Raw genomic sequence first — 230,135 nt, 5'->3', positions numbered from 1 at the left:
TCAGATGGAATTGCAGAAGGATTTTCAGTATTCTTCTTTGAGGAAGAAAATTGTATAAATCCATTATGCCTATAATAAGTTACTTAATGCTCCAATTTTCTTTCATTTTCTGTTAAAAATAAGCATGAAGCATACTGTGTAAAACTCAGGGCCTGAATGTGGTCTGCAGAACATTAGCATAACCATTTCATGGTTATGACCAACACATTTTTCAAGCTTTCATAGTTCTGAAACTAAAATGTATTCTGAGGAATATTTAGTTGTAAAACAAATCTAATTTGCAAAATATTAAATATGACTTCGGGCTTCTACTACCTTTTTTTTTTTTTTAAGCCACTCTGAATCAATTTGTTGAGCCTGGTGCAGATGTACTTGCAGTTAAAGAATTATGAACTTAGGACTTTATTTTGAGTACTGGAATTGAACTGAGCTTGTAGTCTTCCACATAAAAATCTTTGAAGTTTTTAAAAAATGAAGAATAAAAGAAAAAGCTGTGTATGTATTTAGAAATACAGACATAATACAGCTATGCAGCACTTTGGATTTAATTCCAAAAAGGTGCTTCAGATTGTGCAGGAGAGCACCTGCCTGCAACTCTTTGACACTCTTTAAAATACTTGTCTTAGATGGTGTGGTTGCTCTCTGCAGTTGCTGTGTAATTCAGGGAAAAGGCATGGCTGTTTTAAGGAATTGCAGACAGATGCTATGTTCATTCCCTTTGCACGCAAAAGCACCTTCTTAGGATTGATTCTGAAGTACTGCATAGCCATAATATATAGTCTTAAAGAGAAAGATAGTATATGCAGAAGTGACCAAAAGTATTGATACCCCTTCACTTTTCCCCAAAGAATCCCAGTTGGCTTGAAACAAGTTGAAACTGACACAAGTAATGGCATCTACCACTCTATTCCATATTCCATAGAGCAGACACTTTGCTTTTGATATATGGCTTAACATATTGTAAAACAAATGATGGCATTTTCATGGACTATGAACTGAAGGGGTACCAGTACTTTTCGCCACGTCTGTATAAATCTCCAAGATAAAACCGGGTTGAACAAAATGTTCCGTAACTATAGGGGTCTTCATAGTTCTTTTCAGCTGTGTATGTTTGTGGGTTTTATAGCTAATATAGTTCCCCAGTATTTTTAAATACTACTGATCCCAAAATAGTAGACGTCAATTTTCAGGTGTTTTGTGATAAAAAAATCTAGCAAACAAAAATAAGAATTGGTTCCTTGTGTCACAGCAGTTTTTAATCCTTTAGGAGAAATGTACAGTAAACTAATAATTTAATTCACCACCATTTAAGTGATTTCTCTGATTAAAATAGGGTAAGCTAAGGAAATGCCATCTTCAGTTTTACTTTAAAACCAACTTGTAACTTGTGACCAGTTGTTTTCAAAAATATATTGTCAATAATCAAATCTTAACCTCTGGCTTCCCATTCCCTGTTTTGGTCATACTTATCTTTATGCTTTAAAAAAAAGTAGCAATAAATGAATGGAAAAAGAGCGGATTAGGAACCAAATTATGTCCAGCTTGAGTTCTGAATGTAGATTTCAGAATTAGTTTCAGAAAAAAAATCGTCCTGAAAAATTGAGAATCTAATATTAATGCATATGCTAGGTGCAAAAGTGAACATCTTATGTATTTTTAAAGAAAATACTTTTAGTCACAGTGAACTCCTATACCAAATACCTACAGGTAAACTAAAGCCACTGTTACCTTTGGTACTTCCACAAATCTTCCTCCATTGCCCCTTTGGGAAGGCAATTTATTCTAAAAGATACTGAAATAAGTTATAAATGAAAGAGTATCCATTTTAATTACAATATTGGGGATAGCTTTGACGGTGTGGTCAGTGAGCTAGAGCCAGACATCCTGAAGAGTGAGGTTGAGTGGGCCTTAAGAAGCATTGCTAATAACAAGGCAGCAGGAGACGGCGGCATCCCAGCTGAACTGTTCAAAATCTTGCAAGATGATGCTGTCAAGGTAATGCATGCTATATGCCAGCAAATTTGGAAAGCTCAAGAATGGCCATCAGACTGGAAAAAATCAACTTACATCCCCATACCAAAAAAGGGAAACACTAAAGAATGTTCCACTATCGAACAGTCATCTCACATGCCAGTAACGTAATGCTCAAGATCCTGCAAGGTAGACTTCAGCAACTCATGGAGCGAGAATTGCCAGATGTACAAGCTGGGTTTAGAAAAGGCAGAGGAACTAGGGACCAAATTGCCAATATTCGCTGGATAATGGAAAAAGCCAGGGAGTTTCAGAAAAACATCTATTTCTGTTTTATTGACTATTCTAAAGCCTTTGCCTGTGTGGACCATAACAAATTGTGGCAAGTTCTTAGTGGTATGGGGATACCAAGTCATCTTGTCTGCCTCCTGAGGAATCTGTATAACGACCAAGTAGCAACAGTAAGAACAGACCACGGAACAACGGACTTGTTTAAGATTGGGAAAGGAATATGGCAGGGCTGTATACTCTCACCCTACCTATTCAACTTGTACGCAGAACACATCATGCGACATGCTGGGCTTGAGGAATCCAAGGCTGGAGTTAAAATCGCTGGAAGAACGTTAACAATCTCAGATATGCAGATGATACCACTTTGATGGCTGAAAGCGAAGAGGAACTGAGGAGCCTTATGATGAAGGTGAAAGAAGAAAGTGCAAAGCTGGCTTGCAGCTAAACCTCAAAAAAACCAAGATTATGGCAACCAGCTTGATTGATAACTGACAAATAGAGGGAGAAAATGTAGAAGCAGTGAAAGACTTTGTATTTCTAGGTGCGAAGATTACTGCAGATGCTGACTGCAGTCAGGAAATCAGAAGACGCTTAATCCTTGGGAGAAGAGCAATGACAAATCTCGATAAAATAGTTAAGAGCAGAGACATCACACTGACAACAAAGGTCCGCATAGTTAAAGCAATGGTGTTCCCCGTAGTAACATATGGCTGCGAGGGCTGGACCATAAGGAAGGCTGAGAGAAGGAAGATCGATGCTTTTGAACTGTGGTGTTGGAGGAAAATTCTGAGAGTGCCTTGGACTGCAAGAAGATCAAACCAGTCCATCCTCCAGGAAATCAAGCCAGACTGCTCACTTGAGGGAATGATATTAAAGGCAAAACTGAAATACTTTGGCCACATCATGAGAAGACAGGACACCCTGGAGAAGATGCTGATGCTAGGGAGAGTGGAGGGCAAAAGGAAGAGGGGCCGAACAAGGGCAAGATGGATGGATGATATTCTAGAGGTGACGGACTCGTCCCTGGGGGAGCTGGGGGTGTTGACGACCGACAGGAAGCTCTGGCGTGGGCTGGTCCATGAAGTCACGAAGAGTCGGAAGCGACTAAATGAATAAACAACAATCCATTGTAATTATTATCCTTTTTCCCCCCAAAACTTGAATTTGACAGAAGATTGCCTCACTTTATTTTGGTTGCAACCATTTTCCTTATTTTTAATTAAGTATTATATTTCCATGGTTCACATCACATCTGGCACAGGAGCGTAACTGTCAACTTGAGGGCTGGCCCTGGATTTATATGGAATGCTGACGACTACACTCCAAATGCAGGCAGGGCCAAAGCCTCTTCTAGGAAGGTGAGCTTCAGGCATTTTAAGAGTGAAATGGTCATCTTAAGCATCAAAGTTTAAAACATCCATTTTGAACCTAAAACTAGAAACAACAGCAACAAAAGCCAAAAAAGGGCCCAATTCTGAAAGGTTGCTGGCAGCAGAAAAGGAATACTTGTGGATCATGTGTAACTCCTGGACATACTTTTGTGTAACCTTTACAAAGTGATTTTAAGCATCTGCCCCTATATTTTTGGGTTGTGGTTCATGAAGTGATACATTTTCAATGCCAAATATTCTTAAGAACCGTCTTCTAATAAATAGCTCCTAGCAATTGTACATTGTTAGTCACCATAGTAACTACAATGTCATGTGCCATATACTTCAGTAGCAAAGTAGTTGTGGTGATTCTTCTTCCACTAAATAAGTCCCTTGTCCTCTTAATTGCAGGTCTGGCAGAGATCAGGGAGCCTTTTGTGAATTTATGAGTTTATTTCCTAGGTACAACATGCAGGATCCCTTCTGCAGCATGAAATTAAATACTGTAGAATGTTCACCTTTGAACAGAAGGAGGCAGCAGTCTTTGTAGCTTTGCAACCGCCTCATCTTGAAAATAAGCCATTTATCTAGTGTTTCTCAGCCTTGACAACTTTAAAATGTGTGGACTTCAACTCCCAGAATTCCCTAGCCAGTATAGCTTGGGAATTATATGTGCAAAAACAAACATTCAGTGAATTTTATGAGCCCAGTACAGCTTTAGGCCAGCCTTCCTAACCAGAGAACCTTCCAGAATTGTGGATTTCAACTTGCAGATACACAGCAAGCAAAATCCCTGCTGAGAACTTGGAGGGTGAAGATGATTGATCCATTTGGAGGGCACCTAGTTATGGAAGGCTGCTTGGGCATTGTGTTCCTCAAAGAGCTGCTTCAAATGCCATGTGAAAAATGTGCTGTAGAAGCAAAGAAGAGCTTCAAAAGCCATCAGAAATGACAATAGGAGTAGGGAATTGATAAATAATTTAAAAGCTACTGTGGAATTCCAAACCCAATCTTTTAGATCTTCAATTTGGTTCTGAAAAATTGGTGTGACTTCTGGACTTTCTACTACAGCCAGATTGGCAGCATCTAGGTGGTATCACTATCATGGTAGAGCAGAGGAAGGGCAACATCCTGTACAATACAGTATGTATTGACATTAATATCATCATCATCATCATATCTCTGTGTGTGTACATTAGTAGTTAAAAATGGATCCGGTAATGTTGCTATTTAATAATGCCACCAAAGTGGTTATTTTCATATAGCACTCTAGGCATTTTCTATGGTTTCTCAGAATTTCCTTCATTTCACTCTTATATTAAACTGCACTGTTGGGTTATTAAGCAAAAGGAGTAACTACTGATTTAGATTAACTGCTTAAGGATACTGCTGAAATCACACCTGATTACAGTAAATAGGAATTCTTAGCAACAACTAGAAAGGGCTAAATATTGTACACTGATTACAGGATGCAGTTTGGGACCTGATTTGCTAATTCAGAAAGTGACCTTAATTTGAAAGCCAGACCATTCATTCTGGACCAAATGTAAAACATTAATCAAATCCCAAAGCATCATACTCCGATTCATTATTGTGGATAATCCACAAATTTAACAATTAGGTGAAATTTGCAAGAAGAAAAGGAAAAACAATTTGAATAACTTCTCCTTCTCGAAGTAAAGGGAGGAGTTTTAGGCACTGTTACCTCTTGTAAGGTAAGACTAGTAAAACTTCTTGTGCAAGTAGACTATTTACAATATCTTGGTTCTTCCTCACTTCAATGAAAATAGCTATTGCAGAATTGTTTATGTAATATGTGCCAAATTACAGAAGATTAGATTCAGCACATAAACTAAGGCTGTATACTTCGGTGGGGGTAACAGAATACAGGCCCCCTTGGGACTTCCCATGGGTGCCATGCACTCACCCCCTGGCTGGTTATCTCCCACTCCCAGTATTTGCCATCACAAACAATTAGTTTCATACTGATGTATATGTGTTAATAAGACTGCTACTTTACAATAGTGTTTTGTCCATATTTAATCATTTATAACAATATGGTGTTATAAAATCCATAGACAACATGTACAAGAAATTAGGAGATCCACATCTGCAGGAGAAATATTTAATGACAATTACTGACACCTGAAGTGGAAAAAGGAAGCACTGAATAATGAACACAGCATTTGATTTGTTTAGGGAATAAAACCTAACTTGAAACTTGGGCCAAGATGGGAAGAGGAAGGTAACATTCCCATCTTGGGAATCCAGTATTGTCAACAACAATAAGTAATATAACTTTAAGAGAAAGTATCAATATATGTATTAATGAATAACATGAATAATGGAAAAGGACTTGGAATAAGGATTTGGGTATTATGATTGGCTGGAAGAGGGAGACTAACTGGAAAGGTTTTTTAAAAAATCAAAAGATAAGTCACGAAAGAACTCACCGTGCCAAAGCGAACACGATATGGCAAAGGGTAAGATCCAGCGTCCTTCCACAAACCAGGGTGATCAGAGCATCATTCCCTGTGATTAGAAGGTAACTCTGTCAACTCCATTCACTAAAAAATGTAAACATATATAAATATATAAATAAATCTCCCTGTTTACTCCTTATGGCAAGAAGGGAAAGCAAAATAACAATTTTATTACACTCTCCCTTCTTCACATGCTTTCAGTGACAAGTTGCTCATGAAACTTTCAACAGTTCCCAGTTTGATTTAGGAGTGAGCCAAAGCTGATGCAAGTCCCACCACAGTATGAACGTGCTCCAAGCGACTCAACCACATTCCTTAGTGCTTATAAGGAACCCCACAAACTATCTCCCACTAAGTTAACACACTGACCAACAAAAGAATGGCTAGGAGTGGGCAAGACAGAGAGCACTTTTGTCTGAAGTGTCACAGGTTCTTTTTTATATCCAAATGCTGATTGTGTCAGGCTCAAAATGATCCCCCAAAAAACATTGAACTCTACAACACTTGGAGTTTTTATATCTCCCTATACAGGTTGGGGAGATGTTTTATTTTAAACAAAAATATCTGCAGTACAGAAGTGAATCTTTCAAATACCTACAGTCAGGACCAGAAATATTGGAACAAGGATAACTGTTTTGGCATTTGGCCTCTGTACCCCACCACACTGAAGTTGAAAGGAAACACACCCAGATGGGAGTGAAGTCAGGAGTTTCAGCTGTCGTTCAAGAGGCACTAACCATTCAGGAAGTACAGCCAGTGGCATACACACACACCCATCATTGGTGGCTCATAAGTAATGGCACAAACCAACATAATTACAAACATAAGGATCGCCTTTAATACTGTACCTGGATGAAAATCCTTTGCAGTCAATGACTGTCTAAAGTCTGGAACCCATGGACATGACCAAATGCCCTCAAGATGCTTTGCCTTTACTGTCTAAAGTCTGGAACCCATGGACATGACCAATTTCCTCCCTCAAGATGCTTTGCCTTTACTGCAGCTGCCTTCAGCTGCTGCCTGTTTGTGGGTCTTTCTGCCTCCAGTCTTGTCTTCAGTAAGTGAAAAGCATGCTGTATTGGGTTGAGATCAGGTGACTGAAGAACATCCCACTTCTTTGCCTTGAGAAACTCTTGGGTAGCTTTTGCTGTATGTTTTGGGTCATTATCCATCTGCAATATGAAGCCGGCATCCTATCAGTTTGGCAGCATTTGGCTGAATCTGAGCAGAAAGTATAGCCCTATACACTTCAGAATTCATCCTGCTGCTTTTATCAGCAGTCAGGTCATCAATAAACACCAGTGGCCCGGTTCCATTGGCAGCCATACATGCCCATGCCATAACACTGCCTCCACCATGTTTGACAGATGATGTGGTATGCTTTGGATCATGAGCTGTTCCTTGCCTTCTCCATACTTTTCTCTTCCCATCATTCTGGTGCAAGTTAATCTTGGTTTCATCAGTCCAAAGAATCTTATTCCAGAACTGAACAGGCTTTTTTAGGTGTTTGCTGGCAAAGTCTAATCTGGTCTTTCTGTTCATGTTACCAGTGGTTTGCACCTTGTTGTAAAGCCTCTGTATTTACATTCATAAAGCCATCTCTTGACTGTAAATGTTGACAGTGACATGCCTACCCCCTCAAGAGCATTCTTGACCTGGCTAGATGTTGTGAAAGGGTTCCTCTTCACCATGAGCAGAATTCTGTGGTCATCCACTTTAGTTGTCTTCTGTGGTCTTCCAGGCCTTTTGCTGTTGCTGAGCTTGCCAGTTAATTCCTTCTTTTTCAGGATGTTCCAAACTGTTGTATTGGCCGCTCTCAATGTTTTTGCTATCTCTGTGATGGGTTTATTTTGTTTTCTCAGCCTAATGATGGCCTCCTTCACTTGCATGGACACCTCTTTGGACCTCATGTTGAGAGTTCCAGTGAACAGCTACCAAATGCAAATGTAACACTCAGAACCACCTCCAGGCCTTTTATCTGCTTGATTGGTCATGGGGTACCCAGGAAACAGGCCACACCTGGCCATGCAGCTGCTTGTCAGCCATTCGTTCCATTACTTATGAGCCACCAACGATGGGTGTGTGTGTATGCCACTGGCTGTACTTCCTGAATGGTTAGTGCCCCACTTTTGTCAAACCCCTTGAATGACAGCTGAAAGTCCTGACTTCACTCCCATCTGGGTGTGTTTCCTTTCAACTTCAGTGTGGTGGGGTACAGAGGCCAAATGCCAAAACAGTTATCCTTGTTCCAATATTTCTGATCCTGACTGTATGTGACTTTTTCTAGAGCTGTTATCTTACTATCCTACCTTATTACTAATGAAACTATACTACTAATGAAGCTATACTATACAATGTTATTTTATTATTACCTCAGTATACTCTATACTATTACTTTTATGCTATACTATTACAAATATATTCTAACTATTCTTATTCTACCACTACTATTACAAGCCTACTGCTAGTATAGAGACTGGGCAGTTTGTATGGCACTTGCCCCTTCTCAACACTGTGCTGGGCTTTGCTTCTTCTTCCTTTTTCCTCTGGACTCCAAAGTCTTTGTGGGGAAAACAAAAATTCTTCTTTTCTGTGGCTACTGCAGGGCCTCAGAACACCTCCGTCTCATCTACTCTCCCCCCATCTCCTCCCCCACCTGTTTCAAGGCTGTAGCTTTTTTCGGCCACTCTGCCATCCTGACATCGGGGAGGTTTCAAATGGGAGGGAGGGAGGCTGCACAGGTGCCTGCAATGGTTCCACATGAAGACAATATTAGGAAACGAGAGACCATGAAACATCATTATGCAAGAATGTACTGTATTCATCGATTTTCAAGGAATCCTGCTGATAGAAACAGCTTGAGAAAACTCCTTGCTGGGTGTAAATCAGTCCTATTACAGGAAGGATAAAGAAGTTGGGAAACAGCTCCCTTCTCATTTAATTTTAGAAACATCCATGTTCTTACGGTAAACCTGTCCACTACTTTTCCTGTTGACAGCTATTAAAAATGTTAAGATTTAAGTCCAAGGCAATATGCACATCAGCCAATGTTCAACTTGTTGAACTAATTATTTCAGCCTTTGCCAATTGTTACAATTTCAAAGATTTCTTTTACAGACTGTTAGGAAAACAGTCTAATTGTATTTAAATAAACTTTGCCCAAGATGATATTTTGTTTAAAGGCATCCTTCCTTTGAAGGGCTGTCCAATCTGAATCTGATATAAAGGACTTGGGAGAGGAGAAGCTTCGAAATTGACCATTAAGACCCAGGCACAAGACTCATCAAGAATACTAGTCACTTCTTTTCCATTCTGGCTTGATGTGCTTCTGTTGACATTGGAACAACCTGTTCTCCACTTATAAACAAACTGTGCTCATTTTGTATTTTCTACTTTTGCATTAGCTGTATACTTTGACAGTCTTCACAGGTATATCTATCTGGAATGCATCACAATGGCCAATATAGAAGGTCACCTGGTAACAGAGCCTTCTTTCTACCCTCCAGAAGAAGAATAGAGATGAGATGCCTCATTGGCCTAAGCCAATAAAAAGTATTCCTGGCTGCACTTACTGGCTGAACAGTCAGGAACACCCCTAGATGTCTCACTTCTTCCTCCAGTGGGAACCCACTGTGAACCCACTGTGAATCAGCAGAGTCACTACTCTTGGTTTTAAAGCTTTATTAATTTTTTCCCCAACATATACATAAAAACTACAAAGAATGAAACAAAGACTACTACAAGAAAAAAGAAAACTAAAAAAGTGCGAAAATAGAAAAAGGACTACTACATGGTGGCTTCCAACTTTCTTCAACAAAGATATACATAACTCAATATCGGTTTCTTACTCTAATTTAAACTAAAATAAACATTATTTCCATAAAACATTTCCATTCTTCAGTATAACATTCCCCTCTAGAACAAACTAACTTTCCCTCTTAAAGAATATATAAAAAACCTTTTGCAACATAATTTTTCACCGAATAAACAACTAATCAAATATTATCCTTCACTACACTTTTACTCCTTACCTGCTAAAATAACAATAAATAAATAAATAAGGCCTGTCTACATTTAATTAACATTATTCAAAAAGAAACAAAAGAATCCATCCAAGCCCTTACAAAAACCATCCTAATAAACATATTTATGCAATTAACCAAAGCATTTATATATTTAAACACTGCATCTTATAACTGTTGCATATTTAAACTGTAATCTTATCAATATCCTTTTACCCAAAATAAAGTCATTATCCCAAAAGCAAAAACATCTCTCTAAACCTTTAAAAGACCATCCTGATGAACACAATTAGACAATTATCCCACTTCAAAATAGACTAAGGCATTTACATGTCTCAATATTACAAATGGGCTTTCACCTTACAAATCTCAAATTTAACAGCCTGCCTTGTAAAGTCCAAATAATCTTCGAAAACCTTCCAGCCCTTAAAGCTTAGCTCTTTTCTTTGGTCTCAAATTCAGCCATTTCCATCTCTTCTTTTCACCCAGAACTTCTTCCTTCTTCAAGATCAGGGGTAGCATTCCACAGTTCAAATTTTCTCCCTTGACTTTCACCCTTGTCATCTCCTTCTGACTGTTGGTAAACTTGAGATTCCACAAGGTCTGACAGATGTTCCAGGACATGGGTAACCCTAAGATAAAATTCTTTAAATATTGCTTTAATGTCTTCCATGTCCCTCCGCAAAATGTTATGGCACCCCCTAGTGCCTCGAGAATGCGTTAGGCAGGAGATTGAGAAAGCCCTTCAGTTCATCATCAGAAAGTCTTCAATAAACATGAAAGCAAATGTAAACAGAAGCCGTTCTCATGGGAAAGTGAAAACAGATAGCTCAGAAATCAGCTCCACAGATTCAACGAAGTAGGCAAATCTTTTATAATCCCCAAAACATTGAAAAAGTTAGCAATGAACAGGCAAAAATCTTTAAGTCTCAACATTACAATTTAAATATTAAAAAAGCCAATTTTCCAAATTAAGAAGTTCCAAAAATAATGAAAATCACCAAGAGGTTCCACATTTCTTTGTTGTTAAAGCTCTCTCTTTAATAACAAACAAACAAACAAAATGGTGGTATAGAAATGGAGTGGGCAGCTTTAGAGTCCGATTTCAGCTTCAGTGTGGCTTAGGAAGAAATGGCAACCCCGCCTCCCAGCTGATCACTCATCAGTTGATCATGAAATGCCTTTCTGTGGTCTTCTGGCTGTGACCAGCCATCCAGAGAGCACATGGGGCGATTCCTGGGGTACTCCTTAATCCAGAGAACACTTCTAGGCTCTAAGGAAACCTGCCTGAGCCCGAAAAACAGTTTGCGCTGACCAGTCTACTGTGGAGCTTGGAGAGACATGTTTCAAGGTGCCAATCCCCCACCAGAAGTCTCAGCAGTCTCATTACTCTTGAAGTATCAAGGCTATGTACCGTCAACCCTTTCATCTTTACTGATAAAAAAGCACTCCTGTTGCTTGATAGAAACCTCCAAATAAAATCAAGTATACAACCCTAAAATTATTACTGTGAGTATGAGGAAATTCTAAATGAAAGCAAGTTATCCAGCATGCATCCAACTACATACATTTCCCCCTTAATATTTCCAATTTTGGCATTCCAGTCTCCAATCACAAGCAGCACATCTTGTTTGCATGTTCTGTCAATTTCGAATTGAACTTGATCTTAAAACTCATCAACCTTCTCTTCTATATTAGTGGTTGAGCATAAACTTGGATAAATGTTGTATGAAAGGGTTGTCCTCAAAGTATAATTTATATTATTCAGTCATTGACTGCACTGTAGCCAAGTACTGCTCTTGCTTATACCCTTCCTTACTATAAAAGCAATGCTGTTCCTTTGTTTTTCATGTCCTGAGTAGTAAACAGTGTGATCTTCTGACTGAAAGTGTCCAGTCCCCGTCCATCTTAATTTGCTGATGCCTAAGATGTCAAAGTATAGTCATTTCTAAGGACAAAGGCCTTAGAGCTGCCTAATTCTTTTAATTCACTCCCTATTCCACATTATGTTATCCGATAGCTCTTTTTAAAGGTATTTTTGCCCCAAATTAATTTTCTAGTGGCTGTGGTAGATTCTCTCCTTTGATTTGTTATTCAATTAGTGAACTACTGAATCAAACAATGCCTCTATTGATGCACACTGCATTGATTTAGCTCCACCTGGGGACCACAGTGATATTGTGCAGAATTAGCCTGAGAGTTTCAATATTAGAGAACCACTGGCATTAAACTGTGCTAAATGCTGTCTCCATGGGGAAGTTACAGAGAAAATCTTATCACAATAACATTTGATAAAATGTTTCTCTTCTAACCTTTCCAGGGATCCTCTTTGTTTTTGTTTTTGGTGGGCTTTTGTTTTTTTGGCATCTCAACTTACAAGCAAACCAGCCAGACTTGTTGTTGTGCAACCCCTTTTGGCAACTAAGAGGAAGCTTTTGTACAGCTTAAACTTTGTGCTCATTTAGCAATTTGTGGCCACTTGTCCAAAGCGGTCAGTGTAAAGATCCATAGCAGAACAGGCCCTGGGATCTTTTGTTCAGTGTTTCACTCAGGCATTGGATGGCTACTTATGATGTCAGATGGCCTCAGTTGTCTACTCTTTGTTGTACAAGTCAATGAATCACCCAATTATGGAACCCTTCCTCTACATCTTGGCAGCATTCTTAACAGCATTCCCTGCATTTTCAGTGATGCATTACCCTTTGTCCTGTACATGTATCCACTAGAAAAACAAACTCACCTATCTTGCAGAACTGTTCATGGAATATCCAAAATGCACAATTTCTTCTATTCAAGGAATAAGGGTTATGCATAATTTTACTGCAGGTGTCAGTTATTATTGCAATTCCAGGCTATGTAGTACCCTCACATTTGTACCACTTCTAATTAGGAAGCACAGCCACTATTTTTAATTTACCTTTTTTCCTATTTCTTATTCTGTTACAACAGAATGTACTCTGATCTAGCCATTTAGTATCAACTACACTGAACTCAACAGTCTGGTCAGTATTGGATTTCCAGTGGGGAAACGGACTGAACAGCTGTGCCCGCGGGCTCAGTGGGCAGAACTGAGTCATCTGTCCTCCGGATGGCTGCTTGCAGCCAGAAGATTGCAAACAGCATTCATGCTCAACTGGTAAGAGCTAGCCGGGAGGCTGGGACGTCACCATTTTCCAAGCCGCGCTGTAGCCTTAAAGGGACACTAAGACCGGCCACCCCATTTCTAAATCACCCAAGTTATATTTCTTTTAAGTACGTGTACCCTAAGAGAGGCTTTCTACAGCAAGGAGAAGCAGGCTTTCTTGGTGCTTATCGTTATTTTGGGGATCAATTTAAAAAAAAATTGTTTTTTAAGTTTTGGACTTTGTTTTCCATCCAAATATTAAGGAGGATTGAGAGTAAGTAATTGTCTCTCTGTTATTATTTTTGTACTAAATTTGAAGATATTAGCATTACTTTCCCTGGGGAACTGTCTGCATCTCTCACTTTCGCTTGTGTAAACACATTCCGGAATTCTTTCATACCTTCGACTTTCTCTGGTTAAGCTCCTAGGCGGTGCCATAATTTACTGCGTGAGACATGGAAGATTTTAAACAGATTTTTTCTGATTCCTATCAAGTTTTTATGCAAGACATTCAGGACATTGTGGAAAATATGAGGTCTAAAATATGTCATCTGGTTGGGGATGTCGTGGACGAAACTGAGGAATTTAACAGTGACAGAAATGTCTCTTCTAAGAGTGAAATCTGGATTTCTGTTGAAATAATGGATGAAGATCAGATAGTTGAGCTGGAGAAATTTAAGGGAAAAAGCTAATTGCAAGCCACAAGGGAAATTGATCTTCCATCTGGTTTGGGGTTTAATATGATTAAGATTATTAAAATTGTTGTATTATGAAGTATAATGGCAGACAGTTTATATGTCTTTTAGTTTGATCTTTATTATAGTAGACAGGAATGCATAGAATAGTAGTAGGAAGGAAATAAAGTTTATCTTTGGGGGGGGAGTTGATTAGGAGGTACAGGGTGTGTGTATGTACGTATGTATGTGTGTGTATGTATGTATGTATGTATGTATGTATATATATATATATATATATATATATATTGTATTAAAATAATATATATATTCTTTTAATACAAGGGGAGGGAGCAACTATATTTAGTGATTTTATAATGTGCCAATGGAATGATTTATAGAGATAATGTGATTTTGGTTTAATATAGAGTAAGGGATTGAATATGGAAAATGGCTGTATATCCTTGCTGTTAAAAGTCAGAAGTCACCGCTTTTTGTAATTTTAAAAAAATTTCTCTTGTGTTTCCACACTTTTTTAGTTTTTCCTTTTTTCTTTGTAATTTTTTGTTTTTGTTTTTCTGTAGCTTTTATCTTTGCTTGAAACTTAATAACATTCTTATACAAAAAAAAATAGTCTAGTCAGTGTCTGAGTGAGAAACCACCACATTCCCCTGGGAAGGTAAGAATATAAATACAGTGGTTTCTGAATTTTCTCAGTTCTAGAAACTGACCCTATCTAGTGCATGTTTGTTGAGAAGTCAGTTTCAATGGAACTGACCCCTAAATACATATGCGTTGGACAGATACTGGATATAACACTGGTCTGAGGAAGAAGTGTCTGGGTTAAAATAAGAGTGGGAAATCTGTGATATATAGATATAAAAGTTTTAAAAACAAAGGTAAACACTAACAAAAACCCTAATATAGAGTAAGGAAGAAAAAAGAAAAAGTAGTCAAAGAGAGAGCTAAAAGTGCAAGAAAGGAAGAAAAATAGAAAAGAAAGAAAAAAGATACAAAGAAGTGGCTTCTGATTTTATTTACAGCAGTTATAAGTACAATTATAAATTTACTTCTTTCTCTAAAGTTACATTATGACTATCTTCTTTCTATAATCTATCATTTCTAATCATAAAAACCATAAATCAAAAGATCATTTCTTTGTTTTACACAAAAAGTCCATAAGGTGTTTCCAGTCAGCAGTAAATGTAGATATTGCCTTTTCTCTAAATCTGTACTTTTGATTTGATGTCATATGGTCCCCAGTCTGCAGTCAAAAGCAAACAAACAACTCAGACCTCTGATGAGAACAATGCTGTATCAGGAAACACACAGAGAAAGGATGGAATGCCAAAAGGAGAGAAAATGGGTGATGCCACTCACTTTTGGCTCTGGCTCACCCACTATTTGCTTTAGTCAACTTTACATTCAGCCATCAATAGACACACAGAAATAAACCATATTCACACACCATTCAAAAGAGATAACAAAAAGCTAAAAAGGAAACAAAAAACGCATCCCCTCCAGCAGCCAACACCCAGATAAACAATCAAGCAGATAACAATACCCCAAAGAACAAGCAAGGAGAAAACCCTGGCAGGGCAAGCTGACCTACCCCCACCAACCCTGGCAGGGCAAGCTACTGCATATGAACAGGAAGCAAACCTCACACTCACTAGCACTGATGATGTTACCTAGTTAGGTAATGAAATGTCTGCAAGCAAGCAACCAAGCTCAGGGAGCACCAAGGACTCCACAGTTCAAATCTGAGCTACAGATATTCTCTTCTATTGTCACATTTAAATTAAACAAGGCGTAGGGCCTGAGTATCTCTAAGGCTACCTGCTCCAAGTGGAAGCTAACCATCTGGTAAGATCAGGAGAGAAAGTATATTGAGGACCTCTCTACTTTGAAAATCTGGATTATTTTAAGGGAGTTTGGAGATGAGTTAGAGGACTGAACTACCCCTATGTGTTGGTGCCTTCTGTGCACTGTTGTATTATGTTTTTTACCTTACTGTAACATGACTGTAAGATACTCAAAATCTCATTATTGGAGAGGGAAGAACCCTGAATAATAATAGTAGAAATGTAGTTGTGTAGTAGTAGTAACTAGACAGCCCATGACCCATTGTTTCAGAAATATTTCCTTACCAGATTCCTCAATGCCTTCAACAATGGCAGAGCTTCTAATGTACCACCTTCACTGGAAAAGTTCTTAAAAATTCAGGGAGATATTCAGAGATGTATCTGCCTTGGAAATAGCTTATGTCATTCATATTGAACTGTATAGCACAGTCAAACCTCAGGAGCTGACCACAGGAATGTTTTATGACATTTTGTATTATGTCATAAAATGTTTTATAATTTTTATGTCCTAAGATGTTTCGTAAAATTTTGCCAAATTTCAATTCCATGGGAGTCATGGGTTCCTGATTTTGGAAACATTCTGTAAGTTAGCCTATTTGAGGTACCTTGGTTCAAAAATTGTTGGCCTATAATGCACCATTTTGCCCAGTTAAAGGTTACAAACAAACAGACAAGGTTACTCCAAAGGAATTTGATCTCCAAATCTGGTTTGTATTCATTTTTATTTATTAATTTGATTTATATTGCTACTCATATCACTATAGCAACTTTGGGTGGCTAACATCAGGTAAAAAACACAATACTAAAACTATACAATAAAATATATGAATAAAGCCTGTAATAGCAGTTGGGGGCAAATCCAATCACCAGTAAAATAACAGTATCTCATGGGTTCTTACTTACCTACTGACCCTCCTTTTTGTTTTGTTGTTCATATCTATAGATATTGGGAGCAAAATCAATACATGAATCTTGATCTAATTTTCACTAATTTCATGAAGTATCTAATGACAACCAGAAGACAATGATGAAACTAAGTCACAGAACCTTCTTGGTATTAGACTAAAGGTATCAGCTGTACATGTTGTGTGTACTTCCATCCAGGCAAAGAAATATACCCTCCAGGGTATTTATGTTCATTCCAATCTCAATTGTAGGGCTTCTGAGATTTAACTAGCATCAGATTTATCTTTGGCTGAAAGCTAGAGCCTGTGTTTATCTCAGATCAGACCTCCTAAAATATCTCGCAGGAAATCTAAGAGGACCTGTGTGTGTGTGTGTGTGTGTGCATGTGCGTGTGTGAGAGAGACAGAGAGAGAATGAATATTGTATGCGCACACATACATTTAATCTTCTTTTAATTTTCCAAGATTGCTTGGGGACTGGGACTGGTAATCACGAACAAATTATGAACTGTTCTTCCATACTTCCCTTGTGGAATATGGCCTTAACAAAACTATGGCAGTACATATGAAAGGTCACTCTTAATAAAAAAACCTCAGTGATGTTACTGTCCGTGCACTCTCATCTTTCCATTGTCTTTGTCTATAGGCTTTGTAGGCTGTGTAGCACTTTGAAATTCTGCAAAACTTACTAGACCAGATATGAATGTTGGACAAAAAAAAGTATGTGCATACGTCACTGAGACAAACAACTGTCATTTCTCTGAAATACCATGGTCTGTTTTTAGCCTATGTCTTGATCTTTCACCCAGTAAAGCAGACTGACACTCTTTCCAATTGTTGCAGTTGTACGCTAGTCATTATGGCCCACACCTTTCCTAGACAAGGAGCCTTGCAAGTTTAAGAACTTTAAATATTGCATATTTCACATTCCATTCCCTGGATATGTGCTAAGTATGAACTAAATCTCTGCAGCCTAATAAATCACATGTCCTTGCTTCTTGAGCTGAAACCAGATCAGTGATTGATAGTTTAGAAGAGAAACCTATGACTTGAAAACAGTCCAGATGATTCCTAAGTACTTAAATGGGATGTGATTTTGTTTGGCATAGCACCGTAATATAAGTGTAGCACCATCATTCCATTATTCTAGACTTAGGAATTTGAGATCACAACATAATGGAAATGAAAATATAAAAAGTTTTCTGGGTCAAGGAGATACACCACCAAGTTTCTGTTGAGCTACAGTAGCTTTCCTACTTTCCTACATAAATATATGAGAATTAGAAGCCAATTCACATATCACAATAGATGTACATTTCAGGTTCTTCAGAATTCGTATTGAAGTAATCAGCTGCAGTGACTTCTGCTGAATTAGGAATTACCTTGCTTGTGATCAATGCTCACTGACCACTCTTTTTTCCAAATGCAAACTTTAATATTTGTATGACATTTGGCTGTAGCAGTGGATGGCCTGCTGGCTCCACCTGGTCCCCTCCCTCAAACCATATCATTTCCCCACCCCTCTTGCATTTGGGAGGGATTTCAAAAGATGAAATGGATGCTGTTAGCCCCTACAGCTTCAAGCATAGTTGTTTCATCTTAAAACTCTCACCCCTCCAAAACAAAGACCAGCCCCTACAATGACACCATAATGTCATCACTCATGCTTTCTGTAGTCCTCCAGGCAAGGTACTGAGGTAAAATGTGACCCCTAAGCCAAGATGAAAAAAATTGCCTGCTCAGGTTGTATGGAGCTGGATGATTTCACATTTCAACAGGAAAGATGGATAAAAGTAGCATCCCTTCCCTACAAGGGCTAGAACATCACAAAGAAATGAACCCGTTCTGAGAATATGGTACCCTCAACAGAGGAGACATGTAACAAGACAAAAGTCTGCCAATGCAGCAGACAGAATAGAACCTCCCATAGGATGGCACCTTTGTACTGCTGAGACCCTCTTGAGCAACAGTGAATTGATTATTGTGCTAAATAATTTACATGGAAAGAAATAATGAAATTGCATTAAAGTGACATAATACATTGAGATCTCCCACTGCAAAGATCACCCTGCTTCTTGTACTTAATGGGAGCTACAGAACTCTGGGGCTCTTATTTAATCATCCCAGAACTCTGCAGCAGGTAGAACTTCAGGGTTTTTTAATGTTAGGTAAAAAAAAGATCTGCTTGGGGGGGGGGTGGAATTATAGTACACCCTGTGGAATTCTTCACTGCAACGCTTTACCAGTACTAGAAGGATTGGAAATTCAACACTGGAGAGGAAAAAGGAGGCATTCCCAAGAGATACAAGGAGTGTGCCTTCTGGTTCTTAGGAATGCTCCCAGGTGGAGCCAAGCCTGCACCAGCTCACTGAAACCAATGGGAAGAATTTCATTAGAGTGGCAAAAGGCATTTTATACTTGCTGTGTTTCCACTTCTGGCTTTTGGACAAGAGGAGCAAGTGACATGAGATTTTCTGGCCAATGTGACTGCTTGGAGCACAAACCGTGGGACCTGCTGCTTTTAATTCAATCAACAGCCTGCCAGCCATTGGCTGAAATAGTTTTCATAGTTAACTCAGAATGTTCCTTGAGTGCCCCATATCTACTTTCTCTGCTAGGTGCTATATACAGAAACTCAGCTTTAATTTCACACCCAAGGCAGTTCTTTCTTAGTCCCACAACCTTACCAAATGGTTTTGACTGGAAGTTATTTCCCTGCTTTGACTCAAGTGGACATCTGCCTTAAAAAGCACAAAACAATCACACTTATTTGTTTTACTCAAAGAAATCATGATCCTATTTAGTGAGAAACAATAACCCGTCCAGAAGAGAGAGACAATAGGCCTTCCCCTCACCTATTAGTAGAAATTCCAGTCTCCTGAATTCACTGAAAGCCACACTCTTTGATGCCTGTGCTATACACCCAGCCATACAATACTGATTTGGCTTGTCTTGACACACGAGATGTGTGTGAACATAGGCATACACGCTCTTAAGCACCTGCATTTTTGCCACTCAGGTTCCTTCCCTATTTTGGTTTGTGATTTTCCTGCAAGCTTTGTAAAAGAATACTCTGAAGTCATGTCGTATAATCAAACTATTGATATATGAAAGAACTCTCATCCTTACAATGCAATGCTTATCCAGAAAGCTATGTGAGCTGTTTTTTTGTTGTTGTTGTTGTACTCAAAGCATTTTTAACTTGTTCTTTATAGTGGGTTGCATATCAATAAAAAAACAAGCCAGAGCCTGCCCTTGGATTCACAGTCCAAAAGAGAAGACACTAGTAGAAAGAGGGATGGGAAGGAGGAAAAAGGCTGAAGGTTCTTCCCCAGACCCCCAATAAACATGAGGTAATGATCCCGGGAAAGGTTGCTGGACATTAATTTCAGAAAAATATGTTATTTCAAGATACCAGATATATGGTTCTGACTTATGCTTTATCTTAAGTATTTAAATTGATGGGCCAGAGGCTGCTGTCCTGATAAATTTTGTGCCCAGTGATTTCTGCCTAGTTTATATGGAAGAAAGAAGCAAAATCTGGAGTAAAAGTTTAGAAAGAACATTAGGGAGAATTCTAAGAAAATGAACAAGCAAGTTTTTAGAGAAAATAAACATTTTTGTCATGAAGAAGTATGTGAGAAGCATATTAGGGAAGAATAAGAGATTTGGTGATAGCCACTAGCTTAGATAATTTTCAGTTTGTTTTTAATTGTAAACCATTTTTCCATAATCTGGTGGCCTCCAGAGGGATTTGGGCCACAACTCCCTATCAGTTGCAGATTGATGGAACAGAATTTAGTAGAAGTACTAAATGTGAGGACTGAGTTGAAGCTCCATGTTCAGAGGCACTATGTCACTAGATGATAGTGCAGAGAAGCAGCAACAGGGAAGAGCTCCTGATTTTAGGCCCTGATTCTCAAGTTTCCACAAACATCTAGTTGGTCATTTTGGGAAACTGCATGGCAGATTAGATAGATGGTTCACCTGAACCATCAGGTTCCTTCCATAAACGGTGGGGGTGGAAGAGAGAGAGGAGGCACTGTTCCTTGAACAGATGCCCTTGACAGCCTTTACTGGCAGCATGGACAGCAGCAGCTGTGTCACTTAGAGCAGCATTCCAAGTATTGCCAGGCAGTTGGCTCCACAATGTTCTGCAATAGCAATTCTTCGGGGTTGTTTTTCTGGAAATTATAAAGTAAGACTGAGCTGTTGGGTGCCTGAAGTAGACATTACAGGTAGTCCTCCCTTACTGACTGCCTCATTCAGCAACCATTCAAAGTAACAACAGTGTAAAAAAACAGCTTTGCAACCAATCCTCACATTTATGACCGTCATGATTACCATACATGTGCTTCCCAACTGGCTTGCAACATCAGAGTTCCTGGAGAATGTGGAAGTAAAATCCTAAGTTGTGGTCACATGATGTTTTGCTTAACAACCAAATGGGAAGAGATGCCATAAGCCAGTTGCAGTCACGTAATTTCCCACTTAGTGACCATGGCACTTAGTGATGGAGTTGCCGGTCCCAATTGTGATCACTAGGCGAGGACTACCTGTAATGCACACTAGGTTGTGGGCTGATCACTGCTTCTCCCAAACAACAGCCTAGGATGTGTAGAATCCATATGTGCATCAGAGAGAGAAACAGCTATTTAAACAGAAGCTATAGTACCAAGCCCTTATAGTACATTACCTCCCCCTGGCACACACTTCTGGTTTCATGTCTATACCACAATGTCCTAGAAATGCAGCTTAAAATTTAGTGTGCTGGGAAAAGGTACAGAAAAGGGAATGTAAGGCCTCAATTCCCATTCTCTGATCAGAAAAGAGAGATTTGAAAGACCAGAAGAGGAAGGATCCTATTAATTAATAAAAATGCATAGTGTTTAGTCCCTAAAAGTTTACATACTATACAGTAACTAAAATATTACGTACAGCATATAATCAAATTACATTTAGAAGAAAATTACATTACATTTAGAAGAAAAGAAAATAAATACAAAGGGACTGGAATTAAGAGAGGAGGAAGGAGGAGGAGGAAATGAAGACAACAAAATATATGTTTCAAATCATCAATTAAAATGTAAAACAATCTATTCTTATTTGGGTCTTCCTTTTTTTAATGATTGCAGCAAACAGCCTGCAGTTCAGCTGGCTGGAAGATCACATGGGTAAGATTCCAAATCCACCTGGCTTGTTTAGACAAATCTCAGATCCAGAGTTGTATAAAACTCTAGATTTTTTTTTCTTTCTGGAAAAGCTATATACAGTATATCTGAAGTGTCTGCTTCATTTCAGAGCCTTTAGGAAATGATGCCACATTCACATCAAGGATCAGTTTCAAAAAAGATTGTTCTATCAAGCTTCAGTGGGTCAAGTGAATGGTAGGAAAGAAACTAGTGCCTCTGCGTGAATTTTATGACAGCTTCCTTATGCAACTGAGTGGAGAGGGCACCAGCATGTTTATATTACATTCCTCCATTGCTTTTGCAAGGCTGAAGACAAAGTCCATTTGTTGTATCTCATACCAGAGGACAGAAAGACTTTTTGTGCTTATGATCGTTACCCATTAATTGCATAACAGTGTAGGTCAAATCCATATTTTCACACAGTCTACCTCTGCTGTTGGTTTAATCTGACTAACTGCAAGTTATACAATTCAGGCAGGACTCAAATTCCTTTCCCACCCCCTACCCCCCCACACACAATTCCTTCATCATTACACTGGGGGAAAAAATCATTCTGTACTAAGTTTCCCAGCATGTTGTTTCTGGAAGCTTTGTGATACATGACATTTAAATTTTCCCAAGAATTCTCAAAACCCTTCCTTGGAATTTAGCTCCAGTGGTGTCCAATTGAATAAAATGAATGGTTTGAAACCTAATATTCTAAATACCAAAGGCAGACATGCTATCATGATAATACAGTTACCTATAGAATACGTCCATAAATATCCAACAGTTTTTTGTTGTTTATTCATTTAGTCGCTTCCGACTCTTCGTGACTTCATGGACCAGCCCACGCCAGAGCTTCCTGTCGGTCATCAACACCCCCAGGTCCCCCGGGGACAAGTCCGTCACCTCTAGAATATCATCCATCCACCTTGCCCTTGGGCGGCCCCTCTTCCTTTTGCCTTCCACTCTCCCTAGCATCAGCATCTTCTCCAGGGTGTCCTGTCTTCTCATTATGTGGCCAAAGTATTTCAGTTTTGCCTTTAATATCATTCCCTCAAGTGAGCAGTCTGGCTTGATTTCCTGGAGGATGGACTGGTTTGATCTTCTTGCAGTCCAAGGCACTCTCAGAATTCTCCTCCAACACCACAGTTCAAAAGCATCGATCTTCCTTCTCTCAGCCTTCCTTATGGTCCAGCTCTCGCAGCCATATGTTACTACGGGGAACACCATTGCTTTAACTATGCAGACCTTTGTTGTCAGTGTGATGTCTCTGCTCTTAACTATTTTATCGAGATTTGTCATTGCTCTTCTCCCAAGGATTAAGCGTCTTAATTTCCTGACAGCAGTCAGCATCTGCAGTAATCTTCGCACCTAGAAATACAAAGTCTTTCACTGCTTCTACATTTTCTCCCTCTATTTGCCAGTTATCAATCAAGCTGGTTGCCATAATCTTGGTTTTTTTGAGGTTTAGCTGCAAGTCAGCTTTTGCACTTTCTTCTTTCACCTTCATCATAAGGTTCCTCAGTTCCTCTTCGCTTTCAGCCATCAAAGTGGTATCATCTGCATATCTGAGATTGTTAATGTTTCTTCCAGCAATTTTAACTCCAGCCTTGGTTCCTCAAGCCCAGCATGTCGCATGATGTCTTCTGCGTACAAGTTGAATAGGTAGGGTGAGAGTATACAGCCCTGCCGTACTCCTTTCCCAATCTTAAACCAGTCCGTTGTTCTGTGGTCTGTTCTTACCGTTGCTACTTGGTCGTTATACAGATTCCTCAGGAGGCATACAAGATGACTTGGTATCCCCATACCGCTAAGAACTTGCCACAATTTGTTATGGTCCACACAGCAAAAGGCTTTAGAATAGTCAATAAAACAGAAATAGATGTTTTTCTGAAACTCCCTGGCCTTTTCCATTATCCAGCGGATAGTGGCAATTTGGTCCCTAGTTCCCCTGCCTTTTCTAAACCCAGCTTGTACATCTGGCAATTCTCGCTCCATGAATTGCTGAAGTCTACCTTGCAGGATCTTGAGCATTACCTTACTGGCATGTGAAATGAGTGCCACTGTTCGATAGTTTGAACATTCTTTAGTGTTTCCCTTTTTTGGTATGGGGATATAAGTGCATTTTTTCCAGTCTGATGGCCATTCTTGTGTTTTCCAAATTTGCTGGCATATAGCATGCATCCAACAGTTAGGTCTTTTATTGATCACGAGATTTCCTTCGATGATCTTATCAAAGCCTTTTTCAATCTTCTCAATTGTTGAGGGTAGTGGGAGATGTAGTCCAACATATTGGGAGGCCATCAAGTCCAAGAAAGATGTCTTACATTCTCTGGATAAACCAAAACCTATGAATGTTGACATCAATTAATAGCATTCATAGCTTTCACTCATACCATACAATATTAATGCTACAGATATCAGTTCTAGCTTCATACTGTCCCAGCTTTAGGATTTAGTGTAAAAATTGTATTTTTATGATATATCTAGAAGAATGTTTTATCACATGCTAAAAGTGTACAATTTTTTTCAACCTGAGGATGGTAATTGACTTTTGAGCGACATGCTGATGGTTGCATTCCAAAAAGGAGAAAGTTGGGAGAAAAATTAATATGGATCCTGAATTAAAACTCAGTTACATTAATGATACAATTACGGTAAAATATTTAATAATTAGGCCTGCACAAACTGGGCACACTCTACCTTGCTACTTTGTTGAAAGCACTGGAGACAAACATACCTGCCACAGGGTAAAAGCAAAGTGTTGGATGTGACATAATATACCTTGCAAACTTAAAAAGCCAGAGTTAATCTGTCTTGACTGGCAGCTACACTTCAAGACAAATAGCTTCTGTATGTGCATAAGAAACCACTGAAGGGGTCAAAGGAAAGTGGCATGACAGCTGCAAACTGGTGAGCATCAGTGCCAAGTCTTTGCAGATTTATTTCACTGGGGTTATTCAGTCAAATAATCTTTGAATTGAATCAGCCATTGAACCTTTCCACAGCTCTATTAAAAATGTCTATTTGAACACACAAAATTACAATTTAGTGGCAACTTCCTGGTACTACATCCATGGCTTTTGAAGGCTACATATGGCCAGATCATCTTAGGATGTGCTCCCCTGACATATGGAGGACTAGTCTTGTCCCTTCTTTTCCTCCCTGTCCATCATTTCTTGCATGTTATATTTTGGGAGAGATGGAGGGCAATGGTTGGTGTTTCCAGGAAATCTAAGAGCTCTTCAAGATATAAAGGAGCTCCTTAGCCTTTGGTCCAATGTAGCAAGGCAACACTGACATTCAGGATGAGAACATGTGTCCATCTACTTCAGCATCTTACTTACTTTCCAGGATCTCAGGAAGAAGCATTTTCTTGCACCTGATTTACCTGATCCTTTTAATTGGAGATAATCATGAATTCAAGCCAGAGTAACCTGCATACATCTGCTCTACAGGAATACAGCTCCTTTCCTATATATTAACTGATTTGTCATTGTAATTAAGACCAGCTAGTTTTAAAAGGGACAGCTCCAGATCATATGTACATACTAGTTCACAGATCAAAATGCACAGAAAAGCTTTGACATAATGTTTAGAGTGATTGACTCCTATATTCTAATGTAGAACAATATTTGGGATTCACCACCCTTGCTGAAGTAACAATATATTGGTTTTATTTTCATACACTTATCTGTTTCATTCTCTTTTCATAACAGGACAATTGATCTAAACTGATTTTTGATTCATGGGCTAACATGCAACCAGGATGGAAAAGACTCAAGCATTCCTTTCAATTCACAATATTTTTCCCCTTAGAGGAAATAAGAGGAAACAACCACCCAGAGTCCCCCTTTTGGGGGAGATGGGCAGTGATATAAATTTAATAAATAAATAATAAATACTGTTTTCTCAAATTTAATGCCATACAGTTCCATGAAAGGAAGTAGTGAAGGAAGTAGTGAAGGAAGTAGCCTTGATTAGCCTTCCTTTTGCCCCCTGCCAAGGGACATTTCTACCTTCTGTAGCAGATTGCCCTGCTAATCCTGTGACTATAGCTCCTTCAGCTCCAAAAGTCTTAAAAGATGGGAAAGTTAAGGATAACAATCGACAAGACAATAACTTAAAGCATGGATTGGCAATCAGGGTTGCTAACATTAGCCTTGAACTTCCTTCTTGTTGTCTTCAGAGCCCCCTTTGATCACTGACAGCTAAAAACCAATCACACCATTTCCTGACATTTTGAAGAGTACAAGCTACAAAAATAGTGTAAGCCCTAAAAAAGGACATTTAAAAAACAAAGATTCTCACATTCTTCCCCGAGCCCCTTTCTCATCTGTATGTATGATATAAACCCACCCTCTTGTGACCTTTACCCTTCAGATATGATGTGTCATAAAGTCTCTTTTCCAAAAGCTTTGGCAATAACTTCAACAAGAGGAGGAACCAGTATTAAAATCTTAGGAAGAACAGGTAGGCAATTTTTCAACAAAATTGGCAAAAGTAGAGCAAACAGCCTTTCTGATGCTTCCACTTTGCATCTTTCTTGTACCTTCTGAATCTGTGAGAAACAATTACAGATCTGTAATCAGAATATCAAAATTTAGAAAATCTCAACCACAGATCAAACACTAGAGTCTGTGGGATTCTAGAGAATGGTGAAACTGTAGGTTTATTTATTAATTCCCTGAATTGACACTGTATGTCCCATTCTGAAGGTCATTGGCAGGGTTTTGAATGTGTATCCAGAATATTTTGTTCAAAATCACACTTTCACAACAACCAAGGGACATTGTTATTAAGTTAACTTAATTTTCTGGAAAAGTACAAATTATGAAAGCATTGAATGTTTTGGAAGCACTGGAATTTAAAGGCATTCAAGCACCCATTTTCCAAAACCCTTTTCCAGATGTTCTGTGTAAAAGAAAATAATTTGCCCTAAATTAAGAAAGGCACAGATTGCTTACACATGGGATTATCCATTCCAACAGCTTATGTTTCATGGAGGAAAAATGCTGCAGAAGAGCAATGTGAAACATTAGATTTTTTTTTCTGCTACCTGATACTTCTAAGCTTCTTCATAGTTCTGAACAAACTCTATATACTACAAAAAATACACCCTACTCCAAGGCCAGGGAAACAGGCAAGTTTTTAAAGACTTCTGGAGCACCATTAATGTGGGAGCCACATGGATCTCTGGGGATGATGCTATTCCAGAGGGCAGGCACCATGACAGAAACAGAGTAATCTGGCTTGGGGAAAGAAAACAAAAGAGAGTTCAGTTTGCTGTTGTTATCAATGGTTGCTTTTCCATGTCAAGCCAATATGATTTGTATTTCCCACCCCCCACCCCCAGTCTTGTGGTTATCCCATCTACCTAAAAAACACTCATCCATTCTTATTTCTGTTCAGGTTTCTGTGCATTATTTATTAATTTTTCAATTCTTCCACTTCTAAAAGCTGGCTTAATGGCTCTTTGCCAAATTGCTTTTTACTGATAATAGTATTCCTGTTCAGATAATATGGTTTATGGTGAATTCAACATGCAAAGAGCTGTGAGCAAGCCACCAACCCCATTCTGTGTAGTCAGCAGAGACATTCACATATATCTGGGAACTGCTGGGGAAATACTTCTACCTTAGCTGGCTGTAAAAATAATGAAACGATACGCTGCTGGGCAGTGTGGATAAGCCTTTAATCAAATTTATCTGAAAACCTTATCTGACTCTCTCACTGGCCTTCTTTAACCAGACTAATAACCAAGCAAGAACACAGCGATTAATTAAAAGTCTTAAGGATGCAAAATTACCAGACACAGATATATTTACCAATTAATACTATAAATGTTTTAAAGATATTTTAACTCCTTATTTGAAAATGTTATTGAACAATAATTTCTTAGGGAGTGATGTCTGGGCATTTGATAATTAGATTTGATAGTAAACCTAAACCTGAGGATGAGCAACAGTCTTCAGAATATTACAGAATAATAGCATTATTAAATCTGGAATTAAGTTGTTCATAGCAGTTCTTGTTCAGAAACATATTAGCAATGAATAATAACTCAGCAGTTGACCATTTGGACTTCAAGCTGAATTACCAGATGGCAGATTCAATCAGACAAGTGCTTGATATTGTTAATTACTGTAATAGCAGTATTACCTAAAGCATTTCTCTTTCTAGATGCATACAAAATAGAGACAGCCTGGAATGGTGTAATCATTTGAAAATACTTTGAGGGTGGGGTCCAGTTATTTAAGGTACTTTGTGAGATGGATATTTCAGTTTTGGAAGACCTCTATGAAAGGTGCCAAATATTCTAGAGCAGGGTTTCTCAACCTTGGCAACTTTAAGTTGTGTGGACTTCAACTCCCAGAATCACCAGCCAGCAAGCTTGCTGGCTGGGGATTCTGGGAGTTGAAGTCCACACATCTTAAAGTTGCTTAGGTTGAGAAACCCTGCTCTGGAGGATAGTCAGAAATCTAAACCAGTTGCTTTGCAAAGAGGCACAAGGCAGGGATGGTCCAACTTGTCTCTCTTTGCAAAATGGCAACTGCAAAACTCTCTTGCCAAGAACATCCAAAATCACAAGGTGTTTACATTAACTGCACTGAATGTAAGATTAATCTCTATGCAAATGTATTTTCATTTTGCACCCTGTAAAAGCTATTCCTGAACTTCACAACTTATTTTATTTCATGAAGTATCCAGTTTAATGATAAATAAAAGTAGGTCAGATGTATTCTGCTTAAGCAGGTTTCCAGTGGGAATTTCATGACTGGAACTCAAATCTTCATCTAATCTGGAATATTAATAACAAAAGAGCTAGTATCGTTAGTGCTAAGAAATTGTAGCACACTCGTTTAAACAAAATAATAAAGTTAGACGTAGGCAAATGAAGAAAATTAAATGTATCACTTCTAGGCTATACAACCACAATTAAAAAAAAAGATACTTCCTCACTTTCTTTACTTATTACAGTCCATCATCCCTTGAAATGATAAACACATATTCCCCAAGCTTACTGTACATATAGCAGCATGTTACTAACTATAATGCACATATTCAGGAGAAATCCTACCTACTTTAACAAAGAAGCTGTCACCCCTACAACATTACTCTTAAATTCTGGAAAATTTGGACAAGCATTTTATGAGGTATTCCCCCTCCACTTTTCCCATTATAGGATCATCCAACATTTAATTACCAGAAAAATATAAATATTATGAAACTTAAAACAAGGATCATTAAAATAAAAATTGAAATCAAATCATTACACTATATAGATTTTGATTCCATGTAAATCTGTATTAAACTGTGAGGAACCTTCTCAAATCTTTTGTCTCTTCAGAACTATCTAACCAAGTGATCAAAAACCAATGTAAGGACTTATACTCTATTGGAAAATCTTTCCAGCAAATGTTCCATGAATATTGTGAAATATTTTATTGAAACAGCAACTGTTCCATGAATACTCTGAAATATTTTATTGAAACACATAGAACTTTTCAAGATCTAATGGAAGCAGGTCCTTGACTGAAGATTTTAGAAACTCTCCAAAGAGCTGGAGAACTCAGGAAATACCAGGAGTTCCAGGCTGATTGATCCTAGTCCATTAGAATTATTTTTCTGGGAACCTTTACAAAAAGGGTGTGGGAAAGCCTTAAAAATGGAGTTGGCTATTAAGAAAAGTCTCTTACTCAGATGTATCACTATACGATACTGCACTTGATTTGCACAGCAAACTATCATTAATGATATATGGAAGATATTTTCGAGTGGCAGGTATAAACTAATTGTTAATAAAGACACCCTTGACCATACGGACATAACCGTCCAGTTTTCTTCACAGCTATATGGAAATAGTTTGCTTTTGTGCTCTTGGGAAAGGTTTTAACCTCTCAACCTAGCCTACATTCCTAAGATTCCCTGGTGATCTCAGGTCAAGCAGTGACCAGGCCCTGCCCTGCCTTAGACAAGGTTGCCATGTGCTGCCATATGGCTGGTTCATAATTAAGGAAAATATAATGCAATGTTTATTCCTTTGATTAAACAATGTGATTTATTGGGACCCTGGAACTGTCCCAGGGTCAACAATAATTATAGTTGTTATTATTATTACATATAAATATTGTGGCCATGTAAATTTATACTAGGGAAAAATAATCTGGTTTACTTGATAATTCACCAGTGCTAGACAGGGAAAATTAGGAGGTTTAGACTATATGGAGATTTTATGGTGCTTCAATGAGCCATTTGGTTGAACTCTAGCCTCACCAGGACTACAAATCTTTTTGTGCCAGCTCTTCAATGGGAACTGTAATCTAATACCTCTGGAGAGTTTTGAGGGTGCTGGTATACCCTGATTCAAATCAAGTATGCAGAAGAAGCACATACATTCCCAAGTCCTGATACTTAAAATATTTCATTGCCAGGAAAAAGAAAAAGAAACTTGTGATGATAGAGACGAAGCTTGGAGCCTTATGAAATAAAATCTGTGTTCTATGAGAAAAATAAGCCTTGGGCTTCTCTTCTTTTACCCTATGACAGAGGAACTGGATACCCCAATCCTTGTCTATTCTAATACAGCCTGTCTATCCTTGTCCTTAATAAGAGTATGTCACACTGAATATTTATGTCGCACTGAAACTGCAAATGAAAGTGAGGTTTTTAGATATTGGAACAGGGGAAGGCATATAAAAGTAGCTTGAGTAGACATAGTTAGCGAAAACACTGTAAATCACTTCCTCTCCCTAGCCCCCATCCTGGCACACCCGCTCTTCCATTCTCTGTGTTTCCTGATACGTGATGAGAAAACATAAAACAAAACAAAGTCCCTGTGCGACTGATGAGAATGTATTTAGAGGAGGTTGATTAGATTTATGGTGAGTCCAACTTTGTGCTAATGTCCTGTACCATTACAAATAATTATGATGGATAGAAATGTAAGTGCATCCTGTTTACACACAGAGATAAAATGCTTTTGAACTCATGTGCACATTTTATTTTTCTCTATGGAAAAACCAAAGCCTTTGCAGTACCAACAGGCACATGGTTATTTATTTTTTGAAGCTTTAGGGTTCTCGCAAAAATGGGGAAAATGTGCCGGAATGCTGAATAAATCAAGAAGGCTACCATATGTCCTGGGCACCATAGGATTATCCAGTGTTGCCTTCTCTTCCCAGCCTTGGAAAGCCTAAAAGGGCCACTTAGGGCCACAGGTTGTCTATCCCTGTGCTCCACAGCTACAGACTTATATTGTACAATGCTACAATGCTACAATGAAGAAGGGCAAAACTGTAAGAAGCTAATTAAATACGTTTTCAGGCTAACTTGTATTACTCAGGCTGTTTTGCTTCTTCAGTTCCAGGGAATATCTGTTATCCTTTTCTTAACATCATTGATGTGTGTGAAAAATATACCTGAGACAATGCTGCAAAGGCTTTAGAGATTTAGGATCTAGACGCTGTAGTTTCTTGATAGCCAAGAAACAGTATTCATTTGGATTAAGATAGAAAACTTCATGTGATTAGTTTTTAAATTTGCAAGCAGGCTATGTTCTCAGCAGAGGTGCAGTAGTAGCATTCTCTGTACTTGTATCTTTGTATCTATATCAGTATCTTTCTATTAGCTATAAATATTCCAGAAGTACTGTGTGCAGACTACTAAGTGTGGAGTCCTTGGTGCTCTCTGAGCTTGGTTGTTTGTTTTCAGATCTTTCGTTGCAGATGTTCCCTTACCTGACCAGGTAGCATCTTCAGTGCTAGCTCTTCTACTGAAACAACTAGTATAATTTCCTCCATTGTTCTGAGCCAAGGAAGGGATAATGGATATGCTTGAAAATCTAGAGAGCCCTAGGAATGGGTTTAGGTTGTAGATAAATTCAAATCGTTAGGTACAGTAACCCAGTTCCCAGGCATCTGGATTTTCCACACTGAACAACAACAAAAATCTGTCAGGGTTTTTTCGGGAGGGGTGAGGGAAGGGAGTAAGCAAACAGATATGTGAACTTTCAGAATTCTTATCAAGTCCTCATCTGGAGGCATCCAAGTTGGAGGAAGTATGCTGAGGTTAGGAAAAAGCAAGTACAATGCCAAGACTCATTACTGGGCCTTTCTATCTCTGTACGTATGTACGTGTAGTGTTCTGATATCTTTAGGAAATCTCTCCGAGGTGGAATCTTAGCAGGCTGAGTTAGTTGCATTATATTAACAGTACTTCCTTCTGCAGAAAGATCTGGTAACTTTATCAGGAGGATCCTCATCTATGCATACACAGGCAGCACGTATGTTGACCCTTGCCCAATTGGAGACCCTTTGATAGCTGATTTTAATTTTAGCAGCAATTCAGCTGGAGGTATAGTAATTCAAGAATTCTCAGCAGTGCTGGATTCACAGCCTGTGGGATGTGCTGCCCTTAGAGAGTGCTATATTGCCAGACTCAATTGCAACATGTTTGTAAAAGCAGAATTAAACAATCTATTATGCGGGTGAATTGCCAAACTAAAAGAGGAAAGTTACTCACTGAGGATCTAATTTTACCAGACTCCCTGTGTCAGACTCCCTGTTTCAGCCTTATGAAATATTATCCCTGCTGGCCTCCTCTTCCCTTCCTTCCTTATTGCAGATTTCTATGCAAAAGCAATTCATAAATAGAGAATATTCTTAGTTATTATGACCCAATAAACACTTCTTACTTACAATGTTTCCCATCTTGTTTTATTAATAGCCAATGTTAATAGCCATTTCCTCTATGCAATTCTTTTCTCCCATTCCTTAAATTCTAATCTATTTATATTTAACACGAAGGCGGGAGATGGAAGTTATTTGGAGACACACACATACCTTCACACCATTCTGGCTCCCTCTCTCACTTGTAGGAATTAGGTAGCATGTAGGCTGTCTATTTTTAGACCATCAAAATAGAAAACAAAAGGAGACATAAATTTGTCCAAGATTTGCTTGAGAGAGTTTATATGCATAGATGCACATTTTAAAAATATTAATAAAAATACAGCATAACTCACCATATTGGGGAAAACTGATTAAGTGAGCAGTATACCTGTGCCAATTGATAATGGCAACTTCAAGATTTCTCTGATTGTTAGGATTCTTTATCTCTCAGCCAGGCTTGGTCAGCCCTTTAAGTAGCAAATTGTCCTCTGTAAAATTGGTTACGCCTGGCCTCTTTAAGTGTTCCACCCGGTCTTCAAACCCCATTGCTCACTGATGCAAGAAAGGAGTTTTACATGAGCTAAATGTTTGATTGCACCTCTATATGCATTATCTCATTGCCCCTTCTCAATCACTTGGTCATTAGAGGCAATAAATGCAGTCAAAATTAGCATACAGATTCCCCTCCTTTACATTACCTAGCATGTTTCTAATTGATTAGATTGGTATTGTCAGGGCTTTCATTACTTCTAGTTCCTGCCTCTTGAACCCACAACTTTCATTCTTTTTCTTGGAGTACAGCAAGATCAGGTATTTACTGTCTAAATGTAATTTCCTAATAAAATATTTTGCTTCTATTTAAAAGGTAAACACCAATTTCCAGAAATCCTCCTGGAATTGCTCTACTATTTTTATTTATTTCTGCATGCGTTAGTCTGCTGCAAAAGGCTCTTTCTGTTCTAAAATCCCAGGATGCAGAAGCTGCAACAAATAATATAGTAGCCAGAGGTTGATATTCCAGTTGACAAAGCTGAAAACAGGACATATGTGTGAAGACCAAATACGTGGAGTCCTTGGTGCTCTCTGAGCCTTGTTGTTTTCTTGCAGCTGTTTCATTGCCAGACTAGGCAACATCTTCAGTGCAAAGAGGGAGAGGGCCTTGCTCTCAGCTTATATACTGTGGCCTGCCCTGCTTGTGTTGGTAGGGGTGTTGTTCTCTCCTTGGGAGTTCTTTGATTGGGCTGTTGTTTGCTGCTTGGTTGATTGCCTGAGTTAATAGTTCCTTGATTAGGGTGTATTGTGCTGTTTGATGGTTCATCTGGTGTTAATCCTAGTGTTGATTTTTGCATATCTGGGTGTTGATTGCTGGCAAGGGAGTGTACTGGCCTTTTGGCTTTTCTATTGTCTCTTTTAAATGGTATGTAAAAGTTGTGTACCTCTATGTGTCTGTTGATGGCTGCTTTGTCTGAGTGCCAGGCTTCCACGAATTCTCTGGCATTTTTGGATTTGGCTTGGTTTAGGATGCTCACAGTTTCCCAGTTGAAAGTATGGTTGAGTCTGTCCATGTGTTGTGAGATTAAGGAGTTCTCATCATGTCTTCTGACTGCTAGTTGGTGTTTGTGGATGTGCTCTGCTAGTCTTCTGCCTCTCTGTCCTACATAGTGGCTGTTACAGTCTTTGCACTGTATGTTGTAAATAACTCCTGTTTTTTCTTCTTGGGCTATTGGGTCTTTTGGCTTGCTTAATGTCATGTTCTCATTTCAATGTGCTGTTAACATTGTAACGTTTCACATGTCCTCTTCTGTTCCGTGTTCCTTCACCCAGGGTTTTTCCATTCCTTCACCCTCCGTTGTTTTGAGGGCTTGGAATGTATGTTTGGGTTTGCGCTCCTGCTCAAGGTTACTTTCCCAGGCGCGTCTAACGGCTTCTAGCACCTGGGAGGGGGAGCGCCCTGACGAGGGATGGGGCGGAACTTGCTCACAGGCAAGGCTTTTAAGTTTGTATTTGGCGCGCTTTTGCTCATTCTCAGCTTTCTCTGTATTTGCATACTATTCCTTAATAAATCAGTTATCTTTAAGCCCGAGCTTGTGAGACTGAGTGTTTGGGATTAGGCAACCGTTACATAAAGCTGAGAATCATTTCATCCATTTTCCGCTAGCCCCATCCAATCGTTGGATAAGAGGGAACGCTAGCGATGACAGAACCTCAGCTTCGCGCAAGTGATGGAAGCGAGGAGGAGTGGGAGGCGGCCAGAATCCGGCCAGCGCTAACCTCGAGAGCGCAAAGAGCAGCACGTCGGGAGTTGCGGGATATCCAATTAGATGAGCTGCTGATATCCATGCAGGAGAGCCTCAGGAGTGAACATAGAACTGTTATGGAAAGAGCACCGGGGAGGGGGTCTCCACAATTGTCCTGGGAGCCCGAAGTCCCCTTGTCACCGAGGGTGGTGGTAACCAACCAACCCCCGGAAGAGCCGGTCACTCCAGCTCGTATGAGGGCATTAGAGGATAAAATGGATTTAATAGTGACAATCCTTAAGGATCTACCCAGAGAGGCAGATCCCACCCCGGAGGATTGGGAGGAAGAGCCGTCACAGTACCCCAGGCATAGTACCCTATCAACCAGGGGGAGAAGCAAGACTCGATCAGCCCGTCAAGGGGGGGGGCGAGAGGCAAGACCTCCTAGGGATCGACCACCCATGGGGGCTCGGCGTACGCTGACATTCGCGGAACCGCCACAGCCAGCTGAGCCGGCAAGAAACTTCCCACCATTTGGAGTGAAATTCGATGGGGATCCCACAACGCTCTCCTTCTTTATCACTAATGCCAAGCATTATATAGAAGATTGGGGCCGGAACTTTCGGTCAGAACATGGCAAGATCAATTTCATTGCCAACAAGCTGAGAGGAAGGGCAGCTGATTGGTATGTGCAACTATGCCAGGCTGAGGCAACTGAGTTAGAGGACTTCGATGACTTTTTGTGGGCACTTAAACAGCATTTCGAAGACCCTCTAGCCCAAGAAACAGCTAAAAATGACCTGCGGAAACTCTACCAAGGGTCCCTCTCAGTTGCCAATTATGCGTTGGAATTTAAAGCTTTGGCAGGAAAAGTGGAAGACTGGTCTGAGCCAACAATAATTGAAATGTTCAAACAGGGGCTAGAACCCGAAATCCTTCGCTGGGCACTAGGAAGAGATGATCCCAAAACGCTATATGGGTGGATTCAGTTGGCGGGCAGCGCAGAAAATGCCCTACAAACCTATGCCCATACCAAAGAGCTTAGACAAACGCGTCTTGCTAGAGGAGCGCGCACATCTGGACTTGCCAGCCGCCCGAAACCGAAACCCTGGGAAGAGGAAAGGGAACGACGGTTCTCCAAAGGTCAGTGCCTGAGATGTGGGAAAGAAGGGCATCGAGCCACGTCGTGCCCGAGACGCCGTCCAGAGGAACGACAGACGAAACCTACGGTAAAGTCGCCTGCTCCTGCTCCACCGCGAAAACTGAAAGCAGCCGTCGCAGAACTGGACCCCCCAGAACTACCCTTCGGAGAAGAGGAAGAAGAGTTGCAATTCAAGCAGCCGGCGGGAAAAGCCTACCACCTGCCCTGAAGGGCGCCCTAGGGCAGGTGGAAGAAACCGGGCGTAACCACGATTCGGTGAGTGGAAATTTCCCCACACTGACTGTTAAAGTTAAACTGAGCTCAAAAACCAAAACTGTGGAAGTTTGGGCCATGCTAGATTCGGGTTGCTCCCGTTCCCTTATGCACCCTGATGTCGTAGCGGCTCTGGAACTGCCCACGTTCCCTTTGCCAAGACCTATGATCTTCACCCAATTGGATGGAACTATGGCGGGAGGGAAAGCAGTCAATCATTCCACGGGACTGGTCGCCTTGCAGATGGGCTCCCATCAGGAAAAGCTGCCATTTGTGGTAGCTCCAGTGGGGGGTCCTCTGGTAATCTTGGGGATGCCTTGGTTTGTGCAACAAAACCCTTTTATCAACTGGCTGCATAGAACTGTGACTTTTGCAGATGGATTTTACAATCCATATTACACTTAATATGTTTTGAAGAGTTTTAGTTGGTTTATGTGCTACGGTGATGCCATGTGGTTGTAACAGTCTGTTGGTGGTTTCTGAGATGTTTCTGATGTATGGCAGTGTTATCCTTTTCATAGTTTCCATTGGTTGGGTTGTAGTGGGTTGGGTGGTGAGGCACTTTTTGATAAAGTTGAGCAGGTATCCATTTTGTTGGAAGATGCTGTGCAGATGTTCTTTTTCTTTTTTCTGGTGTTCTGGGTTGCTGCCGTGTGTAAGTGCTCGTCTAATAATGTTCTTACACAGCTTCTCTTGTGGGAGGTTGGGTTGTTGCTTTGGTAGTGGAGCACTTGGTTGGTGTGGGTAGCTTTCCTGTAGACTTGTGTTTCTAACTTACCATCATTTCCTCTACTGATGAGGATGTCCAGGAATGGTAGTGAGTTGTTTTCTTCCTCCCTTGTGAATTTTATTCCATTAAAGATGTTATTGATGGTTTTGTGGGTTTCTTCCAGTTGTTTCTATTGTATTATGACAAAAGTGTCATCTATATACCGGATCCATACTTTGGGTTGTATGTGTGGGAGTGCTATCCTTTCCAGACGCTGCATTACAATCTCTGCTATAAGTCCTGAAATCGGTGATCCCATGGGTGTTCCTTTGATCTGTTGGTATATTTCTCCATCAAACAAAGTAGGTTGTAAGGCAGAGGTTGATGAGGTCCATTATCCTGGGTATTTCTATTTTGGTGTATTTGGCTAGGTCTGGTGTGTTGCGCAGAACTGCAGCCATAGATTCTTTCACTAGTGCCGGGTCTATGGATGTGCAGAGAGCTGTAACATCAAATGATACCATGATCTCATCTTCGTCTATTTTTATGTTTTTGATTTTCTGGAGGCACTGTAGTGGGGAGTTGATCGAATGTTCACTCTCCTCTGTGAGGTGTCTGAGTTTCTTTGTAAGCTCTTTAGCTATGTTTCTTTGTAAGCTCTTTAGCCAGCAATCAACACCCAGATATGCAAAAATCAACACTAGGATTAACACCAGATGAACCATCAAACAGCACAATACACCCTAATCAAGGAACTATTAACTCAGGCAATCAACCAAGCAGCAAACAACAGCCCAATCAAAGAACTCCCAAGGAGAGAACAACACCCCTACCAACACAAGCAGGGCAGGCCACAGTATATAAGCTGAGAGCAAGGCCCACTCCCTCTTTGCACTGAAGATGTTGCCTAGTCTGACAATGAAACATCTGCAAGAAAACAACAAGGCTCAGAGAGCACCAAGGACTCCACAGTTCAACCCTGAGCTACAAATATTTGCTTCGATTAAGACCAAATATGTCAGTTTGGAGCACCTGATGAGCATAGGACTGACTATGCGACATACTTAACTATAGTTTTTTATGCCACAGGGAGGTGCAGCACCCTTATATCTATCTTAATTAATTAATTAATTAATTAAAAGACTTACTTATATAGCTGTCTATCTTATGTATCATAACCCTGGATGTCTTACGAACAGCAACAAAAAACAGTAAAATAATATAAAACTATCACAAAAACTCCCAATGCCCCCAAAATGACACTCCTCCACATATCAACATTCAACTTAACTGGGCTCCAGCCTCACTTTACCCCAACGTTTGCAGGAAGAGCTAGCAATTCAAGGCCTTTCAGAAACCTAGTAGGGTGGGTACCTGCTAGCTCTCGGGGAAAACGGATGTTGCAAAGGGCAGGGGTCACCACCAAGAAGGCGCGCTGCCTAGATCCTGCTAGATGGCAACAAATAAGGGAAGGGAACTGGAGTGAACTATCTAATCTGTTGCAATGGACAGATACTCTCCTGGAGAGGCAGTCCCACAAACAACCTGGCCCTGTCCCATTCAGGGCTTTAAAGGTGATAACCAGCACCTTGACTTGTACCTGGAAAGAACTGGAAGCTCATGCAACAGCAGGGCAACACAGGCTAACCGGGGGCACCCAAAGCTGTGTGCACCACTGCATTCTGCACCAATTGTAATTTCTGAGTGGCCCCATGTTAAGCTCATTGCAGTAATCCAGCTGTGAAGCGACCAGGACATGACTGACTGTGAGCAAGGCCTCCCAGTCTACAATGGGTACAATTGGTGCACAAGATGAATTTTGGGTGAAGGCTCCTCTAGCCATGGCTGTAGGAGCTGTGAGTCCAGGAGATATCTTACACCTCTCAGAGTGGACAGAGGAGGAATACAGCAGCCACAGACATTTGCGTGGGAGGTCAATGAAGATCAAATTGATGAAAGTGGCACTGTGCTTTTGCAATGCAAACTCTGCCCTTTCGTATGTGGTGGGACACTGCACACATGTACAAAAGGGGCCAAGCTGCACTGCAATACCATGACACTGTTTTCATCGTGGACCACTTCTTATGGTGACCAGAAATGCCCACGGGGGGAGGCAAGACGGTGATTGTGACCCTGTAGTTGAAGTCTCTTTTGCATATGTGTCGATATCACATATGCATACAAAAGGGGCAGATTTTGATTGCAATATCCCAACCATCATCTTGAATTTTTTTATCCCCTGCCCCTCTGTGCACCCCAGAATAGTAGCTTTCCAGTTTGTTTTTCAAAGCAGAGCAACCAAACATGTTATGGTTGTGATAAAACTATTTAGGCTAAGGTGCTTGCATAGCTTTTAAATGAAATCCAACTAAGATATGCACGAATTTACTGTATATGAGGCCATTCAATCTAACTTTTGAGGAAACCATAGTACACCATGACCCATTGTACACCGATGCTGCTCTCCATGTCAAGGTGGGTTTAACCAAGGTTGAGATGAAGTTTATCATCTTAAAATTATTTTTTCACCTATAAGGGTTGACCTTGCTATGCTTAGCTGATAATTATTGGTCTGATGGGCAGAGGCAGTTAAGGGTAAATTATTGTCTTTTGTTAACCTAAAGTTATGATCAGACAGAGTACTCAAATATGCTGAGTTAGGGAATCAGCTGAATAATTTTAAACCAGCTAGAACTCTGAACAACCTGCTGTACTAAATACTGCAGAGCTGTTGTGCTAATACACCTTAATGTTTTACCCTCAGCAGATCTCAAGGTCAGATTCAAAAACACTCCTTATACCAAATGATTATGTTCTTTTGGTAATGGAAGAGTCAGCTCATGGGCCAATGTTTGTTATAATGTGCTTCCTTTAGAGACATGCAGCACAGTTTAATAATGCTTCCTCTCTAAGCTTATTTACACCACCTCTTGTCAACCATGACTGTAACATAACTTTTATTGTAGTCAAAATCTCTGTATTATACTGGACAGAAATGTATAGAATAGTGGTAGGAAGGAAATAACTAAATAAGTGTTTGGGGGGGGAGGTTGTTTGGGTCTATATATTTTCTTTTCTTTTAATAGAAGGGGAGGGAACAATTGCATTTAGTGATCTTTGCAACATGTTAATGGAATGATTTATAGCAATAATGTGATTTTGGTTTAATATAGAATAAGGGATTGATTATGGGAAATTATTGTATATTCTTGCTGTTAAAAGTTGGAAGTCACCTCTTTATGTAATTTTGAAAAATCTTTTTTCATCTTATGTTTTCTCATTTTTTTTTTAGTTTTTTTTCTTTTTTGTAATTTTTATCTTTGTTCTAAACTTGCTTATAAAAAATAAAATAAAAGCCAGCCTTGGTACCACTGCTTTGATTACAGTGTTTGCATCCTGGAGCTGCATGTATGTGTGTATGTGAATGCGTGTGTGTGTGATCTCCCTCTCCCTCTATACAGTGTGTGTGTTTGTGTGTGTGTATGCATATACAGTGTGTGTGTATGTGTGTGTGCATGTGTGTGTGTTTGTGTGTATACACATACATACACACACATATACAGTATATATGATTTAAGGGCATTTCATCTGTTGCAATCCATTTGAATTCAGTAGAATCCACTTCACATGAAATGTTCATTTTTATTTTTGTGTGTGTGCCTTCAGGTCATTATTGACGCCTGGACTACTCCCTGCAGTTTTCTTTGCAAGATTTCAGAAGTGGCTTGCCACTGTCTCCTTCCTAAGGCTAAGACAGAGTGACTGGCCCAAGAAGGTGGCTTCGTGTCTAAGGCAGGACTAGAACTCATGGTCTCCCAGTTTCTAGCCCAGTGCCTTAACAAATACACCAATTTTGCTCCTGTTCATATCATTAGGCTGCAAGAAAACAAATATTTAATGAGAATGTGAGTTATAATCTGAGGTATACAGCATGCCTCAGTTTCTTTAGTTGCTCCAATCTGTGTCCCTTCCTTAAGCATTTTGATATGTAGGTAAATCCCACTGAAATTATATAAACTTGCTTCCATATTGTTTAATTTGCTAATTGATTAACTCAATGTCTCTACTAATTTCAGGTTAAAGCAAATTGCTTATGCATCATCTGTTCACAGCTCAATACACCAAAGTTAAAATATAGTTCTATTTAAAGCTACCGCATTAAATGTTGAAACCTAACTGTACTTTATTCTTACCTGAAAAAGTTACCTGTGTCCTTGATATATAGGTGGCACATGACTATTGGATCAAGAGTATACTGGGCAGGTATAATTTGCTTTTTTCACTCACAGGGATAAAATGAATGTTCCTTGTGGTTACTCATGTGAATGTAATTCCTGCTGTGGTTACATAAAAGATAAACAGATATTATATAATCTTGAAAATCAGACCATTGAGTAAGTTTAAAGCTTTCAGCCTCCTATTCTTTGGGAAAATGACACAAATCCAAATAATGACGCTACGTTATTTATGCAATAATTTGAAGCTGGTTTAGCATAGCAGTTAAGCTTGCATACAGTAAGCAATACATTCTTGGTTCAAATCTCATGTCGGCCATGAATGTGCTGATAGCATCCTTGAGTTGTTATTGTTAGCTGTGGATTTCATTTGGATATGAACACCTGACCAGGAAGGCAAAGGCTTGACTTACGTTGCATTCTAATACTCCTAGTGAATCAGCATCAGTGCACGTATTTCATCTATTTCTATGTCACATTCCTGTATTAAAACCTCTCAAAGAGGCATGCAGGAAACATAATTTAAATAAAGTGGAAAAATTAAAACACAAGCGTATGTAATTACAATGTATGCAAAACTTCAATAAAAATACATGCAGGTGCATGCATATACAAATTTAACATTCATACACTAATAGTATGTTTAAAGTAATATTACACTAATATTAGTATGTTTAAAGCTAGATGCAATCAATATATAGCTGTGTGTATGTTAATCCCTCTCTCTCTTTCTCTCGCTCTCAACATTTAGCATGTAAAATCAGCAAAACTGATGCACAAGGTTTGATTTGGTGTGCAACCAAATGACAGTTGTACCAATTTAATGACACACTATGATTACTGAAGGATTCTGCAGCTTTTCAATAAGCATGAAAGGAAAGCGTGTAGGTTATGTTCACTCTTCCCAGTGCTCCTTCACTTGGAGGCTTACAATGGCCATGCACCCTGGCAGATATCCCAGGCTATGTACTCTGGTACCAATGTAATGGAGCTTGTAGCTGGATTCCTTTTCTTGCGAAGGAGCCCTACAGATCTGTACTTGCATGAATACAGGACTCTTACATGATTATGCTGAACGTTGGGGTCAGTAAAGGAGGAATAACTAGAAATACGGCAAAGGGACAAGGCCAGGAGGCACTGAAACTTTGAGTGGAACGGATTAGGTTAATCTCTCCCTACGTCTGGAAAAACTGTTGTCTTGATGTACGGCTTTCCAATGACGCCTGGTTCGCCATGGTGAAAAATAGTGTCTCATGGGAATTTAGCTCCAGCTTTCTCATATCATCAGGGGAAGAGCTTGCAGCTCACCAATACAGAGGGGTGGCTGCCAGTCTCCAGAGAGGTAGCCTAATTTTCTGCAGCAAGCAATGCAAGACAGCCCTATTAACATCGAGCCATTCCCTTCACATCCACTGAAACCCATTCACACAACATCCATACCTTCTCTTGATCAGGTTGACCAGGCTTTGATCAGGGTATAGGGAAAGAAACCAGTACACCAGAGGACTTGGTTCTAGACAAGTAGTCTTCTACCTCAAGTCTCTTTGCTCATTCTTTAATTCTTTGGGTACTTCTCCATACTTGCTTGCAACATGGCAGCGTAGTTTGCAGGGCCTTTTCACAGTAGTTTCTTCTCCTCCAGACACCCTTCCAATCCAGGGCCCTGCCAGGGCAATTCTTTAGGCTCTCTGGAGTCTTTCACTCCATCCCTCTGGTTCTCATAAGTGGCCACAGGTTTCCAGCCAGGTAACCAGCTGTCATGTTCATCGTTCCAAGGTACTGAATACATCGTAACGTTTCGCATGTCAATTTTCTGATCTGTGTCTCCCGTTTGCTGGGAGGAGATTTTCAGCCGTACCAGGCTGTAATCTCCTTACTGTAACTGAGGAATGTATGTTTGGGTTATTGCATGTGTTCAAGGTTACTTTCCCAGGCCGATGTGTGATGGTTGCCAACACCTGGGAGAGGGTGGTTGCTAAGTGGGAGTTAGGGCAGGATCAGGTTTGAAGCAAGGGTTTTTAGTTTGTATTTGGCGCGCTTTTGCTCATTCTCAGCTTTCTTTGTATTTGCACACTATTCTTTTAATAAACCAGTTTTCCTTAAGCAACTGCTTGTGAGACTGAGTCTGCCAGAATAGGCAACCTTTACATAAAGCTGAGAATCTCAAAAACTTATTCCGCTAGCCCCTATTCAGATTCGTCTGTGAAGGGGAGCGCTAGCGATGAACAAACCGAGACGGCAAGAGATGGAGAGTGAGGCATCGAGCGAAGGGGAACCGGACTCCACGGTGGTGAGAGCGGAGAAGGTACCCTGCAGCGACGCTCCGGAGGGTCGGGCAGAACCCAACCCCAACCCGAAGGAGAAGGAGGGACGTCAAAAAGCACCAGAAACGACCAGTACTTCGGCCGGTGACTACCTCACTTGGGACGAGGACTCGGTCACTGGGGCGACTCAAGCCTCCTGGAAGCGGCGGTACCCGCTGTCACCTAACGTGGTCAGAAAAGAGGCGCCTGAGGGGTCACCCACCCCTGACCGTATAAAGGTGCTGGGGACAAAATTAGACTCGGTCAAATTCATGCTGAAAAAAATGTCAATGGGCTGGGGTTCGCCTGAAAGAGGAAGGGAAAGGTCCCACCGCAGGCATTCCACCCCACCGTCACCCCTACCATCCCCCAGAGGGAGAAGCAGGGCCCGGCGTCGAGAGGAGAGGGGCCCGATGGTGACAATTTCGAGGTCCCCTCCGGCGGAGAGGCACTTGCTAGGGGCAGTGCAAAGGGCTGAGCGACCAGAAGTGGCGAGACCCCCACCCTTCACGGTAAAGTTCGATGGGGACCCTACCAAATTGTCCTTCTTCATAACTAATGCTAACAGTTATATGGAGGATTGGGAACAGGGGTTCCGGTCAGAGCGGGGCAAAATAAACACCATTGCCACCAAGCTCAAGGGGAGGGCAGCCGATTGGTATGTACAGCTGTGCCAATCAGATGCTCTGGAGTTAGAAGACTTCGAGGAGTTCCTGTGGGCGTTACGGCAACATTTTGAAGACCCGTTAGCTCAGGAAAGAGCGAAGCAGGCATTAAAGGGACTGTACCAAGGGTCACGATCCGTGGCGGATTATGCGCTGGAATTTAAAGCACTGGCTGGGAAAGTGGAGGATTGGTCCCAATCCACACTGGTGGAGATGTTCAAGGATGGACTGGAAACTGAGGTTCTGAAGTGGTCCCTGGGGCGAGAGGACCCTAAAACCCTGTATGACTGGATTCAGCTGGCAGGCAGCGCTGAGCATGCCCTAGAGACGTTTGCCCACCGAAGATCGGTGAGGTATGGGAGATTCAGTAAAGGGTCCCGCACCCCGGCTCCTCCAGGGAGATCCAGCCAACGGACCTGGGAGGAAGAGAAGGAGCGACGCTATGTGAGAGGCCAGTGTCTGCGGTGCGGAAAGGAGGGGCGTGCCCGAAGGGAAAGACCGAGGACCGGCCGGGAAAGTCGTCTGGAAAATCTCCTTCTCTACCAAGAAAGATGAAGGCGGCGCTGGCGGAGGCCGAACCTGAAGAAGTCCCTTTCTTTGGGGATGAGGAGGAGGCTGTTCTTAATCAACCGGCGGGAAATGCCAGCCACCTGCTTTAAAGGGCGCTGCTGGGCAGGTGGAAGAGGAAGGGCACGATCACGCTTCGGTGAGTAGAAACTTCCCTACACTGACAGTGAAGGTGAAATTGGGGTCCCGCACTCGAACGGTGGAATTGTGGGCAATGATTGATTCAGGGTGTTCTAGGTGTTTAATGCACCTGACGTGGTGGCTGCGTTAGAGTTACCCGCGTTCCCTTTGAAATGATCTTCACGCAATTGGATGGATCTACAGCGGGAGGGTCGCCTGCGACTCTTTCCACAGGGTTGGTGGCGTTGCAGATGGGCAGCCACTGGGAGAAACTGCCTTTTGTGGTGGCGCCTATGGGGGGTCCGTTTGTCATTTTGGGAATGCCTTGGTTTGTCCAACAAAACCCCCATATAAATTGGGTGCCAAGAACTGTGACATTTGCAGATGGGTTCTACAAAGCCCCTGAGGGGGATGATATGGATGACGGCACAGTGGGGAGGGCGGCAGCGGCAACCCTGCATTTCCTCAACGGTCCGCTAGACAGGCTACCAGGACAATACCAGGATTTTGCAGATGTGTTTGGCAAAAAGGAGGCTGATTGGCTGCTGCCGCACCGAAAAACTGACTGTGCCATAGAGTTTATTCCTGATGTGAAACTGCCGAAGCCAAAAATCTATGCTATGACCCAAAAGGAGCTGGCAACGCTACGGGAGTTTGTTGACAAAAATCTAGCTAGAGGTTTCATTGAACCAGCCAGCTCCCCAGTAGGGGCTCCTGTGCTCTTTAGACCAAAGAAGGATGGAACTTTGAGACTCTGTACAGATTTCCGTGGACTGAATGCAGTATCAATATTAAATAAATATCCGTTACCGTTAATCAAAGACATGTTAGCACATCTGGCGAGGGGGAAAATATTCTCCAAGTTAGACCTGAGAGAGGCATATTTCCGCATTCGCATTCGGGAGGGGGATGAATGGAAAACTGTGTTCAATTGCCCTCTGGGGTCTTTCCAGTATAAAGTATTACCTTTTGGGTTGGCGGGAGCGCCTGGGGTCTTTATGCAATTAATCAATGAGGTCTTGCATGACCATTTATTCAAGGGGGTCTTGGTGTATTTGGATGATGTGTTAATCTATACTGAAACCATGGAGGAACATATAGAACTGGTCAAACAAGTGCTCAGCAAGCTGAGAAAGGCTGAACTGTATGCTAAATTGTCCAAATGTGCTTTTCATAAATCTCAAATTGACTATTTGGGCTATAGAATTTCAGACAAGGGTATTGAAATGGATCCAGCTAAGATTGAAGCCATTCTGGCATGGGAGCCACCACGCACGTGTAGGCAGCTCCAAAGTTTCCTCGGATTCGCGAACTACTATCGGCAGTTCATCCAGGGGTTCACAGAGATAGCATTGCCCCTCACTGAGTTACTCAAAACAAAAGGGCAGGGGGATACATGGAGGGCAAAGAATCCGGGGGCGTTGCTAAAATGGACGCCCGCATGCCAGGTGGCTTTTGAGAAGCTCAAACAGCTATTCACGACTGAACCTATTCTACAGCATCCCGATCCTAACAAACCATTTGTGGTGCAAGTGGATGCCTCTGATTTCTCCATTGGAGCGCTCCTGCTACAAGCAGATGAGTCGGGATGCTTGAAGCCTTGCGCTTACCTATCCTGCAAATTCTCTGAAACAGAAAGGCGGTGGCATGTTTGGGAGAAAGAGGCTTTTGCTGTTAAAGCTGCTTTAGACACTTGGCGCCACTTGTTGGAGGGGGCTACCCACCCTTTCGAGGTTTGGACTGATCACAAAAACCTCGAAGCGCTCAGTGCACCTTGTAAGCTCAACCCAAAGCAAATCAGATGGGTTCAATTCTTCAGCCGTTTTGATTTCAAGTTAAAATTTATTCCGGGAAAGAAAAACTTTCTGGCTGATGCACTTTCCTGCAGACCCCAAGATTCCAGCACTGTGCCTGATGCAGTAGGTACACTGTGGACGGAGCCGCAATTGAGTCTGGCAGCTGTGACTCGCAGCCAGACTCGCGCACAGCAAACCGACGCTTCACTTTCACCCCGTCCGGGACGCTTGCCAATTCCCTCAGACTTGCAACAACAGTTTCTTTCCCAATTGAAATCTGACACTTGGTTGCAAGCAAATTTACACAATGTTACTTTTGACTGCGATTTTGCTTGGAAGCACGATCGTCTCTATGTGCCTGATGCTTTGCGCAAAGACATTTTGCTCCGTTCCCATGATGACAAACTGGCTGGGCATTTTGGGTTTGTGAAAACACTCCATTTGGTGAGACACCAATTCTGGTGGCCAACACTAAGGCGTGATGTTAAAGACTATGTTGCAGCCTGCCCTGTATGCGCTGGCTCCAAACGGAAGGTTGGTAAGCCCCAAGGGTTGCTCCAACCAGTGGCCAGTCCCTCTCACCCCTGGGAGGAGATCTCTATGGATTTTATCGTGGATTTACCTCCAAGCCAGAGAAAGACTGTAATTTGGGTTGTAAAAGACTTTTTCTCAAAACAAGCCCATTTCATTCCATGCGCTTCCATTCCCTCAGCACAGCAGCTAGCCCGCCTCTTCTTTGTACACATGTACAGACTCCACGGGAGCCCCTCCCGTTTGGTGACTGACAGAGGCACACAATTTACTTCCCAATTTTGGCGGGCTTTTATGAAATTGGTGGGCACTAAACAAGCGCTGTCCACTGCGTCGCATCCTGAGACTGACGGATCTACAGAAGCACTTAATTCCACACTGGAACAATATTTGCATGCTTTTGTTAACTATCAGCAAGATAATTGGGTCGATCTACTGCCCTTTGCTGAAGTCGCCTACAACAATGCAGTGCATCAGAGCACTGGGCAAGTGCCGTTTCGTACTGTCTTTGGTCGGGATTTTGTGCCCATTCCTGAACTGCCTCAACCAACCTCTCCTCCTTCGTCCGCTACGGACTGGGCAGCGCATCTGGCTGACTCCTGGCCTAAAATCCGACAAGCTCTTGCCGATGCCCAGGCTGCTTACAAACGCCATGCTGACACCAAACGCGCACCTCAGCCACCTTTCAAAGTTGGAGATAAAGTTTATCTCTCCACAAAGTTTATTAAATCTCCGCAACCCTCTAAGAAATTGGCACCCAAGTTCGTGGGCCCCTTCCCTATTGTGGCCCAAATTAATCCTGTTACTTTTAGATTTGCCTCATAATCTTAAACGTTTGCATCCCGTTTTTCATTGCAGCTTGCTCAAACCTTTCCACCAGTCAGATCGCTGGCACCCACAACCATCACCGCCTACTCCCATTATGATTGATGGCCAGCAACACTTCGAAGTCCAGGAGATTCTTGATTCTCGATCCCTTCGTTCTACCCTGCAATACCTTGTCCGGTGGAAACATTTCCCTCATCCTGAGTGGGTTGCTGCCTGCAATGTTCACTCCCCTATTTTAGTGGCCCGTTTTCATGCTGCCTATCCTGCCAAGCCTGCTCCTTAGTTTAGTTTTCTTTAAGGGGGGCGGTATGTCATGTTCATCGTTCCAAGGTACTGAATACATCGTAACGTTTCGCATGTCAATTTTCTGATCCGTGTCTCCCGTTTGCTGGGAGGAGATTTTCAGCCGTACCAGGCTGTAATCTCCTTACTGTAACTGAGGAATGTATGTTTGGGTTATTGCATGTGTTCAAGGTTACTTTCCCAGGCCGATGTGTGATGGTTGCCAACACCTGGGAGGGGGTGGTTGCTAAGTGGGAGTTAGGACGGGATCGGGTTTGAAGCGAGGGTTTTTAGTTTGTATTTGGTGTGCTTTTGCTCATTCTCAGCTTTCTTTGTATTTGCACACTATTCTTTTAATAAACCAGTTTTCCTTAAGCAACTGCTTGTGAGACTGAGTCTGTCAGAATAGGCAACCCTTACACCAGCTGCCATAAAAGGAAAATAGTTTTCCTGAATGATGAACATTGCATTATTCTTCATTCATGACAGTGGTGTCATTTATAATGAGGACAAGTTTAAACCTGCCAGGCACTGAGCAGTTGAAATCAGTGTGTGTGTGCTGCCACTCTTGTAGTCCTAAATGGCTGCCACAAAGTTTGCTGTACTTTATCTGAAAATGTGAGATTTTATTCACAAATGTGATGCAGAATTGGCAGGCGAGGTGTTTAATGACTATAAGGGAAAACTGGTACAATTTTTAGCACCCAATTAACACTTTTCAAGCAAACGGGGCAGCAACAAACTTAAACAGTTGGGAGGTACAAACTGAGTTGGAATAAATCCAAGTGAACAAGTAATCCCTCTTCCTTCCTTCCTTCCTTCCTTCCTTCCTTCCTTCCTTCCTTCCTTCCTTCCTTCCTTCCTTCCTTCCCTCCTTCCTTCCTTCCTTCCTTCCAGACTGCTTTACTCCCCTTTTGTGCTTCATCAATCATGTAAGCAAGGCCCTATATATATTATCACTATAATGAAGCATGCAAAGAACATAACATTCATACCATGAACTGGTACACTCATGCCTATTTGCTACATCAGGTTTTGTTGTGTGATGCTTTCATAAATGTGGGAAACATGGAGACACAAAATGTGTAACTCTGTGATGCTTCCCACAACAGCTATAGAAATCACAGAACAATTTTAAAGCTTCCACAGTTATACTGGATGTGAACAGAAGGCATCCATTCCTTTTATGTCATGTATATCCAGTTCCTTTGCCAAAAGGACTGAATGCAGCTTGCATGTCGTTGTTCGGCAGGCATCCAACAAGACAGCTTACAAGTCCAGACATTGCTGAGTTTTCAGCAATAAAGCATCATCCCTTTGGACCAATTATTGGGCCTTAGTTTTGTTTGTTTGGTTTTTTTAATCCATTCAGTCGTGTCCGATTCTCAGAGACTGCCTGGACAAGTACCTGCAGTTTCCTTGGCAAGGTTTTTTAGAAGTGGTTTGCCATGGCCTCCTTCCTATTGGGCCCTAGTAGCTCACTCACATTTTTTTCACATCCAGTTTCTTCACAAGGTGTTCTATTAGTCAGATTGTTTGGAAGATTTGCCCAGGGAAGCAAAACTTGAACATCTGGAAAGACATATCACTGATCTTCATTAGTAGCTGAGTTCAGAAGAGTAATGATCTAGGTGGTTATTGCAGAGAGCCTTACCCCTTCTTAGTGTATTTCTCTTTGAACCTCATAAAAATAACAGCAATAGCTGACAGATGCTCTGACATTTAGTAACAACAGATTTGGGCACACAGCCAAGGAAAGTGATCAAATAAGCTGATTGTGCCAATTATAAAGATGGTCCTTGGCTGTGTGTGTCTAGGCATACATATTTCTTTTTTGGTCCCTTCCAGTCCATGTTGGCTCCTGGCAACTGCCTGGACAAGTCCCTGCAGTTTTCTTGGCAAGATTTTGGAAGTGGTTTGCCACTGCCTCCGCCTCCTTCTTAGGGCTAAGAGTGAGTGACTGGCCCAAGGTCACCCAGCTGGCTTTGCGCCTAAGACAGGACTAGAACTCATGGTCTCCCAGTTTCTAGCCTGGTGCCTTAACCACTACACCAAACTGGGTGTCACATGTATTTCACACCATTTACTTAACTCTTTTTAGGAAAGATAGGGTTTCCCAGTCCAAATAATTCTCCACCACTTGTCGCCATTCTCTCATTTCTGCTGATAACAAAAGAGCTCTTTGAAAACAAAGAAATGGCACACAAGCCCATGAAGGTGGCTGCTGAAAACATGGATGGATGGCTGAGGTCAAGCTTTTGCTTAAGAGGCTTTGCTTCCAGAACGATCACCCTCTTTCGGTGATATCTAAACAGGACTTCTCTCTTTGTCTCTCTTTTTTTTCTCCTTACCTCGCCAGTTCCCTATTTCCCTCTCCTCAGCTTCATTTAGTTTTGCCCACAACACCTGCCACCCCTGCCTTACCAGCTTTCTCATTCCTTCCCAGTGCAATATTCTTTCCTCTTACCCCATCTCCATCCTATTTTTTCTTTTTCTTCTCTGATGGAAGGAAGGAGGGAAATATGTGTATACCTGAGTTTTTCTGTGTGTGAGAGAGAAAATGATTCATATATAAAGACAGGGGATCAATTTTGTATATGGGAAACCTTATTTTATAGGCAGCTTCTTTTAATCAGGAGTTATTCATTCAGGTTTTTCTACCCTGACATTACTTTATCTGGAGTATGGCTTCTGTAGGCACATAGAGATGCATACATATATGCACACACCAGTGTGACAAATGGACCATTTATTAGGGCATGAGAAATTTCCAGGATTGGTTTCAGCTGGAGTTGGTAGACCTAAGTTAACAAGATAAGGAAGCTGGGCATTATACAGGATTTTGTCTGTGATTTTAATAAATCCTTGTGATTTTTATACACCTCGTGAAGAAAGTCTTTATGTACATTCCTTCCAAAAGACGAATAGGCAGGAATACATATGCACGCATGCATGCCCATTTGTCTTTTGGAGGGAATTGACTTAAATTCAGGATTGTCTTCCTTTCAGGAAAGAAGTGATATCAAAAAGAGATACTGTGGACCAATCAACTGATCTCATAACTCTGTTGAACAAAACAGCACTGGTCCAAGTTGAACATGAATATTTTCAGAATGGTGACCAACAAATCAAATCAATCTTTATTATGGTCACAGACCAGCATATACAATAACTATATATGGGTTTGGGTGGGTATGTGTTGGGACAATGTGATCGAAGTAGTAAACTGATCTACCATATCCATCATGAGTGCACAGTATTATTTGGCTTACATGTAGATATTATGGAGATTGAAAGTTTATGTCATCAAAAATAAAGTAGGGGAGTTTACAGTAAAATCCTTAATTTCAATTCCTTTCAAACAATGTTCTGAACAAATTGGGGAGCATTTTGCAATACATCTCAGTTGAAAAACAAAACAAAACCCTCCATCAAGTTCAGGCCCTTTTCTTCCTGCAAAGCACTTAGTAGCTGAAGTGATTTCAGAGAAATCAATAAAGCCTATCACATCTGTAAGGTTACACTTGTGAATTAGGACCTTACCCAACAAAACACTTGTGGTCTAATCATTTTTTTTACATTCTCTAGCTTTCTATGTTCTAATATTAATTATTTAACACTTTCCCAACTTGAAGTTGATATGGATTTCTGTGGCTATTTTCCATTTAGCTAAAATTAGCTGGCCAGTGTAACAAGACTTACTCATCCACTTCACACATTTTATGAGAATGACAGTAGCTGGTGGATAGTTTTGTTAAAATGCATTTGTCAGTAATGTTGACACATGACAGTTGTTTGTTTTCTGTGGCATGCTTACATAATTACTGTTGGAACTAATCATTTATGTATTTATCAAGTAAGTCGCAAGCAGTCATAATTATAATTAAATAGATACAGGCATTCTCTTTTCCTGCTCCATTTATATGACATGCAGTGATCTAGAAGTGAAACCAACTAAACATCATGGTGTGTTTCTCTTCAGGGTTCTTGCTGACCAGCTAGACTCAGTTGTAGGAAATTCCATTCCATCCCCTTTCTCTATAGTTTTCTGATCTTCCTCCACTCCCTTCAAATACAGAGGGATGGTCACCAGCCACTAAGTACGTCCAATCATCTTGGGCTGTTTTGATTCTAGCCACTTTGATTATTTTTTCAACAGATGATGCGGAAAGAAGAACCTCCTAGGAAAACTGTAGGTGAAGGGGTGAGTGTGTTCTGTTTGTGTTTGTTTTAAAACAAGAATCTGAGCGCTCCTCACCCTTTTTTTTCAAAAGTAAACCACGTGGGTGGGTTAGAGGAAAATCCACCTGTTCCTGCTACATGGACGAGGGTGGTGATGGGCTGCGAAACAGTGGCTTATCCCTACTGAGTTAACAGCAGAAATCTAGGCAAGCGAGCTCTCAGTGACTGATTCATCTAGAAGCCTATGCACGTCTACTTGGAAATCAGTAGCTTTTCTTTTCAGCTAACTGTGCTCAGGGCTGGAGCCAGAGTCACTCCCTGCATCAGTTATTTTGTAGGGAAATATAAGGATTCCTCTGAAGAGAAAATGGGAATGGGGAAAGCAATGTAAACTGCCCTGGGCAGACATAGGACATATACAGAAAGGTAGGATATAACTGTAGGACATAAGCTCCATGAGCTGTTCCTGATTTATATCCAGCCAAAAGATTTTAGGGTTGTTTTTTTAAATCACTGACAATCTGGAAATTTAGTCAGACCTGCAATTTGAAATTGGATGAGTTAAATCATCTCTGACTCCAGCAAAGATGTTACTAGTAGCTTCTTTCGAAACACTTCCCTGCACATATCTGGCAAAGGTGGCTTTTCCCTTTCTCACCCATTTTTTCTTATGAGTGGCCAAACTGGAAGAGTTCCCTTTTAAATCTGTCATCCAAGTCTCCAGTGTTAAAGGAACCAGTTGTTTACTAATACGTCTTTTTGGCTGCAGCTGAACAGGACTCCATTCTGTGAGAAGCTAAAAATGGTGTGAAAAGCTAAAGCTAATGTTCTTGCCAGATTTGCCTGCTCTGCAGCTGTTTCTAGGCAGAAAGATGTTCGCAATGCTACTTGCAAACATGATCTGAAAGCATATATTTCTATCCTACTTTGTCCTCTTGATTTTCATTACTTTATCTCATTTTTGTAACCAGATATGGCATAAAGGGTATACAAATAAAAAATATATATCTTGAGAAGCTTGACCGGCACCCACATTAGCATCATTTCAGTGATGCTGAAGACCTATTTTCCCAGATTTTTAAACCGTATTTTAATTTATACCGTTTTAGATTTTGAATGACTGCCTTACTGCTGCCTAGTTTATAATGGTGCTTTTATTTTGCATTTATTTGATCTTATTTTATATGTTTTTATTCAAATTGTATTTTTAGTGTTTTTCATTGTAAATTGCCTAGAGAGCTATGGATAGTGGGCAGTTTAAAAATGTTAATAAATAAAATAATAAAATGAAATAAAAATTGACTACTAGTAGTCTGACAAGCTCTTATAGGACTTTGTACATCTGTAGAACTTTGCTGAGATTTTCTAGTTAAAGAATTATAGTTGTACCATGTATGGGGGTGGTTGAAAGAATAATATTGAGAAATTAGAAATGTGACACTATGCCAGATATTAAAGATTGGTAATGTGTAACTTATCTGTCCTGGAAAAGACAATATTTTCTACTAATCAAAGGATGAAACAGTATATTCCTGTTTGACATAGATTTTATGATATTTTATGATAATATTTTGTATGTTATTACTAAATCAGTGACTATAGTTTTAAGGTAGATTCCCGCTCCTCCTCCTCCTCCTCCTCCTCCTCCTGCCTTTTCATTTTACTTTTAGGATTGGTTAATTTTGTTAATGTATATCTTGGTATTATTAGATTTTATAATCTTTTAAAATAAAGATTTTTTTTTTAAAAAAAGACTTGCTTGTCAATATCTTTCAGGATTCATATTCAGCCATTTTTTCTCCTAGGTGAAGGTCTCAATACAGCATACAAGTTGCCATCGGGATAGTTCTCCTGCCATGTTGGCTTTTCAACTTTGCCAGGAACATCCTGTATTTTTCATTTTATTTACAGTCCAGCTGTTTCTCTATAGATTTCAAGTAGATCTTTTGATCAGAAATAAAATCCTGGATATGAAAAGATTGATTGATTTCCGTGAAAAGGTCAGGGAGTGAGGTTTCTGCAGCTATCTATCTATCTATCTATCTATCTATCTATCGCAACCATTTATCTATTTATCCAATGGGTGCACGCACAGAATATTAGTAAGAACAAAAGTATTCAAGGTCATAATATAAAAGCACAACTTCATGTAATTATTCTGTCTGCAAAAGATATTTCATTTTCTTAAAAACAAAATAAAGATGTAGCATTATCTTCTACACAAGATTAATGTAACGTATGGCAATGTGTCTCATTATTCTTGGTAGAATAGCTGTATTTAAAAAATTATTCTTCCTAAAAATCTATTTTGTTTAAAACAAAATGTAATTTCATTGTCTACTACTTGTGTTCATATGAAGAAAAGAGATTTTCTTCACTTACATGTAACAAACGAAAAACCTAGGATTTGGGCAAACCATACATAAACAAAAATAATGATAGGTGTTTAGATGTCCCAGATTTGAAACAGTTTTTGTCACCTCTTTCAAATACAAAAACGAACTCATATAATTAGGAATTTAAATAATGTTCAGCGCTGGTCTCTATATTTGTCAGAGTGAAATCATTCTTCACATTAATACATTGGTATATTTTTAAAAATTTATAACTTTGGAAAGATAAGAATTATTTTTTGGTTCCTGACTTTTCTCCTCTTCTCCCATTCTTCAGTCTTCTCTTTTTAAGAATGCAGACATATTTGTTTAGCAAAGGGAATGGGGAGATCCTGGATGTTATAGCATTTGAGAATTATTGATGGAAACCTCTTGCTGATGAATATATACAGTATTTCAAAATAATAGGTCACAAATTTCAACTTGGTTTCAAATGAGTTTTTCCTTTGCAAACTCTAGATCTCATCACTTAAAATCACGGGCAACATTTTGGTGTATATCTACTTAATTTAATAGCAAGGGAATATTGTTAATGTTATACAAAACTCTTACATTAAGCATGACAGGTTGACTTGAAAGTCTTTAAAACTTCTGGAATACTTTTTTCAAATTGGAACTTGATGAATCATAATGGAACTCTGTGGCATAAAATTTCTGTTCCATCTGTTTCAGAAAATCATCAAGAAATGACTATAAAAATGATAGTTCTGGTGTGGACATGGTGAGCTGATCATCATGAAGGAGTGGGGATGGCATATATGGTGGAGATTGGTGGCTGGATGCTGGATCATGGCCGGCAAAATCTGTCCGGATAAAGGAGAGATTGTAAGATAGCTCACATGACTCTGGACAGCTGCTTCTCATGAGTAGACCTCAGGAACCTAGGTTTTAGCAGTTGACTTATGTGAGCAGCTGGGAGTTGAGGGATTCCATCTAAGCTCACAGTCGTAAAATATCCTATAACAACATAGAGTTCGACCAAGCCTCATTTCTTAATCACCTTTGTAATTATTTTTTACTGTTTTTTAAATATTAAGAACAGCAAGTTTTTATCACATTCACTGGGTGAGTTTCCTTTTCCTTAATGAAGGAAGTTTTAAGTATGAGTTTAAGGATTTAGAAAAAACTTACTTTTTGGAATAAACAGCAAAAGGATGTTTAGAGTATTGATTTTGGAAAGTTAAAAACATACTAAGGGTCCAGATGGATTTAAGTAAGCAAGTCTTAAGAAAGATTTTGAAATTAAAGAATCCTTCTCTTGGGAAATGACTGTGGTTTGGATTCCTTAGGGGAAAAAACATGATAAGATGGGACTTTGAAGGTTAGACACTAGAGGGAGCTAGGAGAAACTAAAGATTATATTTAAAGAATATTTAAAGTCGACTCATTAATACAGAATGGAACAAATCCTTTAACCTTGGAAGTTTTCAAGGATATTTGTTAACAATGAACTCAGAAGTTAATTTTAAGGATGTCTGTCATCATAGATAGATGGTGTGTAAATGATGTTACAGAAGAGGAACAAGTTCTACTGGACGAGACTGAAATTGATTTGAATGTGGACTTAAAAATGACAAGCTACAAAATTGGTATGGAAAAAGTTGATATATTGGACATATAAATGAAACCAGTCGATGTGTTAAAAGGAACATACAAATACAGACCAGAAGAGTGATTGGATAACTTTCCTATACTGGACTTACAAAACAGACCTGCTAAAGTTTTGAAAGATCTTCTGAGAAGGGGTAAAGAAAAAATGAAAAGAAATCAAGTTCTAGGACATTTTTTGAAGGGATTAAAAATCAAGGTTGTTAAAAGTACAGGGAAAGAATATAAAGTTGGTTTATTTGATCAAGGTTAAAATAGATATATAGTTATCTCTGGTAACCTTAATGGATTTTTGCTGTCCAGGAATGAATGATGAGGTTTTATTATTTGTTTGTAGTTAAGAAATAAGATATGGGAAGAAGAGAGCATTTGTTGTATTTTAAGATACAGGTGGTAAGTTACTAGAATTGTTTATACTTGTTGTGATGAAAGGGGAAGTGCCTTCTTTATATATTACTTTCTTTTTCTTTCTTTTCTATTTTGCTTTCTATTCCTTTCTCTTTTCTTTTCTGCACTTTCTAATTTTTCTTTTTTCTTTTATATATATTTTTAGTTTGTATTAGTTTTTTATCTTTTCAATTGTAATCTTTAATAAAATTATTACAAAAAAAAGAAATGAGTATAAAAATAATTAATAGATGCGAATTCATTCAACACTAAAATTACGTCACATAAATTTTAATCTTTATAGACAATAACATTGTAAACAAATTGGTATCGTTGTTATTATATTTTTATCCCACCCTTTTTATATTAACTCAAGGCAGTGAATATACCTAATACTCCTTCCTCCTCCTCTTTTCCCCACAACAACAACTCTGTGAGGTGGGTTGGGCTGAGAGAGATGGACTGGCCCAAAGTCACCCAGCCGGCTTCCATGCCTAAGGCAGGACTAGAATTCACTGTCTCCTGGTTTCTAGGCCAGCACCTTAACCACTACACAGTTTGTAAGGTTTTTTGTCAACATTTTAAAAAGAAATTACAAATATTACCAACAATCTTTCACAACCATAATTCTGTGGTTGGTAAATTATCCATAGTTCATAATGCAGATAACCTGATGCAACAGGTAAAGTTAGTTCAGTTCATGTTGTTAACTGCTAGGTTTGTTATTGCAAAACACGTAAAATTAAAAAAAGCTTTCAATGCATCAGTTATGTGTGAATGCTCACATATTCCTATGCATACATATACTAAATTTTATTCTCTTTTGGGGAGGGATCCCCGGTTTAATTTTTCTTTTTCACTCTGTTTTAAATGTGTGTCTCATTCTGTTTCTTCAATAAAAAAAAATCCATATCCAAATGAAATTCTTCCTTGCCTGTAGCTCAGACTGGGTAGTAAGGAAACAACAACAAAATAAATAAATAAATAATGCGAGATGTTTGCATTCTCCAAAATGCTGCATAAATACAGTAAGTGATTTATTTGAAAAGCCATATATGGAAGACTAGAGTCAATCTTGCTAAAACACTAGCTTCAGCTCTCATAACTATGCTACAACATAGCATGTACAATTAAGACACCGATACTTGAAATTATATAAAATAAGTTGCAACAAAGGATTTCTGAAATCCTGTTCAGCGCCTTGCAAATCATCCTCACATTTTTCCTTTACTGGAATGTCACAACCTACTTAAAGCCAGCTAAACTGGACCCAGGTTCCAAGAACAGTCCCAGTGATACCACCAAACAAAATATCCAGCCAGAGTTATACCATTACTGGAGTTGGCACTTCAGCTGGCACTAATGCTGTCAGTGTTTTAAAGATCAAGAAGCTTCATCTCAACACCAACAAAAGCAGATGGCCAGTGGAATTTTTCATATATTCACAGTAAGCAAGTCACATATTTTCTTTAAGTGGCTCATTATTTAGTTTTCAATTCATAGAATGTAGTTCAGTCTCAGATGAAGGGACTGCAAGAGAAGGAAGCAAAAATACAAGGGAAAATAGGGGATAGATGAACATGGGAAACAGGAAAAAGGAAAAGGTTGAGATGCATGTTAAACATTGCAAGCTGGCTTCCAATTGCACACTGAGGTTAAAAGTAGATCTTAAATCTTTGCATAACTGATGCCATTTTCTTTGAACATTTTCACATAAGACATTTAAAGTATCTTTGAGCCTTTCTCTCACAAATGGACAAAGATGTCATAAGAAGATGGGTGGATTACACAGAGGATGTAACTGGTCTCAGGTGAACGTGGCTACTACAACTGCCTTTAGGATATGTGGCTTCTTAGGAATATTACCAGTTTAGAATTAGAACTGTCTGTCCATATTGGGCACCACTCCTTTAACACTGATGGTGAAATATTTCTTCATCTTTTCATATGAGAAACATTGGTATCTATGAAAGCCAGATTGGTATCTCAGAAAAGAATAGCCAGATTTTCTGCCAGTTCTGCAATCCAGTCGACCTGGCTGTGATCTGTCATGTGCCACTTCCAATCTTCCATTCATTTAAAAGGAAACTGGCCTAGGTTACATAAAGACTATTTGCCAGTAATAATTAGTTTGTCACCTTTTGTTCCTTTTGTCACTAGTCCATTATGATTCTCTGTTCAGCTTTAGATGAGTTTGCTGAACTTTTTTTTAGATTAAAATCTCATATGAGACAATATTTCATGCTTAGCTTTCCTAAGTAAATGGAAACATGCCCCTCCCTTTCCTCATTAAACATGTTGACATACCTGCCACTTGCCTAATGCAATGGATTCTGCTAATTCTGATTTGCTTTTCTCATGCATACTTTCTCCAAAGAGTAGAGATAAAGACAGGAAAGAGTATACCATGAAGTTAGCAAGCAGATCAACGATTGCAACATGACTGTGAAACATAGAATCTCCTCATGGAAATCCACAATGAACTAAATCAGCTTTCCCCAATTTGGTGCCCTGCAGATGTTTTGGTGGTCACCCTTCAAAATCCCCCAGCTGCAATTCATGGCAATATAAGTCCAATATATCTAGAAGGCATCAGTTTGGGTCAGGTGAAGTTATAGAAATGCAGCTAATGGACACTGTGTGCGTACAAACAATTACCATAATTTGAGTCCTGTCTGAATAACAGGACATCGATTAATACTTAGTGGAGGTGAGTGTTGTACAGTATCATTTGCACATTTTCTCCAGGAAGATTGCTACAAGGTCAGCTGGTCGAATTAAGGAACAAAACAGAGGTTTAACGAGGTGCAGTGTAATGCCTAATTATGTCAAAGCAATGTGGTCCCATGTAGGTATGGTGTCCATATGGCAGTGTTTTCCCAAGCTTGCAGGTTAATTCTATAGCATGTAATCAGGAGCATGGGATAGATCAAGCTGTTTGTCTATCCCAGTCCATTCCTAAACCCATAAAAAGCTAACTGATCAATGTTCACAGTCCAGTTGTGGGCAATTTATTTGACTCCAAATGCTCTGTGCCATGCTGTGCACACACATACATACACATTCTATTAGTCAGTTATTCCTTCTTCCCCCAAAAGTGTAGGGGGAATAGATTTAAAATCTTCCCTCCTTGCACATTCATACTTTTTCTCAGAACCAAATAACTGAGTAATGATGATAATAAGGATGCATGTCATTTAAATAGGATAGAAAACATGCAAATATTATTGCCGTGTGCTGCTTTCCCCATTAAAACATGCTCTACCCAATTCATCATTTAGCTGGCACATGGGGAAGGTCTTTTCTGGCACCTTCCTCCTCATTGTAACTCTATTTCACAACCTTTTGTTTGGTTGAGTTACACCAGTAAGAACTTAATGGTGGCAGCCTGGCCATGAGAAATGGCTGCATGTGGTCCACAGGCTGCAGATTACCTAAGTGTATTTCTGCCCATGCTGACATCCTATCTTTGTAGACCTGCACCTGTATAGAAATACAGACAGTCTAATCAATCTAAGTTCAATATTGTTAAGAAGCAGTCATGAGGAGCCTTCAGCCTGGGTTCTAGTGGCAATCATGAACATGAGGAAGAATATGAATTTGACAAATGTTCATAGACTGTGGCAGCAGCTTGAGGAAAGTGACACCATTTTTAAAAAGTACAGTATGGGCCACCTTGAACATGATGACTTGACCTTTTAGGTGGCAGATCTCTTGTTCCACCTTTAAGAACAATACCTTGGTGGGATACTGTATATGACATGCTTGCTGGGAGCTGAAGCTGTGATACTGATACTGATAAGGGAGTTTGGCTTTACTTCTGAATCTGTTGTTGTTTTAACTAGGGCAGCCTCCCCCACCTTGGGGATCTACAGATGTGTTGGTTAACATCCATAATCTCCTGACCAGAAGACCATCTTGACTGAGAATGGTCTTTATCTGTACCATTGTGGTTGTTTATTCGTTCAGTCGCTTCCGACTCTTCGTGACTTTATGGACCAGCCCACGCCAGAGCTTCCTGTCAGTTGTCGACACCCCCAGCTCCCCCAGGGATGAATCCATCACCTCTAGAATATCATCTATCCACCTTGCCCTTGGGCGGCCCCTCTTCCTTTTGCCTTCCACTCTCCCTAACATCAGCATCTTCTCCAGGGTGTCCTATCTTCTCATTATGTGGCCAAAGTATTTCAGTTTTGCCTTTAATATCATTCCCTCAAGTGAGCAGTCTGGCTTTATTTCCTGGAGGATGGACTGGTTTGACCTTCTTGCAGTCCAAGGCACTCTCAGAATTTTCCTCCAACACCACAGTTCAAAAGCATCGATCTTCCTTCTCTCAGCCTTCCTTATGGTCCAGCTCTCGCAGCCGTATGTTACTACTGGGAATACCATTGCTTTAACTACACGGACCCTTGTTTTCAGTGTGATGTCTCTGCTTTTAACTATTTTATTGAGATTTGTCATTGCTCTTCTCCCAAGGATTAAGCGTCTTCTGATTTCCTGACTGCAGTCAGCATCTGCAGTAATCTTCGCACCTAGAAATACAAAGTCTTTCACTGCTTCTACATTTTCTCCCTCTATTTGCCAGTTATCAATCAAGCTGGTTGCCATAATCTTGGTTTTTTTGAGGTTTAGCTGCAAGCCAGCTTTGCACTTTCTTCTTTCACCTTCATCATAAGGCTCCTCAGTTCCTCTTCGCTTTCAGCTATTAAAGTGGTATCATCTGCATATCTGAGATTGTTAATGTTTCTTCCAGCAATTTTAACTCCAGCCTTGGATTCCTCAAGCCCAGCATGTCACATGATGTGTTCTGCGTACAAGTTGAATAGGTAGGGTGAGAGTATACAGCCCTGCCGTACTCCTTTCCCAATCTTAAACAAGTCCGTTGTTCTGTGGTCTGTTCTTACTGTTGCTACTTGGTCATTATACAGATTCCTCAGGAGGCATACAAGATGACTTGGTATCCCCATACCACTAAGAACTTGCCACAATTTGTTATGGTCCACACAGGCAAAGGCTTTAGAATAGTCAATAAAACAGAAATAGATGTTTTTCTGGAACTCCCTGGCTTTTTCCATTATCCATCGGATATGGGCAATTTGGTCCCTAGTTCCTCTGCCTTTTCTAAACCCAGCTTGTACATCTGGCAATTCTCGCTCCATGAATTGCTGAAGTCTACCTTGTAGGATCTTGAGCATTACCTTACTGGCATGTGAAATGAGTACCACTGTTCGATAGTTTGAACATTCTTTAGTGTTTCCCTTTTTTGGTATGGGGATATAAGTGGATTTTTTCCAGTCTGATGGCCATTCTTGTGTTTTCCAAATTTGCTGGCATATAGCATGCATTACCTTGACAGCATCATCTTGTAAGATTTTGAACAGTTCAGCTGGGATGCCATTGTCTCCTGCTGCCTTGTTATTAGCAATGCTTCTTAAGACCCATTCAACCTCACTCTTCAGGATGTCTGGCTCTAGCTCACTGACCACACCGTCAAAGCTATCCCCAATATTGTTATCCTTCCTATACAGGTCTTCCGTATATTCTTGCCACCTTTTCTTGATCTCTTCTTCTTCTTTTAGGTCCTTGCCATCTTTGTTTTTGATCATACTCATTTTGGCCTGGAATTTACCTCCGATAGTTCTAATTTTCTGGAAGAGGTCTCTTGTCCTTCCTATTCTATTGTCCTCTTCCACTTCCACGCATTGCTTGTTTAAAAATAATTCCTTATCTCTTCTGGCTAACCTCTGGAATTTTGCCTTTAATTGGGCATATCTCCCCCTATCACTGTTGCCTTTTGCTTTCCTTCTTTCTTGGGCTACTTCTAGTGTCTCAGCAGACAGCCATTTTGCCTTCTTGGTTTTCTCTTTCCTTGGGATGTATTTTGTTGCCGCCTCCTGGACAATGTTGCAAACTTCTGTCCATAGTTCTTCCAGGACCCTATCTACTAAATCCAGTCCCTTAAATCTATTCTTCACCTCCACTGCATATTCCTTAGGAATATTAGTGAGCTCATATCTACCTGATCTGTGGGTCTTCCCTAATCTCTTTAGTCTGATCCTAAATTGTGCAAGAAGAAGTTCGTGATCTGAACTACAGTCAGCTCCAGGCCTTGTTTTTACTGACTGTACAGATGTCCACCACCTTTGGCTGCAAAGGATGTAGTCAGTCTGATTTCGGTGTTATACCATCTGTACCATACTACATTGTTATTGCTTTTCGTCTTATATTTTTAATGTATTTTCACATTTCCCAAACAATGGAAATGATTAGACAGTGTTGGAAGGAAGTCTTACCAGGTCCATTCTGAGCTGGGAATGAAAGTTCTTAGGCGATAGCTTGAACAGAGATAATTCTATTTTCCAAGAGCAAGTACAGAGTCTGCTGGTTCGAGGTGGCCACCCTTATATTCTCCCCACAAGCTTTTTATATAGGGGAGCTTGGCTGTTGTTATGTAAAAGTGTTCCCAGTACAGAAGTACTAGGAACTTCTGAGAAAAGTGCAGTCTGCTGGAGTTCAGAGAGGAGGCGCTCTGTGGTCAGGCCCCCTGCTGTTTGTATTCCCTGTTCTGATAGTCCAGCCTCCCTGCTGGGCTGTGGCTTTGTCTACTAGCCTGAACTGTTCACCTTGGAAGGAATCTTTTGGGATATGATTATGGAGATCTATTTGGATGGGGAAGAATGTTGTTCACCTGAATGGGCTTTGCTAAGCACTGTGAATGGGCGACCTTTTGTCTTACAAGGTCTCTGATTAAATCTGAAGGGAATCTTTTGTCTAAACAGTTGTCTAAAAATATGACAAATTCCTGTGATGTTTTAATTTCTGGCATCCTCTTTGTATGAACCTATTCTATTTTGTAACTTTTAACCTTTTATCTTGCTCAAGGAGGAGAAGCAATGGCAGGAAACAGTGTTTGAGGAAGACAATATGGCAGAAAAGGGGGAATTCTTCTCACAATTCCTCCTCTTGTGCCAGAAATAGAACAGTGTTAAAACAGAATAGAATGGAATTGAGCAATTAATTAGATAAATTATAGTACACTGTCCCAAGGGTAAAACTCTGTATCTGTAGCCAGAATGAAAAGGAGGATAAATTGTGGCAACTTTTTATCACTTTAGAAAACTAGAACACTTTATCATTGTAGAAAACTGAAACATTAATTTACTGGTGTAGGCTTCTTCTGAAGCTGACTTCTGATTGGGTTTTAGCCAAGAGACCAGCCCTCACCAACCTGCACCAATCAGAAACCAGCTCAGCTAAAGACCAATCAGAAGTCAGGTCACCTGGCTATAAAGACAGGAACCCAGTCAGTCCCTGTTCAATTACCTGTTTTCTACATAGCAGACCACCTTGCCTCTGAAGGTGCCAGTCACAGTTGCCAGTGAAACATCAGAAAATCTGTTGTCTAGACTACAGTCACTAAATCCTGAAGCCCAATAAAACATTAATTCATTTTCTTTCGCTCTTGTACACTGTTGCTTTTTATTTAAAATATGTATAGCCTACCCAGAATCCAAAGGATCTTATAATGGGGCACAATGAAAATCGAGGTACAATGCCTACTAAAACAATTTTAAAACATCAAATAACAACAACAACAACGTCAGTTAAGGCATATTTTGGCTACTGGCAAAAGGTTTAAGCAAAACAAATGGACAGACAGACAGAAAGAACCTAGTATCTTTCCTAAAGCTAGTGGATATGACCCATTTTCCCAATTTATATGAGCTGTTTATTTTTTAGGATGCTGACTGTGATGATATTATAACTATATATCAGTTATATCTTAGAACCACTGTATATCAATAAATAATGAAATCAGTCCAAATCCTCCTTAATTCTCAGCCTCAGCAGAGATGTATAACTGCTTTCAGATATCACCTTTTTGTTTGAGATGGCATAAACTGGAGGCCCTTGCCCAAATCTAGCCACTGAATGTGGCTTTTCAGAAACAATAGAAGTATACAAAGACAGTGACTCTATAGCAACAGAACATTTTGTAGGGATAAAGCAGGAAGATCTTCCCCAATTTCATTCACACAGTATTACCCCACACCCCACCCCTGCAAGGAAACCATTTTTTGAGCAAAGCTTCACAGCCCCACCATGACCATGAAAACCCTCTTTCCAAAATAAGGCAGCTGTTATCACAACTGATCGGCCATTTCCCCCTAAGGCTCACCAAGTGTAGTACATCTGGTTAGTTATTTATCTAATGTGATTTAGACTATAAGTAACAATAGTTAGGATTCCAGTCATTCAGCTGTCTTAGGTAAACAGTCACCCTGATAATGGCACTGCAAAATTTTCAGACCTGATTTTTCTATCATATCTAATGACTTTTCTTAGACTGTGTTCCTGTATGGACTCAGAGAACAGCATCCACCATAATATGATGTATATCCTGTATAAAGGTATAAATGTAAGAAATAGAGTATGTGAAATTAGATTTGGACCAATGTTTTATCAAATGAACAGAGAAAATGCCAGTTTTGAAATACTGGTATTAACTTTCTAACTTCAAGGTTTGTTTTGTTTTTATCCATTCAGTCATGTCTGATTCTTGGAGACTGCCTGGAAAGTCCCTATAGTTTTTTTGGCAAGATTTTCGGAAGTGGTTTGCCATTGCCTCCTTCTGAGGGCTGAGAAAGAGTGACTGGCCCAAGGTAGGACTAGAACTCACAATCTCCTGATTTCTAGCCTAGTGCCTTAACCACCACACCAAACTGGCTCTCAGCTTTAAATATAGATGAATGCAAATTTACTGGTTGTCAGAATAATTTTAAAAAAATGAAATGCCTTCCAATTCCTTCATGCAAAGATGCAGCTAACATGCTTTTAAAAGCAAGATGGTATGTAATAAATATTTGCTTTTATAACGCGTTTTCCCACTCAGGTTTTCTCTACTGCACCTTCTATCATAAAACCAAGTGATGCTTGTTTGCTTAAGGTATTTTTGTTTTGTTTTGGCAAAGGGTCTGAAAAGGAGCTGTATAATGAAATTACCTTCTTCAACGTTAAGCATCCCGAGAAGAAAGAGAAAGCACCCCAAACTAACTGAAATTTGGAACAATCTGGAAATCTCACTGCCAAGCATTTCCTTCTAAAGTACAAATGCACAGGCTCCAACTTTATCATTTCTTTGCAATGTAACCCAGTGTTCAGATAAATGATTAAAGAAAAATTCCTGCCTCTGGATGACTTTACCCAATTGGATATTTATCTGGATATGCTAATCCTCATCTCAATCATGTCTCATGCTAATTCTCAATATATTTCACTACTGTATGAGGCTCCTGCCCTATGACACCAGCCCCCTCCCATCTCCTTCTTACAACAGGCCTACGCTGTGCATTTGGTTGAGATATAAGCCTGGTTCACACAACATGCTCAGTCTAAATGTTTGTTGTTGTTTATTCGTTTAGTCACTTCCGACTCTTCGTGACTTCATGGACCAGCCCACACCAGAGCTTCCTGTCGGTCGTCAACACCCCCAGCTCCCCCAGGGACAAGTCCGTCACCTCTAGAATATCATCCATCCATCTTGCCTTTGGTCGGCCCCTCTTCCTTTTGCCTTCCACTCTCCCTAGCATCAGCATCTTCTCCAGGGTGTCCTGTCTTCTCATTATGTGGCCAAAGTATTTCAGTTTTGCCTTTAATATCATTCCCTCAAGTGAGCAGTCTGGCTTTATTTCCTGGAGGATGGACTGGTTTGATCTTCTTGCAGTCCAAGGCACTCTCAGAATTTTCCTCCAACACCACAGTTCAAAAGCATCTATCTTCCTTCTCTCAGCCTTCCTTATGGTCCAGCTCTCGCAGCCATATGTTACTACGGGGAACACCATTGCTTTGACTATGCGGGCCTTTGTTGTCAGTGTGATGTCTCTGCTCTTAACTATTTTATCGAGATTTGTCATTGCTCTTCTCCCAAGGATTAAGCGTCTTCCTGACTGCAGTCAGCATCTGCAGTAATCTTTGCACCTAGGAATACAAAGTCTTTCACTGCTTCTACATTTTCTCCCTCTATTTGCCAGTTATCAATCAAGCTGGTTGCCATAATCTTGGTTTTTTTGAGGTTTAGCTGCAAGCCAGCTTTTGCACTTCTTTCACCTTCATCATAAGGCTCCTCAGTTCCTCTTCATTTTCAGCCATCAAAGTGGTATCATCTGCATATCTGAGATTGTTAATGTTTCTTCCAGCGATTTTAACTCCAGCCTTGGATTCCTCAAGGCCAGCTTGTCGCATGATGTGTTCTGCATACAAGTTGAATAGGTAGGGTGAGAGTATACAGCCCTGCCGTACTCCTTTCCCAATCTTAAACCAGTCCGTTGTTCCATGGTCTGTTCTTACTGTTGCTACTTGGTCATTATACAGATTCTTCAGGAGGCATACAAGATGACTTGGTATCCCCATACCACTAAGAACTTGCCACAATTTGTTATGGTCCACACAGCCAAAGGCTTTAGAATAGTCAATAAAACAGAAATAGATGTTTTTCTGAAACTCCCTGGCTTTTTCCATTATCCAGCAGATATTGGCAATTTGGTCTCTAGTTCCTCTGCCTTTTCTAAAGCCAGCTTGTACATCTGGCAATTCTCGCTCCATGAACTGCTGAAGTCTACCTTGTAGGATCTTGAGCATTACCTTACTGGCATGTGAAATGAGTGCCACTGTTCGATAGTTTGAACATTCTTTAGTGTTTCCCTTTTTTGGTATGGGGATATAAGTTGATTTTTTCCAATCTGATGGCCATTCTTGTGTTTTCCAAATTTGCTGGCATATAGCATGCATTACCTTGACAGCATCATCTTGTAAGATTTTGAACAGTTCAGCTGGGATGCCATCATCTCCTGCTGCCTTCTTATTAGCAATGCTTCTTAAGGCCCACTCAACCTCACTCTTCAGGATGTCTGGCTCTAGCTCCCTGACCACACCGTCAAAGCTATCCCCGATATTGTTATCCTTCCTATACAGGTCTTCCGTATATTCTTGCCACCTTTTCTTGATCTCTTCTTCTTCTGTTAGGTCCTTGCCATCTTTGTTTTTGATCATACTCATTTTGGCCTGGAATTTACCTACGATGTTTCTAATTTTCTGGAAGAGGTCTCTTGTCCTTCCTATTCTATTGTCTTCTTCCATTTCTGCGCATTGCTTGTTTAAAAATAATTCCTTATCTCTTCTGGCTAACCTCTGGAATTTTGCATTTAATTGGGCATATCTCCCCCTGTCACTGTTGCCTTTTGCTTTCCTTCTTTCTTGGCCTACTTCTAGTGTCTCAGCAGACAGCCATTTTGCCTTCTTGGTTTTCTCTTTCCTTGGGATGTATTTTGTTGCTGCCTCCTGGACAATGTTGCAAACTTCTGTCCATAGTTCTTCCAGGACCCTATCTACTAAGTCCAGTCCCTTAAATCTATTCTTCACCTCCACTGCATATTCCTTAGGAATATTAGTGAGCTCATATCTAGCTGATCTGTGGGTCTTCCCTAATCTCTTTAGTCTGATCCTAAATTGTGCAAGAAGAAGTTCGTGATCTGAACTACAGTCAGCTCCAGGTCTTGTTTTTACCGACTGTACAGATGTCTGCCACCTTTGGCTGCAAAGGATGTAGTCAATCTGATTTCGGTGTTGTCCATCTGGTGAAGTCCATGTATAAAGCTGTCTCTTAGGTTGTTGGAAGAGAGTGTTTGTTATGCAGAGTGAATTGTCTTGGCAAAATTCTATCAGCCTATGTCCTGCTTCGTTTTGTTCTCCCAGGCCATACTTAGCTGTAATTCCAGGTGTCATTTGACTGCCCACCTTAGCATTCCAGTCTCCTGTGATGAAAATAACATCTCTTTTAGGTGTGTTGTCCAGTAGGTGCTGCAGAACTGCTCTACTTCAGCTTCTTCAGCATCTGTGGTTGGGGCGTATATTTGGATCACTGTGATGTTAGATGGCTTGCCCTGAATTCGAATTGAGATCATTCTGTCGTTTTTTGGATTGTATCCAAGCACTGCTTTAGCCACTTGACTATTAATTATGAAGGCTACTCCATTTCTTCTGTGGTCCTCTTGTCCACAGTAGTAGATCTGGTGGTCATTTGATGTGAAGTGGCCCATTCCAGTCCATTTCAGTTCACTGACGCCCAAAATGTCTATCTTTAATCTTGACATCTCACCAATAACCACATCCAATTTGCCCTGGCTCATAGATCTTACATTCCAGGTTCCAATGGTGTGTTGATCCTTAGAACATCGGATTCGCCGTTCACCACCAGCACTGTCGGCCGCTAGCCGTCCTTTCGGCTTTGAGCTAGCTGCGTCATCACATCTGGGGCTAGTTGAACTCATCCTCTGTTCCTCCCCAGTAGCATTTTGACCATCTTCCAACCTGGGGGTCTCATCTTCCGATGGTATACCGACATATCTCTGGTTGTACTGATCCATTTAGTTTTCACGGCAAGAATACTGGGGTGGGTTGCCATTACCTTCCCCAGGGATCGCATTTAGTCTGACCTCTCTGTCATGACCTTCCCGTCTTGGGTGGCCCTTCACGGTTTAGCTCATGGCATCATTGAGGTGCTCAAGCTCCAGCACCACGACAAGGTAACGATCCTTTGCTGAAGGTCTAAATGTTTACATCCACAGTAACTTTTGGGTTAGCATCTTGTGAGCACACAACTCTCTTTTATTCAATAAACCATGGTTAAATTATGGCTTAGCATGATGCCTGAACTCAATCTTCGAGTTATACTCAGTGGGCTTCAGAACTGAACAAGAATTTGAATTCCAGAATAATTAATGGCCTCACATTTTGAAATATTGTAGCCTGATTTTGTTCAGTGAAATGGACCTTTTCTTTCCGGGCATTTTTTAGCTCTAAAGAAAAAGAGTTGATTAAATTTACAGTACGTCTGAGGAAAAATGCTGCGCTGACTGGTTAATGCCTATAATATTATGACGAATGATCTGCAATCTTCTTCACTTTTCCTTTGAAAAAAAGTATTTTTGCCACTTAACAGCTCTCTTCCAACCTTATCCATCATCCTAGCCAAGTTAGAGGTGGGGGCACAGGCACATAGCTCTATCCTGCTTCTCCTTATATTATATTAATATTTAATAATTTACATTTTGTGTAATCCAAGGAAGGTTTCACTATGAACAGAACACTGGTATTAAAACCAGTGGCTTTAATACCAGTGTTAGGTTCATAGTGAAACCTTCCTTGGGTGGCTTTAATACTCTATGTACTGGGGGTGGGGGCAGAGAAAAAAAGAAACACACTGCTGCTTCTGGGACAAAGGGATGAAGGAATTGCAGCAATTCACCCAGAGGCCTTTGTGAATGAGAATGAGTGAGAGTGAGACCTCTGCTTCATGGCACTTGTCATCTTCTATCTTTATCTGTTATTGATTTTATTAATTGTTTTGTTCGATTGTTGTGAGCCTCCAGAGTCGTTGACAGTCCTCCGGCATACAAGTTTAATGAATTATTATTTTGTATTTCATGCGTATTTGATACCACTGCACGCTCCCAATTGCAAGACAAGCTATTACAGTCGCTAAAGAAGGGTCACTTGTTTTCAGAAGGCCCCCCAGTTTTTCCCAGGGTATTATAAGTGAAAGGTGAAAACACCTGAATGCCCCGCCCCCGCCCTTTTTCTGACGTATCGCCTCGCAAAAGCCTCCTCCGGAAGCAACTTTCCGGGATCAATCTGCAGTGTCAGCAGCCTATTACGGAGCAGTGGCGGGCCGTTTGTTTAGCCCGGGAGCTGCTTCTGGACTCTTTTTTATCAGTTGCACTTTTGGGAATTACCAGCATTGGCTGATTAAACACCAGAAAACTCTTCAAGCCCAAGAAGCTTCAATAACCTTCCAAATGCCAAAAGCTCTTGGACCCATCCAGCGCCAGAAACATCAGTCTGCAGCCTACTTGAAGAACACGTGATGTCCTCCTGTTTCTTTCTCTGTCTGACCTGTTGAGGTCTCTCTCTCCCGATAGCCGTCGTCCCTGCAAATCGAAGCTCTGCCAGGCAAAGCCAGCAGGGCGCGTCTCCCCGACTCCGTCCCCGAGCGCACGGAAACGCATGCATACCTAGCATACAGGGCCAGTTAATGTGCAACAGTCACGCCGTGTGTGTAGAGGCCAGAGGGATGAGGTATTCTGGAGGGACAATCAGTCAGATGCAGCCTGGACTCACAAGGCCAAAGGTGTGTGTTCTGTATGCGGGGACCGGGGAGGGGGGAGGTTAAGCTGGAAGGGGGGCAACCGAGGCCCCAAAGTTCGGCCTACGCCACTCTCCCCTTTGCAGCTGGGCTCTGGCGGACCGTCAGCCGGCCAGCCCAGCGGCAACAGTCCAGATAACCCCAGCGCGAGAACGCAGGCCCCGCCTCCGCTGTGCAGAGAGGCGGTCCGGCCATTGACGCCCGCGCCGCCGCTGAGCTCCACAACTCGCGCGCATAACAAGTCAGGCTCCCGGCGGGGGGAGCCGAGCCTGCCGTCGCTGCTGGTTGTTGGGGGCACTGCCCTTGCCCCCGGGGTGGGCGGCCTCCAGCTCTCAAGGGGCGGTCGCGGAGAAGCCTTTGGAGCAAGGCAGAAGCTCCCGCCGACCGGGGAGTGGGGGAAAGAGGGCTGCGAAAGCCCCAAGGAGGGCGGCGGGCGGGCTATCGGGTCGCTTCTCCCCGCCTTCCTGGCTTACAAAAGGCGGCGAGGTTAGGAAATCCACTAGCGGAGGTCGCAAGGGAAGAGTCCCACGTGGGGGGACGAGCTGCTAGAAAAGGAACCGCGTTGCCCTCCCGGACGATCCCCGGCGAGATGCTCGGGTAGGAAGAGCTTTTTGCGTGGGACCACAGCGCTGCACCGGCTCTGGAGGGACTCGGTCGACTGGAGGCTGCGGGCTCCTCCTTCGGATGTGGGACGCTTCGCCACCCCGGCCGAAACGAGGGGGACAAGAAAGGCTTTCTTCCCTTCAAGGGGAGAAGGAAAAAAAAAAAGGAGGGAGGCTTATTGACCCGCGAGTTTTGTGGCTGGCCTTTCACCGTGCGAGCGTGCGTGTGTTTAGCGTATTTTTAACTTTCCCCACCGCTTGGCCGCTGAAGTCCCTTCGGAAGCCAGCGATTACTCCAGCCGTTCGCAACTCTGATTTTAAGCTGAGTGTTTACTGTCTCTCCTTCCCGTGATGTTGCCAGGGTTTTCTGAAAGGCGCTTTGCCGTTTGCCCTCTTTCTTCGGAACTTGTCAGCAGAGCTGTCATTTCAACCTGAGTGCCAAGCCGGCTCAGCCTGGGAAGCCTCTTGTCCCATTTAAGCTGGAAAACGAGCCACTTTGACTTGGAATTATTGCAAAATATACAAGAAACAATGGGGGGTAACCTTGGCTGCCACCGCTCCATTCCTAGAGACCCCTCGGATCTCTGCCACAGCCGTAAATTTAGTGCAGCGTGTAATTTCAGCAACATCCTCGTGAACCAGGAGAGGCTGAACATTAACACAGCCACAGAGGAGGAGCTCATGACTCTTCCTGGGGTCACCAGGATGGTAGCCCAAAACATTGTGGAATATCGTGAGTATATCGGTGGCTTCAAGAAAGTCGAAGACTTGGCCTTGGTGAGTGGAGTTGGAGCTGCCAAGCTGGAGCAGGTGAAGTTTGAGATCTGCGTCAGCAGCAAAGGAAATTCTGCACAGCACTCGCCCAACTCTTTAAGGAAAGACCAGAATCTGGACCACCTTTCGGCTACTAAAATCAACATTAACACAGCCACCCCTGCTCAGCTCATGAGCATCCGTGGTATCACAGAAAAGATTGCCAACAGCATAGTAGAATACCGCAGAGAGCATGGCCCCTTCAAAAGTATTGAGGACTTGGTCAAGATGGACTGTATCAACTCTTCATTCTTGGACAAAATCCGGCATCAGATCTTTGCAGAGCGGTCAAGACCCCCTTCCACTAATACCAATGGTGGTCTCAATTTCAGTGTCAAGCCACACCCAAGCCCCACGTCCCTGAGCCTCCAGAGTGAGGATTTGGATTTTCCTCCTGGAGGGCCAACTCAAATGATCTCCACAAGGCCCACAGTGGAAATGTTTGGTGGGGTGCGGGATGGGAGACCCGTGCTGAGGGTGGCCACTTGGAATCTGCAAAGCTGCTCTGTTGAAAAAGCCAACAATCCTGGTGTGCGAGAGGTTGTGTGCATGACTCTGTTGGAGAACAGGTATGACATAAGGCCCACAAATGCTGATTATTTGTCTGTTTCTCTTCTATTGCTACTTCCTTAGTTCCTGCATGTCCATCCTAATAGTAAAGAAGTGCCCAGCATTTCATTGGTATTAGCATGTAATTCTTCATTGTGATGATCTGTGGTTGACTTACGGACTTACTGACTCATTATTTTCTTGGGGTGTCACTTTTAGGGTGTACGCTACAGTTTTTTTTTTTTTCTGATTATAAAATGGCAGGAAATCATACTGTCAATTTTCAACAGCTGTGATCCAATATGGCTCTGGGATTCAGGGGCCACATGAACCTGCAGGTGGCCTACTCTTAGATTAAGCAAGCAAAATATAAGTGAGGGGATGAACTCAATTACTCCCTTTTAACCTATAAATTCACATATAAATGTTTCAAGCTTAAAAGACCCATTATAAGGTCATGCCAACACAGCTGAACAGTTGCTTCAGGACATTTTGTCTGCCGTAACATATTATTCTAAACAGTAAATATGTTCGTTTTGGCATAATGTATGAAGCTAGAGTGTTAACTCAGTCAAGTTAAAATGCAGCCTAGCCTTTCAACCTGATGGTATAATCTAAACACTTGTAGAAGTATGCAAGATTTTATTCAGAGAATTGCTCACATGGGCCTATATCCCATTAACAAAATACGTAGTAAAAGAGGAATATTACTTTGGGCATATTACTGTAGTGGCTTTTGACAGTTTTAATTGCTCCTGGCATAGGTTCCACAGTTACTGCAGGAAGAAGGTAGTTTAATGTGACATTTAGCAGCTAAATTAAGTCAGACTATTGTACTTGACATCTCTATGTTTTCCTGCCTCCGTTTTGTATTTTTAATGCCTCTGTCCAAGTTTATCTTTCTTGATGTTTTAGTTTTTATTTATTTTTCTGCTGATTGCAATTTGAAACAGAGCATGGCAAACCTTAAAAGCTCACTTACTTTTTTTACTTTGCTATTAATAAATTACTTTGCTATTTATTGATTTTTAATTGGTAATCAGAAAGTGTCATAACCTGATGACTTCATAGATATATTAATGTAACTGATCTTGGCAACTATATGGAAATGGGTTTCTTTGTTTGTTTTTGGCTTCCCAATCTACTTATAGCCCTTGTATTTCCTCATAGCTCCAATCAAATATTTACCAATTCTGATTTGGTTTAGCTTTTTGAGAACAACCAAGGTTGACTCAGCATCACTTTGTCCTCATAGCATACAGTAACAAAAAGTGGGACTGCCAATTTAGAGAATACTGGAGTGTCCCTGGCAGGTCAATTCCCTGTATTATTTTTCTCTCAGTCATGTTTGGTGATTGCAAGGAGACATGGTTGGGACAAAAGCACCTGAGGAAGTGGGAAGAGGTTTAAATTCTACCCCACCTTAGCTCTTAAAATGGATTATGGCTTTTAGTTTGACCGGAGCACTATCCTGAAGTCAGCTTGAATCTTGAGTTTTTAGAGGACGTGGACATAACAGATGTATTATGGAGTGCAAAGCGTATAGGCTTCTTCATCTTGATAAATTTAAGGACAGACTTAATATGATAGCCACCATGCAGAGCCTCTACAAACAATTGACTCATTTAGGTATTTATGAACTTTGGATATAGATAAAAAACTCTGTGCACTAGCATTTTTGTTTGCATAGTAGCATTCCACAGCCAGGTGATTTTGCTGGTGTAAAACTGCACTCATATTTCACTCATAATGCCAGCATATTCAGGTGGCTGTGGTACAGGTAAGTATCTTCTGATGTGCATACATATTCATGTTTAAATCAGTCTTAAGGCTACATCTACACAAATAGAATTTAAATCCCCTAGTTCACATGTTTTAGGACAAAAATTAAGAGTTTGGAATGGTCAATATTGCTACCACTTTTTGTTAAATTAAAATACCATGCCCAGGAATAATGGGAAACAAGTCCAACAAGCATTGCTATGATTATTAACAACGCTAAAATAATGCCATATGCCTTACTCCTTGAAAAATGTTTCTCCAATGGATGTCAGATTCAGTGCTGCAAAAATGCTAGCTTGTAGAGACTGCTGTCCCAATTTCCAGCTGGAAAAAAATATGAACAAAGAGTTTTATGGAAGAGTATGGGTAGCAGTGTTCTTAGATGGACCAACAGTTTACCATGTTATTAAATATAAAGTATTCTTGCTGGGTTTTTATCTGCACTGCAACATGAACTTGATAAATAGTTATTGTTCACACGTCTGCAGTGCAGAGATTGAACTGCCTTTAGTGTACCATATTGCAGTATGTTTTGCTTTTTCACAAACTCAGGTGTGATGGAGCAATGAGAAGTGTCTCTGAGTTGGGTCCCGAGGAAATAACGAGCAATTCTTGCTTTTGAAGCTGAAGCCTTTGTTGAAGCCTTTCTTTTGCAACATCATCCAACATGTAAACAAAAAAATGTGCATTTGTGCAGGAAGCATACCTAGCTTTGGGAATTTTCATAGAAGCAAAAGAAATCATGGCTGTCCCACTGTTGCTATCTATCTTAAGAGCAAGTTCATTTATTTTTGCATTTATATACTTTGTATTCCTCTCTGTTCTGAAGACCCTGAACAACTAAAATCAAATTTTAAAAACCATAATATTAACAACAGTGGCAATAATATCAACTATGTTCAAAAACTTCATAAAAATAATGCTCGTGCATTACATTTAATCATCAAAATCTATTATAACGATAGGTTTAGTTGCTTTATGAAATTATAGGAGTGTTAGGGCTGTCCTGAGTCTCTGGGGCAGCATATTCCATACAGATGGGGAAGCTGTGGAAAAAGCCTTCTTCTAAGCCCACCCCCTTTAACTTGCTGAGCAGAGGGAACTAAGATATATCGAATCATAGGTTGATTTGACAGAGCGGATAGACTGTCTCTGGATCTAAGCTGTCTAAAGTTTTATAGGTAATAATGTGCACTCTGAATTATATCTGGAAACAAACTAGCAACCAATGAAGCACTTGCAATATCATTTCCACTGCTAAAGGAGTTCTCACCTGCCACCATACAAGCTGCCACTTTTTGCACCATTTAAAGTTTCTGAGTAGTCTTCACGGTCAGTTCCAAGTGGAGTGTATTGCAGTAGTGGTCCTATTTCAAAGTAATAAAGGCATGGGTGATTGTTGCTAGACCTGCCACTCCACAGGTGGCTCACCCACCTATGGTGGGTAAAGATCCTCTTGGCCATGGACTCCACTTGCTTTTTTTAGCAGGAGCTGTAGGTCCAGGAGGACCCTCAAATTGCAGGCCTGTTCCTTCTAGGTGGAATGCAACCTGTTCCAGAGTAGGGGTAGGGGCAACCAGACAACCTTTAGGATTTTGGACAAACAACTATTCAGTCTTGACAGGGTTCAGTATTTATGTTTATTCCCATCCAGATCCTTACAGGCTTCAGGCACTTGACAGAGGATCCACAGGATCTCCTGTGTAGCCCAGAGAAGAGATGTTGCTGGGAAAACCCTCAAGCACCTTCTGGATACAATTAGGTACATAGAGTAGCCTCTCTTAATCAGTGTCTCACCCTTGCAAATGTCAAAAGTGGTGGAATTAGCAAGATCAGGCAGTGATCTGACGCTGGCAAAGGACTAGTATTAATGTTGTCCATCCAGAATATGACATTCAGATCCTAGCAGGAAAATAATGAGCTAGAAGGTAAAATCAGCAGCAAATTGCTGCTCTTCCTTTTTCAGGATGGCCAGCCCATTACAGTATCTTTCCACAACACAGCACTTACTCTCCAATTAACCACTACCAACACTTCTATGATAATCCAGTCTCCAGCTGCTCCCAGCCCTCCAAGCATTCCTTTCATCTCCCCCACCCCCAGTTGTAAATGACTGCTATATATATTATTGAGACAAGAGAGAGACTTTAGCTGCAGACAGTTTCCAAGTTTCATATAATCTACACTTGCAACAGTTCAAGTTATTTTATGATTCCAAATATGAGGAAATATGAGGGAGGGAGTTGTTCTATTTTTATTTATATAATTTATATCCTGTCTTTCCTCCAGTGAGCTCCAGTGAGGATAAACATGGGGTTTCCCATTCATACTTATTCTCACAATAGCTCTGTAAGGCAAACAGAGTGAGAGATAATAGTGACTAATGAGAATCAGGGTTGATTGGAGGCTTAATCCTTAGTTTCTGAGAATCAAGACATTATATAAGCTTTAATCCTAACCTCCTTTCCTTCCAGTACCAGAATGCAACCAAAACTTGCATTGTTTTCTCCATGACACCCAAATTCCTCCATAACAACAAAAACATCACTATCTAGAAGACTACATATTAGGAGGAAGGCAGATCTGAAAATTATTCTCCTTGTCATGTTTCTGTATACAAGAAACTGTCTTTGGAGGAAATATGCTTGAAATTTGAATTGGCAAGGTCCATGCAAGGCAGGATGCAAGAAAACCGACTTCTGTCATTTTGCTCCAAATGAAAGCTGCTTCATTTAAATAAGGACAAAGACATGCATAAACCTAGAAGAAATTACAATCCATGCCTTATCATTGTTGGGGAAGAATATTCTTCATTCCAGTCATAATTCTGGGGTGAAAAATACTGTTCATTGTGCCTTTTAAAGTAATTAGGGTTGATTACTGGGTGTTCTCCTTTTCATAGTATGAAAAGTATCATACTATGAGACTTCCATAGTATCCTGATGTACATCAGATTCACTTTTTTCCAGCCTGGGAGCAAGTGATAAAAGGAGTTTCACCTGTTTTAACATTGTCAAACAGCAGTAAAAGACTTAGAACCATGGCAATAAAAAATCCCAATCCTCCTGCTGAGATAAACTTAAGATGGTAATTGTGTGTAGAAACTTGGTTCAGATCCTTGAGTGCACTCCAGAAGGGCTTCCCTTCTTGACTGACCATATCAGTGAAGTTCAAAGATGAACTTCTAAATGACTCCAAATAGCCAATCACACCTGTGATTTTTTTCAAGCACCTGTCAAACACACAGGATTTTATTTCCTTTGTCCCAGTTTTAAAGCATTCCTGCAAATTCTTTTGAAAATAGCTGTTGCATTTAATCCATGATATATTTAGATTTCTGTCTGTCTGTTTCTTCTGTAACAGCTGAAACTTATTGCTAGTGCAAATTTGCTCATTCTTGAGTACAGAAAGCTAGCTTTCAAAGCAATTGCTCCATTTTCAGTATGCTCCCTTTGGATGAATTGGTTTGAAGCTTTCATCTTGACTTGAGAAAATCGAGATTGTCTAGGTTGCCTTTTGTGCCCAGCTGTTCCTATAGTACCCAACCCAAAGACATACCCTAAAATTGCTTTACAATGTAAGTTTTTTTCATCCATTAGACTCCCTGCTCTTTGCCACATCAGTTGTACTGATTCTTTTCCAAAGCTTCCTCTAGCCCAGTGAATAAAAACTGTCTGCCAGTTTCTTATAGTTTTGATTCATTTTAATTTACTTAAAAAAAAATGAATAGCTAGCTTTGTTCATTCTTTTTAAAGCCACAATAAAGCATTTAACCTCTGGGGTTTCTTCTTCTGTTCTCAACTTCTACAGTAATAAGCTTTGGCCTTATTGGCTGTTTTTCCATTCTGAAGACTACTGTGGAATTTACTTTTGCCTCATAAGCATTATCTCTGTTCTTCCCCTCCATTCTATCCTTTACTCAGAGATTATTACTACTGTCTTCTGCATTTTTTTTCTTTTTGAAATGTCTTTCTTTGTGCAATACACTAAACCCCAAGCGAGCCCACTATACTTTAGCCTATCAAACTATATAAACTGTTTATGCTATCCATGACAATAAAGCAGATTTGAACGTAGATTTTAAAAAAAATGTATTGTAAACATGCCATACAAATTATGGCTGGAAAATTTGCATTTCGGGTTTCATTAAGCGAATTGTACTTAAGGCACTGAAATCCCTTCTCTCGTTTGAAACATTTTTGTTAAAGATTTTTTTATCCCTCCTTTATTATTTTTATAAATAACTCAAGGTGGCAAACATACCTAGTACTCCTTCCTGCTCCTATTTTCCCCACAACAACCCTGTGAGGTGGGTTGGGCTGAGAGAGTGGCTTTCATGCCTAAGGTAGGACTAGATTCACAGACTCCTGGATTCTAGCCTGTGTACATTTTATGTACATTTTTGCGTTATGAAGAGCATCATGCTCCCTCTTGTTCATAAATTGCATTTTATAGGCTTAAAATAGGAATGCCTAGTGATTAAGATCCCAGTGTGATTCCATATAGTGACAGACATCCTGGCATAGGAATTGTCAAGTTACTTTAGATGAAGATTCCAGCATACTGCATACAGTACATAAAATCTATGAAAGGCCATATATAACCTGGAACTTACTGGGCAAATGTTTTATTTAAAAAGTAAAAATGTTATAATTGGCATAAATTATAGACTTTTGCAAACTTTTTATATTATATAATTTTGGAAATAGCTGCAGATTTCAACTTGTTTTACAGTTTTATTCTGCTGCTTTAACCCACCATATCAGGACTGCAAAAATCAAAATGATCACTAAATGGCAACAGAGAGTTAGAGCTTTGTTCTTACATCACCTGAGTGTCTGGATTTTTGCACCCTAACTATAGTAGCATGAATATTTTGTGCATGGGTAGAAAAATATTCCAAGCCTACTCCTATTCCTAAAAGCCCAAGGTTACTTGGCTTTGTGCCTAAGGTGGGGACTCTGGGCTTCCAGTTTCTAGCCTGATGCCTTTGATAACTACACCAAACTGGCTCAGGAGCTAAGGTTGTCAGTTAGTAAATGTTGAATTCTGAACCAGTTCAGCCAGATTAATTTCTATTTCTCTCCAGTTTGTGCATGCTAAATAACTGGCTATTTTACAGTACTTTGTAGATTTTATAAAACCTGAATTTCACATAGACTTCTGTGGTACTTTGCTCCAGTATCTCATAGTAGAAGAACTGTTTACATTGAGGTTCTAACAGTTCTTCTCTTTTTAGGTATGTTGTTGTTGTTTGATATTTTGAAAAACATTTTCAAAAATTGCCATTAGGCCTTGAATCTGTGTACCTTTACAGTGATCCTGAGATGTACAAATGTGAGCAAGAGGAAGTTAGATGGCCCAGTTCTGTTCTGGAAGACAGTCTTCTAAACGGACATCTTAAATTTTTCAGGGAATGCTGCCAATCGTCCTTGTTTAAAATTATTCTCTTTTTATTTTTGGATTCTTTAAAGTGGTTTAATTGCTTGATTATGTGCCATCCAGTTGGTGTTGACTCTTAGCAACCACATAGATAGATTTCCTCCATGATGAAGGTCCCTAGCCTGGTCTTTCAGGTCTTCCAATGGTGCACCCATAGCCACTGTAATTTTACCGATCCACTTTGCTGTTGGTCGTCTTCTTCTTCCCTTTCCTTCCACCTTTCCCAGCCTTGTCCAGAGAGCTAGGTCTTCGCATAATGAAGAGGTTTAACACTGAAAAGACTAAAAAGCAAAGTCCCACTATGTCTTGCATTATCCTTCAGGGAAATGTTTCCAGCAAAGCCATCTTCTGCATCTGAAGATAGGAGGCAAGTTAATAGTTTGCTCTTACATTCCAAACTTCCCTTTGCAAACATAATGTCTAGAAATATGGATTTTTTTCCCATGGTAAATGTCAGAAGGCTAATAATTTGAGCCCATAGAGAACAGCATAGAGAATTCCTTTTCTCCCACTTCTTCAGTGGCGCTGGAGTGGAATGGCTTTCAAATCATAGGACTGTTGTAACTTTGCTGCTATGCCACAATTATAAATGTTTTAAAGCTTCAGCAAACATTAATCCTTTGGCTGATTTATTTTTACATGCTTAAAACCATCTTGGTTTGGCAGAGCAATAAGGTGTGTCTGTTTTGTTCCTTATCTTTTCCTTTATCTCTGTGTATATTTTCCTGTACCTATTCTAATAATACACTGGAGTACATCCAAGACAAACCCCGCTGTAATAAAAGAGCAGGAAAAAACACAGACTTAATAACTTGAGAATACACAAAGATGGTGAGCACAAAAAGTATGCCAGAAACTATTCTTATTTTCAGAATCACTTAACATTAAAATTAGTATGTAGAGCTCCTTCCAGTTCTAAAAGATGCACTCCAATGCATTCTGCTAACAATAAGTTTGAAAGAGAGGAAAATTGCATTTTAATCTTAGGTTTGTAAAGGTTTTGTATGACTTTACAAGATGCCTGTTAGTCAAAATATTTGAAAACTGGGCAAGGACCGCTAGGGAATATTTTCTGGTCACAAGCTAGAGCAATCAGTACCTTTTATCTAGGATAAACAGGTTTTTTTGTTAGGTTTGAAATTTTGGGGTGATCACAAGGACTAGAGACTCAATTATTTAGCAGGTAGTTGGACATTATTAGGGTGCATTCCATGCAAGTATTATTCATCCATGCTCGGGTAGTGATCAAGATATTGATACACTTACAGGCATACAACAGACATTATGCAGCTATGTGCATACTTGCCTGAATGACTTTAATAGGAATTACGTTATTGCATTGTGTTGCACATGTTACAGAAGTCATGTGCTTGTGAATTAGAAAGAAAGGTTGCCCTTTTGTTTTTTTACAATACCGACCCCCTTCTTTCTCTTCCTAAAACAATTTGAACATCGTGGTTGATGGGAGAGCTCATAAACAAACAATGCCTTTTGTTGTTGTCAAGGCAGTCTTGCCTTTTATAAGATACCAGATTGGCTTTAAAAAAGCATCCACCAAAAATAGCAGCAGAAAATAGTGCAAATGAGAATGAAAGTGAGTGTGTGTGTGTGTGTGTGAGAGAGAGAGAGAGAATCCATGGTGCATTGTATGCTTATAACTGAACTATTCTAATACCACTGTCAGAAGATTGTGAAATATCTCAGTCTTTACTTTCCTGAATTTGGCAGGATTCAGATCAAAGGTGGAAAAATCCAGTTGCTACAGGAAACAGGATTCTCTTCCTCTTCCTTCTGCGTGCCGTCTGTTCTTAGTCCCAATTTCCTTCCTTAATTTGAGCCACGGCTTCCCATGGCACATCTCCAGAACCTTTTTCAATGCTAGTGCTTAGTCTTGGGAGATATATAATAGTGGCCAGGATAAATGAAGATACTGATACAGGGGAAATGTCTAATTATGAAATATGGCACCATTCAGGATCCCTGATCATACAGAGAGTCCTGCTTACATTCAGGCAAGCATGACTGAGCCTTCCTTTGGACATTGTTTCTCAACATATTTCTGAAAATGTTCTCAACTGAAGATTTTAGTTCAGTGACTGAATGTGAAAGACCCTATGGCTGTTAGATAATCGTAAATAAGATACTCATGCTTAATGCCTGAATCAGTCTAGAAGTCATATTAAAGATATGTCCTTTAACTGCAATGTATCAGTAATTATTGCTAGAACTGAGATGGGTGCAAGAGTCCAGTGAGAAGTCAGTACCAATGTAAAATGTAGTATCAGCAAATGCAATTATTGAAAATTGTTTTTGTTCTGGCTGCTCAAACATGTCTGCATATAAACCATAGTAAGTGATAGATTGGGACTACAGGTAGTTCTCACTTACCGACTGGTCGCTTAAAGGCCATTCAAAGTTATGATGGTATCCCAAAAGTAGATTTCCAACCAGGGCCCAAAATTATGACCCTCACAAGGCCTCCGTGATCATGTGACCCAGATTTGGCCATCCCAGAAGCAGTGGCCATTTTGGGTCACATGACTGCCCTTTAGTGCCAGGAACTCATCTGGGGTTACAACACTGGATTTCTGAGGCCCATGTGATCACATGCAGGCCATGTGATCATGTGTCATCTGGGGCCTTCACAGTAGGCCCGGTCATGTGATCACAGGACTTCCTGGGCCTTTGCAGCAGGCCCAGTCATGTGATTGCAGGACTTCCTATGATTTAGCAGCCAGCATGCCTTTGATTTCTTCATTGTGGTGGAGGAGGACCAGCAGAGGGAAGCTGCGTGTGCCTTAATGTACAAGAAAAGTCTAAGTACTTTTTCCATACAGTACTGTATTGACTTATTATTGTACTGACTTTGGTGGAAAACATATGACTATCACACTCCCCCCACCAGTGGTGCAAAGTAACTCCTGATTCACTTAATGACTATGCCATCTATTTAACGACCAAAGGAAACCACAAGCCCTGATCTTGATTTGCTTAACGGCCATTATAAAAAAAGGTCATAAAAACCAGTCTGGACTCACTTAACAACCGTTACGACTTACAACTGAAAATCTGGGCTCAGTTATGGTTGTTCAGTGGAGACTACGTGTATGGTCTTGCATTTTCAGAGATAGCTTCATGAAGAATAGGGATAACCTAATACCAACAACATTTAACAGAATCTCTGCATTAGCCCATGAATTTCATCTTGGGGCTAATTTTAATCTTCATGGCTTAAAGCATCTAACCTATTTTGGAGACTACAAGTAGTCCTCACTTGACAACCACAATTGAGTCATAACGTTTTCCACCAAAATCAATACAATAATAAGTCAATACAGTACTATATGGAAAAAGTACTTACCGTTCTTGTATAGTAAGGCACACACAAGCTTACAGGTTTAAATCAGCATACCCTTTTCCAACTATCTTAAATACATTAAGAAGATTTTCCTACTGCCATTTCAATGCAGAGTGTGGTTCCAGGTCCTGCAGTTTTCAGAATTACCAGAATCTTCTGATTTTGTATATTTTTACCTATCTTGGCCATCGTGTGAAGTCCATGCTTTCCCAGACTCACCTTGCTGTTCTCTAAGGGCAAGTTAAATGTGATTTAAGTTATCCAGCAGAAACTCCATTGTTTCAGGGCTAGAACTCTTAATGCATGTACAGTATTGCTCTTTTGGGCTATAGCTATAAAGTCAGTGGGACTCAGATGTAAGGTTTTAGCTAGAATTAACTGTTCTTTTAAGATCCAGTGACACTTATCGTATGCATGTATGTGTGTATGTATGTATATATATCTGTGTGTGTGTGTTTGTGAGATAAAATAACAACAACAATAATAGATGTGTCTGTACAGTTATTTTATAAACTGAGCTGCCTTTGGGACTCTCTGGGGCTCTGTTACTAAACAATACTATACAATGCAATCTTAAATCAGTTTACTCAGAGGTGCTCCCTGGTGTTTAACCCAAGTATTCATTGTGTTATAGCCTTATAGAAGAATCCTTTGCCAGTTTACTCAAAAATATATCCAAATGAGGTGAAAGAGTCTTATTTCCATGTACGTCCATAGGATTGCAGTTGTATACAGTACTGCAATCCCATCTATTCTAAGGCTGAACCTATTTCATTCTATGAGATTGCCGAGTTCAAGTAGGCAGATTTCCTTCCCCATTTCTGAAAACTGGGGAAGTATGGGCTTTGAATATCAGTTTGGTCTAGCAGTTAAGGCAGCAGGCTAGAAACCAGGAGACTGTGAGTTCTAGTCCCACCTTAGGCATGAAAGCCTAAGGCTGACCTTGGGCCAGTCAGTCTCTTAGCCCAACTCACCTCACAGGGTTGTTGTTGTGGGGAAAATAGGAGGAGGAGGGAGTAGTAGGTATGTTTGCCGCCTTGAGTTATTTATAAAAATAAAGGCAGGATAAAAAATCTAAAATAAAAATAAAAATGGAGAATGGATGACCTATGAGTAGCCTTTGGATTAAAAAATAATCTGTCAATTTTGCCACAGAAGTTACTTAATGCTCTAGGTGTTTCTGTCAGTTACACTATTTATATAAATGAATTGAAAGTTTATAACATTAAAGGAGAAAACTATACACCTATTAAATCTGAAACTGACCACTCTGAACTATTGCCATTGTAAGACTTTCAGATTCTGTATGTGGTTTAATTCTCTTTCCTCACATGCCTGTGGTTTCAGAATAGAGCATACATATGCTGTTTTGCTCTCTCCACACCTCTGCTTGGTCTTTTCCAGGCATTTCCCACAGTAATTCCTGGTCAATGACCTTGGCAGGGTCAGGCTGACGTACAAGCTTAGTGTGCTCGCTTAGTTGTTTGTCATCACGCATACAGAAATTGCTGATTTAGAACAAAAATTTAAAAAGCCATCAATCAAGATTTGCCCTCCTCCTATTGTTATGGCTATTGAATGCTAGGTTTTTTTAAACAGATAAATCAGACCATTCTTATATGCAGAAGGCTTGATCATCTGGTGCCTCCCAGATACGTTGGGATGACAGCTCTCAGATTTGTTTTATTATAAACTGCCCAGAGTTGCTCTTTGAGTGAGATGGGCGGTGACTAAATTTGAAATAGAAATAAATAAATTTCCTAGGTTGTATGTATCTTAGTTGTATGGCTAGGAATTCTAGCAGTTGTAGTCCTGAAGGGTCTGGAGGGAATCAGGATGGGGAAGGCTGCTCAAGATAAAAGATTACCCACTTTGAACCCTGAAAAAAGGTCAGTTAGCTTTGCTTACCTTATATATTTATAAAAGTTTGATCTCTCTCTCTCTCTCTCTCTCTCTGCAACAAAAACACAAGCAGCTGTACATTAGCAGCAGGAGTTATAGCTGACAGAGAGGGACTGTAACCACCTAAATTATAAACTGGGAAGGTGAAACAACTGTATAGCAGTCTGCCAATTGCACTGTCATAAAACTGTTGTAGAGTGTGAAAAAGTACACTGGGAACATACAGAAGAAAGATGCACTAGGAGATGACCAAGCATTTTCATAAGTAGCATGTTGGTAGCTATGGGATCTTCCAGACAGCTTTACCAGACAGCTGAAAAGCTGAAGGTAAAAACCCGCCCCACCTGATCATGCAGAGAGGGCATGTTACGGACCCTCTCTGTAAGAGAATTTCAGCTGGCGGGTCCAGGAAGCGGGCCTTCTCTGCAGTGGCCCCCGCCCTTTGGAACACCTTGCCCCCGCAGGTGAGGCAGGCTCCTTTACTCCCGACCTTCCGGAAGGCCCTGAAGACTTGGTTCTGCCATCTCGCTTGGGGCGGGAAGGCAGGTAACCATTCTTGGGGCTGGCTAGCACCCTAGAGTCCCTCCCACCAGATTGGAATTTTATAGCCACTTGGATTCTATATTTATTTATATTGTATTTTATATTTGTAATGTGTTTTTATTTTTATGAGATTTTAACGCGTATTGTTATAGCATTAATTTTATTGTAAGCCACCCTTTTATTGTAAGAGTCCCTCTTTTGGGGGAGATGGGCAGTACCAAAATTTGAATAATAAATAAATTAAATAAATAAAAAATTGAAAAAAGTGGTATTTAACATACTTGGCTTCATTCAGATGAACACAAGGCATCTAACCTGTTTTGCTAGATGGATCCACGTATCTTTGCCATGATCAAATTACATCAGCATGCTTTGTCAGCAACAAGGTAGGAAACCTATGTCAGCTCCCTCCCTTTTCAAGGGCTTTCCTTCTTTTTCTCTGGGTTCCAGGGAACTTCTCTGCTATCATCACATGGTATATTCTCAGAACTGGCAATTGTTGTTTTAATATCCCAAAGTATAACCAGTCTCATTTTGGCATTGTGTTAACAAAAATGCAAAAATGTAGTTCATTGTATCAGTCAAGAATCACTGTCATTGTTGGCTAAGTATTAGAAGAATGGCTCAACAAAAGGTATTATGCCCAATTATCTGAAGCCGCTCTTCCTTGGTTTGATTAACCATAGTTTGCTGCTATTTCCAGAGAAGACAGATGATGGTTACCATTAATTTTAATTTGCCTTATACCATGGTTTGTAATCATGGTTTGTAATCAATGTTTTTAAGTCATGGATACATCCAGTACTACTCTAGCTTAGTAGCCAGGGAAATCTTGGGGGGTGGGGGCATGTGGTTGATGGCATCATAGAATCACACAAATGAAGCAAATTATATTTTGCAAATCATGATGCCTATGATGTCATCATGGCTTTTAGCAATGACTCTATGACAGTAGCTAAAGTTATGCTTTGCGTACATATGATTCAAGTATTTCCCAAGCAAGTTTGGGAAAGATCTGTATTTGAAAACTGTGAGACCCAAGTTTGAGCAGATTTGTAATAACTTAGGTGGACTAATGGTTGTGGTGTAAGGCAGTTTCATTTGCTCACAAGATGAGAAAATAGCAAATAATTGACTGTAATTTGACTAGCTTCTGAATTCATAATGCAAATGCTTATCCCAGTGCACATTTCAAATGTACAAATTGGCCCATTTCTAGCATTTACAAATCAATTCTATTTTTAAAAGCTATCTGCTACACAAACGTATTCCTGGCTTTCAGGCAGTACAGAATATCTTGGTTTGGGCTGCAAAGCAAAGAACTCATGTAGCATTTGAAGACTTAGAGTAGCAACAACTGAAATAGTTGAACTATTATGGTTGAACCTTTGGATGCATCCATTCAATTATAACTTTGTTTGCTTGTTTGTTTGTTTGTTTATAACACAGTACCAGAAGTATAAATCTTGAGACAACATTTGTGTCTGAATTATGCAGTAGTAAAGTTTGCAAACCAAATATTAAGAAGAACCTGTTTCTTAAGACTCCCTCTGCTTAAAGATGGATCTTTTTTCCAAGTTTCATAAATAATATTTTCTGCTAAAAATGAAACTAGTTTTGTGATTAGTCTCAAGCACAATAAGTGTACAGATATCTGAAAATAACTAAGGCAATTATGGGAAAATTTAAATTCACTTTAATGAAAACTTTTCAATTCAATTTCAATTTCAGTTTTTCAATTTATTATGGTCATAGACCAGTATAAGCAGAGTGCTCAGTGAATATACTGTATATAAATCTATCTTAATAGATAACAAAATAAATTTAAGACAAACTTAAAATACATTTATAAAGCCACCTAACCTATATCTATGAGTGAGGTCTTGGGTGCAGTCTATATTTAAATTATAAAATAGACACTAAAATTATATAAAGTATAACAACATCTAAAATTACAAAAAAAGTGATAATGTCTAAAATTTAAATGAATTACAGTAACACAGAATGTGTTTAGCTAGTGGAAAATTGGCCCATCAGGGTTCGGTGGATCTTCTGTGCTGCTGCACAAAATCTAGCCACATGTGCTATAACAAAAGGCAGTTCGTCTGTGAACAGCATCTGGGCAAAGGCTGAGTCTGAGCAACCAGGAGATCTACTAATCAGAGGTAGGATGAATTTGGTTCAAATGTCTCTGTAAAAGGGGCAACGAAAAAGAACATGTTCTGTAGTTTCCACCTTTCTGGAATCACAGAGGCAAAGCCTTTCAGCCAATGGTACTTTTTTATATTTACTATCCAATACTGCAGAGTGGAGTACATGACATTGGACAAGAGAAAAAGCTTTTTTATATAACAAAAACAGTTTTAATATATAGTTGCATGGAAGTTGGATAGTCTGACATTACTTCCATAACAAAGAGACATTCAGTAGCAATGACTTTTCATTTATCTTCATTCTATGTTGTGCATGGTGTTCTTCTACTGTCTTTTGAAAAGGGATTGCTTTTAGGAATTGTCACCAGATTTCTTGACAATGTTGGACTGACTGACAGTTATAGAGAGTTCTTCCATGTCTTCGCAGTTAATTCCAAACAGTGCCATCATATAAAGAGATAGGGGTAAATAGGAATTGGCTGGGTTCCCACATCATGCTCGTCCAAGATCTTTTGAATCATAGTTTGTTGAATAAGCCACAGTAATGTGGTTCATTTCACTAAGTCAAAACCAGACCAAACTGTATTCTAGCTTTACCACTTTCTGCTAGTTTAACCAAAGGCTACATCCATGCCTCATCTTTCTCTCAAGGCTCACAAAAACACCTTGCAATAGTGATTATAGGTCTGTAGCTGTATATTTAGGCCCGATTCAGCCTGATTCCAATTCATCCGTACAATGTGAAAGAATGCAGCAAAATAGTGGCATAAACTGTACCTCACAAGCTGTACTCCATTCCCCATGTTCCCACTCCCCTCCCCACAAAAAAATCAAGGTAAAATCAAAAGAAAGGAGCAGGACGTAGAGAGCCCAGTAAAGTAATAATATAATGTTTCCAGGGATACCATAGCATCGTAGAGGTTGCTTTATATCCAAATCTAGATGCACTGAGATTGTTCTCCTCAGTCCCTTTTTCTGCCTCAGCCTTGCTTCTTTTCTGCCAATTTACCTAAGGTGGTTTGATAGGTATGATAAAGGGGTCTCAGTGGAACTCCTGTAGCAGTTTTTGTATGATTTCTGATAATGTATAAATATTAGATGGACTTTTAATAGCTTGCTATATCTCCAGGCATTTCACTGGAGCCTTTACTCTTTTCCCTCTAGTATCATCTAACTTTAACTAATGGTGCAAAGCATGCTAATAAAATTTGCATGAATGTGGCCTCATAGATAGTTTTGAAAACATTTTGTTGTAAAAACAATGTCTGGTTATTAATTTTCCCTAAAACACTTAGACAACAATAGAACAACGATAGATCAGAGTTCAGACACACCAGCCTTTCTGCTTTCCATACTTTGGAAGGAACACTGATATAAATAATGAGATACAGATGAGGTCTCTTGTAGCTGCTTACCTTGGTTACCTCCAGTAGAAAATAAATGCCAAAAAATAAATGCCTTAAGGAACCAGAGAAAGAAAGAGAACTGGTCTTTTTCATCCTCCCTGGTGTTCTTAATTGTATTTGTCACAATTAAATCTCATGTTTGATGGAGAAAGTTAGTATGCCGCTTGGGCATAAATCCAAAGTTAATAGCTCACAGTACCTGCCTGTCCAGATATATACATTTTGCTAACTTTGTATATGAATATCCTCTGCCTAATTTCCAGCTTGCAAATTTTTCTTGATCTGATAACCTAGAAGGCTTGCAGGGTGTGACATAACCCCTATATTTACAGTATAATTCACCAATGCTAAATACATAACTCGTTAATGAAAAAGAGTCAATGGTTGGACAAGGTATTGGCTATACACAACCCTCATCTCCAAATTTCATTCAGAAATTTTGGATGTTGGAAGAATTGGCTGCATCCATGATTAAAGACTCTAACAATGTGAGGCTGTTTTGTTGTTGTTGTCATTGTCCTTTTTAGTATGCTTTTCCAAACTTAGAAATCCTGATCTAAATACTACAGGAGGTTTCTAATCAATGAAGAGAACACTTTCCCTTTTGTTTGTCTTTTTTAAAAACTAGTTCCCTGTCACTTTAAACTTAAAACCAGCTCTTCCTGTTGAGATTTTGACACCAACAGGGTGTGACTTCATCCACCATCACCAAGCCCACACTTTTAAACATTAGATGTCTCTTAAATCGCAGCAAGGAAATTAGTGCTTTGCGCTATTTTTTTCCTGGTGATTTAAGTTTCTACAAGGGTGGGTTTTTTTTTCCTGGTGTCTTTGAGTCAGTCCTGACTCCTGATGATTGCCTGGAAAAGTCCCTGCAATTTTCTTGGCAACATTTGCAGAAGTGGTTTGCCATGGCCTCCTTCCTAGGGCTGAGAGAGTGACTGGCCCAAGGTCACTCAGCTGGCTTTGTGCAAACTGGCTCTCTTTCTACAACATGCCTTTATTTATTTATTTTACTTTTATAAAAAAAACTATTTGATAAAATATAAAACTCATATAATCTTCTGAAATGTGTCTTTGCTAACTGTCTAATTTATGCCTCAATTCCTGTTAGCTTTTGTTGTTGTTGTTTATTCGTTTAGTCGCTTCCGACTCTTCGTGACTTCATGGACCAGCCCACGCCAGAGCTTCCTGTCGGTCGTCAACACCCCCAGCTTCCTCAGGGACGAGTCCGTCACCTCTAGAATATCATCCATCCACCTTGCCCTTGGTCGGCCCCTCTTCCTTTTGCCTTCCATTCTCCCTAGCATCAGCATCTTCTCCAGGGTGTCCTGTCTTCTCATTATGTGGCCAAAGTATTTCAGTTTTGCCTTTAATATCATTCCCTCAAGTGAGCAGTCTGGCTTTATTTCCTGGAGGATGGACTGGTTTGATCTTCTTGCAGTCCAAGGCACTCTCAGAATTTTCCTCCAACACCACAGTTCAAAAGCATCGATCTTCCTTCGCTCAGCCTTCCTTATGGTCCAGCTCTCGCAACCATATGTTACTACGGGGAACACCATTGCTTTAACTATGCGGACCTTTGTTGTCAGTGTGATGTCTCTGCTCTTAACTATTTTATCGAGATTTGTCATTGCTCTTCTTCCAAGGATTAAGCGTCTTCTGATTTCCTGACTGCAGTCAGCATCTGCAGTAATCTTCGCACCTAGGAATACAAAGTCTTTCACTGCTTCTACATTTTCTCCCTCTATTTGCCAGTTATCAATCAAGCTGGTTGCCATAATCTTGGTTTTTTTGAGGTTTAGCTGCAAACCAGCTTTTGCACTTTCTTCTTTCACCTTCATCATAAGGCTCCTCAGTTCCTCTTCACTTTCAGCCATCAAAGTGGTATCATCTGCATATCTGAGATTGTTAATGTTTCTTCCAGAGATTTTAACTCCAGCCTTGGATTCCTCAAGGCCAGCTTGTCGCATGATGTGTTCTGCGTACAAGTTGAATAGGTAGGGTGAGAGGATACAGCCCTGCCGTACTCCTTTCCCAATCTTAAACCAGTCTGTTGTTCCGTGGTCTGTTCTTACTGTTGCTACTTGGTCGTTATACAGATTCTTCAGGAGGCATACAAGATGACTTGGTATCCCCATACCACTAAGAACTTGCCACAATTTGTTATGGTCCACACAGTCAAAGGCTTTAGAATAGTCAATAAAACAGAAATAGATGTTTTTCTGAAACTCCCTGGCTTTTTCCATTATCCAGCGGATATTGGCAATTTGGTCTCTAGTTCCTCTGCCTTTTCTAAACCCAGCTTGTACATCTGGCAATTCTCGCTCCATGAACTGCTGAAGTCTACCTTGCAGGATCTTGAGCATTACCTTACGGGCATGTGAAATGAGTGCCACTGTTCGATAGTTTGAACATTCTTTAGTGTTTCCCTTTTTTGGTATGGGGATATAAGTTGATTTTTTCCAGTCTGATGGCCATTCTTGTGTTTTCCAAATTTGCTGGCATATAGCATGCATTACCTTGACAGCATCATCTTGCAAGATTTTGAATAGTTCAGCTGGGATGCCGTCGTCTCCTGTTGCCTTGTTATTAGCAATGCTTCTTAAGGCCCACTCAACCTCACTCTTCAGGATGTCTGGCTCTAGCTCACTGACCACCCCGTCAAAGCTATCCCCGATATTGTTATCCTTCCTATACAGGTCTTCTGTATATTCTTGCCACCTTTTCTTGATCTCTTCTTCTTCTGTTAGGTCCTTGCCATCTTTGTTTTTGATCATACCCATTTTTGCCTGGAATTTACCTCCAATGTTTCTAATTTTCTGGAAGAGGTCTCTTGTCCTTCCTATTCTATTGTCTTCTTCCACTTCCGCGCATTGCTTGTTTAAAAATAATTCCTTATCTCTTCTGGCTAACCTCTGGAATTTTGCATTTAATTGGGCATATCTCCCCCTATCACTGTTGCCTTTTGCTTTCCTTCTTTCTTGGGCTACTTCTAGTGTCTCAGCAGACAGCCATTTTGCCTTCTTGGTTTTCTCTTTCTTTGGGATGTATTTTGTTGCCGCCTCCTGAACAATGCTGCCAACTTCTGTCCAGAGTTCTTCCGGGACCCTATCTACTAAGTCCAGTCCCTTAAATCTATTCTTCACCTCCACTGCATATTCCTTAGGAATATTAGTGAGCTCATATCTAGCTGATCTGTGGGTCTTCCCTAATCTCTTTAGTCTGATCCTAAATTGTGCAAGAAGTAGTTCGTGATCTGAACTACAGTCAGCTCCAGGCCTTGTTTTTACCGACTGTACAGATGTCCGCCACCTTTGGCTGCAAAGGATGTAATCAATCTGATTTCGGTGTTGTCCATCTGGTGAAGTCCATGTATAAAGCCGTCTCTTAGGTTGTTGGAAGAGAGTGTTTGTTATGCAGAGTGAATTGTCTTGTTAGCTAATTAGTGTTTAATGATGGCAGCCATTCTGAAATCAGAGCTGCACCAAAAAATGGAGAAAGGCCAGTGGACAAAAAATGGAAGTACTTTATTTTTTAAACCAGCTGGACAACATATTCCTGGGGTATTTTACTACTCACATCTGAGGGTCTTTCCTTCCTGCTAAGCTGCAGTTCTGTGTACCCATCTTAAACTGGCAAAAAACTCTGTAAGCATGAAGTTGGTGGCCCTCACTGGCAACCCCTCTTCTTCTTCTGTTGCCTCTATTCCCAGACTGAGCCATTTTAGTCCATAGAATATGGGTTTTTACCCTGAATTAAATAGGTTGGGAGGTGCTTCTTGCTATCAAAAGGTATTTAAATAAGTTAAATGTTACCATGAATCAGTTCATTCAGTAACTGAAGATACTTTTCTGCTGAAGAATTCTAATCTCAGCAATTTTTATTCTTTGCAAATTTCAAACAAAACAAACATGTTGTTCTTCTACACTGAATGCTAGTAACCTCTGAGATGTCTGCTTGGCTTTTTGCCCGTGGTTGAGTTACTTGAGTTCAAAAGGCTCACTCATTAAAGTTCATTCTGGTTATAAGACACTCCTCAGAAAGTGCACCATAAAACATTAGCAGGGGGGGGGAAAAAAGATCAATTTGCCACACTGAACACAATTATTGGTTTGTTTCCAAGACTGCAGAGTTTCTCTGGCCTGTTAATCAAATTCTAAATTAATGGGAAATTTCGTTTCAGATTCAGGAATTGTGACTTAACAATAAATAATTTCTGCTAAGAGGGTGGATTTATCTACAAACAAGTGTTTACCCTTGAAACTGAGGGATGCTGCAGCATCTAATGATGGGAAACGAGGCTTTGATAGGAGAACTCGTGGTTTTGTTTCACAAAGATTTAAGATCTGATATGATAAATGAGATAAAGACAGTGAGATTAAGGTCCATAAATAATCATGAGCATAAATAACCATGCCCTAGGGGAATGCGTCTCTCCAGAATTTCCTGGGCAGTTATATAATGTATGAAAACATTATTGGTTAGTATATACGCATGCACTTAGTCATTGTTATCACATGTTAGCACATGATTTTCATGGGAGGCTGATAATTGTGCATGCAAAGCAGGAACTCAGTCATGTTAGCATATGACAACCTGGTGCTAAGAATGTTTTGCTACCTTACTGGCTGCTACATGTGTGCATCGTTTTCCCAACCTGTCATCTAATTAACATCATGTGCACAGTAATGTATTACTACATTAACAGCCTCAAGGAATAAAGCTTTCCTAGATTTCAGTACTTCCAACATCAAGTGTCAGAGAGAAGGGTTATATATTTGAATGTTGCTCTCCTTGCTTTTTAGGGTAGACCCTCTGTCCACTAAACATGTTGACATTCCATGTTTTCTGAGGTGCTGACTGGTCTGGGAGCAAAACGTTCATTTGACCCTCTGTCTGGATCCCATGTCAATTTCCCCATTGCTTTTTTTTAATTAAACTTTATTCAAATTTTAAGATAAAAGCTAACAAGAAATGAAAAAAAGTAAAATAGGAAAGCAAAGTAGAAAAAAACTAAGTCAAAAGTAAAGAAAAAGAAAAGAAAGAAAATAAGAAAAAGAATGACCTCCGTCTTCCTTTGCTACAGATATAAGTATACATTTACCTTAAACTCTTGCTCTAAGCTTACAAATAGCTTTCATTAATTCTATTATCCATTGTTATAATTTCCCCATTGCTTTTGGCCATTAAAGGTAGTGACCCAAAAGTGTGGCCATTGTTTTATTTTTACTGATAAGTTTCATTGCCCGGATTTTTTTTTTAAAAAGTTTGATTGCTCTGATCATTTGGAATTCTGGATCATAATTTGGATGAGGCTCCTGCATGTTATGCCCAGGGAGGAATTGTATTCCCACAACTCTTTGGATAATATGTGTATTATTTTTTTACATTTGGAATGGTTTTTATTTTACATTACATATGGTTGGCGGGGAACATCAAAACTTCAACCTCCCACCTCTTTGTAATGAAATAGGAAAATTCATAATGAAATAGGAAAACAGGAAAAGGTCAGTGCTAATGTGATTGTACTCACAGTTTAAAGTAATGCCTGGTTAAATGAAGTTGGGATGGACCTTAGAAGTAGATGGGATGCTGTCTTGTCTTCAGAGGACTATGGGAAACTCCCTCTGTTTCTCAGACTACCTCAGGCAGTTGTTATTTTTAGTTGCTAGGATGTTCTCCTGCAGTTGTTTGGTTCTGATTCCTTTAAGGGAATAGAAACTTGCTGAATTGCCAGGGTTACTGTGTGTCAAATGATTCAGTCTGACTCAGTCTGCTTCTGTTGCACTTCAGCCATCACATAATAGATTAATTATTTTAATTGTTTTGGTCCAGAAATCACCAAACAGTCCAGGGTCAATTACCACATACCCTCCAGTTCTTATTTTGATAGTTTATCTGATCAGGATAGTTAGAAACAGTCACCAGAAGGTTTTTCTTTTCTTTATTACAGTGATAAATGCTATGATTAAAATAAAGGGAAGGTTGAATGAATCATGAATGACACCATTGATTGATACCACATCAGATCTTTATGCATGTTATCTATGTCCAGCTTTCAGGGCTCCTCCAAATATTTTATATTGGAGCAAAGCTGGGTAATCTCTGTTGGAGATTTCTTTGCTCTAGGGGAATGCATCTCTCCAGAATTTCCTGGGGAGAAGGAAATGACTGTGGGTTATTTGTTTTGAGTATGTAATGTTGATGCATTCCAAGTGTGCAACTGAAATTTAAAACCTCAGGGTCATCCTCTACAATTGTCAAATTGGGATTTGGCCTGGGAGCAATCTAATTAATCCACTAGCATTAATGTAGAAGTGGCTCCTCAAAGGTGAACATGCCAGTCTAATCTTGAAAGAAAGGAAAACACAAGCATTTAAAAAACACTTTTCCCCTACCTTGTAGAGTTTGAGGGAGAACCAGTGTGGTGTAGTGGTTAAACTGGTGAATTAGGAGTGCAAAGACCCAGGTTCTAGTCCTGCATAGATATGAAAGCAAGCTGGATGACTTTGGACCTGTCATTCATTCTCAACTCTAGATCTGGAAGTCAAAAAAGCATCCCAGAGGAAGGGAATGTCACTTGACTATGCAATCACCAGGAGAAGGACTGACTTGAAAGCAACAACACAACAAAAACAACAAGTCTTTTGGGAAAAGTTTAAATGTTTCTCTGAATTAGAATTACAGCCATTTCTTGCATCTTCAGCTCAAAAGCACTTGAAGTTTCATCTTTAGTGTGGTAGCAAGATTGGCATACTGTATAGTGGAAAGAGCAAAGCCTGGGTGAAGCTGTCACTACTGTCAAATCTATGGTTTGATATGTAATACAGTGCTATTCACTTCTTCAAGAAAGGAAAGGAGCAACAGCTGATGGCCAAAGCAAGCTACTTCATATTATGCCAACCATGCCAAAAATGATTTGGTTGGTTGATCTTTGCTGTTTTGAACACTCTCATTAAGTGACTAAAATGATTTAAATGATTTAAGAAAGTCTCTGGCTTGGGGAACTGACTTAGAGGAAATGCCTTTCAGCATGGTTCAACCACAATGTTGCATAGTGAGGAAGTCACTCGCAGCCAGTCTAGTTTACTGTATACTCGGGGGGGGGGGGATTATCTCCTATTTTCTGGTGCTGTTCTTACCACGACAACATCAAGCAAGCAGGCAAGCTTTCTGCTATTTTCTCTGTTTGCTGGATGAGCCTGTACAGGGTTCAAGCCTATGGAGAAGTAAAGAGGAATATGTTGTATAGACTTCCTTTGTTTTTCATCACATTCTGTGTTTATATACGCCTGTACTTTACTCCCTATAGACCCATTTGTAAGTAGCAGTTGGCTGGAGTTCTAGAATGCATTGTACCCTAATGACTTGACTGCAGATTTGTTACTGTGCCATTACACTGTTGTGTCCTACAGAGAAACAATTCAGGGAAACTGAAGGAATTTTGCAGTGTGTGAAGCAACTCTGGTATGTGCTGCCTGTTATCTTGAGCTCTCAGCACAAAGGATGATCCAGCTGGTAGTGACCTAGAAAAACCATTGTTGAATGTCTCATTTGCAAGTGGGTCAGAGTTGGCCACGAAGCATGTAACTGCAAAGAATTAACAGGCAATGTAAATTTTCTCACTGAAAAAGCTAAGTAGATTTAGCTGAGATTCTCTGCAAAAGCGGAGATTCAGGCAACTTTAAATTATATTTGATTGTTTCTAGGGTTTAAAACTGTTTGGCAAGCAGACAAAACTAAACTGCGCAGATGATGAAGTCCAAAACCGATTCTTGCTTATTCCTGCATTCCTCCCACAATCTCTTGATTTTATCTTCAGCACTACATTGTGTGATGGGATGTTGCTGGCCATTGCTTTAAAAAGAACTGCAGGTCTCTACCCCATCCTCCAAACCATGCCTTTTAATTCAGGACTACCTGGTCCTTTCAGTGGAGCAGTGCATTATATGGCAGAAAAGTACTTCAGAAATATCTTAGTATGACCCATGAAAGAAATAGAAAAATAAAGGAAAGGTGCTAAGCAGAATATCTTACTTACTTGCAAAATAATCGTGTTCTGTGTTTGGAAATTATACACTAAGTATCATTTTTATGACTTTGAGATCTGTAGTTTAAATGTTAGTCTTTCTTCCAGTAGATAGGGATTAAAAATAAACACAAATGATTCATCCAAACCAAATTTAAAAAGGAGACACAGAGAGACTGTTCTTTTCAATCTGCTCAGTGTTGAAAAAACTTAAACAGGCAGTCCTGCAGCATATCCTGAATTTTTTTTTCAATTTTAATGACACTGGATTTTCCATAATTACAAAACCATGTTAAGCACTGTGAGGTAGGATTAATGCCCTCATTATGTAATGTAAGAACAAACAAATACGGATTGTGAATTAGTTACAAACCCGGAACTTTATTTTTATAGAAGGATGTACTATAAATAAAACAAGGCATTTCAGGCTGCCTGCCTGAAAATTAGTTTGCAAATCAGGAGCTTGCCTCTGGAAAGTAGAGCTTTCCTTCTGCTAAAGTATGATTAAAGCCAAGTATGGAAGGGACAGGAATTCATACCAGAAAATGGAGGAGTGAGAAGGTAGAACGTTGTCTTCCTAAACTAGTTCCTAATTGGCAGTACACCACTACATTTTGATTACAGACCTAAACTCGTGTTACAGCAATCCTAAATGTGCTTACTAGGAAAAAATCTATTCAGTTCAGAGAAGCTGCAAGTGATTATACATATTGACTGGATTGGTGCATTGTACAATGCCATACTGTGTTTTCTTTGTTTGGGCCTTGGTAATTTGTGTGAATTCAGCCACTGAGGTTTATAAATCGTGGTTTATTGCTTAGAATTTTGATTTAACCCAGCCAATATTGGTTTATTTAACAAACACCAAGTAAAACACACCAGGCTGAACATGAGGGATAAACCCAACTACAGTATCTACTAACTTGGTGGTAGAATTAAGGCTAGTCCTGTTACCCCATTCTAGAAGGAGGAAATTGTTGGAAGTGGTGCAGTATTAATTAGGTATAACAGATGTTTTCCATTCTGATATCTCCTGATGGGTTGGACTGAAGCTTCATTATTTTCTTGGGTGTTATAATTAATTGCTTGAGTCACTATTAATTGCTCCTTTCTTCTAGGTATGATGAATTAGAACAAAACAGAAAAGTAATACTTTATTAGTTCTTTAATGCAACCTATAGAATAAGGGGGAAAAAACTAAACATTTTTTAAAAATGCATTTACCTGAAGAGTGGGAGGAGATGAAAAGTTATTTGTGGCCCAATTCGGCAGTCAGGCATGGATTGAATAAATTATCTAGCACTATATGCAGTGATACATTCCATGTGATAAGTGCAGTGCCAGGCTTAAAAACCTTCTGAAGTTGTGAAAAACATGTGAGCATATTTTTTTTTATTGCTAGACTGAAATATGACTGGCACTTTCTGATAAGGATGAGATACAGAGTTTGCCTTCTCAGTGAAAGTAATCGAAAGGGCCAGATGTTGTAGTTGTTATTGTATATTTACTCAAACGAAGCCTTGAGTTTCTTATGCTCGTTTGCTGAACTTTAAACCATTTTGATTTCTCTGTCATCTGTTGATGCAAAACTCAAAAGCATACTGGTTCTCTTTTCTATGGAGTCCTTGGTGCTCTCTGAGCCTTGTTTTCTTGCAGACGTTTCACTGCCAGACTAGGCAACATCTTCAGTGCAAACAGGGAGAGGGCTTTGCTCTCTGTTAATATACAGTGGCCTGCCCTGCTTGTGTTGGTGGGGGTGTTGTTCTGTCCTTGGGAGTTCTTTGATTGGGCTGTTGTTTGCTGCTTGGTTGATTGCCTGAGTTAATAGTTCCTTGATTAGGGTGTATTGTGCTGTTTGATGGTTCATCTGGTGTTAATCCTAGTGTTGATTTTTGCATATCTAGGTGTTGACTGCTGGCAAGGGAGTGTGCTAGTCTTTTAGCTTTTCTATTGTCCCTTTTGAATGGTATGCAAATGTTGTTGATGTCTGTTGATGTCTGCTTTGTCTGAGTGCCAGGCTTCCAGGAATTCTCTGGCGTTTTGGGATTTGGCTTGGTTTAGAATGCTCAGTTTCCCAGTTGAAACTATGGTTGAGTGTCCATGTGAGATTATTGTGAGATTAAGGAGTTCTCATCCTGTCTTCTGACCACTAGTTGGTGTTCGTGGATGCACTCTGCTAGTCTTCTGCCTGTCTGTCCTACATAGTGGCTGTTACAGTCTTTGCACAGTCGCTTTTCTATCCATCATCCATATTACTAGTAACTTTTTTTCATTAGTTGATGGACCAATATGATAATCTAAGCAATGCTTCTAATCCAGTTGATGATATATCCAGTGGCGTGCTAGAAACACCTTGGACGAGCTCGTGAGAGCTGATTGTTAAATTTTCTGGAATTTTGTGAGCTGGTTGACAGCAGAGGTGAGCCTCAATGCGTAGCGCACCAATCAGTTCTGTGGCTAGCAGCGCCGCAGCAGCAGTGGAGCCAACAGAGCTGGTTCTTAAATGTGTAGCAGCACACCACTAGATATATTGTTGGTGCTGTCAAACCCATAACATTTGGAATATTGTCCTAAATCTATTATAGATACTCATTTTTATAAGAGATTGAAATTATCCATCGAATTGTCCCTTTTTATTCCTTAAACATTATATCTGCACTTTCCATTTCTGTATTTGCCTTTATACCAATCACAGAACTCTTCCAAAATATAACCATGAGTCCACACTCAGTATATCCAGAGAACCACTCCCCAAAGGCATGTTGACTTCCCAGCTATCTTATTATTTAAAGCTGGGGTCCACCAAGTCTTCCAGACTGAGAGACGTAATAGGTTTTTGAACGGTGTACTATAAGCCACTTCCCCCCCCCCCCATAATAGTAAATGGGATGTAGACAGAAATTAAATCTTGTTTGGTTCCATTCTAGTGTAAATTGTACATAATATTCAGCTATGTTAGTGTCCAATTATGTAGTCAATCCTTTTCCCTGCTGTTGCATTAAAAACTACAATTTCGTACAACCTTTTTTTTTTTTTTTTTTGCTATTCTCTGAAAGTTGCATTCAAAGCTTTTAGGGGGCTCCTTGCAGAAGATCCCCCAGGTCATGTACATTTTGGCTAAGCTGTGGGTTTGTTTAGCCATGGTTATTTGAGTAAACCAAAGCTGGTTGGGTTCACACAGATGCAGATCAAAAGCCAAACAAACCATGTACAGTTTAGTGGAATGTTCAAGTTCATATACTGTGAAGTGTGCAAACCACTGGGGTATTTGCTTTCCTGGATTTGATTGAGTTCTTTTCCCTGGAAGTAGTTTGTTTTTCAGGCTAGGGCCTATATATCTGCTTTCAGCTGAAAACTTTTGGGGTGGAGTTGGAGGAAGGGTCATTGTTAAATATCTGATTAAATGGATGTAGGAGGTTTTTGTTGCATACAAAGTTTTGCAGCTTTTCTAAAAAACAGGATGAAACAAACAACGATAATGTGCTGGGAAGATTCAGGATCACATCTACACACTGTCCTTGATAGAATGCAGCAGAGTGACATAAAAAGTGTGAATGTACCCATCTTTTTATGACTTACTTTCAAACTTAGTTCATATTGAGTGAAGTGGCCACAGTCTGCACCAGCTGTTCAGTCCAGGGGCCATGTGCTTATTGTAGTTACGTGGGTTTGCTCTGATCTATTGGAAAAAAGATTAGGCTTCTTTGCTGATGTCTCTGCTTGATCAGAGTTTGTTAGATAATATGGTGACAGAATTTCTGTTCCCTATGACCTTTCTTGGGAAGGTGTTTTGCCTTTTTAATGGATAATCATGGTCTATGCCTATCTATATCATTGCACAAAACATTTTCTTTTAAAAGGCAACCTTTGAAGTCCTTGAAGAGGTCTAATATATTGAATAGCCAGCAATAACTACCTCCTATTTTTAGAACAGTGCACCATAAGTTCTGTAAAAAGCATTGAGGATGTCCAGTCAATTCTGCTGTCTGCACCAGATACTGGTGCCAGGTTGCCATCCTCTATTTAGCTAAATTAATCTCTCATTCTGCAGTGCTATAAATCTTTGCTTAGTGATAATGCTACTTTATGAACCTCATGTTTTCTGTTGATCAGCACAGAAATCTTGCTAAAGATAAAGTAGCTAGCTATTCAAAATCAGCAACAGATAAATCTTATTTCTGTTCCTTTGTCTCTTTCTGCTACATTTTACAATATCTCTCAGCATATGCTGTGATTAAATGCTGATAAAATTAACTTGATTTTTTTATTGGATAACACAGTAAATTTCTTTAATTATACCAAATAGATAAAATTGTACTTTCTCTTGGTTTCTTTGGATTTAGAGCATCCATAATGATGTATTTGTGAATTAGTATTTGTGAATTATTAGAATATGTGGAGATTAACAATAGCTTACATTTCTTTTTCTTTTAAAAATGATCAGTTTGATAGATTAGGGATATATAGGTAAAGTTTGCTGCAACGCAGAATACCTATATGAAAGCAATATAGTTATGAGGTTCCCAACAAATAATGGATTGTTATTTGTACTATCATTTCCTGCTTCCATGCTTCTCGAAAAGCATGTGGTTGACCATTGTCAACAACTGAATGGCTACTTGGCAAGTTCAGGGTAGAATTCTTATTTTAGCATTCAGGGAACTCCATTTCAGTTATAAAATAACAGCTTTCCTAAATGGGCCATGTGAAATGGGATTATGGAAATTGTAAGGCAAGACATCTGGAGATGAGATCACCCGAAAGCTGAGTAATGTGCCTCTTATGAAATTGGCTCTTACATTCTGAATTTAATTTCAGCAGTTGGTACAGTCAGACAAAAACAAAATTGATAAAAGTTGTATCTGCTTCGAACAGACAATGCAGTATCTTCCATATTCCCTGAAGTAACACAACCCTTTTGCAGTAAATCCCCTTGCAAAACAGGGCCAAGGTAAGGACACATTTCTGACTGCTCATGCAGACATATATGTACCACAGCTAAAGGTTGTGAATGTGGTGGTAAAATGATGTTTTCATGCTTTCACAGCTATGTTTGTATGACTTGTGTGAAAATTGATATATTTTCTGCCTTTTTGCCCCTCTCTTTCTAGCATCAAGCTTTTGGCTGTGCAGGAGTTGATTGACAGAGACGCACTGGAGAAGGTACAATTTAATCTTTCTATAGAGCAACACAAATCTGTTAACGCTTCTTTCTTCTGTTAGTAGTATTTTTTATTTACTGTTACTCATGCCATATAAGATATACTTCATATTACATAATGTCAGTGGAATCAGATGGAATGTACCATCATGTGCTCAAAGTCTATTTTCTTTGTTGCATTCACAATCTAATTAGATGGGGATTTGAAGCAAGGGTTACACTTGGCCATTCAGTGGCATATCTGGAAGGGCCTCTCCCCCAAAATTGAGTTGAACCAGAATAAAAACTAAATTGGATTTCATTTTAATTACATATACATTTTAATAAAATTAAATATAATATAATTACTTTCCAGTCTTCATTTTATAATTTCTTTTTTATGACACATTAAAAATCACAATTTGGTAATAACGTTTGGAGGTTTCTGAGGGCCGTCAGTTGCATTAAATATTGTCCATCAGTATATACAACAAACCCACATCCGAGGAATCCTGAGATGAACTTCAGAGCAGTTTGAAATATGACCCAGGCTGTGGTGCTTAGGAAACCCATCAGATGGAGGTTAAGGGATGGAAGGAGAATAGCTCTTTTTTCTCTACAGGGGGAAAAAATTCCTCAGCAAATTAACTCTTTGGATCCCTTCTAATTTCCTTTGTATGCTTCAGTTGGCACAGTACAAAAATAGATTTTTCTCACAGCTCTTAATTTCTGTTGGTTTTTGCTGCCTTGTGAAAAACAAGTACATTAAGGTGGGCCAGTAGATTCTACAAGCAAATCTTGTAAGGCCTTCTTATGACAGGGTAGAAGAGTTCCTTTTCAAGACGTGTCCCTGATCTCTAGGAGGTCAATATATTCCCTGCTTCCATTTCCTGTTGTTGTTTTCCTTTTTCTGGCTGATAATGTGGTTATTGAACATGCTCAGTCTTCACTAAGCTTTTCTTGGGAATGGTCTGAATGTTAGCTTAAAAAAAAAAGAAAATATACTTCTTCAAGCATCTTAAGTCCTGTAAGATTTAAACAATACCTCATAATGTATTATACTTCTCCTTTGTATCATTGTGGCGCTATTTTGGTTCCATTGCTGTTGATACTCACCATTTGAATTCACTAACAAAGAGTAATATGGAAATGCATAAAATGACAATGTTTGCAATGTTTTGAAAATGCTGCTTTTCATACCACTAACTTTGCTTCTACCCCACCACCACCCTCCCAACCTGGTCTTTACCTTAAAACTTTACAAAGTGAAATTCCTTCATTTTGTTGCTTCGCTATTGCAGTATAAATTTTCTTCCATGTCTGGCAGTGAATGGAAGACTGAGTTGAATATTTAAAGTCTTGAGAGCAAATGCATTGGCAGTGGTTCCTTCCAAGTCCAGTCAGCTTCAGAATACACTTAGCCAGATCAGCATTACATCATGATTAAACCTATTGTTATCTTTGTTAATTCAACATTACTTTCACCACACAGCAGACTGCTCATGAGATGACTGTTAAGCAGAAGAGAGTGCTTCTGCATTGCCAAATAGAGCTCCTGCTTTTGGCTGACATAACTGCAAAGGTGGCAGTAACTCTGTGGATGAAAGTTTTTTAATCAGTTACTTTTCTACATATGTACCATGCAGTATGCATGACAGGTATTATTAACATCCATAATATGGGCATAACCTATGCATGCACAAATAAAAAGGAGAAAAAGGAACTGGTATATAATCCCTGGCTTTATTGTCATAGTAACTAGGTCTTTTTGTACTTTTCACTTTAGCATTTCTCCATAAAGAAAGGAAGGTTAGTGACAGCCCCAGACATTCAATTCCATCTCAGGTTTCAGTGCATCCATCCATCCATTCATTCATTTTCTATCCCGCCTTTATTGTTTTTATAAACCCTGTGAGGTGAGTTGGGCTGAGAGAGAGTGACTGGCCCAAGGTCACCCAGCCGGCTTTCATGCCTAAGGTGGGACTAGAACTCACAGTCACCTGGTTTCTAGCCTGTTGCCTTAGCCACTAGAGGAGACCAAACTGGCTCTCTTGTTTTAACAGAGTGATAATTTGCTTCCTCAGAATTAAACTTGGCATGAGTTGTTGTTGTGGGGAAAATAGGAGGAGGAAGGAGTATTACGTATGTTTGCTGCCTTGAGTTATTTGCAAAACAATAATAAAGGTGGGGTAGAAAACAAACAAACAAATAATAAATAAATAAATATTCAAGGCAGGCTGGGACTGTCTGCTCCTGTGCAATATTTAGACTTAAATAATAGGTCTTCACCACTCATGAGATCGATGGTTGTCATTAAATACTTAGGAGAGAGATGGAAATCTCTCGCCCTTGAAATGTTTTTTCACCATAGTCCTCAAAATCCCTTCCTTTCACAGCTGTTGAAAACTAGTAGTATAGTTTCCTGCTGTTTTGAGGTGGGAAAGATACGTAACTAGTAGTATAAATCTACTCAAATAATAAACCCATTATTGTTTTAAAAATAATCCCCCCCACAAAAAAACCTTCCTCTCAAATCCCAAGAAAAGAAGTCTTTTGGCCTTGAATGCTTTATACAACCACTATACTCTCAGCCTCCCAAGAAATGTTGAGCATGGCTTCCAGCCACCAGGTAGTTACCCTTTCTGCAAATAGAATTACAAACTTAATTTGGTGGTCTTTGCCATTCTCTTGACTACTGAAGTCATTGTTTAATCCCATATCAGTAGTATGGTTACTCATGTTAACTATTCCCACCCCTTCCATTTTATAAGGAAGAGTCAATGATGCTAAATTTATGTTGCTTTACTGAATCATTTATTGACACCTCTATTGTTTAATATTCAGATGAAATCCTGATTTTGGTATCTTGGAATAGCCCTAAAATCACTTCCTAATTTGTATTTGAGAAAGAGGAGAAATCCAGATAGCTTGTTGCTCTGTTTCTTTCCTTGTTTCATAAGAAATTTTAAAACCTGCAGGACATGATGAAACTTCAGAGTTTGCAAACTTTGCAAATGCTCACATCAGATTCAGTCTTGTGTAATTCATTTGGCTTGCTTATTTTGTCTAGCTAAGATTAATTGTTAAGCGATCCAGCCAAAATGTACTGCGTTAGTACACACTGTCTTCACTTTGTGCAATTTGCTAGTTTATCAGAGTTGAAGCAAATTGAAATTAATTAAACCAAGCTGACCCGATAAAGCTGTATTCTTACAAAACTTTTCAGTTGGCAACTTTTAATTTAGTGCTTGAATTTAAACCTTGTGACAACAAGTTCCTATCAACTGTTCTTGCACTATAAATTACAAACTTGTGACTGTTGTTTTGGGAAATGTTTAACAAATTGCTGGAGGATTTAGTTAATGTTTCTCCTGTTTAAGTTTTTAATAGCATTGTAGGCAAAGTAGCACTGCCTGTGGCACAAGGTGATATCCAAAGTGTGAAGGAGGATGGCAAACCAGCCCTGTAAAGCAGGCTGCATGGGTCCTGCTCCTTCTTTCTTGAAATGTACAGGTAGTCCTTGGGTTACAACCATTTGTTCAGCGACCATTCAAAGTTATGATGGTGCTGAATGAATGGTACTTACGATGGGTCCTTGTAGTTTCCACCATTGCAGCATCGCCTTGGTCACATGATCACAATCTGGATACTTGATGCCTACCTCATGATTATGACATTGTAGTGAGCTATAGTCATGTGATCATGATTTTCGACATTCCCTGCCAGCTTCCTACAAGCAAAGTCAATGGGGAAGCTGGCAGGAAGTTGGAAGTCACAGTCACGTGAGGTCCTCTCTTAACGACCTGTAAGGTCCTCATTAACAACAGGAACCAGGACTGCCTTGACTGCCATCGCTAAGCAACACAGTCATGTGACATTTTGCTTTACGACCTCATTGTTTAACAGTGACAATTCTGGTCCCAATTACCATCATAAGCTGAGGACTACCTGTATTACTATTCTGTTTTCCAGTCATAATTGTAGATAATTGTAGGCAGCAGCAAGCTCCAGAAGCTATCTCTTAAATAGTTCCAACTCACCTTCATGGATGTTACTACACATGGTTCATATAGCCTTCCCCTTGCTTCTCTCAGTCAGTCCCCCATAGTTGCAGGAATCCTCCCATGAACATCGTTGTTGGAAGAATCCCAGGATCCCGGGCTCCATTGCTGCTTTTTTTCTTTTTGTCTCTCCTCCGTCCTCTGGAATTTTTTCTATTTCCATTTTTTCTATTCCCTTCTTAGACTGAAGCATCTTAGCTTTCTCTAGATACTTTAATTTTAAAGAGTTACTTATTTAGAAATTTATTATTTTTATTAGCCACCTTTCCTCTAAACAGCTTAGGGTGGCTTATTGGGGGTGGTGGGGTCACCTTTCATTTTATCTTTACAGCGACAACCCTGCAAGTTCATGTGCTGCAAACCTTTACTGCCTTCACTGCCATCTTTGTTTCCTCACAGGGCCTTTGGAAGAAGATAAATTACTTCATTTTTAAAACATAATTTATGGTATTAGATTCCAGGGCCGTCTAAGCTGGGGGAAACCCTGGAGCTTCGTCACTTGCTCTAGTGTTAGGGGATCTCACTGCCAGGGAAATTGCACATCTTCATCTACTAGCCCAGTATTTCTCAACCTTGGCAATTCTTAAGATGCGTGGACTTTAACTCCCAGAATTTCCCAGCCAGCATGGTGTCTGGGGAATTCTGGGAATTGAAGTCCACACATCTTAAAGCTGCCAAGGTTGAGATACGCTGTATTAGCCTGTAGCTTCTTGTCCCCATGTAGCATTACTCCTCAAGTCTCTCTTCCGTTGGATTCATTTTTGGTGGCCCAGGACACCAGCTTGTCCAGGACTATTAAGATTGCTATGTGTACATTTTGCTAAGAGAAGGTTTGAGAAACATGGCGCTCTTGCTGCTAGGAATTAGCTGCTTATTTAAATCAGCATAATGGAGGATTCTCTTTGATACTGTCCAATAAATGGAAGTGTTTAGTAATCTGGAACAATCATGTTATCCTTCCTCCTCTCTCTTTTATTTGAGCAGAGCAGTCTCCTTAAGAAAACAATAGCTTGTTGTACAGATCAGAAACTTGCCAGAATAAACTGCAGGTGTTCTGCATGGGAGTGAAAGACAATTATTTTTTTTTTAAAAAAAAAAGCACTGTTCAACGCTTCTGTTTCTATTTTGATTTGCTGTTATGGGCACCTGCACCATTCAGATAAGTATGTTCCTTGTGCCAATTTATAGCTGAGCTCCCTTACCTCAAAGATATTTCTTTTGCTCTTTTGTTATAAAAATACTTCAGTAATAGGGATAGGATACTGAATCAAAATAGCACTGGATGTAACTCCAAGGATAGTTTGATTCCTCAGAGTGCTGATTCTACATGCTCTACTGCTCATAATACGTCAATGTGTTCTTTATATTTCTTTCCAGTGTTGTGTATATATGTGTGGGTTTTGAAAAATGGGATGCCCTTAACATAAGCATGGTTTTGTGTCATAAACATAGAAAAACAGGTGTAAAATAAGAGGAATTAAAGGGCATCAAATGTGACCCTCCCTAAAAAGCATGCATTAATAAATTATAATAATAAAATGTGTTATTATAGATGAATAAACTGTAATAATCATCAGATTACATTCCCAAAATTTCTTCTATGAACAGCCCAGAGAAGGGATTCCCTAACTCTTCCCTTTTCAGCCATCTGGTCCTCACAAAATTGGCTTCTGATGGTTGGGAATGAACTTGGAATAGTATATGGCATAACACTGTTGTGGGAGAGACTGGAGGCAGAGGAGAGACAAAGATATAGGACTTGCTTCCACCTCCTTACATGAGTCCATAAGCAGTTTAGTAGGATCCAAATCTAAAGAGCTGACAGTTGATACATATGATTGAGCATAAACCTGATCTTGGTGACCAAGCTAAATAAAATATGATTTGGTTCCACTGCTAGAAAGACATTCAGAAAAATAGTGCTAGAAATACACTTTAGAGACATCTTTTCCAGTCTGGTATATTCCAGATGTCTTAGATCCACCTTACATAATGGGAGTGATGGGCGTTAAAGTCAAAAACGCATCAGGAGTCTTTGGGAAAAGCTTTATACTTAGCACTGACTACACTTGGTGGACTGAGAATCCCCTTTTAAGGCAACTCTGATCAAGACATTTCCTGTTATGTGCTAACTGCCAACCCTTTAAAAGGATCAAATAAGGTATATGTCAGAATGAATGTATGTGGAATGTATGGAAGACAACTCTACTTGAGATGGTGTAGGCTCTTTCAATTGTTCTTTCTAACTGTTGGGGCTGGTTCAGAATTTATTGTTTTGTTCCGTGAAATAGGACTGCTTTTTTGAAAACCCAGTAGAATTGGTTTTGGATGGACTTTTGCTTCCTTGGAATGTATTTATTTTGTTATTTAAAACTCTCCTAAAAGTGATAACCTTGCTTTTGTTTCTTCCAGCCCCTTTTTGTTTTATTGTATTTCTTAGTTTCTTTCCTTTTTTAAAAAAAGCCTTCATTTTTATTTTATATATTCTGAATTTATGTCTTTGTCTTTAGAATTATTTGTGTATGCATGGAAAGGTTTTTGATGTTTGGAAATGAAACATTCTTAAAAAGCTACAACAAAATAAAGATAATTCTGCCCAGAGTCATTGTTACAAGATGGGCGGTAAAGAAATACGCAAATAAATAAATAAAATTCTACTGATGAATATGTAGCCTTACAGCAACCAAAGAGAAAAAGCTTCGTGGGACCCAGCCATATTTAAGCATTGGTTTTGACATATGATTAATTTAGATGTGAAAACCTTTAACTTGCTTACTGTTGGTTGAATCATGTTTTTCCCATTATTAAAGTCAAGCTTAACTCCTTGCATGTTGATGGACACATTCATGCAGTTTTCTTTGTAACAGTATGGAAGTGATTTGCCATTGCTTTTGTTCAGGATACTTTTTGACTTCCAAGTATAGCCTACAGCCCTAGGATTCTATGGAGATCTGTCCTCCAAGTACTAATCTGAGCCAACCCTACTTGGCTTTCCAGCCCAAAGCCACTTGTGGAAAGCTCATACTAGTCTTTTATGATTTGAGATAATTCTTCTTTGTACCAACCATATTAAAAGTATTCACATTGTGAATTTCACACATGGGGAAAAACGCACAACAGTGTTGAACAATGAAATCTAACATCTTGCTTTTAAAAAAAGGAATTAGAAAAGGTGCGTGCTTCTAGCTCATATGTGTGAAAAGGTAGGCTGGACATAGGTTATGAGAGAATTGTTCAATTTCATTCCCAGTAATCAAACAGCTGAGGTTAGGGTCCTTACAAAACTCATTTCTATGCTTCAGAAGTACTAAAAGCAGAGTGAATGTTATAAAAGAAGCAAGTAGATTAGTCTGGGAAGTAAAACTTATACATGCAACAATAATGAAATAAGGCAATGTCAAGCCACTTTCATTTTGTTGCCAAGAAAACAACTCGAATGAGTTTGTGTAGTCCACAGGAGCTGAGCTTGACTTGAGTGAGACTTTTAACTTTTTAAGTGAAAAATCTTCATTGCTCATACAAGTTGGAATAGACAGTGTTTTCTTTGTACAGAAGTTTGTACAGATGTTTAAAAGTATTTTCAACTTGCCATGCTGTCATATAGCAGCCTTCTCTTTTCTTCAAGGAGACCAATCTCTGTATCTTTTCTCAGGACCTCCTGAATAGAAGGGGAACTGTCCAAAGCCTTTCTGCCACCTCAATTAATTGATGTGCTCTTTTTGGCCCAAGGGTGCTGCTTTCACATTAACTATTTATGTACACAGATTTGAAAATGACTGGCCTGCTTGGTCATCAAAGTGACTGGCCCTAAATAGTTTTTCAATAAACTGCTTTTCTTGGGTGTGCAAAGAATAATATTGGAGTAATAATATTAACAAAATGCAGTTCTTTAAAAACATTTCACTGAGGAAAGGTGGTTGTTCCTTTACTTTTTCCTATGAAATTTAAGAATGACCTAGGAATGCTCCAGTATGATAAATTCTTTCTCTTCCCACCCAACCCTTTACAGTTTTGCATGGAGTTAAACCAGCCGACTCTGCCAAACATCCGCAAATGGAAGGGCCCTCGAGGATGCTGGAAGGGGATTATTTCAGAGAAGCTCTCAGGGCACCTCGAGAAGGTATTCTAGTGCAAATCAAGAATTCTGGACGTTTTATTAAGTTTTGCTTTTTTCTAGCCAAGGAAATTATTTAAGCTTTTTGAACTGCTGGAAAATCTATAGTTTTTGTCTGAGCTCAGGACAGCATTTCCCCTGACCCTTTGAGGTAACTTTTCATAACTGTCTTTCCTATGGACTGTCATTGATTTCAGAAAGTTTTTTTCAGGCTGCAGAGATTTTTGAAATTCCACTTTAGCTATAAAATGTCTATATTGGTGTATTTAATTATGGATCTTGAAATCTTAATCCAATGACTCATGGTAGTATGTATACTGAATTCACAAAAGACTGATAAAAAAATGAGAATCATAGAAATTCCATTTTGTAATAAAAAATCATTGTTTTTTATGATTAACCAATACATTCTTAATCCAAACAAGACTCCTGTCTTCAATTCTTTTTTCAGTAGCCCTTATCAAGTGTATGCTTGCATTTATATTATTATTATTTTCTTTACAGTATTTATATGCCATGCCAACCAACAGATTCTGGGTAACATACAAACAAAATAAGACTCTAACTAACCCCTTCAACCTATACAAAACATCAACTTTGGTTGGATCCAAATTTAATGATGCGTAGACTTGGGTGATTGGAATCAATAGGACTTAGGTTAGCCATTTTTAATGATGAGTTGTTTCACTTAGCTATTTTTTTCTCTTTTGGCCTTCAGTGTGTAGAATATTCTGGCTTCCTATGGGACACAACTGCAGGGATAGAGCTGAAAGATGCTACCTCCTCTGAAGGCACACATACAAATGGCAATGGGAGACAGGTCCATCCTCATCCTTACATTGCACATTTCAAGGTAAGGGTGCTTAAACAAGGCTTGCCTTTCCCAACTGGAAGAATTCAAGAAACAGTTGGAAATTAAATAGCGCAGGCATGATTTGCATTTTAGTTTATTTTTAAGGTTCACTGAGCAATTAAAAGTGGTAGCATTATCTCCTGGGTTTATAGTTTGGTGTTAGATAACGTCCTAATAAAAGTTGGTAGTAATATATTTCCCAAAGATACAAACCAAATCAGAGGTCTGTTTGTGGTTGTTAGTAAGTATGTGTCTCTTTGCAAATGAGAAATGATTGTATTATTGAGAACAGTGGTGAGCAATCAGGGGACATTTTTCATTTGTGAGGTATTGTATGAACAGATCCTTGAAAATCTCTTAATGCTCCCTATGCTTGCCCCTAGGTTGGAGTGAATGATTTAATACTGGTTAACTTGCATTTAGTGCCATTGCCATCCACTGGAGAAAATTCTGTGAAGAATCACAATAGTCACAAATTAGCAGTCTTTGCACATACTGTACAGGAAACACTGAAAGGTAAGACCAGCTGATAAAAATGTTAAATAATACTGAAGGGGACCCATCACTCATTTGTTATTTATCAGCCTTCCCTAACATGGCACCTTCCAGATGTGTTGAAGTTCAAAGAGAAAGTATGGACCTAGAAGCCCAAATCATCTGGAGGGCTGAGTTAGGGAAGGTTTTCTACAGTTCTGAATGCAGAAAAATTGCTCTGTGCTGGCATCTTCTTGTGTCAGAAACACATATGTTGGAATTTTGACATGCTGAATACAACAGTTGCCTAATTGATCCAAAACAATTATTCACATGTGTTTTGGTCAGTCAATTTCTGGAAATGTTCAAACGATAAAAATGCTCGTTCTCTTTAAAAGTCAACTTTAATTTAGCTAATGCATATATCTACCCAGTAGGCATCATTTTAGAAGAGGCATTCCATTCTCTTTCCCACTCAAGAGCAAATGCCCTTTCTAAGGTGGCACTTACCAACTGCATTTTTTCCAAGTAATAATGCCTTTTAAAAAATAATCTGTGTGATTTAACAGGAGCACATCTATCATTAATCAAAATTTAATGTATATAGTCCATAACTGTACTGCTTAGATATTGGAGGAATAAGGGATTAGAAACTAGAAACCAGGAGCTAGAAACCAGGAGACGGTGAGTTCTAGTCCAGCCTTAGGCATGAAAGCCGGCTGGGTGACTTTGGACCAGTCACTCTCTCTCAGCCCAACTCATCTCACAGGGTGGTTGTTGTGGGGAAAATAGCAGGAGGAAGGAGTATTATGTTTGCCACCTTGAGTTATTTATAAAAAATAATAAAGACAGGATAGAAAATAAATAAATAAATAAGTTTACAGCACCCATAGATTTTAATATCGATTTATAAAATTTGTATATATTGTCCATATATTCAGAAATACTCTGTATTTATATACATATCTGGAGACCTATTTAGGCTCAAGGTTGATCTGTAAAAACGTGTTGGGGCAGAGGGAAGTATATTGCAAAAGTGGACTAGAATGTCTGCAGGGGAGGCACCGCAACTGTCAATTATGAAAGGCACATTCTTCTTAATCTTACAGCTAGCTTAAGAATGTGTATTTAACAAATTACTGCTTGCTCTTAAACCAGGATGTCAGGTTGTTGGCTTTTAGTGGAAGTTTCCCTCTAAATGGGCTACCAGAACACACTCTGGTACTGCATGGTTAGGATCATAATGCATACAATCATAATACAAAATAGAAATTCATTTTTTTGTAAATAAATACACATCTAGTCCCGTCTAAGAACCAAGTAAATGTTGGTCATCATTAATTTCCATGAAGTTATTTCAGTCATGCATGTGTAATAACATGAAGGTAAGGGGCTCCCAGTTGCTCTGAAAGAAATGAGATAGAGAAGCTGTTGGCTGGCATGCAGGGGATGAAGACAGTTCCACTCTTCAGTAATTTAGTGGAACCAATCTAGGCTGCAAAGATCCCACAAGAACCAGTGAACGTTGGGTAGGGTGTGGAAATAAAGAAATAGTGAGAAGGCTGCTATGCAACCTATTCAGAAAATGAAGCCCACTTAGAATGGATCAAACATTGGATGTATATTTTAAAATTTAAGTGCTGTGTACCATATGAAAATGTTTTAGGGCCATTGAAATGCCATAGATTACAACAAACTTGATCATAGTCAAATGGCAGAATAGTGTAGACTCTAAGAATTAACTTGTTTTTTAGAATTGAATGAATAACTTCATTATGGTCTTTGACCAGCCTTTACAATAAAAGAAAATAGTTTAATTCAACAATTCATTGTCAGGAAAAAGGAAAACAATAAAATAGTAAAACAATATTATCTGTGTAATAAATTTTTGCGTAATTGTATAGCTTGATAAAAATATTTGGCCACCTGGTATGTGGATCCACAAGGGCAAAGTCTCTGTGAATAAGGAGCCTCATGAAATCTTCCTGCCAGCACTGCTGAGGGGAGGGCATCACAGCAGGCTCTGGAAAAGGCCCATCTATATTTGCTTAAGGAGATTGTATAGGTACCCTGCAGTAGAGGGTTTGCGGCTATCTAGAATTTGGCAATAGAATTCAGGAGCACTGGTTATATCATTCTGGCAATCAGTGTGGATCCAGGGAGGTAGAAACTGTTGCCCATGTCCTCATACAGTGTCTTTTTTATGATGCCCCAAGACGTGCTCTGATCTCCCCAATTATTTCTAAATTTATGGGTCATACTGATAGATTTTATGTTTATTTCCTTTTAAGGGATGCTGATTCTACACTCACATACCTGGGCCAAATATTTTTATCAAGCTATACAATTATGCAACATTTTAATTAGATACATTGTTTTACTATTTTATTGTTTTCCTTTTTCCTGACAATGAATTGTTGAATTAAACAATTTTCTTTTATTGTAAAGGCTGGACAAAGACTGTAATAAAGTTATTCATTCACTCACTCACTCACTCTTGTTTTTTAGATAATGCATTGACTAGAAATTTGACGGTTCCTGTGTGGATGTTATTAGCTTGATCCTTAAATTCATTTTCAATGTTTAGCCCTTATTCTGTCCCTTAGGAACTAGATCCAGAGAAATTGCAATGAAACCCCAATGATTTTACCATGATTAGTATAGATTATGGGCTCTCTTGGGCTCAGGAGAACCTAGCATTTTGTTTACAGCTAAACAAAGGCTAAAAATGACAGCATGACTTTGTTCAATTTATCAAGGTCGGTTGCCGAAAGCATTCTCCAGTTTCAGAAGAGGGCATGTAACATGCAACACTAGGCCAACCAACATCAAAAAGGTGTTAAGAAATGGATTACTGGCATTGATTATGAATGTAAAAAATGTTACACCAGATTAGTTGTGCGTAAGTGACAAAAAGACATATGGATAGATGCTGCTTTCAAAAATCACCTCCAAAGGTTATTTTCAGGATTGTATATCACTTTTTGGTGTGTATTGGTTTGCTTTTGCAACCATGGCAGGTGTTGCAATGCTTCATATGTCACTACTATGTGTCTGGGGCACAGTTGAATGATTTGCCTCATTCATAAAGTGCATACACAGTCATTAAATTCTGTAAGTCTTCCAAACAACATTTGCCTATAATTCATTCATGCTGATTGAAAATGATACCAAAATCCAAGGCCACACTGGAGCAGATTTCCCATTGGTTTTTGCACCTTGTCCTTCATCCATTAAAGATTGCTGCTAAATGTTTTGTAACATTCTTCCATACTGTTGTTTTGTTGCGTACATTCCTTCCCCAACTTGAGGGCTGTGTTTGCATGGGATTATGGGAATTGAAATCCAATAAATTTGTAGGGCACTGGCTTGGGAAGGTGATTGTGGTATGAGCCCAGATTGGTACCTTATTTTCCTGAAAATAACCTTGGGAGAAATCATGAAGCAGAGTGGCTGCATGTGCACGTAAATGTGGAGTCAGCTGGATGCAGCTTCTGAATCAACCATGCAAGACAATTGAAAGGAGTAGATGCTGGAGACAGAACAAATAAAAAATTGCATGATAAAATGGATGCAAAACTTTAAAAAAAAACAGTCACAACACAACAATGGGAAGAATTATAGAACAAATCTGTAAAATTTACTCCAAGTTTTAACTTGAGAAAACTGGTATAAATATTTTATAGATGGTATACAATTTGTCAATAATTGCCAAATAGACAAATCATACAGTAATAAATACTGGAAATGCCATGAGACAGAAGGAGCACTTTACCACATCTGGTGGACATATAGAAACACTCGAAAGTGCTAGAAAGAAATACACAGTACTACTCAGAAATAGTTACAAATCAAATTTGAAATGAAACCAATTCTTTTTACTAGGCATAATTCCAAAAATATATCAAGAAAAAGTTTACTGAGATACATGTTTATGGTAGCAATTCTTATTTACATTGTTAAAACAATTTAATGTAGTTAAATATTATTTTCCATGGTTAATTTCTAATCAAAGATACACTAAGCACTAACTGTACAAAATGTACAAAAATCATTGAGAACAATCCAGAATGGTTTCACACTAACTTTCTCTGAAAGCATCCCAAGATTTATAATCCAACAAGCTCATAATCATGCCATTTCTTTTATTGTTTGGCATCCTTGAGGCTTTCCTGCTACGTCCATGAACCTACATTGCTTCCTGCAATTCTTTCAGCCTCTCTCAACTTTCTCCTCCTCACGTCTTTTTACCCGTTATTTAGGTGATTTAATTGCCACCCTCTTTACATTTATTACTTATATAATGAGATAATGAGGAACATTGCATAGATATGTATCACACTGAGAACCATTGCACAGCCAGCAGTGATGAAGGGACTTTAACTCTGGTTTTTACTCAGTAGAATACTATTGATCATATCAATATATATCAATATATCATATTTATTTAATAGAATACATTGATATGTCTGATAAAGACCTGATTATCTCTTATCAGATGACATCAGACAGAATTCACTTGGCAATTCTGAGACCAAGTGAAAATAGTTGACCAAAAAGAAAGGATAATAATTTAACAACCATTTTTAAAATCCAAACAAGCCAAGAGTTGTGGCAGAATACTTCCATAGGAGGAATAGAGCTGTATATAGAAGTTAGTAAAGAGTATTAAGAACAATAATTGGATATCTTAAAAGGAAACAGAAGTGAATCACTAGGATTGCAAACTTTTACCTATTCACCTACAAGTAAATCTTTTTGAATTGTAAATGGGACTTTTTTGTACAGCTGCAAAGATTTATGCTCTTTAGGATAACAAGAGTATATTAATGTATAAATAATAACAGGAGGATTTAGGATAGAACTGTCTGCAGTTTTATTCCTGCACAACATTTCCTCTCTCCATTTGAACAGAGAAGCTTAGCATATGAGCAGTTCAGCTTGTATTACAGTACATTCAGTATAGTACATTAATGTTAGGAGTATCACATCTTGGCTGGAAAAAAAGGAGTTTTCAATACCTCTTTGCTACCATCTAGTGGCCCTCTAGATTTTCATAGCCACATACTGTATGGTGGTCTTTTTATATACAGTTTAACGTACAGTACAAGATATAGCCTCTGGATATCGATTTTGTCATTCTCCACTAACCCTTCATGACTATACTATTCCCAACCTTAGGTGAAAAAGATGTGATTATTTTGGGTGACTTTAGCCAGCCCCCAGATACTAGCGACCATGACTTGTTACGAAAGGAAAGGTTCCACCATCTGGTTCCTGCAAGTACATTTACAAACATCAGCACAAAGAATCCTCAAGGTTCCAAGTCCCTGGACAACATATGGATCAGTCGTGGCTTGAAAAAGATTTTCACTGGTAAGATTCCATTTTGGGAGGAGGCAATGTTCTCAATAGTTTCAATTATTGTACATCTTAATTGTTAGGACTTCAAATATAAGCATAGCAAAGGTTATTTTGCTGTGTGCCTGTTGCTTGCAGTGTCATGCCAACTTTATATACAATAGGCTCCACCTTGGTATCCTCTATTCATCTCCTACAATATAACCAAATACTTTGCTGACTGGGGAGGTTGGAAGTTGTTTCTAACATGTATGAAGGGTACCAACTTGGGTACCAACAAAGGCTGCTATATGTAGATGTTTTACATCAGAGTGGCCCACTTCTTGATGATCAGGGGATGTATTTAACATTTGTGGGAGAATCAAGGGCTGCAATATGTGAGGCAATACTGCAAGTGGATAGATTGTCTATTGGTTTGGAGGCTGAATTTTGAATGTATTTGCTTTATATTATTTACATGCAACTTATTTAAAGGTTTACACAACAGGTTTGGGGTATATTCTACCTCAGAGTACCAGGAAATTGTGCTGTTTTTTGACAATTGTAGTCAGGAGCAGTGGGGGATAATAGAGGTTTGGGGGTCTCCTGCTGCTCTTCTGGAGACTAATCTGGCCCATCCCTATTTTGCACAGTAGCCAGATTGAATGTGTTTGTTTCCCAATGTTTGACATAAATTTGCTGCAGTAAATATATGAAGATAGATACTCCTTCAATTGTATTTTGGGGGTACAGCTGACCACAAGGTGTGTCTGTCAGATAACCTTGAGTGTTCAGTGTTCCTTTACCATGTTATACGTCAAGTTTCTTCAGTATTTTCTTCACTCCTTTTTAATAACCTAGAAATATAATAATTATTCTGGAGAAGGATTCTGTTAACTATATGTAAGCTCCCACATTTGTTTAATTTCATTTTCTGTTCTTTGTGCTATGATTTTCTTTCAAAAACTTGAATTAAGCACCAGCCTCCCTTGTTGCTTCTGAGCACTAAGTAGGTCTGCATCCACTTAGTTTCTTGGTGTTTAATTTCAAAGCCTTCTCTGTCATGATCTCAATCCTCTACGATAGGTCCAACCCTCAGAAATGTTTGATGTGCTGTCTCTGACAAAATGCACACAGCTTAACATTTAAAAGTGAGATGCTTTCTTCATTGTCATTGTTGGCGTTTCTTTTGTCTTTCCAAATATTCAGCTCTTTTCCCTGCACAATTTTTCACCCACAGGTCATTGGGCAGTTGTAAGAGAAGGTCTTACAAACCCCTGGATCCCTGATAACTGGTCATGGGGTGGAGTAGCATCAAGTCACTGCCCAGTTTTAGCTGAATTTTACATCGAGAGGGACTGGAATAGAAAGGATCTAACTCAAAATGGAAGTGGAGTGATGATGGAATGCACTGACTTGAATTCTAAACATGAGCGGTGATGAAAGAAGATGCAAGCTTCATTTTCCTTTCCCAAAAAAGATGGTTAGAAGATTCCTTCGCTCAAGGCCTGACAGTGAACAAGAACTGCCGTGTATTTTCATCATCTAAAAATGAATAAGCTTCTGCTTTTAACATCTCCCTTTCCCATTCCCACTTCTGTCCCCTTTGTGGGCGTTTTAGGATATCCCATTGCCACTGAGTGGATTGTGACTTACGGAGACCTGGAGGGTGCTTCTGTGGCTGGATACCTGGATAACTGCAAATAAAATGCACTTTTTAATACTGTTTGTTCACAATCTCCCTCTTTCTACTTCTAATAAAATGCTACAATTGAAGATAATAGCTCATGAAAGAGCAGACTCAGGCAACCAGTTTTTAATGCATTCTGTCATGTGCTTGAGATACTTCAGCAATGGAAAATAATCCCTAAGTGCTGTTACATTTAACACCCAGCTTGCATTTTACTACAGCTAGTAGTCTTGACATTGGGATATAATGAGTCATGAGTTGAATCATTTGAAAAAAAGAAAACACTACAGTCCATTGAAAAGGTGATCACTATACAACTAAGATTATCTCAGCCTTACCTGGTGCCTTTTAGATTGCTTAATTTAAAAATAATAAAAAAAAAAATTGAATTAATAATTAAAACTTCCTAAATTCCAGCTAGCATGACCATTAGCAATTATTCCTAAAACTTATAAAATGAAATCTAAGCAGCCCTTAGCCAGTTCTGTACATAAGGGTGTGCCTGATTTATACTTCTTTAAACGGAACTGTAAGAATAAGGAATCAATAATCTTCAGTCAGGGTTGAATCTGACCGTGGACATAAACAGAACAAATGTATTGATATCAATTGGACTTCCTTGTCATGATTGGATTTACTTGTCATGATTAATTTGAAAATACCTATTTATGTTTGGACTTAACTCTATAGATTTTACTTTTTGGAGGCTTATGCCATATGTAATGTTTTGTATATTGTTAAACTGATTAGAACAATAAATTTTTAAAAAGAAATTTAAAGGAACTTACTCATGAAAACTGCAGAATTCTTTCCATTGAATAGTAAGGTTAAAATACCTAATGTTTTAACCTTACTATTTACTTATTTTTTATTTATTTTTTTATTACTATTTACTTATTATTTACTTATTACTTATTAATTTACTATTACCTAGGCATGAAAGCCATCTGAGTGACCTTGGGCCAGTCACTCTCTCTCAGCCCAACTCACCTCACAGGGTTGTTGGGAAAATAGGAGTATCAGGTATGTTCACCCCCTTGAGTTTTTATATATATATATATATAAGGCGGGATAGAAAATAAACAATAAATATGGATAGGGTCCAGTGTATCTTCAAGAGGCCCTTCACTCCTATGAATTCCTAGGATTTCCTAGGTGGAGAAGCTCTGGATCTTTTCTTGTATAGCATATTGCAGTAATGGGAATTAATTTCAAAGCCTTCTTTGTCATGACCTCAATCCTTTATGATAGGTCTAACCCTCAAAAAGTCCTTTTGAATCTTCTCTTAATAGTTTATAAGAAGTGAGTGAAAACTTCAATGTGAAAAATTACAATACTGGTTATGATTATGTGGTACTTTATTGAATATTAATTGATCTGCTTTTATTGTACATGAGCAATTTTTCTTTTCGAAATGGAGTTAGTAACAAAGTTCATTTAAATAGTATGTGTTCATTAAAGATCACAGTTTGAAGTATGTGCAGATACACAATCTAGCTCTTATAAGTTTTATCAAAAGGTTGTAGATTGGAAGAGGAATCAGTGATATAGGATACGGCAACTTTCCCCCACTTTCAGATACATTAGGAGTCTGCTTCTCAGAATTCCCAGTCATGGACCAAGCAGGGAGTTCTACCTCCTAAAATATAAGAATGCTAGAATACAGCATTATGTTCAAGTTTGCCGTGCAAACCACATTGCAAAGTTTATAGGATTTGTTATTTCATAGAACAGTCGCTTTTCCAGATAATCTAGAAACAAGCAGACATAGAAACAAGCACAAGCCTTTTCTAAGAATTCTAAAAATTCTTCACAATGTAATTCGATGTTCAGTTCTCGTGCAGTATGCATGGAAAAAAATGTGTGATAGCTTGAACAAATTAAATTACATGAACAAGACGAGAGAGGTTGAAATCAGTTATCAGACTGAAATGACTCCACTGTTAATTTCTGTTCTCAAATTATTACCCTCTATAAAGAAAAATAATCTATTGTTTCGTTCATCAGATGGTGAACCCTTAGCCTAGAAGGAAAAGTCTCCATTTCTAACAACTGGGGGGAGGGAGGGAAATGATAATCTTTTGTGTTTCATGTTTACTCCACTTTTATCAAGTAATGCATTATCTAGCAGATAATCATAAAGTACGTAGCTAAACACTGTCTCAACTAGCTTTCAAAAGAACATTATCAAGACAATGATACTAAACTGGCTTAAATCTATAATGTTCAGCTTAACTATTTGGAACTTATGGACATCATCTCTTTTTGTAAACAAATCTAGTTGAAAAAAGAATCATGATTGGATGAACTCACACCTTGCTCATTTATATTACCATGTGTGGATTTCTTGATCAATGAACACAATACAGTTTTATGAACTAGCTCGCATTTGCAGTTTTTGAGAAATTGGCCACCATCCATTTGCTCTTGAACACAAATAATTAAATAGTGCTACTGCAAATATTAAGCTGATCAACTACAAGAACTTTATTGCAGCAATATAACACCTGTTTAATATTAACTGGGTGTCAATTCAGGAAAGGATTACCTGAGAGTGCTAGTTTTTCTCAAAATTGAATGGCAGAGAGGTTTTCCAAACAGGAAACCGGTGCCTGTTCTGTAAAAAATTGTTTTGGCCATATATTTGCCCTGCAAATACATTAAATGATCCTGTGTCTCTTCTCATTTGTATTCACATTTGTGTCTCCTACATCCAATTTTCTGTATTTGAGAAGTTATAATATTACATTTGTGTCAAAACATTGGCAGGTAACTAGTGAATTGTCTATCACTGTATTGTTTAGGTAACTAGTGAATTGTCTATCACTGTATTGTTTAGAGACTCAAATAACTTTGGAGTCCTTGGTGCTCTCTGAGCTTGGTTGCTTGCTTGCAGATGTTTCATACCCAATTAGGTAACATCATCAGTGCAAGAGTTACCTAGTTGGGTAATGAAACAACTGCAAGCAAATCACCAAGCTCAGAGCGCATCAAGGACTCCACAGTTCAACCCCGAGCTACAGATATTCTCTTCTATTGGACTCAAATAACTTCTCATTCAGAAGTAAGGCGAAAATATGATGGTATTAATATACAGTGAAGAAAATGAGAAATCAGTGGGTAAAAAGGGTGTGGAAAATTGTCAGGATGCCATTTCAGTAAAGAAGAATGAATAATAAGAGCAAAGTTCAAGGCTACAATATGAAAAAAATTGTTTGGATTTGAGTCTGAAGCTTGGCTTCCCAAAGATTTCTCCAAAGAAGAGGATTTTTGAGCTCTTCAGATTTCAGTTGGGCTGCTGTTCTATCCAAATCTATTTAAAGGGTTCTTGGTGACAAAGGATAAAATGTTGTTGGAAAATATTGCAGTCCAGTTTCTTGCTACTCCCTTTAATGAACTTGGGTTCAGAAGAGAATAATTGGATTTACACTCAGGATTCTGTTGCTTCAACATCTGACTTTTTTGGAAGTATCTCCAGGTTCTGTACAGGTAAAGCCAGTATCTGAATCTGTTATCTTTAGCTGGAATTTGTGCTACCTGTACATGTATATGTTGTAATCCAAAATATCTTGAGGAAAACAGATTGGGGAGGGTTGCTTTTTAAAAAATACCACGCAGAAGCCAAATACAATTAGTTCATTTGTTCCCAAGACTGACTGACATGTCTCAAGCATCAGGATAAGAGTAATGTAGTAACATCTTAAAAACATACTATTAGTCAAACATTTGGATAGTATGTTTCATAATTGCTGATCTGGTAATATAAGGCTATTCCTTAAACTAAGATAAAGAGGCAGAATTTATCTTTGTTAGTTCAAATAAATCTAGCAATAACTTTTTTAAAGTGATATATAACCATAGTGAAACAGTCTGGTGAAAGCCATTCTTATGCTTTATTTTACCACTTCATTACAACAGCTTAAGAACAAGTTTCACACAATTTTAAAAATCCAGAAAAACTTTACAAAACCACAATTACAAATCCAAAACATTTTATATAAATAGAGAAAAAAACAGTATTAAGAGCAATTGATGGAGTGGTCTTTCTGATGGAGAAATGAGTTGACTATCAAATTACTACACTGACATTTTCTAAAGTTAAATTGCACCAGACTTTTTTAAAAGATCCATTGTGGATACAAGATGACTTTGCATGTTCATATATCATTCATATACCACAATTTTTCCACATTCCTGTGAGAACGACATCTGGCAGAGCAGAATGACATGCATTACTAATGATAACATGTATGTGGTAACATAGTATGTAAAATTAGACCATACGTGAAGTCTACAACCTGAATGTTTAAATCCACACTTCAAGAGTAAGAAAATAACTGCTTTCAGAACCTAAAATTTAGATATAGATAGGACATGGGAATTACCAGGCTCTCCAATAAAATTATCATTGCTGCTAAATCCTTTTGCTTGAGAAAGTGAATATAGATAAGAGCAAGTTATTTTTGTTAAAAGTTTTGTTAACTTTGTGAAAGTCAATGTGAATCGATTGTTTTCAATAGCTACATGCTAAGACTAAGTGTAGGTTTTACCTGAGAGATATGTAGAATATCAGGCCAGTATTGTCTTTTCCCCACATTCTGTTTCATGACAAGAACTATGGGGCAATTCCACCAAAAATGATTCTTTCCACTCCTGGGCACAGTCATTCTCTGTACAGACCTACTATATTTTTTCAAACACTCTGAATTATTTTTTCCTAGGCCTATATTTATGGCACTGCAATTGCAATGGGTTTAAGGAGATAGGATTGGGACAGGTAAGGAACAAAGGCAGGAACATACTGACCCTTGGTATTAACATGTTGTATTAGGACAGTTTGAACAATAGCATGCAGTTACAATAGGTCTGCTGAAATAAGGTAAGGTACAGTTGCAATGCATTGCCCCATACTACCAAAAATTAAATACTGAAAAAGCACATACAGTGCTCATTTAGTCTTTATTTGGATTATTTCTGGGTAGTTTACACTGCTGTTTAACTGGGTTAATAAATTATTATGTGAACCATCAATTTAACTAATTTTGGTCTAAACAGGCAACATCAGAGATCCCTGAAATCAACAGAAGTCTCTTCACTGAATTCACTCAGTTCAGAAATGGATTCAGTTTATATAACAATATAGTAATAACAATGGAAACTACTGTATACAAATTCTTGGTCTGTAAAATCTACTTTGACTATCATTGTATTGCAGAATACTTTTTTTCACAATTCAAGTATGTTGTATTATTAATTTTTCCAGTCTTCTTGCTAAATGAGGTTTTCATTCAAAATAGGTCATTTTGCATCAATAAGCTGTCATTGAATTAATACCAAGAATTGTGGAAAGATTTGGAAAATCCACTCTAAAATGTGTATGGAGCTCTACATCACACCACATTGTGCTAACTGAATATGTGCCAAAAAAAAAGAAAGCATCAACATCTTAGAGAAAAAAAATTCTGGTGAGCTAGACCTGAACCTTTTAGATAGGCTTCAATGCCCCTGCAGTTATGTATAAACAAGTGGGAGACCTTTGTTTAGGTATATAAACCCATTTGCATCCAGTGTTCATCCAACAAAATATCTGACAAGCACCATATTGTGGAGACTTTTTACATCTACATCAATAACACAGAGAGAAAGTTGTTTACATATCAAGATCTTTCAGTGTGGGTCTGCAAAGGATGTTAAAAAATAGAATTCCAAGTCTTTCCAGTTTCCTCTCATAATTCTATTTATGCATGATCAAAAATAAAATAAAGAGGAAAAGAATGTCATTTCCGTAAATTAAATTTCCTGAAATACGAAAATATGAAGACAAGTCAGAGGAATGCAGTTATGAAACTATCTAATGAACATGAGGGGAGATCATTTTCCTTCCCTGCCCTTTCACATAACTTCCATTACTGAATTATAATGAGACAAACTGACATCAAATGGATTACACACTGTAAATGCCCTGTTTACTTTCCACCAAGTAAATGCCCTGTTTACTTTCCACCATAATCTTCACACCACGTTATTCTGGAAAAATCCACAAGACTACAGACTATATTCATAGTCATACGAGATGTAGCCAGGTTTCCAGTAGCTTCCAAGCATTCAGGGCATCCCTGCAATTCCAATAGTAAAAGCACAGATTGGAACTCTGGTGATAGCAAACCACACTGTAGGGCATTGATCCCTTTGATACAGCAAAAATCAATGGACTAAAGAAATCAAACAAGCTAAGCCCCAAAATATTAAATATTATGCTCTAGAGAGACAATTCAAAAGACAACAGAATCTGAAAATGTACTATTGACAAATCTACGCAATACTTTCTTAAAAGATGTGTCTATATTCCAGCTATAATTTAATCTGGTCAGTTTACATATTTTTTCATGTACTTCAAAAGGGCAGAGTGGATTTTTTTTTCTTTCTCTGAAAGGCAATGAGCTCCAGATTTGTAGCCAGAGTTTTTCAGTCTTAAAAAACAGAGAAGCAGGTCCAAAAAATAGGGGTTTTGCCAGGCATCAAAAATAAGTTTAGTTAATCCACTTCTGTGAGTTAGGTCATTCTACGTTTCAGCTCTGATATAAGTGAAACAGAGAGATGGGCTGGTTTAGGGCACAAGAGCTTGGAGTTCAGTGTCAGATATCTCATTGACTTCCATGATCTTTTCTAGATGTTCCATGTACCGAGAATAGTCTTGCAAAAAATGTGGCACCCTCATGTTTTCAGTCATTCCTAAATCCTTCAGGCGATCCACATCCTCATATGAAACCTAGACATCAGGGGAAAAAATAATTCCAGGCTAACCTTATTTTAAAGCATCTAATTTCTCTAAACATGCTTTTACTTTTAGCTGTAGCCCCATATGGTACTTCAGCATGAAACCAAAATTGGAAGTAAACCTTCTAACTAAAATAAAGTACAACACAGGAGAAACCAGTAGGTGGCAGCACCTGGCCAACCTTGTCTAGTCTTGGAAGCTACGTGGCACTGGACCTCATCAGTACTTAAAAGAGAGACTACCATAGAACAGCAGGGCTGTAGGTAGACTAGAAAGTTGAAAACTATCCCCAAAGAAGACTGTGGTGAATCACTTCTATAATACTGTGAAAAAAGTGCTTCCTGGACTTATATATATATATAAGTCCAGTAAGTCACTGGGAAAGAAGCTCAACTCAAAGGAGACATTATTTTAATCCCAATTTAAGATGGTCACAATGGAATGGAATGCTGTCCTATTTTTCCAGGGGAACTAAAACCATCCAACATTTTTTCAGTAGACCTAAAATCATTTCAGGAGATTATAAAACCTTGCTATACCAGTATTAAAAGCAAATTTACCCACATCACAGCTATCTGTGGAGCAGATAAAATCAGGACTCCAGAAGCAGGCGCTTACAAAGATAACTTCCTCTTCTTCCAACAGTCAAAGTCTTGGACCAGCAGACCTCTTCTGGACTTAGACCTTGGAGGAAGAGGAGGATATTTCTCTCCATCCTTCTCTGTCTCAGTAGTAGTAACAAGTTGTCCCTTCTATCTCCTCAAACAATTCTAGCCTAAGGAAGGTTTTAAGAAGGAAACAGAAAGTATCCCATTTTGTATTCTCCTGAAATAAAGTGGGATGGTTTCATGTAAAGTAATTTTATCTTTCCAGTGATTTTAGGGTCTATGACCATGGATTAATCCAGGGATATCACAAACAGCAGGAAAAGGCTCAGGACACCTGACAGTATTAACACAAACATCACTATTAACTTAAACCAAGAAGGCCCTACTCAGAAGAAAAATAGAAATGAGTATTACTAAAAAGCCTGGGAGCTGCATAAAAGCAAGAGGAATAGGTGGGTGTTGAATTAGTAAATGTACTAACTAAATGTTTGCCATTTCTCTTTAAGGGTATTTAAGCCCTAGACTTCTTCAGTTGACAGACAAAACAGGTCATTAGACTTCTTCAGATGAGCCATGAACAATTTCAACATTTCCCAATTCCTGAAACCAAAATATCATCTATAATATTTTCAACATGTTCACTATTCTTCTGATTATTCTATACTTGCATGTCAGTTGCTTCCAGTCTTAATAGTATGTTTGTACTGGAAACAGACAGACTCCATTTAGGTTGACATTTTCTCATCCAGCCATTTACTCACCTTTCCTAGAGCTGTCAATAAGTAGAAATCAATAGAGTGTCGGTATCTCAGAATTCGCAGGATGCCATCCAAGTAGACCTGATCTTTACTAAAGCACCCTAAAAGAATCAGAAATCATGGTGGAGACTGTAACTTTTAAAAATGTAAAATATTTACTACTCTATGGCAGCATCAAAAAAGAATCATTTATCTTTGAATTTAAAAGAAAAATAAAACAAAAATGTCACACTTGCTTACTTGGGAATAAATCCCTTTGAAGTAGTTGGATTTAAAGCTGCAATACAAAGGATTGTGTTGTAAGACTGCAATCCCAAACAAACTTACTCAAGATTAAGTCCCATTGAACTTAGTGACTAAACCACATATAGAATCCAGAGGTATATTAGAAGATTAATACTTCAATCCATATCCTACCTAAGAGATTTAGCTATACCCCAAGTAAATCATACAAAAGGAACTAAGAATAAACTTTAACTCCTAAAATCTGCTGCTGTAAGATGAATCAACCATTATGGCAAAAAATAAGAGTTTGAGGTAAGACGTCTTGTGATTATTCGTTTACATAGAGGTTTACAACCAGGATGCTAATACTCTTAAATCTAAGCATTTCATCATAAATTAGATTTATCAATGAGGGGAGAATTCCCTTTACTGACATCCAGGACAACACTACAATCATGCTGTTGAAGAAAGTCATCTATGATTGTGAAGATCAAAAATCTCCATAGAATTCTCTTCACATAGTCATTACAAAACTTCATTCTAAATAACTGCAACTACATCTTGTGCTGCCTTATTCCCCAGAAGATGCCTTCTCTTCTGACTTTTATTGGTAAAGGATGCTTTCTGTACTAAGGGGAATGTTCATCTCTTGCTGGCATCCCCCTGAAGTCCCATCTTCAAAGAAAACCTGCAAGCGAAAGACAAAAGAAAGCTTACCTGGTTGTGAAGTATCAGTCCAGCCCCTCTTGGCTCGAACACAATAATCCCACCTAGTACTGGGGTCCGTGACAAATCTCCCAATGTCCTGAAAGAGCTGACTGAAGGACATTTGGCTGGCTTGGTAGACAGTGTAGTACAAAAGGGCAGCCCGCCACAGGAAAGGATCTTTTCGAAGCAGAACACTGTGAATGCTGGCCAGGCCTTCCTCAGTGGGGTTGATGGGTTTTAACCCATGCTTTCGGCGCCCGCTCCAGTTGTTCCATATTTGGCTGTTGTTGTTAATGCCCCTAAGATAATGAGTTCCTGTAAGAGTGCACCAACATACATATAGGCAATGTCAAAAAGATTACTGCAAACCAAAGCATAAATGAATTGGGCCAAACTTAAAACGGTAACGGGTGAACTCTGGTTCACACTCTGTGCCTTTCTCTTGGTGATGATGGATGGATGGATGGATAGATTACTCTGAGCCCATTTTTCTGGCCACAAGAATAACTTGCTACTTTCTGGCACAGCTGTTCCTTTCTTTGAAAGGAGGCTACCATGGTGATCACATGACCACAGGACGCTGCAACAGTCATAAATGCAAACTGGTTGCCAAGCACCCAAATGATGATCACATGACCGTGGGGACATTGCAACAGTCATAAGTGTGAGAACCAGTCATAAGTAATTTTTTCAACACCGTTGTAAGTCCGAACCATCACCAAACGAATGGTTGTTAAGTGAGGACTATCTGTAGATGGTCAAAGATACCATAATATTGACTTAATTGATAAAAAGATAAGGCAAATATGTTTTTATAGAACAAAGCAAACAGACTCAGCAACAAAAGGGAAAAAAATCTTATACCACTGCCTTCATATGAACTCTTCACTGAAATTATTACAGGTGGTCCTCGATTAACGATGACTCATTCAGCGACCATTCGAACTGGCAATGGCTTTGAAGAAGTGGTACTTATGACCATTCCTCAGTGTTCCAGCCCTTGCAGTGTCCCCATGGTCACATGATCACAATCTCGGTGCTCAGTGCCCAGCTTACAATTATGATGTTGCAGCACCCCATGGTCATATGGTCTCCATTTGTGACCCTCTTTACCAGCTTCCAACAAGCAAAGTCAATGGGGAAGCTGGCAGGAGGTTGTAAATGGAGACCACATGACATTCCCGCTTAATGACCTGAAGTGATTCACTTCATGACAGCTCCTGGGACTGCTGGAATTGCAATCACTAAGTGGTGCAACCAACTGCCATAGTAAACCATGGACTACCTGTACTATGCTTTGCTGGTGGATTAAAAAGCTCTCTCATCCAGAGCTGTGCACATGTTGGGAGTTATTCACAAGAAGTACCTCATACTTTGCGTGAGTCCAGCACTTCTCTGTTCATCACTAAAGTAGCCTGAGTATTTTCAGGCTTCTGTATAGCCTGAAAAAAAAAGTTCTGCTGCTGCTACTTAAGGAATCCATCCATTAAAGTTTAGGCAACTCTTAAAGCAGTGCTACTTTTTTTTAAGGTTCAGGCAGAAACCTGAAAAAACTCAGGCTATTTTAGTGATGAACAGAGAGGTGCTGCACTCACATGAGCTCCAAAGCAATTCTTCAGAGTCCTTTTTACATGAACTCTTAACTTTCCTCCTGCTCCATCAATTATAGGCTATTGCAACTGTGAAACTGCTTTTTCTTCCTGCCAAGGAGACAGAATTCTTCAGTGGCCATCAGCCACTAAAAAGACTTCTGAGGATAATAAGAAACTATATAATTTTGACTGACCAAATGCACAAGCAGTTTCTCTTAAATGCCAGTTTATTTTAGCAAGAATAGTAGGCTGTTACATTTAGTGGGTTACGACCATTATTTAAAAAAGGTATTCTGATACTTTGCAAAAGCCAGTTGCCAGCCCACTTTTGCAGAAGCAATCCAAACATGGAAGTAGCATACAGGATTTGTATTTGCATATGCACAGATATACAGGCAAGTAAGGACATGTGTTTAATTTTCCCTATGCCTGCTAATTCCATCTGCAATCCTCCTTAGCCATTTTTTCATAGCTGGAGCGCTTTGGGTTGGGGAAAACTCAAGCAGGATAACTATTACATACCTATTTCATGCCTGAGCATCCCTTCTAGCCAATGTTCCCTTGCAGTGGAAATATTGATGGTAAGAGTTGGACGGCCATTCACCACAGTCATTGAGGCCCGAGAAAGCAAGTCTTCAGAAAGGTGAACCACAATCTGAGGCAGACAGACAGACAAACCATAGAAGATAAAAAGTATCCCAGTTGTACTCACAGTTTTCATTCAATAAAATATGCACTCCTTTTCTATAAAAATTACCCTATTTCATTCACTTTTGGTGGTAGATAATACAGTAGTTCAATTTTTCTCTTTGTTTGGCAGGTTTATATTGCATATTTCCTTCAAAAACTCAATGCAGCATCATAGCATTTTCTCCTCCATTTCTTTCACCCAACCCTGTGAACTAGGCTGGGCTGAAATAAAGGCATTGATCTACAGTGGATGTGTTCACACAGCATTTTATTTATTGTTTATTCTAAAGTCCCCTTTTCAGGAGAGATGGGCAGTGGTAGAAATTTGAAATATATATATATATATGTGTGTATAAATAAAATGGTAGTTCCTGCATCATGTGGTCATCACTCTTTAGAGCTATCTGGTCACCTGTTAGTAATTTATGTATGTCACCTGTGAGAATGATGGGCTACAATGAGACTACAATTAGGAATGCTGGATAAACTGAGACTCTCTACTTCAAAGGAATGCTTCAAAAGTGACCCAACCTCGCCCAGGCAGCCTTCTTTCACCATATACTTTCGGACATGATTCCAGATGCGACTCCTGGGCAGCAGGCTTCCTCCAGTGGACTGCTCAAAATTTTCATAGCTTCCGTATTTTTGCAAAGTGAGTTCCATAATTCTAATGGCCTGTGACAAAAGAACAGTAGACACAAATGTTAAATAAGCTAGACCTTCTAATGGGAGGTCACAGTGACTGTGTTTGCTCTTGGCTGGGAATTACATGTGTCACAAAAGCAGGCTGCCCATATAGAGGCTTCTTCCAGTGATGAACAGGCATCTGAGTTACCTTTTCAAAAATGTCTATGCTGATCTGAAGGCAACATGTCTGAATATACCATTAACATTGTTTAGATACTACTCCTAGTAACTCTGATAATGGTCCTCTGCTCTCATTACACCACCTATAAATGGTAATGTGAATCTATCTTGGAGTCCCTGCATATGAGGTTTGTCTCATTTACTTCAAAAGAGGGGGCAGCTCCATTGAAAAGAGACACAAACCAAGAGCAGTCCTCTCTTACTAAAGGGAATGCACCTGCCTTTGTGGTATGGCAAATGACATACTGTTCCATATTCACATTATATCCCATGACTATGAGAAGTTTCTCTCACATCTACAAATGTTGACATGTAAACCTATGAAATGTTTGATACTAAAAGGAAAATATGTTTCCTGCTATGAAGGAAGTGCCATTGCATTTTGTAACAAGGGACCTAAATAATTCAGAATGATAATTCTCCAGTTTCCAAAGCAAACTCCTAGAATATTGATAGCCATTTATAATGCTCATTACTTATTACACATATCTATGATTTCTATTGAACAATCATTTCATTTAAACAGACTGTTCCCTTTAATATTTTATCTTCTGATCTAATCCTTCATTGTGCTATCTTGTTTTTTCAGAGGGAACAAAGGATACCACGAGGTAGAAAACAACAAAAGATACAGATAGTGTTTCCAAATGATCAGTATCGGTAATCTAATATCTTTTGGTTTCTAATGAAATTAAATTGTAACATTAAACTAGATTTCACAAAAGCAGGAATGTTTGTTTAAACCTGACCTATTCCAATCATGTTTTTAAGGTTGGAAGGCTTGACTGTAAAGCAAAAGTGGTGCATGTGTAGGAAGAGTTAAAACTCTTCCCCACTTTAACACACTGCTAAGCCCCTTAGTTTGCCTTTCCCAGATCAGAACTATTTTCCTTTCAAAATCCAAGAGGTGGAAAAAGTGCTGAAGGCTATGTAATCTACTCAGTGCATTAAATCTAGAGCTGTATCATTCCCGAGAGATGGTTGACTAGGCCTTGCTTGTGAAGGCACAAAAAAAGTAGGGAGAATTATTTTTCATTTTAAAATGGATTAAAGAATGGATAAACTCTTTCCTAATATACAATTTTTAAATGATGCATTAAAATGGTTTAAGAAAAGTATTTATATAATCCTGTCCACTTTTAATGCCCCAAATAATATTTAAAAACTACTAACAGAAGACTTTTATGCAAGACTAACTACCCCATCAGGGCATTACAACCGGTGACCACAGAGGACAATGCTGGACTCACAAATGCATGAAAAATTATGTATTGCTTGCTCTGAGGGCAATGTTTTCACAAAAACTTTAGTCCAAGGCTTCTCACACTGTGAGTCATGAACCGCCCCCCACCCATCAAGAATCACTGAGCAAATTAGGAAGTCACAATTTTTTTGACCAACCTATCAGTCCTGGATAGTCAAAACTTGAGCAATGTCAAAACTAACTTTGGGTTTTGGTCCCTGCTTTGCAAGCCTGAAAAAGTGGAGAAGCCCCACAATATATAGATTATAATGTAAATGTTAGAAACTAAGAGGTATATATCTCTCTTGCTCAGCGCTTATCCCAACAAAACTCCCATGAGTTTTATTCATGGGAGGATTACAGCTGTGCAACTCCTGCCTTGGTCCATCTTTGCTCAGAGGCCCATTTCCTCTTGTTGGCTTTTGATCTCGAAGTTGCTAGTGTTCTGTGGTCCATTGGGAATGGTAACAGACATTGGTAGCAGCCTCCATTTATTTCTTTAAGACATACAGGATACTGTAGAAGTTCACTAGATATAGTTCCATTATTCCCAGAGAAATAAGTATAAGGTTGCTGCCCTGAGATGAAGCCATTAAATTACCAGCAAACAGTAAATTCAATCTAGAAATCCCTGTCAAAAATGAGACTGGCATAAAATGGGGCAACTTTAATGAAATTTGCAGAACCAGACCGAATTAGAGTAAACTGCTGAAAGAGGCAGATGCTGAAGCCCTCCTGAATTCTATTTCTTGGGTCAAAAGTTTAAAACATAAAACTTATCCTGGCTGAAAACTATCTCACCATTGTTATCAAAGTAGAGTTCAGTTGACAAAGTAGTTAGCTTCTATATATAGACTGATGAAGGGGCATCATCTTGCTCTTTGTCTTCCCTGCCAAAGCCCTGCTTATTGAAAGGTTTAAAGGGCAGCCTGCTGAATTTTACCTCCTTTTACTACTGAAGAACATAGTCCCTAATACTCAGCACAAGCTGTGAGATTCTGCTTCAAGGCTATACAAAAACACATAAAAGTCCATGAAAGTCTTACGGACAAAAAACATCAGCCGGTTTAAAAAGACAAATTTTACATTTTATCTTATTTTAATATTTTAAAGATTGTACGTCACAAAATTATTTACTGTTTTTACCTTATTTCTGATCTTTTTAAGTGCACCTAACCAAAGGTTTTACAGTAGTAAACAAAGTGGACAGCTTCACAGATAATAGGTTTTATAGGTTTAGTTATTTAGATTAATTTTACAGGTTTTATGGGTTCTATGTCTACAATTTATTTACTTATTCATTTATCTATATACATATGGCTTAGGATTATGGTTATATGCATAGGGACGTTTATTACAATGTTTTTCTTTCTTTTCTGTACTGATCACAACTGAGTATAATAAAGTATTCATTCGTTTACAGGAAACGAAATATCTGGCAATTTCCAACACATAATATGATGGCCCTAAGAATTCTATTATTATCACTACTGCCCTTTTCCAATGAAAAACTGGAGAGTAAGGTTCACAGTGAGAGGAAGTCAGTAGCTTTGCAATGTTTTTCCCCAAAAGGTCCAGTGGGCAGGAGGGTCAGGAAAGCAGAAAGGACAGTAGAAGCAATCTCCTGATGGGGCCTAAGATTCAGGCCCCAAAGTCCTGGTAGAACTGGAACCAGTAAGGGAAGTTGGCAAGGAAAGTATGGGTTGATGTGTGAGGGATGCTTCATTTCCTTTCATTGCTGCTTTGCTCAGCTTGCTTGGTTTTACATCTGCTCCTGTTCTCTCTCTCTTGCTCAGGTTTTTTGTTAACTTTGCTGTATAGATCTCAGTCTCCTGTAATTTGATACAGCTGACATATTTTGTCATGTCTTTACTTTATTCAGCAGTATCCTAAGAATGTGCCAGAAAAATCAAGATGGTGGCCATGATGATGTGATTGTGAAATGCATGTGTGCACTGCATTGCTGACCCCAGCTCACCCCTGTACCTGAGTCTGAGACACCTTCGCTTTCTCCCTCAGAAGCCTAAGCAAAAGGTATGGGTGTCTGCGAGGTTACATCAAACATCATGACACAGATTATGTAATTATTCCATTTGCATGGTGATGCGCATGTTCTTGTTTTGATGTCACCATTTCTTGTTACAGAGGCCACTGTCAACAGAGGCCCTGATTAAGACTTCCACTTTTTAAAATGGAAAGGAAAGCCGCAGAGTTCCCTCTGTTGTGGCATCCTGCTTTTCAAATGCTCTTCCCTAGTCAGATCATCTCCCTTCTAGGCTAACAGACCTAACGAAAGAGTAGGAGGTATGGGGAAAGCAGAAAACCTGAATCAGAAAGAATGATGCATGAGAAATAGGTAGAGCAAAAGTATATTTACCTGCTTAAGAAATAAGTTGGATGCTTGGCTGTGCTTTTCAAGTACACTGGGCAGGGCAGAACTTGCATATTCGAACTGTGGATTAGAGGTAAAATCTGATTTGAAGAACTTTATCTTCTCCCTCTCCACATTGGAAGGCTTGATGGCAGTGAGGATACAGAACTTTCGACCAGTGGCATCTCCTTCTTTTAAGTAGCTTTTAGATGCCTGTAGCTGTTTGGGCTTTCCTAGGCTAAAGGAAAAATGCCTTTTTGATTTGTTCTTGGGCGGAGTTGACAATCCTATGCTGCTCCCTGTCACGGAAATACTGTGTGCTAACTTAAGCCCATTACGGAGCGAGCTGGAGATGAAAAAGGAGGGCTGCCTTTTGAAACAGCACCACCCATTTTGGGGTATGAGCAGTGGTAACTTAACCTTGTGGCGCTCACTGCGTGAGCCATGAGCAAGTTTGGTAGACTTCCGGAGTCTCTTGTGGTGGGCTGATGAATGCTTCTGGTGTTTTTTTTCCTCTTTGCTTTGCAGCAAAACATTGTAGCTGCTTGTCCCTGTGGTGAAGTTGTCCTTAAGGACGCAGGACTTAATGCTTCTGGTTTCATTCTTACAAAGGAATTTCTGTTCTTCAGGCTTCAAGAGGGACTTCTTGGAGAGCTCTCGCTCTGGCCAGTGAAGCTTTTCTGAATTAAAAAAATAGACAAACGATTCAATACATAATAAAGGTTTTTCTAGATTTTAACAAGTAATGTGAATGCAGGCACAGAAATACACAAAAGAATTTTTAATATGAAAATATACACATCTCTAAGAAATTTGGACTGTGGCACTTCCATACACAATTATCAACATTAGTGCAACAAAAAAAGTACATAGGCTGGATTTGCCTCTTTTAAAATTTGCCTACTGTCTTTTAAAAATACAGAACTGGAAGCTTTTTGGATTTTCCTCATTATGTTAACATACTGAATTTGTCATAAACATTCCTGTGTAAGTGCATGACTCTATGAAACAGGAAAATTGCCTTGCCTACTTTAATAAACAATAATTTAAAAACACTCATTTGCTCCATGATTTTAAAAACTCACATGGGAAATAAAGATATCCATGGGGGGGGGGGGAACAGCAAAATTAGTTGCATGCTATGTCATGATGTCATATAAAGCCGGCTGGGTGACCCTGGGCCAGGCCCTCTCTCTCAGCCCAACTCACCTCACAGGGTTGCTGTTGTGGGGAAAAGAGGAGGAGGAAGGAGTATTAGGTACGTTCGCCACCCTGAGTTATTTATAAAAATAATAAAGGTGGGATAGAAAATAAATAAATAAATATAGACATATGAAAGGGGTAAAGCTTGCACTGTAACATATGGGGCTCATTTTATCTTTTTTGCAAAATGATCAGATTCTGCAGATTCTTCCAGCAGGAAAAGTGATATTGACAAGATTAAGCTTTCCCAGTCGGGATGCCCTCTGTACACCTTCCATTCTTTCAAAATTCCTCAGCTAGCATGGCCATTAAGTCTCCTTTAAATTTCCACCCATTTCTTTTCCCATGTTTGACCCTGGAAAGGAAACATGTTCACAAACATACTTCCAGAGGAGACCCTCAGTTTTAAAAATAATGGCCATTTTTCTGCACTGGTTCAGTGTCACATCCAAGCTCAAGCACTCCTTGCATGGGGAGATGGGGGGAATGTGGCAGGAAAATTACTTGGGGAGCATATTGCACACTAAAGTCATTTTTTTTTCAGCCTCAGGATTTTAGAGACTTAATGCTTTTGCCACAGGAAAAGGAAAAAAAAAATATTACAAACACAGTATTGAAACATATCAATAAGGTCAACCTCCTTTTGTTATTTGAGGGAAAATAAATTGAACTGATTCTTCCTGTTGTTATAGTTCCTACTCAAGAATATGCATATTTTGATTTCCAGTTCACTAACTGTGAATGTAAACAGAGCAGGTATTGCATTAACAACACGTTTGGATCATATCCTGTAATAATATAATTAACTCTAGTTCCTGCCTATACACCTATCTAGCACAGAGTGCCTGTTGTATTAATTAGATGGTTATCCTATTCAGGATAAACTTACAGAACATTGCAGTTATAGAAAATACTAATAACTGCTGAGATAAATGTAGTATGCATCTACTTAGAGGTGCTCCTGCTCTCTTATTCTTCCCCTGAGTTATCTTTGATTTGTTCATTGTTGAAATTCATAGTATGCAATATGCTCAGCACAAGAATCAATGTTGCTTAGTAAAATACATTCATGACTATCGTATGGTATCATAAGACATCTTTCCACTCTGTAACAACAAAATGGCGGAAGTCACACATGGGCCAAGTAATAACATGATGGTCTGCTCATGTAAATACTGTATCTTATTCACTATTAAAAACAAACCATAATTTATCATATTGTACAAATGCAAGGAATTATTTAATTCCTTGGTTATAGCTATGAATTGGTTTATTATTGTAACCACAGATTATAACACAGTCATAACATACAAAGCATAAAGCAAAACCCCCCCAATTGATGAAACTATTACAACCCTGAACATCTGTCTAGCGTTTTAAGACTAATATGACTACAAAAATGTATAAAGCTAAACATAAAACTACAACCTAACCAAAGGTCTAGAAAATCTAATTGGTACATATTTCTAATTAAAAAAAATAACATCTGGAAAACGGCCACTTGATAATTAATATAAGGGAACACATCCACTTGAAAGAGAACAGAAGTGAAAGTCATCTGACCTATATCTCAAGAATGATCATAGCTGCAGTTCAGAAACAAGAGCAAGAGAAAGGGCTGATATGGGTGTAATGCCAAACCAGAATTTATGGTATGAGAACAATCACAATCAGCCAATATAGAGCTCAGAACAACCAAAACATGTTTACTGTGAAATAAATCCCAATAAATCCACTGCTGCTTACTACTGAGTAAGCATGCTTAGAATTACAAATATACTCCCTTACGTGGAAGGGAGATCCACAAAACACAATGGAACTTCAGAGAATTATAAGATTAGATGAAGAATTTGTGTGATGGGTTGCTAATTTACACACTCTCTTGCATCTCCCATCTTGGTGTATTTACACATATTTTCCAGTCTCTAGGCCACACCATCTTGTTCTTCTATATTTGTCAGTATAAAGCTGTAGCACTTCAGATGTCTCTTTTCCTGCAGCTTTAAATATTTATTTCATCTGTACCTTGTTCTTTCCTATTTGACAGCTGATCAATTGCCCATCATGCCTCTCTTTTTGTGGAGTTGATTCATGAATAAATTCTCTCTGCAAATATTTCTTTTATTCTATAATCATGTTTATAAAGAGTTTCAGTAGAGTCACTCCATCTTCCTTCAACCTTACATGACTCTATTAGATCATTTCCATGACTACTCTTAAGTATTCCTACCCTAGCAGTAATTTTCCTCTGATTTCTCTGATATTCTTAAAAATAACTCATTTTCTTGTTATATTTCTCTATTAGTTAACATTCTGGATTAAGAGCTTTCCTTGTCCTTTCTTGCTGGATGTTGGAAATCAGCATTTTGTCGCTGTACATCCTTGTTCCCTAAGGTTTTCATCTTCTTTCTTTGGCTATCAAGACAGCTTCTGAAAGCCACTAGGAGATTTTTCTCTTTCAAATTCAGGAAATATTTTTTGGCTTTGGTTTTCCTAATGTCTCCTTGCTCTTCCACAGCTCTTCAGGTTCTCTTTTACATATATTGAATACATTTAACCCATTCTTTATATTGATCTTACACTTTGACAATGTTCTGTAGGTCAAATCATGCCAGCAACTTGCTGTTTTCAATTTTCTATGTTTAAGCCATATACTTAACACCTATGATCTATGGTCTATTCCACAATCTGCACCTGGAAGGGACCAGCTAACTGGGTGCACTTTTCCATATTCTGCTTCCTAATGTGTACTTTATTTAATTCTGATGCTGTCCATCCAGTGATAACCAAGTAGTGAGTCTGTATTTATGTTACTTGAAGCAGGTGTTAGCAATGAACAAAAATTTCTCTTCACCAAAGTTTATTAACCTAACTTCTGCATTATTGTGTTTACTCAATGACAATAATTGCAAGTTCCTCCATTTCTCTAACTTTTGCATTCCAATGACCCATTAGTTGTACTACATCCATACTAGATGTTACATTTAGCATCTCATGCAATTTACCTTACCATACCATTCCTCAGCGTTCTACCACTGCATCTACAATAAGTGAATAACATTGATACTCCCTAGATATCCACTAATTCTAATAGAGATGACTGACAGAGTTACAGCCAACTTAATTATGTTAATTATTAATTATGTCCTTTTTAGTATCATTGCTACTCCATTCCCTTTTATAGTCTCATGACCTAATATATCATTTAATCACCTCAGTTTACCTACATCCACTAGTTTCCTAAAAACATCTAATTTATACTTCATTTCAACTTTGGCAATTTCATGTTTTCCTTGGTTTGTGATTATCACTCTGATGAGGTGGAAAAACTCAGTAGATTCAGTGATCCTGAGAGCAACACTGATGGAAATACAAACTCTTGGTAGGATCACTTTCCTGGTGAGACCAAAAGGGAAGGAATGAAGCTAAGAGCAAATCATACCAAGAGTGAGGACAATCTGCAGGCCAGTCCATCTAGAACAGTAAAAATCAAACCTGAAAGAAGGCAATGTACAGCATTTTATTTTGTAGCCAAGAAACATGTTTGAACAGTTGGGTGCCAAATATGAGATCTCCCTCCTCAGGAGGCCTTCTTCTAACTATCAGGCCTTCTTCTAATCATTGGAGCTGACAATGTGGCCAGACCAAAGCCACAAGGAAGTCTGTTCAATGATAGTGCCAGTCTTCCTTATTTTACAAGGACACATGCAACTGGAACATTTGCAGTATTACAGAACTTAGATATATAAATTCTGTAATGAGAGAGAGAGAGAAGGAGGGTATATATACACAAAGAGAGAGAGAGAGAGACCCAGTGTTTACAAGTTCTTGCAATACATGCAACCTGTTCAAAGAAGCTTCTTAAAGGCAGAGTAATTTAGTACAGGAATGAGCTGGAAACCCCAAGAAACTTCATCTCTCTCCTGAAATCCTATCCCACTCAGAGAAAGCTATTCTACCTTCTATACAAAGGAGAAAATGAAGCAAAATGTCTTCCTCTGGACACAGAAGAAGGGAACTGATTTGGCTTAGAGTTACCAGAGCTGCGTTGCAAACATCCAGACAAGCATTAGATGACAGCAAACAGATACACAATACTCCAAATCTTCGATGACATGTAGTAGTCTGGATGTTTGTAGCCCAGAACTGGTAGCCCTAATGTGGTTGCAAACAAAGACAGTTTCTCTCCTCATATCCAGCATGACTATTCATTTACCTGTTTGTGCACAAGAAGGAAAGGAAATGATCTATCCACATCACTTTCTCCATGTCAGATCCCACAGTTTTCCTGTCTATGCACAGAGAAAAGGGTCTCCTCTTTTTTCTGTGCAGACAGATCAATGGTTGTTTATACAGATTTACATGAGTGTGTGTGTGTGTGAGAGAGAGAGAAAAGATAACCTATGTCTCAGACCATGGTAATGGTACCTTTGTGATGATGGTATCTCTGTGCCAAAAAAAAAAAATCACACTAATCTTGAAAATAATAAAGCAATCAGGTATTTAACTGAGAAAACAATTCCCAGTTCCAAATAAATGATGCACTGTTTTTAACCACTACTATGCAGACTTGATATATTTTCAATTAAACCAAGCCCCACATTACTCTACCCATCAAAAGAGCCCATGGGACTGACATAATTGCTCTCTAATGGATTTAAATTCATGCCAGAAATGACACATTGCCACACTGAACTTAAAGCCTCGATCTATTTGGGGTGGACCCATTTGAAATCAATGGGACAAGTGAGCCAGGATTAATTTGAACCCTATTTCAATAGGGTTTGTCGGACTGCAGTAATTGACGCTAAATCCAAACCCTCCCCCGGCCATCCCGTTTCATCACAAATCCTACGATAAGGATCTGACGGATGAGGAAACAAAGACCGTGCGGCACTATTACTCACCAGTGACACGAATAGACTCAAGCATCCTTCGGCACGTGAGTTGTGGGTTGCAGAGGGATCTCTCCTCCCCACTCTTTCCCAGGGCACGGTCCGAAAATCTCAGGGGCAGTTCCAATGGGCAACTGGATAGGCGCGACCAAGGGGAACTAGGGAGAGGAGTTCCCGGGCTTCCGCGAAGACTGAAGCCCAGAAACAAGGCGCTGAGCAGCAACAGCAATTAGAAAGGGCGCCTCTGCTCCGGGGAGAGGCTAGACTGACTCCCTTTCGCTCCTCGCCGGCCGCTTCTTATAAGGGGGCATTGGAATCGTCAGTAACTGCTGGCTGGGCTAGTTGCTAGGACACCCCCATTTCCCGCAAATCACAGAACAGCCCCGTAGGGGAAGGACAGCACGAAAGTTTGCAGATGCGCAGTGCGCCCATACCTCAGAATCTCATCGGAGACCACATTTCCCAGTATACAATGCGCCAAGGGACATATGTGAGTACGCTGGGAATTGCAGGCACCGTAAATGGAGTGTGGATGGATCCAGGAGCAAGCAACGACTGTTCTGCTTATGGTCGCCTAAATGTGCTAATTCGCCTGAATGTTGATTAGTCTTCCTGTACCGAATGTCTTCCAGATTCGTTTGATTTAATCTCCCATAAATTGGGGATTATGGGACTGGAGTTGAAGTCCATTGCAAATGGAATGCAACTGGCTGGGAAGTCTTTCTATCAGTGGACAGGAAGGATATTGTCGTGCTCGGAAAGGTGCAGCCGGAAGCCCGGGACCTATGCTCCTTGGTAATTGATTGATCCGTTCATCTGTTTTAGAAAGCTAGCATGTTACAGTTGTTATGGAACCCTTTCATGGGATAAGCATAATCCCATGAACTGATTCTAAGATCAATATTGGGGAAAAGAACCGACGCTTTAGTTATAGACAAATTATAATGCTATTAAAATATTTGGAATGTATTGTCTACAAGCTGCTTCAGAAAGATTTCGTTTCCGATGGTGTTTTTAAAGCAAGCTTTTAGTTCGTATATTTATGACTATAATCCAACTTTTCCCAACCTGATGACCTCTAGATGGGTGGAGCCCAAAAGTCTCAGCATATCTAGAGGACACAAGGTTGGGGAAGGCTAAAATATGCGAACTTGGAACAGTGATGAATAGAATAAATCCAGGTAGTTTCCCTGCTGTTTACTGCCTCTTCCAGTTATTATCAGAAACATACTAAGTATGTAAACCATTCATATTAATTTCCCAAGTATAAACACAGTAGATAACAGTTTTTCTTACCAAGAAATGTGGGCTTTGCTGCATCAAATTTCAATAAATACGTCCTAATGGATATAAGGTAGTACTGGGGAATTTGAGTCCAGCAACACTTGGATAACTACAGTTCCAGTCAGCTTTTAAGCACTGGATGAGGTGGGTGGAGCTGAAAGGAGCTGTGATCCCCTTGTATGGGAATCTTGCCCTTAGACTGGTTTGATTCATATCCTGCCTTTCCTCCAGGGCTCAGTGTGACTTCATATGGATCTCTCTTCATTTTATTAGCAACTTGGGAGGTCTGAACTTGCCCAGTGAGCACATGCTGCATCTTTATATCAAACACACTTTCAGGTCTAAAATGGTAAACTCTGAAGAATACAGCAGCATCCCAGAATCCAGCCAACCTGCCTTTGCCTTGGGAGCTGCTGCCACAGACTTTGGCAGTGTGAATGATTCAGAAGGGTACCTTACAAACCCTTTACTTCAGCATGGCTGCTTCAAGAACCCCCTCATGTCATCTGCTTGCACAGACAAAATACCTCTCTGGTGCCCACAGCCCTACTAAAAAGCTATCGAATGAATTTCCCTTGAGCTTTATCCTGAAATGAAGATTCTACATTCAGAACACCCTTCGGCTCAAATTGTATGCATCTCAGTCATTTACCAAAGACTCCTGGCATGTCTTCTTTTTTAAACCCTGTGTACCAAATGGCAGCACTTGGATGGGTACAGGAGCTAAGCAGAGTAGGTTGAACCTTCTTGGCACTTGAATGGGAGACCACCATAGAATAGCAGGGCTGTAGGCTAGACCAGAAAGTAAAACAAAATCCTGCAAGACAATGGCAAACCATTTCCATATTGCTACCAAGAAAACACATACAGAGATATGTTCATGAGCTCCCCAGGAATCAAACTTGACTTGTGGGACACTTTTACCTGAAGTTAATTCAGTGAGATCCATGAGTCCTCTGAACCAGTTCTTTTAATATGCACTGGCAATCTTGCTCATACATAATGATGGCCTCAGACTATATTCTTTTGCAGACTTGTTCTTGGATGAATCAAGGGTGTTGTGTCATCAGTCAATCATAAATACTTTTTTTTTCCTGGAAGCAGCTTTGTACTTTGGGAACCTCCAAGGCGTGAATAAAACTCCTGAAGAGAATGAAAGGGCTAAATATTATTGCCTTATGACTTCACATTTCTTTATTGTGATATGAATATTTATAGAAGTTTGAATCAGCACATTTTATACTTAGCACTGATTTATGTATTTTTAAATAGAATTTTTATTGTCTCTTTTTATAGTCATGTATTAGTGTAATCAGAATAAAAAAAATAGCACAATCTCTGGCCTTCACTGGATGAACATAAATCCAGATTGTTGTAAAAAATGTAATTAACGGGACAGGAGAGGAAGTAGATTCTTCATTTGCAGAACTGGAAGAGAAAAACCTTTCTCTTCCACCCATCAATCAGTCAAATATAATAGTCCATGTATCACAGTGAATTACCACAGTCTGTTAGGTGGCAGAGTTTTGTTCCAGGGAGGTACAAAATTTTTACTGACCTGGAGATGCACAGATGGTGCACTGACCAATGTAGCATAAAATAGTATTGCTTAAACATGTAGAATCAAAGAAGACCTGAAGTACAGCGTTAGATTATTTACGTATATAAAAGATGGCCATGACAAAATCTTCCTGTGGTTGACAGTTCTACAGGCTGGTTTACCTGCTATTGCTTCATTTTAGCTTTAGTTGTTTCCATGGTTGCAATATTGTACAGCTACCATGATTAAGAAAATGGCTGAAACTCTTTCCATGAAAGTAAGTGGTTGATACTTGGCTGTGTTAACTAATCCTAATGTAGTCCAGATAATCTTCAGTATATGGATGCTGCCACCAAAATAGCATAGCAGAATAGGCTTGTTGCAATTGCCAACTACAAATAATTAGAATAGCTACTATTTCATATTAATAGCAAGGCTTTTCTGCAAGGTTGCAGTGGTCCTGAATATGGTTGATGGAGAAAAGGACATTTTGGACTAAAAGTTAAGGGCATGGTAATACGTATATGTGGATACTTTCCTCCTCTTTCACAGAATAAATTATTTTCAGGGAGGAATGACAACTGCAGACCCTAGTGGCAATTGCAGTGCTTTCATTAGCTTCATGGGCCAGCCACCATTTTCATTTCCCAGAATTCTACATTATATTGGGAGCATTACAGAAAATGAAAATGGAACCAATGTTTTCAGACTGTTATTTTTAAAAAAACCACTCAGTTGTAAGCTCCTCTAGGGCCCTGCCAACTGCCTAAGAATGTACCACGGTAAATTTAGCAAAATTTGAGCAACAGGTTGGAGAGACAAGTTCAAGGTAGATATCCAACAAGCATGGGAATTGTGAAGTGTCATGTTCTTTTTTATAAGAATTTTATTTAGTTTAAAGCAAAGATATAAACTACAAAAAAGAAAAAAACTACAAAAAGAAAAAAAGTGAGGAAACAGAAAATGAAAATTTTCTGTGAAGTGTCCTGTTCTCACAACCTCCCTTAGCCCTAAAAACTGTTCCTCCACAGAAACCCTGACCTATGAAGGGCTATATTTAAACAAATGTTTTTCATCTAGTTTCCCACATTCCACCTTTTTTTTCCCTGGCATTTTCAATCATCTTGCTACCTCAGGGGTACTGCTCAATCTTAGGCAAATGCAAGCCACACACAGACAGTAAACATATATAGAATTGCAGCTTTGCAGTGTTGCATTATTCATGCAACGTCATGAGACAGATATGCTCCCAAGCCTGGTTCAAGATCACCTTTAGCCACTGGAACTCAATGGGTGTCTTGGGGCTAGTCACCTTCTCTCAGCTCAGCCTAGCTCACTGGATTGTCATGGGAAGAATTTGGATGAAGGAGTACTACATATGCTGCCTCGAACTCCTGGAGGAAAGAATTAGAAATCTAATAAACGTTTACCCTGGTACCTGATACCCATATCAAGGTTGGTGTTTTTTGCTTTCTTTTTTGTTGTCTAACTTGCTTAGAGCTAGGATGGGCTGCTCGAGGTCCCCAAATTCCCCTTTTGCATCTTCCTGAAATCCGTCTGAGTGCCAATACAATTGCTGAAAATCAGCAGCATATATTTCACATAATTTTGATGAGGGAAACAATACAAAGTCTAAAATAGGTGTTAACAGTTTTTCTTTTAGAAATCCAATTCTCCCAAATCCAAAAATTCCAAGCCACACCAAAATGCACATAGTGGCTTTGTCCACTTCATGTCATTATGCTTCTTTAGAGCAGCTTCCCCTTCCAAAGTAAATGGTTAAGTGGTGCCCTCAGCCACCAAAAGATTGTCTAAAAACCCAGTTGCCTTGAAACTTCCCCCCAAAGCTTTATCCTGGGTAAAATGTACAAGATCTGGTTCAAGTCTTTCTGCATCTGCTGGGCAGTGATATGTTATAGGTTAAAGGTAAAGGTAAAGGTTTCCCTTGACGTAAAGTCCAGTCGTGTCCGACTCTAGGGGGCGGTGCTCATCTCCGTTTCTAAGCCTTGGAGCCGGCGTTGTCCATAGGACACTTCCAGGTCATGTGGCCAGCATGACGACACGGAACGCCGTTACCTTCCCGCCGAAGCGGTACCAATTGATCTACTCACATTTGCATGTTTTCGAACTGCTTGGTGTGCAGGAGCTGGGACGAGCAACGGGAGCTCACCCCGCCGCGCGGTTTCGAACCGCCGACCTTCCGATCAGCAGCTCAGCGGTTTAACCCGCAGCGCCACCGCGTCCCTATGTTATAGGTTACTTAGAGGGAAATTGATGCCATGTAGAATTTAAAGGATTTTGGAAGGGGCTACAAGTGTAGGCACAACTTAGAAAATGTGTTTTTGTATGTTGCAGCTGCAAAGATTGCTAACAATAACATGGTGATGGAGCCTCTGTTTGCTCTCTGTCTCACATTAGAAGCCTGTTGTCAGAATTGCTTCTGAATGTAACATAGTACTCTAAGCAGTTTCATACTTTTGCCTCATACTGTACACAGATGCCCAAGGATTTTCCCTGTCTGTAACCAATCTGAAAATGAAGCTGTTCCCATGCCCTTTGTCCTGGAACTCAAAATTATAACTGAGTTCTTAATTTCATCTTTAACACTATTGATTGTGGTCTTCTGGCCCATCCTTTTTATCTATCAGTCATGAAGACAGACATTGGGAATCAAGGAAAAGAACATCTATAGTTGACAAGTAGTGAGAACAGGAAGGAGGTAAGAGGGAGTAGCAGCAGAAAAATACATCAAGGTGGTTGCAGGCAAATGAGCAGAGGGCAAATGAGGTATAGAGACAGCATCAAGAATGCAAATGGTCCGAAAAGACCAACTTTGATGGAGGCTTTGAAGTTTAGTAAAGTAGGTTGGGAGTTCTAGGGACAGGTAGAACCCCTTAGATATGTACGCCACAGGTTATGGATCTTTTCTGTAGCACTTTTTTCCAGTGCTATTTAGTAAACATTATCCAATCTATCTTCCTCTGCTAGGACTACTGGGGACAATATACTGGCCCACATCATGTGCAAAGGGATAGGTGTAGCAACCATATCTTCTGTCCCCTTGAACTTGTGAGTGAGAAGGAATAAAACTAAGCTCTAATTACTGACCGGATACAGGTTTGTGATAATTATTCTTCACTTTAGAAGAAAATACCCGTTTCTTGGAGGGCAGTTCATCAATTTTGTTACTCCATGTATGCCTGTGTACACATGGAAATTCATGTATAAACAGAGGTTGTGTGGTAACACAATTTTTCTTTTTCTTTTCTTGGCATTCAATTAGTGATATTGAATAGTTATGACAAACAAATTATTTGGAGTTATAGTGACATATATGGGTATAGTTATAGTGGCATATAAAGGTGAATTTTAAAAGTCATAGTCTTGTAATCTGGTATGTTGATGTAGAATTCTTACTATTTTTCTGATAGCAAAACACAAGCAAAAGTAAAAACTGTACAGCATTACAAAATTGCTTGTATTATATCTAAAACTGCTTGGCCACATATTAATACCTGTAAATGTTTTTCTAAAAAATACATTTAAATGTAATTCTTATTTTTCCCCAGTTAATATAGATCCAGAGTTTGGCTTCTGTATTTCTGAAGGTTAACACTGTTTGAAAACTGCAGTTTGAAAAGTCATCATTCCTATTCAACGGTTAAGAGTGTTATGAACCTTATAAGGATATGTTTTTTTATGTTGTGCCTTACTGTAAGACAACTGTTATCTATCTCCATTCGACTATATTTTTTAAATTTAAACACATTAATAAATCACATTCAGGCTCAAATATAGGCCAGAAGTTACAAAATTATTATATTTGTTTCATGTGTAGGCCTGTGTATATGCATTAACAGTGTTCTTAAACTAAAAATAAAGAATGAATGTTACCTCTTTAATGTGAAGCTGCCCAAATTTGAAATAATTTTTTAAATAAATTGTGCTCTCCCAGGGAACCCTGGTTGAGAAACCCTGGCTTAGAGAATGCAAATATTATTTCTTTTAGACTACTGCCCTATGAACATCAATATGTAAGACCCATTGAAATGAATAGGACTTCTGAATGTATAGCACTGCATTGTTAATTTTTTATAGCAGGAGTACTTTATCAGAACAAGTTTGATAAAGTGGCATGCTAGTGGCCACATTTCAAAAAGTAGGTGAAGTCAAGACAAAAAAAAAATGGAGATCTAGGACAAAAACCATATTTGATTAAATACAAAATAGTTAGCATAATTACTCCTTGTGTATGTAATAAAATGTCCCCTTCAGTAACATTAAAAATTATAATTACCCTAACTTTTACAAGGGCTCTGAGAACTAAGCCATGACTTTCAAGGCTGCATGCAACCCTGGATTAAGTTGTGAATTCTCTGCTCTTTAAAAATGCTTTTAGCTTGGTTTTAAGGCATTTCTGTCTGGGAAGAGCAGCTTTCACTGCAAACACTTTTTTAAAAACCTACAATTTTTTGTTCTGTTTAGATTCAAATTCAGGTATCAATTTAGGGCATACATTTCCACTCTTCAAACTAGATTACCAGAGGATACCTAGAAGTAAATATGACTTACCTGAGCACAATGAATCTATTTCATTAAATGAAAATAACAATCTCTCATATAAACACAGTATTTTCTTGATTGTATGAAGCCCAGGATTGAAAGAATAACATTCTGTTCCTCCCTGCTCTCCTCTCCATCCAAGTCCAGTAACAAAGAATTTTTTCAAGCTATTATTTTGAACACACAAGTTCCTTTGCTTTTTTCTTTTTGTATTGTGTATACTGAAGTATTAAACCACAATGTGGAAAGTCACCATTGGGAGCAGGCTCAGGGTCCTCATTATAGCAGTTAGCAGTGCTGATAAGCCCTCCTAACTGAAACTCATTAACTAAGTTTCCAGCCATGTAACTGACACTGTGTCTCCTTTTCTAGAACATTATGCTAGAGCTTCTATGATGTCATCTTATGACTTCATCCTACTACATTTAAAACTTCAATAATATGCTTTCACTAAATCCATGCTACTGAAAACATGGGATTGTGTTTGGCAAGTAAGTAGTTACCTCAAGTAAAATGACACAGCGGAAACTGATGTGCGCTAAGAAAACGTCTCCTTTCCTTTGGAATTCTAAAGATGGCCAATGAAAACTCAAGATTAAATTAAACTATGCCGTGTAAAGCATTTTATTCAAAGATTCAGCAAAAGTGAAAAAGGAAGAATTGTGGTAAATTAGCTGGAATCTGCCCTTCTCTTTCACTAATCAGTTTGATATAATTGTAAACCGGTTCTGATCTCAAATTGAGCTTTTATACTTTTTACATAATTGTATTTCCAGTCATTCATGGAAATGCTAGGAAAGAAAAAGCTGCTTGACAGCTGCAACACACTGCCTTTGAAGTCAGCTTGGAAACTAAAGCTGGTGCAGAATGTTGTTATATTAATATAGGCAACCTACTTCTGCAGAATTACTCCTATTCTGAGGTTATGGCAATGGTTGCCGTAACCTTAGAATAGGAGGTTATGGCAACCATTGGCTTCCTGGGCTAATTCAATGTGCTGGTTACCACCTATAAAACCTTATATGGCATAACACAAGGCTACATTGGGGACCACCTTGTTAACTGTAATTATGCCCATCCAACCCAAATATTGAGAGTGGGCCTGCTAAAGAGTCCATCCCTCACATGACTATGAGGCGTGTGGGCTAAAAGGCAGGCCTTTTTAATAATTTCAGTTCTGCAAGCCTTTGGCTCACAGCACAATTGCTGATGTCCATCTGAATGTAGTACTCTTGATTAGTTGACATTGTTTTTTTATCAGGTCAAGTATGTTGTTTTTACCTTGTTGTGTACCAATGCTTTTTAATTGGGATGGTCAATATGACAGGTCAAAATAACCACGGCAGCATATTATAAACCACATTAAAAAACCAAAATTGATGGTGCATGTGCAGGCAAGTGATTACAGAGGTCACACTTATTGGTTACTATTGCATAGTGGATGAACAAAGCACATCCACTACTGTATCCTTCTTTTGTTGATGGGGCAATCTTTCCAACTTAGGAAAATATTATTCAGCACTAGCATTATGTTGCTAATATATATAAGATCCTACCATTAGTAGTAAAGAAGATATTGCTCTAATTATTAAATGTACTCCAGTATGCTTATTACTGGATCATTTAAAAATATTTTTAGAGTATCTTCATTCTGGGACATGCTACAGTACATACAACATAACTTTATATGTATATTTGTATAAAAATTAAATATGTTAGCTTCAGATTCCTAAATGATTCCAGTACCCTGAAGTACTAGTACCGTACGGGTTGTCCCATCCAGGTCCAAACGAAATCACAAAACATAAGGAACCCTAAAGTTATACAGGATTGCAACTGGGATTTCCTCTACTTCTGAAGTTCTAAAACCACTCCATGCAAAGGCCCTTTTTTAAGAGGCCGCCAATTTCATAAACAGAACAGGACCCACTACCATAGGACGCCACGATAAACGTCCGTCCTAAAAGCGCGGCTGTAAAATGAGAAGACGCAACGGAACCTGGGGAATGTGGCTTGTGAATCACTGGCTAAAAATCCTGTCGATCATTCTCTTCACTTTCCTACGGTCGCTTTGCCGCATTAGCCGTTTCGCAGAGTTCGGTTGAACCTCTGCTTTAGAGGGCGAAAATGCTCATGACAAGGCGGTCCTTATTAGAATTGGGATGGGCGGAGCGGCAGCCGATCGCGGGTGAGGCGCATGCGTAGTGCGCAGTTTTGCTGTGGCAGGCGCTGAAATTCAAATCTGACGAGCGGTTATCCTTTGGGGCGCATGAGTGAAGCAGCTTGGTTGCAGAGGGAGCAAGCGGGTACGCTGACGGCAGGGGATACTTGTAAGGATGGATCCTTTCACCGAGGTATGTGGTGCCCTGTACTCAGTGGCTCACTGAGGTGGTGGTTAAGTGTGGCCGAGGGCACGGGAGGTGGGTAATGTGAAAGTTGGGCAGGTTGTAGGGTGAAGAGAAGAACAGTGTCAGTGGAGAAAACTGAGTTGGGGAGAGGAAGTGTTATCAAGGAAGCATAGCGTGAAAGAAGACAATTGCTTTTTTTGCAAACCTGACTTGTGCGCACTTACTTACAAGTAAAATCTAATAAACGGAGATTTGGCTTCAACTAAAAGGCTGCGATGCAATGCATTAGTAAAACTTAATTCAGTTAATTCCTATTTAACTCAAAGTACTTCTGAGGAGTCCAGTGTAGGATTACTATATGCGTCTTTCGATTCCTCATTCCTTCCAAATGTTATTCTGTTGGGTTGAGGGCTTGATTTGCTTTAATACTAAGCTTGTGCTGTCTGCTATAAGTCTTGCACACATAATGCATAGTTGCCAATAGTTGTCATCAAGAATGTTTTAGCAGTTTTAAAAAAAACACACACACTGCTCACAGACTGCGCCTTTTGCAAGTCCTGACTCACCGGGAAAAAATGAACGAATGGGTGTGGCATTTCTAAATTTCTTTTGGCTTGTCAAGATGAGTGGAAACACAAAAGCAAGCAAGTTGAGTTGCTACAAAATATTCAGTTTATAACTATTTTTATATAACTTGAAGTTCAAAAAGTTGTCTGTACATTATTTTCAAAGCTAAGGTTGTAAGTAGAACATTATGATCAACAACAAACTTGGTTTCTTTTAAAATCACTTACATTTTAAAAACAAATATTATAATTGGGTTCTAGAAAAGGCTGGATGTTACTTTTACAGCAGCACTCAAACGAATTTAAGTAACTAAAATTTCAGAAGTTCTTATCTGCATCTTTTGTACAGCATGGAAATTATTTTATACTTAAAATTGCCTTTGTTTCTAAATACTGCACAAAGATTAAAAGATAGCAGCCCCTGATTACAGGCTGGTTGTCCTATAGACATGATAACAAAAGGAATAACAAAGGACTATGAAAGAATTTGCTATGTAAAAATCATAAATTAGAAATGAGCAAACACTGGAATAGTTATGCCATTATTGGCTGGTTATAAAATAACCCCACCCCCTTCCTGTTATGTCTTTTCTGGGAGCAAGGGATTCAGCCTCCCAATGACAGTTAACTTCCTAACAGGGGGGGTCAAACCCTGTTTGTTCTGTAGTCCCAGGACAGGTATTTTATAATTTATTCATAATTACATTAAGAGGTTCTTATCCATTCAGTGCTGATTGACACTACATTCAAATATTCAAAATCTTATCCTTGACTGGTAATGAATAACTTGATTAACGTACTTTGGAAGAAATTCCTTTTTCAAGTTTGGCTTGTTAAACAATTCCACTGCTGTGTGGCATATTTTGGAAGTCTTAAAAAATCCACACCCTTTTTTGTACTTGTACTTTTTCAAAAATACAATCTGTAGATGTCATATTAAAACATTTTGCAATATTGAATATAATGCTGTTTTTGAATTAGCTGGCTCTTAAAAGCTGCTTTATCATGGAAAAGGTAATCAGGCTGGCGGCCAAAAATATTTCTTGCACCAAGGGCATTCTTTGCTTTTAACATACTAGTGAAAAGGAACAGAATTTCCAATTCACGGTAAACTATTATGATTCTGTGTATGTCTTTAACATATGTATTATTATAGGAAAGAAAAATGGAATCATTCTAGTACACATTAGTTAGTATTGTATCACTTTATTTTGATTGACTTTGGTTAGCAGCATTTAGTAAAGTCAAGAGTAGTCCTTGCATTATGAAGATAGAAAGTAAATGCTACTGCCCTGAACATTCTGTATAATCCTATCAACTTCTTCCTATAAAGAAGTTTTGTAACTTCTTTATAAGAAATTCAGATTGCTTTAATTTTTTTTCATGCAATAATATTTGGGCTTTATTTATATTTTGTCTTCTTTTGTCATCATAATCTTATTGAAACCTATTAATGGCTGTTTATCTGCTTCTTATAGCCTGGTTTGGTTACTGTGTATGCTCAGAATGGCAATAACAGCCGTTTTCAAGTAATAATCTAATTCAGTAATTCTCAACATGAGCCATGTGGCCCCCCCCAAGGAAGCCATGCCATAATTCTAGGGGGCCACGTCTTTACATGATACAGTTTAGATTAAACAGTGCAGATCATAAAGTACCATTTTTTCCAGCTAACAGTGACTATGAGGGGTGTCACAGAGGTAAATGAGGTTCAGAAAGGGGCCATGAGAAAAAAAGTTGAGAACCCAATTTAATTAATGATTGTAAATTGATAAATAATCATTAATGACATTGTAGATGCTCAGTTTACCAGAAATGCAGTATCATATAAACCGATTCTTGCTCTCTATGCAATATTTGAATCTAGAAGCAATACTATTTTCCTTTTACTTAAATGATAAGGCATAATTGTCAACTGTTAGTCACTACATAAAAGAAAAGCCAGCTGGGTGACCTTGGGCCAGTCATCTTCTCTCAGCCCTAGAAGGGAGGCACTGGCAAACCACTTCTGAAAATCCTTGCTTAGAAAATTGCAGGTAGTCTCTGAGAATTGGACATGATTGAACGGATTGAAAAAAACGTTTATATGGAGAAAGTAGAGTTTTATAATGTACTGAATTCCTGATAAATGGCTGACTAGTGCTTAGATTACCACAGCTGGAATAATGGAAAAAATGGAATGCAACTGGCACATTTCCCAGAATAAAATATATTGTTTACCTCTTGCATTGTAGCATCTTTTCAAATTGTTATTGGACATGTGAGTCAACCAAATTTAAACAGTTAAAGTCCCTAATAAAATTGTCCTAAAGTTTTATTAAAGGCTGAAGTAGCATGTAATGTATTTTATCTTTTCAAAAGTGGGAAAATATAGCTGCATTAAAAATAATTTAAATTAGAATTAACTGCATTTAGTGTGGCATTATTATATAATATTACACTATGTGTTACCTGATTTTATTAGTTGTGAATGATAGTAAACGAGATCTCCTATCAAAAGCTTTCTGGGTGTCCACAACTTGCCTCTTTCTCTTGCTTTGGGGGTAGCAACTTGGTACTTCCTGCAGCTACCACCTATCTTCCAAGGCATGTCTTACCTGACATTCTACCCCTCATTCTAGTCTGTGAGAGAGATCAGTTTTTACAACCTATGTGTACTTTCTGGCAATTAAAAGATGGGGGGAAAAATAGTTTCAGTAAGGTACCTCCTGGCTACTTAATATAGAAGCATGTGATTAGAGGTTTACCATTTTCTTCCCTAATCTCATTGGAGAAAAACAAATTCAAACTTTATTTTAAAAGATAAGGCAAAATATAGAAAAATTACAAAAGAAAATGCAGTGTTCCAGGTAACCAGAAGATTATGCTGAAGTGCTGGCAATGAATGCTTTCACCCTGAGAAACAGAGATGATGCAATATAAGGCCTCAGAAACTACAGCAGAGGGTAGGATTGGGATATATCTTTTGAGAATGTGATGGAGAACTTCTGTCCCGCTAGATCTGTACTAGGGATGTCTGAGTAGTAATGGTTGAACCTGTTGATTGGCAAGGATGCATTCATAACAACATCCAACTATATTATTCCTTGCCAAGTCCAGGCGGTTGCCAGGAGTCAAAAACTGACTTGAAGGCACTAAATATAAAAATCTTATATAATAGTGTGGTATATGTTATATAATAGTATTGCATTGATATTATTTAAACAGTAGGGTTTATAGGCTTTACAGTTATATTTAATTTAAACATTGCCTTGATTATTCACGGCTTGTAAAGTGTTTGCTAATATGGATTCTAGTTATTCTGCACTTCAGTCAAGTGAATTAACAAATTGCAGAATAAATTTAGCACCTATAATGAGGTAATCTCTCTTTTTTCATTGAAGAAATCTGATAAAATACAGTTAGTCCTGATTAGTGACCACAGCTGGGACTGACAACAAAGTCATTAAGCAAGGTGGCCACTAAGTGAAATCATGATTGTGCTTATAATCTTCAGATTTCCATTCCTTTACAGACCTGCAGAGGTCATAAATGCAAGGACTGGTCACAAAGTTCATTTTCATCACTGTCATAACTAGGAACAATTGCTAAACAAGGCAATTGCTAAATGGGGATCACCTGTATTTCAGTTGATAGATCTCATTGTATTACTTCCTCAGTGGTCAAAAAGGTTTAGAAAGAATTATCACCAAGTTAACATAATTTGCTACTAGTTCATAAAACTATTTTATACAAAAATCACTTTAGTTATTAGCAAACATTTGTGATGATCCTTATGAACATTTTAGAAACTGTTAGAACGAACTCGTGCCAGGAGGGAGAATTTACAGAAGAAGATGGCTGGGCGTCCCACAGCAGGAGTGCGGAGTACAGCTCAAACAAAAAGGAATAGAGAACCTTTGTCAGAAGCTGGTAACCAGGCACTTCAGCCTAATGAAGAAGGTATTTTTCACAATGATGTAACATTTTGCCTACTCCACAACCATACTTGTCTTTTTCTTTACAGCAAATTTACATTAAAATGCCATAAACCAAATATGGAGCAGGAGTATGCATTACAGATTGTTGTATTCCTCCAGGTGATGAATTGGTTTGTATTGTACTGAATGGGAATGCAATTACAATATATAATTTGTTTTTAGATTTGATTTAATCCCAAATTTTGTATTTGGGGAGTTCTACGCCTCTCGGTCAGATCACTGGAGCTGCCCGTAAGCCCAATGATTGATTAATTATGGAACTCGGGTTTTGAAAACAGCCAGGTTTGCCTATGGCTGCTTCAGATTTTGCTGTATCTGATTTGGATCTGGAGTTAAAAAGCCAAATCTTTTATCAATTATCAGTGGATATCAACGAATAATGAAAAACTGTTTTTTTCTACAAGGCATGACTGGGTGGTAGTAGCAGGAGTAACATAGTTGCTTAGCAGGATAAGCTTGTTAAATTGACTGATCTTTTAAAAAAAAGTTATTAGATGAAATTTCATCGTAAAAATTATCAGCCCTGCCATTTCTGATTACTGGTTCAGAGGTTTTTTTTTGTATGAAAGTAATGTTTTTATTTTGGTGGATTCCAAACAAAAAGCGTGCATTTCTCCCTAAGAAGTTTTAGGGGGTGGGTTATTGGCAAAATGATACAAAGCATAGAACCAGCTATAGCCAAGAAGCCTGTAAAACTCTTGTGTAAACAAGCTGCTGCCATATATTTGAATAGCTTGTTTTGCTTACAAAATGTCTTAAATTGGAAGCTCTCTAAGTGAATTGATCCTATACTCTGATCTGTGAAATCTTAATTTATTTTCAACTGAATGCTGTATTCATTGCTACTCTAGTTACAAAAGTACTCAGTTGTTTCTTTTTTTCCAAAACTACAGCAAAACCAGGTACAAAGCCATCACCATCCAAAAGACATTGTTCGGACAATGCAGAAATTCCAGTTTCTAATTCAGAGAATACGCATCCAATTAATTTGTCCTCCATAAACCCAGTTCTTCCTGAAGTGACTCCTACCTCTCAGCTTGCTGCCCCATCCTCAGAGATTGAAGAACACAACTCTACACCTGAACTGGCTTCGGTTAGTTCAGTTAAAACACGTATGCAGAAGCTGGCTGAACAGCGACGCTGCTGGGAGAATGGTATGTGTTTCGTGCTAAATGACACATGAAGCTGAAGACTAAACCTATGCAATGATATCAGGGAGCAAACACTGGATGAAAAAGCAGGGCATGAAACTGTTTTTTCTTTTTTTAATCTATGTTTAACTTGTCTGCAGTGTACAGTCCTAGAGAGGGGAACAGAAGTAGTCTGACCTGATATACCAAACATGATTACAAATGTTTGGTGAGTCTGCCAATGAGTTACTGCCAGTAACATGTATTGAAAACAAAACTTGGCTGAAAATGTAGCTACCTACTTGGCTGGATATTTTCATCATACGGTACTGAGGCATAATGTGGTTTATTTGGTATTGATTGTTGAAGTTGCATTGATTTATGAATCTAACAAACTGTGGCTTAGTTAAAAAACCAGAGTTACATACATGTGTGTGCCAGCTCATAGTTTTAACACAATTGTTACCTAAGGCACTTCTATAATTCTGCTTTGCACCATTGGAATTGGCTCCATGTATGTTTAATCTTGTTTTGTCTGTTTCTGAGAACTGAATTTGTTATTAATTTAGTTTATTTGTAATTGCAGGAAAGCTAATATTTTTATATAAACTAGCATTGATAGGGGCTGTTGCCTCACCCTGGTTCCTGGATTCAAACCAGCTACTTCTCTCTGCACAGTATTAGCCAGGAAACCTTTGGAAGACTTAGTGCTTTTATTCACATTTTTCAAGTCAGCCTTCCCTCATATAGCTTTCCATCCTAGTGAGTTTACTCTTTTTTTTTTTTTTTTTGCAAATGACCAGATAAATGCATGCACTGAAAAATTGGTTGGGACACTTTTTCTTTTATGAAGTGAGAGTGAGGTATTCTACAGCTGGTGCTACCTCAGAGAGAACACTGGCTTTTCTTTGTACTCTTCTGTTGTAAAATGGCTGGAAAGTGGATAAGCACTGGTTGGCTCGCTGTTTTTTTTACAAGTGCTCTGCATTTCAAGATTCAAGAAGGGAAGAAATCTCCATTAGTTTCAAACTGATTTGTAAAGGATTGGGAGATGGAAACTGGTGGCATGGAAGTACTCTCAGAAAGATTGTTCCATGTAATTACTATAGATTTGTGTAATGGCTAAGGATAAATCTGTGCTTGTTTGAAATTACTTCAACTGTATTCAGCTTAAAATACCCCAAGTGCCTCTTTATATTAAGACTAGGTTTTGAAGTGTCAGAGTTCTGTAGTAGATGCACTTCCTTTTGTCTGTTTTATGGGGAGGTAAGAAGGGCAAAGTAGCCTCTGCCCCCTTCTGGATTGTGTGTTTTTTCATGGCAAGTGACTGCAAAAGAAGGGGATGCGTCTAAATTGTACACTCTAACTTGTTTCAGAAAGTTTGACATCTCTTTACTACATTTCTTTAAAATACTGTTCTATTCTGTTTCAATTTGCAGATTTGCCTGAAAGTACTTCCATAACTCCTACCCTGTCAAAAGAATGTGTCATTTCCCCACCCAAACAACTTCCTGCTACAGCTTATACCCCAATAGGGAGACGAGGTCGTCTAGCTAACCTTGCTGCTACAATTGGCTCCTGGGAAAATGACCTAAGCCATCCATCTGCAAAGCAAAACAATACACAAGAACAGCCTGGTACTACTTGTTTTTCCAAATTGTCCACTACAAGTGGAGCATCTGCTAGAATCAATAGTGGCAGTGTGAAGCAGGATGCTACATTCTGTTCACAAAGGAATGTGAATAAGTCTTCAATCTCTGGGATATTGGTAAGTAATCATATTTATAATGTATATTTCCTATCTAGATTGCTAAAATGACAATATTGCATTGTAATTCAAACCAGGCTTAATAGGGAATAAGTTCTGTTTAAAAAGTGAGATTTATGAGAATCTTTTCATAAATGGCAAGTACTTAGAAATGTATCGCTACACTAAATTTGATAGAAAGTACTTTCGCAGACACTGTTCAAATTATACTGTGGAAAAGGAAAGTCACAGGCAAATAATAGATAATCTACTAATAGAACAGTTAAAAACATATTGGTTATGGAGCAGTGCTTCCACAGAAGGTTACATTACATCTGGAAACGTTGTTTTATAAACAATCAAAATGTTTGGAATAATTTTGGTGGTCATCTTAAACTAATTCATCATATTTCCCCACTCAAACCATCTAGGAAGGAACTAGTAGTTCCATAACAAAAGCTTCAGGAATTACTAGCAACCATGCTAAAGAAATTGAGGAACCAAAGCTACAAGAAAAGGGCAGTCTTAACCTAACACCAAAACCTCAAGAAATTCCTGCCAAAGAAGAGCAAACACAAGGAACGCATGTACAAGTTGGCCACAAAGATAAGCCCATCACACCAGGTAAAAAATTACTTCAGTATTTTAAAGTAGTGTTTTTTGTAGTTTTAACTAAGTACTTGTATGCAAGATATGTTTCTGTAAAGCATTTGGTAAATATCTGGCTAGTTAATAACCTGAGTGCTACATCTATTGTTTCTAGCATTCCGTGTAATTTAGCAGTATTTATCCTGTTATTTATAACCTTGAGCTTGTTTGGAGGTTCTAGCAGGGGAGCGCAGCTATCTTATACCCTTGACTGAAGATCGGTACACTCCTATCTGGGATGATTGTCCTCTTCCACCGAGCACACAGCTTTGGGAGGGACGCACATGGAGCGGTGAGGGAGGAAGGGGACACCGGCCTAGCCAGCCAGATCAGCCGAATCAACCCTGGCAATCAATGGGGTGACAGATGACGCAGCCAGATTGCCCTCGCATTCCTGTTATTTATAGAATTCTTAGTGCAGTTTTTAAAAGGATTATTGAACAATTACACTAAGCATGTAAAATCAACCACATGTTAAGCAGGAGCAAAATTCTATGCAGGAAATGATTTGAAATTAAGTTTGATTGTGCTGATTGAGACATACAGGTGAAAACCTGAAATCCTATATACAAAAATGGCATTAGCATATTCCACTGAAATGTAGCTCAAAATAATGTCCTTGGACAATGGTCATTTGTGATTTTTAACATTAAGTGTATTCTACAACTCATACAAACAGCATCTTGAAACATACAAATTCTATATGTTTAATATAATTTTAAAATGTTTTTACAAGACAGTGCATTGTCCATGTTATAATACTGCAGATTGTGCGTCTTTAACGTAGAATGGTATAGTGGGAAGCTATGAGGTCAGGTTACATGCAAGATAGCTGGGGTGAAAAACTCTGGACTTCCATATAAATGTAATTCTCATTTTCTCGAGTCAGCCCCAGCAAGCTAATAATTGGTTTTTTAGATTATATTTTGGGGCCATATTTTATATGATTGCAGTGAGATACTGCTAATAGTCAATAATACTGATTCTATATAAAAGTGATTGGGCTTCTGCACAGGAAGCCATAAAGTAACCAGATGAAACTAATTCTCTTGAACTAATATGGAATAACCAGAAAACATTTCTACTCAAATGTTCATGATCATGATCTACTCAGAAGACCATGGAACTTAATGAAGGATTTGCATAACTTAGTTTGGTCCCAAATTCCAAATTTTTTATGTATAAAAACACATGCCCTTTGGCACAGAATTAGATTGCAAGGTATATATATTATGTACATATTATAATGTTTACAGGTTTAGTAATCTGTGTCTTAGTTAAGTCATAACAGTTGATTTCTTCATTTATGGCATCTAGTTATCATATAGGATATGACCTCTATAGGAAAATTGTTTAGGATAGTTTCGTGCTGCAATTCATCATTTCTTGGTGATAAAGGATGTAAACTTGTTAACAAAGAAAAATCCATTATTCTTTTAGGAGGTTCAAGCATCAAGCCTTTTCTGGAGCGTTTTGGAGAGCGTTGCCAGGAGTACACTACACAAAGTCCCGCTATCGTGGGAGGGTACAGAACTCCAGTTATCACTCCAAACACAAAGACAATCCAAGAAAGACTCTTTAGGCAGAATGAAGCATCTTCAGCTTCCAGTCTAGCCCAGCAGCTAAAACAAGTATGTATTTAAATAACTTTGTATTTAAAACATGGGGATTGATCAGTCTTGAACATTGGATATCTACTGGAGAAATGTTCAGATTACATTTATTTTTTCCTTGGCCTGTTCAGGAACGGGAAAGAGAACTTGCATGTATTCGAGGTCGCTTTGACAGGAGCAATTTGTGGAGTGCTGAAAAAGGAGAGCAGCCCAAGAAAAAGCCTCCAGAGATAAAACCAGTAAGATGTTAAAATCTGTTTTAAGGAAACCTGTAGTATCTTTTTGGGGCAGAGGTTTAAAACCTAAGTCCTCAAATCTATGTGCTGTCACAAACTCTACTTGTTATTACCGGACTTGTACTGTACTTTCAGTATAAATGAAATCAAATTTAGATTTTGTTCTAGCTCTTTGCAGCACTTTTGGAAGTTCAGTTCCCAAGATGCCAAACATCCTTATACAGAAGTTGTATATCTCTGCTTTAGAATTCAGATTCTAAAGAACGATCTGAAATTATTTTAAAAGTGTCATGGACCATGTGTACATGGGTACTGATATACTCCATGCACATTTTAGCTTATTAACAGGCTAAACTTTGTTATTGGGAGAACAAGAAAAGTATATACAAGATATACAAAAAGCCAAGCCCCATAGACATTGTATTACAGCTAGTTTTCACTTAACCATTTGTTTAGTGACAGTTCAGACTTACGACGGTGCTGAAAAACCCAACTTAAAACCAGTACTCACATGACCATTGCAGCATCCCCACGGTCACATGATCATGATTTGGGTGCTTGGCAACCACTTCGCATTTATGACCGCTGCAGCCTCCTGTGGTCACATGATCGCCATTTTCAACCTTCCTGGCTGGCTTTCGGCAAGCAAAATCAATGGGGAACCACATGATTTGCTTAATGACCACGTGGTTTGCTTAGCCCCTGTGGTGATTCACTTAACAACCACCAAAAGCAGGTAAGATTCACTTAATGACCACTTCGCTTAGCAATTGACATTCTGGTCTCAATTGTGGTTATAAAGTGAGGACTACCTGTATCAAAATTCCATTAAAAGTTTGAATTGGTTGCCATTTTCTTCTAAACATTTCCTTACTTCCTAAGTACAGTATAACATTTTATTTTAAAAACAGTATTAATTAATAAAAAATTGTGATTGGCCTATGGGGCCTAAGTTTTGGTACACCCTATATATGGTACCTTGTGAGTGTGTGTATATATAGAGAGAGAGATTACACAAAAATGTCAATAAAGGATGAGCTTTATTTCATTATGCATATATACCCACACTTATTTCAGCTAGTTAATATAGACGAAATGTGATGTATGTTTTTCCACCCAGGAGAATCAGACGCATGCTGATGTAAAGCACTTCCCAAGTGCAGATGCCAGTTCCCAATTAATAGTAAAAAAGTTGACAACACTTGAGAGAGTAGCAGAAAGTACATATTCAGGTGAGAATAAAGTACCTTAAAACTGCAGGTCAGTGAAGGCTTAGGATATGCAAAAACAGTTTTTTTAAGTGATGCTTTGGAAAATGTTTAGAAAAAAATGATTTTATATTTCAGAACATCTGTATTTTGATTTAGAGTTTTGTTCTTTATGTGTGAGAAGGAATTTTTATTTAGCAAGGCAACTGATAGTGAAGGTTGTCGAGATATTTTCTAGAGATCAATAAATATTAAATAGCTCATGGAAAGAATTACTGAAGAACTTAAATGTGGAGCTGTAAATCAAATCATATCAGTTTATTACAGCCGTAAGGCCAGATACAATAAAATATCTAATAGAACCATTAGACACACACACGTGTGTGTGTGTGTGTGTGTATCAGAAAAACAAGTATAATAGGTTCTAAAAATAAGAACTGATATAAAATAAAACAGAATAAAAATAGTACAAGAAGTTCCAAACTTAGTTAATGGTGCAGCATATTGTACAGATGGTAGCACAAAACTGGGCGACTTAGGAAGATATTTTTGAGTTGTCTGAAAGAAGTAACATTAAGTAGAAATCACACTCCCTACTCAGAAGTTCCTTCAAGACTGGATGAATGAAGATCTGTCTAGAGTCTTTATATAGAGAGCAGCATAGTAGCGTATGGCTTAGAGTTTCTGTTGAGCCATCACCACATGGACATAACCAAAGATACACAGGAGTACCCTTAAAACATCCAAAAAAGACTCCTGAGAGCAATGCATCCAGCCTGGCTAAAGTGAAGGCCTCACGAAATTTCAGAATCATAATGGATGATAAATAGGAAGGTGGAGTGAACCCTTTTGGAAGAATATGATAAATATTGGGGTGTGACCCCTTGCTTAAATTTATTTGGAGATCTATATCCCAGATTTGTTGTTTGAAGGCAGTTCTAGCATTATCAAATCCTAATGAGCACATACTTTTCATAGAGAAGCCCAGTAAATGAATTGTATCAATGGCTTTTTAAAGCCATTATGATTTAAAACAATCTCTAAGTATTAATGGGGCCAAACCTATAGGAAATAGGATTAACTTTAGCCAAAAGGTAGTTAGAAGAAACCATGCTCTAGCGTCCAAGATTGTACCTTTCTCTACATGTAAGATGGCATTTTTGATACTCTTTGGAACTATTTGTATGGCTCTAAAAAACTTACTTTGAATACTTTCATGAATGTTAAGCTTTGCAAAAGGAGAAATTTGGGAGCCATAAAGAAGCTGAGGGACTACCTTAGCTTGCAAAAGCCTGCAAGCTGCAGGGATATAATGGACTTCTTTTAAGTGGTAAAATCTTACAAAAGGTGTAGAGGTACACTGTGCTATACTTGCCTGGTTAAAAAAAAAAATGGATGATGGGCTGAAACAGCAAGCACTTGGATTACTGGATATAAATATAGATTAAAAAGTAGTGGAGCTGATATGCAACCTTGTCTTACACCTCTATAAGTTAGGACTGCTTTAGAAATCATGTCGCCAAGGAGTACATCTAGTTCTCAGAGAGGTATTTGAGTAAAGTGACTGAATAAGTAGGAGCAGCCTTTTACCACTAGTAGACTGTCTCAGACTGCCCACAGTCTCTCTCTTGGTATTAGGTCAAAAGCTGACTTAAAATCAACAAAAATTGCAAAAAGGGAACCTTGAAGGGGCGGAGAATATTTTTCTGCCAAATGATGGAGAACCAAACAATGATCTAATGCTGATCATTCCCCTCTAAATCCAGCCTTTTCTTCAATGATATTTTCATTTTGTACCAATCCACTAATTTTAGATATAAAAATCTGGCATAAAGTCTATTCACTGTGTTTAATAAACTAATAGGCCTATAATTTGTAGGGTCAAGTCTATTTCCTTTATTTTTGTGTAATGGTACAACATTAGCCTGATTCCAATCAGATGGAAATTGGCCTGTGTTGTTGATATGTGTAAATGGAGTGGCCAGAACCCACCAATCTTTGTTTTCCCAGATACTTTACCTGTTTTTAATTGGGCAATAAGATCTTTAACCTCAGCTATCAACTTTGGCAGCCAATCTGGGAGGTCATTACCAGAGGAATCATATCTGACAGTATAGTAGATTCTGTTTTAAAAATGTTACAGAAGTGATCCATTTATCTGCAGATATTTGTGTGATAGGGCTAAAAGGTCTGTAAGGAACTGATTGATTAAGCGCCAAAACCAAGTGGTACCTGTACTTTTCTTTTAACTTTACCCTTTATCTTTTTGATAAAAGGAATCACAATATGGTTTCCCTTACGATTTCAGATATGTAATATTTGTAATACTAAAATAGGTAATATGTTTATACACATTAGATTTGGTTGGATGTTTTCCACAATTGTTCATCAGAGCAAATCTTACCTTATTCACCTTCTTCCCATCCCCATCCCATCCCTGCTCCAGGGATGAGGGGGGAAAAATCTGGCCTTGTCAATTAGATGTGATATGAGGTATCTTGAATTGTAGATCACATCTGTTTGAATGTTGATAAAATAATGCCAGATTAAAAAAAAGATAATGCTGCCAGATGAGTGATTTTCTTGTCCCAGTCTCTGCTAACATTGCTCCTAGTGCTTCAGTAAATTGAAACCAAGTTAAGAGAATTTTTTTTTAAAATTATCTCAGTAGAAGTGTGTTTTAAAACAAAATACCTAGTTACTTTTCTTAAGTCATTGTCTTGGAAAATTTTAGGTCCTTCAGAAAATGAAAATGCAGAACTCAGTCCTCTGAAAGTTTGTTCACCAAAGACTCCTGTAAAAACAGCATCTAACTCAAAACTTGAGCAACTTCCTGACAAACAGAACGGTTTGTATTTCCTAACTCTGTATCCTGAAATGGTTGTATTACATAATAACACTAGCAAGCAATGTCCTGACTTAATCACATTTACCTGCAAAAAAATCCATAATTTTGTGTTCTGTTTCTCTGGGTTTGGTAACAGTTTATTAAAAACCCTAGTTCTTTACTAATGTTGGACTTGTTAAATTTAGCCTGTACCACTTGCTATGTCTTTCAAGTTCAGATACCAGAAAATGACAAACATCTTGTGTCTGTTGCTGAAATTAAAGGAAATTGCTGGCTGACTATAAGCAAACAGACATGAAATTCTATTTACTATTTTTTTAAAATTTTACTGCTCCAAACCAATGCTCTGGTGAAGAACAGTTGGGAAGACAAAAATAAAAATGCTGGGAGCAGAAATTAATAGTATGGTTAAATGCATCTGTCAACAACTGCAGGCAGAATATTGTCCAATTTTTAATAGAGCCAGAAGGGAAAGCCCTGTTAACATATATTCTTTTGCTGCTAAGGGTGAGTTGCTGGATGGCTCCAATTATAAATTATTTTGGCAAGCTTTTCTTTGTGAATCTAGCCACTTTATCTTAATCATATGAGCTTAGTCTTGTTTTCAAGTGAACACAAATATTTGAAGAAAATTTAGTTTTTTTAAAAAATTCAGGTTGACTTGAAAATTAATAAGACTTAATTGTTAGCTTTGTGGGGAAAGAAAAAACATGAACTGTGGAAGCAAATTGCTAAGTATAGACACTTCTGCCTAAAGGATGGCAATAGTTGCTTATGATAGCAGGGAACCAAGGCATGCCTAAAAGAACTGCTGGTATTCACTCTCTCGATTGACAGTTTTACTGGGCTATAACTGGCTAGAAGATGCAATAGGCAGTTCTAATTCCCCGTGATCATGGGTGTATGTTGTATTCAGCAAATAATGTTTAAAATAAAGTTTTTAATTGGATTCAATTTAATTTAAAATCACACTTTCAAAACAACTTGCAAACCAGTAACAGCGTGGACTATTACCAGTAACAACTGGCCTTTCATGGGCACTATTAGCGACTTTCCCCATGCATCTCCTTTTAAAGATGCCATTTGACATTAGATTCAATTTTAAAAATTTCTTTCCTTTTGGGATGATATGACCAAAAGTGTCTACAAAGGGGCAAATTTTCCTATCATCATTGGTTTGCACATCCTTTTGAAGATGCAATTTTTAATTTGTAGTTGTAGTTTCAAATATCTTTACAGTCTTTAACCAGACTTTACAACAGAAGAAGAAAAATAGTTAAGTCCCACAATTCATTATCAGGAAAAAAAGGAAAACAGTGAAACAACATATCTAATTAAAAGTTTTGCACAATTGTATAACTTGATAAAAATATCTGGCCACCTGGTGTATGAGTGTAGAGTCAGCATCCCTTAAAAAGAAATAAAGATAAAATCTATCAGCATGACCCTCAAATTTAGAAATTTAGAAATGATTGGGGAGATCAAAGCATGTCTTGGGGCACCATAGAAAGGACACCATATAAGGACATAGGCAAGAGTTTCTACCTCCCTGGATCCACAAGGGCAAAGTCTCTGTAAATAAGGAGTCCCATGAAATCTTCCCACCAGCAGTGCTGAAGGGAGGGCATCAAAGCGGGCTCTGGAAAAGGCCCATATTTATTTGCTTAGGGTTAGATTGTATAGATACCCCGCTGTAGAGGGTTTGCAGCCATCTAACATTTGGCAATAGAATTCAGGAGCACTGGTGATATCGTTGTTGTCGATCAAAATCCCCAATTCTTTTACTACTGATTTGGCCTTCTCCACGGTTAATTGGCCTAAGTATTCAGGAAAGAAGCCACGACTGCAAAGTTCTTCTATGCAGGTACGGTGCCAGTGAAATTGGTAGCTGTCTAACAACATCAGAAGCATCAGGCCTGTAGGGTCAAACATGATTCTGAGTCCTAAGATTAGAATCCTTAATACTTGGCATGTTAGCTTCAAGACTACAAGACTTTGTAGTTTTGATTTTTATGCCCTTGGGTTATTTTGAAATTGTTGGCTACTTTGCTTCTTTTTCCCCCCCTTGCAATTGCTAAGCTTAAGACTTTTGGGATGAACATGTAATCTAAATGATAATATAATATAGATTTATACTTTTTTATTCGTTCCCATAATAGAGTCATGTCTTAAAAACAGCAAAAAAAAAAATCCTCATGCTTTCCTTTTGTCATTCTTTCTGCAATCTTGTTTCTAGTGTGTGTTTGTGTTTTTAGTCTGTGTTAAAACTTGTTGATATCACTGTCCAGGTGAAGAAGAAACTGAGGTAAATGATGAGATGAATAGTGCAAAGGTAATAAGTGACATCTTTGATGAAGTCCTTCATGAAGATGGGTCTGATATAGAGAAACTTAAAAAAGAAATGAGTATAACTTTAGAAGCTGAGAATGATGATGAACAGGAAGAGACACTGAATATTTCATCAATGTCCCTCTTAACACCTTTAACAGAGGCTGTTGCTGTTACAAGTCCAGAGGTAAGGGCAAATTCTAAATATAGCTATATTACTTGTATATCTCCAGCATGGCTAACTAGGTTCTCAAGAATTTGAGAAAATATATCAATTTTTTTATGTTTTCAGTTGGATATTCCCCACATTAACAAAATCCCTTTGTTACAATAAAAGTCTAATGTAGCTTCAAACTTTCTCTCTTCCAGATTTTTGCTTCCCCTAGTAAATCAATTGCTGAGGGAAGTACTGCAAGTGATGATAGTCCAAAGTCCATCAGATTCCAGAGAATGTCTGTCTGCAGAACTGAATCTGGAAGCAGCATTGGATCTTTTTCAGAAGAACGTAACCTTTACAGGTAATTTCTAATTTAGAAAGTTTAGTAGAACCATGGCTCATTTTGGAGTAATGATGGTAAAATTAGCCAAAGGAACAACAAAGATTTTAGTTGTAGCCCAGCCTAATCAAAACTTATTCTTGGATCAATGGTGAAGTAAAAAGGCAGTGCTATGTGCTTCCTGAAGTCATGGAAGAAACGTGAGTGTGTAGAAAAACTTAATCTACCAAACATTCAGGCCCTATACAAAACAATCTAATTTACCAGAAGCACGAAGTACTCTAATAATACTTGAAAAACTCTCATCTCTGCTCTTGTTTGTTTGTTTGTTTGTTTTTCAAATTTTGCCACCGCCCATCTCCTCCCAGAAGAGGGACTATAATATCTGTCAACCAGCTTTGCGGTGGTATCTATCCTTGTATATCAAGTAATGGAGTAAAATAAGTCAAATACTTTTTTTGTATTTTTCTAAAACTGGACTTTTTCTACTTGAAGTATTGATGCCTATCGATCTCAGAGATTTAAGGAAACCGATCGTCCATCAATAAAACAAGTAATTGTTCGTAAAGAAGATGTATCTTCCAGGCTTGAGGAGAAGAGAAATGGAAATGATCAAACTAATATTAAACACAAGTTACAGGTAGTTAGAATTCCACCTTCAAGTTAATATGAGAAGAGAGTAAATATGAAATTGTGTGATTGTATTCTTAAACCATTGCTAACTGATGTAGCTTTATGTCTGTACTTGATAAACATCACTTATTGCAGGGATAGGAACTTTTTTAAAGCTAGGAATCACCTTTGGGATCTACCTGAGGGTTCTTGACATCATTCCAGTGATGTCAAGATGTCACTGGAATGACAGGACTGAAATGTTTTCTCTTCAACTTCATTTTTAGGGATCCAAGGGGCAAACTGTAGAAGTTTAAGGTACTCATTTTCCCTATTAACTACCGCCATAACTCCCAACCTGATTTTGTTTAAGAGGAGAAATGGGTAACTTAAGCTGTTTTTGACCCTTACCTTTCTCCAAATGTCAAAAAAGGCCCACTCGATGTGTGTGTGTGTGTGGTGGGGGGGGTGCAGGAATGCAAATACACAGTACAGTGCAGTAACTTGTTCTGTAATTCTATATATGGGTGTAAGTATTCAGTTCAGGAAGACTTCTGGATGTATATTATGTTTTTTCTATCTTGAATGATAGAGCCTATTTTTCTCCATAGAAAGGGCCATTTATTTTTTATTCACAAATTTTTTTTTGTTAAGGTAACTTAACAAAAAAGGTAAGGAGAAATCTTTTAATTAATTTCAACTACATCTAGGAGCTGAATAATGAAATTAATTTGCAACAAACTGTCATACATCAAACAAGCCAGGCTCTTAATTGCTGTATTGATGAGGACCACGGGAGAGGATCACAAGAAGAAGCAGAAGCTGAGAGACTACTTCTTATTGCAAGTATGATGCTTAGTCTATTTAGTCTTGGGTTTGCAGAGAATATCATTTAGGGTACTATGTGCTTTATAACCCGTAAGATCAAGTGATTTTTTTAAAGTACCTATTTTATTTATTTTATTTTATTTAACAAATTTATATGGCTGCCAACTCACAGTGACTCTGGGCAGCTTACAGAATTAAAAACCAGTAAAAGGAGGCAAAAACAATAAACAAATATTTGTGGAATTATAACTTTCATTATGATTAAGAGAAGCTTTAGGGTTTATATCATGCCTCAAGAATGATTTTTATGGTAGATATATTTTTATATCTTCCCTCTTTCATTAACCTGAATAGAGCAGCAATTATTGAAAAAGCATTGGCAGTTTGAAATTTACTTGTTTTGATCCCTTTTGTTAAATAAATGAAGCTTTCATTTTTAGAGAGATTATAGCCCTGTATATTGTGGTCTGAGAACAAAAAAAGCATCATTTTTCTTGTGTTACCTTGGGGAGTAGCTATTAAAGCTGGCTGACTTTGGCTGAATTTGTGCTGAGTTAGATGGTTTTGATAAGATGTACAGAAAATGCTTCTGTTTGAACTGTGTCAAGCATGAAACTTCATTAAACTTCCAATTTCAAGCATAAAACTGCTATTTTGCACATGGAATAGTTGTTTTGAGCTTTCTGGAAATACACTGAATTCAAAACAGTGTTTTGTACTTGAGGCAAAGCTATTCTAACCATGGAAACTTGAAATATTAAAAACAGCCCATTTTTCTCTTGAAACATGTTCACACTCAAAATGGTTTAAATGAAAAATTTGTACACTGCTAGTTTTGATCCATCAGGGGACTTCTATAAAGTGGCATATGTTTTCTGATAAGTGGTTATTATTTTATGAAGATAATTGTTAATTGTCAAGGGAAGCTATTTTAACTCTTTAATTTTTTTTAAGCTGAAAAAAGAGCAGCCCTATTGGAAGAGTTAAACAAGCTTAAAAATAAAGGTCCTCAGAATAAGAAGATAAAAGCTGATTCTACGCTTTCTAGAGTTTCACCATCTAAAGGATCTGTCACTCTGTCAGAAATGCGACTACCTTTAAAAGCAGATTTTGTATGCAGTACTATCCAGAAAGCAGGTAACATTCTTGTATTTGTATGATAATCATTATGGTGTAGTAAGGCTTGGCACTACCATCAAGCACTATGAGGCAGCACCTTTTAAGAGTCTTAAAAAATAACAGCAAACTGGTAGTACTTTATTTTCCTATTTTATTGCCAAGGTAGGAAGAAATACTTCTGAAATTTTCTGCCTTAGATACAATGTCTTGGTCTTGAGTATCTTCCCCTTGATGTGGGCTTGGGTTAGCCCTGCTATAATGATGAGATAATGTAATATGCAGTAGTTCTTGAATTACTTACTGCAGCCTTTCTCAACCTTTTGACTCTGGAGGAACCTTTGAAATATTTTCAGGCTTTGGGGAACCCCTGCACATTCATGCTCAAATATAGGCCAGAAGCTACAAAATTATTATATTCATTTCATGTGTAGGCCTGGATATATGCACTAACAGTGTTCTTAAACTGAAAATAAAGAATGAAATTTACCTCTTTAATGTGAAGTTGCCTGAATTTGAGATAATTTTTTAAATAAATTGTGATCTCCCAGGGAATCCTTAATGACCTCTTGTGTGGAACTCAAGGATTTCATAGAACCCTGGTTGAGAAATCCTGACTTACTGGGACTTAATGCACAAAACAAAGAATGGCTTGTTTTGAACAAAAAAAACCCTATCACCTTTCACAAGTTCTGTCAAACCATTTTGAATTGGCTGCAGTTTAGCAAAAACAAAAACTGGGAAGGATCATTGAGTAATTTTATGGGTGTGCACTGCTTGCTTCTCTCTCACACTTCACATGACTTATGTGCAGTCCATCCATCCTCCTATTTTCTCAGCACCGTCCCATCCTTACCACCCCTGCCTTTCCTTAGCTGTTATCACTGATATCCCAGCATAGCAGTCCCACCAACCTGCCTCTATCCAATTTTTCCCAGTGCCTTTCCTTTATTTCCTCCCCTTGGTTGTTGCTGTCTCCATCATCAAAAAGGAAAGCCCTGACCTTGGCTTTTTCCTTGTCTAATTCCCCTGCCCCATCACTTATGCATGAAGCAGCTGTGTTTTATTCCATATCCAGAACAGTCAACCCTGGCTCCATCTGTATCTGTATCCAAGCATCTACATCATGTTTCGGTTTGGGTACAGACTGTCCAACATGCGCAGAATGATTTGTACATGGCACATTTTACACACACCTACTGAATAGGTTTTTCTTGCTTATGCTCAGTCTGAACTTTGTTACACTGTATTTCAGGGTGAATAAAAACTTCCCGTAAGTTTGAATGGAGTTGTATTCACCTATAACAGATGGTATACAGTATTGTAGTGTTTTTCAACCTTGGCAACTTTATGATGTGTGGACTTCAGCTACCAGAATTCCTCAGCATGCTGGTATAAAACTTACTTTAAAAATATTTGCAGCCCACTTATGCATTACTTTTGGAACACTTGTGTAGGTTGAATTTGTCTTGGCTCAATTTTGAACCAAAGACTCCTTCCAGATTTATTACTTAATTAGGTAACAAGGCATCTTCCTAGAAAAAAAACCAGTCTTTAAGCTGAAGAACAAAACTTTATAGTCTTATTTAACTACTTTTTGTTACTTGCATTTTTTATTTTTGTTTTGTGTATTGTTTTTATTGTAAGCTGCTATGAGTGTTCTTTCCAAGTAGAAAAGTGGCATCTAAATCTAGTAAGTAAATAAGCCATTAATTTATTCACAGAAACAGCAAATTACTACTACATAATAATGCTAAAATCAGGTGCAGAGAATATGGTTGCGACACCTTTAGCAAGTACTGCTAATTCTCTGAGCGGAGATGCCCTTTCTTTTACAACAACATTTACACTGTAAGTATTATTTTAGTATTTGTATTTATGTCAGCACTAATAAGCTTCTTTGTACAGAAATATAATATATATATAAAATTAGTTTAAAAACTAAGTATCTTGTTTGCCATGGTAGTGCTATGATATTTCAAACATTAAAAATCAGAACCAGTAAAAGCTTAAAAGTACTTTGTTTAGCCTGGGAAGCATTTATCATGTTTCCTATTCTTCTGAAGGCAAGAATTATGGAATCAACATGTTTTTCAGCGATCTTCTTGCCCTTTTGTCTGCTGAGTTTATTTTCTTCCACTTTTTAAATAATAGCTACAACTAGGTATCTGCTTCTGCTTAGTTCAAGTCTTTCATTCATCTCACGCCAAGCAACCTACCTGTGTGATTTTTTTTCCCCTTTTCAGCAGGTTTCTTCTCTGAATGTCACCAGCAACATCCTTTTAGTTTGTTCTTGCCTCCTTATCTCTCTGTTCTCCTTATCTCTCTGTTCTGCTTAATGACGCCAATGGGGGGGTGTTCCTCCAACAAACCTGATGATAAAAATATTAAACATACTGAATACTACAGCATTTTCTATAACCCCAAAAGAAACTAATTCCATAGGTGTATTTAGTGCAGTGAAAGATGGAGGCTGATCAAGTAGTGGAACCCCCTCATGCTGCCATGATGTAAAAATTTCTGCATCAGGCAGTACTTTTACTGCTCTGTTAAGTTTGCCTTTCCTGGATTCCACTCAAATTTTCAAAGTGCAAAAACCATTGCCTATACAAGGAATTAAATGTATGAATTATATTAGCCACTAAATAGCATGTAAGGATAGTTTTCAGTCTCATAGGAAGCCCTGAAAAATTGGCTGTTTTCAAATGAGGTGTCAGGAAATTGGCCATTTTAAATTATTGGTATTTAGATTTTATGTTTATTTGGTTTTACTTGTTCAATGTTGACAGCATTGCGTGAAATCACACATTTGTGCCCATTTCCTAAAATGGTTGTTGCCCCTAAGATGAAGAACCAACTCCATTTCTGAAAGTGCTTCTCTATTTTATTATTTGCCTGATTATTCTCCTTTTCTTCATAGAGCACAACACAGCAGCTATAAAACCTCTGCACAGAATATGGATAGTGGTATTTTTTTTATTTGTCAAATTTCTAGGCCACCCAACCCCAAAATGTCTCTATGCAGATTCACAAAATTAAAAAGATAACATTATAGCAAGACCCCATGGCATATAGAGCTTTCTAGGAGATATAGCACCTTGAATTGCACCTGGAAGCCAACTGGCAACCATTGTAGCTCATGTAGTGAGGCTTGTCCATCACTGCTCATGTTGTAACATTTGGACCAAATATAGCTTCTTGTTGTCTCTAAAGGCAGCTCCATGTAGAGTGTGTTGTAATAGTTCATCTACAAAGTGACCGATTTATGAGTAACCTTGAGAAGAGCCTCTTGATCCAGGAATGAGTACAACTGGTGCACAAATCAAACCTGTACAAAGGACTTCCTGGCCACAGCTGCCACCTGCTCCCTGAGCAGTAGGTAATAGTCAGTAAAGACCACCATATTGCCCAGAAGCCCTGAGTGAATTATTGCAATCCCATGCAAGACTAGAAATGGGAAGACCAAGCACCCTTTGCCACTTGGTCTTGCTAAGGTTGAGCCTGAACCCCTTGCTTCCCATCCACACTCCAGCAGCCTTGAACAAACATTGACAACATTGCTTGGTTGGCCAGAGGTTGAGATGTGCTCATATCATGAGCATATGGATGATTCCAGACCTTTAACTGACAAATGACCTACCCCAATGGCCTTAAACAGGAGAGGTGAGAGCATTGAGTCCTGAAGCATGCTACAAATCAAGGGTTTAGTGCTTGACCTCTCCCCCTGCGACAGTGATTTGAGCCAGCCAGAGAAAGGAGAACCACCGTAACGTTGTGCCCTCACTCCCACAGCCAGTCCAGAATGTTACCATGATTTGTAATGCCAACCGCCACCAAGAGATCTAGGATCACCACAGTAGTTATATCACCTCCGTCCCAGCTCTGCCTTAGGTCATCAACAAGCACAATCATTATGTCTCAGTACTATGTCCATACCTGAAACCCAGATGAAATTGTTCAGATAATCCATTTCAGCCAGGGTCCTCTGTAATTACTACCTGACCACTTTCTCAAAATTGTCCAGGATTGTTGGATCCACCGTGTTCTCTTGAGGGGGCATACCACCACTTCCTTCAAGGCCAGTGGAATCACCCCTCTTTCACCACTGCATGCGACCTAACTGCATGTCACCTCCTGTGCAGCCTTCATAAGGCAAGAGGGATAACACTCTAACAAATGGATATTCTAGGTTTCCTAACCCAGACCATAAAATGGGCTGGTGCAGAGCCAAGGAGTAGAAAAATTCTAGTGATTCCTGCCTTCTGACTGCAGAATAAGACATAACACATTAAATACTTTTGTTCATGAGTCTGTCAATCTAATCAAAACTTGATTCTTGGAATCCTTGAAAAAAATGATACTAGCCTTCCCCTTTTATATACTTGGGAGGGAGGGAATTAACTGCAGTCACTTGCATTTTAGCCTTGCAACTTTGTATGTGCCCTGCTACTCTTCTCTTTTTTTTTTAAAGTAAATTTTACTGAGTTTCAAAGAAAGTATAAAAACCACAATAAAAACAAAAAAAAAACTACAGAAAAAGAAGAAAAAAGTGCAGAAACACAAGAGAAGAAAATTTTTTTAACTTTACAGAAAGATGTGGCTTCCAACTTTTAACAGCACGGATATACAAAATTTCCATAATGGCTTACACTATATTAAACCAAAACACCACATTATTTCTATAAATCATTCCCCTTTAACACATAATAAAAATCACTAAATAGTTACTCCTCCCCCTTATATTAAAATGAAGAAAAAAAATTCATATAAATCCCCTAAACATCTTTCTCCCCTCCAAAAGATAAAACAGATTTAATTATTCCCTTCCTACCACTATTCTATACATTTCTGTCTACTATAATATAAATCAAATTGAAAGGTACATAAGTTGTCAGCTATTATACTTAATGGTATAACAATTTTAATAATCCCAATCATAATAAACCCAAAAAACAAAGCCAATTCAAACCAATAAATCCAAACAGGCAAATAACATCAGTCAAATCCTTAAAGCAAACCAGATGAACATTCTTCAACCCTTATCCCACTTCAAAATAAACCAGAGCAGTTACATATCCCCAAAATATGTGCAGAGCTTTCCTCTTAGGGAAATCAAACAGCTCAACCGCCCCGCTCAAAAATTCCAAGTTCTTTTCATGGCATTCCACCAGGAGATCAATTTTATTTATAGCTTGCAGATTGCTCTCTCCCTTAGATTTCTCCAGCTCCACTATCCAATCTTCATCCAGCATCTCGATAAAAATCCTGATCTCAGTCTTAAAAGAAACCTTTCTATTGCTCTTAGCTTCCTCAATGTCATCCACCACATCCCCAGCCTGATGACACATTATAGCTCTCATATTTTCCATAGTGTCCTGCATATCTTGCATAAAGGTTTGATAAAAGTCCAAAGATATCTGTTTGAAGTCCTGGTGAAGGTCAGAAAGAATTCGTTTGAAATCCTCCATGTCTCATGCAGTAGATTATGGCTCCCCCAGGAACTTAATCAACGAAAGTCGAAGATATGGGAAAGTTTGAAAGTTGTTTATATAAAGTGAGAGTGAATAGCAGACTGTTCTCAAGGGAAAGTAAAGATAGAAAGCTGAAGGTTCAAATCAGCCGGTAACAGGAAGACAGTTGTTTACTCAATCTTTGTAATTTCCTTTGGAAGGAAAACGAAATCCAAAACTTAATGCTATTTTTGGGATTACTTTTAAATTTTTAAGCACCAAGAGAAGCAGCTTCTCCTTGCTGTAAAAAGCCTCTCTTGGGGTACATATACTTAAAAAAAACCCCACAAATTGGTGATTTAGAAATGGGGTGGCCTGGCTTAGTGTCCCTTTAAGGCTACAGCACAGCTTGGGAATGATGACATTCTTGCCTCCCAGGTGCCCTTACCAGTTGAGCGCAAAATGCTGTTTGTGATCTCCTGGCTGCAAGCCACCATTCCAGAGGACAGATGGGGTGATTCCAAGTATTCTCCTTGATCCGGAGAACATTTCTAGGGTTCAGGAAAGCCTGCCTGAGCCCAAAAAAAGTTGCCGCATTGTCCGCTCCCCCTGCTGAAATAGCGGGCACAGCCATTCAGTCCGCCATTCCCACCAGAAGCCCACCCTGCTACTCTTCTCAAATTGTTTGATTGGATTGGTTGCGCTATCAAATATCCTTGCCCTGTCTTCATTTTTTTTCTTGTCTGGCTGATAGCAGCTGCTGTTCATTTCCAGTAAGTAACAAATTGTAGTGTGGCTTCCTTCTTTCCTTCCTTGCTTGCTTTTGGACAAACTGCTAAATTTATTCTTTTAAATTTTGGAAACGAAAGTAAGTTTAGGGTGGAGTTTTCATCATATACACTTCATCTTTGTTGGAAGATGTGAACAGAACGTATCTGTGGTAATTTTAATTTGTACAATAGTGAAATGTCTTTAGGATCTTACACTGAAGGTCTCTAAGCTCTTACACTTTACCTGTATACTCCTTCTGCCAGTCCTGGAAATATTCAGTCATTAAAATATTGGTTTGAGAACATTTAAGAGCTAAAGCCTCTTGTCAAGGCATAGCTTTAATGTCTGTTCTGATTATTAATTTTATCTTCTATTTTTAAAGGCAAAATGTGTCCAGTGACTTTGAGATAAACATTGAAGTGTATAGCTTGGTATGTATCATCACTTTTCAATATGCTTCTTTTGAGAGAATGTTTAGGTGGTCGGTGGTCTGTAATGGTACATTTTTTCTTCTTTAGGTACAGAAAAAAGAGTCCACAGGTGTTGATAAGAAGAAAAAATCAACTAAGTCAAAGGTAAAGAGGATAGTTCTAACATCTTACTGTCATGGGCCAATGCTAAAAGAACTTAGTGCAAAGAAGAAAAATAGATTTTTTCAGACCAGCAGACCATATAATATTGTGTTGACTAAAATGTTCTTCCCAAAGTTTCTTAATACTAAATTCTAGTTTGTTACTCAATAGATATTAAGTTGATAAAATAAAATGGTGCAGTAGCTTTACTGCAATCCCAAATCCAAGTTAACAAAAACAAGAGAATTTACCAAGATAGAGCAACCAACATAATACACATACAGATACCAAATGGATGTTCTTTCAAAATACTTGACTAATAAGAAAGTAGTAAGTTTGCAACTCCCATCCCTATAATAATCATAAAAAAGAAAACTTATATCAAAGATTCATCAACAGTTTGTGCCAGCAAAGGCACAATCACTAGAAATAGAGAATGCTCTTAAAGTGGCCATTCAGTAGACCCAAAGAAAAAGAACTGAATCTAGCCGTAAGATGGCAAAATGCAGATGGGAATAATCAAACTAAATACCTAGCATATTCTAACATGGCAGTGAATGACAGTCCCAGCAAAAGCAAAGTACATGTTGTACTTGCCAAAGACATTCAGTATCTATATCCTCAATGGGAAGGGTTAAAGGATCATAGAGTTAGTAGGAGCCATTGAGTCTAATCCTTTGATCAAAGTATGAATCTAAATTAAAGCAACCCAAACAAGTGGCTGCTTAGCTTTCATTTGAACACAACCAATATAGAAGACTCAATATCCTTTCTGAGTAATTGGTAATTCTACTGCCAAATTACTCTCACTGTATTTTTCAAAGCTTTTTTTTTTTTTTTGGATACTCATTCAGAATCTGTCTTCTTAAAACTCAGATCTATTATTCTGGGTCCTGCATTATAGAAATAGAGAGCCAGTATAGACAAATAAACTAAACTTGGCTTAGATTCTATAAAAAAAAGTCTTACTGAATACATTCAGAAGAATCACTGGAGTTTCTGAGGCCACCAATACATGTGTTCCAAATTAAATTCTATCAAGTATTTTACCTAAATATATTGTCATTCTTTAGTTTTAGGCAGATTTTGTTCTTTCATAACCATAATTAACAATGAAGTGATTTAAGACAACAATCCTATTTTCAGCCCAAATTTTCCAAAATAAAATGTTACCTCCCATTTTAAAATAAGTTAATTTCTTATGAGAACAAGAATCAAACTATAATTTATTTACCAATAATATCCAAATGTGTCTACCATCTTTCAGTATTGGAAATACTGAAATTGAGTTTGCTCTATGTACATGCCAAGATTTCAAAAATGCTAAATAATACTCAAATCATGCTCATAATGGTACATATAACAATACAGGGTAGTCCTCACTTAATGACCACAATTGGGACCAGAATTTCAGTTCTTAAGTGAAGTGGTCATTAAGTGAATCCAAGTTTTACTTTTTTGCAATGGTCATTAAGTGAGTCACTGGGTGCTAAGCGAACCACATGGTTGTTAAGCGAATCATGTGGTTCCCCATTGATTCTGCTTGTCAGAAGCCAGCTGGGAAGGTCAAAAATGGCAATCACATGACCACAGGGTGCTGGAACGGTCATAAGTGCGAACTGGTTTCCAAGCGCCCAAATTGTGATCATGTAACCATAGGGATGCTATGACAGTCATAAGTGTGAGGACAGGTCATAAGTCGTAAATCCAAACCATCACTAAATTAATAGTTGTTAAGCCAGAACTACCTGTATTATTTTTGTTCCATTCATTTTACACACCCAATGATACAACTGGAAATCAAGAAAATTTATAAATTCCTGTATTCATAATGAATCAAAACTTGAAATGGAGGGTTTGACTTTCATAGAAATGAAACCTTTTTGCCCTTAAACTGCAGTTTTGGGGTATAATGAAAGTATATTGCAAAACAGCAATCATTTACAAAATAAAATGTAAAGACTGCGAACACTATTATATAGACAGAAGAAGAGTAGCAAAATGAATCCATGAACACCTACTAGCTGTCAGAAAACACAATACAAGTTAACTAATTTCCCTCCAGATGGACAACCTTGGGCATAACTTCAACTAAGAAACAGTGGAAATTATAAAATATACCATATTAAACAAGAGAAATTTTAGAAGCATATCATTCATGCCAAGTAACAATCAACAGAGATACAGACTTAAACTCTATCTATGGACCTATAAAAAATATAACCAAAGACCAAACATTGGCACATCAGCTCAACATTGTCCCCATCATACAGTGATTAACCATGCTAGATAAAGAGAGCCATCTCCTCACCACCCTAACTAATAGTCAATTACATTCAACAATTACAGGAAAAGAACACCACCATCCCAGGAAGCCATTCTCTCACAAAACTATCAATATCACCAGTCACACAACACCCAGCGCCACAGATGAGACAGAACTGTTACCTTGTCAGCCAGATAAATAACTACAAAACCCAGGTATCCCTGCAAAACGGTCCTACTCCAAGTAATTTTAATCCTAACTCATTATGATTAAAACGTGTTCAAGGCTATAAGTAACTTTGTATGTTTATGTGTGTGAGCAGACGCACTTTAATCCAGAATTGGAGTTTACATAAATATAAGTTCCAAACAAATACAGTATCTGCCAAAAATAGAAGTTTAGAGAAGGTAATTCCAATTGAAAGAAGTTATGTTCTCTGTTCCATGTTGTGACACAAACTAAGCCAGGACAATAGATATACCTATACTATATAATTTATTGCAGTCATACGTAAAATACCAACATGAATTAAAATTCAGTATATGAAGAACATACAGAGAAAAAGATAATATGCACAGTATATAAAAGAAAGTTGAATACTCTTGACAGGTTTTAAACTCAAATTCTTAAATGTGAGATTGTTTCCAAATGGGTCTCAACATTCACTGGATCAAAATCCACAAGCGTGCCATGTTTTATCAATATTACTACAATGATATTATTTCACTATTTTGATGTTTGTAAAAAGCTGGTGTTTACAAACCTGAAAGAAGAAATGTAATTATTGTTGTTGTTGTTATTTCTACAGTTAAAAGCTTCTGTGACTTCGAAAAAATTGGGTTTCATTTCACTATTTGTATATATATTTAATATTTGTATAGTTTATATACAGTAAGATAAATCTATTGTCCTGGTTTATACTTCTGTTTTGGGGTTTTGTACTGGACAAGCTTTTATTTCCTTTTGCTTTTTTTTCTTTTGTGATGCTACTGAATTAACTTTAAACTAAAATAAATTATAATATTTGTAGTGGATGTGGTATCTTGTGTTTTCTCTATCATAGGCTATTACTCCAAAGAGATTACTGACATCTATTACTACTGTAAGTACTAATATCAATTAACTTCTCCCCATACCCAAGAAAACATTGCCATCTGAGAAATCTACAGTTGTCTTTGATAAAGACTATTGTTTCCAGCGTAGAATTCAAATGTATTGTCTAAAGCATTTTCCTGAATTATCTCTCTCCATTATTCTTTTTTTTTATACATATATAGAAAACGAATCTTCTTGCACCAGGTAAGCAAAACCTTAGGTTTTGGTATTCATTTTATTACTAATCCTGACAGTAATGAAGGCTAAATGAAATTATAATCTTATAAACATTATTTATGTGTTATCAAGATTCCTTTTTCAGGTTGTTTATCAATCTTCCTCATTCACAGATTGGGAGTGAATGAAAATGAGGTGACAACTTTGCAAACTTTCAGGGAAAGTTACAGGCTTTAGAATTCAAATTCTTGGTTAGGAGTTTTAGATACTATGTAATTAATGAATCATATTTATTACAGAAGCAAACAATTAGGAAGAAGGCCTGTTTATATATTTATTAACAATAGCTATTTTCAAACAAGAAGAAAGTTTACGATTTGGGTCCATGGCCATTTCAAACCAAAAAAAAAAATATTATATTGTGACTAGTTCCCTAGTTTTCAATTCTTGATATATTTCATGTGCAAAACATGCTGTTATCAATTAAATAACTTTATCTGTAACTTGAGACAGTTATCAATATTTTTGAATAAAATGCCTTTTTGTGTATAGATTGTTCATGTATATATCGCATTTATCCCAAAACATATTCATGTGTAAATGGTGGCATTCCTTACTGTATGAAACGAAGAAGGGGATATAATGAGAAAGGGCCTGCCACACAGTTTTTCTATTCTTAGAATTATGTTTTTAAATGTTCTCTAGTTTAATCAATTAAATACTTACTAATAAAACCTAACCAGTAATATTAACTGAATAAAGATTACATCTCTGATCATCTGTTTATTTTCATAGCTATGACCAGTCCAGGTGGACCTAATTCTGTGCGCACAAGTAACTTTGTTCTTGTTGGTTCACATACAATTTCACTGTCTTCAGTTGGGAGTACCAAATTTCTGCTGGACAAGGTAATTAATTTAGGTTTGGGTTTTCCCCAAGCTACTTCTTTAAATTATAGTAATTTAATAAAGAGATACATATGGACCTGCTATTGATTTTGATGATTTCCAGTAGCTTATCAGGGATTTCTTACTTGCATTTATTTTAATGGTAATAAACAGAATGACTGCTCTGCCTTAATTTTTATACTGCTGAAATGAAGGAAGCCTGATACAGTCAGGAATAGATTTTGGTATGAAAGTACTGGCTGTTCTGTTTAGTTCTGCTAGATAGGTAGATAGAGATAGAGAGATAAAAATAATACAGTGAAATATAACAAAAACAATATCAGTGGTATACAATAAAGATATATACTTAATAGTGAATAAAATGAAATAAAGTTTTAAATGGAAAAAGATAATATACACGCACACACATACACACAATACGCACATACATATACACACAGTATATATGGTATTAATATAGAATTAATATTTAATTAGTTCAGTCCTTTAGCATATTATTAAACCATACTTCTCCACTTCCTCATTTTTACAATATAAGGACATTTCAAAAATTGACAAAAAATGCATCTCTTGAATCCACTCTGACATCAGGAGTGTTGTTTTCTTTCCATCTACACAGAAAAATTATCCTTGTTGAACCCCAATTCTATAATGCCAGAGTTATTCATAAAGTGCTAACTTTCATATTTTTGGAGTATAATTCAGCATCACGTTTGATCTTTACTATATTTTTGCCCAATATTTTATTAACATGTGAAGGAGAAAAAAATCCCCAAAACCCAATTTACAAGTGGAGAACACATGATCTGCTTGAGCCAAGTTTATTTGAACAGCGCTGGGGACAAACTTCAACTTCCCACTTAAGAAGGGTACACACAACCTTTATATAGCTATATAATTAACGCTGACCTGTAATGATATCCAATGCCAATCTTATTTTTGATAACATGGGTTAGATTTTCCACGTATAGTGAGAATACTCAATTAATAAAATGGAGGTTGGCAAAAGTCAGCTTGTGTGGTTAGTTACTGCCTAGTTCCTGTTTAAAAATGCAAGTGCTGATTTAAGCTAACTCACAAGCTGTAATGAATGCCTATTCTAAAACACTATCAAACTCATGAGCAGGAATTCAAAGATATCTGATTTATTAAAGAATAGTATGCAGGATCATGAAGAAAGCTGAGAATGATAAAAGCACGCCAAACGCAAACTAAAAACCCTCGGTGCAAATGAGATCCCTCCCCCCGTAGAATCTTCCCAAGTTCACAATCTCAGGTGCTCCTAACGGCTTCTGATGGTCTGCGGGAAAAGACCTTGAACAGAGCACATAACCCAAACACATTCTATTGTAATGAGCACAGATACAGAGCTTGGTACAAGGTTTCACAGCAGCTCCCTCCCAAACAGAAACGCGCGTCAGCACCATGGCGTGTGAAACGTTACGATGTACAGTGTACATTGAAACAGTGAACATGACACAAGCCAGCTTCTGCAAATGCCTAAGCAAATTATTAAGGAGGCTACTTGAGTTCAGGGGCCTTGGTAGTTTAGAGGTTTTGGTTCAGATATTTGTTTTTCTCCTTCACATGTGATGACTTGAAAACAAAAGAAAACCATAACAGGGCAACCAGAGCATATGAGTTAGAGAGCACTTAATTTTCTTAACGCACCAACAAAAAATCTGATATCAATCCTTTTTAAAACATTTTTGAGGAAGCCCAGTAAACTTGGAACAAGATTCTCTGATGAATTAACCTCATCCCTAGGTCATTAGGATATCTTAACAATTGGACCCCACTGATTTTCCAAGACTGAATATTCTGATTCCTTATTCCACAGATCAAACTTCTTGTCGTTTTGTTGTTCTCCTTCTCCTTCTCCTTGAATATTAAAAGAATCATAGCATAAAACTTTCTCTCCATATGATTAACTGAATTAAAAAGTGTTCTGCTTTATAATCATTGCATAAAATGTACTTGGTGCATAATGACTGTTTTATGACATAGTCATATTGTTAAAAAGAAAAAAGTAATATTTTAGTAGAAGATAAAACTGTTTTGTTCTCCTTTTTATAGCGTTCTAGATCAATTTTTGGTCAGGAGATACTGCCCAAGGGAAAGAACATGTAATTTTTTATCATGCATTCCTTAACACTATTTGATGCATACTGCTAGGTATGGCAAATTAGTGTTATGCTGTTAATTTTAAACCCCTGTGAACATAACAGTAATTTAACGATGTTGATCCTTTTCTCCTCTTCCTAAGAGTACAAGTATTCCCTTCAAGGCTAATGCAGGAATTGTTCCATATTGTAACATTGTCTTTACATCTTGTACATTTAAAGGGGAGTTGATACTGGTGGTATTGAAAAGATTGGTTATTTATTACATTTTCTGTAAGGAGTTTATGGGTTATATTAAGTCACTCTTCATTTTAGCTTCATACTAACCTTGTGAAATAAATTGAGCTGGAAGGAAATGACTGGCTCAAAATCTCCCAGTGAACTGCATGATGGAGGACTTCAGGATCTCCCCAACCCAGTTCTGACTATTATGGCACACTGGCTCTCTGTGTAAAAATACCAGCCATAATTCATACATTTATTTATTTTCTGAATTATACAATAATCACACAGTTTTTGTTTGGGTAGAAATTTGTATTTGGAAGCAAATGTTAATATGAGTGCAACTCCCAAAAGGACTTCATTTGTTGTAAGCATGAGTGTATTCTCTGTCTGGCTATTAGATACATGGAAGCATTTCTGTAACTTTATTCCTCTCAGGAAGTTGGGTGGGTGATGGGTTGGATATGTGGCTTTAATGTATAGTTTAAAAGGTAAAAGACTGCCAAAATGCTCATACATAGACCTAGACTGCTATGTTTATCTTTTCTCTCTTTTGCCTTTAGTTGCATTCAGCATCCCCCCCACTTTTTTTTTTTCCTAGATAAGTTATGGAGTTAAGGAAAAAGAACTACTGGGTTATTTGTTCCAGGATAAGGTTGTTATTTCCTTTTTTAAAAAGTAATGAAAAAAAACTCAAAATGCATGCTGTCTATGTCTTGTCACTTTCTTTACAGCAAGATTGACATGCTGCTTTAAGGACCTCTATAATGTTCATGTTGTAGATTTGGTCAGAAGGAAAGAATGTCCCTGCAAGAGCACTTCATACTTTTTAAGTGTTGGGTGCCAAGCAAATCTGTATTATGTCCATAGTTTCCATGGCTGTATCTGTTTCAGAAATAACAATAGCTAGTTGTCAATTATTTACTTTGCATGTTGGGAAGCAAATGCTTTTTGCCTTGGAATCTTTCCTTGATGCCTTTACTCAGTAGCTGAAAACAACATATAGTAACATTTATGAAATTAACCTTAATTTAATCTTGGTTCCAGGCCTTCTGAAACTTGAGCAATGAATATTGGTGGCCTTGTAATGAAATACTTCTAGCTTTTAATCTTCCTTTTATTGCCAGAAAATTAGATATTATTTGGAGATGTGTTGTTGGAACCAGATTGTGTTAGATAGTTTTTTTAAAAAGATGTCACCAAGGTTGATAGCTAGATTTCTGATATGCGTGTAAAAATAGAAATGACCTATGTATCAAACATAAAAGCTACCAAAATTTGTCTTTTTTTCTAGAACAGACTAGATTTGCCCTTTTGATACAGGAAAGCTGCAGTATCTTACTGCATGTATTTGGAGATACTTGTGGCTATATACATATATAGTACATATCAGTCTTGTGAGAAGTAAAAGAACCATCTATGTAAAATAAAGCTTTTGTGTCCTAGTGTGAGGATACTTCTATGTCCCACCTGAAGGTCTGCATGAGTCCTACCTTATCAAGAATTACTGAATTTTCCATTTTAGTTCTAGGACAAATACAATTTAAATTTTAAAAAAATGAAATCAAGGCATAAAATTACTATATAATCTGTAGACTTGATTACTTTAAAACATAGGATTTTGACTTGAGCATCAGACAATTCAGATTTTGTTTTTTGAATGCTGTGTACCAAAACTTAGACCTGTGCTTATGTACTGATTTTGATAAAGATGACTAGGAAAACACATTAAACATGTATTATTGTGGAATATACTATTGAAGCCACTTCACCGATACAATTTAAAACCAAAAGTGATACGCTCCTTTTGAATAGACATGTAAGCCACAAATAGCTGAATACTTGCATGTAGATAAATTTGTCACAGTTTCTGAGGAGAACGATGTATGTTTAGATTGCACAAAGAGTGTTGACCTGCAAAATGAAGGAAGGTGATTCTTCAGTGTTTCAGTCAAATGAAAGATGAGGAAGCCAATGTAACATTTTTTGATGCATAAATTCTGATTATTTGGTTAATTTTGTGCTACAAGAAACATTTCAACTTATATTCCTGGGTGGGCTTCCTCTGTTCATTTTTCTGTTGAAACAGATTCCACTGATACATAGCCTCAGTCTTAGCACTTGTAGAAGGGACATACCAGACTACTTTTTTTTTCTTGTGCAGTGAATTTCAAAGCTGGGGTGTTATCTAGTTGGTTTGGTCTCGTCCATGAGAACTAGTTATTAAGTTTTTCTAGAATGGATGCACCTCTCTGCTCGACAAGACATAGCATGGGATATACATAAATGGTAAGGGGCAGTGGTACAGTTCAGCTGAACGTGCCTGGTGGTGTCAGCTCTGAAGCTCTGGAGGCTATACATGGGATGAGGCCCTGCCCTCTACCTCCCAGAGAGCTGAGTGAGAGGAGGGGCAACCAGCCCCACTGCAGAAAGCTGTCTCTGAGCACTTTGGTTCTGCTGCTTAGCTTGTCCCACCCCTTTTGTTCTCTGAAACTGGTTGTTGCCTAATTAGGCCCCTGCTTCAGTGTTTGCACAGTTCTCAGAACTGTAGCACTCAGATTATTTTATGTGGCTAGTTTGGCTTCTGAATTATTGTCAGGTTTCTCTTGACAAAGATTACAACTGGAAGCAGGAGCAAACAGGCATCCAAGAATGCAAATCTCCCACAGTAGGTTAATTGTAAAAAAAAAAAAAAGAAAGTGATATGAAAGAATTCCAGTGACTACTGTGTATCAAATGCAAGCCCTAATTACAGTAAAATCAAGCTTCACATTATTTCATCTTTTTCTCCCTTCTACATGATGCCATGGGCTTGAGGTTTTTCTTTTTTGGTGGGAGGAGTGGTTTCCACCTTTCCTTATTATAATAGTCAAGTCTGATTTCAGGCTGTTTGCTTCTGACGTTGCCAGGATTAGTTATCACTAGTTTTGTGCGCCACCCAGGGTGGTTCTTACAATATGTGTTGCCATACAAGTCTTTTTTTAAAAAAATAATAAAATAAAATAATATGTATCACACCTATACTGTACTAACAGTCACTGAAGAAATTTGCAGTGGAGGTGAACCACACCAGAACAAGAACAAAGAAGGGCATTGCTAAGATAAGGGGGAGTTAGAAAGGAGAATAGAAAAAAAGGGGAGTTATGTATCTTTGTGTTTCTCAAATATATATAGGGATGCCATCTCTCAATCTGGAACTAGAGTGTAAAATAAAATTAATTACAAGTGCCAAACTGAGATTGCTGGCTCGGTCTGCAGGGGTTAAAAAGAAAAAGGAACCTATTAGTGTTTACTGAAGAGTACTGATCATCAAGGTGGAATTCAGATTTGCCATGTTGGGACATCATTTTATTAAAAAAGATGAACAAGAATAATGTTTTGCTACCATTTATTGCAGAATATGTTCAGAGTGGCTATTTGATATTTGCTGCACTGATGTAAGTGAAGTTTGGATAATATGTTTTGGTCCTTCAAGCATGCTGTCTGCATTCTTGGGGAGAGTGGACTTTTTAGTTTGTTCAGTAACTAAATTACTTAATTAAGTGTTTGTCTTGCTTGGAAGCAGGAATGCCTTCTAGTTGATGTTGCCTGTAATTGAAAGTTCAAATATATACTTAATCACAACTAATACTTAAAAGGAAAATACTACCCCAATATATCTATATGTTTGTTTTTCAAGGCACGCTGCCCAACTATCTAAGATGTCTGACTATAGAACTTCCACACTATCTTTAATTCTTGGAGGGAGATGATCCAGAACATCTAGCTAAATACTTTTTGGGTAGATAGAGGAAATAACATGTTTGCTTCATTGCCTGTAAGAATATTTGCTCCCTTTCAACTTCTATCCCTGGTAGTTCATGGAAGAGAACTCTTGATCATAATTGGAATGCATTTATAGCAAACATCTGGACAATCTCAGATCCTGAATTCATGTAAGAAAATACAGCAATGTGCACAACGTTTGTACAAGACTGATGAAGATGTCTGCTAAGACTAAAAAGTATTTTTTAAATCAGTCTGTTAAGTTTTAAGCAGTTTAAGTGTTACTAAATTTGATAGAAAACTAAGTTTCTTCCCAGTAAGCCAAGAATATTTTAAAAGCCATTTCAAAGTTTATAGTGCAAATGCCCATCTTTGCAATAATGTGTATCCTGTATATATATTCCTTGTCTTTCTCCATAACTGTGCTGATAACTTTAGGGACCTTTGCTTCTTGTTTGTGGGTTTTCTTGAATCTCTGGCTCTCAAATGTGCAGATTTCTGCTGCTTTTCAGTTAATGATGAACTTTCAAAATTGTTTCTAGAATCTCAGGGTTAAGATTGTGGAATCTCAAACTGTGAAGAAACTTGTAGCCTTGAGGGTGTCATTGATGCATAGTAGGAATCATTGATCAATGGGAGTAAAAGAGGAATCAACTTTTTTTTCTTCCTTAAAGGAATAAGATTATTCTAATTTTCCATCTACCCATTTTTCAGGTTCCTTTCTTGTCTCCCCTGGAAGGCCATATACATCTAAAGATCAAATGTCAAATAGATTCTTGTGTGGAAGAGAGAGGTTTTTTGGTAAGTTATCACAGCTATTTTAATACAGAGTAAGATCTTGTTCTTAGTTTTTCCTGATATTTAGGGATTCTAAAATTGTTTTCTTTGTGACTGTGATAAATCTTCCAATAACATTATGTGACTCTTTAAGTTCTAGTTAGAAAAGCACATACCAATTTTACAGCAGTTATTAATTTGCAAGTAATTGTAGTTGCCTAAATATTGCTGACTCCACTAGATGGCAATATGTGCTATAAAATTGCTCATAGTCCCAAGATCAAAGTGCTCATTTAAAAGTATTGTGCTGCATTGATTGTATCTTTAAGAAGGCCTTGTTAAAACAATCTATGAATTCTCTAAATCTTTTGGATGGTGATTATGTTTATTTTATTTAATCTATTTTTTTATGGTTGTATGCTGCCATTTTAACCGGGTGGCCTTTATGGTAGTATAAGTATAAGCTCTGATATATAAAAGAAAAGCCAGATAGAAATACATATATTCTCAGCTATTCAGTGCTGATTACGTAGTGGCCAGTATGAGAGGATTAAGGCGTGATCAAATGTAGTTAATGAAGTTAAGCTGGGTCAAAAGGTGAGATTTGCTGAAACCTGTGCATGGCAGTCAAACCAAGCAGCAATAGGAACTGCAACAGGCTGGGCTGGTATATGTGCAGGGCCTGACCATATTTACATACGAATGAGGGGGAATGTCTATGCTTAGAAATATTTTTCCCTTCTTTCTAGACTATGTTTGAAGATGTTAGTGGGTTTGGAGCTTGGCATCGACGCTGGTGTGCTCTTTCTGGAAATTGTATCTCTTTTTGGACTTACCCAGATGATGAAAAGAGAAAGGTAACTTCAGGCTAAAATTCGTATTAAAATAAAGCACTTAATGAAGAGATTTTCTTTATTTTATAATTTTTTGAATTGTACAACAAGGACATTTTTATCAAGGTCTTGTATAGCTATATTAATTTTGGGTAAATTCAAACATTACATAGCCAAATCCTGTACTACTTTATAATAGTTGTTAGGACTACTCACATAGGTAGGATGAATAATATCAACTTCCTGTGCATTTTGGACTGTCATGAATGGAATCTCCAGTTTGAGGAGAAGACTGCAATTAACTATGAATTTAATTTCTTTACTTCTCTGTATGGTTTCCTCAGAAAGAACATGTATTTATTTATCAAATTTTGTCACTGCTCATCTCCCCCAAAAGAGGGACTCTGGGCGGTTTACAATAAAGCTAAACAGATTAAAATACAATAAAAACAAGATATGATGCATAAAATATAACATATAACATATAAAATAGCATCCAAGATGACAGTTAAAAGTTCTGATTCAGACTTATAAATACATGGGGACCATTTAAGGTGCTAGCCACCCCCAGACTAGTCCCCTTCCCGTCCCAAGAGAGATGGCAGAGCCAGGTCTTTAACTTTTTCCGGAAGGTCAGGAGAGAGGGACTTGCCTCACCTGAGTGTTCCAAAGGGCAGGGGCCATGACAGAGAAGGCTCTCTTCCTGGGCCCCACCAATCGACATTATCTCATGGATGGGGTCCGTAACATGCCCTGTCTGCATGTATGTAGTTTGAGGGTGCTCCAGAAGTCGTCATTATCTTTGAAGGCTCAGATAATCTCTGTAGCTAGGAATACCTGTTGTCCACTTGAGTTGATATATCAATTATGCCCTTTTCTGGACAGGGACAGTCTAGCTGCAGTTGTTCATTTTCTAGTAACTTTGTGTTTAGAAGGCTATACTGTAATACAGCTTTGTGAGGCTACTTTATGTTTGGTCTGGAAGCTGCAGCAAGTGCACAACTCAGAGGCCAGATTGTTGAGTAGGGCACTGGCCATATACAAGTTGGTTGAAGCAACTGCATCAGCTGCAAATTAATTACCAAAGCAGGTTCAAGGTTTGGATTATGATGTACAAGGTTCTAAACAACTTGGGACCAGAATACTTGTCATACAGCCTCCAGTGAGATCATCAAGGGAGGTCCTGCTTACATGTACCAAGAACTGCTGAATGCGAACTATTGGGTGGGCCTTCTTTAGAAAGCTTTCCTGCCTGGAATTCAAGAGGCTCCTATTTTAGCACAATAGTTTACAACGTACCATGCTAGAAGAATTTTTGTTTAGAATGCATTATTTTAATGTTTCATTTTTAGAATACAGTTAAACCTCATTTAACCAGATCTCAATGCTGTGGACTCTACATGCAGCAATACAGATTTGTTGTGATTTATGTAATTTGTGTAATGGCATAATAATGTAATCTGCATTTGCATTTGCATAATGCAAATTATATCATTTGGAACCATTTACATCTTTTGCATATTAATGTAGTTGCATGAAGAACATAAATGCCTACAATGTCCTATTCTCTGGTTCTATGGAGTTTCCTCGACCTCTTCCTCCCAATTAGTTTGATAATTTTGTTGGTTTTATTGAATAATTTTATTATGTACTTTATTTTCCTGTAAGCCTCTTTGCAATGCCTACAGCATTATAGGCAGAAAAATCTATAAATAAATATTTTAATTTCAGCATCCACTGGGCTCCATAAACTTGGCAAACTGCACTAATCGTCAGATTGAACCAGCTAATAGAGAATTCTGTGCTCGTCCCAATACTTTTGAGTTAATTACTGTTCGACCCCAGAGAGAAGATGATAAGGAAACGCTAGTTAGCCAATGCAGAGACACCCTCTGTGTTACCAAGTAAGCATGTTTTTTAATCCATATTCTATTCCTTAAAAAGTTGAGTATATATTTTCTCTATTACAGATTGCTTTAAGTTGATTGTTCACATGACCTGGTTATCAGCATTGTTAGGTTATGAGGGTGATTTGGGAATTGTGATATCTTTTTTACAGTTAATAATTTTGGATAGTTTCCTAGTTATGACAGTCCATTTTTCCTGTATAGAAGAATTTATAAATTAATATTCAATCTCATATTTCTTTAAAGGAACTGGTTATCAGCTGATACTAAAGATGAGCGTAATCTTTGGATGCAGAAGCTAAATCAAGTGCTTGTTGACCTTCGCATGTGGCAACCTGATGCTTGCTATGTCCCTATTGGAAAACCTTGAATTATGTTTTCTCCTTAAAACTTGCTTTAAAGGCTAGATGCAAACAATGTTATTCTTTTAATGACAATTTTTGTATAAAAGTTCTTTGGGATTATTCATTATACTTCATGCTTTAAAATTTGGGAAAAGGTATGTTATATTGGACTACTTGCTACATGCAAAGCTCTAATTCGTCTATTATTGGTATTTAATGCATCAGAGCTTGGCTTATTTTAAGATCTGAAGCTATTTAGCATGCAGGGGAATAAAACTATCAAGGATTTTTTTTTTTTACTAAACAAGAATTCTTCAAAATTGTTCACTTTTAGTGAGGAGATGATCTATTTATACATGCATTTTTACAACCTAACTAGTTTTTTTAAAAAAACAAGTCCTAAAGGATAATGTTCACTATATAAGTCATGTATAGGAAGTGTCTGCCTGGAATAGAACTGCATAGAATTGTCAAAGATCTAAGTAGACAAAATAAGATTAAAAAGCAAAAGTGCATTTTTGCACATAATATGGTTTACAGGTATGATCATTTATTCAGTTATGTTGCACATGTTCCTAGCAAATAAGCATCTAGTGTTTTTTTAAAGCTGCTTTTTAAAAAAAAACAAAACTTCTCTTTCTGATCTACCCATTTTCATCTTCTGCTTCAACATTCTTCTATTTCATTGATCTTCAAACAATAGGACACAATGTGGATGTACTCAGGCTTTTTACAACTGAAGTACATTAAGTAATACTTAGAAAGAACCATGGATTTTTTTTACATAAGTGATCTATAAGCAAAAGTAATTTCAGATGAATGGTGCAATATCAAGGCTGCTCAGTTAAATAACAGATACGCAGCTTCCACAAATGTTTTCTACTGGTATCACAATGTGCTATGGTGCGGCTGCATGCTCTGAAAAATTAATAGAGGTGCACTTCCTTTACCTGATGTAGCTTTAAATAAACACTAATACTTTATCGACTGTCCCCATTCCCTTTCCACAATTCTGTGTTTTATTATTATTTGTTTTTTCTGATATTCTTAAGCTATGCAGAAGACTTCAGCATGAATAAAAATGCCTATCAAAAGAATTGTCTTACAGGTAGTGTTTTCTTGCAATAGTGCAAAAGACGATCCAGACATAGCTAGAATTAATAAGCAAATCCAAAAAGCTGTGAGCCCATGCATATAGGAATGTGCAGAATTTCTTGATCCGGGAAAAGATGTTTTCAAAGAACAATAAAACATCCTGTTTTCCCTCTGGATTAACCTTTCTAACCCATGGGATGGCTTAGTTTTTTTCAGAAATAAATGCTCCAAAATAGAATGGTTTGAGAAAGTCCAGGCCTGCAATACGTTTGTTTTTTCCAGAAACCTTGAACTGCTTCCGGTTCAGAGGGTTTATTTTAGGAAACCATTGAATCATCTCTGAGAATGGCATAGTCTGAAGGAGGTTAGTATGGTCCAGAGGGAAATGAAAGTACTCCAGAATGGTCTGTATATCAACACATTTTTCACATCCCTAAGACCTATCCTCTCTGGGTCAAGGAATTAGAAGGAAGGATTCAATCTTCAAAGGCAAAATTCAGTACCAAATTCCTGAGAGGAGGAGCAAATTAGGAGAGGTGTTGGCTCTCTATGATCTTCTTACCTAGCATGTTTCCTGCTAAGAGAAAAAAGTTAGATTGGGCCTGATAGTTGCCTAAAACAATTGTCTCTTATTGTTTATAGTGAAAGGGTAGCTTCTTTCTGATACGAAAACCCAGAGGGACTAGAGATCCAAAAAAACTCTGGACTTTTACCCTGTTGGAAAAATATTGGCATTATCAGAGTACTTTCCATGAGGAAAAAAAATTAAATTAACAAAGAAGTAATGCATCTATTTCAAAGAAAGGGGCATTTAACAGAGTTTTTCTCTTCCGTCAGCTCCACCCCAGCATAGTCCTTCCCATCCAGAGTTTAGGAGGAAGATGGGTCCAATTTTGTGGCACACTATTAGGGCTTCCAGTAACATTGCAGTTTCAGGAAAATAGCTATGGATGGTTTTGCAAGTAGTGAAACGATTGGCTTTTTTTCTTTTTCCATAAGCCGGAGCTTGTTGGACTAAAGTAATTGGCATTTGATTAAGGTATTCAGCTCAACAATAATGTTGTATTTAAATTTGTACAAATCCTAATAAATTAATTTTAAGACCAATTATGAAAGAAATGACTGTGTTATGAATGAATTTCCAGTTTTGAATTTGTATCAGACTTTTGTTTTACAAGAATTTATTTGGTTAACTAGCTTTTTGTTTTACTCTTATAATAAATTGATTAGAAAGAAAAGCAGAGCTATTTAAAATACATGTTTATTCATATATGATGAATACTTAAAAGCTTCATGAGCTAAACCCTGCTGAGGGAAAAAAACAACCAAATTTTGTCAATATACATAGGTGTAAACCTTGAACGCGGTGGCGCTGCGGGTTAAACCGCTGAGCTGCCGATCGGAAGGTCGGCGGTTCGAAACCGCGCGGCGGGGTGAGCTCCCGTTGCTCGTCCCAGCTCCTGCTCACCTAGCAGTTCGAAAACATGCAAATGTGAGTAGATCAATAGGTACCGCTTCGGCGGGAAGGTAACGGCGTTCCGAGTCGTCATGCTGGCCACATGACCCGGAAGTGTCTATGACAACGCCGGCTCCATGGCTTAGAAACGGAGATGAGCACCGCCCCCTAGAGTCGGATTCGACTGGACTTTACGTCAAGGGAAACCTTTACCTTTTAAACCTTGAATGGCATTAATTTAAAGAAATATAAGGATATTTTAGCTGCTAATTCTCTAGAAGAACAAGTAATTTCACACTTCAAAGTTATTTTGGTTTCTTAAAACTTGTTTATTTTAATCAGAATTATTAATTATTGTACTGATTATATGGATATCATAGCATTGTACAAATTCACATACTGGACCGCAAAAAAAAGTCAAGTAGTTTTAATGGCTTTAATGGGTACTAAGTTAATAAACTGGGCATAAAACTAGTTTTCTAGATTGATTTAAAGTACTTCTAGTGAAAATATAAGTCTGCCTTTAATACTATTGACTAAAAACTAAGGGTGAGCTTGAATAATGGGCTGGAAAGTTAGAAATATATTGCATAAAAATATCCCTGTCCAATCAGGTAAGGGTCTATCTTAGTCCAGCATTTTTCTTTCTCACAATGACCAATCAAACATTCACATGGAGAGAAGTATATTGCATGTTTACTCTAAAATAGGCATATTTGGATGATAAAGGCTACAAAGACACAATTGAAGGACAAAATATTAATGGACGAGGCAAAGCCATATACTTTAATGTCTAGCAGAAACATAAAGGCAATATATCTCCAGTGTTCCAGTTACACAGAATGTGTATTAGAAGTCAAGCAGAACACCTACGACTGTATTTAGAACATTAGAGTGTGAGCTCCCCTGATGGATATGGGTCTTACAAATTGGTCTCAAGGTTAGAGCTTCTGGCTGCCTGTTCCATGGAAAAACTCAGACTCTTAGAGGCTTGTCAAACTGAATAAGGCACCTATGAGCAGACACCTCTGCTTTTTGGAAAAATGTATAAAAGGCAGATTTGTTAGGCAATAAAGGAGACTTGGTGATGCTCTGCTTTGTGCTGTGTGGATTGGAGGTGCTATATATATCAAGGAGCAAAGACAGAAGCAACTTTATGGTAACACTGGTGGAGAGATGATCCCTGGAGAAAGGGAGTGCTGGAGGGTGAATGGGCTAAGATATTTAGCACCTGTCTGCAGCTCCTTAGATTAAAAGTATCTTCCCAGCATTGGGCTGCAGTTGTTCAATCCTCAGAAAAGTCTCAGCTGCTTAAAGATGTTGCAAGCAAGCATTATGTAACCAAAACCACAAGATCCAAAGCATCTCTGACTTTAAAGTGCTACATAGTCCTAGTTTACCTGATACAATATTTCAGTGTCAATATTTTGCATAAGCAAATATGTACTGAGTGAACAAACATACAAGTTCTTAACTGAATTACATACATTGTTCTTCCCCTAGTGCCTTATGTTCTGAATGTCACTCCAGTCCCTTTAATCTATTCATCCATGCCTGCCATTGATTACCTTGTATACATTAATGGCTATAACCATTCACTTCATAACCACGTACATCTGGAAATGCTTTGATGCTTAGCAAGCCAGAGTACAACCTGATTCAAAGGTTTCCAGACTTTCCCAGATGTCTGAGGAATCCCCCCAGGATGGAGGATGTGATCACCATGCAGCTAGAAACTGCTGAAAAACCTCAACTCTTTTTATCTTGCCATTCCTTCCATTCCTTGCCATGTACCATCATTCTCAGCAACCAGGACTTGTTCTGATCTGAAAGGATCTTCATGTGCATTTCTATTATATTTGAGTCAACCACACCTCCACTTGTCCTTGATATAAAGCCCTACACTTGGACTAGGAAAGCATGGGAATGATGAGTTAAGCTGTCTGTTAAATGGGGTTGTGTCTGTGCATGTGTGTTAGGAGAGCAGATCAAATCGTGCAGAAAAAAAAGGTGTTTTGTTTTTACTCAGATTAAGAGAGAGTGAAAGCAACAGTGGAAAAAGGTTGCCCACTCTTGTAACGTTAATATCAGTGTCCCTGACCATGAAAGATTGCTGCAATCTCACTGTTGAATGGATTTTCTTTTCCAAGAATATCAGGCCTTTCCTGGAGGAGCTTCTTCCAGAGGATTCTTGCTTCAAGGGCAGAAGCAATCTAGAAGCAGTTAAAAAAAAGTGGATGAGCGGATTCTATGTTACTTTAAATTCATGCCCAAAATAGCTTTATATGTTAAAATGTTTGCAGATTAGATGTCATTAAAATACAGAAATATGACAAGTTGGCAGCAGTAGCATGGCGATATAATTAAATACAAAACAGCTTTTTCTTTATTGCTATACCTTCTAGGTCTGTGCAAATCTTTGAGGGAGTGCTTCACTTTGACAAAGGCTTGAAGCTGTTTTTTCAAATCAACACTGGCCTTGCTCCTGAAAGCAGACCAGGCATATTCTTTCCCTGTGCTAGAATAGGCTTCTGCATATACCCAGTGCAACACTATCTTCTGATGTTTCTGTTACTCACCAGAAGCCTATTCTGAGTTTTGCAAGTGCTAGCTGAGGGAGGCAAAGTGAGCAAGGGAAATCATACTGCCTTTCTGCCTCAAGGAAGAGAATCATATTGCCTGTAAGTGCAAAGCTCTTCATCAAAGTGGAGTCAAATTGCTTTTCTTAGGCTTAACATTTTAACCATAACATTAATGGTTAACATTAATAAGCTCAGTATGACTCAGTAAATCTCTTCTTTTCCACATGTGCTTATTGTTCAGACCCATTTTGCTCATAAGGGAAGAACAAGCCATCAATGTACAAAACTGAAAGCTTAGCATCCAACAGTAACAGAATATATACAGTATATTCCTAGCTGAAGTTTTTGACCCACAATTTAAATATTTACATTATTAATTCAGTCAGGTTGCAAAGAGTATGTGACTGATGGATGGAATAACATGCACAGTCTTTTGAGGGCTGCATCAGTGACACATCACTCTCTTCAAACTTCTTCAAATTTCTAACTAAATATACAAGAGGGAATCAAAGATTAGGCCACACTGAATTCAAAGCCTCCTTTTTTGAGTTGATGCTGATGTAACATTACAACTTCAATAGTTCTAGGAGATTATCATGCAAAGAAAGAGAATCAGCAGTGGGGAATCCTGATAGGAGAAACCTGCAAGAGTGATACTTCTGTCACAATTATTGGGGAATTTGGCAAATCATTTTTGCAAGCAGACTTTACCATAATAGCATTCTTTGGAAACTTCTTCTCCACTGGAAATATGAATGGAACTGTCACTCCTGATTTTCAGGAAAGCTGTTTAAAACAGACTTCATAGAAGGCCTTTCCTTAAAATCTTATTGTGGGGCACTTAACATTTTAATGTGAGAATGGACAGTTCATGATGTGTTGCTTTTAATGAATAGATTCTTTTGGTATAGTTGGATTTTTATATAAAGTTATTTTTTATTGGCTTACCAAAATTTACATGACCTCTATTCGTCCAGTTCTATGTTTTGGTTATTGTCCTTTGTTTTATTATACACTGTGAGGGATGGGGGGAGCTTGTGGAATGCTTATGGAGTGCAATGGTGTAAACAGATACATACTTCAATGGAAATTGGCTCCCCAATTCCAAATCTTATTTTTCCATTCCTAAATCAAGATGTCATGTTGCCAGATTTGTTCCTTTCCCCCTACCGCACACACATGTTACAGAGCTGCCTGTATGACTTACTAAATCTGGATTTCAGTTCTCTAAGTTAGATAACGGCATCTTTTCAGCTTGACCTTTTAAAATATGTAATTCTTACATGGCTTTTTCAGCTTTGGAGTTTTCTGACAAATACTTTTTGTCATTTGGAAGGAGAACATCTAATGGCCCTCAAGCTGTGTTCCAGCCATACAAAGCAATTATAATTCTTCACAATAAACAAGACAAATCGTGTTTGCCAGACTCTATATTGCTAAATCAGGTTTTTCTTTAAAAGCATGTCATTATTTTATTTTGTAACTCTTCGTTAAAATGCATGGTCCTGTCATGTACAAAGCAATCAAGCATTTGAAACAAGCACTGCCTTTGAAGCTATGTAATTTCCTGAAGTGCCATACATACTTTTAGAGGAAGATGCTATGGGCAAGAGGAAATTTTATCCTAGTTTAATCAACATGCAGGTAGGGAAAGAAGAAATTCTGTTATCTTCCCAATGATTCCTATGCTATATTTAAACTTCCAGAACCAATTCATTAAGGGATGCCCATTAAGAATGGATATTCTAGGCATGCTTTAATTGATCTTTGCCACACAATGCCTCTGAAAATTCTGTTTGGTTTTAAAGCAGTCTAACACAAATGTCACTGATTTCATCTAGACCTGATTCGCATTACTAGCAACCAGAGAGCTGCTTCTTCATGGTGAAAGCCTTCAGAGGAATTATTAACTATCTGAAAACTAGAATTATACATGGAGAATCAGAGAGCAAGATAGATTTCAGTCATAGTATTATAAAATTTATGTAGCTAATTCCAAATCAGTTAATAGCAGTGACCCTATAAGAGATGGGGAGCTAAGGTAAGCAAGAATAGAATTCAGTTTTAATATACATATTTATGCTTCAGTAAGTGTTAACAACTAGATTCTAGTATTCACTGGAAACAAGAAGGCTACATCAAAAGCTTTCAGGTTATCTCAGAAAGTCTTAACAAACAATGAGTTTTAACAATGGGTTAATTGATGGTACTTTTAACTTTCACATGTAATCTGTATCTGCATATCCACCCCATCTTCTCCCTGCTTTCCTTCCATCCCAATTTAAATCCTACATCACTTTAGCCACTACATGCATCTCATGAAATGAGATGCAGCTCATGAAAGCTTGTACCTTGTACCTTTCAATAAAATATGTTAGTCCAAAAAGGTGCTACCAGATTTTCAATTACCATATTCTTCTACATTGAGAGGTATAGGAGGTCATACGAGATAAGGCAGGTATTTCCTGGAAGGGCCATGAGTGGCACAACTCTGCAGGTTGCAATATCACGCCTCTTCAAAATATCTGTTAATTTGCTTTCTGAATGTATCAATCACGTTTTCTCTCTGGCTAGGTGGTTGTTAGTAGACATCAAAAACTGACCGCTCTTATTCCTTTTTCCATTAATTTTAATTCAATGTTACAATTTTCCTTTGATTTCTGTAGAGATGTGGAATCTTTTGCTTAAAGTGCAACTCAGAGAACTGTGGAACTGACTGGGATTAGCAGATGTAGAGAGGAGCAATCCTGTCTAATGTCCTTAATACCTCTATATTCCAGGAGCTAACTAGGCTTTCAACAAACCTCCCCTCCATGTCTCTGGGACAATCCCCAAACTGGATCTATCAAACACCTGGGGTTGGCCATACTAACTAGCCCATCCTTCCTGCAGAGTCTCATAGCTCCAATTAATCTATAAGTACAATGAAGTGACCTGTCCATGACAAGGGACTGATAGAAATGTCCCCAATGCCCAATCATATTCCAAGGTAAAGACTAGGTGTAATGGTCATGCCTGTAGTAACTGTCATGAGTGAGGATGGCGAGCAGGGGGCTCCCATCCAGGCTGTAAAGCGCATGCATAGTACTGAGGAATTGAGTGGCCATTCAAAGAGACACAGATCAGGCCCGCCTTAGCCTTTGGGGTTTATATGTCTGGGTTTTTCCCACGCTTCTTCAGTTTGTTAGGATTTTCTGTTATGTAGCAGTAATAAAACACTAGAGACCTATTCCTTGTCTCAGCGTGGTTCCTGGCTGTTAGGACAGTAACCTAGGAAAAACCCATGGTTATTGGTGGTCATGAATTTATGAGCCAATCTGACCAAAGAGAGGAGAGGTTAAAATCATCCAGACTAGAAATTTGGAGAAATCCATAATCACCCTTGCAATGAAATCAGACTCAGGATGTAGCACTGCTATGCAGCTGGGTATGTTACAATAGCAGCCCCTTCCCCACCAGCTTGTCACTTCTCACAAATATAGCCCCATGCCTAGCCATCTGAAGAACAGTGCCCTTTGCAAGTGCCAGGGATCCTGGTGAACAATTGCCACTCCACTTCCCCTACTCAAGCCTGATGCAGTACTTGATACCTGTCCAGAAAGATTTCAGTGAGGGTGTACTCCACTCTCCTTGTCCAGCTGGGTTCGGTGACACCCACCAGATTTGTCATCTTGTCCATTATTATATCATAGATGGAATTGGATTTATTACAGACTGATATGGCATTTACAAGCATCAGTCTGATCCTGATATGCCCAGCAAACCAGATATCTATCTCACTGGTAAGACTAGAAACAGAAGTAGACATTGGCACTTATTTTATCTCTCTTTCCCAAGGAAGATTCAACCTCCCTCCCCACATCAAATAACTTTCTATACTTCCCCCTGCCTGTTATCCTTGCCTTTATCTCAGTCCGCCCTTAGCTACTATGCTCCTCTATCTACCTATCCCTCTAACTGTTGGAGGATCCATCTAACACTAACCTTTGAGGACCAGCATTGTGTGCACAAGCACCCCAGCATTGCAAAGAAAAAGTGATTCTCCCTCCCTCCCTATCCCTATCTCTTATCCCTATCTTTATATATCTTCAATCCAGAAACATTTTCTCTATTTCATTCTCCATTCTCAAGCAAGGCTAAACCAAAACCATTCAGCAGGTGTATGCATGTGTGTATGTCTGTGAATGTTACGTCTTATAAATCCCTTCCCTCTTTGGCAGGAAGGCTCAAGAATGCTGGATTTCCTTTTCTTTAAAGATTGTGGCAGAAAGACCACTGGTGAACTTTAAATTGACACTATAGAGACACAATTCTCAGGGAGTGAAAGAATTGCATAATATCAGAGGCAATTGTATCCCAAAGATCCTAAGTGATCTTAATTATCACGCAGAGCTATCCTGTATGTTGTCTGATTCTGTGTTTTGTAACCAAGCACCATCATACTAATGGAAAACATTACCTCTCTTGTACATCTAGATTTTCCTTATTATCTCTTTTATACTAGAGTAGGGATCCTGGGAGCTCCAGATGTTTCTGATCAAATCCCAGCATCCTCATCATTAGCCGTGATAGCTGGGTTTGCTCTGAGTTATAGTTCAGCAACATCTAGAAGGCCACAGATTCCTCCCTTCTGTTCTAAATCTACCCACCCATCTTGCCTGTTACCTGATTAGGATGAAATCCATCCATGGGTTCTAATAGTTGCCAGATCTCTCCTCCCATATTCTGCCACATCACAATAACTGCAAAACAAATAATTATAAAAGATTATGTACCATAGACTTCACACAGCATCACTAGAAATATTTTTAGCAGGTGACTACCACATATGAAGATGATAATGATCTATGTAGCATTGTCAGAGCAAATACTTTATTCAATCCATTTTCCTTCCAGGCAACATTTAAACTCCTCTAAGATATGTATGCACAGCAAACTGCTGGCAGATCAATTCACATTCATTTCCAAGCTAGAACAAGACTAAAATGAGGCAGGCTAGCCAATGTTCTTAATACTGATCTAACACTTTCATCTTTTATATTGTGACTTATTCTGCACCAAGGTTCAAAGTCACCACTGTCTGGAAACAAAATGGACAATTGTATGGGATATATATGTTTTTGATATATCATTTAGCTACATCATTTTTCATTACTGCATATTTGCTAAGAACTAATACATTTTCTGGAATATAAGGATTATTAATAGAACTTCCTTTGATTCTATTATTTCTACTCTACTAAGTAACTCTGAGCATATGCATTAGTGATGAAGAAAAAAAGTTGTTTGCTAACATAACAATCACTATATAGAGCCTAAAATAATCTAAACCTGGTTTTGTCAGATTCAGCCCACATTTTCACCATCTGTTCTCATATTTCCAGAGTAGCCATATTATTCTATTGAAACAAAACCAAAAAGACTTTTTTTTCCTTATAAGCCTTTTTTGTTTTCCCAGCTTTAAATTTATATATTGTATCTTCTCTCAGAATGATACTCTACTCCATGCCATCTGATCAACTGTAGTCCATGAAAGCTTATACTATAATATTTTTTTACATATTAAGGTCCCTATGGAAGGATGGAATAAGAATCTACAGAACAAAACATTATGCATATTTCAGTAGTAAATTAACATTATAATATTAGTTTATTTTATAATATGTATCCAGTGTCATCTATTCTTAATTGATGGATTCTGCATAAACAGTGACAACAATCCGTCAATGATCCCAAATACTTATAGAATTTTTGTCTTCAGTGAAACACAACAGATTCAAGGATGGGCTTCTTTATTTCTCCTCTTTTGCAGCTAACAACAGGGTCAGCTTGTTAGAATAACATTTAGAGTCTTGGTACTTCAAAGCTTCTATATGGCATTTCAAAGAAGGAGACTGTAGAGTCTTCACACTTTCATACCTGTATCTTGGTTCTTGTTATCTTGCATTCTTATCCATTGTAAAGCAATTCTCCCATGTAGTTGGGCTTAAACTGCCATTGATTAATGTTTTATATAAGATCTATTATAATCTTGGGGCTCTTGCTCTCGGCTTACCTGGATCACTAACTCATTGTAACATGCTAGCTTTAGAAATAATAAAATGATAATTTAAGCCTCTCCAGTTGTTCACATTTCTTGGGTGAATTTTCCATTAGGGTCTCATCAGACTCTCTGCTCCTTTCTGTTTGAGTAATATCTCAAGCAGCATCATGCTTTGCATAGCTTGGTTACACTGAGGAGACAATAGATAGAAACAAGGAGTTCTATAGCCATGTAAGACATTTCCAAGCATTTTAATTTCCCTAATCCATCTTAAGGTAATATTGAAGATCACAGAAGACCACAGAATGTGTGCAAACTTTCAAGTTCTGAAGCTCTTCATTAGAAAAGATGCCAAACAAACCAAAAGCGGAAGGAAAATGAAATGCGGCCGTAGTTGAAGCTCTGAAATCTGTATGTGTTGTGAAGCCACTTTGTTTTTACAGTGTTCCAGTGCTTTTACATCTGCACAGTGGCAGATGGCAGATATTCTCAATGAGCATCTTCTCTCAGGCATGATCATGAGCACAAAGCAGATCCCTCAGCCCCTCATTTCTGCTAGAGGGGTAGAGGAGTTTTTATTGTTTTAAAACAAAGACAGAAACTGGGTACCAGGACTAGGTAAAGGAGAGAAGGCTGTAATCCATAAGAATCTGGAAAATCCAGGGAAGCATGGAATGATCCATTTGTTTCTATGAAATAGGTAACAGGTTTGGAAATAATGTATATTTTGAATGTGTGCCACTATTCAAGTTTTATTGTCTCTGATACCTATTGTCTCTGTATAGTTGCCTCTAAATAGGAGCAAACCAACATCATCTTTACTCAGTCTTACATTCTTACATTTGTGTTGCTATCTCCTTATCACTGAATGTTTGTTTTTGATTGCTTAAAGCCAAAATGGATTTTTTAATATTTTCTCTTCCCCTTTTTAAAATAAAGTTTGATTCTATTTATTCATGTAGGATTGGTCTATTTCTCCATAAAGGAAGAGGGGCTGATATCCCTAGCCACATGCCTCAGCAATACAGGTCAGGAGTTGGGGCTACATCACTAATTTCCTTTTTTCTCATTTCCCCCATTTTAATTTACCACAAAGTAATATAGGATATGGATTAGGATGTGTAGACCCAGAGATTTTCTGGGAGGTCTGAGACCATCAATCTTTCACTCTAGGGCCTCAGCTATACAGCTACAATATATAATCATAGTTTTACACTGAAATATGGGAAAAATACAAATTAGGCTCCACCCAGTGCTATGACAGTTGCAGGCAGCACCTAGGATTCTCTCTAGAAGTTCTAGGATGAAGAAAAACTTCAGTTTAGTCCTCCATTTCTGAAAATACAAGAGTCTCTTTCCTACTATTAGACAGAGAAATTAATCAGTTCACTCTGGAGCGCAATTAGGAGAAACAGATTCCTACCGGTCATGCACCTGAAACAATACAAAATAATGTTTTGCAATATTATTGCAGGTTTCTTGCAATGAAGCAAATGCATTCTTCTTTCATGATCCAAATAAAGATGCAATGATGTCATTAACAATTTATATAAGTCTATGTACCTAAATTATCATTTACATCATTTACATTCAAGGCAGGAAAGAAAGTTTGCAACTTAAGAAAGTTAAAGAGAGCATAATACAGACTTTAAAAGCACATATTCCCTTCATTTTTCTCAGATTTTTAAAGGGCTATGATACTTAGGAACAAAGGAGTTCTAGTTTTTCAACAAACTATACTTGCTTCACTTTTATGGGGACTTTGGCACCACCCACATTTTAGTCTGACAGAACTGAATCCTGAAAAACCTGATGGGACCTATTTCTGATTAAAACAATGCAGGAGCATTCAAATTCCAAGTGTTAAAACATTGAAAGGGGGTGAGAAAATTGCATTTGCTGCTAAATATTTCATACTCTAATGCTCTGAAAAGGTTTAGCATTGAATTCAGCAAGACTGTAAACTAAAAATAGGTTACTGAATAGAATGGAACAGCAGCAGTGTAGAAGGGAAACTCAAGAACTGACACTTCAGCTAAGCAGAAGTTTTTAATTACAAATGTGCTTATGGGGACTATGAAAAACATTGCCAGAGGTTGTGTTTTGGCAAGATTAGATTTTTTTTTTACCAATGTGGGAAGTTAAATGATGTTAATTCTCCCCACATTCCACTAATTTAATGTAAGTTTACCATTTCAAAATAATTCGGCTCACCAGCAATCTGCTAAAGGCTGTTATGCAATTTTAAGTAGATATTCAGAATTGTTTTGATGTAAGTGCCTATTCCATTAGTAATTCTTTATTAGTAAAGAATATGTGACTGCTTCACTAAGTAAAACAAAAGATAAGTAATTCAGGATTCCTACAGCCCATCTACTGATAAAGTTCCATAATCAGTAACAAGCTTATTCCACTGAAGAATTGTAGGGGTAGATGTCAGCCCTTCAAGGTAAACTAGACTAGGAAACCAAAGTCATGCACGCTAACTCTAATTTAAGATTATAGTAACAAAATCTTGCAAGTCTGAATGTGCTTCCCCCATCCCTCCCTTTATCTTTGTGAGAACTAGAGAGGGGCTTGTCTGAGACACTTTCTCAAGTTATAGTTCTGCCCCAGACTCAGATTTCTTTTACCTGAGCATTGTCTTGGTAGCAGCTCTTCCTCCCGTCCCTCAAAGTTATTACTTCTACCCATTAAAGTATGTTAAAGATTTTAAACTCAAAACCTTTTGAACTCAAAACACTCCATTTTGTTCAAAATGAGTCATTCCAACTATTCCAGAAGTGTTCTTATTAGGGCTAGCATATCTGGGCTGCAAAAGTCCAGGTAAGCATGAAAGTAACTATTGGTGTCCATCATTTGTAAAAGCTGCAAAAAACTGCATGTGTTGGAGGAGGCCTCAGGAGGCTGTGAAGCAGAATGAAGTAAAAGCAACATGGCTGTTCCACTTCACTCTTAGCAGAGAGAAGGGGTTGTGTTGCTTTGTAAAGCAGCACCAAAGGAGTGTTTTGCTTGAATGTTTCCTGAAATGAAGTGTCCCTCCCTTGAAGATTTGTCTAGTCTGAATAGAAATTGAAATACTAAAAATAACATATTTCTTCAACAAGCTCTCCAGTACATCAATAATCCTAATAAAACTACCTGCCTGTAAACAGAATAAACTTTTCAAACTTTGGCTTCTACACAGTTATAGACTACCTCCCTACAGTGGGTTATACCTTCAATTAACCTACCTTTCTTAAAATTATAGTATTTAAAAAGGAAACACCCACCATCACAGGATCTTGCTACTGCGGAGTTCATGAATAAGAACCATCTCACCAAGGGAAGGAAGTAATATCACAGCCTCCATCCTTCTCTTCATGGACAAAGTTAGCGGAGTGATCAGACTGACTGTTCAAGTCAGGACAGGACAGTAGTGGTACCCAAGTTTTTAAGATGATCCACATGCATTTATTTAGCAATTTAGGCCATTCTTAAACACCCTAAAATTTTGTCCTTGGAGCTTCAATCTCGATATTCATCCTTCAGGCCAGCCTTCCCCTGTCACTTGATACCTTAGGCTCCTATTCTAGTCCCACACCTCTGGATTTTGGCACCAGTTTCACAAAGGTTGTTTTAAGCTAGTAAGCATTGTCCCTCTTTCTACTGATACATAACACGTAACTGTTCATTCAGATTGTGTCTACTTACTTTCTTTCAGTGGGAAATCCATGTAGAAAATGTCAAAATTGGCATATTTCTCAGATTTTGCTATTTCTTTCAAGACATTGGAAAGCTGCATGGCTCTCTGGAAAAAAAAAATCCATAAAACATGTGGCCTTACTTTATTGATACGAGAACTCTGCCAAGACTTCAGATAGTGTTCTCTCTCTCTCTCTCTTGCCAACAACATGTGAGCTTTGTATTGTCAGAGCATAAACTTTAGCTTCTCAGAAGGAAAATATATGTAAATATGCCAATTATAGTTTCAGTCAGAAAATTGACCTCTCTTTTGACAAAGAACTGTCTTTGTTTAACCCATCTCCCTTACTTCTGATTATCTTTAGGGTAGAGCAGGCAAAATTGCTGGACTGAAAACAGCCCTTGAGAATCATTTCTTTTCATTGAATGCACTTAGAGATGGTTCATATGTCAAGGGTACATATGAACATATGAACTTCTGAATATATGTGAAGGGGAAAACATATTTGCAAGGATATTCATGTCAAAACTAATTTTACTTGCACAAGTAAAATTAACATATCTGGGAGAACACAAAGCTACAAGTCTGTTCTATCGTGCATATGCATTCTTAGACAGAACAATCCCATAGGTGGATTGTCCCGTAAGGGCCAACTTTGGGATATGAATTTAATCTTTCTCTGGCAAGAAACAAGAAAATACAGACTATCCTGCTTCTAGCCATTTGAAATCCTATGTTTATATAAAGAAACTCTTTGAATCGAGCTCATTTCCTGATGACATCATGGACATGCCCATGAAGTACTCTAGGCAGCAATACAGAATTGGTTTGCCAGAGATTTCTTCCTGGATTTGTCTCTCTAGGCTATAAACCTGAGATGTCCTGGTGATCTCCCTTCTAATTACTAGCCAAGTCAGACTCTGCCTAGATTTTGTTTTGTGATCAAACTTGGGGAGGTATGCCACTTGCTTAAGCTCTGCTCCTAGAGTGAGTGTATGTCTATTGAATCACCAAGAATTAAACAGAAAATCTTAAGTGTTATTAAAATTCAGGCATTCCTTTTTTCAAAAGCAAAATAACACTACAACAATCCTGCTTTTCTTCTTCTTTTAAAAGTCTAAACATTGTCCTTTTAAAAAATGGAACTGATAGATGGATGATAGATAGATAGATGAGAGAAAGAGAGAGAGAGATTTAGATATAAGAGAGAGAGATAGAGAGGGAGATTCATACCATTTCTATATTACATACCTCTGTAGTCAGATTCCTAAGTGTGCCATTTGAATTCAACCAGCCATTGCATAGATTTATCTGTGGAATGTGAAAATGCTGTTTTAATATGGCATCAGTATTATGTATGGTTGAAAAAAAACTGAATTGCTGAGTGGTAGCATGAAAAATAGCAGCTGGAAGTAGCATCAAAAACAATTCCTGAAATGATCAGAAGTTTAGATTAATAGCAGAGCATTAGACTTTCAGACCCATTCAGGAAATGCCAAATGAATGAGGATTAATGAAATGATTCACTGACATTTGGGAAACATTTGTTTTCAATAGATGCATCACAAACAGCCAATAACTGTATTCAGGTATTTCTGACTGTCAAAATGTTGCCAATATTTTTAGCAGTAAAGACATAGATGACTTACAAAAAGTTTGGCAGCGAAAGTTAAATATTAACATGGTGCTGTACTCTCCCATTACTTTTCCAAATGGAGAAGTCCTTAAAGACTAATGACTTCAGTCTTTGAGTTTTCCCAGGAACAGGACTGCCTGCTAGAGTATTGCATGGCATACATTTTCTAGGATTCTAGAAATAATTGATCACACACAGCCTTCTAGGAGCAGTAAAGCAGAGCACATTAGTTTTTATTATTTTATTTAGGATGTGCTCACCTCATCATTCAAGATACCTGGGAAGATATTCCCTATTTACAAGAACCTCTAGTACTAGAAGATGAAGTTAGATCAGCACTCTGGTCATTACCAAGTTGGAAGGCTACAGGAACTGATGAAATACCAACTGAAATATGGCGACTATTAAGCATGCAAACTATTGTTCAATATCCTTAATTTCACATGCTAGCAAAATAACCAGCAGATTAGAGCCCTGCATGGAAAAAGAGATGCCAAATGTTCAAGTTAGCTTTAGAAAAGGCCAAGGAACACAAGATATTATTGCTGATGCATGCTGGATAATCAAGAAAACCAAAAAAATACCAAAAAGAAGTCACCATGTGCTTCATTGATTATTGAAAGGCCTTTGATTGCATCAGTCATGTCAAGCTGTGGAATGTGCTCAGAAAAATGGGAATCCCAACATCTCATTGTCCTCATGAGAAACTTATATACATGTTAGAAAGCCACAACATGGACAGAACATGGTGAAACAGACTGGCTCCAGGTTGGCAAAGTAGTGAGACAAGGTTGTATACTCTACCCTTATTTATTCAACCGATATGCTGAATATATATACTGTATTAAGGGAAACTGGACTGGAAGAAGATGAGCATGGTTTTAAATATAGAGGAAGAAACATAAATAATCTCCACTATGCTTATGACCCTATCCTGATAGCTGAAAATTTAACAGGATTTGCAAGTTCTAGTAATAAAAGTTAAGCAGCAAAGTGAAAAAAATGGGACTAAAAATAAATATAAAGAAGACCTAACTAATAGATACAACAACCAGCCTTAGAACTGATAATGAAGATATTGAAGTGGTGGATAGCTTCTGCCTTTTAGGATCAACCATCAACAATAAAGGAACAAGCAGTCACAAAATACACCGCAGACTAGCACTTGGTAGAGCAGCCATAGATATTCAGATGCTGTGATGTGTCTATACCTACAAAGATCAGAACAGTGCAAGCCACAGTATTCCTTGTGACACTCCACAGAAGCAAAAGTTGGTCTTTGAAGAAGCAGGATAGAGAGTATAGGCACGTTTAAACTCTGGTGCTGGAAAAGACTCCTGAGAATACCATGGATAGCCAAGAAAACAAATCAAAGGATCAGCAAACAAATCACCCAGAGTTCTCACTTGAAGCACAAATGACCAGGCTCAAATTTTCCTACTTTGGACACATTATGTGAAGACCCAGCTCTCTGGAAAAGGCTCTAATGCTTGGAAAGGTGGAAGGAAAGGAAAGAGGCCAACCAGCAGCAAGGCGGCTGGAGTCAGGTACAGTGGCAATGCGTGCACCATTGGAAAACCTGGAAGGCCAGGTTAGGGACAGATTGTCATGGAGAAAATCTATGTGGTTACTAGGAGTCAAAAATTACTTGATGACACATAATCAATCCATAATCAGTTCAAAGCCTTACCTAGTTCCTTTTACACCAATTTTTCTTTGAAGCACAGTCTCCATTTTGGATCAGCTTATCTATTCCTTGGTTTAACCTTTCTAAGATTACTGAGCCCAGCATTCAGCCACGTTTCCCTTGTTGGGTGTTTTCTAATAAAATAAATACTATTTTAAATTTTATTTTAAATGTGTCTAGGGAGTTGTTTTCTGGTAACATGCCTCAGATAGCCTAGACTTCCACAGATTGGCTACCAGTTGCTGGCTAAAACTGCCCTTGTGGTTTTTTTTAATTAGCAAAAAGGGGAGGCAATTTTCTTTCTTCTAGTCTTCCCTTGCTGAGGGAAGGAAAACAAGATGGGGGGCAGCAATGCATAGGGAACCAAGTGATGAAATGTGCATGATGTCATCACACAACTGCTACCCTTATGCATTTGCCTCCTTATGCCCTCCTCCATGTGCTTTTGGTAACATTGTGGTTTGCTGCTGACACTTCTGCAATGAAAGTAATCACTTATGCCTCCACCCTGATCTCTCCTGGATGGGTGGGGCCGGTGGTCATGAGAGAAAGGGGGAATCTCCTCTTAGGTATTTCCTAAGTGTCTGGCTGATCATAAATTCATGTGCTCTTTGGGAATCATTCTCCTTTCCTGGATAGTGTTTTCCTGGTTTGATTCCTTTCCAGAGCTGCACTGGGGCTTTTCATAGATAGCCAAAGTTGCACTGCAGCTTCCAAATATCCATTCATCCATCAGTAGTCTCTTTGGTACTTCCTCTTGGGCTTAATGAAATGTCACCATTTGCAGAAATCAATGAAAGAGAATTTTACAGGATATGTAGAACAGAAGTGTTGAATTAAATATTGTATTCTTGTTTTTTGGATGGAGAATTCTTTTTATTTTTGCTTCGGCTTTTTGAATGTCAACTAAGGGGCAAAGGGGCAGGTGATTTTCCGCATAGAACTGTGCTATGTTGTGCTTCCTGAATGTGAGCCTTTAGTTTTGGCTTGCATTTCTTATCAGGGCATTTAAAATTTATGTCTGACAGACATGTAGTCATGCTTTCATTTTCTGAATGCTACATATCCCACCACATGTTTTGGTTTAGCTGACTTGATTTTAACCTCATCTGTTGCTGGAATGGGAAGGTTGCCTGCCAAAACTCTAACAGAGATGAACTTTCATACCAACAAAATTTCAGTTCAATGGAATGCATCTCCTAGTCCTCATCTTTTAGCCTCAAATATAATTATGCAAGATTTCTAGCTGACATACCTGAAGACAACTAAGAAAAGAATAAAATTGTTCGTATGTGACATCTTTGTTTAGCTGACCTGAAAAACAGAAATATTTTTAGTCAACAGCATTCAAAACTAAAATATTCCTTGCTGGAAACATACAAGCAATCTGCTTAACAAGGACTTTGTACTATTTGTATTCATGGATTCATAAACTAGCCAACCAGCCTTCCAATCAACTCCCAATCATTATCACCATTGTTCAGTGATGATTTTGACAGCAGGTGTATATATCATACAATATTCTTATGCTCTGCCAAGTTGCAAAAATTGTAGATGGCACTTCCTTCTTTTTGGACTGAAAATGTAAGCACAATTCAAAGCAGCCCTTCAGATCTGCAATAAACTGTTTGCAAATCTACAACACTTTAGGCTAAGTAAGATTGTTAAGGCACTGATAACAACAACTTTGTGAAGGAGAACAGAACAAAGTGATTTTCATAGATTTCTTCTATATATTATCTCTGTATAAACAGAAAGTGCCTAAAACATTCATATAACATGTTTTGGATATTCTGTCCAAAATAGCACTGCATGACACCATATCTTCTACCGCTGCACTCCAGGTGAAATTTTGCATATACAAAGAGCATTATTGGACTTCCAGTGGGGACATGGCAGACTGAACAGCTGTGCTCGCAGGCTCTGCAGGCAGAACTGACAACGTGGCAGTTTTTTTGGGCTCAGGCAGGCTTTTCCTGAAGCCCAGGAGCGTTTTACTGGGAAAGGAAAATGCTCAGAATCACCCCATTTGTCCTCCAGGATGGCAGCTTGCAGCCAGGAGATCATAAACAGCATTCCCACTTGACTTGTAAGAGCTGCTGGGAGGCAGAGACATCACCATTTTCCAAGCCGCGCTGTAGCATTAAAGGGAATTAAGACTGGCCACCCCATTTCTAAATCACCCAATTTATATTTTTTTAAGTATATGTACCCTAAGAGAGGCTTTCTACAGCAAGAAGAAGCAGGATCTCTTGGTGCTTATTGTTATTTTTGGGATTAATTAAAAAACATTTTTAAAAAAGTTTTGGCATGTTTTCCATCCAAATATTAAGGAATATTGAGAGTAAATAATTGTATCCCTGTTATTATCTTTGTACTAAATTTGAAGAAATTAGCATTTTCCTACACATCGAATTGGCTATTTTGAACTTTCACTTTTCTGTTTCTACCTTCCCTGGGGAATTGTCTGCAATCTCACTCTCACTTAAGTAAATACATTCCTTCATATCTTCGACTTTTGCTGGTTAAGCTTCTAGGGGGCACCATAATCTACTGCATGAGACATGGAGGACCTCAAACAGACTTTCTCAGACTTCCAATGAGACTTCAGGCAGAGTTTTTTCTGATTCTTACCAAGTTTTTATGTAAGGCATTCAGGATATTGTGGAAATATGAGTTTTAAAATGTCTCATCTGGTTGGGGATGTCATGGATGAAACTGAGGAATTTAACAGCATCAGGAATGTCTCTTCGACTTCTGCTGAGATTCTGGAGGAAGATTGGATAGCTGACTTGAAGAAATTAAAGGGAGAGATCGAGTTGCAAGCCATAGGTGAAGCTGATCTTCTGATAGAATGCCTTGGAAAAGAAGGGGTTATTATGTATGGGAGGTTTCCTGAAGAGAAGTCAGAGTTTTTGAAGGGGGCAGTTGGGCTGTTTGATTTCTTTAAGAAAAAAGCTTTGTGTGTATTGTGGGGATATGTAAATGCTTTGGTTTATTTTGAGGTGGGATAAGGATTTAAGAATATTTATCTGGATTGCTTTTAGGATTTGGCTGATTTTATTTATCTTTAATGATTTGGGTTAAGATTATTAAGGTATTAAAAAATGTCTGGTTTTTGGTCTGACATGATTAAGATTATTAAAATTGCTGTACTATCAAGTTAATGGTAGACAATATACTGTATGTGTTTTTTAGTTTGATCTTTATTACAGTAGACAGGAATGCATAGAATAGTAGTAGGAAGGAAATAATTAAATAAATGTTATCTTGGGGGGATGTTGATTAGAAGGTTTATATATATTTGTTTTTCTGTAGCTTTTATCCCTATTTGAAACTTAATAAAATTCTTACAAAAAAAAAATAAAGCATTGTTGAAAAGAGGGAATCTCAGCCCTCTTCCATAACTTTTTCAACTTCCGTGTATGCCCTGAGTATTAATTCTTCTTATTATGAATGAGTTGCCTTTAGACATAGATATAGAGCCAGTTTGGTCTAGTGGTTAAGACAGCAGGTTAGAAACTGGAAGACCGAAAGTTCTAGTCCTACCTTAGGCACAAAGCCAGCTGGGTGACCTCGGGCAAGTCATTCTCTCTCAGCCCTGGGAAGGAGGCAATGGCAAACCACTTCTGAAAAACTTGCCAAGAAAACTGCAGGGACTAGTCCAGGCAGTCGCCGAGGATCAGACATGATTGAATGGCAAAAAAAAAAAAAAAGTATGGACAATTTACTGTATGGACAAAGAGTATCCATAGGACAAAGAGTATCTCCCTGATATGTATAATGTTGATGCTGTTGCATTGTTGCTTTTCCAAATTTTCTAAATTTTGCAAAGCGAAATAAAAAAGAACCCCACCACCACTCTATTTAAAACAATGTGTTTTAATATTTGATTAAAGATAGACTGACTAAAGATTTCTAGCAGTGCAATAACGGTGCTTCCTAGTGTGGCATTTATGGTGCCACCCCCCATCTCATTCAGATAATTGTACAAGGGCTTCAGATGATGTTTTTTTCACTGTAATTCTACTGTGTTTTCCATCCTCTCTTCCATATTTTCTCTTTCCTGGAAGAAGCCAGTACAGTAAAAAAGAAAAGGCTGTATATTGTAGCTGCACCAGCAACTGTTCATCTGGAAACATGCCAGATTTCCACCACAGCATTTGTTTCAGTCCCGAAGTATATACAGTTTCCCCCCTCTATTCTTAGCCAATTCAGACAGGAAGATAAGTGAGTTGTATAATAATCAGTTCGAATCCCAAGAGTGAATGACTGATGCTTTACCTATTAATAAGCCTTTCCCTTTCCAACAAATTTAGCCATTTCACATCAAGGAAGAAGATCAAAAGCAACTTCGTGTATATCAGTTTTCACTTTTTTTACAGCACAGAGATTGGCTTTAAAGGTAAAAGGAGGACACCTATAATTCTGCATAGGTGACCTGAATTCAAGGACTATTACACCACACTCTCATATGTTCATTTAGTTTGCATGATTGCTTTTTCCAGCTTGGCTCTCAAATAAACCTAGAATGGGATGTGAAACTCACAGTTTATGATCTAACCCTATTAACCTGATTTTTTTTTAATCCATTCAATCATGTCAAATTCTCAGAGACTGCCTGGACAAGTCCCTGCAGTTTTCTTGGCAAGTTTTTCAGAAGTGGTTTGCCATTGCCTCCTTTCTAGGGTTGAGAGAGAGTGACTAGCCCAAGGTCACCCAGCTGGCTTTGTGTCTAAGGTGGGACTAGAACTCATGGTCTCCTGGTTTCTAGCCTGATGCCTTCACCACTACACCAAATTGGCTCATTAAGTTGATAGTAAGCTATAATGGATCAGATCAAAACACTATAATCCAGCTTTCTGTTCCTAGGGTAGGTAAAGACTGCAAGCAAGTTGGTGGCCATATTTATATCCTGTGATATCAAATTTCATAATTTAGCCATCCACTGCATGCAGTAGTATTTTCTTCTACAGTATTTGCCCTAAATCTCCCTGAGCTCAGCTTCATTGGATGACTAGCTTCTAGCAGGATGAGTGTGGAAGAAAAACATTTATCATCAATTTGAAATAGAGATCTAACTACTACAGATGCTTCTATGGATACTATGAGTCCACCCAATTTAATGCTTTATGGACCTTTTAAAGATTAATAGCCTTGCTTTTCCTCCTTAGGCACAGATACTTTTTTATTAAATATGTGAGATATTCACCTGGTGATGCTGCCAGTTAAAGAAGTCCTCACATTAATGATTTCTGCCTAAAGAAACTATAGTACAATGTTGAGGTATATGTTTTTGTGCAGGAAGGACTTGTATTTCACTGTTGTCTTCAGAAACTCAGAATCTCTAAAATGCCTTCAATGCCTTCAAATACAGATAGGTATCATATTTACCAAGAGGATGGTATCTGCTGTGCATGGTATCCCAGATGAAGCTACCAGCTACTAAGCCAATCAAAACCACATGGCTCCCTTTTGGAAGATGACTGTCCAGGTAAAGCAAAGTCTTCACAACGTTAGAGTGCATTTCCTTGGGCTGTGTCATTTTTTTCAATGTGTCTGGATGTCTGTAAAAGAAAGGAAATAAAAAAGAACCACACTCTTTAATATGAACCATAAGTATAAATTATGAGCATTGTCTTCTTTGAAGCTATCTAATTTGAAAACAGACTAAACAAATGACGAGGCTCAACCTATCTGTCAAAATTTGGAGACATTATGTGAAGACCTAGCTCTCTGGAGAAGGCTCTAATGCTGGTAAAGATGGAAGGAAAGAGAAGAAGAGGTCAACCAGCAGCCAGGTGGATGGACTCTGTTACAGTAGCAATGAGTGCACTGTTGTGAGTCCTGAAAGAACAGGTTAGGGATAGACCATCATGGAAAAAATCTATCTATGTGGTCAGTAGGAGTTGAAAACATCTTAATGGGAGATAATCAATCAATCAAAAATTTGAAAACATATTTTGCATGGCTGCATTTGAACTCCATCACTTTGTAGTTTATAACTCTGTTGCTAGAAACAGACTATCTTTGCAGGAAAAAAACCCCTAACAGGATTATTGAGCTAGTCAGGATCTGTTCTCAATTGTTCCAGAGCACATGGAATAATGGATGTAATGTCCAGGAAGGAGGATCCAAATGAATGTTCGAAAAACTCCCTAACAGTAACAGCAATTCAAACACTGGAGCTGACTATCAAGGGTATTAGCACTTTCCCTTTACTGAACATGTTCAAACATTGGTGAGGTAGCCTTCCATTGGGGATGCTTTAATATGGATCCCTGCACTGAGCATAGAATTAGCCAGAGGACTCTTTCCAGCTCTATGATTCTACAGTAGCCTATTTTGAAGAATGGGTTACAAAACTTTGCAGGCCTGGACCAGATAATTAACCACCTCCATTCCAATCCTGCCCTTCTACTTAAAATTTCAAAAGACTCTAGGGATGTGTATGCTAATGTAGTCTAATAAACATGAACTGTTTCTTTTCTGAGAAGTAAGGATTGTGGAAAATTAAACATTAAACTGACAAGTCATTCCCTTTGCACATGCATTCAGTCTCAGCAGTTAGCAGAAGTCCTTAAAGATAAAGCTTTTTCTGAAGGGGCAGGGGGCAAATTCTATAACACCTGATTTAGCATGAGAGAATTCTAATCCATTCCTATCATTTCTTTCTGTTATCTCTTATTTCAAAGTACAGATTGCCTCTGGCCCTTGTCAGTCAGATCTGTTTCCATCTTGTTATCATGCCTTCACTTCACAGATAAAATGGGAATTTTACTGTGGAAATGATTAATTTTAGAAACAAAAGTAAATCTAACAACAACAACAGAAGCCTTTAAAATGTCACACTTCCTATGTATTTTTAATGTTCATCTTCATTATTATTTTTCTGTCCTACATTTATGCCTTAGTAGGCTATAAAATGTGTACCATCTGTCTGTATTTTTGTACATCTTCCCATTTGGCCATTGCAATTTAAGTTCTATTGGGAAAGTGCCAAGCTGCCAATTTCATTATCTCTACCACAAATGCATTTATCAGTCTCCAATTTCTTAAACTGTTATGAGTTAATGGCATATGTCCTTTAGTTGAGACATGATTCCACAGCATGTAGAACTTAGTTGTCTTATCATTGTTTCAAGCAGAGGACTGAATTACATCAGAAGGCTTTATTATATTAAAACAGCCCTAAATATCAGATTATTAGAATCTAATAATACAGTGAAATAATAAAAATCAGACTGTTTTTTTTAAACCCTATCATTAAACACACCCACATATAAGGTAAAGGTAAAGGTTTCCCTTGACACTGAGTCCAGTCGTGTCCAACTCTAGGGGGCAGTGCTCATCTCCGTTTCAAAGCCGAAGAGCTGGCGTTTGTCCGTAGACACTTCCGTGGTCATGTGGCCGGCATGACTGAATAGAACACCGTTACCTGCCCACCAAAGCAGTACCTATTAATCTACTCACATTTGCATGTTTTCAAACTGCTTGGTTGGCAGGAGCTGGGACTAGCAACGGGAGCTCACCCCATCACGCAGATTTGAACCACCGACCTTCTGATCGGCAAGCTCAGCAGCTCAGTGGTTTAACCCACAGTGCCACTGCATACCCACACACAAAACCTGATTCTGTAATGTAAATGTATTATTATACCCATCTTTAACTCTGGAACATGAGTATATGACCTGATATTTATGAAATCATATTACTGCTACTTAGAATAATAGGCAAAAATGTCAGTCTCTTGTAATCCTTCATCAGTCAGAGCTAAATCTAAGAATGTTTTAAGTAAAAAAGCTGTATAAGCTGACTTGTAAAGATAAAATCTTATATTCCATACATATTCTACCTCTTCTTGGATTACAGTTTTCCAAGTGGATTTAATTCAGTGTCTTTTGGGAAGGAATCTCTCACCATGACAAGGAGGCAGGAATGAGTAGCAGTTTCCCTTAGGACCACAGACAGATTTGAACATTCATGTATATTTTGCAGAATGTCATCCAATTTCTTTCTAAAGCAAATGAACCATAGAGTTGCATACTTCAGCCAGTTTAAAAGCATGCTGCAATGTCTAGCTCACAACTTTGGGGTAAGTTTCAGTGATCCCAATAGGCTTTCTCTTAAGTAGGAAAGAATAGGATCTCATTGTAATCATAAAAAAAAAAGATCCAAAGAGGGGAAAGTATTTAAAACAGAAACAAGGCAAAGGATGAAATGGCACAACTTGGTGAACTAACAATCAGAAATAGCAGAATTTTAAGGGAAATAACTTCTTGTCAATAGCAGATTCATGGCTAACTGGTGTAAATATGGGAATTATGGATGCACACAAGCCTTTTTTCCCCATTCCAATATGTCCAGATAAATGCAGGAGAAAAAAAAAGTAGACAAGTCACTGCTAAGATTTTGCACAGTGAACTGCATTTCTTGGTGTTGCATATATATTTTATTTAATGATTATTTCTGAACAGTGGAGTTACTGGAGCTGCAATCCAAAAAGTAAAGAGCCAAGACAAGGAACTGGGATGAACCAAATAGAACAAAATTTAATGTCATTCACATATAAACTTGATTAAAATTAAATGAAGATATAATTAATATTATTGCTCCTTATGGTTTTCATAATTTTATCCTTTGTGTCATGAGCACTGATGGTGAGCAAGAGGGGGCCCCCATCCAGGGGGGAAAATGCATGTGTAGTAGTGAGGAGTTGAGCAGCCATTCAAAGAGACACAGAACAGACCCACCTTGACTTTTGGGATTTATCTGTCTGGGTTTTCCCACGCTTCTTCAGTTTATTAGGATTTTCTGTCTAATGTAGCAGTAATAAAACACTAGAGACCTATTCCTCGTCTCAGCGTGGTTCCTGACTGTTAGGACATCAATCCTAACAAACTCTTACTCCCATTGAAAGAGGGAGGAACAAAAAAAAAAAAGGAAGAGACATTTGGAAAAATGTCTTTGGAAAACCAGGAAATTCGGCAAGCCATCCAAAAACTGGCAGCAGCATTGCAACAACACCAGCAACAAGTAGATCTCCAGATCAACACATTACAAGCAGCTATGCTACAGCAGTTACAACAACCAGCTCCAATTAACCCACAACCGGTGCCAGCAGCAGCAGCAGCAGCTCCGCCAGTAGTCTTGAGATCCCAGGGCAGTTTACCACAGAGGTTTGGAGGAGAAGCAGGACAGTTGAGAACCTTTCTCACACAGTGCACAATGTTTTTCGACAGCAGACCGGCAGAGTTTCCCACAGACCGAACCGGAGTCACCTTCATTCTAAGTCTGCTAAAGGGCCCAGTAGCCAAATGGGTTTTCCCATGGTGGAGAACAACGACCCAATTCTCAACAACCACCAGAATTTTCTGGCAGGGTTCTGATCACACTTTGACGACCCAATCAGAGAAGTCACTGCCAGCCGGGAAATTCAGAAGCTCAAGGGAGGCAACAAGAGGGTGGGAATTTACATTGTTGATTTCAAACTGTTAGCAGGTGATCTGGACTGGAATGAGAGTGCTTTGAAAGACCAATTCAAACAGGGGCTGGATGAAGAAATTAAAAATGAATTAGTGTGCCAGGGAACACCAGCTACCTTAGAAGGTTTATATCAACTGTCTGTGGTTGTAGACGCCAGGCTAGAAGAGCTCAGACAGATGCACCCGGGGAGAGGCAGGGGCCTCAGGACGCTTCCAGGATTTCCAGCTCTCTCTGCAGCATCTCTCTACTCAGGACCAGAGGAGCCGATGCAGATTGGGATGAGCAGGAGGCTTATTTCCGAGGCTGAGAGACAGAGGAGGAGAGAGAGAGCCCTCTGTTTCTACTGCGGAGTCCAGGGGCATATGGTGAGAGCTTGCCCAGCGAGAAGCCAAGCAAATTCCATAAGAGCCCCAGGGCAAACAGCAGAACCAAGAGCCACCTCCACCTCTACTTCCAACCAGGGAAACTCCATCGGTCTCCCTCCACAGAGCTCAGCAAGGAGACCATCAATCAATTAAGAAGGGCTCATTCCAAGGATTCCAGGCAATCCTTTTACTACTTACCAGTCATAATGCATGTAAACCCAGAGCACCAGGTCAAGCTAGAGGCTCTCATGGATTCCGGAGCTTCCACCAATTTTATTGATGTACAGACTGTACAAGACCTCAACATCCTGACCATAGAATTGCCACGTCCCATAGAAGTTGAGAACATTGACGGCCAGCCCCTCAAGGCAGGACCGATTCGAAGTTTCACAGAACCTTTGCAACTAACAACGGGAGACCACACTGAGTGGATCCAACTTTATGTTACTGCATCACTTAATGTGCCTATAGTCCTGAGCACACCTTGGCTGAAGATCCACAACCCATTGTTGGACTGGACTACGGGAGCAATCTCCTTCCCAGCTAAGGAATGCCAGCACCACATGATTCAAGCCACTCTTCTCTCTCCAGCGACCAACGCAGTCACTGAAGCAGGGGGCGGGGGGTCCAGTTGCCAGCCAAGTATGCAGATTTTGCAGACTTTTTCAGCAAACAAGAGGCCACAGCACTACCCCTCCATAGGGACTGTGATTGCACCATTGAGTTGATACCAGGAGCCAAGATTCCAGCAAGGAAACAATATCCCATGTCCCCCAAGGAACTAGCCACCTTAAAGGATTACTTGGATTCTAATCTCCAAAAGGGTTTCATCTGACCATCTACTTCCCCAGCATCTGCTCCTACATTCTTCGTACCAAAGAAGCCTGACCCGTTGGCACTGGCAGCTCAAAAGGCACCCATGAGAGTGGTGTGTGATTTCAGCTCCCTCAATAAGATGTACAAAAATTCCTAGGATTTGCCAAATTTTATAGAAAATTTATAAATAAATTTAGTGACAGGGCCAAACCCCTCACACAGCTGTTGAAGAAAGGATCCAAATTCCTTTGGGGGGAGAGGGAGCAAGCAGCCTTCCAAAAATTTAAGCAACTCTTTGCATCCCAGCCACTTTTAAAGCACCCTGATCCCACAAAGCAATTCATAATGCATTCAGATGCTTCAGATTTTGCTATCACTGCTGTTTTATTGCAATATACTGACAAAGGGAAGACATTGCTTCCTTGTGCCTTTTTCTCTCGAACGCTCTCACCGGCAGAGAGAAACTATGATGTTTTTAACAAGGAGTTGCTGGCAATTAAAGCAGCATTTCAAGAGTGGAGGCACTGGCTAGAAGGTGCAACCTTTCCTGTGAAAGTTTGCACTGATCACAAGAATTTACAGCTTCTACAAAACACAACATCCCTCACCCCACGCCAGATCAGATGGAGCCAGTTTTTCTCCCGTTTCAATTTTGTTATTTCTTATGTTCCCGGGGTGCAGAACCATCTGGCAGATGCCTTGTCTCAATCCATTCAGGCAACCCCCGCTACTCACTGGGAGGTCCAAGGTACTATATTACAACCTCACAACTTTGATCAGTCTATGAGGGGGAACCAGACAGAGATTTTAGCAGCAGGCAGACAAGCAGAGGACCTATTTACAGGAGTCAGAGCTCAGCAGCAACAGGACCCGTATGCCAGGGCCAGGATGGATGACCTCCAGAGACAAGACACTGCCTCCCCATTTAATGTGGAGGCAGGAATCCTCTGGCATAGTGGGCGATTATACATTCCCCCCTCATTGAGGGAAGAAGTACTGAGACTTTGCTATGACCATCAAACGGCAGGCCATGGAGGTGTTTTCAAAACTCTCCATAGAGCTCTGAGAGACTACTGGTGGCCTAAGATGACTGCAGACATAAAGGGTTACGTTGCTTCTTGTCATACCTGTAGACTAGCCAAGCCTCTCCCAGGGAAGCCCACAGGACTCTTGCAACCCCTACCCACCCCCAGTAGGCCTTGGGATACAATCTCCATGGATTTCATCACTGATTTACCTCCAGTCCAGGGGCTGACTTCCATACTAGTGGTGGTGGACCTTTTCACTAAAATGGCACATTTTATTCCTTGCAAGGGCCTCCCATCTGCGCAAGCCACAGCGCAGTTGTTTATGGACCACGTTTTTAGGTATAGAGGCATGATAAATCACTTGGTGAGTGACAGAGCGGCTTGAATCTTGTGGTGCTGGCATTCCTTAGCTGGGAGGAGATTGCTCCCATAGTCCAGTCCAACAATGGGTTGTGGAACTTCAGCCAAGGTGTGCCCAGGACTATAGGCACATTAAGTGATGCAGTAACATAAAGTTGGATCCACTCAGTGTGGTCTCCCATTGTTAGTTGCAAAGGTTCTGTGGAACTTCTAATCGGCCCTGCCTTGAGGGGCTGGCCATCAATGTTCTCAACTTCTATGGGATGTGGCAATTCTATGGTCGGGATGTTGAGGTCTTGTACAGTCTGTACATCAATAAAATTGGTGGAAGCTCCGGAATCCACGAGGGCCTCTAGCTTGACCTGGTGCTCTGGGTTTACGTGCATTATGACTGGTAAGTAGTAAAAGGATTGCCTGGAATCCTCGGAATGAGCCCTTCTTAATTGATTGATGGTCTCCCTGCTGAGCTCTGTGGAGGGAGACTGACGGAGTTTCCCTGGTTGGAAGTAGAGGTGGAGGTGGCTCTTGGTTCTGCTGTTTGCCCTGGGGCTCTTACGGAATTTGCTTGGCTTCTCGCTGGGCAAGCTCTCACCATGTGCCCCTGGACTCCGCAGTAGAAACAGAGGGCTCTCTCTCTCCTTCTCTGTCTCTCAGCCTCGGAAATAAGCCTCCTGCTCACCCCAATCTGCATTGGCTCCTCTGGTCCTGAGTAGAGAGATGCTGCGGAGAGAGCTGGAAATCCTGGGAGCGCTCTGAGGCCCCTGATTCTCCCCGGCTGCATCTGTCTGAGCTCTTCTAGCCTGGTGTCTACGACCACAGACAGTTGATATAAACCTTCTAAGGTAGCTGGTGTTCCCTGGCGCACTAATTCATTTTTAATTTCTTCATCCAGCCCCTGTTTGAATTGGTCTTCCAAGGCACTCTCATTCCAGTCCAGATCTCCTGCTAACAGCTTGAAATCAGCAGTGTAAATTCCCACCCTCTTGTTGCCTCGCTCGAGCTTCCGAATTTCCCGGCTGGCAGTGACCTCTCTGATCAGGTCGTCAAAGTGTGCTCGGAACCCTGCCAGAAAATTCTGGTAGTTGTTGAGAATTGGGTCGTTGTTCTCCACCATGGGAATAGCCCATTTGGCTGCTGGGCCCTTTAGCAGACTTAGAATGAAGGTGACTCTGGTTCGGTCTGTGGGAAACTCTGCCGGTCTGCTGTCAAAAAACATTGTACACTGTGTGAGAAAGGTTCTCAACTGTCCTGCTTCTCCTCCAAACTTATCTGGTATACTGCCCTGGGATCTCAAGACTACTGGCGGAGCTGCTGCTGCTGCTGCTGGCACCGGTTGTGGGTTAATTGGAGCTGGTTGTTGTAACTGCTGTAGCATAGGTAAAGGTAAAGGTTTCCCTTGACGTAAAGTCCAGTCGAGTCCGACTCTAGGGGGCGGTGTTCATCTCCGTTTCTAAGCCTTGGAGCCGGCGTTGTCCATAGGACACTTCCGGGTCATGTGGCCAGCATGACGACACGGAACGCCGTTACCTTCCTGCCGAAGTGGTACCTATTGATCTACTCACATTTGTATGTTTTCAAACTGCTAGGTGAGCAGGAGCTGGGATTAACAACGGGAGCTCACCCCGCCGCACGGTTTCGAACCGCTGACCTTCCGATCGACAGCTCAGCGGTTTAACCCGCAGCGCCACCGCGTCCCTTATTATACCGCTGTATACCTTATTATACCGCTGTAGCATAGCTGCTTGTAATGTGTTGATCTGGAGATCTACTTGTTGTTGACATTGTTGCAATGCTGCTGCCAGTTGTTGGATGGCTTGCCGAATTTCCTGGTTTTCCAAAGACATTTTTCCAAATGTCTCTTCCTTTTTTTTTTTGTTCCTCCCTCTTTCAATGGGAGTAAGAGTTTGTTAGGATTGATGTCCTAACAGACAGGAACAACGCTGAGACGAGGAATAGGTCTCTAGTTTTTTATTACTGCTACATTAGACAGAAAATCCTAACAAACTGAAGAAGCGTGGGAAAAACCCAGACAGATAAAGCCCAAAAGTCAAGGCGGGTCTGATCTGTGTCTCTTTGAATGGCTGCTTAACTCCTCAGTACTACGCATGCGTTTTCCCCCCTGGATGGGGGGCCCCTCCTGCTCATCATCAGTACTCATGACAGTTCCAATGAAGGCTTAAGGAAACGTATGTTGTGAATCCAATCTTTTACCAATCCAGCACCTTCCAAATGCTTTTTATATGATGGCTGATCATGATGGGAGTTGTAACTAATAAATACAACTATTTGGGGAAGATGGATGTGATAGGTGTACAGGATATTATGGAAATTCATGGAACCAATGCCACCAATTACTGAGAACATCCAAACTCCTTAGATTCATTATTGCACTTAGGACATCATATCAAGCCTATGCATTAATAAATCATTGTGCACATTGTTGTAGTTGCATACTACCACCATGTATTTATCATTTCTTTTTACTGCATGTACCTGACAAAGCTAGCCAGAAAACATCCTGCAAAAATACTTGTACACACACACATATAGGAAAAGAAATAATTCACTTGCAAAAATACTGGAGAACATGCATACATACAGAAAGTCAGAATGATTACTATAACATTACAAGGAAGTTACACAACATAAAATAAGGGTATGCCTATACTAAACAATTAGATTTATACCACTTCACTCTTTTATCTGCTTAAGAAACCTTGAAATTATAGGTTAATGAAGGTACAATAAATCTGTCATCTCTGGAAAGAATGAATGATTCTTAGATTATTTTAAATCTGTAGTATGGATACATTCTACGTTAATTTTCTTTTTAATCTTACCCATTGCAGACATCATTCCCAATCATTGCAAAAATAACTATTGCCGGTTTGTCAGAGTATTGCTTCCTTGCTAAGCTAGAAATGAAAAATAAATTAAAAGCATGACTGTTAACAAACCTACACATACCATGAGTGATCACACACATGCATCCCACACATATACATATTGTGATATCCAATATATTCCAGTTACATTGAACCTATTGAAGAAAAGTTGTTCCATAGGTATTTATAGCAATAAATGTAAATATAAAATCAGGATCACACTTAATGAAGAAATTGTGGTCACATTTTGTATAATGTAAGCATATAGAAATGAAGCAGTGTGGCTCTTCTAATAGATTAAGGAAGAAGCCCATTCCATTCACCAAGTTCAACCTCTGGCTTGGTGGAATCCAAATAAAGCCATTCATAACTGATGAATGTCTACTCTCACTCTTAGGAAACATTCAACTGGAATTTGCTTTTCTGTAATTTAGATATCTTATTCTGCATCCTGCCCTCTGAAATGATGGATAAGAGTTTTTAATCCTCTTCTGTGTGGGTAATCTTTCAGGCACTTGAAGAATGCTATCATATCCTCCTCCCCACCCACCCAGCTGAACAGTGCAAGATCCTTCAATCTCTTCAGTATGAATTGCCAATATGAAAAGCACTGCTGGCCTGTTCTGAACAGCCTCAATGTTATGTACAGATGTTTAAAACCCTCCTGCTCAACTTTGCTATGATACTTCCAGACACTTTCTACCAAACATTGTTATAAATATGAACCAGTTTATAGGAGTTGTGATGGTAGTATGATAGAATACTACATTCTACTACTACAAGTTGCTACTTCAGTTGTGAATCAAACTATTTCAATCTTATTTACTACTTACCTTTGTACAAGATGTAGGACATTCCTTGAAGAGGCACCTAAATATCCAAAGTAATTGGATACAAGAAAATTTAAGTCAACTGAATGAACTATCTACTAATACATGAAGCATATAATTTAAGTTGCCATAAATAAAAGTGACAATTCAGCTGTACTTAATTTAAATGGAGAGAGTTTATTTCTTTTTATTTTATGGCTTAGGGTCAACATACCCTATGCTGGGAGCATATCTGGACAGTTTACCACTTTGGCATATTTTAAATCTGAAATGTAGAGAAGCTAGAAGTAAAACAACTGAGTTGGGAAGTACAATGGAATCCTGAGTTTCAAAGTACAAATTCTAACTTTCTGAACTATTACTACAGCAATTTAGTTTTGGGGCAAATATACTTCCACATTCTTAACTAATAACTTGGAGAGTGATAGTATCCACATCACATGGCAGATTAAAATTTATTTTCCATGATTTGGTAAGTAAATTAAGGAGAAGAACTTCAGAACATACTCTTCTAACTTCTGGGATTTGTGTGTGAACTACAAACCTAGGGTTCCCAAACTCATTAATTATAATCTCACATAATTAATGCAGCCTTCAAAAGCTACGTAGCCACCAAATGTATGGACCTCAGTTTCCAGAATTCCATAACCAGAATAGTCATTGTTGAAAACGGAAAGCTGAAATTCATACATTTGCAAAATGCCCAGGTCAAGGAAAGCTAGATTAGTATTTCAGAGATCCCTTCATGAAGCTTTATCTAATAGTAAACCAGAAGATGGAATAGCCATGGTGTCCCACTTGTTCTTCCCTTAGTCATAATGATTTGTTATACAGATGCTGCACTGTGTACCTAAAACCTGCTGCTTTTAGGAGGCAGCAAATGAAGGACAGATGAAAAGACTAGGTGAATCAAGTGGGAGAAACTTGATTTCAGTTCAGAAATTGATTGAGGATACAGGACAGAATGCCTATATTGCATTCTGATAAATTATAACTCCCTGAGAGTGCTAATTGGACTCTGATTATTCTCTTTTACATAGGAAGACCTCCAAGTTCTTCATCAGCTTAGGTACCATTTTCATTTAACTTCATTTAAATGCATAGCCAAAAAGAAATGTATCTTCAGCACAATGAATCAAATATTTGAAAGCTTTTATAGCAAGGCCTTGGGCACAAGAACTGGAAAGTTATAGAAGCCAGCCATTTGCAGATAGCAGCTTTGAAGGAATTCCAAATCATACTATACTGAACTTTTGTGCAAGAATAGTTTGATAGTGAGCTGCCCTTAACTTATTGCTTAATGAACCCTTTGCTCCCCAAAGCTATAAAGAAAGTATAAAATTTAATGGTGCAGACGAAAGAGACTCAAGGCTTCCCTAATTACATTTAAGTGAAGTATGATTCTTTAGACAAGCAAGATTAAAATAACATTTCCCTTTTTCTAATGGCATTCAACACTGCCATGAAATGCCTGCCTTCATAATGTTCAATGGATCAAAGCAATCATTAAAGTTACAACAGAACATGAGCTGCTCAGGTTCAAGGTGGAACATGTCATCACAGAGTGTGAAAAAAGGAATAGGTGAGAAACTATAAAGTCAATGGGGAAAAGACTGAGGTAAAGTCTCTCATCAGCAATATGTAAAAGCAACTGCCCAGAGCTGCTCCTTGAGTGAGATGGGTGGTGATTAAATTTGAAGAATGAATGAATGAATGAATGAATGAATGAATGAATGAATGAATGAATGAATGAAGTACTGAATCAAAAGTTGAAAGTAGCCTGTCTTTAGATCACCCAGGACAGATCTGGTTTCTCGGTAAATCTTCAGTCCAGTCATGTCCATGGTAAGAGAAGAAGCCACATCCTCATAGTAAAGACTACCTGATAATTCTTGGACTTCGTACATGATTATTTGCAGCTAAAACCATACGTATTACAGGTATGGAGTCTTCAGTAAGCAGAAGGATGGTTGCCTGGGTGTTCTATTTTGTTTCCTGAATTGCCAAAGTACATAAATTAATTAGTAAGCTAGGCAGTGCATCTATATTTTGAAGGGTGAAATGAATATTCATATCTTTATGCTGCTGAAAAGAAACTTAATGGATGAAATGTGTCCATCAAATTATATCTGGTTATAATTTGATTAGGTTTAATGGCAGCCTTAATACCCAATAAGTTTTAAAACATTTTGTCCAGTGATATATATTCATCTTAAATTTTAGGATTTTTTAAAACAATTCTGAATTCTACAGAATTAGTCCTCCCTCCCTCCCTCCCTTCCTTGAATTTTTAAAACCGAACTTCAAGTATTTTGCCTTAATGAGACATGATACTCCCTTAACCATCTACCTCAGTCTCTCCTGCACTGAGTGGCAGAGCTAAATATGGCAGAATTTGAACTTTGAACCTTCATATGGAAAGCACATATACCTCCTGAACTATGGTTTTACAGGAATGGAAGCTCTAGTTTTATAAGCTGCTGTTCAGTCTAAATTTAGAATAAGTGTTCAGTCCTGCAGTGTTCTAGCTTCTATTTATGGAACATGGCTCTAAGCACCAGTGAAGATGAAGGATGAGAATATACCATTTTTAGAAATATTCTGGTAATCTCTATGATTGCAGCGATTTCTTCTGTGTAATATGAGGTAGAGTGACTCTGTCCATCCTCTGTAACAAAATAATCAAAATGCTGGTTAGTGAATTGATATTGTCTGACTAAAGAACAAACTGTGTCAAGACATAATCCTTCTTTGGCATAATGGTGTTATTTTCCCTTTCTTTGATTTCTGCAAGAATTGTAATATACCTCACAGGGTTGTTGTGGTAGCCATAAAATGAAGGGATATTTCTGTGTAAGTCACCATGAACTTTTGGAAGGAATGCAGAATATACATCTAAGAAATTAACTTACATGTTTGCACACACAAAATGTCCAGACACCTCATTTCTGCTTTGTATTTTAGTTCGAAGTACTGGCTGTAGATTGTCTACAACAGTGTATAGATCATTAAATCTGTTTCCCCTACCTTAGTCTCTTTCTCTCTCTTCCTCCCTCTTTCTGCTCCCTTTCTACCAATTTACTGCAAAATGCAGGAGTACTAAGTATGTTTTACACCCTTGCTCATTTTTTTAGAATACTGGAATTAGAATTCTAGAATTTTGGAGCACAAATGGCTTTTATTGTTAATCATAAACTGAGGAATACCATAGGCAGAAGCCAAAGCAAAAACAAGCTGAATTCTATGCCTTGCTCCTGTTATGCTGGCAGAAATAACCTTTTCTTTGGGGAATAGACAAATGAATGCCATTTTACTTACAGAAGTACTGCTGATTATATCAAGCGCTATGTTTACAAACATATATACTCTACCTACAGGGAAGTCTTGCACTTCTACACTGTCAAAGAATATTTCTTTAACTGCATATAATACGTGAGCAGAGCCAAGGTACAGATCTAGTTTCAAATTGGCAATTGTCCCTCTTTTGGGGGAGATGGGCAGTAATTAAATTTGAATAATAAATAAATAAATAAATAAATAAATAAATAAATAAATAAAATGGTACCTTACATTTCTGTAATCCCACAGTAAAATAATAATGATATAAAATGTAAATGAAATACAGATACATCCTAAGGAAGAGACTCATCTTGAGTCTTATGGGGAAGGAAGTGGGAAGGGGCAGAGTGTTGCTTAAGTATTAAAGACATTATTTTCTAAATCTACAGAAGCAGTGAACAAAACAGATCTGGAGAACTGTATATTAACCAGATTATTTGCATTTATAGAACAAAATGAATGAAAGGGAGATAAAACATTGCACAATAACTGAAGAATGTTCCCTGAAACCAGTGAATGTTTGGTATTAAAGCAATCTAGCTGGAAGGTTAGAAAATGTACAGTGGCACAGGACTTATAAGCCACCTAGCAAAATTGTATGACTTAATACTGTCAGCAGATTTTGTTATATTGGTATCCTACTTTTCCTCCATGTCTAGAGCCACATTTCAGTGTAACTACAAACCTCTAAGGTACATTTAATAATGTGATCATGATCTATTCAAAGCTGATGAGTGAACATCACAGTTGAAGTAAAACAGATTTTTATACAAAATGACACAAATGATATTGATTGATTGGACAAGATTTCCTTGCCACCCCAACCCCAGGACTCCGGACAGCTTACAAAGTTAAAAGCCAAGTCATAAAATCATAAATGAGGCACTTATAAAGCCATCTAATAGAAATGACAGATACACATAGCAGTAACTTCCCTGTGATCCAAGTGCCTGGAAAAAGAAGATTGTTTTCAATTTCCTCCTGTGTTACTGTCTTTTTCAAACAGACAGCAATATCACTTCTTCTTAAGAAGGGAATTTTGGTGGCTGAAGGGCTGCACCTCACCTGCCTAACCAGTCAGTAGGTATAGAGGAGCACAGAGATGATCTTGGAGAAAATATGTGGAGATGGTTAGCAAAATAGTCTGGGAAAACAAGAGAGTGTGAGAAAGAAATTTAAGATTGTTCTGCCTTGACTCTCTTTGGTATACGAAGAAGGGATGGGGAAAAGCTACCAGGCTTTCAAGGTTCTGTTATTATAGCCTGCATCAAGAGAGCTCTAATATTTCTTGTGGAGTCTGTTTCCTTGCCTGGCCTCCCTCAAAGTGCTGACCTTT

The 230,135-nt window shown here is 38.6% G+C and overlaps 4 protein-coding genes across 8 annotated transcripts in view; 2 read left to right on the top strand and 2 right to left on the bottom strand.

Moving 5' to 3' along the window:
• The first annotated feature begins 70,881 nt into the window (after positions 1–70,881).
• Positions 70,882–119,304, top strand: EEPD1 (endonuclease/exonuclease/phosphatase family domain containing 1). Of its 2 annotated transcripts, XM_063304043.1 has the most exons (8): positions 70,882–70,997; positions 71,976–72,996; positions 102,706–102,757; positions 110,805–110,915; positions 111,628–111,762; positions 112,146–112,278; positions 117,418–117,612; positions 118,817–119,304. In XM_063304043.1, exons 2-8 carry the CDS (start codon positions 72,146–72,148, stop codon positions 119,014–119,016), a joined length of 1,677 nt encoding a protein of 558 aa, XP_063160113.1. In that variant the 5' UTR covers positions 70,882–70,997; positions 71,976–72,145; the 3' UTR covers positions 119,017–119,304. The 2 variants fall into 2 exon arrangements, with proteins under 2 accessions (XP_063160113.1, XP_063160112.1); XM_063304042.1 differs by lacking the exon at positions 70,882–70,997 and having other exon boundaries at positions 71,325–72,996.
• Positions 119,305–125,258: 5,954 nt separating this feature from the next.
• MATCAP2 (microtubule associated tyrosine carboxypeptidase 2) lies at positions 125,259–150,695 on the bottom strand. 4 transcript variants are annotated; one of them, XM_063304039.1, is made up of 8 exons: positions 150,591–150,695; positions 143,413–143,631; positions 135,113–135,786; positions 131,157–131,300; positions 130,458–130,590; positions 128,353–128,658; positions 127,414–127,511; positions 125,259–126,035 (listed from the first exon to the last, which is right to left on the bottom strand). In XM_063304039.1, the coding sequence occupies exons 2-8, from the start codon at positions 143,435–143,437 to the stop codon at positions 125,874–125,876; spliced, it is 1,542 nt and encodes a 513-aa protein (XP_063160109.1). In that variant the 5' UTR covers positions 143,438–143,631; positions 150,591–150,695; the 3' UTR covers positions 125,259–125,873. The 4 variants fall into 4 exon arrangements, with proteins under 4 accessions (XP_063160109.1, XP_063160108.1, XP_063160107.1 ...); XM_063304038.1 differs by lacking the exon at positions 150,591–150,695 and having other exon boundaries at positions 143,413–143,731; XM_063304037.1 differs by lacking the exons at positions 143,413–143,631; positions 150,591–150,695 and adding an exon at positions 141,217–141,647.
• Positions 150,696–150,826: 131 nt separating this feature from the next.
• ANLN (anillin, actin binding protein) lies at positions 150,827–192,603 on the top strand. Its single transcript, XM_063304036.1, has 24 exons — positions 150,827–150,945; positions 155,294–155,447; positions 156,379–156,639; positions 158,055–158,383; positions 158,794–158,986; positions 160,451–160,641; positions 160,755–160,862; positions 161,980–162,091; positions 164,802–164,915; positions 167,204–167,430; positions 167,613–167,761; positions 168,236–168,380; positions 169,063–169,198; positions 170,135–170,317; positions 172,021–172,147; positions 176,900–176,948; positions 177,036–177,092; positions 180,419–180,457; positions 180,633–180,654; positions 181,423–181,535; positions 188,360–188,446; positions 189,172–189,279; positions 190,987–191,159; positions 191,409–192,603. The coding sequence occupies exons 1-24, from the start codon at positions 150,928–150,930 to the stop codon at positions 191,530–191,532; spliced, it is 3,219 nt and encodes a 1,072-aa protein (XP_063160106.1). The 5' UTR covers positions 150,827–150,927; the 3' UTR covers positions 191,533–192,603.
• Positions 192,604–196,053: 3,450 nt separating this feature from the next.
• The window catches only part of AOAH (acyloxyacyl hydrolase), an 84,436-nt gene continuing 50,354 nt past the window's right edge, over positions 196,054–230,135 (bottom strand). Inside the window, exons 13-21 of the mRNA XM_063304035.1 lie at positions 228,046–228,128; positions 225,464–225,500; positions 224,586–224,660; positions 215,085–215,257; positions 210,946–211,004; positions 207,619–207,678; positions 206,376–206,472; positions 201,305–201,381; positions 196,054–196,270 (exon numbers count right to left, since the gene is read on the bottom strand). Of these exons, the coding sequence (XP_063160105.1) occupies positions 196,145–196,270; positions 201,305–201,381; positions 206,376–206,472; positions 207,619–207,678; positions 210,946–211,004; positions 215,085–215,257; positions 224,586–224,660; positions 225,464–225,500; positions 228,046–228,128 (787 nt within the window). The 3' untranslated portion in view covers positions 196,054–196,144. The remainder of the gene's footprint in view (positions 196,271–201,304; positions 201,382–206,375; positions 206,473–207,618; positions 207,679–210,945; positions 211,005–215,084; positions 215,258–224,585; positions 224,661–225,463; positions 225,501–228,045; positions 228,129–230,135) is intronic.

The sequence above is a fragment of the Candoia aspera genome, chromosome 4 (genome assembly GCF_035149785.1).
Source record: "Candoia aspera isolate rCanAsp1 chromosome 4, rCanAsp1.hap2, whole genome shotgun sequence".
Taxonomy (NCBI): domain Eukaryota; kingdom Metazoa; phylum Chordata; class Lepidosauria; order Squamata; family Boidae; genus Candoia; species Candoia aspera.
The sequence above is the reverse complement of the archived record's forward strand: the minus strand, read 5'-3'. Positions and strand labels throughout refer to the sequence as shown.

Bases quoted from the DNA above. Each gene is read 5' to 3' on its own strand.
- ANLN (XM_063304036.1), top strand. The intron at 156,640-158,054 runs GTATGTGTTTCG...TTCAATTTGCAG, and splicing joins GCGACGCTGCTGGGAGAATG to ATTTGCCTGAAAGTACTTCC. The intron at 176,949-177,035 runs GTATGTATCATC...TTTCTTCTTTAG, and splicing joins ACATTGAAGTGTATAGCTTG to GTACAGAAAAAAGAGTCCAC.
- EEPD1 (XM_063304043.1), top strand. From the start codon at position 72,146: ATGGGGGGTAACCTTGGCTGCCACCGCTCCATTCCTAGAGACCCCTCG. The intron at 72,997-102,705 runs GTATGACATAAG...CTCTCTTTCTAG, and splicing joins ATGACTCTGTTGGAGAACAG to CATCAAGCTTTTGGCTGTGC. The intron at 111,763-112,145 runs GTAAGGGTGCTT...GCTTGCCCCTAG, and splicing joins CTTACATTGCACATTTCAAG to GTTGGAGTGAATGATTTAAT.
- MATCAP2 (XM_063304039.1), bottom strand. From the start codon at position 143,437: ATGGATCTCACTGAATTAACTTCAG. The intron at 127,512-128,352 runs GTAAGCTTTCTT...TGATTCTTTTAG, and splicing joins GACTGATACTTCACAACCAG to GGTGCTTTAGTAAAGATCAG. The intron at 126,036-127,413 runs GTGAGTAAATGG...CCTGATGTCTAG, and splicing joins TATTGACAGCTCTAGGAAAG to GTTTCATATGAGGATGTGGA.